Below are 288,358 nucleotides of genomic sequence, written 5' to 3' on the forward strand. Positions count from 1 at the left end.
TTGACCCAGGGCCCTTCAGATGGGGAATGAGAGTCTGATTTAGTTCTGCTGTGAATATCCATCTACCTAATCAACAGATTTTTTTTTGTTTCCTGCTGCAATGCTGCATGTGGGAAAAGGGTGAGAAAAGAGGATCAAGCTCCCAACCAAGGAATTGGTCATGGCAAACCAGACAAAATCACAGGAAGTACTTTTCCTCCCAAACCGGTGATCATTATGCAGGGATGCAAAAGAACAGCTAAAGATGGCAGGACCACTTTAAACTAAGAAACAAACACTTATGTTTCAAAGGTGCTGAAGCTTTACAGGTAAAAATCAAAAGACCTGAATACAACCATAAGGAAACAGAAGTGTGAAGACACAAAATTTAGGGCTACCTTATGCAGATTTTTACTCCCATTTGCAATATTTGGGGAGGCTTTGTAGCCTTTGCTTCAGAAGTCAAGAGATGACCTAAGAATTGCAGCTTCCATGACAGGAAAGCTGTTGCAGGAAAGAGCTTTAGCACACACGCTGAACCAACTTCAAAGGCTCAGTAAAAGGACTTTCGCCTGTTTTGAATGAACACAGCTCTTAGGAGATCTTCTTGACCTATGCAATAATTTGAGACAACACATATGATGACCATATTTAAAGCAGATTATGTACAGGCACAGGTCTAACAGGAGAGAAAACATTGATACAGCTCTGTGCAGCCACTGTAGCAGTATAAAAGGCAGAGGAAAGCTTTGTTGTGTTGTGGAGGATGAATTCACACAGATGCAAGCGTCATGCAGCACAGCCTTGCAGCTGGTGTAGGCCCTCTCCTCTGCTTGTGTGTAGCTGTTACTCACCAGATGTGGCCACCCCCAGGCAGCTGCTTGCTGGGCCAAAAGCTCTGAACTATGCCTGGGTTTGGCTGAGCTGAACTGGCTCTGTTTAAGAGGTGTGAAAGCCTCTTTCTGGCTCGCTTAGTTGATACCATGACAGGCTCATCATGTGCAGCCCAGGAGTCTGGCCTTGGTTTCACATGCTGTTCCAGCTGATGAAGACCACTATATATTTCCAGCACCTTTTTCCTTTGAAAAAATAGTTAACTCCACTCTCACTCACAGTCCTGAAGATATTTCACTCAGGTCTGATATTAAGAAATGTACAACAGGGACTGCAGAAATGAATCACACCATCTGACCGTGTGAGATTAAACCCAGCAGCTTTCAAGGGAAGTGCATTGTCTCACTTGATGGAAATACCGCAGCCCCCTTCAGTGGGACATGGGATCTGGAAGAAACAGAGAGGGTGACTAAGGCAAGCACACTTTTTTTGCAAATATATCAGTTTAGGGTTTTTTTGTGTGTGTGTGTTTTTTTTTTTTTTAATTCTTTTACTTTACTCACCTTCACAGCCCGCTTTTTATTTACTTTGCATAAACAACAAAGATTTCTGGTACTTACATTCTCATAAAGTAATTTTCTAGGCATGTTCCACTATCCCATAATTTTCTAATTAGGAAGAGGAGAAAAAAACTCCCTAGAATGTGACTAATACAAGTGACCCCAACCAGCAACACTGACTGAACATTGCCTGCTCCAAGGCAGTTTGGCATGTGTGTGTGTGCACCGCTTGTGCCAGCACGGCACTCCTGGTCTCTGACTACTGTGCCAAGCCTGGTAGACACAAGTTATCCCAAAGATGGTGCCTAGTCCTAATGTCTTACAGTTCACTTGGCTCCTACTGCGCTTAAAATATTTCTACTGATCCTGGACATCTTTCCTGCCCCTGCCAGAGTCACCTTTGCTGGCCTGCAAGTTTTGTTTCAGGAGATTGAGCCAGCTTGGCCCAGGCTGGTTTCATACACGGGTTATCAACTCTGGCTAATGAGAATTTCCCCTACAGGCACATCAGCACAACCTGTTTGTGGTGTTCTCCCTTAGTTACACAGGGTATGCAGTGCCAGCATGGATTGCATTGCAGTTTTTTGGAGAGCCCCATGCTCTGGTGGCGCGGTAGGTACAGGGCCTCTTGGCTGACCTACAGCCATCATTTAAAAAAAAAAATATGCCACACAAGGCAGCTGCTGAGCGTTAGAGCCCCTGTACAACCAGCACAGCAGCAGCGACATTTCACAAGCCCATGTGGGTGCCCAGTCACCACGGGCTCTGTGCATGTGATCTACCCTGTCTTGCTGGCAAGCCCAGCTCCACCCCTCCCCACCCCCCACGAGAACCTGTGCTGGATTTCAGCATGACAGGAAGAATTCAAAGTGCTATAAATCCTCCCCCCCTTTCCGCTCAACTGTCCCCATCTCAGTTGTTTAGCCATTTCTGCCAAATGCACTGCAAAATATGAATGCATTGGTGACAGTGCTCTCCCTGAGCTGAGGTTTGTAAAAGGCAAAGTAAAAGCAAAGGCTCTAATTCATCAAAATATTCTAATATCGCAGAGCTCCTCTGAGAGTATCAGGGCTCAGCAGACATGAAAGCTCATTGCAATTCAGAATGTAAAAGTCAAAGGGGCTGCTGAGAGAGAGCAGGGCCTGGAGACAGAAGCCAGGTAATCCTGAACTTCACTTATCATAAATAAATTTTGCTTTAATCTGTACTGTGAGCCTGGCAAGAGTGCAATCTGCCCAGAATGCAGACAGCAATGCCAGGGAAACTGATTTCCTGGTACTCACGAGGAAAGGAGCGTCTAATTTTCTCATCCAACGATGCTGAGGAGCCAGGAGGCAGACAATTCTTACAAAGAAAACAGGGGAAAATAACAGTGACCACAATGCTTCAGGGAGGACTCTCTGAAGATATTTTTAAAGGCACTGCTGTGGTTAAGTCCAGATTCAAGCCACTTCAATTACAAATGGTGAACAGAATGGTGTGGCCAGATGGGGCAATGTTTTATGAACATTCCAGGAAGACCAAGAAGCAATATTGCCAGGGATAGAATAGCTCAGTGTAGGAGGTAGCAACCTTTCAAAGGTGATACACCTCTGTATGTGGATATGTATTGCCCAAATCAGGAGCTAAATGTGTCAGTTATGAAAGCTGGTGTTGCAGGAAGTTGCCTCCCAGAGACAAGGCTTCCCTCTTACCAGCCTGTCTGGGGTAGGAGATCTCAGTCCTAGCTGGGTTCTGAGCTGAGTGAGAGCTGGGAACAATTGCTGCTCCCAGAGGCTCATCCTATGATGCTTAAGTTCCCAGCCCCTGGGTCTCCTCTGTACTACTGAAAATATTGTCCACAGGTTTTCTGTCTACCCATACTGCAGGTGGCTAAGGGGCAGAATTCAGCTAGAGAATGGGTAGCTGATGGGACAACTTGAGACTTTCCCCCCTCCTCTCTGTGATCCTACAAAGACCTGAGCAATTATTCTGAGGCTCCACCCCCTCAGCTCCCAGCAACTTCAGGCAGGGCCATCACCAGCTCTTCAGACCCACACAGGTCAGCTGTGTGCAAAAACTGCTCTTGTTGCACAGTTGTCTGTCTGCTCTTCATGTGGCAATGACACAGGTCAACTTCATTGTTAACCTTGGAGAAACAAACCTACTCATGCAGCAGGGATGGGGACAGGGGATTTTAGTTACTAAATTGCTTTCTCACCCATTGAGGTTAATTCCTCCAAGCCAGCATTGCAGCAACTGTGTATGAATCTGGGACTGTCCATCTCACTGATGAGCTAAGATTAAACAGCAGGCCTTCAGCTGAAGACACCTTTCTCTCTTTCTTCTCCTCTGCTAAATGGGCTTGAGAGCTCACTTGAACAACAGACATTCTGGGCTTTTAAGGTGTAGTTTTAAAACCTAAAGGAAAAGTTTATCCCCTATGGTTGAACTCCTGGCAATGTCCTTTACCATCATAGCTGCTGGGCTCCCTCATGCTCAGCATCACTCTTCAGTCATATGCCTGGGTCAAAAGAAGACTTACACATGGAAATATTCATTAACATGTTTATTTGTTTATCCTCAAAGACAGCACATACATTCTATCTACTTGTAAGCATAAGTGTGGCAAATAAAGAGATACTATGAAGTTATGCTGTCAAAAAAGACACGGTTCTGAAAAAAATAAGATTGTCTTCCTTCTCTTCTTCGTAGGAGCTCTCTTCAGAAATGCCTGACAGAATCTCAGGACAAAGTCCTTGATGTACACCGCTTCTGAAGGCTAAGTTCTCACCTTGTGTAATAGCTGAATCTCACATAACTACTTCAGACTGAACTGGTTTCTTCCCTTTTGATATGTATATTATTGTTTCTTCCAGTTACATTCTACTTTTTCCTAGAAGGAAACTAAAGTGTGGCTTTAGTAATACCTATCATCAATCTTATTTATTCCATCTATTTCTAGGTAATTATATAGAGTGTATTTCTTAGTCTATATTCGGATGGCCTATTTAGAGATGAATGGATTCCTTCTAGAATGGCAATGACCTTTCTGTGACTCAAACATTAATTTTCTAAATGGCTTCACAGGTGAAATACCTTATATATCATAATAATTAACAAGATATACCCTATTAATGATCAGAAAACATGCTTTTCATAATTATAAACAGAATGCTTTCTGAGGTACAGCCTTCCTCTCTGCTCTGAATTGTTAGTCAACACCACCTGATATATCCATAATGAAACCTACTAAAACCTTATTTGAAGAGCAGTCTTAATTGTCAGTTTCGCATACCTTAGGTACCGACAAGACAGATTTTAGAGATGTCAGTATACCTCAGAACTATTCAGAGACTCATCTGCTATAATACATTTGACAAGCCTTTGTTTTAACCAGACAACTGGCATTATAGGCTAAATTGATTTACCTGCTTTTCTAACTTCATTAAAGTCAAGTATGCCTATAATTTCTCAGAGCACAGAAAAACTTGCAACTGCAATTCATACTCTCTCATGAGTCTTCCTCTCTGATTGCAAAGTCTTAAGGGGATTAGAGGCTTTCTGGAAAAACTTGGAGGAAGAATTGCAATGATAATGAACCAGGCAGAGTGAAGAATAATTCTATTCCATACGAGGAGCTCCTTAAAGAAGTTGGAGCATCTCTCACGTAAAAAGACAAAGAACAAATGTACAATGCACTAATTTGAGCTCTGGTCTCAACAGATCTTATGAGCAGGACTATGCTTGGCAAAAGATCACCAAACAAAAGTGATGCTGGAAGAAGAAGTGGCAATTCAGAAAGTGGTGATAAAATAAGCACAAAAGAAATACTGAGTTGATACTGCAGCCAAGTACTGGTGAGCATCATGCCTTCAGCTGAGTCATGTCAGGCTTGCCCATGACCTGTGGAGCTCTGGCTGCTTCTGACACTTGAGAGGGTTATTCCAGGATCCTGTCTGGAGTAGAATGTATGAAACAACATTCTGCCTAATCTCCTTGCTCCACTAATTTGAAGGGGAAAGCAGAGCCTTGGTTTTCCCCCTGAAGAGGTCTACAAGGAGCAGAACAACACCTGCATTCTGCCAGACAGATAGTTCTTCCTGATACAAATAATTACTGGGGTGGGAGGCAGCTAGATGTGGCTCAATAAACATAATTTTCTCCTGAAGCTTCCCGACTCTGAAGAACACAACTTGCATTTATGTAATTATAAGATAACAGAGGTCCCCTTATTTTTATTAAAAGCTTTATGACAAAAAAGTATAATTAAAAAGTATGGGAGAACTAGTGCTCTAGGGGATTAATTTGTGACTGTTTTCTTCATCAGTGTACAAAAGTTATCACTTAGCAACAAGTGCAGATTGGCAAAAAATAGTGATGTTCATGGATGCTATTTAATTTGACTGCATAATAACTTTTGGGATGTACACATAAAGTTCAGTTACTCCAGATATGTCTGTGAATTTTGAATTTTGAAACTTGCACTTGAAACATTTATCATAATATTTTCTAGAATGTCTGCTTGGTTTATGTTATTTTATTTATTTATTTTTTACTATGAAGGATAAAGTCAAATGAGCTATTTCTTTTGAGAATATTCTGATAAAAGAAATTCCAGCTATCTAAAAATAGTTGTGGGTCTTACAAGCAGACCTGCTACCCTCATTGAGGTTAGAGGAGTTTGCAGATTAATGCTATTTTCAAATAATATTTGCAAAATTGTGCTGGTTTTAGAATATTTTTCATATTTCATATCAATAGCATTAAATATAAGGGGTAAACTGGATACTTTTAAAAATATTTAATTAATTGTCCTGTTTGTCTTCCTGGTTTTCATGAAACATTTATGTCTTTTTAACACTCAGTAAAGGGATTTGTATGCTTATGTATGTGCTTAATTGCATGTAGGGACATGCCTATACAACTTTTCAGCTTGGTAAAAAAGCTCTAAGCTAACGTTGTAATAACCTTGGTGTTCAGACAATAAAGGCCTCTAAATAAAAGAACAAAAGTATTGAGTTCTTTGTATTTACTTTGCACATACACAGCATCTTGATCGAAAATGGTCTAACAAGAGCTAGTTAATGATACATTTTTACCATACCTTAACAGGGAGAAATCCTATTGGCACATGTCAACCAGCTACTCAAATTGCAATCCTGAAGACGACCAGTGAATTATTACTATGGTGAAAGCTATTGCTTGCTCAAAGACTGCCATAAAACCTGATTACAGGTCTAATGGACCTTGCTTCAAACTCTGAATCTGGAAACTTCCACTTAAAAAAGGAATTGTCAACAATTGGGATTCACAAAGCTTTGTTTATGGAGTTTGAAAGAACAGGTTTTCTATACATGAAATTATGAAAGCTTGCATCAGTTTTCCTAAATAAAACTCAAAATCCCAAATCCTGCTTTTACATGTATTTTGCAAAGTGATAACTGCCATCTTCTGTCCTCTGTCTCTTCTTTAGGCCAGCAGCGATGGCAGCTGGAAAATGCCCTCTGAGGACTGTGAAGACCACAGGAGTCAGACTGCTGTGGGGCGTGTGGGGAACCCACTGTGAAGAATTTCATCAGCTCAAAATGGGAGACAATTCTCCTCATGCACTCCAAAATCAGTACCTTGGATTATTTATCAAAAAGAATCTCGGCAGAATTTCAGTTTACATGATTGTGTGAATGAACACAGGCTTTACTAAAATGGGAATTTTGGGTTCAAGTTTGAAAATGTGACGCACAGGTATTCTACCAGATGCACTTTCATTGTTAAATATAGTTGTTCCAGCTGTACCTATAGATGGATGTTGCACTTGAGACAGTCAATGGCATTTCAAGTGCTTTGATTGTGCAGGCAGCTTCATGAGTGTGCTCACCCAGACTTCAAACAAACTTAGTTGTGTTTTGGGTCCAACCTCTGCTATAGATTAAATGAAAATGGCACCACAGTGTGTCACGCAGGTAGAATCCATTCAATTCAAGTTACAGTTAAACTGCAACTATTAAGCACAGATGCTAAACTCAGTGATAGCCCTATGAATAAGGTATCAAGCTTGTAGTTTATTTTCTCTGAAAGGAACAAAAATCTAGGATTTAAAGAAAACTCCACACATACATTTAGAACCTGACTGTACGAAGATCAAGCATCTTGAATTCCCGTTCAGTAGGCATAAAGTATGTTTAATATCTTAACAGGAAGATCCTGATGCTTTGGAAGACAATAAGCATTAGGGGCACAAAGTGCAAACTTCCTATTCTATGTTACTATTTTTCTTTTGTATTTATTTCAATGTCACCAGCTATTTTTTATAAAAACATGTAATACATACTGAAGTCTTACTTCAGTCATAGAAGAACTTAGACCTCAGATATTTATACTGCAACACTGTGCTCCCATTTAAATGACAAAATTCCTACCAAAATTCCTATTTTGTTGCATGACTCTTCAACGATCTTCCTGTACTCATTCTAGATCCATCAGTATCTCTGTAAGTCAGCAGGCATTCTCTATAATGAAAAACAGCAAATAAAAAACATATGAAATATTGTAAGTTTATCTATACACTTTCATATCTACATGTTTTATATTTGGATTCAGCATCTAGTTAACATCTCTGTTTCTACCTCAAAAGCTTATTTCTGTAAATTAAAAGCAATTACATGATCAAAGGCAATTAAATTGAAAAACTGGTAAAGCAAGTAAAAAAATCTAAAGGAAGCATGAACATGTTCATTTATGAGCAGGAAAAATGTTATTTCGATGAAGTAAAACAGAAATGATGTGCAATTGCCTGTCAAAATTCAGTTAAATCTTGAAACCAATGACATTTTGCAGAAGTGAATGTATTGGTAGAATGACTATGGATTAACAGCAAATACTGTACTAGGAAGGATCTAGAACTGGTGTCTTTGGAAGAGGATCACAGGGGCTTTGAAGAACCTGGTTCTTTATTGAGTTCTGTTATTGAAAAGGAGAGGAGAGGAGAGGAGACGGGAAGGGAAGTGCATTAGTGCTTTAGATGTACAACATTCTTAACAGTAAAAAAGCCTAGAAGGTGTATTTGGAAAACAATATGGTAAAAAGTCACAAGAGAAGGAAATCTAAGACAAGACAGGTGAGCCACATCAGATATAATGCTAGAATACTGTACTGACAGGGATTTATGTTCTTTTTTTCTTGCACATCTGTGCTGCAGTTTTCAAACAGGCTATTATTTGCAGGATGGGTCCAGGTGAGACCAGCTGTGGAGCCAACAAGTAAGATGCATTCAGGCAAAGATGATGGCAAAGACAGTACTGAAAGATGGCAGGCAGGAAGAAGACTATCCAGGAGAAGAAATGAGCAGTGCAGAAAGCAAGAGCAAGGTGAGGAGATTGGCTAAGTGAGGTTGCCACTTCCCAGTTGAATCCTCCCAGTGGGATGTGATCCAATGAGCAGGTGGCTGGAGGGCAGGGGCTCAACTCTGCAGCTTTTGGCAGCCACACACTTCCTTTGCTCCCGTGATCAGCCTTGCTCCTGCCTCCCTCCATTCCCACACCAAAAGCTCACCTCTTAGCTGCTCTTTCTGTGCTGCTCCCAGTGACTTTCCAGCAAAACACCACTCTCTGCCTAGTTGCAACCACACCATCCCTGGGGGATTCTTTCCTATTTTGGGAACTACTGATCTGGTTCACCTCCTCAAATGAAGAAAGTGCACATATATCTAGCCCATCCTTGACATCTATTTGTCAAATCTATTCTCAGAGGCTTCTGATGAAGGACATTTCACAACATCCCTAATCTCTCTGTTTCAGTGCTTCACAATCTGTTTCATAGCTCAGTTTCCTCCCTAAATCTTAAGATAAATATTTATTGCAAATTAAGCTGATTTTTTTCCTGTTCTACCTTTGGCAGACATGAAGAAGAAAGGAACACCGTCCTCTTTTATAATAACTCCTTATGGCTTGAGAGACTATTTCCCTTCCTCTAATCTCTTTTTGGGGCTAAGCAAATGCAGTCTTTCCATATTTGAATATTGAATAGGATATTTGAAAGGAGCTCATATTTTCTGGCCTCTCTGTAATCCTTGGCTGGATCCTCCTCAGTTTGTCACTACCTCTTTGCAATGTGATGAGTAAAACTGAACTCTGTCTTTCAGTCACAGTAGTGACTGGTGCTCATATGACATCCTAATTTAATTCATGTCCAAAATGAATACATTAATCCACTTCAGGTGGAGATGAAAAGTAACGTTCAAAGCAATGTCACTGCTGGAGCAACGTTTGGAACAGATGCAAACTACTGGACCACTCAAGACTCAATAAATTTTCTGGTTTGTCATATCATAGGCTTTTATTAAATATAACTGCTAAGTAGGACTTCATGTTTGTATGCAAGTAAGACTAGGATAAGTACATCTATGAAGAATACCTGAGAATTAGCGTAAGTTATCACATGGTATTTCATTTTGTACAAGGGCATCATGTACCTTAGTGGTTTACTCTGTATTTAACAATGTAGTTATTCCAGGTAACATTTTTTGGAAACCAGGCCTAAAGTACATCAACAGAAATGCCTTTACTAGTGGACTATGTCTAAACAAAAAATCTAATTAAACCTAACCTAACACAAGGGGCTCTGCTCCCAGCTGCACTGTCTGTAACTTCTCAGTTCGGCTTAGGAGCTCAAACACAGTGAAGCAGCTGAGAGCCTGGTGAGATTCAGAAGTGCTAAGAAGGGCTCTGAACTACATTGCCCCACCCCAGCTTTACACCAGTGAAATGTTATTGCTTTTCCTAGTGGAAGCTCTTTGTTGAAAAAGTGGTGCAAGACGTGGTTGACTCAAGCCCAGAATAAGCCTAGGTATGTGCAGTAACGTGCACTTGCAAGTAAATACACATAGAAGTATGTCTCTGACAGCAGTGTGTCTTATGTGCACTGACACATGCAAAAAACGGTGGGGATGTGTACATGAGTGATGGGGAATTAGAGCATAAATTGCTTTTCTCATGCACCTTTTGGCCTTTTGTCTTCACACTTGGACACTGAGCTATTATCGTCTGATTAACAGTTCTACCCTCCCAGCAAATATGAAGCATATCAAGGATAACTGATGGAATACTGAACCATAACTGTTTTGTTCGCATTTGTTTGGCCTGTGCTATCTGGAAACAATAAAAGCATGGCATATTCATAATGATAATACATATATACCACCAAAGATCACACCATCAAGCATTCTCCTTCTATCTTATTTTGTTGTGCAGAATGCAGAGATAAACATTAATACGTATTAATAGTATGCAAATATAATTAATCATAATAGGATGTTCCTGACATATTATAACTGCTGTTGATAAAATATAATTAAAATTGTCTGGCTGAGTTTTCAGTACAGCTAGAATTGGCATCTCTATTCTTGCCGTTTACATGTGTCTATCTAGAGATTGTTGCTTTTCTAAAAATCTCATTATTTCCCTATGTTCCTATGAGAAAGCTATGCAGATCTGCTAGTCCTTTATACAATATAATTAGTGAAACATCATACAAAAGAACAAAAGCCACACCTACAAAGACTGAAGCTAAAATGATCACTAACTCCAGAGAGGACAGGCATCATTCTCTCACAAGAGTATAAAGAAAATGAAACAGGCATCACCAGTGCTCCTGAGCTTGCATGCCCATGTGATGGGAAAGCATTCAAATTTTGCATTGTTCAGAGACTCTTGGACTTTATTAAACAAGAATTCCACTGAAAAGCTCCATGAACTGATGAAGAATCGTAAGAGGACTATTATTTTGGGGAGCTAAAACTGCTTTGAAAAAAAAGGCAGGCAATATTTTGAGGAGATGAGAGAATTAAGAATGAGACTATCATGCAGAAGGTGAACCAGAAACCATTTTTCACTGTCTGTTTTGATAAAAGATTGATATACTCACTATTCAGTAGGATATACTGAAAGTAGCAGGTGGTGGGCTTGGAGACAAAGGAAGGGGTTCTTTATGCATTATCCACTCATCCTTGGAACTCCCTGCTGCAGGATGCTGAGGATGCCCTAATCTTCTGTGGGCTCAAGAAGTGAGGTGGCAAACGAACAGAAGAGTCCATCACCCCTCCCACTCTTCCACTAGAGCTAACTTGCTTAAGTGGCATAAAGTCCTGTCACACAGTACTTCAAACAAAAGACAGCAGCAGTGCTGTCACGGTTTTACATGTATTTAGGTACATGTATCACACAAGACCAAATTTGCAACTGCTGCTAATGTGAGCAAATTCTTACTATATTGTACATACAAAAGTAATAATATAAGGTCATGCAGTAGTTACATTACCTCTCTTTTCCTTTAATAAAACTAATTCCCCACATTCACATTCACTATTAGCCAATGATGTACTTTTGTCACAAAAAGGAGAGAGAGAAAGCAAGATTATCTCCTCATATGCTTTACACCCTCCCCATGATTTGGCAGGGTATGCTAGATTATCAGCTTGGCATAATGCTGCCTATGAGATATAACCCATTACTGTAATTTTAAAATTACTTGCATTTTTAAAGGCCATGCAGCTGTTTTCAGTTATATAATCTGTAGAACGATCTAATGGAGTAGGAATAAAGATACAGCAGCAAATAATATGACTGCAAACAACATGCATGTCTGTCGTGAGCCAATGCCAGGGGGGCATCCTTATAGAGGATCTTCCTACTTCTTTCCTGTCCTGATAAATGAAAACTGATGTAATGCTTTTTTAAAAGCAAATTGGGCCTACATGTGTAGCCATGTATCCTGACTAGGTTCACTTGGAATGGAGTCAGTTATACTTGGAGGTTTTATGAATATAAAGATTAATGAATTTGTACAATTTGGGCATGCAAAGCATTTTTATCAGGCATATTCCATTTAGAATAAGCAGTAAACCATATATAAGGGTTGTGTCAAAGTTTACTGAATAGGGCCCTTGGTAGCTAATGCAACATTTCTCCAACAAATCAAAGGTATTGTTCTATGCTCACATGAATATACAGTAGCCATTACCTTAAATTTAAAACTTACTGTGAGCAGCAAACACACTGTGGGGATATGAAGGCCATATTGTATCAGTGGAGTCTGCAGAGATTTTCTTCATATGGCTTTGCCTGGTTGAAATATATGTTGCAGTTGAAAGCTAAAGGGATTACTTTTGAATAGTCATCACAAAGGTTGATTATATTCGTATATCATTTAGCTGGACCCTGCAGGCTATTATTCCATTAGCTGTGCTGGCCCTGCACTGTCAAAAAGTTGATCATATAATGTAAAAAGGTTACATGCTCTGTTAAGGTATGTGAAGCGACTTGAAACTGTAATCTTTTAAGAGCACTACAGCTTTGTACTTGAAGGTAGACTGCATTTAAAATAAATACCTGCAAAATGGAACAAATACAATAAATCTACCTCTGTTTCCTATTTTTCCTACTTTGAGTAGGCTGCATTTATTTTGAGTAAGTTAATTTTAGCAGGTAAGATATTGGCTATAGAGTATTTTTCCAACCTCAAATCCAGAGAACCATACCTCAAAATAGCTGCGTTTCTGGTGCAAAGGATTTGCTGATTATGTTTCCCTTTCACATACAAACACACACACACATTTTCTTTCAGTGCTTAATAAAATGGATCTTCAGACAGTTCCATTATGTGGATGCCTTAATATTATTTTATGCTAAAACATGGACTGCACATTAGATTGAAAGCATCTTACTGTTCCACAAGGCAGAGTAATCATGGACTATCCCTAGATAGCAAATGTTCCCATTGGGGAAACAATATCAACAACACAGGCTAATGAATCACAGTAGTTATTAATCATGGGCATTTGTAAGAGCCACATATAATAAAGATGAACTCTCAAGATTAGAAAGGTTAGAAGGTGAGACTGAGAAAAGGACAAGAGATCATCCAATTTCATTTTAGAATAAGTTTATGGAGGAGTATTTACTTCAATACAATTGTGGCCATGTCTGCTTCAGTCTTTCTAAGCAGGCAGAAAAAGAGAAACCATTTAGTCAGTTTGGTGTACCCAGCTTTCAGATCCTTGTAGGACAATTTGGCAATAAGTAAACAAATGCACTCATACAAGACCTTTAGGGGTTACGGCCTTGTTAGAAATGAGACAGTGCTTCTTTTGTTAAACAAAGTTGTCTAATGTAGATTGCAAAAGTGAGAGTTGGTTTTGTTTTCAGTATACCATATATACTATTCAGGGCAATGAATTAATCTTTATGAGTACAAATGGGAGCCTTTTACAAACTACAGCAAGCATTTGAGCAGGTAGGTTTCTATGAATAAAGGCTTCACAGATGGTTAAGTTTATGAATGAGAAGCAGAATTTATTTTACATGTTTTTAAAGAGCCTACTCAAACTATAAGGAAAGTGTAAAGTTTGGCTGGTTTGGAGAAGAAAACCTAACAGGAACATGATTTTTTTCTCTGCCTAATAACTTCCGTTATTTACTCACTCTTCTGCAACAGTCCTCAGACAAGTTAACATTTCTCTCTCACATAGTTTGGGCATGTGCCAGACATTTATACAACAATGGAACTCTTATCTTATGCTTTTCAGTTCTGTTCATGGTGAAAATTACGCACTAGTCTGCGACAAGTTCACAAACCATTTGCTGAGTATCAACTTGAAGTAACAGCTCTATCAGGTCAGATCATTGACTGTGGGTAGAAAAAGGGATTTTCTCAAGGCCAAAATATGACACCATGTCTTTTTTGTATCTAGGGGTTAGAGACACATCACAAAAATTCTACACAACTTTTGGTGATACAGAAAAATCAGCTTTGAAAAACAGTCATCAAGAAGTTAATTTCAAACACGAAGAAACGTCAACAAAATTGCAGCCAGTTTTTAATGTCTGGTTTTACCTTTAATGTCAACTAATTTTATATGAAATCCAAACTATTAATTTAATGTTTCAATATAGTATCTCATCTCTGGCTCTACTCCAACCCAAGGCAGGGAGAAATTAGGGAAACAATATTTCAGAGTCAGTATCTTGAAACTTTTTCAGACAAAGGCAAAGTTTTCCAGCAACACGAAGCAGGCTGAGCATCTACCCAGTTGGTAATCAAGGTTTTTACAGTGTAAAGAATTCTCAAAAGGTCCAGGGAAGAGTTTATTTTCCTTCACCCCCCACTCAGATGCAGACAGAATAAAGTTCACAACTAGAACCTACCTGCTCTCTCCTAAAGACAGGACAAGCCTCTGAGGAACCTCCTGAGAAAGCAAAGTTCTGAGCAGAGGGGGAGCAGCTCACTCTCATGGTAGATGCCAAACTCACCCTTGGCTACCTTGAGAAGCTAGTGAGGAGAAAACATACAAGCAATATAAAAACACTCCCTGTGCCTCTGCTGAGAACCATGAGCCACCACTAAAGATTGAGCCCAAAAGTTACTTAGAAATCTCCGTGAAAGGAAATCCTTCTTGCTCACAGAACTGGTATTTTTTAGTCCTGGAGAACTTTTCCCAGCATTTTAAAAGACATTCCTATAGGTTTTTACAAAAATGTGTATGTCATAATGATATCTTCATGGAAATTTTTAACACAAAACTTTAGAGTTATGAATGGAATCTAATCCTGTTGCATCAGTAAGTGGGATGATGCTTCAGACAACAAAATGATCATAACAGAAGCAGCACGTGTATTCCCATTTTGTGTGTAGAGTTATCATTGCTGCATTCATTTTAAAGCAAAGCGAGGTGGATCAGCTGCTCAGAAAATAACTAGGATACAGTAGATGTGAATAAAAAGATTTCAGGCACAGTGATGATTGTAAGACAAATTCATGGCCAAACCAGCACACTGAAACATTCTTGCTTTCTTTCTCCAAACCACTACAGTCCTTGTCCTGTAAAATTTTTAAATACTCTGCTTGAAGGCCTAGTTTATGTAATCATTATGCAATCTTCTTGCATGGCTACACATAAAACATCATACCTTTACTCATATAGACATGCTGCATTAAGTCTGTTAAGTAGTTGTTACAAATGCCACATTAAAAACTGAAAGACAGGATGGCAGGATAGTTCTTAACAGCATTTTGTAAACACCATCTTCAACCCATGGAACAAAATATGCCACTGAACAGAGAAGCTCAGTATTTAAATCACTGCTAGTGTATGATATTTATTTCTGAATATGCAGCTTGATGTGTCTTCAAAGGATCTGGCTGTCAGAGAGTGCTTAGCACCCCTTTCTCTGAAATTCAGGTTCCTCAAAGGTGTCCCAAAGGGAGGGAAAGCTGGAAAGCTCAGACTACTTAAACACTTCCTCTTGCTTAATTATACGCCATTAGGATGCTGAGGTTCAAATACAGTATCAGAATGCTCTGATTAGAAGTATCTCCAATTTTAGTTCTTTTTGCCTTTATTTCTGTATGTTGACATGAGTGGTCTATGTAATTTTGTTGAGAGTTTCTTGTCCTGCAGATCTCATTATGTTCTGCTTTGTCTCTGCTGTGTTCTGATCTCTAAAGGCTTACCTTCACTTACAGAGTTCTATGCAAGAGTACTTCTTCATGGTAGAAACTTCTTTATTTCAGCATCTCCAGTGAAAATTCTGCCTAGTGGCTCACAAACTGTTTATCATCTGAGGCCTCTATAAAGTAGGTTTTATTTTGCCTGGGAAACTATCTTCCAAGAGCTTAGCCAAAGGTACCTTGTGGGTACAGAAGCTGAAGCCAGTGAAGCAGAGAAAATCCAGCAATGCACCTGCTACAAAAAATAGGATGCCAGGGAGATTTTTTTTTCTCCTTATTTGACTTTAGTTTTACATCTTCTAATGCATCTTAGGCATGAGTGCATCCTCTCTGTCTAAGGAGATATAGAGGAATGATCTGGAGGATTATCTTCTTTAAGAAGAAGATACAGAATCCCTCATGAAAGTATCAGTTTTCTTGTGACTAAGGTTTTCTGGGGACAACACCAGTCTCTGTAGCAACTAAAGTCCTCCTCTAAAGATTGATGCAAAGTGCTTTTACTTCTCTTAAAAAAACCCAAACCAACAACCAACCAAAAAACCAAAACCAACAAGTAAGACAGCTGCTGGCAATGAAAGTCCAGGTTTGTGCATGGTCCTTGTATTAACATGCGGTGACATGGATATAATGCTATGTGAGATATCTCTCCCACAACACTTTGGAGAAGCTTCTTTGTCTTAGCTTTCCTTGCTTATTTTACCAACAGGTCTTCACCAGGTATCAGGAAAAATACTTTTCTTGGTCAAAGCAATACTGAGTGTTGGGTTCCTCCCTCTTAGTTCTTTGATTTATGGCCAAGTTCTTTCAGACATGGGACAACTTGAAAGGCCACTACTTGTCTTCTCCCATCTTTGCAGCTAAGTAGAGAACTCCAGCTTTCAGGCCAGTCATCCACTTCTTTTGATGAGAAATAGATGCACATAAAAAAACAGATTACACTGAAAAATGTAAATGGATTTTCTGTTTTATTGGCAGACAGCATGAGACTTGTGAGCTACTTTAGAAAGTTATAAAACTGCAGAGATTTGTAAGAACATGCCACTAGAAGCTAAAATTTATAAATAAATGCTCTTGCTAATATGGGCCCAATCCTCAAGTGATGCAACAAATGCAGCTTTACTAAAGTCAGCGTGGTTATGTCAGCTTTGCCAAAATGCTTCAGAACACGTTTTTAGAAAACATTTGACTTTAGCTATTTTAAATAGACTTTGAATTGTGTGATACCACTAAGATTCCTTTGCTCTAGGAACAGCGGAGCTTAGAAACATCCAACAGGAAACAAATGTCTTAATAAAGTAAAAGATGTCACCCTGCCACTCCACTCCTCAACTGTAATGACAAACTTGAAATGAGAACCACCAGCAGATACTTTCAGAGTAGCAGAGACTTACTGAGGCGTGGACTTTTAGGCTTGAGGGAAGGAGAGCAGCAAGAGGTTATCCAGCTTCTTTTGGACCTTTCCCCCAACCACGATGCAAGGGGAGAAAAGGAAAGAGCTGTTTCGGTGTAGCTGCTGTAGGTTAGACTGCTAAGGGAAGGTTTGACTCAGTCCTGTCCCTTACAAAGGCATCACTGGGAGTGGAGACAGGCACCATTTCAGTTACAGTTGCTGCCAGTTTGAAGTGCCTTCCTAAATTGTGGTAAACCATGCAAAGTCACCAGATGAGAAACAAGGGAAGATACTCTTTCCCCACGGCACAAGTCCGAGAAGGATTCTGGCAGATTTTTTCTTTTTTTAAACTGGTCTCACAATCTAGAAAACATGCTTTGAAATTAACATAGGATTGAAAATATCACATTTTCCCCAAATTCACAAAGTCAGTTTGGAATTTCAGATTATTTCAGCTATCTGAAACTGCTACAGGGGACCCCCCAGCTATGCCATCATCACCTTCATGGGAGGAACTGAGAGTCTCTTTGGAAGCTAGATAATTTCCAACCACTAGGTAGAAGACTCTGGGCAACAGTAATTTAACACCAGATTGTACTGAGATGAGGGTTTGGTGCAGTCACAGGAAAGCAGGTCTTCCCAACAAAAACAATATATGTGCAGCTTTCCCCTTAAAATCCATGCTGCTATCAGTACGTTCCTATCAAATCTTGTTCTCGCCTCAACAAAAAGCTCACAAGATACAAAAGACAAATTTTCTTGCTATAAATTACAATAAGACACCCCTGATTGGAGCTCTAAGAGTCTTCAAGCAAAGTCTTGTTCCACCAGAAGAAATACTTTAAAGGAACAAATCTTGATGGCTGCCCTTCTTCCAATAGCAGAGCCCTTGTTGGATCCTGGTGTGCAAATTCATTTATTAGGCATAAAACTAGAAACTGTACTTTGGCTTCTTCTGGGTTCTGTTTAAATTATACCTATTATTTTATGAACCAGCTAAGAAGAGTATTTGTAATGTGAAACAATAAAAATGCCAGCCTTTTGCAGAGACTTTATCTGAGCTGAGCATTAGTTTGTGGGGAACTTGACAGACTGTGCTAGAGCAGCACCAGGCCACCTCACTCAGTAGCACCAACAACCTTAACCTTTACATGCAAGAAGCGTGGCCAGCAGGTTGAGGGCGGTGATTCTCCCCCTCTACTCCACTCTCATGAGACCCCACCTGGAGCACTGTGTCCAGTTCTGGAGTCTCCAACACAGGAAGGACACTGACCTGCTGGATTGAGTCCAGAGGAGGGCCACAAAGATAATCAGAGGGCTGGAGCACCCCTCCTATGAAGACAGGCTGAGAGAGTTGGGGCTGTTCAGCCTGGAGAAGAGAAGGCTCCAGGGAGACCTTTATAGCAGCCTTCCAGTACCTGAAGGGAGTCTACAGGAAAGCTGGAGAGGGACATTTTACAAGGGCATGTACTGAGAGACAAGGGCCAATGGCTTTAAACTGGGTAGATTTAGGTTAGACATTAGGAAGAAATCCTTCACTTTGAGGTTGGTGAGACACTTGCACAGGTTGCCCGGAGAAGTTGTGGATGCCCCCACCCTGGAAGTGAGCAGCCTAGTTTAGTGGGGGATGTTGCCCATGACAGGATGGTTGGAACTAGACAATCTTTAAGGACCCTTCAACCTAAACCATTCTGTGATTCTATCTTTGATCTTCTGTGATCACATAAACTTGTTGTGCACAAAGGAAGGATGGTGGGTCACATGTGAACCTGTCAGGAAAATGGCAGCAGGCTAACAGTCTTGGGCAGGTTGACTCACCTGACTGCAAATCTCTCTGTGGCTCTATTGAATTCCTAATCTTTACTTCTTTGTTAAATTCCTTGCTGCTTTAGAGACCTGTTGTAACACAGCAGTTAAAAAAAGCATTCCTATGTACGGTTGGGCCTCCCCAAACTGCACTAACCTGACACGTAGGCCGTGACAGCTGGGCTTGGACTACTATGAAATCTAATCCAGGGCTTCCATCATCTCAGTTGTTGCCCTTCTTTCATTACGGTTTGACTCAGCCCCTAATGGATTCAGCTTTATAAAATCAGAAAAAGGAAAATAAAGCAATTTATTCATGTTTTGCTAGAGCTCACAGAAGACATGAAATTTCTCTAAAAATGCAAATTATTTTGTACCACACAAGTGAGACTGGGTAGCTAAAGCTCTTAGAGGAAGGCTCTTTCCCAGGGCTAATGTTCTTATACCCAGAGATTGAATAAATCGATCCCTTTATTATCACTTCTCCTTTATTCTCCTTTTTCTTCAGAAGAACATAACCAAAGGTACCAAAGCGCCCTTTTTAACTCTAGGAACATTGATTATGCGTGTTAATTTTGTTTTTAATCCCAGACATATCAAAATAAACACCATAGACATCTGTAGCAGAAATCAATATCTCTTAAGCATCAAGTTGGTAGAAACAAGGATTTAGTAAGAATCCAAGATGTAAAAGACTCATGTACAAACTAAGCCCTTATTTATGTAATGTGCCTTTATACAAGCTCAATATAAATGTGAAAGAAACTATTTCAGAAAAGCAGAAATGGTTTACTTGCACTGCATCAAAAATGACCCCATAAGACCTCCTTCACTGAGATAGCCCAGATATTTAATGTGAACATATGTTTTTAAAGGATTTCTTGTCTTATGTCCAGTCATTCTTGTTAATTCATGGGATAGCATACTGCAGATGTGCTCTTTTTTATGTTACATAAAGCAAAAATTACATTTAACAAGTGTAAGGTTGGTCATAAAAAATAAATAAAAATAGACTCTTAAAAGCTGGGAAATCACGAAGTGAAGCTATCAGTCATTCTTATAGAGAAGGGTGAGGACAATGTGAAATAAAACCTGCACATCTGTGAAGAGACATTCCTAAAATGCCAGCACTTGGCTGTTATTTCACATTCTCCATAGGTTGCTTTCATTGGTCCCATATTTCTTCCTTTACCTTCAGATAAGCTGCAATGCACATTTTCACAGGATACACTTTCTAGTCTTCAAGTTTAATTGTAATTAAATTAAATATTTTGAAACTATCTGCAAGTTTGTTTACTTGAAAAACTAGGAAACAAAGTCAGTGTTAGTTTTTGTGTGTTATACTTCTGAGAAAGAGCTTTACATATTTGTTTTAACAGCAGTATTCTTCACTAAGGTAACTCTTTAATATGCAAATAAAACAACTTTCATAATGATCGGTTTTCTAATACTAATTCAAACCTAAGCACCTATATGTGCACACTAATCACACCATTATTATTGGTATTTAACTCTCTATGACTTTACTCCTTCCTGAGTGCAGATAAGTGATACCTCTTCAAAAAAAGGAATATTCTCCTCTGTATTTTTACTGACACTAAAGATCTTAATCGTGCATACATCATTTGTAGCCAAGTACTGTCCTCCCCAAAACCTCTCACGTTGGCATATGTTGGCATATTCAAAGACTTACTACAAGGAATTTCTAATTAGAAGCTACTCTGAGAGATTTGGTACAGTATAAATTCAAGCCAGGACATGGAACCAAACTGGCTTGTGAGGCAGTGAGGTCAGATCTCCTTTTATCAACACACAGAAGACAGAGAGAAAAATCATTCCTTTGGGCTACTCATCATCATTTGACACCACCAAAAACTGCTGTCTCACTGAACAGGATGGATGGAGTCCACAATAAGTGAAAAGGAGACACTAACACAGTCTGAATCTTTCTCAAAAGTGGGCACTTCTGGAGCTACATATCCCAGCACCAACCCTCTTACTTATAAAGTTCCACAAGGAAGAAGTCTTAAGTTCTTTGTAACACCTGGGTACAGTCGTGAGGGGCAAAGAGCAGAGTTGACAGAACCAAATGCCAGTAATGTGTGAATGACTTGCACAGACCAAGAGATTTTGATTTGAAAAATAATGGAACGTCTAATTTGATGTGTTATTTATGTTATTGATCATGTGACCTGGTTCAGATGAGAATAACTACATCCATGGAGGCACATCTGCACATTAGACAAATCACTTCTGTATTTTGGCCAGTCTTTCTTATTCTTCATTATTCAAGATATCTAAGCGAAACTCAGGAAGAGGAATAATTCTGTGCCTTCTAGGACATTGATAGTTTGGAGATTGCTAAGAAAAAATCATCTATATTAAAAGTGTAGACTTCTCAAATACATATATCTTTATATATTTATATTCACATAATTGTTTGTTAGAGAAAAAAACCTTCACAGTTAATAATTATATAAAAAGGCAATTTTAGTATGAAATTTGTTTTCCTATTTTATAAGAAAAACATGTCACAGAGAGCACTATTTACAACTCAGTTCCCTGGGAGCTCGTAAGTAATGCTGTAATAAACCAGAGTATTTTGTTGTAACTTATTCTGAAGTTTAATTACACATATACACCCACAAAGGATTTACAAATAAATAAAGACTACAGCTACTGGCATTTAAAAAGTAGTTTTGGCAGGGAGGCTTGAATAATGGAGTGTGAGAGATTTATACTGAAGAGTTCTGAATCTGTTTATGGACAACTCAATTTATTAATACAATGTTAATGAATTATTTTGTATCTAATATCTTTGCTAAGGAAATATCTATTCAGTGAAAATAAGAGTAAACAAACAACTTAATGTGGGCCGCATGACTGCCAAACTGGTGGTTCAGACCTGGACTGAATCCTGACTTTGTAAAACTTCACAAGTCTCTTCATCAGCCACTGTGGGGACTGGCACTAAATAGCTGTAACTTTGATAATCTGAACTGAATTCTTCCATTAATGGCAAGTGAAACCTGGTGATTCTAATGAAACATTTTTTGTACAGCTAGATATTTTCTGTAAAAGTTTTAGGTCAAGGCTTTTACCTTGCACTCAAGGCAACATGAGAATTAAAAATCTTAAAACTATATTTGTATTCCATCCCTCCCCAGCTATACTAATATTATGGTAGAAGTTAATTTCTGAAGATGCTATATAAAAGAAAAGAGGAGGGGGGAGAAATTAAAAACACACTGATTAGGTCATCAAGAATCTTAAAACAGATCGTAAAGTAGTATCTTGAATATAAGGGAGCTACAAAGGGAGTAAGATAATCTCCCAAAACTGACCCCAAAATCAGGGATCCAGGAGTGCCTGAGAATCTCAGTTTTTCCATTTACAAGCATGAACCAATGCCCTCTGAATTTTTAGGATAGTAGTCCAACTGTAGCATTCATATAATGTAATATTGTTCACTGAAGCATGAAGCGCTACCTTAACAGAAGTCTCTAGTGCTTTATTTTTGGGATTTATCTAAAACTTCACTACTTTTAGTTCCTGACCTAAACTTACCAATGAGCTAGTTCATTAAAAAGCTCTGTTCTTGTGTCAACATTATCCTTTATTCTAAAAGGTCTTCTAACTTGGTGTTTATTCATCTGTGTGTGTGCACTCTGGAGACTTTGGTGGGATTTGGAACATGTACTAAGTATTTAATTGTATGCAGAGCTTACACCAGCAAGTGAAAAAGGATATCTGTCTGGACTAATATTGTATTGTGTTGCTACTTAACTAACTTGAAATCAAAGAGGTCTTACATCTGCAGAAAAAGCCTTACTAGAAAAAGTTTAAATATCAATCTAAGGTTACATCTTTACCTACATACTTTTATGCCTTTTTTTTTTTTTTTTAATATATATATATAGGTCTTGACTGTGTAAAGAAAATAAATAGAAAAAGCACCAAGCTTACGACACTGTAAAGTGAAAGATCGAAAGTTAAGCTGTTGAAATAAGGATACTAATTTTTTGTTCTTTGATTTTTTTTAAAGATTTAAACAGAGAATGACATCCTAATACATCTTAATTCAAGCACATATTGATGACAAACTTGTGAGAAAATGTAATTTGGCCAAAATGCAGTAAGTCAGCTTTGAAGATAACTTTAAAAAGAGCTTTAAAGGTAATTTTTAAAAGCTCACACAACACACCACCCCACAGAGCAAACATCACATCTTCTGAAAGAGGATCACAAACAGATTTTTTCATTTCTTTCAAATCCCTGACCCTTCCTTTTTGGGTGACCGGGCAAAACTCTTAGAAGATACAAATCTTTCCTTCCAAGTGCTGATGTTACTATTGTTTCACTACATTTATATATTCTAAATTCTTTCCCTTTCCCCCTTCTCTCAAGTACCCAAGGACTTTTGGATAGTTTCACTGAACTATTCCTTCTGTTTGTTTCCCCAAAGAGGTTCAGATTTTTCCTCCATTGGCTGATCAATAACTAATGCAGTGATATTTGCCCAAGTTGGCAGACAACTTATAGCCATGTCCCTTGAGAAGTAAGCTGCTTCTTCCACTCCCAGTTTGATGAGGATGTTATCTCTACATTCAAATAATGACACTTCACTATCAAGCCAAACTTCATCTCTGATTATCTAACCAGTGCTGTGAGAAAAGAAGTAGGAGTGAAGAGTGAATTCCCTGTGAGGAAAGAAATGCAGAGAAAAGATGAAAGAAAACCCTGAAGTTAGCAGAAATGTGAAAAGAAGGATGAAGGAAGAAAAATTGGAAATGGTCATGAACAAGATAGCATTTTTTTTCCATATGACTAATGAATAAGACAATACAGTGAAGAAACAGTAAGTCACTAAAAATTTACTTACCACCTAAGGCTGTATCCTGCAACTGATGACTGTGAAATCTTTGCCTGAACTTTTCAGCATGGAACAAGGAAGGTACAGATGCCTCTAACATATACATCTTAATTAAAAGCAGAATCAGGCCCTCTGTAGTTTGACATGCCTGTCAGAAATTCCCTTGGATAGCACAGGAGAACATAGCTGTTACGCAGTCACTCTGTATTCTGCTCATTTTCCACTGACACAGAAACCTGCTCACTGTTACAACTCTAGAACATCAATTTGACACCCTCACTGCCCATTTTTAAACTGAACTCTAATGTTAACTTCCAGGATGCAAAGATATTTGAGACAATTTTCTAAAATAGAAAAGCAGAATGATTTCAGGGTATAGGCATAAAGATACAACTTAGTCAATTGCTTTATTTTATGACAACCACACAAAGATAACAAAGCACAAACTTCAGGTACCACATATCTACAGATGGCATAGTTTTCTTATTTCTGTTTATGTTCTTATAATAAAATAGTGGGGAAAAGCATAATTGCATGCTACTTTTTAATCCCCCCCCCCCCGAAAAAGAATTAAAAAGAGAACTCGAGGAAAAAAGATAACAGCAGAAAGTCAAGATGTATTTTCAGGGTGGTAGTCAGTAGAGAAGATCCCCAGCAGCATCTTTATTTTCTGGGTAAGAGTGAGAGGAACAGTCCCAAATTGAAACAGCATTGGAGGAGGATTAGAACAAACAGAAATGAATTGGGCAAAAAGCAGTATTTGCTCAAGAGGTTTAAGGGACATGTACATAGGTATTGCTTAAATCAACCTCAATACCAGAATAATATTAAGTGCTAAATGAGACATTAATTAAAATCAAGAATGTTCCATGGGAGGAGAGACCAATCAAAATCTGACCTCCATACCAGGAAAATTAGTTACAACTCTAAGAAAAGACATAATGAAAGATAAGTGAATTAAAATGTTAAAATGATGAAAAGAAATCAAGATAGCTTTTGTAGAGGTCTCATGAGATTATTGTTCTTTTGAGGAATGCATGAGGATCTGGATGAATATTACCTAGTTGATGAGATTCCCAGAATGCTTCAGATATCTTCTCTGGATTAATAACTAGTTAAAGGTAGGAAAGAAGAGTAAGAATAGATGGATTGATTTTCACTATGAAGACAGATCAGCAGTGAATTCAATAGGGATCTAAGACAGAATTTGTACAGTTAAACATTAAAAAAAAAAACAAACCACAAAATATTAGAGAACAACAAAGTGACAGACTCTACTGCTGATACAAAATTATACAGGGTAATCAAAATAAAAACTTTAAAGAACTTCAAAAAGATTTTGTGACTGGGCAATAAAGCATCAGATAAAATTCAGTGCTGATAAATGCAAATCAATGCACATGTGGAAAACAGGCTTTTATGCACAGGGAGATGGCAAGTTCAGCTTGATAGAAAGATGACTGATGGTGGGATATAAAGAGATGTATGTATTTTCATGAGTGCCATGAAGAAAAGGATGGAGAAAGGATAACTCAGTATTTCTCACGGAGCAAGACTTCAGGGGCAACAACTCAAATTACACAACTCAAAACAAAGGGCTAAGGACAGATTCATAGAAGCTATTTTTTACCTGTGAAATTCAATGAGGTGTCTTGGCTGCTAAAGTTATGCAGCAGTTAGAAATACCCTGGACAAGTTCATGGAGAAGTACAGGAAAGCCTATATTGGGATCTACATTCAAACTCTTCTTCAGAAAGTCCCTAACTTGTAGGCTGTTGAAGATATGGAGAGAATACCAGGCAGATGTACTGCTTCTAAATTTCCTATTGTATTTTTTCCTAATCTATCGTCACTGCAAGACAGATATGAATCTAGACAGGCCTTTGATCTGGCTTACTACAGCCATTTTTTCAGTATATGTTACTAACAAAAAAGCATGATCTCTACTCATAGAAACTGGAGTAGGGTTTACATAAAAAACCTATATAGGAATTCTTCCACCTGTTCATTGTAATAAATCAGACTTAACTTACCTTTGCCAAACACTATGCCACGGTTTTCATCACTCTCTAAATTTCATATTTTTGGCCACGACCACTCATTCTATCAAATCAGATATTTTCTGAGCATTAACCCCAACTTGGTTTCCATTAAAAAGCTACTAAAAATGATAGTTTGGGAACACTGATCTTTCCAGTATATTGAATGACCATTTTTACTTGCAAAAATAACACCAATTCTACCTATTGTGCTAATGTAAAGGCACTCAGACTGTTTTTCTACAGTTTTTATCAACAACAGAGCATAACAGCATTGTCATAGAAAAACTGGACATCAAACTATTATCTCAACACTTTCACCCAAGAGCTACATCCCTAGTTCTACATCCTGAAATCGGGAGCACACTAGTGGCTACTCAAAACCCCGACCCAAGCACTGATGCTTAAAATCAGAAGCACCATTTCCTAGGGTGAGTGGAGTTTACAGACTAGACTCTAGCCTGCAGATCATCTGCAGCTGCCCTGTGGGAGGAGAGTTTTTATAAATAAAATATTTGGGAACAGCGGTAGTCACAGCATTGTTACAAAGTCCAAAAAAAGATATCAAAGGGCACTGTTGCATGTGTTGAGCAACACGCCTGCATTTCCCCCGCTGAACAGTTGTATGCTTCTATACCATGCCCAGAAAAAAGAATTCTTAATGTAGTCTGAAATACAATTCAAGATGCATGTTAAAAAAAAAAAACAACAAACAAAAAGGGGGGGTGTTACTTTTGTATATAAAAGGATTTAATTTTATCTATTAAATTAGTTATTGTTGCTACTGAGTTGTTTAATGTGAAAATTGTGGATGATCCAAGAGCACACACTGGGGTTAAAAATTACTGCCAAACCCACACATCATGCAGTAAAACCCAGCAGGATTTTTAATCCTTTAAAGTACTGTTACCACATCACAGTCCAGACCTTCAGAGATGCTGTTACTGGGACTAATGCAAATATCTGTATTGATCTTGCTGTTTCCTCTCACACAATGTCACTAGCTTCAATCAAAGACTCTAAAATATAGTTGAGCCTTGATTTTGCATGACCACCAAGCATAAGTCTTATGGGTGGCAGTAAATTATTACGAAATTTTATGGCTGTATCACAGATTTTTAGGTTAACATACCATGCAAATAGAAATTATTGCAAGCAAATAGATTTTCAAGTAGATTTGGGTCAGAATTTTCAAAGCATCTATGGATGTCATGAAGTTATTTGTACCACTGTTTTCAGAATTCTAATTAATTTCTGCTGTACTAATGTAAAAATGTTCAGTTTGGTTCCTAACAGTTATTGACCACAACTGAGCATTACAGCATTGGTAACAGAAGATGGGACATTAATCTCTTAAAATGATGTCACTTTTATTTATTTATAGGCAGTGCCTTCCTTATGGCATGCTGACAAGGCTATCCTTGGGGTTTCAATGATGCATTTTTGTAAAGCATAGTCACTGCTATGTCCATTCTGTAATAATCAGAATATCTTCAGAACAAACCTATTCAAGCAAGTTCCAAAGCAGATTTTGTTTCTTGCACATATTTCAGTGTTGAAGCAGGAGCATTCCTGGATGGCATTATCTGAGCTGAGGGTCAAAGCCAGCTTGTATTCCTTTGGGTAGGATGTGGGAGTTGGAGAAGACTTCAGCTGAGCATCATCCCTAAATAGTTCTATTTGGTCATGGTTCGCTTTTTGTTGTTGTTTTGTGGGGGTTTTTTTGTGTTTTTTTTTTTGCTTGTTTGTTTGTTTGGTTTGGGTTTTGTTTGGTTTTTTGGGTTTTTTTTTTTGGTTTTTTTTTGTAACAGACTTGTGCCTGTTCCTTCTTTCACTTACTCTATCTTTGGTGTAGTATAGTATACATAATTTAAATAACCAGGGAATCTCTCTGGGCTCAAAACCACCTGCTGGCTTATATTAGCTAATTAATGGTGATTTATCCAAGTTACTAATTTGAGTGGAGCTGATTGCCTTTAGGAATTTTGAGAACGTTGTAAGAATTTTGATTATAATTACGCTTATTTGATGGGCAGTCTACTTAAAATACTTAGAAAAAAAAATTTGCCTGCCAGCTGATTTTTAACAGTGCCAAATAAATGATTTTATGTTGTTTTCTACTTGAGATCATGATTCAGGTGGTTTGTTTACTCTGCTACTCAATTTCATCTTTGTCTGGCTCCCTATCATTTTATCTTTTATATTAGGGTTTATTTGCCTAGCTTTGAAACAATGACTGCTTGAAAAATAGCACTGATCTTGAACCTGCAGAGTGTAATCATTTTCACAAAAACTAACACAACAGATTCATTTTAGCCAAACTTCTCTGTCATGCTGCCCTGATTCCCAGGGACTGAAAGTGTGAATTTAATGGTGGAACAAAGTCTGAGGTAAGAAAATAGCAGAAACCTCTCAGCAGTGTATCTATTGGATCAGTGTAATTTCTTTTTTCTCTGCTGGTCTCAATGTCTCTTAAGGCAATCCAGTCTGCAGACAGCAAAGGAGGCCAGCCTTCTCTTTTACTGTGATCCCAATGCTACTTATCCTAAACAATCAACTCCCTAGATAAGATACATAGTAGACATCTGTTATACAAATAATCCTAGAGGAAAGTTTACTCTATTTAAAATGATGTCCTTTTGCCATAAATTTAAGAGGATACTACTATGAGATCTATCCTGAAGACCAGAAAATAAAGTTATTACAATGTGACTATATTACTGCTTTTTAACTGCAGGAGTGAGGAAGTTTTTCTCTTTATAATTTTCAGACACTAAAAAGAAGAATTTTATGTAATTATATGCAATTATAATATAATTATATGAAACTTTATAAAATTGTAATTATATGTAACTATATACTACATTCTCTAGAAAGCAATGAGAACCTGGTGGCAGATACTTTGGCTTCCAGTACACATTTGTAGATGAACACTTAACAGAATTCACTAATCTGAACAATAGGACAAGGGGTAATGGTTTTAAGCTAGAAAAGGCTAGATTTAGGTTGGACATTAGGAAAAAGTTATTGAGTATGAGGGTAGTAAATCAATGGAACATGTTGCCTAGAGAGGCAGAGGAGGCCCCATCCCTGGAGACATTCAAGGTCAGGCTTGATGGGGCTCTGAGCAATCTGTTTTATTGTGACATGTCCCTGCTTATTGCAGGGGAGTTGGACTAGATGACCTTTAGAGGTCCCTTCCAACCCAAGACATTCTATGATTCTATGATAATTGTTTCCAACATAACTCAAACATGAGTTATTCTACTACTTTGTACTCTTGCTGGATTTATTATCATGCAAATACTCATGGTGTGCAAATTCCTTCTACAGAAACCTTTACGATAAGGAAACTTTGGATATGACCCAGCATAAGGGTCATGAAGATATTGCCCATTCAAGGTCAGGCTGGACTGGGCTCTGAGCAACCTGATCTAGTTGAAGATGTCCCTGCTCACTGCAGGAGGGTTGGACTAGATGACCTTTAAAGGTCCTTTCCAACCCAAACCATTCTGTGATTCTATTCTCTGATAAGTGTGCTCTCACAGATCCTTCTTTACACAAAGCTTTCTGACAAAGCCTTGCCTACTTCTGAGGAGATGGGGGAAATTATAGACAAGTTTCCTCAAGCCCTCAGCTAATTTTATGAGAGAAAGTATATAAAAACTATAATCTGTAGAATGTGTCTTTAAAATAGGAGTACTATATTTAGGCATTTAATGCCACATCTTTGACTGAAATCCAAAAAGTGTAAGATAATGAAAAATCACCTGGGAATAATACATTTTATCAGAATCAATGGTACCTGAATCATTGTGGACAGACACTTTTCTAATGTACTATTTCAAAACCTCCAATATTACACAGATTTCATTCTCTCCATAGGTTTCATATAAATGAAGTGTATCTTTCCATTGGGAGTTATAGGTAATCAACATCTCAAACTGCTTTAAGTATGTAGGTATGGCTTTCAATGCCTAATTATAACTAGCCAAAATTAATGAAATCTGACCTCATATTTCAGTTAACTCTTTTCTTGAATAATGAAAGATTAAGAGAAGAATTTAATGAATAACTGTGTTTTTCTGTGATTAGTTAAGAAACAGAAAAAAACATATCAGAGAGGAAAAGTGACTTTTCAACATTTACAAAGCAAACTGGTGGCAAAGAGAGAAATAAATTGCTATCACATAGTGCACAACCTGCAGTGCCTTATCCTTTCAGATATTACTCTTTATGTGCTTTTCTGATAGCCTAAGTCCCTGTGGTGTAAATGTTGCTTAGTATGAAAATCAGACTCCATAATTTTTGTCCAAGTTAAGCTACTTTTTATTGTTACAATTTCCTCTCTAAACAGTACTCAATGAAATAAAACAGAGAAATTCAGAGTAATTTTTTTCACTGTTCATACATTAAATTTACCTTAAAAAGGGAGACAAGGGACAGGAGGTGTTACAGTTAATTTCTGCAGTTGAACTTATTCAGCTACAGCACAGTAAAAGCTACAGAGATTCTGTTGTCTTCTACAGCAAAATAACTAATGCTACTGTTAGTTTTTTCCACTACAAAAAACACATCCTTTTTGGCAGACAAGAGAAAGCCAACTCTCCCTCCAGTTTCTCCACAATCTTTGATCTCTTAATTCCCCTTTCTCTTTTCCCTTGATGTTCTGGTGTCTCTGATCTCGGTTCATCACTACCATGTATGTCCAAATTATTTCCTACTCGTAATAACTTTAGGACAACCAGAACCTCATTCTTCATTTGTGGCAGACATGTTTTACTTGGCAATCTTGTAGTCTCATTTCAGACCAGTTCAACAATGATGTTCTACAGGACTATTTGATTATGATTGCCCCAATTCAGTGAGCAGGTCAGTGAATCATGCCTATGAACACCATGAAGATTCTATAATACTGAATAATATGTAAAAGAAAATAAAAGGGACTTTTTGTTGCATCATGTAACATTTAAACTGTTGCCTAGCCTGCTCAATTGCTGGTCATGAAACTGTGAGTTTTGCTTTATATATTGATAACATAATGCTCAGTTTTAATTTTTGATTAATATTTGGATATGTTTGCTTACTATGTATCCAATTAAAAACAGCCTATTCTTTCAGCTACTAATTGATGAGAAGCTTAACTAGCTAACCTTGAAAAAACATGAGATATAATAAGTGTTTGCCATCATGAAATACTAGAGCAGAAATGAGAGTACAAGTCATATCCAATAGCCTCAAAACCTACTGCATTCTACATTCCAGAAAGCAACTTGTTGCAATATAAATGGCCTTGTAATTTCTGGAAAATGTATACTTATTGGTAGACCGTATTATTTTTATCCTCCTCTCAGTTCTTCCCCCAACAAAAATGAATATGCTGACTAATAGAATTGAATATTATTTAGATGAAGAGCCATTGTTGAATGGCATGAAATTATCTTCACACCTCTGACTCCTTCATGACTGGTAAAAACGAATCGAGCTCAAATTCAAATCTCTGGGCAAGGGATGAGCCAAACTGCCCATCTGTAGAATGTATTTTATTCAGGTTCTAATAACATTTTAAACACCCAGGACTGTTTGGATTCTTCAGAAATCAACTATGCAGCTTCAGACTTATTGATCATTATTCTTAAGAAGACTTTCTTGTGAGAAAATTCACTTTAACTCCTAGGTACTGTCTTGTGCAATGTCCTTATTAAAACCAGCACATCCCTGTAGCCCAGAGGGCTGACAGCTTCCTCCGAAGCTGTACCACTGCTCTAAGCTAACCTCCAGGGGCTAGTTGGGAATGATGCAGCCTTCATCCCCTCCTGCAGGGTCTGAGCATATCATACCTACAACAGTCTCAGCCTCAGATATCCTGAGAAATGCTATTCCTAAGGTAGCAACTGAACCTCACTTCTGGTAGAAAGGCAGTTTGCCGAGAAGAAAAAAAAATAAATCATCACCCATCATTTTCAAAAAATTTCAAACAATTTTATGAAAGAGTAAGAGCATGGATTCAGTGGAACTGAGGGCTTTTTTCCTCCTGCTCAGACACAGGAACGTTTCCATTATATCACTCATCCTTGACTTTTTATCTCACATGATGAAAATATAACAAAGAAATACAACTGCCAAACTCTGAGCCTTATGACAGACAGAGAACGCTTGCAGACAGCACTGAAGAACAAAAAAAGCACAGAACAAACTCAGTTCAAAAAGACTGATCATATTCTGAGGTACCGCTAGGGCTTTTTTGTGGTTGTCTGTTAAAAGTGGCATAATTTTTAGAGATTTTTTTCTCCAAAGATGGTATTTCTCTAGTTTACTACATAGACTGTTTTACTTTGCGTTAACACCCTCTTTGACATTAAGTTCAGCCTTCGGGCTAGCATCGCTTATCTCTGTTTCCAAAAATCCTCATGTTTGATTGTCACATTTATTAAGTCAGACTCTGAGCCAACTTCCATCATTCTATAGCTCTTTTCCATTTCTTTTCTTCCACCAAAATGTAAGCAAATAGTTTAAACATTTGCAGGAAACTGGTGCAATTATAGACACAGTTTAACCAGAAAGTATTTTACTCAAATGCATTTTTCAAATACTTGTCTGAATTTCAAATCTATAAATATCTGTAATTTCTAGAAGCCAAAAGGCAAGAAAAAATGCTCAAATAATTAATAATTTACAACTTACACCTCTCCCTCTGCCCCAATTTTCTATTTGCTTAATTTACCTGCAAAAGTCTTAATTTCTTGGGTTATAGATCCCTTAATACTGAGTAGAGGTAGAAAACACTACAGATGCAATAGAATTTCTGTCAAATTCATCTCACTTCTTAGTTACCTATGCCTAAAGTTGAATTAACATGGAAATATTTTAAATTGAAAAATAAATTTTAATGAAAATCATACTATATCAGAAGACTTGGCAGCAAGAGAAACAATCTCATGAGTGCCTATAAAATGTTGAATGAGAAAATACGTCTCTTGGTGAAATCAGCCAGTGGAAACATGCATTTCACTTACAGCATGTGGTCATCCTTGGATTCTAATTACCAGAGGTTCTAGTACTCAAAAATGCATATACCAGAACATTTTACCTTGAAGTAGATTTAAAACAGTAATTACACAGTGCATTATTTGCAAAACATATCAAGGCAAGATTGACTTGCCCTTGGAGAAGCAGGGAAGTTTCATAAAATTAAGTAAGAACAAAAAAATAGGAAATAACCTCCACACCAAGTTCTTACTTGCAAGATACTCTTGATACTCATGCTACTACCTGTAAGCTGTTCTTGATGCCTTTTAAACAGGATGTATGTGCCACTCTCCAGAATGATTTGCACTGGAGCCCCTCCCTGATGTATGCCCCAGCTATACAGGGATGCCACAGTCAAGTTTTCACAAATACCTCCTACACAAGTGTTAGGAGCTCCAGTGCTCCTCACAATGCCAGGACTGAGCACAAAGATGTCTCAGTAAGCATTTGGTCATTGCACTGCTTTTTCTCATATGGTGGAAGTTTTTCAGCGTTTGTAGAAAAAGAAAAAAAATGTTCACCAACGTATGCACACATACGTGCAAGTACCTCCAACTCCCATTTTGTTTGCAATCAAACCATTCACACTAAAACAATCCCTGAGGAATATACACTCTAGCATCTCAGCCTTCCTAGCAGAAGCTGCCAATGTCAGCCCTTGGGTTCTATGCAGAAAGGGTGTTGAAGGCACTGTGAGCTGCTGCCTGTTCCCTTTAACACAGGCTTGTTGTTTTTGGGCATGCAGCCCAGGGAGTAGCAAAAGGGGAGGCTGTGAATTTAGAATGTGTATGTTCTCTTCACTTGGCTATTTACATTTGAAAATGTCTGTACCTGAGGATTAAATAATGAAAAAAAAAAAACCAAAAACCACAACAAAAAACTTGTACTATGTAGTTAGCATGTTCATGGAAGTGGCATTAAGAGCAGCTTAATATCAGGTCATGTACATGGCTTAAGCCCCAAGAGAGGATGCTCTGAAGGAAAAACTGGGACAAGAGCTGACAAAACAAAAGATTGCATTTACTATTTGTGGTCCTGCAGCCCAGAGCCTGAAAACAGGAGGAGATGAAACAGTCCTAGGCTGGAAAGTGGACAAGGGATACATGGTAATGCCTGTTCAAGCTGAATGAAAATGCTGCTTTGTTATTCTAGCCAGAGAGAGAAATGGGAAGTGGAAAGAGGGAAGAGTATAGACTGCAGCTGTTAACTTTTCTCCCAACAGGAAAAACTGGATTTAACTCTGTCTTCATAGCCTGCCCCCACATTAAACCTGTATATGAAGCTGATTCCAGGCTTTACAACAACAGGAAAAACTGAATACTGTTGTCCTAAGATCCATGGGATTTCAAAATTAAGTATTTTTGTAGCCTTGGAAATGGAGAGAAGAAAAAAGAAGAGAAGAAAGAACTGGAGAGCTTCCAGGACGGAAAGAATGAGTGGATGAATTGGGACAGGCAAGGAACATCCCTCTCTTGCTATCCTTTAAAGTATTTTGGAAAGCTGTTTTATAAAAATATCAATATCTTAAAGCTGACTTCACAGATGAGCAAACTGAGGCACAAAGAAATGAAATTATTTACCCTACCTCTCTTAGGAGATGAGCATTGATTTAAAAATAAAATCCAAGTTTCTTTATTCCCAAAAAATGAATTTTTTTTTTCTCTCTGCTAGGCCAAAAGATCTTTTCACTGGTATATCACAGCTTTATCTCAGAATTACTGCATGTTGAGAGTGCTTCTGTATATATTTCTGACATAAACAAATAAATATATATGAAAACTCATAAGCCATTGGAACATGTGGTCACATTGGGCATCATAAAGCCCATTCCTCAAACTGTTATAAAAGTTTTCCCACTGGCTAATCAGAAGCATCCTTCCAATAATTGCATTTTCCTGCCCAGTACTTTTACTTCAACTTATTATTGTCAAAGAGAAAAGGTCACTATTTATTTCTTCTCTCTCTTCAAATTCTACACATGTCAAATCTGCTATTTTGTCTTCCCTGGGTCTCTTCTTTTGGTCATAATTTTTAGCTCCAGCTCAAGCTGGAGAAAGTTCAGACTGGCTGTGATACTAAGTTGAGACCTTATCAGTGTTGGGTAGAGCAGAAGGATTACCTCACGACTCATCATTTTTTAATATCCTAGTAAGATGTTTGCAGTTTTTACAACAGCTTAACACTGTTGATTCAGGTTCGGCTTGTGATTTCTGCAAGTCCAGATTTTTTTTTTTTCCTATCTACAGAACTGGTACTTGCTCCCTTTTTGTAACTATGCACTCACTTGATTATACTTGATTCTACATACTTGCACATACACAGACATAAATGCCAAGAACATTACAACACAGGTTTCTCGATTTGTCAAGATCCTTTGAATTGCAATACCTCAAACCCAAATGCTTATGTTCCTTCCCTTGTTTATGTTATCTGCAAATGTAGTAAGCATATTCTCTGTTCCAGTCACCAGATAAGGAATGAAAATACAAGATAATACAGTCAGATCCCTGTAGATCATGCTACACAGTTTTCCATTTCTAACAACAGCCACTGAGAGCTTTTATAATCAGGCTTTTTAGTAATAATTATTCACCCACTTGATAACACGTTGATGTAGTCCATGCTTCCTTACTTGCTTCTAAGTGTTGCGTATGTCAAAAGCTTCAGGCAGACTGTATCATGTATTTTCCTTATTTTAACTACTTTACCTGTAAGTCCTGTTGCGCTGTTAATTATTTTGGCTCAACACAATTAGTTTTGGCAAGTTATTTTTGGCTGTTGCACATTTCCCTGTTTTCTCCTAGGTATCTATTAAACAACTGACTGTATGTTCTGGCAGTTTTCCAAGACAGGATTGTAAGTTGATCTGTCTGAAATTCCTTGGCAGCTCCTTCTCTTTCCCTTGCTAAAAACAGGCATCAGGTTTGTCCTTTTCTGCTACTCTGGAACCTGACTTGACCTCCATGAGTTTTCAAAAATGGCTAATGACCTCAAGATTGTTCCAGCCAGTTTTTAAGTGTTGTAGGATGAAGTTTCTCAGGCCCATCTGACTTGGAGATCTAACTCAGCTAAGTACTCTCTAGCCTACTTTCTCCTGTTCTAGCCTTGGATCTTGCTTTTTTGTGGCAGATATAAACTCTGCCACAGGATCCCACCTGACCTTTTCAGTGAAGATTAAAGCCAAAAAAGCATTAAAGCATGTTGGCCTCCCCTAGGTCATCTATTAAGACTTTTTCCCCCCTGCTGTATAGCTGACTAATGCCCCCCTTGATCTTCCTCTAGCTAGTAAGGTACTAATAGTTTGTTATCCTTGATGTCCTTTGTTAACTGTATCTCCATCACAGTTACTCTTATTTTATACTTGGTCAGAACTGGAATCTTTTCCCCTCTGCTATATGTTCTGCTTCTTCCATCACACTTCATTCTATGTGATTAATAAAACCAAACACTGGTATATTGGTACATAAAAGATGTGCTTTTTGTCTGCGCCAGCATATGCAGTTCTGCCTGAAAAATGTTATATTATGAATTTTTCAGTATTAGCAGGAATAGAGGTGCTATATAAACAATGCTTTAGCCATTTATCCATTGGTGCTTTAACAACATCTGACTCTGCTAAAAACACAACTAGATGACTGGAAACCCATTATTTCCTTTAAACTCACTGTTGCACCATTGCCAATATCGGAGACTGTAGTTTAAGGATAAAAATTGGTGCTGAAAAACCAATTAACTGGAAAGAAAATAATATCAAAATTAAGCATATCTCAGGACCAGACCTTTGGCATGTTTCTTAGTGCAGCCATTGTGAGGTGGGTATAACAGAAACAGTTCCCCCAGTGCCTGGCAACAGTGAAGGCACCACCTGGGTTCTCTGGTCTCGGAAAGTACAAGGGGAAGAGGAGGGAAAACTCAGGAAGTGGGCTGAGAGGGAATTGTTAGCAAGGAGATGACCGCCATGACAAGTGAGAAAAAGAAAGAGGGGGGGACAAATATTTTGCCACCTTCTGGGCCTGAAAGAGTTCTTGTTATCTCTGTCCCTCAAACATGAAACTTAATACGTAAATCCCAGATTATTTTTTTTCTTCTCCAAAATAAATATGAAAGAAAAAAATAAGAGGAATGAGTGCAGTGAAATTATTAATATGGGTAGGGATTACTCATGTAAGTATCACAAATGTATTTCCTAATACACTTACAAAAAAAACATTTTGATCCATTCTTCTGCATGTTTCATGGATGCAACATGAAACAATGAAGAAAGGCTTCCAAACTGATCTTATTTCTGTTTATCCCAAGTTGGAAAGAAAACATATTAATAATTTGCAAACCAATAAGAATTCAACCTCGAAATGCCTCTGGTCATCAGTCGTTGCAAGAAAGAAAAGAAAAAATGTAAAAGAAAACCAAGGATTACATTTTAAAATCAAGAAGAGAACAGCTTCCATACAGAAGAAATGTTTGCTTTATAGTCTGCACAGATGCTGTACAAGCAAAATTCTCAGTATATTAATATAAACTGTCTGAAAAAATCCGACCCGATTTCATAAGACCAGCAAAAACAAAACAAAGGGAAGCTTGACGTTTATGGCTTTTTCCTCTAGCACAACCATGCAAGCGGAGCTGTGAAACTGATGGAAATATTAGAGCTGTTGTGCCTGAAAAAAACGTAGTGATCATTTCATTCTTCCTGTCTTTTAATGCTCCAGGGTTTTGGAGACGAATAGGAGCAATAAGTTCACTTTGCAGAATTAATGCTGTAATTCTTTATCATAAGAGCAGAGCATTACCTCAATCTGATTTTTCTACAAAATGGTTCAAAGTCTATTTTTAATGATGGCCCTAATTTGTTAACACCTTTTAAATTATTAATCCCCTTTATATTCAAGTAGTTATTGCATGTCATAACAATGTATCTATGCAGGCAAATTTAATAGTATTTTCTGTATGTCAAGAAAAGGCTTGTTCTGCAAAATGCTATTAAAACTGATAATGAGCTAAATATTTGCCATAGCAAACACTGAAATTACTATATCAATCAACTTCGGGTTCTCTTATTCAATAAACAAAATTTAACCTATTAACTTTGCCTAATTTTAGGCAGGAAAATGCTTGTTTTCAGGCATATCTTGCCCTTGACTCCGTATCTTTATCATCTGATAACTACATTTTCCTGGCCAATTAAGCCATTGTTTTGAATCAGACGTAGTTATATAAGCCTCTTATTCTGTCTTGACTGCAACTGTATTACTAGATCCTGAATGCGATTTTCTCTGAGCAAATTTAGACTACATTTTAAAGCACACATATATCACAGGAAAATTATAAGCTATGTTCCTGAAGACACCCTTCAAATTAAAGAAAACAACAACAACAACAAAAAATATAAGGAAGTCAAAGGGTAAAATAAAACCTTATATTGCACATCTCTTAACTCTTCAGATTTCGGTATCTCCACAGATTACGTGGCAGGATGTTTGTGTTACTATGTTCGGAAGATAACTCCAAAAAGATAAAAACTGCACGCAAGCATCACCCCTGACAGGCGGGCGCAGGAAAGCATCCTCTTTCATCAGCATCTAAAGCATAAATCTGAATGCTGATTGAATACCTAACATCCAGAGCAGGGAAAAAAGAGGCAGGCTCCACCGCTGCCGAGCAGACAGACACAGGCGGGAATGGTTTATTGCGTCCGAGGAGAGCCTGGCCTCGAGCGCCTGCTGCCGCGCGGCGCTGCGGGCGTGCCCCGCTGGCCACACGCACCGCGCACCGCGGCGTGACCGAGCGGGAGCATCGCGCCCCTCCAGGGCCAGGGGCAGCCCCGGCAAGGCTGCCGGCCCCCGCCCCGGGCTGCCCCACCGCCGCCTTTGGCCCCGGGTCATCGCTGGCGGACGCAGCCATCGCAGACGGTCATGGGGTCGGTACTGACAGGGCCAGTTTTGCATCCGCGTCCTGATGTAAAATGCCAGGGAGGCGTGTTCGTGGCAGCGCGCCCCGCGCAGCTCAGCTCTCCGGGGGGGTGGGAGCGCACAAACCAAATGCAGAAAGAGACCTTCTTACCCCTGCCCGCAGTCAAGGCCGCGTCTTGCTCATGCTGGGCTCCATCACAGAGCTCATAATACCTCAAAGAAAAACATATCCTACACTTGTGCATTGTAGGGGAAGCCAAGTGGAATCCAAAGGGATGCTCCCCCAGTTTTGAGGAAAAGAGGTGCACATACTAATTAAGTAACCTGTGGCTCCTACTCAAAGGGAATTTCTTAATATGAAATATTTCCAATGAACTGATGCAGAGTCACTCAGGAATGGAAGTTAGCAGTGCTGTAAGTGTAATTTAGGTAAGACAAAGCTACTTGTAAAGGCTCAAGCTCTCTGACCTTGTTCCTCAGCTTACAGTGAACTCATTACTTCTTTTCTCCTATTTCACATCCTACTATACCTCACTGTTGCTAAATAAAGCACCTGTATGAAAGAATACCAATTTAAATTAATTAGGGTCAAAACTAGTATTAAGCTTTTTTCCTTCATATAAATGACATGAGGAGTTTACCTGAAAGCACTGAATTTCCCCTCAAAGTCTCTTACACTTTGCTCTCCAAGACAGTATGCTATCCCTTAAGAAACAATTTTCCATTAAATATCTTGTTTTTCATAATGATTAAGAAAAATTATTACTTTCAAAAGGATACCATGGGTTGGTCATAAATACTTGTCTTAAACCGTTTCATAGTTTTCTCTGATAATCAAGATACACTAAATTCTCAGGTACAGGTTTGCAATCATTCATATATAAAACTGCACTTGATGTAATAAAGGCTGAGTTTGTATCAGGAATTCGTGTGTAAAAACAGTTCAATGATAACAGCAATTATCCCCCCAGCAAGCATAATAAAGCACCATCAGCCAGGTAAACTCAGCACTTCCAGGCAGTTACCAAGACTGAGCCATTGTGCCTCAATCTGACATTATTCTAAGGGCCTTTTTTTTTTTTTTTTTTTTTGTGATTCTGCTTGCTTACAACAATTTCTTCATCTTACATAAAATACATAAAGAATTGGCTAAAATCTCAAACTAATAAAATTGTGTATAGCAAAGTAAACATGAAAGAACCTGATGAGTTTCAGGTAGGCATGAAAACCTGGAAGAATAACACACAGGTAATTGTCAAATATATATATTTTGTGCAGTATGGAGGTACAGCCTGGAGAACTGCACCAAAATCAGCCAATGGATACAATTTTGGAATAAGGAAAGAACTATGAAGAGTTAGGAATAACAGAATAAATAATAATTGAATTTATAGGAGATGAAATGAATAATACATGATCAATTTTATAACCATACAATAATATATACTAGTTTTTTTCATCAAAACTGTCATTTAAAATATTAAATAAAAGATAAAGTTTCAGCTAACTCCTGCAGCAACCAAACACATATCACCTGCTAACACCTCAGAATCACAATTAAAACAACACTGATGGAGGGAAACTTTAAAAATCTGTTTCCAGGAAGCTGCAGAGCACAATCCTTCAGTCTTCTAAGTAATGATTACTTCAGAAGCTCTTAAGCCCTTGTTATCTCCATGGGGACTGAGATTCTCCAGCACATAGGAAACCTCAGTCTACTCTAAATAAAATGCAGCAGCATCCTTAACATCTAGACCACAAAGTTCTGTGTACACAGAAATTACAAGGGCAGGAAAAATAAAAGGTTTCCCCCTTAACTAAATCTGATTGTTTATGTTGGCCATAAGCAAGTCCCACATATGCATCCTTCGAGACAAATAATGAAATATGTTTACAGCTAGAGAGGCACTGGAGGCTCAGTGACTGTGACAACCTGAACAAAATGCTCAAGTTTATGGAAATCAGCAACAGACAATATACCTCATTTTAAGTCTGACAACAGGCATTGTTCATAGACAATTTTCTTCTTTCTTTCCATTAGGAACACCCCTCTCTCAAACACCCCCAAATGCAGTGGCACCTCACAATATAAAGAGCAAACCAACGGTGTCTCTGCAGTGTATGGGGTATATGTAAGCACAGCAACAAAACATCCTTTTTTTTTCCAGAGAGGCTCCACCTCTCCATCTGGAGCATTCACAGCAGAGTAAGGTGACTGAAACTGGCAGAAGAAAATCGAACACACCTCTGTTGCACATGGAGTGAAGGCAAACAGCAGTACTGTAGTTTTATGTCTTTGAGGATATGGATTCAATTACTGAACTCTGAACCTGTAGAAAAATAATTGTCTAGTGTCTGTAGTATCAAAACATACAGTCTAGAATGGATAAATAGACTGTTCAGATCTCACATCTGGCTTTCTAGAAGAAACATCCTCAATCATAAATAAGTCTATAAAGCATTTAACTTGAGTTCAGTTGCATCTCCAGTAAGAGCTGAAGGATGAGTGCATTAAGTCAATATGATGAATTCAGAAACCTAGCTGTGTTTTTGCTTTAGAAACTTATGTAAGGAGAAGAGTCCTAAATTATGTAAAAGACTGAGTAACAAAGCTTCCCAGAACTTAGAGAGACTATTTAAGAATAATCAGCAACCCTTCCCTCTGCATTGGTCTGTTTCTTCCTGGTGAAGCCCTTGTTCTTCCTGTCCTTTTGGAACAGATACCAATCTACTGTGCTCAGCTGGGTGATATGGGCTAGTTCTATGGGACAATATCACTGGAAAACAAAGAGAAAGGAAACAGGATCCTTGCATTTTCTTTTACCTCCTTTCATCAGTTGTGCTTATAAAAAGGAATTACATGCTGCCATATCTGATTAACTTAGACTAAATAGTCCTTATAACCTTTCTTTTCAGAAATCACTGTAAGATTTTCTTCTAAGCCCCAGCATGTGTCAGATAGTTCCTTTCTCCAAGGTTACTTCAAAAATGACTGAATGAATTTGAAGTATTCATTGGATAGAATAGATGAAGAGTTTAACTTTACACATAAAGGAAAAACTTTCAAGGTTTTTCCTTTTCCTGCATAATTTTATCCATTAGAACAGATTGTCCACGGATGCTGTTGGACGCCTATTGCCAGATATCTTTTTAAGAACAGACGAGAAAAACGTCTCTTAGAAATGACATGAAAACATTTATTCCTACATGGGGAGGGTAACTCCTTCAAGTCCCTTCCATTACTATTTTTCTATGATCCTACATTTACTGTCTTGGCTCATTAAATGCCACAGTTCTGGAAAAGACTAGAGATGATACTGCCAAGGTGATTTGGGTATCTTCAGATTAACCCCACAGGCTTTGGCACTGAGAAACAGGAAGACTGCCAACTGCTCTTCACATTTTCCCTAGCCTGCCTCTGATCCTTTTAACTGGCATCTCGTCAGAGTAAGACTGAACCTGTACACCTCTGTGTTTAAATGAATTGAAGTCCCATAGTCTACAGAAACAAATGTTAGAACCAGATTATTTTAAAGAGCAGATTGTACCTACGTGGAATCTGAATGTAGCTTTGATTGTTCTATCCAAGTATCTCTAAGTATATAAAACCTCTATCTCCATGCCTTAGCATAGTCAAATCCTATGTCCTGGGTATTGGCATTTTCACAAGTGGTAAAAATTCCAGCTTTCACCATCAGAAGATGATTCTTTCCTCTTTGCAGGCTGTATTGAGGGCAAATCACTAAGATTGTCATTAACATGTATCAAAATAAATCCAGGGAGCATATACAAAGTTGGTGGCTGAAAGGTGCTTTACAATATTGGAAAACAAATTATTTGAGTCAAAATTAATGCTAATTATACTAATAAGCTGAATATATTATAATACTACTGGAAAGAGGCAAAAAAGTAGCAGTTTTTTATTTGGCTCACAATTTCAAAAGATGCAAAACGTTTGCTACTGTGTCAGCCTCATTAACTACACTCACCTTTAATTGCTCTTCCTCAGATATAGGTAAGCTGTTAAAGGGTGAGAGCCCCAAGAAGCAGGCTAAGTTATTACAGATACATAATGTCTATCTCAAGGGTTTGGGGCTCAGTTAGGCAAGTTAACAGCACTTTATACAATTATGTACGTAAGAACTACTTTAGCAAACAGCATCTGAAGAAATGCCACACTGCAAATGCCACAATATTATGACAATGAAAAGCACACCTGATGGTCTCATTCTGCAAATATCAGATGTCACAGTACACAATTTATCTGCATTGAAAAGACGGTTTGAACTTGCATCATAAGTATTCTGAACTGATACTCAATTCACTTTGGAGTTGAAAGAGACTGAGAGATGTCATGTTGCATTGGAACCTCCTTCCAGCACTTCTACAAGACTTACACTGATGTCTTCTTCAGTCTAACCAAGGAGATAGAGTAACAGTGTTCTCCTGGTTTGATTCTGTGGTGATGAAACTGGCATGAAGATGGAATTATATTGCATTCTGGATAGGATTAGTTTATGTTGCAGGTTGTGCACAGTATTGCCAACTCCAGATGCTCAGGGAACGTGGGATTTAATTTGATAAAAAATGTTGCAAGAATTCTAGATGTAGAGCTGAAAAGCAAAATCCTAATGGTCAAAATGTGCTGCACAACATACTATTGTGGGCCAAATTACATTTTAAGGTAACCCCTAAAAATCATAGTAGCACTTTAAATGAAAAAAATAAAACACTTTTAAAGGGTTAGGGCTACCTCAAAACCTTCAAGAAAATTGGGAAGTCTATGAAACATATTGATACCAAGAAAAATGCTGCATGTACGTAATTATGTGCATATATATAGATTTTGTAATTATAACTGAGGATTAGAGTTCAGGATGCTCCGGGAAACCTAAAAGTCTGGGTTCAAAAAACCTGGATCTCGCACTCAAATGGGAAAAAATAGTCTGAAAATAAACACTGTCTCTTCAATCAAAAGTTAAAATGGATTAATTGCTGACTTCATTCATTTGCCAGTTGTTGACAGCTGTCATTATAGGGATTTGATTTCTTTATCCAGGTATCACAAACACCACATTAGTATCTTCAGAGAAAGATCTTGACTGGGAGCTGCAGTTTCACTGCCCCAACTCAATTGCTGCATTCTTGAACTGCAATGTATTCATTTGTGGGCAGTGGGGCAGCCAGTGGGAGGGTATTGATTGGAGTATAATGTCATGTGTAGCTTCGAGACTAAGATGAAAAGTGTCGTCTGCTTAATGGGTTGGTATTAAGTAGGTGGGAATGGCTTCTAATTAGACAACAATTGCTGTGTTTCTTAGTTTCCCCTCCTTTCCCTCCTCCTGTCGGTCACCAGCTGCCAATCTCTCTCTCCTTTTCCCTTTTTGTGTAGAGTTCATTGCTCACTGCAGTGAAAGCCTTTGTTTAAAAAAGAGGGCTCCCAGGGTCTCATCTGCCAGGGTACAGCTTGCTGCCTGCGATGAGTAGCAACTGTCAGTTTATTTTATCTCAACCTTTTCATCATTCTGCTGAAACTGGTCGAGTGAAACCACCTGAGAGACCTGAGGATTCAGTACCTACAAGTCATTAGCCAGAACTGCTCAGTATCTCCCCACACAGCAAGTCAACTGAACACTGCTTAAAATATAGTCCACTTTAACCCCGTAGTTTCCTATGGATGTATTAGAACTCTTCCTGCATCTTCCAGATTTTAGTTTCATGTTCATTGCTTAAATACACTACAGCTATGATTAGTAATATATTTTCCAGTGCTTCTCAACCCAAATGCTCTTTAGAAATACAAAATATACAAAGCCCTATTTATTAGAATACCTTCAATTGGAACCTCCCTCTTAGCTAGGTTATGTTCCCCAGCATGATTATCATACCTAGCAATTTCCCTAATTATTTGAACCACTGATTACCTAGAAGTTTCTGATAAGGCATTTCAGATGAAAGAGACAAATTCTATTCACAGTTACTCTTGTGCAACCCCCCTCAAATGGACAAGATTTTATATGCATAACAAAAAGCAGCATTTGGTCCACAGTTTTTAGCATATTTGCAACATTTTCCCTTCTTTGTCATATGGTTTCTCTCTTTCTATGTATCTAGGTACATATATTCCAAATGCACATTCACCTTCCAAAAAACGAATATCACAGTAAAATAATTAAGAACTTATCAAGTACACAAAAGACATATTACTTTGAACCAAAACCAAATTAAATTTATCTAAATAAAATTTTAAAATAATTATCCTGAACAATCCCAGCTAACTTTCTGCAGTCATTAATATGAGTTTTAATACAGCAACTGAAGTATTTCTGTCCCCTACGTAAACCGTGAGGCATTTCAAGACATATATGAGATGATGAGAACAAAAACCCAGTTATACTCCAATATCTCAGTTGATTTCCTATTCTCACTGTTTCGTCTCAATTCTCACTACAGCATAAGTGTGCATACTTGTATGAATATCAACAAAATAAAATATAATTTGCTTGAATATTATTATCCAAACTGAGATAAAGATACTAGTGAGGATAAGTTCACTCTTCAGGAATTACACACCTCAAGATGCTGTTCAGCAGATTTAAAGGTCCTGGACTCTAATGGGCTCCATAACACCCTGAAGTGACATTTTACCTCAGAAGAACAAACGGGTAAGGGCTGCAAATGCTGCACCCAGGACAGCCCGAAACTACACTGTGCAGCATGCAGTCCAGTTCTCTCCCCTCCTGGTTCCTACCAACTGCAACATTCTGACTTTCCTTGACACCAGCTACTGGGGCATGACCTGAAGTTCCTTTCCCTCAAATTCCTTGGGTGCACAAGATGAGCTGAGCAAGACTACTATACGGCACACCCATCCTCCCTTTTTAGAGTTCAATTTTATATCAGCGAAGAGTTGAATGCACTTGATTATTATTTAGATGCTCAGTTGAGATGCGTAGATGCAATCAGACAGCTTGATGTCTGTGTTCCCATGATCTGTAAACATCAGACAGTATGAAATATACCTGCACAAAGATGACCGAGTTTGAGTATTGGCTTTCACAGACATCACCATTAGGATAAGAAGAAGCATTCGGTTTAGATACCAGGGGTACTGGGCACTTGAAGTTCCCATTTCAAAAACTGTTGCAGAAGATCAGTTCCCCACAGGAGCTGACAGAAACTACATTGTATTTTACTAACATCTGTAGCAGCTACATCTCAAAAATTAAAAAAATATGCCAGAATTCTTAGGAAAAAGAACTGTATTAAACAGTATTAAACCCCTGATCAATTACACTATCTGATACTTAATGTCAGGATTATAAGATAGGAGCTGCATGCTCAAAAAGATGTACTTGCATGATACACTGCAGAAAATATCATATAATTACTTGGCTCTGTGAAAAGACTTCTGTGAGCCCTTAAATGGGAATATTCTGTATTGCAGATAATATTGAATGCTTAACTGAGTGAGCAGAAACAATTGGATGAGCCCGGAGGCATGGTCATCTACTTAAGCATGCATTTGAATCTTCAAGCTAATTAATCATCTAGTTGTATACTTAAACTTAGTCAATCCATTCACACAGGTGATTAAGATTTCTTTGCAGGCTATTTTGATACTTCACAATTTTACATTAACCACCTTACCAAGATACTCAATATGAAGTGTGATTCTTTCCAGTGTATTATCTGATCACAACATAATAAAAACAGAGTACGAAGAGCAGTGCCAAAGCAGTAAGAATGAAAAAAACAAAACAGCATTCTTGAAAAACCTCCATTGATTCTATTACAAGCACAAAAGATATATCTAATAAGGTAGAGTTTGAGATGCTAGCTGCTGGGTAAAGGGGTAACTGACTTATGCTCCTTAAATATTGATTAGAAACATACATAAAGTTGGTGTTTGGAATGAAGATATGGGGTCAAAAAGGAAGAGAGAATAATTGGCAGGATAAAAGTGAAGAACAGAAGAGAAAACAAGAACGAAGTGGGGCACAGAACAGACAGAGAAGGAGGAGAAACAAAAAGGAAATAACTGTTTCAGAAACCCTCAAAAAATTACAAAACACTGCTGATAATTACAGAAAACAATAGGGAGGTGGATTTTTGGGCAAAAGAAATACAATTTCATAAATATATTAATTGTGGAAGTATGACACTTCTAAAAATAGATTTGAAATGTAAATCATGTAAATCTTTACAATCTTCAGACCACAGAGTCTTAATAAAAAAACAATCTGTTACTTAAACATAAGAGGAACATAAAAGGGTATGTCTAGGCAGGGTAAGGCATACCAGAAAAAGCCCTGAGAGATGCAGAAAAAGAAAGCTGGCTTGGGAGACGGAGGAGAAGGAAGGTGTTTGGTACACTGACTGTGACTCTTGAGATGACCTAAGGGTTCTGTTACAGAAAATAGCACTGAATCCAGTTGCTTTTTCTTGGCTTTGATTTTCAGAGTCCAAAGACTGTTGGGGAGCTTTTGGTAAGGAAGGATTTGCAGCAGAGAGCTGTTTTCATGTTGGCGTGAGATCAATCTCCCTCAGCTGGCATATTTGCAGATAGCACCAATAAAAGGTTGTTTACGAAGTCTAAATGAAAACAACCTTCTTAATATTAGACAAAAAAATACAAGTATGGTCTTTGTTTCCTTCTGAGGATCAATTTTTTCGTTTGAGAACAAGAGCATAAAGCCACCAGAGACATCTCTGCATGTGTAGGCAGCAAAAGAGCTATGATGGGCACATGTGGAAAAGCCGTAGGGTCACTTCAAAGTATGCCAACTGGTTATTCCTCCTTTGGCCCTGCAACTATCGGGGACTGCCAGAACACAGCAGCTGCCAACTGTTCTGCTTCATGACTCTTCTCTTTGTCAATACATTTCTTATGCTCTGGAGTGCAGGCAAACCTCAAACTTCTAGGTGTCTTCATACCAAAGATTTCTCCAGAAGTGACCTAATGTGGTTGGACAAGAGCTTCAGTTTATTTTGCACCATTCAAGCATCCCACAGAATCCAAGCAGGACTGAGCTTCTGCTCTGAATTTTCACTTTTTAAACTCACAAAGAACTCCACTTTTGGTAGAAGAACTGACAGTGCAGTGCAAGAAGCTACACTAAAGGGTCTGACAATACACTACAGCTTGAACACCACTTCCAACACTTTTTTTCCACAAGAAAGAACAATTCAACTTATTTAGGGAACCATCTTCTGCTGATCTAGAAAGCTTGCCTGAGAAAACACAGCTGGATGCCAGCAATGTTTAAGAACAGGATGGATCTAAAGCAAATGCATGGACAGATTTAGGCATTTCCATAGGAAGTATCAGATGGAAGAAGAATCTGGAGAAGATCCAAATTCTCTTTCTGGTTAAGATGTTTTTCTATAACTGTAGATGACAAGAACACAGCAGACAGGATGATAGTGATCTTTTTGAAGTTATAACATCACTTAGGCAAACAAGAACTGCCAACTCTTGGCAAAGACTATGAAGAAACTTCTCCAAACACATTGTTCTATGGTTAAACATTAAAATATTTTATTAACCTTCCTCTCACTAAGTAGACCTAATCAAATACCTAAAAAACAAACCCAAACTATTAATAAATAACATGAGATGTATGAACCACTTAAGCTGATTTTCTGGAACACACCTGTTCCATGTCATCAGTGTATCTATGTGAGTATGCTGTCTTTCAACTTTTATTTAAGGCATTTTGCATCAATACTAAAAAATACAGCAGTATAAAAATTACTGTTTTTTTAATAAATTAGAAGTGTCATAACCTACAATTCTTCAACTGATGATTGCTAGGTGATGTAAATAAGAAGAGGTGGTATAAGTTTAGAAAATTTTAAGCAAAAAAACCCCAAACAACGACCACCTCTGAACTTTTTGGTTTTTTGCTAATAATTTTCCTAAATGTAGATATTTTGGCATTTCTAACTACAATATTTTTCCAGAAGTGAGCAAATGATTCTATCTGATAAACCCCAGAAAAATGAGCAGAGGCTATCCTGTGAAGCATTTGAGCTACTTTTGAAACATGCTTACTGTGAGCCTTTTTGCCTCTGGCACAGGGACAGCCTTGGAGCCCGTACTGGGTGCCACACTTCCTTTCCATATTTTAAAATCATAGTTCTTATTTTACAGTATGAACAAGTGTACATTTCTCTTATTTCATGTTCAGTTATATTTTCTGAGAAAACACCAAAATCTATCTCTAGAATATTTTCTATTTCTCATTATTTTTGGTCCCATTAACAATATATTCTCCACAAGCTAAATAAACACTCAGTTTGTATAACTTGCTATTGACATATATCATAAGCATATGGAGCTTGCAGCAGAGGCCACTACAGATCCAGACCCTTGTAGAGTGAGCAGACTGCTGAGGGGGAGGAGGGGCACAGAAAGTCATTGGGAAGCATGGGCATGCTCTCCACCTCCCAAAGAGAGGGTCTGAATCATTCCCATCTTCTTTACAGCAGTGATGCTCAGATTCAGTCTAGTTACTTTGTCAGTGACAGCATTTACATTTAATTATCTTAACAAGTGAGTTACAAAACTCACTAATATACTACCAAGAAGAAACATGTTAAAACAAAATATTAAGAGTCAGTTTGACTTGCAGTCTCCATACAAGCTGATATATTTGCCTTCTGTACATGCTAACTGCAGAACAGAACTTATTAAATAATAAAAGAGCCAAACAACACAACAGACGCACACACAGAGGCTTTGAGGGAGCACATGCACAAGCAGAACTCTGGTATCCCCAAATCAGTATCATGATATGCCAAAACCTGTAACAGAGCTTTAGATATGAAATATGCAGTGAAAGGAACCCGCTAACAGAAGCCTCTACTTTTCCACTGACATCATATAAGAACTATTTTAAGACCTATTGAAGGATGTATTTCTGTGTAAGGAACGAAGACTTGCTGTTTTTTCTAGTTTTGATAGGTGCACAGTATATTTTCTTTCTCTTAAATGTTCTGAGATCAAAAAATCTGCTACCACTGGTGAACACTTTCTGGGCAAATCCAAAGTATAATTTATAGTGCACATTCCTGATGAAGACTGGTTTCAATTTGCTAAAGTACAGACAAGCATTTTGGGTACGTTGCTGCAGATAACAGTTTTATTAGCCTGCATTTGAGGTAACTAATGTAATTTATTAATGGAGGAAAGAGAAGATTTAGAATGTTAGAAATTTTGCTGAAATTAGTGTACTTCAGAAAGAAGAGACAGTAAAAAAGCAGTTTGTCATATTATGAAGCAGACTGTTCTACTGTTGAACGCTATTACCAAAATGGCATATAAATTACATGGCTGTGTTAAGTTACAGTAGAAAAATGTTAACAGAATTTGTTTAGTGTAATCTTTGATCTCATATCTCACTTCTGATTTTACCATTCTTCAGGGAGAATCCTTTTATTGACGAATTACAGTCACACACAAGGTTGACCATAAATGTATCTGGTGAAATCTCTTTTCTTCAGCACATTAGCAATTTTGTGCTAGCCACATCTTTTACAGGAAAATGAATATAAAACATCTTGAAGAGCTTTTAGAAATGTGAATTGGTAGGTTGAAAATTTAACTTTTTCTCAACAAAAAGGACAAATTCACATTGTGGAAGGTACCATTCCATATATCTACAAGAGGGAGCTGGATAAAGAATATTGAGGGACTTCATATCTGGGAGTAAGGACAAAAGCTTATTGGATTATAGTTTCCAAGGTATTGTTTTAGCTGGTGTATGCATTTTAAATCACATTGGAGGCTGCTCAGGAATGCTAGAAATAGTCCTGATTGTACTGAAGTCGATTGTACAAGATACTTCCATTCATCATAAGAGGTCATAATTGCTGTTATGGGTAAGATAACAATTTATGCTGCAATTGTAGCTACCATAAAGAATCAAACAAGCAAAACTAACACAGAAACCTACAGTAAAGCATGTCAGTTTTGCAAAGTTCTCAAAAGTAATGTTCATCTAAATTATGATCAAAAGCAAGGAACATTTCTGAAGAAAACAAATGAAGACTTCCTAGTATGAAAACAATTCATTGTAGGGCTACTCTAAGTGTTCAGAAGATTTCAAGCATCCAAGGTCTCTTGCTGAGGCACAGCCTTGCCAGATGCAATGTCCTGGACTGAGATTTTCCAGACTCACAGAAAACACCATTCCTGGTCAACATTTCATGTGATGAATATCCAAAATCTGATAAAAAATTTTCCTGCCATCAGCACCCTTAATTACTCTTCTCCCCTCTAGAAGGTGCCAAATCAGGAGATGATTTATTGAAAGACCTGTGATATATTTTCTCATCAGATGATCTTAGTCATGCTGCGGGTTCCTTTTTTGATATTAACACGGAGTTACTGATTCTGCTGATATTTTTTTATATATATATTTAACTAAACAATAGAAGATTAATAAACACGTACTTGTTCTTGCAGTGGCATCTCACATTGGCATAGATAATGCTCTTGTAAGTGAAGTGAGGTGACTGAGTCAAATGCAGCAGATAGAAACACATTCTCCTTTGCATTTATAAGCACTGTTTTCTGACAATTCCATCCCTTTTGACCATGACAACTTTGGTTAAAACATCCATTCTATTAATAAATGTTGAGGTAAATTGAGTAATTAATGGTTCTTCCTGCCTGGTTATTGAAATGATTGATTTAGAAAATAAGCCTTGGTTGAAAGACATAAGGTATTTGGCAGTAGTTGAATTCAAATGTCATTGTTCCTCCACTAGCCCAAGTATTTCTTTTGTTTAAGAATACAGAAACTACTCTTTTTTTCCTTTTTTTTTTTTGTCACAGAAAAATTATTCAGTCACAGCAGTTAGAAAGAAAACTTTATTACCTTCCTTTTTCCTTTCATTACATCCCCCTGCAGATTAAGAACTACCATTGTATCTTGTATTTAGCTGTTTTATCCTCAAAAAGGCTAAGAAAAATCTAGCAGATTACCAGAGTTGAGATGTTTGAAAGAGCTAGAAATATTGTTCTATTATCACAGCAGGAATTTCCAAAGTGATGAGTTCATTGTAGGATGCACAGCCATTCTGCTGGAAGGTAGGATAAAGGCTGTACCTGAAACTCAAAGCCAGTGAATCCTAATTATTGAACTGATGCCAGGTCATGTTTTGCCAGACAAAGATATTAAAAATGTAATGCCAGTACTAACGAGAGATTTGGCACAGAAAACACGAAGAATGTTACAGATCGTGCTGACAGCATGACACTGTGTTTTCCTGGATGTAATCTCGGTATCATGAGAGAAAGCTTGGAGCACTAATGAGAAGAATGATATTGAACTGGAAGAGCTGCTAAATATGCAGTAGCCACAGGGTTCCTGGAGTCAACTGGAACTAAAACAAAAACTGTAATACTGAAAGTAACAGAGGGTAAACCAGGCAGAAATACTGAAGGAAGAGAACCTCAGAAGGCAAAACTTCTTTCTGGTAGCGTGCTTGCCAGGACATAAAGGGCTTTTCTAATCATACTCTTTTTTAAATCCTGAAGTCCTGCATGAAACTTGAGCTTAAAGGGGCACATATAATTTCAGGATATAAATGAGTTTCCCAACTGGCTGGAGAAAGCACCCTATAAAAGTTAAACAGAAAACCTCTTTAGTAAAAGTAAAATATATGTTGAAGGTAGGTAGAAACTTATAATCCCTTGCAGGAGACATGCACTAAATTAACTCTTCCAGCCAAAATCAATCTGTTTGTGAGTTTGCTGAATTTCACTTATTGGGACAAAAATAATAAATATACATAGTCACTGAAAAAGAAATGCATTATCATTGAGAAAGAGCTGCTCTGTTACCATCACTGGAACTGTAAATATAGCACTATCTAATTTATCTCTTCAATGAATGTTCTTGTCCCACAGTTCTCAGTTGCCTCTGGTGCCCTGGCTCCTGTTAAACTGCTAACATATTCAATTACCAGGCTATTAACCACTTATATATAAAATTCACCATTGAAGTTATACTTAATTGCTCCAATTGTATGAAAAGAATAGATACGCAAGAAAGCAGCAGACAAGCAGTTCTTTGGACACAGTAACTCTGAAGCTTCACATGATGACTTGGTCCCAGCTGTCATTTATCTCCACTCCACAGGAATGCAGAGAGGAAAGTTTTAAGGTGGAGCAGATTAATCTCCCTTCCCCAGCAGAACACAGTTTAATACTATCAATACTTGGAGACAATACATAATTCAGTTTGTCCTGTATTAATATACAGTACAGGGGAAAAAAGTACAGAAAATTTAACTCATGAAGAAAGGGGTCTACTCCACACAAAGTCCTCCTCTACTTTCTATCTGACACAAGGAAACATGGCAAAGAAATCAGAATGGCTTTGTTTTTTTTTCTTTCTTCCCTTCCAAAGTCAAGCATAAGGATACAAAAAATAAAACAGCATGTTTTTCTGAATTCAGAACTATATCCACTATGTCAGGCAGAAATTATTTCTTACTTTTAGTGACAGGGAATTTTTTTTTGGATGCACTTGAAAAACTGACTGAAAATGAAGATTTTTTTTTTTTCTTTCCAGATTAAAATAACAATATTTGACTAAACTAATATGTCACTGTTTACACATAACTGAAGTGTTTTAGAAAATAGCACCAAAAAAAAGTTGCCATTCATAGCAGCTACTGCTATCTCTTTCTCTATGCTATATTGTATTTAAACCTATTTAATTCAGCCTTTAAAATAAGCACACAAAGGAGTAAATCTAACCTCTATTCCATACAAGGATTAAACTCAGGAAATAATTTAATAAAACTCTACAAGAAAAACGACTTAACTATTGAGGACAATACAGCACTAATGTGTTTCATAACCAATGTCTTACCAACTGTAAGAGGGTCAGTGAACATGTCACTTCTGTTCTCCTTCCATGCCAGCAGGTACTTGAGGCTAACGGGATCTTCTGCTTCTATATGGCTGTTAAATGCCACCATCATCTTATGAGCCTTTGCAATGCCACAGTAGATCTTTGTTCTATTCATTAAGGGCAAATTATTTGAAGTTTCTGCTGTCTCAAAAGCCTGTTTGAATTTTTCAAAAGCTTCACTGTAGGTCCCCTAGTATAGAAGAGAAAAAAAGAAAATAATTGTAAAAACTACTTGTAGTCACTTGTATTTTATCTTGAGATTAGAATGTGCTCCTCAGGCACCTCAGAGATGTTGCAGCTGAGAGGCCAGCCCGCAGAATGACTCATAGCACAGTATAAAGCAAATCACTCTCCCTTGCTTCTCCTAACTTCTAAAATCCAGATAACACTGCTCTTATCTTTTGCAGGAACTGAATTGCTTTTTGTTGTCTATGTAGTATTTTGAACATACAAATCTAAGTATATCCGTATTACTCTAATTTTATCTACCTAATATATCTATATATATATATAAATATTAATAATTTTATCAATATTATGGTAAGTATTAGCACTCATTCCAGCCAGGCCACTTAGAAATTATTGCTATCGTTTCATTAAGTTTAACATCTCTTCTTATGGCAGTTTCTACATGTCTAGCATAAACACTCCTTATAGCCTGCCTGTTCCCTGGAAGATGCCTTCCCATTCTCCCATTGGTGTGGAATTCTGCTCTGACGGCACAGAAAACATTTTCAGAGCTGTCTTATCCTTTTATGCTCAGCTTAATTTCATAAGATTGAAATTCCCTTCTGCACAGTGGATAGAGACCAGCAAGAGAGACTCAAATTGATACTTGTTGCACTTCATACCACATTTTGGGATCAAAATTTGTATGACTGCTAAAATGCACCTGTAATTAAATAAGGAGAGAGAGTAATAGAAATTCAGGCAGTCTTTAGTCTGTTTAATACAGCAGGACAGCAGAATTAGACCTATGAGGACACAGCGATGAATAAAGAACCATAAGCAGTAGGACAAAAGATAAGAAGCAGAAACATCTACCTACCATACTTATGAGAACTATAATTAGTTAAGCAATGAAATTAGTAAGAGGAGTGTAGCAAATCATAACAAGAATCTTGAGAAAAATGAGATGAGAAATGCGAGATTGTGTCATGCTAACTCCATCAGAGTTTGCATACTAAGCAAGCTGCCTGCTTAACAAAATGGGAGAAATTAGACTTAATACTAGTGCATAACTGAAACCCAGGCACAAAAGGAAAAAAGAAACATACGGGTAAAACAATAATGACAAGAAAGCAGGAACTGAGTGTTAAAGACAGACAGTGATGGGGATGGGATAGCGAGGTGACAGAACTGTAAAGATACAGAAACAGTGTGGAAAGAGCAAAGTTAATTTGGTCAGTTACTTTGGGAAACATAGTAAAAGGTATATCCCTGGTTTACTCAAGGTCCCCAGATCTGGATCCAGATCCGGACATAAATAAGGATATCTTCAATTTGGTGAGAAGGACAGTATTACTGCAAATTGTATCAGTAAGGCAAGTACCTAGTTGAATAAAAATACCCTAATAACGACTGAGAGAATACGGGCGATGACAGCTGACACCAAGCAGTCAGTGATCTAAGAGAGGGAATGTTAATTCAGACTCAGTTTTGGTAAGTATTGCTAACCTTGCAAAAAATGGTAAAGAAAATACAGAACTGTAAAACTTGAGGAGAGGTTTTTTTTAATCTTTATATTACATATTGTATGTAAGCTATTAAGTCACCACGTATTTCCTTCCTCACCACCACCCCCGCTCAAGGCAGCAAATTCTGAACTGAGAAAGAGAACTTAGAGAATAACCAAAAAGAGGTTAATTCTTGAAATACTATTTCTCATAGAATTATTAGCAGTGGTGGCAGAAACAGTGACATAGCAAAGTAGTTAAAGAGAATTTAGTTAACTATTTTCAAAGCAGGAGTAGAATAATTCAGCACAGCATCACATCACCCTATTTTCTCCTACATTTCAGATCCATATTAAAATGTCTGCACCAAGTTCTTAGAGACTTGAAAACTTAGTTTTTAATGGGAAAATCAGCATTTATGCTAAGACCATGTGTAAGTAGAAGGCTCTCAAGCTAATTTAGAGATTACAGAATAAGAAATTTTTCTGCTGCCTGTGAAACAAAAATGGGCCACCAACTTTGGTAATGGAAGTTCTCTGCAAGAGGAATCCAGAAAAAAAAATAAAAACAAATTCTTTGTATTATATATTGTAGCTAAATTAACATAGCATTTCAGCTCTAAAATAGGTGTTAACGGGCTCAACATGAATCTTTCACTTCCGTGGTAATGTTTTTAACCTTTCTGATTTCAAAAAGCAAGTGCTGCTGCAGTGCAAGTGCTGCATCTCTCGATGCAGTAAGGGATGAGTGTGGAAACCACTACCCAGACAGGCAGCCAACAGAACTGCTGCCTTTGCAGGGCCCACCCCAGAGGAACAACTCAGAGACTGGCACGTGGGTCAGAAAGAAGCACCTCAGAATACATTAGAAACTATAATAAAGGGAATTTCTTAGTTATCTCTAGTTTAATATTGCACTTCACTGCCTATGTATTGATTTAAACAGGCCAAATCAAAGCCATCAGGCTGGATGGAGGCACATAGAAGAGAAAGCCCTTCCACTACCATCACAGACCTTTGCCAAACTATTTGCTGCCAGCACCAATTTCTTGTTTCAGAGAATGTAGAGAAGAAATCAAGTTAAGATTAAAACCTGCTTATTCATATGCAATATAATATACATTAATTTTAAAACAACACAAATTTAAATGCATAGTACAATAAAATTTCATCCGTTAACTGATGACTCTTTTTGGGCATATGTGGCCCAAATGGTGATTTGGATGCAGATTTTTATGCATCCAAAAAAAGCTTATAATTATCTGAATTTGGAGGGTTTTCCCACTCATTCTAGAAAAAAATCCCAACCCTATGTGTTAACCATGGTGTGAAATTTTTGCCTTTTCCAAAAACTTAAGGCACATTTAATTTAGTCACACAAAATCTTCTCCTTTGGTAACTCTTACAAAGTACAACACCTGGATCCAGTTATTCTGGTTCATCTTATATGCAAAACCAGATATTTACCATGAATTAAACTCCATTGTTTGACATCATTGCTACAACCAATACTTACTTTTCCATTGTAAATATTCCCAAGTAATATGCATGCATCCACCAGGCACTGGCTTAGATGGGTATTCTCAGCAGCCTTCATAAACTCTCCCAAGTACTCAATAGCTTCAGCTGCTTTTCCCTGACTGAAGCAAAGAACAGGGACAAAATTGATTATTTACTCAGATGGTTTCTCCAAATGCTGAAGCTCTGTCCCCATGTTCTGGACTAACTTTACCTTGTGCTGCCTTATCTGTGACTGGACTTTATTTCCAAGGTGGCTGCCTAGGCACTGTGTATAGTGAGACCAATGAGACTGACCCACACAGAACCTCTGAGGACAGAACTGGATCCTTCGAGTGAAATAACCCAAAATTCTTCTGCAGAATATTGTGCCAAATTTAAGGCTAAGAATGAAAACACAGATAACGATTTTATAGGGGTTTTGAAGTTTCCATTATTTTAATATTTTTTCTGCTGAGCAGCTGATAAAATTTTCAATACAGCCAGACCTCACATCTTGACAACATAGGGGAATGAGGTAAGAAGGCTAATTTTTCAGTGAGACTTCTTTTTCTCCTGTCATTCAGAGCTGCCGTTTCTTGCTCTAGAGCCCTGGTGGGGCAGCAGCAGCTCCATAGTATAGTGGTGCTGCCTCTCAGCTCTGCGGAGGACAGTCTTTCTGTGAGTGTAATGCTGCACTTTGGCAGGGTGGATCAAAGGCTGCTAGAGTCACACAGGCAAACCTATAAACTGTGGATTGCAGGTGTCACTCCCAAACCCCAGTGAGATCAGAGCAACCGGAGGTCACAGCTGAATCTAAGTTGAAAATTGGCTAATGTACTTCAACATAAAAATTTTCATTTTTCCTTTTTTTTTTTTTTTTTTTTTTTTTTTTTAATAAAGCTGGTCATACTACCAATATAAGATCTCTGCAGAATGATTACAAGATATAAGACAGACATCTGGGTTTGCTTGCAAGTAAGGCACTGCTCTTTTTCCCTGTAAGGCTGAACTGTTACTGCAGCTGACCTCAATATTAGCCATGAACCTGAGTCTCTAATGTAGGAGTGTAGCATGTTAAATGTCAAGCTACCAAGCAAGACAGCAAATCCAGTCTTAATTAAGAAACTCACAGAACTAGAAGCTCCTGTAAGTGATAAAGAATTGTGATTTACTTTCTTACCATTTTAAAACACCTTCAAGCTATATTCCTGCAGCAAATGATGGACTGGGGTTTATTTAAGCTACGGTTTATATAATAAACTATACTGGGGATCTGTGCTTTCAAAAACAGAAGTCTGCAGTTCCCTGTCTTATGATATCAGAGTAGCACCTGGCACTGATCAGGAAACACAGCAAAGCAGGGCTGCAAATTTACAATATTGCAGTGATTATCTGTATGTGACTGAGACGAGCTAGACTGCTACAAAAGGCTGCTGAAACACTTCAAATTAACATGCTTGAAATGTTAAACTATCTAGTGCTGTAAAGCTGAGTTGTCAGTAAGGAGAGCTGGATTTACTAAAGCTTCCAATGTAAGTATTTTAATAACACAAGAATATTAAATATACTATACTATAAACATTTGCCAAATGTCAAAAGGCTTCCAAATTTTAGATTTAGAAAAACAATTTTTTTAAACCTTTTTTTTCCTTTTTCCTGAGAAAATCAAAGGTTTCCCTACAGAAATCCAGCATATGATTTATATAAGTTAAAGGACAAGGTTAAAGTGTTAGACAAATATTAATTCCAGTTTTTCTAGTTTTCTATATGCAGTGCACAGGTGCAACTTGAAGAGCATATTATATGGTATAATCATTAAATCCATTCAACCAGACCTTTGAGAGTTAAAAACATATATTCTGAGGAAAAGGACTCCTCGGTCCAAGGAATGAGAATGAAACAGTGCAGAATATTTGTGTATCAAGGTGATTCCAGTTTCCAATTGGGAAAACAGGACTGTTAACACCCACATCCCCTGACAACTGTCCAATTATGTATATCACACTTGGCCTACTGTTTGCAGTAGAAGTAATCAATAAAGGATGTGGTTGAGTGAACATAGATTTTGGTTGAACCAATGCATGAAAACTTAATCATTTACTCAGAGTGGAGAAATCAAATAGAGCAGAGATGAAACAGCCACTAAGGGGTTTGTTGATTGTGCCACCAAGTTTGTGGGCTAGAGGCTGAAAGTAATAAAGCAAATGGAATCAGTGACAGGAGAAAATGTAAAAAGGTTTTCCTAATTTCATGAATTAATAGAAATGTTTTGATGTATTTTTGGCCATTTTTTATATTTCACATAAAAGACCTGTGCTCCACGTATAGAAGATATGAAAATTGCTAGGGCAGATAACCTCTTTCAAGCAAACAAAAATCAATTTGACACATACCAGAAAGATATTTCTCACTGTTAGAACTTCACTTGTGCCAGCTAGCAATTGGTTGGTACAGTTAAAAAATTTTTCAAAGGAACTACTTTTAAAAGTACAACAGCTTGAGATATTTCACGTATGCTAGAAAAATTACTGAAATACTTTACCCTGCACAAGACCTGATAATATGATAAACAGGTCTTTCCTACTCAGAGGGCTAATATTTTATAGTTCCTTCAAAAATCTACATGTTATTTTATACAGCCATATACTTTCTATCTCCTTAGACATCACCTTCCTAAATGCATAAAATGTAATTTCCTAAAGATATAGTCATTCATGATCCCACAGAACAGTTATGATGACTTCAGCAGAAGAGATTACATATCTACAGCAACTCATTTTCCAGTTTCATGCTAAAATGCCCTACGAGATTTTTACTGCTATTAGACTTTTATGAAAATATGCACCTTTTATAGGATTGCTCATGTGATTGAATTGGATGTATAAATCATGTGTCCGCAAGAAGTCATTACCATAGTGGACACTGGCAGAATAAGTCAAGAACATGATGCTATTATGTCAGATTTTTCCCTGGAAAATGACATGCCTCAATGTGCATGATAGAGAACTTCAGTTTCACATGGTTTGTGGAAACATCTGCAGCAGATTTTACAAAAAATTCCAAAGCCATAGACAAGTTCTGAGCAATTCAGGAGGGCTCAGCTACCTTCTCCAGCCTGTCACAAGGCAACCAGTACCAATGCTGACAATACATTATCTCAGGGAAACAGTAATCCTTCCTTTATAAAGAGATCATCCATCAAATTTAAAATGGTTTGTACAACTCCAGCCAAGATCAGGTAAAAATACAAGTAAAGAAAAAGTGATCAAGCTGAATATGGAGATTCTGTTATAAAATAATTATTCATGCATTGATCCAGTATTTTCTGAACAGGTGTGCCAGAAATATGCTTGTTTGCTATACATCAGACAGGTAAATAATCAAAAGTTTGGTGGGAGAGTAAAGAGCAACTTACGAGGTTTTTTAAATGTCTCCCTTTAAGTGGACTTTTCAAACCATTTTTTTAAATGCTCTTTCCTTCTCCAAGAAAGAATCAGTAGAGCTGGACCTGCATGATTATGCTAATGAAAAATTCTGTTGTTGAATTTTCAAAAGTAGGCTTGTCTGAAATATCCATCCTAATGGGTTAGAGAAAGCATTATGTTAAAGGGCATTACACAGCAAAAGGGAATTTATCTAGAAGGACTGATTAAGACAAAGATCACAGAATCACAATATAGTTCAGGCTGGAAGGGATCTCTGGAGATAATCTCCATTGTCTTTGCTCTGGGCAACTAGAAGAGGCCGGTATCCAGGGGAGTTTTGAGTGACTTTTGGAGGCTAGAAACTTCACAATCTGTTCCAGCATTCACTGTCTTTTTTCTCTTCTTCTTTTTTAAAAATGGAATCTCATGTATTTTATTTTGTGCCCCTTGCCTCTTGTTCTGCTACTGAGCACCACTGAGAAAAGCCTGGCATCCCCTCTTTACATCCTTCCATCAGGAACTTGTACACATTGATGAAATTCTCCCCGAGCCTTCTGTTCTGTGGTCTGAACAGTCACAGCTCCCTTTGCCTCTCCTCCAAGGACAGATGATCCCAGTTTCTTAGTCATCTTTGCAGCCCTTTGCAAGACTCAACCACTACATCCCTCTCTCTTGAACTGGGAAGCCCAAAATGGGACACAGTGCACCTGGGGTGGCCTCAGCAGTGCCGAGCAGGGGCAAAGGATCACCTCCCTTCACCTGCTTGCAACGCTCTGCCTAATGCAGCCCAGGGAGCCCCTTGGTCGCCTTTGCCATGAGTGGCCATTGGTGTCTCATGGGCAACTTGTTGTCCACCAGGAAACCCAGGTCCTTCTCTGTCAATCTTCTTTCCCCCAAGTCAGCCCACAGCCTGGGCTGGTGCCTGGGGTTCTCTGTCCCCAGGTGCAGGACTTTGCATTTCCCTTTCCTGACCTTTATGAGACTGCCAGCAGCCCATCGCGCCAGTCTGCTGAGGTTCCTCTGAATGGCAGCACAACCACCAACCTGGTGAATCAACCATTCCTCCCCAATTTTGTTTTGCCTGCAAACACTCTCAGGGTGCACTTGGTGGAACCATCTAGGTTATTGATGAAGGTATTAATCGGTGTTGGTGCCAGTATTGAACCCCGAGTACAGCACTAGTGACTGGTCCCCCACTGGACTTCATGCTGCTGCTTACAGCACCTTGATGCCAGCAACTCAGGTGGTTTTCAGGCTACCTTACTGTCTATTTACCTAAGCCATAAGTGATCAGCTTGTGTATGGAGACGTTTTGGGAGATGGTGTCAGAAGATTTACTAAAACTGAGAGGAGCAGCATCCACTGCTTTCCCTTCATCCACCAAACCAGGCATCTTATTCTAGAAGACTTAAGCCTAACTGAGAAAAATTTAGTTGCTGGGACACCACCTGTCACAATGAGTGACTTTACAATGAGTGCAAAGGTGTAATAGCTGGTAAAGCAACTAAATCTTTCTCAGTTAGGTTTAAGAGAGTTTTGAAAATAGGACTCAATATCCTAAGTCTGTTCTGCGGTTTTTTGAACAGTTTATCCCATGTGCTTCTTTAGGATGCTCAGAATATGAACAGCCATGAATTATGTATCTGAGAGCTGAAGAGAACTGTGATTGTGGCTGGTCTCTATATGCTCTGAAAGACCAAGAGGCAAGGCATCTAACTCAAACAGGAGAATTTGCTCTACCCACTGAAATAAATCTGGTGGTAAGTCCTCCTCCATGAAGAATTTGCCAACCTCTATCATGCATCATGTGCACTGAAGAGGTCAAACATTGGATGAATTATGCATAAGCTGCAACTTTCACTTTAATCTCTTCGTTTCCATCATATTTGAAAATTTTTGGCAGTCTGGCAAAATTCCAACTGACTGGAAAAGGGGAAACATAGCTCCCATTTTGAAGAAGGGAGAAAAGAAAGACCCAGGGAACTACAGACAGTTCAGTCTCACCTCTGTGCCTGGCAAGATCATGGAGCAGATCCTCCTGAAGTCTCTGCCTAAGGCACATGGAAAAGAAAGGGCTGATTGGTGACAGCCAGCAAGGCTCCACTAAGGGCAAATCCTGCCTGACTAGTTTGATTGTCTTCTACAATGGGGTCACAGCTTTGGTAGAGAAAGGAAGAGCAACCAACATCATTTACCTGGATCTGTGCAAAGCTTTCAACACCGTCCCACATGACATCCTGGTATGGAAACTGGAATGATACCTATTCGATGGATGGACCACTTGTTGGGTAAGGAACTGGCTGGATGGTCACAAAGAGTGATGATCAACAGCTTGATGTCACCTTTGTTGAGTGGTGTTCCCCAAGGGTCAGTACTCAGACCAGTGATATTTAACATCTTTTTCAGTGACGTGGACAGTGGCATTGAAAGCACTCTCAGCAAATTTGCTGATGACACCAAACTGTGTGGTGAGACTAGCATGCTGGAGGGAAGGGATGCCAGAGGGACCTTGACAGGCTTGAGAAGTGGGCTTGTGCAAACTGCATGAAGTTCAACAAGGCTAAGTGCAAGGTTCTGCGCCTGGGTCAGGGCAATCCCAAGCACAAATACAGGCTGGGTGGAGAATGGATAAAAAACAGAACAGAGGAGAAGGACCTGCAGGTGTTGGTGGATGAGAAGCTCAAGATGAGCTGGCAGTGTGTGCCTGCAGCCAAGAAAGAAAACTGTGTCCTGGGTTACATCAAAAGAAGTGCAGGTAGCAGGTCAAGGGAGGTGATTTTCTCCCTTTACTCAGCTCTCATGAGACCCCACCTGGAGTACTGTGACCCCAGTACAGTTCTGGAGCCCCCTACATAAGAAGGATGTGGAATTCCTGGGGAACGTCCAGAGGACTTCAGGCCACAAAGATGATCTGAGGGCCAGAGCACCTCTCCTACGAGGACAGGTTGAGAGAGTTGGGGTTGTTCAGCCTGGAGAAGAGAGTCTTTGAGGAGACCTCATAGTGGCCTTCCAGTATCTGAACGGGGCCTACAGGAAAGCTGGGAGGGACTTTTTACAAGTAGATGTAAGAGGGCAAGGGCTAATGGATCAAAACTGGAAGAGGGAAGATTTAGGTTAGACATTACGAAGAAATTCTTGACTATGAGGTTGGTGAGACACTGGAACAGGTTGCCTAGGGAAGTTGTGGAAGCTCCATACCTGGAAGGCCAGGTTGGATGGGGCTCTTAGCCGCCTGGCCTAGTGGGAGGTGTCCCTGTCCATGGCAAGGGTGTGGAACTAGATGTTCTTTAAGGTCCTTTCCAACCCAAACCATTCTATGATACGATTCTGTGAGTCTTTGCCTCAGTCTCTAGTAGTAAGATCAGTTGTTCTCCAGGTACCCAGCCTCCTTAGCTGGAAGACAGGGATGGGAGCAGAAGAGAGCCCCCATATTCCAAGAGGAAATGGTTTGTGACCAGCGACACCACTTAAACAAACACAGGTCTAGAGAGCCACATAGGATTCACCTAATGGTACTGGGGGAGCTGGCAGAAGTGCTCACCAAGGTTGTCTGGAGGCTAGTCAGTTTGATGCCCATCTCCAAGAAGGGCTGGAAGGAGGATCCAGGGAACTACAGGCCTGTCAGCCTGACTTCAGTGCCAGGGAAAGCTGGACCAGCTGATCCTTGAAGTCCCTTCCAACCTGGTATTTTATGATTCTGTGATTTGTGAGCACCATCACATGGTATGTACAGGACAACCAGGCACTCAGTCCCAGTCAGCATGCGTTCATTAAAGGCTTGACAAACCCGATCTCCTTCTGTGACAAGGTGACTCACTTAGCGGATAAGAGAAAGGCTGTGGGTGTTGTCTACTTATACTTTAGTAAAGCCTATGACACTGTTTCCCACAGCATTTTCCTAGAGAAACTGGCTGCTCATGGCTTGGACTGGTGTATGCTTCACTGAGCAAAAAACTAGCTGGCTGGCCTGGGCCAAAGAGTTGTGGTGAATGGAGTTAAAGCCAGCTGGTGGCTGGTCACAGGTGGTGCTCCCCAGGGCCCAGTGTTTGAGCCAGTTCTGTTTAATATCTTTACCAACAATCTGGACAAAGGGGTCAAGTGCACCCTCAGTAAGTTTGCAGATGACATCAAGTTGAGTGGGAGTGTTGATCTTGAGAGTAGAAATGCTCTGCAGAGGCACCAATTGTATGAGGTTCAACAAGGCCAAGTGCTGGGTCCTACACTTGCGCCACAACCACCTCAGGCAATGCTACAGGCTTGGGGAAGAGTGGCTGGAAAGCTTTCCAGCAGAAAAGGACCTGGAGGTGTTGGTCCACAGCCAGTTAATATGAGCCAGCAGTGTGCCCAGGTGGCCAAGAAGGCTAACAACATCCTGGCCTGCATCAGAAATAGTGTGGCCAGCAGGACCAGGAAAGTGACTGTCCCCCTGTACTTGGTACTGGTGAGGCCACACCTTGAATCCCAGGTTCAGTTTTGGGCCCCTCACTACAAGCAGGATTCTGAGGTGCTGGAGGGTGTCCAGAAAAGGGCACTGAAGCTGGTGAAGGGTGTGGAGAACAAGTCTTGTGAGGAGCAGCTGAGGGAACTGGGGTTGTTTAGCCTGGAGAAAAGTGGGCTGAGGGGAGACCTTATCGCTCTTTAGAACTACCTGAAAGGAAGGTGTAGCTGAGTGGGAGCTGGTCTCTTTTCACTAGTAAAAAATGATAGGATAAGAGGAAACAGCCTCAAGTTGCAGCAGGGGAGGTTCAGATTTGGTTACAGGAAGAATTACTTCACCTAACGTGTTGTCAGGCACTGGAACAGGCTGCTCAGAGAAATGGTAAATTCACCATTCCTGGAGGTATTTAAAAGATGTGTAGAAGTGGTGCTTAGGGACATGGTTTAGTGATGGACATGGCAGTGCTGGGTTAACAATTGGAGTTTATGATGGTCTTTATGAAAGGTCTTTTCCAACCAAAACAATTCTATGATTCTATAATTTTACTTCATAAGATAATTGCATTAGACTACTTTAAGTCAAAATTATTTTTGCATGAAATTGAAATAGCTTCAAACTAATTCACCTGGTAGAAGATTTTAATGCCAGATGCTGAAACAAAAACATTGAAAGCAAGGATCTAATCTGCAACAAATGTATAGGTAGTTACACACGTGCAAACCAGAAACGGCTCTATAGGAGTACAATAAATGGAAACCTACAGTTCAGAAAATATGACACTGATACAACTATATTCTTTAGCCTGGAAAATATGCTATTTTCCAGTAAGGTACCTCCCAGACTTGTAAAAAAAAATACTAAAAAAAATTTTAAAAAACCTCCAAAAAGTGGGGAAAAGAAGGACATATTATAGTTTACAGCTAAAGAAAAGCTTGGATCATATACTTTAAAAAATGTGTACCAGTTTAAAATAACTTTTGATGAAAGGGTCACTTACTGCAAGAAGGGCACTGCTTAAAATTTAAGCAGTCAGTAATGGGAAGTGACAGACCTCTAACAATTTCAGTCTTTCACAGTTGAATGAATCTGCACTGACAGCCAGACAAGGATGTGCTAACCTACCTTACCAGGATCTCAGTTATAGCTGCATATGCTCTGCTTAGGCCAGCAGAATCACAAATTGCTGTGAAGATTTTTACAGAGGTGTTCAAAATCTGTGAAACAGGAAAATAAAACCCAATAAATATCATGCAAAGACCCTTTTTTTTTTTTTTTTTCTTCACTCTCTGTGTCCTTTTGAAACACAAAATTCAAGTTTTCCCATCTGTACCTTTCAAATTAAAAAAATACACTTGCATTTAAATCCCTGTATTTTGGCACTTCGCAAAAAACAGAGATATTACCTGATTTGCACTATAAATTTCCTTATCCATAATTTAAAAGATTTTAAGAGGCTGTGCTTTTATGAATTTCTGTTAATCAATACCTTAAGATGGTATCCTTTGCATTCATAGTGTTTTAGAATGATATGCTGATATACAACTTAATATTATTTTTCTTTCTTTAAACTGTCACTATGACAACTTTTCTTAGTACAATTCAGATGCTCAAGATTGAATAAACTCTAGGTAATACATTTAAAATATCTTGGTTTAAAATACTGTAGATACATTTTTTATTTTATGACTAATTATTCACACGCACAGGCAATTTGTTAAGATCCAGTTGGAATGTACTCTATTATTATGGTCCCTCCTATAACTGAAGGCTTACAGCTTCTGCATTAAAACATATGATCTTAATTTAATTTATCACTGACATCACCTGTATTGCATCACTCCTTTTTTTTTTTTTTCTTTTTTTCTATTGGTGATGATGGGAGAGTGCACAGAAAATTAAATCCTGTTATTTCCTCCCTCCTCTTTGTTGCTTGACCCAACCTATTACACACATGAGAAAACAGGAAATCTCCAAAGACTATCTATGGAAATCCTTTTTGCACATTTCCAAGAAAGGAGTAGTGAATGTCATTTACCAGCTCTGAAGGGGGGTGGGACAAGCCCATGGACATAAACAGTACCCTGCATGCCACAAGATGCCTATTTATGCTGAGGTAAAAGATTTTCCATAAAGACTGCATCCCCTGTCATTGGCAGAGTATATGGTTCAAAAGAAGACAATTTGTGTGTGCTAATGATATGGATGCCACCGTTTCTATCACCAGTTCCACTACTCAGATTTCCCTTGTTCTTGGAGGAGTTTTACTATATGCAGGAGTATCCCAGGACAAGGCCTCAAATTTTTTGTTATACAAGCTCTGCGTGCACAAAAAGTAGCATTTAGTAGTGTGCACTGCACTATTGATTACCCCTCAAGTACTCTCTTATCAGTTATGCTTTCATGTACATCAGCTTTGCATCCTCTGCTTGAAGGTCATTGTCAACTGAGTTATCAATGCGTAAGATGTGACAAAAAGAGAGTTGCAGGCACCTCTGTTAGGAACTTGCCACATCAGTTGTGAACTTACCTTAAACTGAATGCCCACACTAAGCTGTCTAGGCCTGCAGTGCATCCTTCTAATAGTCCAGGCTGGTAACAGAAACCCACAGAAGCGGGCAAGAAACAGTTATTGGTTTTGCATTTAACTGCAGCATTTTTTGTAATTATCATGCCCATGTCAGAAAACCTGCCATAACAGTGTCAGCAGGTTTCCAGAATTTCATGTACTGGACTGAAAGTCACTCCTACTTTAAACTGGCCTCTGCAATATTAAACTAGGACACAGGGCTTCTAGTGGTTACCATCTAGCACAGAAAGGCTACTTAGGCACCTAAGGCTTAGGCTGCTGTACTGTTTTTTTCTATCAAAGATATCACAAATCCTAAAAAGCAGAGATAAAACTGAGGAAAAAACATAGCCAGAGTAGCTAGAGTAAAAAGTTGGTCCCCTGCATCTCTGTAATAGCTGGTAGAAAGACATAAATAAATAAATAAAGCCAGTCATTCATACTGATGAAATGTGCTCCTTTTGGTCCCAGGTTTCTACTACTCTACACAAATAAAAGTTTCATTCTAAATAATGATGAATCATAGAATATGCTGAGTTGGAAGGGACCCATCAGGATCATCAAGTCCAACTCCTGTCCCTGTGTTGGGCACCCCAAGAATCACACCATGTTCCTGGAGCATCATCCAAATGCTTCTTGATCTCCTGCAGGCTTGGTGCTGTGACCACTTTCCTGTGGAGCTTGTTCCAGTGCTCAGCCACCCTCTGGGTGAAAAACCTTTCCCTGATATCCAACCTAAGCCTCCCCTGATTCAGCTTCCTGCTATTTCCCCAAGTCCTGTCATTGGTCACAGGAGCAAAGAGATCAGTACCTGCCCCATCTCTTCCCCACGTGAGGAAGCCATGGACTGCAATGAAGTAATGAAAATTAAATCATCCACATGAAAGGGAGGAAATCTTGATTAATTACAATATAAAATATACTCTTCATGTCTGTATTTCAAATAATTCCTCCAGCTTCAGATACTAAGCAGAGATACAGAAAGGGACACATTCTTGATGGAAAGGAGCTGTGTAGTGTCCCTGTGTGCAGCAATTGCCCCGTATCCATTTATGTGAAGGGAGTGAAGAGGGATCTCCTCACCTATGGTACATGACTTACCTTTAGCATTCAGGATAGAAAAAGAAGAGGTAGGGCAGGACAGAATGCTGGATTGAGATGCAAGCATTAGAGGATTTCACCCAAAGTCTCTTGGAATTACAGAATCTCAGAATCACAAAATCACCAAGGCTGGAAAAGATCTTTAAGATCATCATAGTCCAGCCTACGACCACCACCACCACATTGGCTAAACCACGGCACTAAGTGCCATATCCAGCCTTTTCTTGAACACATCCAGGGACTGTGTCTCCACCACTTCCCTGGGAAGTCCATTCCAATCTCTAATCACCCTCTCCATGAGGAATTACTTCCTAATATCCAAACTAAACCTTCCCTGGTGCAGCTTCAGGCCATGCACTCTTGTCTTGTTGCTAGCTGCCTGGAAAAACAGACCTGCCCCCACCTGACTACAACCTCCCTTCAGGTAGTTGAAGAGAATGACAAGGTCCCCCCTGAGCATCCTCTTCTCCAGGCTAAACAACCCCAGCTCCCTCAGCCTATCCCTCTAGCCCTTTCACCAGCCTCATTCTCTCCTCTGGACCTGCTTCAGCACCTCAATATCCTTCTTGAAGTGAGGGGCCCAGAACTGCACACAGGACTCAAGGTGAAGCCTCACCAGTGCTGTGTACAGGGGGAGAACTACATCCCTACTCCTGCTGGCCACACTATTCCTGATACAAGCCAGGATGCCATTGGCCTTCCAGGCCACCTGGGCACACTGCTGGCTCGTGTTCAACTGGTTGTCAACCAGAATTACAGCACAATTTTAATTTTCATTTAAAATGAGAAACTGTAATTCTTGCATGCTGTCAAATCAAGCAGAATCAACACAGTGATGTCTGCCAGAATCTGTAAGCATCCTGAAAACTACTGGACACAAAAACTTTCCAGTTTATTTTCATGGGATATGAACAACCAGTTCAATCATATGATTCTATGATTCAACTAACTGTGTTCCTACTAATACTACATAAGAGAAGACATGCACGTGGCAAGAGAGTATTGGCTCAGTTAGTCATCTATTAGTTCTCTGACAAGTGGGTAAATATTTGGAACATGCATCATTTGGATCTAATGGAATTTATAGCCTTCTGTGAAAACTTTTCAACCTTTAGACAGAAGTATAGCCAGAAATGGGTATTTTTTATATATTTTGGGCAATTTATGCAGAGGACAGTGCCATGCAAGGAAGAGGTGGAGTGGAGCATGTATATAAATAATTAATGTGGAAAACTCCCCCACAAATGTGCTATTTTGCTGCATTTGTGGTCTTAGAGAGTACAGCTGTCATTACACAAACAAAAAGGATGGATACAACAGAACAAAATTCTTCTTATAAGGTAACATGCATCTGCTTCAGTATTCTATGGTAAATATTGTGCACTAAAATATAATCTTGGTAATTTTTTTCATGTTAAGGAAATGTAAATAAAAATACATAACATTCTGCAAAGAGATAGGACTACATAAGAATCTATACTGGTAATGTACAATAAAAAAGAGTGGGTTTAGGTATTATATGAATCTGGCTGAATTTCCTTCTGAAAATTCAGACATAATTGTCAGAGATTTTGAGTTACTGAAGGAGCAAAACGTAGGGTTTTGTTGTGGTTGTTTTTAAGGATTGTTTTTGCTTGTTTTTGTTTTGTTTTGTTGGGGGTTTGGGTGTTTATTTGTTTGTCTAAATTTGCTATGCACAGAGGTCTGAGGAAGGAAGCTGCTGCAATAGATTTATCCTGATCATCCTAGACTCCATGATAAATTTCCTTACTGTTTCAGTGAGAGTTTGATACTCATAGCAACTAGTGGAGAAAGATAACAGTACATGCAGTTGAACGGATTAAAATAGTGTACATTTCTTTCTACCTCTGAAAGGAAAATGTAAGTTCAACAAAGTAAAAATTATTAAAACTGCACCGATTCTGGTCACAAATTAGTTTTGGCTCCATGTGACTAAGCACACTGTCTGTCTCATACTTGCTATTTCTTTGGGTAATACTGGTTAAAAAAACCCCAAACAAACAAATTTAATGAGAATCAAAGTATAATGCAGAAATGAACAGTGGGTTTCAATATAATTTCCTCATTCATGCAGGATGTGGGAAGACTTCAGCTTTGTCTTCAACGTTACAGGCAACTGCCATCCATATTAGTTTGGTGTAGGCAGATAAAAAAAACAACAACAAGAAGTGGTGTTTGTGGCTCCAAAATAGAATAAAAATAATCAAGAAGCATAGTGCAATTTCCCTTGTTTTCTTGCTTAGCACTAAAAGATGGATTCAGGCACACCTGGAAGGAAGATCACTGTTGTGGGAGCATTTATTTACAGCATCAACTCTCTAGATAGGTCTTTGTAAGTCTATTGTGGTTACAATTAGTTACAGTGTAAAAATAAAGTAACAAACTCTCATTAAATCCACAAACAAAAGCTCATTTGCGGTATAACTCCTGCACTAATTCTCTAGGTAGAGGTGAATTTCATGTTTTCCACCTTTGCCAAGAAAAATATTAGTCAGATCTCAGGCCCAGATTTGCTTCTCAGTTATCTCAGCATTATGCCAGTGTGACCCTCCTGGGGGTTATTTCATTAATAGAACAGATACACCAGCTCCTCCTCCAACACTTCCCCTCCCCAAAATCTCATCCTTTATTTTTTTATTGTTGCCACACCTGTATTTCTGTTATATATACATAAAAACAAGCATACACCTCATTAGTATACACTGAGCACTCAGACAAAAGGACATTGGCTGTGCTAAGCATTGATACATCTGGGAATAATAGACAGAAGGGTGAAAATCAAAGGTATGAATTTATGTTGAATAGAGAATGTCTATCCAACCCAACATAAGATTAATGCTGCTACCAGTATTCCATTGTTTTGGTAACATACATTCCTCTGACAAAAACATGATGAGATAATATTGATTTATAATACTGTAACTTTAAAAAACACAAAACCACAGTTCTGCTCTCAGCTTTGCACTTGACATTGTTGTCAAACTTTATTGGAAATACATTTCTTTTGATTTCTGGAAATCTAGCTATGTTTAGCCATTTCACAGCTGGTGAGCAGTAAAGATGCTTCTGCCTCATTTACAGATCTTGAACATGAATCAGACAATCAACTGGAACATTAGTCAAAGAGATCACTAGCTAATGACTTCTGACAGGCGCTGCAGTAACAGGCTAAGGCCCAGCCTGGCTAGCAGCATCTGACAATATTTTTCTGGAGCCAGCAATAGGTGTTGGTAGACAGAAAGCAATTGAGTGAGACTACTGGCCTCATACCACTTAGTACCTCTTAAATACTTTCAGAAAAAACACATAGCTCTGACAGTCATTAAACAATCACTTCCATACCATCCAGTGAAAATAAAAGACAATAGAACTGTATGCATGGGCATTTTGCAGTCCAGTGAACACTCTCCCATAGCTCCACAAGAAATGCATATTTTAAATGCCCCCAAATGCAGTCTTTATTACCATAATTTGAGTGGTTACATGCCTGTGGCCATCTAAGTAAGGTCAAAGAAGAGCTTCCCAGTACAAACCCAGATGTATTCATATTTATTTTTTTGGCTAAAATGCAGCATGAGAGAGGCTGGACTGCAATAAGTAAATTTTATTGTTCATGTAATGTATTGATTACCATGACCAGAGCTCATTGATCCCAGGAAAATAATACACCAATATCAACTGAATGGCAGGCTGCATCTTGTTAAAGACTGAACGTGTTCAGGCACAATGAGCACCCAGGGTAGAAGCAGTACAGCATTCTGTCTGCATGCTCACCATGAAGGGATGCTGAAACTGGGTGCCGTGCTGAGAGGAATGAGGGAGTAGTCCCTGATTTGCCAAAATGGTTAGTTTTTCTAGCCTCTTTTCTCAGAACTGAAATTGACCAACTCTAACTCTGCAAATGTGAATGTTAACTCCTTGCCCATAGCCACACCCCATTACACTGGACTGCACTGGTTCAATAAATAAATGGAAACAAAACAAACAAAAAAGGCAGGCAGAAATGTACAAACTTTGTCACTGTTCCTACAAAGACACAAAGAATTGTCTGGAATAGGACAATCTGGTCTGTTCCAGAACTACTACTATTCCACTTTAATGGGGGTATTTGGATAATGTCTAGCATAAGCATGGATCTTGGAGCAAGGGAATCAGGGGCAGGAGGATGGGGAGGGATGTAAAAGAATCCACCCAGAAGTCTGTCTGGCCAAGTCAAACATAAAAGTGGATCCTTGGTTCAAGACCTTTCACAGGCTCTTGATAGGACATGGCTGTCACAAATGTGTTGCTTGACTGACACTCTCCCTGAGGGGGTAACTACTCCACCCAGTCCACACTCTTCCCTCCCCTCTTATTCTTGACTATCAGGTGCAATGTTAACCTTGGTGCTCTAGAAACCTGCATGGTGATACATGCTTAGGGTCACTCGTCTCTGCATCTGTTTGAAGGACTGGAGAAGGAAGGCAAACATTTCCCTCATTCCTTAATGGTCTATCAAAATAAGACCTAGGTTTCTTTGCCTGCATCAAGTCTTACTTGTATGCTTTGCATAATATTCAGAATATGTGCATTGTGCTTTGATTCTGAATGGATTATATGTCAGTACAAGTAACTAACTGAAAAAGTTCCTTTCCCCAGAGTAATTTCAAACTTCTGTTGGCTTACGTGAGGTCAGGAGTTCACCCTGTACACTACATTTTGCTCCACAGGAAACGTGAAAGAGAGGAAATGTGCAGATGACTGAAGAACTGTTAACTTTTGTTCCTATCCTTCTTATTGCTTCTGTATTAGCTTCTGTATTATAGTTATTAATTCTAGCCTTCTGTGCCACTAATAATTATATTAATTCTGATTTGCTATGCCTACAACTTTGTAGGAATTCAATAATCTTTTTATTTACGATACGTCATAAAGTGATTTATTAAAATAAATGAAAAAAATTTTTAAAAATCAGCCAGATCCTTCAAAGCAAAAAATTATCCAAACACCAAAACCAGGTATTTTAGTTAGTTATTGTATAATTTGAAATCTTTACTGCAAGATACATTACTCCAGCATAGATTGTTGCAATCTTTATTTAGTATGGGAAGGTAATGTTTTCCAAACCAGCCATTGACATATTTCTTCAAAATAAAGCATGGCTTAACAGTCTGGAGTGAAGAAGCTTCATCTGTTACCCTTTAACAGCAATATAAGAGGAAAAAACAGTTTATGTATCCTTTCCATCCTGACAGATGTGACAATAGCTGGAAACACTGTGCCTGCCAAGAGCTTTTATCAAGTATGTTATAACAACTAGTAATAAGTGTAAATAATAAATGGCTACGATCTTATGGGAAACGATGGCAATACTAAACAATTTTTGGTGCTTGCTGATGGGAGTCTGCTAGTCTTGGAATTCCCTGGCTTCCCAGTAGAGTTTTGGCCTGACAATAAACAACAGCTTAATACTTTATCTAATCCCAGCCAGGAGGTAAGTTCAACAGCAAGCTTTTGCAGATGTTCACATCCAATAATCTATCCATAATTGATGAAACAGGGAGGTCAGATGTAATGGTTGCTACTATTCCAGCAACAAATAAATGGTTATTGACAAAACAAGGCAGTGTGGTGCTGAGTGCTGAGCAGCAACAAGCATGAAACAGTGCTGAGACAGAAGTAGTCATGTGAATACAGCCCATCATCTTGAGAATTCCTCCCTGTGATATGTGGCACCGGGGCCACTCTGACACAAAAGCAGATGGAAGTGACTTGTAAAGGAAAAATGAGATTCTGCAAATACATAAAAGACAAAGGCAGAGGCAGAGAAAGAAACAAGGAGAAGGGAAAAGACTGGAAATTTGGGTAAGTGCACTAATGTGAATTGTTCAGAAATGTTTTTGTATAGCAGCACTGTGATCCAGATGTCTGGACTGCTTTTATCACACTGTGGTGTTTACGTGAATGTACCTGGCTGTCAGATTCTGTAGCTTCTTAAGACATTTATATCATACCATATGCATGTGCATGCCTAAATGCCCATAATTTCTCAGACAAAACACATATAAATATTCTGCTTCATGCTTATTAATATCTTTAGTCCACCCATGAACAGATATTTTTAATTACAATAAGTTTTCCTAGATGAAAGCAAAAAAACCAAGCCCCTAAATTTGCATAACACAATGGAAAAAATTGCAGAGGCAAACTAGGAAGGTATAAAAACCTCATAAGCCAGTTAATAAACATTATTTTTCTGCATACATATATGGAAGTTAAGGAAAAGTTTTCATTCAGCTGAAAACCTCTTATTCTTTAAGTTTTAGCCCATGTGAGAAATGCAGTAAAAGGATTAATAGACTGTTTTTGTTGACTGAATAAAACTTCAGTCATTTATACATAAATAGACCCTTGAATTTTTTTGCATCCTGTTCAGTGCTAAAAGACAGTATTTTTACAATGTTTACTGTGTAATACTCTAATATGGAAAACAGCAAAATGAAATGGTGGCCATTATTTCTATATATACTCATAAAAAGATTTCAGACATAAATATTTTAAATATTAATATTACTAAAATCACAAAGTACCAAGGAATGTTAGATCGATTTATTTAGAAGTACAATTTATTTCACACTTTACTACCAATTATTTTGATCAGCTCTGAAATAATATATAAGCTGAAAGCAAAACAGCAAAACAAATTGCTTCTAGCAATGAAGCAGCAAGCTCTAGGTTTTATACTGGCACGCTTCAGTGTTTTAAGTTCTCAGGTTATTTATCTATCAAAGGATAAATTTTAAATTTCTTAAGATGCCCAAATCAAGACCTATTATCTAATCCAGCCATTGGTGGCTCTGATCAAGCAAAACTGTTCAGTATTTGTGTACACCTGAATACAGGAGTTGTCCCCTTGAAGTCAATGGGAATAACAGAACTGAAATGTAAACACATTTTTAATAAGTAAATTGCTGTAGCTTGAACTATATAAATTTGAGAAATCAATCTAATTTCAAAAGCCTTACTTTGTAGACATTTTCTTAAAATCCTGTTCATTTGAATAAAACTTTACAAAGGAAAACAAAACATCCCAGGTTATGAATATATTTGCATGTAAGCACTGAAATTCCTGAGTTTGTACAGTGTGGGTACAAATGTTTCATTTCTCAAAACACATAAAAAGTCTGACTTCTGTAAGTATATTATCTAACTGAATTAGGAAATTTGTTATACATTTTTTTCAGCCATTTGCTACAGCCTTGGGTATGATAGGTGCAGTTTCACTAATGGTCATACTACTGACAGTTCTTAAGATCTCATGCTATTGTTTCACAGATCATACAAGCTATGAACCAAGACGTACTGTACCTATCTCTTTCCCTCAATTACATACAGCATTTAGGTTCCAAGGTTTAGCACACCTAAGCTACAAGTCTAATACAGTCTTAACTCTAAAGTAAATAACCTCTCTAAGATACAGTGGTACTGCTTTGTCTTTTTCGTTCCTAGCCTGTGGCAGTGAAGTGAGTGGAAACTTGTATATCAGCAGTTATTTAAAAAAAAGAAAAAGAAAAAGAAAGTATATTTTATTAGCACCTCTAAAAAAAGTTTCAATACAATAAGCAGAAGATGTCTGCCTAAATCACAACTTTTAAATGATAGAAGACAGCTTTAGAATCCTCAGTCAGGGCAAGTGAACAAATTGTAACCTTATATCCCATAAAACAGACACTGTCTATCTGTGATCACAATCTGGCTCCTACCTTGCCTGGGAAAGCATAAGGAAGAGCCATCTCCACTAGCCATCCCCAGCAGAGAATAGCAGAGATTCTTCCATCCCACCAGCAGTACCAAAAAGGCAGGACCAGAGTGAAGGCTCCATGATTGCTTTGCCTTTTGTTCCTTGGTGAAAAATTGATGCAAAAATACTTTTCTCCCCTTGCAGAGCAGTTTAAGGAGTTTTTATGGCTTTGTCCTCAATGTTTCAACATGTAAGAGCTAAACAAAACTCCAGTAATGGACATATTGCTTCTTTTGAGTTCTAACATAACAGCCAGCACCAGTTTCACGGAAATGGTTCATTCATACAATTCATGTCACACTGTAGCCCCCTCCAGTTCTTTTGCAAACTCACTGTGTGTGCGTGCAAGGGCTTGTCTGTATAACGTAATAATAAAACTTGTGATTTTGTAATAGATATTTTGAATCAAAATCTTTAAAAAAAAGTTTGAAGTTTGGGAAGCCACATTTGATATGTTAAATAGTATGACATCTAAATTCAGGATGTTTAACATAAATACTTTAAGTAACCCTCCATGAACCTTATGAACATATATAAACCCAGCAACTTTCCTACTGTTTGGAAATTAAAAACAAATCACAAAAAACCCCAATGTCCTCCATGCGTAGCCCCCAGAATTGGGGTTTTAAACTTTTTGTCACTAACTTGTATTCAGATTCTTGAAAATACCAGTGGTCAGATAGTCCTAAAATTCTGAAAAGGTGCTATAGATTTGTCTGAGGGAATGTGCAGTCAAATCCGCAGCTCACTACAGTTGTCTTGTTCTTTTGATGTGTATGAATAATTTAAATTTAAAATTGTAATGAATGAGATGAAAGTTCACCCATTTATAGCATTTTGGTAGGCAGTTTTATGAAACATGAGACTCCTGAAAAGTAAGGTTGTTATCAACAAGTCACTAGAGCATTTATTTTCATCGTTGTCATGGGAAAACATGGAATTTGATAATCTGATTTACTTGTAATCAAGAAACAGGTTTTTAAATATATTTTATATTTTGTCTTATGCTTTATAATTATTGTATAACTTGTCTACTGCAATTGTGCAGCAGCCACTGCATTTAAGAGTGTTCTTGTGTATTAAGAGTGTTCTTAAGGGTATTCTTGTGGTACATTTATCTTGACAAAAATCCAGCTTACTGAAGGGAGTTATTCTGATGCCATTGACCAAATGAAATGCAATTTGAACTAAAGACTAGAAAGGAAAATAATACCATGTTCCAAGGGAATTGTAGGGGATATCATATGACCAAGATGCAAATCGGTGTGGTATACAAAAAAATACTGAAGGAAAACAGTAATTCCATCTCAGGGCTACTCAGAACACTTTCCCTGTTTTGGGTTTCTTCCCCACTGCCCCTCTAGGCCTCCTCCCCTCCCCCCCCCTCTGGTTTACAAGAAACTGGCTAAGATAGGAAAATTATTATCTAAATTAAACCAACAGAAGAAATCTTTCCTTCAGTAAGAGACTGTTAACTTTTATACCCAAATAAAAAGCTAGATCTTCCTTTTACTTTAAGAATTAAGTGCTAAATTAGCAACAAAAAATTAATTGAATGATCAGACACTAACAGTTTCAGAATTGGTTCTCTAATTGTATGCCTTCAAGAAGAAAACTTTTCTCTGTATATAATCCATCATAATATTCAAATCAATCAGAAGTCAGTACGTTCAAAGATCACTCAGAGTTTTCTCTTTTTTTTTATCCCTCAAATATGAAAAATATAAACTTTCAATATGAGTAGAGTTTTAAGAACAATGTAAAAATTGCTTCAATAGAAGTCAAGCCTCTAGGAATTATGAGACCTTTTCTTAAACTGGTATGCTAAGATGTTTTTTCAAGCACATGACAGTCATTTGTTAAGCTGAAAATGTTATACTTCATTACTAATGGCTAAATATCACTTCCAGAAGAAAAAAGGGCAATATAGCTGATTTAAAAGAAATAAATTTAAAATTATTTCCATTGAATAGTATCTTTTGATGTGTTTTGTGAGTCTCCATTTAAGTGTTTCTTTTTGCAGTAGCAGTAATGAAATCTTAAACCTAAGCTCAGTGGTCTATCCAGACACCATTGGCAGAAAGGTGTCTTGAAGTTCAGCCTTCTAGAATAGTAAGCAAATCTCAAGGGAATGATGCTCATTCCTCTCAAAGACCTTTCACAATGTTTGGGAGAAAAGAGGATAACATTCAGTCTACCTTTTGGAGTTCTTTACTTGCTAAGATCCTCCTCGATTCACCAAATTCATACATACATATGGGTATAATCTATTTAAGTAGATATAATCAATATAATTTGTTAAAATATGCTGTCCGTGCTAACTTCAGATACCTGCATCCCAGATAAATTTACTTCTATTCTCTCTAGCTGCATGAGTTGAGACAACATTTTCAGTTATTTCGACATAGACTTTTTCTGACATTAACTTTATGGTCACAAATCACCTCTGATTACTTTAATAAGGTCATTTTGAATGTGAAGATGTCTTTGCAAGTTCATAAATTTTCTTGATAATTTTGTGCCTGTGGCTTGTATATCGTAAGTCTTGCAATTCATGCACACAGCATTATGTCATAAATTACCACATTTATTTTGGCATGAGTCTAAGTACTCATGAACACTGCCTCTATTATTTAAACATCTAACTTATCTGAAACACAAGAGTCAATATCCAAAATAAAGGAAGACAGAAAAAATACTACTCAGACTAGGGATGAGGGCTGGAATTTTCCTAATGATTTGGGATACAACTCTAGTTGAAAGAGAAAAACCCCTTGAAGTCCAACTCTTTGAAGCATTCTTGAAAGCCCAGTTTAAAAAAATATATTCCCACATCAAGCATTAGATTACAATACCTCATGCAAGATATCTAGTGAAACAGAAGTGTTTCACTTAATACTTAGCTTATTATACCAGTCTGAAGAAAACAGGTAACAATAACTTTTACTTTAAAATTAGCCTAGATGAAGAACTATCCTTGGTAAAGATATGATGTTTAGGGTAAAATCTATAAAATGTGAACTATTATTTTTTTTGTGTCATATTTTATGGAAAAGCCATTAGACTTGATTATAAACCAGATCATATGAAAAATATTATTAACATACCACACTGCTATTGAATGTAATTAGTTCTTGGGCTTTTAAACTTGCACACACGTTTTTATATCTGAATAGGTTCACTGAAGTCAATCATACATATCAAATATGACTAAATCAATTTATACAGATTCTACACCAAATCAAATTAATTTAGATTATATACCAAGTGCCTAGCAAATAAAAAACCCTCTCCAACAAAACTAGCTCATTTGATACAAAGCGACTGCATATTTTTGGTATAATAGGCTGCAGCTTAATCATTTCAACCTTTAATTACTGCATCAGATAATGAATATTTTGAACATATGCTTCTCCACTCTGCTAGAAGACATGAATGAAAGAGAAACAAGTTTATATGCATGCTACCGTGTGTGCATGTTGGGGGAGGGAGTAGCACTCTGAACAGCAAAAGGAACCAAGTGGCAACAATTGGAGGAAATGGTATCTGTAACAGCTGCTCCTTTCAGATTCCCCTAGAAGGAGACTGCCTGAGGTGGACCACAGCACAAAAGGATAAAGAAGATGAAAACTGATGCAAAGCAGGAAAATAACTGCTGAGACCCCTGAGTCTAAACCCGAATAGTCCCAAGCTGTGTGGCAAGACCTCTTTAGCATGCTACAGAAGCTGGTGATGAACTACATATTACCATGAGGCAAACTGGCTCCTAGCAGTATTGTCTGCGTGTTATGTGTAATGATAACCAGTAACCCTCTGGGAATGGGAGGCAATGATTTCATCTCTGTAAGCATCTGAGCTCCCCTTGGATACAGAGACCATTAAAATGAGAACAGAAGGGTAAATTTTAGGCAATGATTTCTAATTGGAGAGTGAAGACAACTTGTGCTCAACAGTACTGTCAACCACTGGTATTTTATGGCTATCTGTATTGATCACTGTTAAGGACAAAAGGAACTAAATTTTACCCATCACACACATTATATGTTCTGAATGAAAGTCCTTCATAGCTTTCTTATGTAATGTAACTGGAAATGCCATTACATTAGGAAATGCCACTATATTATAATATAACATTACATTATTTACACTGAAAAGTATTGGTACTATCATTACTTTAAAAATAGCATTCAGTACTCTTAACATAACATATCATTTATGTATTGTACTACAGAGATTTTCTTCCCCTTTTAACAAAAAACCCCATTGCTCTCCTTACATGTCTGGTGTTTTTGTAGGACTAAAACCAACAGGCACTACCTATTACATATATATTTGAATTACTAGTAGTACATAATGAAATTAAAAGCTTCCTTAAAAAAAAATAATTCTGCATGTGACAAGAAGAAATGGAGCTTCCAAATGATTGCTGTAACTTTTTGGCAGGAGGTGGGGGGAGCAACAAAGGGAAAGGAGTATCTATAAAATGTAAGCAAAATGGATCCTAAGGAAAAATGCCAGGACACCTAGTACTTTTGACTCTTTCAAGGCCAGTTTGAGCCTTTGTATATCATGGAGACTGTGTAGTCTTGTTCCTTAATTAATTTCTCCTGTGATGGAGAGATCAAATGTGCATGCAGGCTTCTTTATTTAGCACGTTTGTTTATCTTGCTGCTCTTCATCACTCACACAGCTTACTGTGACTCTCAGAAACTTAAAAGAAATGTTGATCAGGTAAGATTGGTGGCACAGTGGTCAGTCAAAAAAAAAGCAGACTAGTTTCAGTAAAAAAAAAAATAAATCTAGTCTAATCTGTTACACTGTATACTTGAAAGAGACCAAACATCCTATTCTCATTGCTGTTGCAACTATTAGATACAATTCTGCAGAACTATATGTAGCTTTTTAATTTTTAAATATTTTCACATTCAGCTACAGACGTTGACAGGCTTGCACTTTCCAGCATTCAGTTGATTTATATGGAAGACAGGCCTACCTGCTTTGAAGACATTGTTTTAAGATGGTCAATAACTTTTGGAAAAACTGTGTCACAAATCATTAAAAGCATCTAAAAGGATATTTCAAGACAGAAATCTAGAACCCTTCCTGCACTGCAGAAGCCAAGCAAACAATATTGAAATTGGTGTTTAATTTACACTGTGACTTCATCTGGTCTATTTCTGAAAAAAATACACCACCATGACAAATAAGACAGAGAATGACCTCTATAAAACATTCACTAATAAAATACTGAGTAACTCTGCAGTTAAAGAAGCAAAGAGAACTAGAAATAGCAATTATCCAGCTGGTTAATTGCAATAATCAATATTCAAAATATTGTAAATATTCAAATACATGAATTTTCCACACAACATTTTAAAAAGGATCGTGGAAGACTGAGACTTATCTGGTGACTGGCATAGACAAACCAAATTGATGCTTGCCTTTCCTCTTACACTGACCTATAATGAATTTGAGGAACCTTCATACCAGAGTAGAGTTCTGTGTGTACAATTCTTGTTGTCTTAGAATTATGTATCAGTCTCCAAGGGAACATGAGAAGAGAAGCTTGAACTCAAGCTTGAACAGAAGGGATTGCATCAGCACTACAGCTTTTCATACAAAAAGCAATTAGTATTTATTCTAAATTCCTGATGTTCTGAAAAGCTCAAAATATAAATCAATATATTTTTAATTCTTGCTTATGAATGCTGTATGAAACTAGTTAGCAAAACTGCTATTTCATACAAAACCTTAACTACATAAAACCTGTTTGAATACAGGAACAAGAAAGCTAGTCACATGTAATCTGAATTGTCACTTTATATTACTTCTACAGATCTAAGCATAGAAACCTGGACTCCATCAGTTCTGGAATTCATTTGAACCATAACTGCTTAAGCCACATGGATCCCTGTCTATAGAACTAGATATGGTTATAAAGGGACAGTGAGCCAATCTCTCCAAGTCTTTTTCACTCTAAGAAATGCCTAAGAAGATGCCAAGGAGGCAGAAAAGGGCATTTGAAAAGCTAAAACCACTTTAAAATAAACTTACTGATAATGCTTCCTCTTGTTGTCCAGCAAAATTATATGCTAAACTTAAGCAATATGCAGCTTCTCCTTCCAACTTCATATCACCTCCTAAAGAAAGGATTAAAGCTACAGTTACCCATGTAATCTGAACAAAATTACATTAGTACAGACAGTTCTTGCAGGTTCTTAAATAACTCATAGATATGTAAATACTGTAGTAACTTCTTCCTTCTCCTTAGCCTTGCCATTCGTCTCTTTCCAAAAACACACAGTAGTAACTAAAAATAGAGGCTGTGGATTTTAAAAAACTTAAACAAGAAAGTTCAACGAAGTTAGAGAAAATATCTTCCAGTAAGTAATGCAGTGCAATCACTTTAACATGCTGTAAAGTTCTCTGTCATGAAATGCTCACAGGAAATCATAGTATCCTCATTATATATATTTGAATATAAAATAGAATAGCATATATAAAGAAAAGCAGATGTATATCATAAATCCTAAAATAGAAACACAAATTATATGGACCGATACACTGCTAATGTGAATCTTGGTGAAACACCAAGAAAGAACTATCAGTAAACCAGGTTCTTATTTCTTATTCTCACTGTTATTTTTGCAAGCTACTGTAGGATAGAGTAGCTTAAAAAAGGGGTAATTTATACTTGCAAGCATTAGTCACAGAAAACTCTTCACAGGCAGTTGATAACTGAAGTGCATCACACTTTTCCCTGTCAGGTTTTATTTCACTAATACTAATCTAACAAACAATGAGGCAAAAAGACATAGAAACAAATTTTCACAGAGGAATAATAAGTTAAAAGTTGCTAAGGATATAGAATGCTTCCTTTCTTACTTAAGAGCAGTCTAGGAGTCCAAAGTGGGTAACAGCTAATCCTAATTCATAAAACAAAATAAACATAGATGATGGTCCAGAAGGATAGAATGGATATGACAGCTGGCAACCAGAGCCAGTACAGGTTTAACTAAGTTGTTTAATAGGGGCTTCATAGACAGAGGCTGTGGTTCTGGAAAGGGGACTGGAGAACTCATCTGAAAACATCTAAAGCTTAAATGTAAAGAGAATGATGGCAAGTATACTACACATAGTGACATACACTACATGTCTCAGGAATCTATGGAAAGTGATTGATTTGAGGTAAGGGCATTGGAACACCTGCCTGCTCAGTGCATTTTGGAAAGGCATCAGATGCATTTTGACAGCCTCTTCTTTCCCAGCAGTTTCCACCAGCAATAGGAAGAAGTAGCAGCAGTTTTGCTGTAGCTATGGGTTAAGCATGCATTATAGACAACAGCTGCAAAAAAACCTAAAAGGTTGTATTTGATCAAGAAAAGCAGCTGGAAAAGGTGAAGAAGTTTTTGGGTAAACATGTCTGTCTTCAGCTAATTAACTGTATCGGCATTATCAGTATTCGGATCCATACTCCCAAGAGAAAAGATCTAAACAGGCAGCTCACCAAACAGATCAGCTAAAGTGGACTGCACATAAAACCAAAGTCAGTTATTTAGTTGTAAAATTAAAAGAAAAACTTACTCAAATACAACCATACACCCTCACAAGAAAAAAAAAAAAGCATTTGCAATGTTTTTGCATTGAATTCCTGCCCCAAAAGTCCAGCTTGGCTTATTCCCCAAGAATTACCACATAAAAGCATTCAGATTTCAAATGGTGTTTTAAAATTATATTTTTTTTTCATGAGATGAGGCAAGATGAGAAATTTGTCTTCTTTAGTATTGACATAATTGAAGAAAATACAATAATAATAAAAAAATTATTTTCCAGCACTTAAAAAAAAAAAAAAAGGCAAAAAATCACCTTAGATGCCTGAAATCTAGTTAGTTTTTTCCAAGAGCTGGTCTAATAAAGATATTTCTTTTTAGGAACATGCCTTGGCTTCACTGAATTATACCTTTATATAGATGGCTGTAATATACTGTTTACCTGTACCATCATACATTTATGTGTAGAAAAAAAATAATTTTTAAAAAAATATTTTTAACTTTTTAATTTTTTTCTTCCCATTTTTGGAAGTTTTATTCTATCTATATTAATTGTGTGTGCAATTCCTGTGCAAAATATGCCCCTTATGGAACACCATGAAAGGCTCTTGAATTACTGTGCACAGAAAAAGATGATTATTCGAGACTTCCTATCCTAGTTCTGAGAAGCACTCCAACAATCATCTATGATAATCATCTAGGAAAATTAGGTCTGAAAAAATGGACATTTAACAGCATCCTTTGAGAAACAAATATTAGTAAGATTTCTGAAAACTCTGGAAAATTATGTGTATTTTCATAAAGTCAACTTGTAAGATTTGACTTCTTTTCTGTTCCCTCCCATGTGTAAGAGAAGATTCAGAGCATGGTATTTCTAGCTGATCAACATCCACATTATATATAACATTAAAATGCTATTCTAACTTCCCCTAATTTTAAACTTAACCAGACATGGTCAAAGCTTCTTAAACAAGAAGGTAACCAGGAGTATTCAGCATGAATTTATGAGAGAAAAATTGTGCTTCACCAACCTGGCAGTCTTCTAGAATAAGATGCCTGGCTTGGTGGATGAAGGGAAAGCAGTGGATGCTGCTCCTCTCAGTTTTAGTAAATCTTCTGACACCATCTCCCAAAACGTCTCCATACACAAGCTGATCACTTATGGCTTAGGTAAATAGACAGTAAGGTAGCCTGAAAACCACCTGAGTTGCTGGCATCAAGGTGCTGTAAGCAGCAGCATGAAGTCCAGTGGGGGACCAGTCACTAATGCTGTACTCGGGGTTCAATACTGGCACCAACACTGATTAATACCTTCATCAATAACCTAGATGGTTCAACCAAGTGCATCCTGAGAGTGTTTGCAGGAAAAACAAAATTGGGGAGGAATGGCTGATTCACCAGGTTGGTGGTTGTGCTGTCATTCAGAGGAACCTCAGCAGACTGGCGCGATGGGCTGCTGGCACTCTCATAAAGCTCAGAAAAGGGAAATGCAAAGTCCTGCACCTGGGGACAGAGAATCCCAGGCACCAGCCCAGGCTGTGGGCTGACTTGGGGGAAAGAAGATTGACAGAGAAGGACCTGGGTTTCCTGGTGGACAACAAGTTGCCCATGAGACACCAATGGCCACTCATGGCAAAGGCGACCAAGGGGCTCCCTGGGCTGCATTAGGCAGAATGTATTGGAGTGAGTCCTGAAAAGGGCTGCAAAGGTGACTAAGGAACTCAGCTCATTTGTCCTAGGAGGAGAGGCTAAGGGAGCTGGGACTGTTCAGACCACAGAAGGCTCAGAGGGGAATTTCATCAAAGTGTACAAATTTCTAATGGCAGAGTGTGAAGAAGAGGTGCCAGGCTCTTCTCAGTGGTGCTCAGAGACAGAACAAGAGGCAAGGGGCACAAAATGAAATTCCATCTGAGCTCAACAAAATACTTCAGGGTATTTGAATAGTGGAAAATATTTTCCAGGATCGTTATGGAGTCTCCACATGTGGAGATACTATTAACTTGGTTGGATATAGTCCTGCACAGCTTGCTCTAGTTGACCCTGATGATATCCAGATCTCCTTTCCTACCTCAGCTATTCTGTGATTCTGTAACTTTTTACTTTAGGTTTTAAAGTATTTATGTGTATTAAGATATACAGCAGAAATCTTGTTTGCTTGTGATAGAAAACTGTTTTTTGCAAGTCCTAAATAACCATGTAGTGTGAAAAGGTAGTGATCCAGCAGATAATATAACTCAAAAATTGCCAGATCAACAACAACTAGCCAATCAAATTCATTGAGCTGAGCTTCCACCACTGAGCTCACTTTCTCATTATAGATTCAACCATTTTATACTATTATTCCCACAAGGTTGTGTGGTTTGTGTTTTTTTGGAAATAAAGCTTTCAGGAATCTAAAAGATTCTTTGTTGTCAGCAAGAATGCATTTCTGCTTTAGTGAGATCTGGATGTGTATTGATAGCATTTGTCTTTGAATTTAACAGGAAATAATCACCCAGTCAAACACTTGACAATTCCCACTCCACTCCTGGGAAAATCATGGCATGCACATCAAATAAAAGAATGTGAAAGTATTATTTTCCACCTGCCTTCTTTTGCTAGTCTTAAAGCTTTCTTTAGCATTTTGATGGCCTGTTGGTGTTCTTTGGTTTCTAGCATTTTGTCTGCTAGTAAGGTATAAATTCTCCAGAGATGTTCACACGCCAGCGAATTGTAAGTGTGGCCTGTTGCAACTTTCCATGTCAAACCCTCTGTTAGCTGATAAAACGCTTCATAATGCTCAGCAGCTTTCATAACACGACCTGAAAAATAGAATTTGTAATTACAATCAGTGTAATCAACAACATTTCAAAAAGTTATTAGTCTATAATAATTTTCTCATTAGGAACTAAGTTGCAGCCAATAATTTCATCGATTTTTCAAGCATCTTCAATATATAACCTACAGATCACTGAAAATATTGCCAAATCTCACAGTTTACAGTAATGCTGTAATTTAAACTTACTATTTTTTAAATTAGCTTTTCTTTGTAGATTCACAATGTTGGGGATGTGTGATCCCAAGGATGTAAAGTCAGAAATTTCTAGAAAATACATCTATTATAGATTCATTAATATAGTCTTTGTAGATCTCATATTTCAAAATCACATCTATGAATAAATAATCACAATTCAAACTGCTCCTCAAGCTTTTTTTTTGCTGTAATGAAAACCTATGCTGAAAGATTTGAAATGGGGATAATAGAGGTATAAAAAATGCGGGGAGGAGGAACCACATTTATTCAAATAAATTAATTGACAAAAAAAGGATTATTATTGAAAGTAATTAATTTAATAATTATTACTAGGCCAACTCTGGTGAGTTTATGTAGCAAATGTACTGGAAAAGCATTAATCACTAACAGAGAAATTGTTTAACCTGAAGTAATAAACTTGAAGGTCTTCAAATGTAGGAAAGTTTGAAGATAAAGTTAAAATCATTTTAATATGCAAGTATTTCCTCCCTTCCCTCTGCCTTCAACTACATTTATCTGTGTAGACATGCAATCTAGGATTTCTGGACACTGTAAATTCCAAACCCCTTGAAAGAAGAGAACAGTTTTTCTTTATATATAATGGGTACAGAAAAAGTGCTGGGAAGCAGGTAAGATGAGAACATTTACATATATAAGAGGAGAAAAAGAATTCTGGTCACAGTACCTTGTTTTGCAAAGACTGTTCTATTGCAGGGAGAACTGTGAATGTGACCCTTCTTTCTAAGTTTGTGTGCACGATGGAGTAATCTTGTCCCATAGATCAGCAATATATCAATTGCTACTTCTATTAAACAAAGTTTAGTTTAGATGTGTTTGCAATTTACACATCTTCTGAAACATAATTTATAAGGAATTATTACTGTTTTGAAGATAACTTTTACAGTCCTGCATGGAAATTGCAAAAAACAACAAGGACGGAGAAAAGTTGCTTCTCAATTGTAGGAAAGGAAGGGAGAAAAGCTTGGAGAAGGACCTTCTCTAAGCATTCCAAGAGAAAATGGGACTAGTTCCCCAGGCCTCCAGACAACTCAGAGGCAGTGGAACAGCTAAGACAGATTTGTCTTATTAACTTAATTTAGATTTTTCATTTGCATATATTACCCTTTTATAACCATACTTCGCAATATAAAATGTAACTCCTAACTTTATTAGAATTAAATCTATTTTCACATAAACTTCTCAGATTAAGAAAATGAGTACAACTAAAATTGACAAGCACAAGAAACTTCTCTTTCAGAGAAGCAATTAATTAAATTCATTTCACAGACAAATCATTTTAAGGCTCTATAACCTATGATTCAAGTAAGAGTCCCAGAAGGTACAACAAAAAGTGCTGAAAAGTGCCAGATGGAAGGGAAGACAGCAAGCTTTATTCAGTTCCACTCTAGCTAGGGACTGATACCAATGAGATGGCCCTAAACATTGGAAAAATCTTATTGTCAGAGTAGCTATCAGATCCTGCAAAAAAACCCAGGAAATCATAAATACATTGTTTCCAAAAGAAATGCAAAATGAAATTATCATGGCCAGTACGAGCTGTTTAAGTATTCACTGACAGTACTTAGTAAACAGAGATGCAGACTTGCTAAACCAAGATGAAAACTTTTGTTCATTCTACAGAGACTTCCAATCTGAATTTGAGTTTCTGCCTATCCAGTGCATCTAACTTTTTAGGGGAAGTCCAACTCAGAAGTCAACAGAACTCTAGCTATCCAAGTTGCTAAATCCAGATGTAAGATATGAATTGAAGAAGCTGGCGTTGGCTTTGGGATAAATGATGGAAAGTTGAGTTCAAACTCAATGCTGATAGCTCGATCTAGCATTTCATCCACTTGGATAAGCATATGCAGAGTCTGCCTTGGAATTGTCCTCAAAGTTTATTAAACAGCTGATTGTCCTTTTGAAAGGATACTGCTGTACACTTAAGAGATCTAGTTTCACTACATGTGTAATGGATTCTTTAGAATAACAGAGTTTGATTCACATGTAACTCAAAAACTTCTAGTAAGAATGGGATGCAGCAAACAAAGCAATGGTACCACCCAGCTGCATAATTTGAAGCTAAACACAGTACCTGAGTTTCTCCTAAGACTCAGTAATGTCATCTCTTAACAGGACACATCATTTAAGTAAATACTGCGTGCAACCTTCAGAACTACTGTTTAGATTGTTAGAACTATCAGGTATGGTAATTCTTACCCATGCTTCCTCATTTGCAATGTCCCCTGAGAAAGTTTCTGTCAGACTAGAAATTGAACTCATATATTCCATGTACCCCATAGTTCTTAAGAGTTGACCTAACCATAAGAGCTGTGACCTGACATCCTTTTTGCCAGATCTCAGTGAAACCTCTTCAAAAACAATCCATCAACATCAACTTTCAAAATACAAAAGCAATATAGTATTTTTGTTAGTATTCAAATGGAACTAAATTACATTTGGCTTCACTGAACTATCAAAAAAGATTATGAAGTAAAAAGTAATAGAATCTGCTCAAAGAAACACCAAAAATATGCTGCTGAGAAAATAAAAAAAATCCTAAATGAGGAAGTGATCAAATTCCTGACCAGAAAGCCCTTACATGGCTATACCTTTTATTATTGAAGACTCTTTAAAGTAATACTAGCTATTTGGAGATCTCTCACATTCATGGAAGGTTAAACACTTTAGACTTTGGAATTCATTTCTCCATGAAAATAATCTGAAATCCCTTGTTCTCATTGGCAAACAACATACCAGCCTGTTTCTTTAAATCATAATGTTTATGTGAACCTGGAATGTTGTGGAAAAATAATGCGAAAGGGGGGTGGGGGTTCTAGGGGAGGGGGGAGTGTTCTGGTGGCAAGTTTAGTCACTGTCTTGACTCAGTTCAGTTGGAATTGATCCGGCCAGTGCATTCCAATTTTTAAACACTGAACTACTGCAACTGTTAGATGTAGAAATTGGTAGACGCTGTCTGAAAATCTTGAAAAAATTAAAATAAAGTAATAAGCCAATTACAAAATATTTCTGAGACACCTGAGCAGTGACAAGTTTTAAATTACTTAGCAACTGAAATAAAATTTTTTAAAAAGAGCAGCAAAATGAGAGGAAAAATGGGTATGAAAATCACTTGGAATAGTTTGTCATAGTGTATCTTCTATGCTATTCTTAGGAATTCAAAGACAAAAATCCAGAAGATGTTTCTAGGAAATGTATACTTGAAAAACCTATTTGCAAAATGTTACACAAAGCAGCATAGCTATTTTCAGTCAATAATATTAATAGCAATTGCACATTTCTTTTCCCACTGCCATGCAGAAATTAGTTCAGTGTATACCAGATGGAGTCTGAGAATCTCTGGTATCTCTTCCCTGTTTATAAAACAATTAAAAAACCAGAAATATAACTCCTAAAACATACACACTACCACTTCTAAAATGTTATTGTTTAATGTAGCTCAAGATATAACAAAAGAAACCCTATCAGCAATGGTTTAACTTACATATGGGAGGTAAACACTGTCACAATATAATTTCTGGAGTAAAAAAAATCAGTTTTAAACAATTATATATGACACTGCCACTAACAGTATCACATTTTAGAAATTACTCTCATTTTCATAGCAACTACACATGTATGCATAAAGATTTGTGCTACTGTTTTCACTGAGTTGCTTAGAAGTTAAAAAAATAAATCTATTCATTCAAGCAAAAGAACTCAATGTAATTTTGTAAATACTGAAGAGAAACGTTTTTGCATTATCTAAAACTTCCTTTATAATTCCCCTCCCTAAAACCCACTCCAAAAGTATACATTTGTTATGTCAAAATAGATATCAAACCAAATGGGGTACATATGGAGACCACTATTTTGATTTTTTTTTTTTTTTTAAGTAGAAAGATTGACTAGATATTAACACAAATGGGTTTAAATGCGAAGCTGCCATAAAAGCAGGCACATAAATGTAATTCTCCCAGCCGCTATTTTGATGCACATTTTTGATTCCATGAATATTTTATGAAATGGCCCAAACTAAAGCCATATAACATTCCTGCATTACTGATGCTTGCGCCCGTAAGCTACAAACATTAGAGGCATGATTGAGTGCATTAAAATGAACTCATTCAGCAGTGCATTGATTACTTGAAGGAGAAAAAAAAAAAAGTTACTCCCACTTAAGAAAACAGCACACAAATCTGAAGTTTTCAATACTGAAATTAATGATAGCAAATTTGAATAACGTGGTATTTAATAAATAAAGGCAGTGCAAAACTATCTAGAATTCCCTATATCCAGTCCTGACACTAATTAGGTGAGATGTTAATTAGGTTCACAGATTGCTTCCAGTAGTGTACAGGTAATTTAAAATGTCACAGTCTGCAAAATGCAGTGACTGACCTGTTCTAGCTCCATGCCTCAGCATTACTGAGAGGGCCCCATGATTTCCTTTTTTACCAACTCATACATTTACCCCTGAAAATAATGCCACAGAAACAACTGCACAAAACCGTGATGGGTCTGTTAGGTGCATTTCTTCAGCAGCATTAGTCTAATTGGAAAGCCCAGTTAATTCTAAATTGTAAACAGTTGTTGAGGATTTCAGAAAATATTCCATTTCAGCTTAAAATAATGACCTAAAGGAACAATAAAACTTTGTGTGTGTCATAGTATATTTTAATCTAGAACTAGGACATCTTTTGTAATCAGTTTTTTCACTGTAGAATGTGAACATAAAATCTCCTTGAAGCAACAGTTAACGGTGGCAAAAAAATAAAAATGTTATTACTGTTCTAAAAGATACAGGCTTACATTTCAGTTTAACTGCCTAAACTTCTTGTATTACTTTTAGTTTCCTATATTCAATTACGATAATTATGGTAGCACTATTCATGAACTAGTTAAGAATCTGTCACAGTTTCCCATGTGAGCCACCATCTACAGAGGCTCTTCTGACTCTTTTAACAGAGATGTGTTGGGAGGTGGAAAAAAGCTCACAAGAATCAAACAAGGCTCTTATTCAGTAAATAGTTGAACAACTCTGCACTCCTGAGGTAAAATTTATTGTGCAGAAGTCACTGTGACTGATCTCACATGCAAGAACCTAGGTTTATGTGCCACGTGCAAAAGCAAGACAAAAATTGTGGAAGAGATCCAAGATAAAATTTTGCCGTTCCAGAAATGTACAAGTTTCCTGTAAAACGACCAATCATCAGGCTACAATAAAGATGAGTATTTGTAAGATAAAGGATAAAAAGTTATTTTCATTTACTATACAGGAGCCGGTAACACTTTTCAGAAAGATTCCACAGGAAATTTTAGCAAAAGAACATTCATAAGAACATTGTAATGAACATGCTGGTTCATCATGGGGTATTCTGACAGTTTCCCCAATTTGCCAATACACCAGTAGATCTCTCCCTAGAGTTTAACCTGCAAAAGGTCAATTGATAGCACGCCTCTTAAGTTGAAGGCTTGAGAACATAAAGGAGAAGGAAGGAGGTAAAAACAAAGTTGAGCATCACAAAATCTCTGATACAACATTTGTGGACTGAGACTGCAGAGCAAAAAGATGGTATTTTTTGTTCTTTGTCTGGGTCTATGCTAATCCTTGGTATTACAGTTTAGAGAATGACATGTTATTTGTGCTGACATTAGACAAGTAAGTACCTGTTGGTTGAAAAGAAAAACAGACCTCCAGGAATCCAGTGTCCATTAGATCATCTATAGTCTTGTGCCCTGAGGACCTAAATTACTTGTCTTAAAGCTCAAATACTCAAAATATACCTATACAAACTTCAAGGGCAGTGCATATTGTAGCACCCACAGTACCTGGTACTTTATATCGGCTACACATTGCAATATTAAATATGCCCCAAAAAGGTGCTGCTTAAAGGGTTCTTTAAGAGATACCTCACAATCTAGGAATAACATTAGTTTCTCTGGTTGCTGCCTGTCTACTCTTCAATTCCTACCCCTCCTGCTGCCAAAGCTACTCAGTTGCAAAGAGGGAAGGGTTTCCCACAGGCAGTTGAAACAACAGGTGCTTTGAGGACAGTTTACTGTGGACCAGCAAGACAAAAAAACTGTAATTATCAGGAAAGCACATTATCAGAAGAGCTGTTGTGAAAAGATTTCTTGTTCTTACAAGAAAGCACAAAGACTAAGTACAGGAGGAACAGCCTCTGATGCAGGGGAGTCTGGAACAAATATTCTCCTCTTGCCTTTCCTTCCATTTACTGCACCAGCCACTGTACCCTCAAAATTCTGGGTTAGCTCCAGGCCTCCTTAAGTTGCTTCTGGCTCTACATAAAAATCTCCCAGATTTTCTCTAAGAGAAATACAGCTACTCCCTAGGTGGATTGCTGCTACTCAGAGTAACTCTACAAAGAAAATGTGGTGTTAATTACATGATTTCCCCCAAAATGATATGCACCCAGACCTCACATATACATTACAATGAGTGGTACAAAATATAATGTATAGACATATATGAAAGACAATTATAAATCAAAGAGTGATTTAATCCTAATCATAATGTAAAATCTAAAATGGTAAAGGAAGGACAAAATAAGGCTTTTATTCAGTAAATAGTTGAACCACTCTGGACTCCTGAAGTAAAATTAGTTGTGCAGAAGTCACTGTGATTGATCTCAGATATAAAAACTTGAGTTCATGTGCCATCTGCAAAAGCAAGACAAAAATTGTGGAAGAGATTTAAGATAAAATTGTGCAGTTCCAAAGTACATTGTATCAGTAATTCTTCCCTTTGTTTTAGGCTTAACTATGGAAAAAAATGTTCAGATTTGATGGATTTTCACAGAAGTTTAGGTCTGAGGTACAACTTAGAATTTCTGAAGGCTTTGCTACACTGTAGTTGCACAAACTGATGAAGCAACACTTTCTCCACATGCAAACTTCAATGAAAAATGTCCTCTTATGAGGTCAGCATCCAACTTCAGGAAAAAACATGACAAATGAACACATCCCATGTGAAAACTCCACTAACTTTTCTGCCCTACATTCATATTCAAATGAACCAACCCAGAAAATTTTGGTTAACAATTAAAATGCCTTTATCATTTTAGGTTAACATGTTTTATGAAAGGAATATTTGTGAGATGCTTTCTTCTGATTTATTATTAAAAATAAACTTAATTATGTTATATTATATATGATATTGTTTACTAAAATAAACAATAAAGTTATAAACAATCACTTTTTTAATATATGTCAATTTTAATCTAGAGGAGAACATTGCCAACAATGTTGAATGCTAGCTGAATGACAACATGCCCACTTTAAAGAGAATGGAATTCTTTCTTCACAACAACCTTCAAACCTACTTCTTTCATGTTTGCAAAGCATCAAAGTTCTTTCTGTATGCAAAGGCTACCTAAGATGCAAAATGTATTCAGGAAGCTCTCAGTGTAAGGCTCCAGGCTCTGAATAAGAGCAGGCCCACACTCAGTGGGATGCTCACACTTCAGGTTTCACAAATATTTCATTGTTTATATGCAGATACCCAAACGCAGAGAGGGGAGGGAGGTGAAAACACAGTGATGAATATTGAAGAATGGCACAAGTTTTACAGTTCTGTTTATCAGTGTTTAAGGGTTTTGTATAGCTCAACAAAACCAAATGAAAACAAGTTCTATTACTATTTAATTTCAAAGAGCAATATGATAATTATCTTTTAAATACAGAAAGTGACACTGAAGCAGATTAGTCTGACTAAATTACTGTTTTTGCTAATTCATGTAAAATGCTTGCCTCAGTTGAAATTTTTCTTTTTTTGGGTAGTGATTACTTTTTATTGAAATTTTACCCTGTTCCTCTTACTTTTAACAGCTTCCAATAATAAATTTAATACCAGATGCAATGGTCCAGCACTGGAGCTGTGGTGTTTCGTAGATTAATCTACCTCAGAAGGATCCTTTGAGTAGAAGGTTGGACTAATGACCTGCTGAGCATCCTTACAACTTGAATTATTCTATGATCCTCTGAAGAGTGATATATATTTTTACTAATAGCTTCATAATATTTGTTTTACCTGTGACTTCTACAGACTGTTGAAACTGGCTGAGGACATGTAACCTCATCAGCTCTCAGTCCCACTATGAAGGTACCTCTGGAAACAGTCCCTGCTTTATCAATTACTGAAAGGAAACATGGCCTTCAGGAAAGCTTATGATGACACCTGCCAGTTCAGCTGCTATAGTCCAAGACCTTGCAAAGCTTTGAAGCAAAAAAGTTTGTGAGTGGGCAGCTTTGAATGAAGCTTCAGTTCATTACTACTCATTAAGCAGTAAATAATTAAAATACCCTGGAAAAGACAGGTAAGATACAAGCAGCAATGTCAGTAATAGACATGAAAGAGAAGAGAGTGGAAAAAGAATTAAAAAAGCAAAGAAATAATTCATTTGAAGCTTTAATAAAGTTTCATTTGCAGTCTTGTTTAAAGATATATCAGACTTTAGGGATGTAACCTAATTACATTTTTATTCTAAGTTCTATGCAAAGACCTTGGTCTTTGAATCTTTAACACAGATCAAACATAGTGTAATTTACTCATGGCTATCAATACTTTAAAAAGATCTCTTCATTAAATGTCATAGTCCTATGAACATGCCCATAAAGCAAACAGAACAATATTTGATAACAAAAACATTATAGAAAGACTTCAGATTTGTACAGGTGTATATAAACAATTCTCATGAGTGCTACAGCTTATATTCAAGTGTACATAAAACGTTTTTTCTAAATATTTCTGATACTATGTCTTACATAGTTCAGTTTAAAGAGAAATACTTCTTCAGTAATTCTGGGATGTATCTGAAAAGGAACTTGACAATCACCAAATATCGAGGAAGAGAAACTAATTTAAGACTTAATATTTTTTTGTATGTGTCAAAGCTTTTAAGGAAAACACAAATTACAAAGTTTAGAATTAGCAGTATTGCACTGCTGTGAATATTTTGAAGAGCTTCTCATTACAAAGCAAGAATACAGACCTGTCCTTGAGTGTTATAGCAGAATGGAAAGATTCTCCATTTGAAGAATTTGGCTAGGAGGCTTTTGGCAAACCTGCTTACTTCTTCATAGTGTAAAGAATATTATTTCACTGTGCTTAAAACCAAACCCTGATTTAAATCAACTGAATGAAAAGCATGAAGAAAGTTTTTAATTTTCACAGTACTTATATTCAGAAGCAGAATTAAGAACCCTGCAGAATTCTCCCTGAGTTATCTTATTTGAAACATCTTCATTGCCTATCAACACCTTTAAAAAACAAATAATTATATGAAGAATATTTTTAATGAACTCTACAGGCCCTTTTTGCTTTCATGCTGTATTAACAGAAGGTTCTTTCATACTTTCTTAAGAGTATACCACTTTGAAATGAAAACATACTTGATTTCTATAACATCAACTCAATATGGTACCTGTTAGATCAATACTAGTAACAAACCTGTTATAATAAGGTGTAATTTATTGGGAAACTACATTTTGCACTTGCATGAGGGTAAGATCAGTTATTTAGTAAACCTTTTAAATCTGCCATCTCCAAGAATCTATCTGGACTTAGGGCTATTTCTGTCTGCGACTGACTGACAGGGAACAACATCCTAACTAAAGACTAACTCCTAGAAATTTGCTACTTAAACTTTTAAAATTATGCCTACAATCAAGTTTTTCCCAGCTAACTTATGTATTCAATTCTTGAGCAAGCAGAAAAAGTTTTAAGTACCAAATAACAAAGAAGGGTTAGCTTCAGTTGATATGTGAAAATTAGTGACTGGAAGTGTTTTAAACCATCAAACTGGATTCACAGAATTCCATGTGCCATTGAAGGAAAGGCTTCTTTCTGTCTATGTTCCCTGATTTACAGACTCTTTTTAGCTATATGTCTGTACATGAACTTAAAGACAAAATTTAGCAACAGGTATATGTAACCAAAGATATGGGATTTGAAGGCACTCAAGTTTACAGGCTTGAACTACTCCTACACTCCTTTTTCTGAAAAAGTTATCTGGAACAAATAATCACAACTAGGAGTAAATCTTAAAAGACAGCAATCTGGGATATGCAGCCTGGGATGGTTGGGGGTGGGGGGTGTGGGGGGGGTGGGGGGTGAAGTAATGATAAATCAATGGGATTTCATTACTAGTGGATATAGTCTGTTATGTACAGCAAAATTAAAAGAATCAAATGAAACACACCACTCCAGACAACGAGTAGTACAAGAAGACATTTTTAGGTTAGTCTCCAAAGGAACCAAGTCTGTGTGATCATTTTGTCCTCCAACTACATTTGGAGTGAACTTCAACCAAATCTGGTAGGAAGCAGTAAGAAGTCCATAGGGTGGTAAGTTCCCACCACTTCTTAGAAAATTAGTAACTTGAGCATAGACATTGATCCAAATTTCAAAAGGACAGAAAGACAGGCAGAATGCTATACATATTCTACAGGGCAGCACTCTGCTTGTGACTAAGCAGAATGTTCTTGTACAGTTTTTAATTCGTCACAGCATACACTGAACCTTTCCAAGTACAAGCGGTGTAGCAGCTTACAGGAAATGGTATTGTACTAACACAGAACAAGATGGTGGTTCCTGCCTCCAAGGATACAGTCTCCAAATCTAGAACTGCAACACTCCTTTAGACCACTGCCACAGTCTGACTAGTACTCAGGCTAGGCAAAAAATTACAGACATCTGTATCTTCAAATATACACAAAATCCCATTATAACAGTAAAGAGAAAAGATGAGGCTAATCTCTCATCAAAGTACACAAACTTATCTGGGTATCATTTTAAACCAAAGTCAGTTGTTTACAAAAAGGAATCTCTAACAAAGATAGAAGGATAAATGAAACCAGAAAGGCCTTGGGTAGATATCAGCTGGTAATTTGAGTTGCCTTTGTTCCTGAAGAGAGAAATGGGATCTATTTTAGGTTGCTTTCTTCCAGTGTCAGACCTGTGCTGGCCGATTCAACAATACAGAGACCTCTAGATACTGGCTATACACCTTATGGTGGAAACACAATATTAAATAGACAGGTCATATAGTTTAAACACAGCAATACTGTTATCAGTAACAGTTCGGCACTCCACAGGTAGTAAGGAAGGAATTTATTACTCTTCACAGATGTTGTCCCATTGGTTTGTTTTATTTACCAGCTGTTTCTGATTTTGCAATCAGAATGTAAAGCAGCACTTTTAATTTCTGCATTATACAGCACAATAAGGATATACTGTTTGAATGGAATTGGCAGACAGGAAACACAGGTAACAATATAAAGTATGATTAATGTTGAAGGTGCAAGTGGGCCACCCACTCCACAGGTGAATTATATTCTGGCTGTACGTAGGAATCCCCTAGCACAAGACACTAAAATCACAAAATGAGCACACACAAAAACCTAAGAAATTTGCTTATAATCAAGGCAGAACTGGATTCAGACTGAACACTAAAACCTTCCATCAATTTGCAGAATATAGCAGACCTTTTGAAATGTTTAAGCTTATTTTTACAAAGGAATAAGGAGACCCCAGTCGTGACTTCTTCACAAACTGTAACCTAAAAACCACACAAAGACAGATGAAATTGGTTTTATGGATTAGCTGTATGTTATAGGAATCAGCACTGAGATATCTAACACAGCTACTTGCTTTGCATCCTGTCCCTTTCTCTTACTAGTTCTGCATGGTTTTAATCTTTCCAGTCAAAAAGCATTTCACAAAAAGTATTACCTCCACTTTCGTTGATCTCATATGCTAGCAGCATATAAATCTGACGACTAATTCAAAGTCACCACTGCATTGAGATTAATGGCATAATTTTCACAGATCTCATACCAGGGGACATGCATTTTCCAGCATGGCACTGATTTACATTTGGAATTCACTGTAAAAGTTTTATTCATTGGACTCTGCTGTGACACTTACATGCTTTCTCAAAACTACTTTTTTAAAGGTATCCAGAAATATTTCCAAGCACTGCAACCAAAACATATGGAAAGGTAAGTCTCCTAGTAACCTTTCTTATCACTCAAAACAGTTTGGCTGCTTGCAACCCGCCTGTTAGAAAAAGTGCCTGCAACACTCCTGATTTTCAAACTGTGCTCATTAATAATTGTAGGGCAGGAAAGGCCAAGTTAGCACAAGCTAAAAGCACGTGCAGGACTACTAACACCATTTTAATACTAGCCTGTGCTCCAGGGCTCATAGACATCCCTGTGCACCGCTTAATTTACTCATGCAGGAACGCAACCATGGCCTGTGAATGACTACGTTTACTGCTGAAGCCTGAAAGGTAAATGTTGAGATAATCTGAGGGTGTGACAATATTTATACATATATATATATAAGATTGTAGTGATGACTTTTTCAGTGCTTCTTCCAGAGTTCTCAAAGTCATTCTCCCTGCTCCACTGTCATCCACACGGTGTACCAGTACCCTGTCTTGTTGTAAGGAGGTACCTTAAGGAAAGAACAGTCATGCATCTGTATTAGAAAAACACCATCAGATATGTTAATTACTCATCCTCAAGCTTCTCTAACAAATGCAGGACTGCTTGACATTAAGATTGAAATGTTGTTATTTGAAGTACTGGCTTTAAAGCACTGGCTATATTTGAATGTGTGTGTAGATACATATACATATATATGTTTGTGTATAGATGTGCAGGTGTATATACATGTACGTACATATACACACATTTATTCAAATACCTGTATTACTTGTTATAAAAGCAGCCATCAAAATTATTGCAAGTACAATTTCAGATATGTTTGTATTATGCTTTTGAAAAATATATAAATATATCTAATTTAGTTACAACGTACTTAAATAGCTCCTACTCATACAAACTCCTTGTTTCCCCTGGACTAATTTTACAACTGATGTGAGTCACCTGAAAGTCTGGGATACATATATTTAAGGTCTACATCACTTAATGCATAATAGTTGTTAGCCATTGATATGTGTCCTGGTTTGAGCCAGGATGAAGCTATTTTTCCTTTTACTGATTTTTTTTTTTTTTTCCTTCAATAAGCTTTCTTTTAACTAGTAGCAAAGTGTCCCAGCTTGGGCTGGTAACAGCTGGAATGTTTTTCTAACTGCTGGGTCTTCAAGGTCGCACCTGCACTCTGCCGGCTCAGACACTATGGGGAGATCTGTGACCCCCCCCGTAGAAGGCTGAGTTAGGCAGACAGCAAAACTGGCCAGAGATATTCCATTCCATATATCTACGTAAGCTCAGAGGAAGGTCAGAGAACACAGAAGACAAATTCCTTCCTGCTTCTTCTTCCTTTCTCTTCCATCCATGGCTGGTTTCCAGGGAGGACTCTGTCCATCCATCACCATCGACCCCCAGGCTTGAGCTCTCCTGACCCTCATCACTGCCTGCCTTCTCCAGCAGCTCTGGGACTTTTCAGGACTGTTCACAGCTCAGGAGATGCTGTGGGAGTTGCTGGGGGTGGGAGGAGGCAATAAAGGTTTCGTACACTCCTAAACACATTTGTATATAATTATATATATTTTCTTTTATCATTAGTACTTAACTAAAGCTGCGTAGTTTAGTTTTCAATCTTGTAAAGTCCCTCCCTCATTCTCTCTCTCCTTTCCTACCTGGATGGGAGGGGAAGGGGATCAAGAGCATTGTTGTTGGACCTGAGTCAAACTGTCACGATATGAAACACAAACCACTCAAATACCGTGATGCTGGGCACTAGCAGTGTTAGAACCAATGCAAACTAGCACTAGCCATGGTGTTCATTAGTACATTCAGGCTGTGTTTCTTCTGCAAGCTACAATAGTGTAAACCTGAAGTTCACAATTAACTGTAGAAGAATTTACACTAACATAATAAAACTATCACAGACTCCAATAATCTTCTCACTCTCTGATATGCAGAAAAATGCACGCATTTACAATGACAGATTATTCCTTTGCTTTGAATGTGCTTTGCGAAGTAAAATTATCTCTTAAAATTAATTTTTCTTGACAGAGATACCATCCCAAATACTGGTGTTTATATGGATGACAAGTAATGCTAGATTTAATGTGAGAAAAACAGAAAAATATGATTTTTCAATGTTTATAAATAGCTATATGAGATTACTAGTAGCCAAACTAATAAAACAATTTATTCTCAGCCCTGTAAGGAGAGACAAACTATGGAGTGAGTACCTCTAATTGAACAGGATCATAACCTGAAGACTCCTACAATAACCAATGAGTAGCATCTCATTTGGGTAACTTGTAAACAGAGCCCTTATTTTACAAACAGAATTTTAAAAATAAGACTTAAAATTGCATTCTGCAAGGAGCTGTGACTAAAATCACATTTGCTCCAAGCAGCATGTTCCATTTGTGTCTGTAGCAGGATACTCACTTATTACTGTTTTCTTTCTCTTATGTACTGACAACCACTCATTGCCTGCATCCAAATATCATGACTGAAGTCTACACTGCCAACACCTCAAATATTTAGCTTTGAAGATTAATGAACATCAGATTATATCCAGCCTTTAGGAGAGGGACCAGGCTGAAAGCCAAAGAACTTTAAATTTGATTACACAAAAATTACCCAGCAAATTTATTGATTTGCTTCCAAAGCAAACAACAATCTTTACAAGTACATGTTTAACTTTATACTCCCTAGCAATCAGCCCTAAGCATATATGGACAGCATCCGTGCACAAGCAGCAAAAAAATACACTATTGGCTGAGAGAGCTGAAAAGAACTGGTACAAGATATTTACATCTGAAAGGATACACATGTGAACATCTGTAAGACCCACTCCTCATTCTTGTAAATTCTTCCTGGCTGCACTATTAATCAATGCAGTTAAAATGCATACCATTATTTAAATTAGATTAAAGTATCATGTAAATGTTAGGTATTATTCAAACACCTACATACATCCCTGTATTTATTTAGGAACAGATACATTCTTTTATGTGTATATATAGATAGACATTCTTATATCTATATATTAATACACACATACATGTCTATACACGTGTATCTGTTCTTGTATATAGGTATGTATCCTCATAGGTAGTGAGCATCTGACTAGTTCAGTTCACAAACAAATTAGATAAAAGCATTATAAAAAACTGAACCAAAAAAGACCATTTAATTTACAAGCAGTATCTATCTGTTCTAATATCAAAACCAGCATGTTTAGAATTTACTTATGACACCATTAATACTCATGTGATTTTATGCCATACCAGCTCAGCACCTGCTCTTACACTTTTCTCTGCAATCAGAACTTGTGATTTAATTTTTCACCAACTGAAAATAAAAACCGCATGGAATACATCTGCTGTCTTTTTCTCAGTGGTTTTCAAAGCAAATCCTACACTTACTCTCTCAGCTTCTTCATTTTTCACATCTCTCTATGGAGATAAAATATTTGCAAGAGCCAGGCCCTACAGATTCAGTGGAGCTTTACTCTGCGCAGTGAAAACGCACCTTGTTCTCTCTCTCCTTACTGTTGTTAATAAGAATCCCATCTTCTGAAGTTTCTAATATTTTACAGCAGAAAAACGAAATTTCCCCTTCTCTGAGCACCTCAAAGTGTATTTCTTGACTTTACTGAAGTGCTTCTGTGACGAGGTGAAGATATTTAAGCATTCAACATGTTTTGCTTAACACATCATAAAGGTAGAAAATGTTAATTTTTTTTAGGTGACGGTTCAATAACAGCAGTGAGTCACACTCAGTATGAGCCTTTGAAGCTACAAATACAGAGGGATGTTTGCTTTTATATACCTTCTTATAATTTTTTTTTTTAGTAACTGAAGGACCAAGTGAAAAGGTTGCAAAAAATCCACCAACTTAAATGATTTTATTCTATTGTGTATCAGACAGATAATCTAATTAACAATTTTTCACTCAAAATGAAAATGGCTTGGTTGTGACTGGCTGGGATTTAAGCAAGTGGTATCTTACCTCCTGGGAAACTGAATTTTACTTAACTTTAATTCTTGGAATAATACTGGAACAAATAAATAGTCAAACAGATTATTCCTAGCCATTTAGAATGAACATGAACATACGATAGCCAATGCCAATATTTCAAGAGCAACTTTTATCAAACCTTTCTTCTATTTAGGTTAGTAAAGTCTCTCTCACTGCCGTATAACTTTTTTGTAAAGCATTAGGGAAGCATAGTTCACCTCCAACTATTGTTAGGAGAGTGCAAATTGGTTACAGAATCCTATATAAATGTTGATTATAAGCAGTTCACTATCAGTATGGAAAAAGGTATTTGGTGAGGTTCCACAGATGCCTGTCTTACGTCCAGTTTACTACTTACTATTTTCATTAAGAATCTCAATTACAGGATAGAAAAATGCTTTTCTAGCCTGGGCTGTTCTATGATTCTTGTTATTTCTATTAATATCTTTTCTAATTTCAGAGACTCACAAGTTTGAGGATACAGATACAACAAACGGAGCCTGTGGTGAAGTATAAATCTGAAGTAAATACCAATGTGGAAGTAACATGCAAACAATCAGGGTGCCATTTTCTTTTAATAAGAACAGAAAAACATAGGCTGTTTTATCCAAGTGTAAATTGGATATAATTAAACTGAGTTATGTGTTCATACCTCTTCTAAATCAACTCAGTTTGTGCAACTACAGAAGTTATCCTACTCAAACACCTGTAGCCTGAGGCAGCACTACAAGTCTCTTGTCAAAAGTAAGCAAAAGGAAATAAGGTCAAACCCAAAGAAGCTTTGTACTAAACAAATGTCTCCTTTAAACTTATGCTTTGTTTTTCATGAGAGTACTTTCAACTGTTTATGGAATGTCAACAGAGGAAACAGGTCTGTGAATAATTACAGACTTCTTTGTGCTCCTATTTGCCACTACAAAAATTAAAATAACAAGAGTTTTAAAACTTCTTTTAAATTATGGTTGCTAAACAATTTTACTTCAAAATGCTGTGCCCTGTGATAAAACATTAATTGCTTAACGTGACTGACTCAGTGCTGATACACTGTAGCTTTATGATACCACTGACTTACCTTTTTCCTCATTGATGACGCCCATATTAGCATGTGCTTGTGCCATTCTTTTCCCACCATCAATTTTAACTAGTTGAGCAGTGTTGAAGCATTGCTTATAAAAGTAATTACGTAACCATTTGTCCTCAGGTTCATTGAAACAGTAGGCCAAGTTAAGCTGGTTATCGTACATCTCTTCATAGTGTCCTTTAAAAACAAAAATTACAATAAAAATGTTAAATTATCATCAACTTTCAGAAACCTTGCATATTACAATATAATGAGGAGCTATTTATATTTTCACCACTCAAATACCACCAAGTTCTCCTACACACACACTCAAAGAAAGTTAAGGGAAATTATAACCTTACAAATCAGGCAGAATTAAAAACTCATTTTAGCAAAATCACAACAAATTGCTCTCACTTCTGTATGCAAAATCAAATTTCACTTCAATAAGACCCATAAAACCTGGATAAGACATTTGCTATTCAAAAGAGAGCATCTAGAGTGAGCTGAAAAAGCACACAGTCGCTGCTGGAGAACCATTTTTCTGAGTCACTGAGACCTGAAAAAGAATCATAGAATGCCAGGTTGGAAGGGACCTCAAGAATCATCTGCTCCAGCCTTTCTAGGTAATACTATAGTTTTCTCAGCCTCTCCTCATGTGGTAGGTTCTCTCCTCCAGTCTTCTGATCATCCTTGTGGCCCTTCTCTGGACCCTCTCCAGCCTGGACCCTCTCCAGCCTGTCTGGATTTTGTACAACAGGAACCAAAACTGAACACAACACTTCAGGTGTGGTCTGACAAGTGCCAAGTAGAGTGGGATGATGACTTCTTTATCTCTGCTGATGACACCCTTGCTGATGCAGCCCAGCATCCTATTGTCCTTCTTTGCCACTGCAGCATACTGCTCACTCATATCGAGCCTGTTATCCACCAAGACCCCCAGGTCCCTTTCCACAGGGCTACTCTCCAGCCAGGTGGATCCCAGTCTGAACTGTGCTCCTGGGTTACATGTTCCCAGGTACAAAACCTTACACTTCTCCTCACCAGTCTTCATAAGGCTCCTGCTAGCCCACTCCTCCAGTCTATCCAGGTCATCCTGGAGGGTGGCTCTCCCTTCTGGAGTGTCAACCTATCCACTCATCTTGGTATCATCAGCAAACTTCATCAGGGTGCTCTTGATCCCAACATCCAGGTCACTTATGAAGATATTAAACAGCTTCAGGCCCAATATCGATCCCTGGGGGCCTGCACTTGTGACCAGTTGACAGTTTGAGGAACAACTATTTACTATCACCCTCTGGGTACTGTCTGTCAGCCAGTTCCCCACCCACTGTAGAGAGCACTTCTCAAGGCTGTAATAAGTCAGTTTTTCCAGGACGAGGCTGTGGGGAATTGTATCAAAAGCCTTGGAGAAATCCAGATGGATGATGTTCATCACTCGCTCTGCATCAACTGAGCAGGTTGCTTTGTCATAGAAGGTAATCAGGTTTGTCAAGCATGACTTGCCCCTGGTAAAACCATGTTGGCTTTTCCCAATCACGTGCTTCAACTGACTTGTGACAGTCCCCAAGAAAGGAGCACTTTCAAAACATGTCTAAGGTAGCAACAGTGGTAATGGAGATACAGAAACAAATAAAATGCTCTGCAACCACAATCCATTAATTCATACAATTTTAAATGTTCAAAGCAAGACAAACAAGAAAGGCTTTGAGTTTTCATGTGTATTTATTTTTTTAGTACTTTATCAATCTTAGAAATTAACGACAAATTGAAATTGTACAGAGTAAGTGTTGAAAGCAGGGGAGATTCAAAGTTACAGTTGCTCTTTATGATCTGAAGATAAAAAACACATCTCAGACAGCTAAATGAACCCACACTATCTCTAAAATTTATAAAAACACTGATGATCCCAAGTCTAAGCATCATTATAAAATGACATATATATTAGTCACAATTTAAAGTTACAGAATTAGAGTTTCTGTGGAATTAAAATTATTTCTACCAGGAAAGCATCTTAAAAAAAAAAAGATAAAATTTCTACAAAGTGCCTCTTCAGATCATAACAAAACTGTATTCATTTGGAATAGAGATTTAAAACTTACCTCACAACCCTTATCACACTGCTTCTCCCTAAGGGGTGTGTGAAGTATGTATTTCCTACACACTGCTGAAGAATCTATGAGGTAATAAAGCCCAGCATGAACCTAACTGTTTCACATCTAAGTTTCTTGCTGGATAAACTAAATATTTTTTCTTTCCAACCTCTGCTCCTGCCAGATGTGAATGGGAATAATTAGCCAAAATTCCATTGCAGTTTTGGTTGGCAACTTATTGTGTTTGTGCCTGTTAAATTAATGTAAGCTAAATAACCAGTTATTAAAGGAATGTTCAAGTAGTTGGGTAAAGGAGTTAAGAACAGCAGGTAAGAGACTGTTTGGTTAAGCTAGATGTGTGAACAGAACAGCTTTGCTATTGGGACTTCTGCAATTTGTAAGCTTTGCTCAAAAGAGAAAAGAGGGAACACAAAGAAAAAAAACCAAAAACACACCCTGGGTATGGAGCATCACATAGAAATCAACTGGGAAAAAAACAACCCCGATTTCAATACAGGTAAGATCTCACTCAAAGTCCAGATGTTTTCCAAGTGTTTTAAAACTAGAATCCTATATAAAAACACTTTGATCAAAAAAAAAGCAGTGAAGTTCTCTTCTTTCGTTATCTGAAGAAAAAGTTGGGGAAAATCCAACTTTCAAAAAGGACTCATTTCTCAATTGTAAATTCTATCGTCTATTCATGTCACTCACATTGCTTGGAACAGCAACAATTACTCAGAAAAGTACTTTGAATGCCTCACTAAGCCACACAGGAGAGTGTTTGCTCAGCCTCCTCTCTATCATGTTCTGTCTCAAAATTCAAAATGACGAATTATGTATGGTGTATAGAGGAAATAATCTAAATCTCTCATTCTGACTGTTATAACTAGTAAGTTCTTTGACTTCAGAGCATCTTGATAAAGCTCATCAGTGCACTGCACAACAGAGCAAGAACTTTGTTCTGTCTTTTGAAAGAATCCTGTTACTACCTAAGCATGGCTGCAGTCTTCAAGAGGTTTATCTGGTATTTGTTTCTCCTCCATTTTTACCTATCCTGACAATTTTGGAGAAGATTGGCTGATTCTTCCCTGCTTAAAATTTTCTGAAATAAAGCATTCTTGAATATTCTGTGGATTTGTCTTTTGATTCACAAATCCTCTTCTTTAATATTAAAGAATACTTTTTTGTTGCTGTTAATTTGTTTATTATTTTGCTTTCCTATTTTCTGAGTTTTTCCTATGTAAAGGGGTACTTGATACTCCTACCTTCTTAATAATTCCCATTCCAATATATAAAATTATTTTTAACCTGTTTGTGTTACATACATTTCAATTTCTAGTATTTTGAATAAAATAACATACTTTCCAAGAAATTATGTTTCACAACCTATGTATAATGATAAAAGCAGAAATACTCCAGAAATTACATCTAGATTATAGTCTCATTATTTGTACTATTTGTTTGGTACTGCAACATAGCTTCAGTTTAGAAATTTGGTTTTAAGAGGAATAATTTTCAATAGATATACTTAATTTATTCCTAATCAGAACATTCTTCATGGCTGTGAATTATCATTCCTTTTGTTCCCCTCCCCCTCCCCCCCAAGGCCAAAAAATAACTCTTAGGTACCAGAATATCCAGGAGTGTACATCATAAAACTTAGTCTTAATTTCTAATGTATGAGTATTTTGGTACAAGAGCCTCATAAAAGTCTCTGCAAATGATACTGGAATGGAAGTAACAGAATTAGTTTGGCCTTAATATACAGTTATCTGTCCCTTTTTGTGCACACATGTATGCACACATATATATATGTAAGCATAACGATACATACTTATAGACAAAAAAGCCAAGACAGAGTTGGGATTAATCCAAACTAACCAATTTACATATAGATATGGGTTACCTAGGGTTCCTTTACTCTCAATGAAGAAAAGCAGATACTTCTTGGCTGTGATTTCTCAACCCAACTTCAACATCTATTGCAGCACAAGGGAGTATTTTTAAAGATTATCTCAAAAGTAGAAGGCAGAGTTTCCCATTATGATTACAAGGACATAAACAAACACACACATAAACAGAGAATCACAAAACCTAATTATAACAACTAACATAAAAATAACAATACACATTATATACTGCTTACAGCTAAGTGAAAATTAACATAGAAGATTCCAGAGGATACATGCAAATGGCTACAATAACATAGTAAGGGGAAAGCTATTGGATTATCGTTGGAGTAGAACACTAGATACAGATTTGTTGCCTTTGAAATCTTTGTTACACAGTATCAAGGCACCAATGCTACATAAAATTACGCAAATAACTTCAGGTAGTGCCCTGCAAATCTCAAGAGACAGAACTGACCTGAGGCGGACTATTGCTACTGCCACAGCTTTGATTGAATGAACTTTAATGTGACCCTCTGATGACTATCCTGCCGGTGAATAACAATGAGAAGTGCACAAAGACAACCATTTCTCTGTAATTGTCTTGGACAGTGGCTGACCAGATGTGCTGGTCATAAAATAAACCCCAAAAGAGAGACTTTTAAAAGCCATATTGTCTTCTGGATTCAAAGTCTGATGTACAAATCAAGAAATTAATTGAGATTATTCTGACAGTGGTAAAGCTAGCATCAGACTTAGTAAAAGTAAACTTTTACTTCTCCAGAAGAAAAATATTTGAATAAGTGAATACTGCCTTCTATAAAATCTCTCATATGTAGTTCAGTTGTTGAAGCTTTGATACCTCTGATTTTGTTGAGTAAGCTCTCTACAGCTGATAATAGAATACATGTAGGCAAGTTATCTTTATGTATCTGTTGATACAAAAAAGAAAAAAAAATCATCTGCACAACTTATCAGAGAAAGAATGATGTTGCTGGAATGAGACACTGAATGAACTGAAAGAGTAGTCTGAATCACATAAGCAATTATAAAATGTTTCCTGCAAGACAAATTCCTGGTTTTAAATAAGAAACAACTAGTAAATCACACAGGTAAAGGTTCTAAGGCTGATCCTGCTTATCCTTCAAAAATTACATTAATTCCAGAAAACACTGGAAGCTAAATTCAGGTCTTCCAGAACATTTAAGTCACAGGATTGTGAAAACACTGTAGAGCTGAACATCTATCCAAAATGGTAGCTACACAGAACAAACAGAACTTGACTGAGCAGATGATGAGGCCCAACAGCTCACTGTTTTGAACTTAACTGAAGATATGAAGCAGGACTAAGAACACATCCTAAGGGGAATTATCAAACAGAACATTTTTTCAATGTTAAATTACCAAATTAAGCAGAAAACAAAGTCATGCTATGCTGCAGAATTTGCTTTATAATATTTCTATATTTTTGTCACAGAATATGAATTACCAAAAATTTAATTCTTTAATTTTGTTTGTTCTGAACTTTTGAAAAATATTTTAATTGTTCGTAACAATGGAAAACAACTTTGAATTTGGATGTTTATGCACAAAAAGGAAGCATCCATATAAAAATGTGCGAATATATTTTTGTTAAACAGATATCTAAACAAAACAATCTCTTTGATTTGAAATTAAACATGAAATGCCATATATTAAACACATACAGTATTTCCTGCTCTGCATCAGGATCTCTTCAGGTGCAGCTCAACTGACAAGCAGGATCTCTGCTTGTGCTGAAGCCATAGACCTGACTGACCCACTGAATGATATCATTGTTCCTGGGCTCTTCTCAGGAACTGTTCCCTTGGCAAGCAAAGATGTGCATGGAACAGAGGATCATTCAAATCCATGGTCTGCGTGTTTGTTGTGTTCAGCTAGACAACTGCTAAGCAGTGCAGTGCACTGGGATAGTGAGGTGGAGTTTGAGTGTGACAAACCAAACAAAGCTGAGAGTAAAGAAACACAGAAGATCTGTGATCATATTAGTGTGACTTAAGCACAACTGCTGCCATGTCTGTATGATATCCTTCATGGATGTAGCGGAAGAAAGAAAAAGTAGTACAGAAATGGTCTTTGGAGAATAGATGAAAATATCATAACAACATCATGGCTAGGTGTCTTCCTTGAAGAATAAAAGAAAGAGGCTGCTGTTCCTGTTAATGGAAAAGAGAAGTTTCACTGATTTTTAAAATACAAGTACCAGAAAGAAATTTGTCAACATCCATTTATTGCTCAATATTTTCCACTAAAAGAACTCCCACCAGTCAGCCCTTTGATCCTGCCAGATGAGAGCCATATGGAAACATTTCAACAGCTGGTAACACTCATCTTCCAGTTCAGCTGGTTGATCTTAGAGAATACGACATGATTATGACTGACCATTCACTCTTGAAGATAAAGAAAGGAGTGGCCTAAGATCAGTTAAGTCACTCAGAGTGATTTTTTATGGCAGAGTGAGAAACCATGAATGCTGGAAGATTAATTTCTCTTTTGCCAGAGAGATCAATATCAGTGACTTAGTAGCGAGACAACTAATGCTGTGAAGAATTCACACACAGAAAGATCAAGGATGGAGGCTGTTGGACCAAAAAGAAGCATGAATGGTAACAGACTGTGGGGCTGCAGTCTTTCCCCCCCCCCCCCCAGATCCATACATGAGAAAGAACCAGTCCCATTTGGTTGCACAGGACAATCATTGCTCTACACCTACAGGCAGAAGACCACTCAATCATTCACTTTTCCAGAAAGTTCATCCATAAGCTAAACTCACACACAAGTGAAGAAAAGTTGTTGTGGGGTAGCTCACTGGCACCATCAAGTTTCAGGCAGAGCCTGTTTCTCAGACATCATGAGGCAGAGTGTACACAGAGCACACCTCTCCCAACACTGCTAGGTACAGAAGGGGAAAGTACAATCTGTAAAGAGATGCTAAAGTAACAGGGTATAATTTTACCAAGTAAGGACAAGGCTATCTAATGATAATGTCATAAGTCAATTAACTGGTAACCCAGGATGCTAAGGGGGACTCCAAACCATTGCAATGAAAACACACTACCAACATTTTCTAAGAAATGCTGCTTCTAGTGAAGCCAATGGTAATTCTACAATTGGCTATACTTCGAGAAGGACTGACTTCTTTCCTGGGAAGAATCATTTCATTTTTTGTGAGACAATTACAAAAATAATAAACTCCTCCACTGGTCTCTAGCAACTACTGCATTTTTTCTCCTGTGATACAATATTAAGTAGAGAACAACAAACCTGCTTACAAAAGTGTTCCTTTGCCCATCCCCCAAAAAGCAAACAAAAACCACACCTCCTCCAAGTAAATATTAAAACAGGCTTGGGTATGCCTATCCTTTTTATTTTTTAATGCTTTACCTCTTTCCATTTTGCTTTCCAAAATACCATGGGTAATACAGTTATTGTGATGTTTCTAGCCCAGCCTAAGGCATAAGTGTGAAATCTTACAGAAAAGCTTTCCACTGTAAAATGCTAAACTCTGTTTTCAACCTTAAGTACCTCAGAGAAAGGAAGATTTTTCCAGTGCAAACACATGAAATACTCATGCTTGCTTTATATACTTTATGGAAACTCATCTTTTACTACAAGAGATGGTAACTTGCACTGCCAAAAGCATTCTTTACACTGAAGTTTGAAAAAAGAGCCAAGTCAGCACTTCCTTCTAATTCTCTACAACAAGGTCAGCAGCCTGTAGCATGTGTACAGACTCAGCCTTTAGCATACAGCATGCCACAAAGGTTGCATGGGCTCAGGAGCCAGAACCAGATGGAATCTGAGAAGGGCAACAGCTTCCAGGTCTTAACTCCTACTTTCTACCAGCTTCCCCAATAACCTGTTAACAAGCAGTGTCTTGCCCCTTAGAAGGCATGTTCATACCTGAGTATAGGTTCCATGCCTTGGCTTTGGCACAGTGAACACAGTGATCCACCACTGCAGAGCTGGCTGTTCAATATACGTTGCAGCCACTGAACTGTGACATTTTCCCTGGTTTTCTTCCCCTGCTCTGGCAAGGTAGAGCCGATGGTGGAGACATGTCTTCCTTTAATTGTTCTTGAGCTGTAACTTGCCTTGCATCCCCTTCAACTTGTACAATACAAGTAAACCAGCTCACTCTATCAAGTACTCATTATATAAACGCTTCAAGACTCCTGCTATTCCTAGGTAAGGACTCAGTTCAGGTTCAAGCCTACATTTAATAGGTAGTTCAGATGTAGTCTAAAGAGAAATGCTTTTCAAGTCCTGTGGAAATAATATTGGGACAGGTGACCTCTAGGTTGACAAAAAAAAATCTGGCATAATATCACTGAGAGGCTGGCCTTAGTCTAAAAGATATGAGTGATGCTTTACAGTATAGTCTCCATGCTGTCAATTACTCTTCTGGTAAACTCAGTGCTAACTGAATGAAAATATCTACGCAGCTCTTTGATGAGATGATTCAAAGAAGTGGCTCAGCCTAAGGAGCATACAGATCCAACAAGTAAATTAGCAATGCATTTTGAAACAGTAAGACAGATTGTAACAGCCAACTAGTGATTTAAGTAATTAGTTAGACTCACATGGTAAAACCTGTGCAAATAGCAGCTTAAGAATTTTAATTTCACTTTTAAATATTTTTATCTGAGGAATAGCCACATTGTAATTGTAATGAACTGTTCTCCCAGGCACGGGTTACACTGAGTGCTGTCCAAAATTTAAATAATAAAAGTTAAAGACTTCTTAGTTGGGTTTCCTTTGTTCCTAATTCTTCCTCACAACCCACCCAAACTCAGACACATACAGTCAATTTTTTTCTGGGTCTTAGACCAAAAGATCTCTATTTAGTTGGCACACCTCTCCAGGGTGTGCTCATAATTTGTTCCCAGAGCATCACCAGCCAAAGGATATTTAGTTTGCAACCCTCAATGTCAGACAAGGATGTACTAGGACTTCAAACTCTCCCTCCTGCTAACTCGCAGAACAGTACTGAGTAGGGGCTGGGGAGTCATGGCTCTTCAAAGGTGTAGCCACAACAACCTGCCAGCATTGCATTTCACCTTTCAAGGACAATTATAACTTCAAGTGAAATTACTCTGAGCCATACAATCAGGCAGGCCAGCCCACAGCCTCAAAAATATAAGTTTCTTCTTGGAAAAAAAAGCCATCAAGATTTTCACACACATGCCAAGAAATAACTGTATGTATCAAAACCTGAGCCACTCAGATACATTGCTTTGGCATTTATCCTACATTCTTCTGAAAAAAACCCTCTACAGCTATACATAAACAGTTAAACTTTCTCTCTCTCTTTTTTTTTTTTTTTTAAAAAAAAAGCTACTGACACCAAAACTAGTAAGAATAGAGGTTATTTTACAACAATGAAGGAAGATCAAGGAATAATTAGAAACAACTGAATTTTGAAGTCAGAAACTTTTATGACATTTGCATCAAAAGAGGCCAAACAGGAATGCAGTTAAATATTGCCAATATTTCTGCCACTGTTTTCGGGATAATGCTGTACTGAGGGCAAAATAACTCTGTCAGTTATTATTCTGAGAAGCTGAAAGGACTAATGATATCTCTCTGTTTTTAAACACTTGAGAGGTTTTCAAATACAACATTAAAGAGCTTAAAGTTGTACAGAAAAAAAAAAAAAAGTATTTTCTTTGCACACAGTATGGTATCAGTAATAGCTATTTTAAAAAAAAAACAACAAAAAACTCCTGTATGATTTGAAATTCAATCAAACTGTACTGAACCTTAAAACAGAAAGAACAGTCACTGATGTATGTAAAGGTAAATGGTTTGTACAATGTAACACTGGTAAAATTTTTTTCACTATTTTCAAACCCAGCTGTAAAGAAAATAATTGCTCTTTGATATCAGCCTCCATAGCATGATGGATGGCACCAATTCTGTTCATGCAAACTATTTACGTCCACCACTACTGTGTCCTATAACTAAAAGTTATCCAAAAAATGGAAATATTAACATATTCCACCAATAAATACAGAAAGTGAATGAAAACCTAGCTTTCTCTGTGCACTATGGTAACAGCAGTTCTAACCGATATTTACAATTAAGACAGAAACATAAAATAATACCAAGTGACAAAAATTAAATAACAAATAAGAAAATTATTCACTGACATAGTAAGTGAATTTTTGTTTTCCACTTACCACTTCAGGTTAAAACCAATCCCTTCATGAAGCTGAAACTCATAAAAAAACTTACAAGTAATGAAGGGGTTTTTTTCCCCCATAATTTATACCTGCTATCTTTTCTTCAACACAACTGTTAACTCAGGACCACATACCTGAGACAGGTAAACTTCCAGTAAGTCTAACATAAGTGACATCAGCCACACTGTGATACTTTCATAGTTTGCAGCCCCAAATATTGCTTTCAGCCTTTTAAGCTTGAACTGTGGTGGCTGAAGAGCAAATGTAGGTCAGCTGCTGTTGTGACTGCTACATCATGGTAAGTTCCAGCTGAGGTGAAATGCTGAACACTTCTTAAATGGTGTCAACTAGAGCTGTCAGGAGATCACAAGCCAGAGCCCCAAGCAATTTGATTAGAATCAGAGAGTAACTGGATTAGTGGAACTACTGAATTAGTATTTGATGAGCTGTATAATTTGTAGGTTATGTTCACAGCACTACTAGCTCTAACACCTGCAACATGAATTCATGTGCCTCGCTTCAAACAAACAAGAGATTTGTGCAAAGGCTTGCATTGATAATTGGGGAAAAAAACCCACCAAAAACTACCTTGCCAGCTCCACAGGCATGCCCTCATTTTTTTTTTCTTTCATTTTAACCAATTTTAACAGTCAAAGTTGGGAGCTATTATCTCCTAGAGGCAAGACACAACCAGTCAGACAAATGGTGGTATAATGTCTCTGTAAGAGGTGAAAGAGTTGGAGAGCCCAGCACACAACAAACGCTGGGTTCAGTGAGAGAAAGAGCCCCCACCTCTCACAGGGGCAGAAATTTCACAGTCGGCATCGCCTTGACTCTCTGGGGAGTGTGTTGTCACATATCAGTTTATAACACTGGCAAATATCATGCATTGAAGGAAGGCAAAATGCTCTCCTCAAATAGCTGCAGGAAGTAAGCACATCAAGATAAGCAATAGCTACTACTTTTTGAATATCAAAGTGTTGGCAGCATGCTTCTGTCAGGGTGGTCATGAGTGCAAAACTTCTCTCTTATACTCTTGGAAGCTACAGGACTGCCTCCTCAGGTTTTAGCCATACTCCAGACAAATCTGAAAATTCCTTCCAGTCATGGGCTGGCTAGACTTCTTGCCTAGAATTACAGTGAATTAAATAAAGAAACACAACTTCTGGCTTTCATAATAAACATGAAGTGCCAAAAGTGTTTTTCAACTGTTCCTTTTTTAAATGAAATTTTCTTTTTCTAAATTTAAGTAAAAAAATCTTAGGTTCCAAACTCACAAGCCCATTGGAGAGATTTTCATATTTGTAATAATAACAAGCCAACCATAGTGAAATAAGCTCAGCCATGAAACAAGATTGCAGTTAGAGCTTAATCTGCCTCCATCCCTACAATTATTCCAAAGGAGAAAGACAGAGTAAGATATTTTACTAATTATAGTAAAAGAAAATGATAAATATGAGTGTTTAGTAAATAGTAAGCAATAGAGAAAATACAGTAACTTGGAGTTATGTCTTTACTAATATCTAGTAATTCACAGGTGGCATGTTACATCTGTGTGCTTCATTTTATTTGACATGTTCACAATCTTTTTCTAAGTCAGTCACAAATCCAAACACAGTTAGCAGACAGCATATTTAAAATCAGATTAATAAAACTATTACTCCGTGAAACAGCATTTCACCTGTTAAATTTTCCTAATACAAAATCAGCTTCTCAAATCAACAGAGAAAGAAAAACAATAAATAATGAAACTATAAAAAAATAATTGAGATGTTATCAAAGCTATAGATACAACAAACATTTCTGATTATATCATCATGCACTCTACATGTTTTTCCATTTATTTTTTTTACCTTCAGAAAACCTCTCCTGATATCTGCAGTTCCTAATCATTTATTCTATAAATACAGCTTAGTTGACTAAGGCTGAAATATGCTAAGATGCAGTAACGTTTCAAATTCATACATGAAACAATTTGGAAGCTTCCCCCAGGCATTTGCGGCTGCGGCTCCCGCTGCTCTGCTATTCACCATCCCCCCGTTTACCTGCTCGCTGGGCTGCCTCAGCCCTGGTCAGGAAGTGGTAAAGCTGATCCAGCTTATCAGGCTGCTCCTCCAGGGACGTCTGCTGCCATATGGCTGTCCCAGGCCCTGCAGCCTCCCTGAAGGCATTCCACTTCTGTATCAGAGCGAAGAGCTCGGAGAAGGACTTGTGATAACCCTGTCGCAGCATGTCTATGCAGATGTTCTTCTTGTATGAATTCCTGGTCCTGGGAATAAGAAAGACGGATTTTAAGCCTTTAAACTTCTATTCTGTTCTCCACCTCACCAAATAAGCACCAATAACTAAAACAGCTTTCAAGAAGAGACCTCTGCAGTTCAGCAGTGGGGAAGGGGTATTTTTCCCCAGCTCAAAAAGCATTCTGCTAAAATACAGTTACAAATGTCATCCCCTAGGGAAGTGAATACAGCAATAATGAATAAATACAATAAATATATACATATATATATAACGTGTTAAAAACATACTGGCATTCTTTAGCTGGTACTGGGGAAAAAGGATAACTGATGGGAAAATATCCCTATGTTTACCTTAGTTCATGAAAACACAATGAACCCTTAGTTTGCTTTAAAACAGTGCACAGGGAAAAATGAGGCACATTCCACATGTCAAAACAATGTATATGTTAAATAGTTTTGCTGTAGGACATGATGGCTTGGTTTAAAATGTCAAACAAATGTTATGCCAGAAACATAATAATTAGATATTATTTTGCTTCTGTTTAGCTTACAACTTCAGCTGGAGCTAGTTTACTAAAGAAAAAGTTTGATAATTTCTCCCTAGTCTTAAAATAAAATGATGTAATGATGAATTTATATAAGAAATATCTCATTCATAAATTCTGATAAGATATACATATAAAAAAGTTGTGTAACCAAATATTCTTAGGAGATAATATATCTTTAAAAAAAAAATAATTCTTTTCTGTGGCATGAAACAATCATCGCTTCCTACCTTGGAGAAAACTACAGGTCTAATGGGACTGCCTGCAACACTGAAGTATAGATGTAAAGGTTTGCAGGCATAGGTACCTAGTGTGAGAAAACAAACCTTTGTCCCAGTAAAATGGCAAGGACCCAGATGTGTTAAAATTATTTTGTATATTCCATTAAGCTTCCAAACAGTTTTCAAGACAAAATCCATTTAACTTCACATTCCCAGCAGTTTTAAAATAAATATAGAATTCTGAAATCTGAGATTTATAGTGTATGTAATAAATTCAGATGACTTCATGCTAAACAGTAGCCTAATGAGACTAATACATCCAGCCTAAAAGGAGCTCCTGTAGTTTTGTGACAACACTAATAGGACGGAAGTGACGTGAAGAAATTTGTAGCTACACATCAGTGAAATAAACAAGAATTTGAGATGTAAGAAGTCAATAATCTGCAGCATTTCATGTTTAATATTATTAAAATAAAACCTATTAATTACTACATAGATGCATATGTATCCTTCATATGTATTTTTTTACATTTCAGTTGCAGAACTGAACACAAAAATATTACAAAATCCTGATACAATTTAGACTAGACAGTACCGAACTTATGTTTAATATATAAATAGATAATTTTGGAGATGGAAAAGCACACTTAATTCACACAGACAAGTAAAAACATATAAGTATTCTACACTAGAAAACATTTGCAGCATTTATCTTAGAAAAGTAAATGACAAATATCTTTGAACAGTTAAATTTTAATTTGCCAGAATACGCTATACTTGTCATGCATCAGATGCACAGTACATCCCTAAAAAATATTGTGAAGATATTATGTTAATGATGTACAATATATTCTCTACTCTATATAAGGAATGATTTCTTCTCTCTGATTTAAAATTCTACCTAACTAAAAAAAAATTGAATAATATAGATAAAAAATTCCTACCAACTTCCAAAGGCCTAGGACTGAATCGTAAAGTAATATAACTTAGAGCAGTGGAATAACACTCTGCATAGCTGACACACATACATTTGTATTTATTTATGTAACGTGACCAACACACGTGTGTGTGTGCATCAGATCATTAGATATATATAATAGCAAACAAGAAAGTACTGCTAAAAGATCTCAGTGACTAAACAAAATGCCATTCATTTAGTTTTTAACACTCACTGCATACTCACTGAGCACAGTAGCAATACTTGTATAAATAGAAAAACTGTGTCCATGTTATATCCTGTACAGTGATGCATTTTACTTGAAGTCAAAGCACATTTTCCCCACCAGACAGCACTATTAGCAAACCAATACAGGGAAATAAAACATACAGTCAAATAGGTCAGTTTTAAAAATGAGTATAAATATTCTTTTAATAAATCCCATCCCAAATAACAAAGAAATTGGAATAAAGCTGAAGTAATCACACAGTACAGAGCACATTTTCTTCTTAGGCAAAGACAAGTGATATTCACTCAGAAGCAATTAAGCTATCTGCTGTAAAACCACTCAGATTCTAGAGGCATGAAGATACCTCTCAGTTATACTTAAAACCATAAAATACACAAAGTGCAAAAATAATAATGCTCTTGTTTCTTTAAGTTTTCACAAAATATAAGCTACCATTGACCACAGACAAACAATAAAATAGGGCTAGAACTGAATGTTATGGGGATGAATGGTATTTGTGACACCTAAAAGAGCTTGACACAGCAACGAGTTCTGAAATAGTTTCTTTTATCAAGATGATTCCAGATGAAGATGCCAGTGCCCCTTTTTCCAACAAACCATGCTCGCAAACAGACGAGTAGTGTAGGTAATAGCAGTAAACTTTTAATGATATCTTGAGATACAATAGAAATCCTCAGTCCTCAAAATCCTTTTCATATTGCTTTTTATGATGCCAGGCAGTATGTAAAATGTGAGGTTAGACAGAACATTTTATGTTTTATATAACCAATTCTTACTTTATTTGTAATATCAATTAAAAAAATATACCTCATTAAATGTACATGATTTATTTTATAAAATCCAACTGTTAACAGTATGTTTTTACTACATTAATAAACTAGTTTACACTAAACCTTTTTGAACCTTTCTGCCTAATGAATTATATTATTAAACAAGTAAGTTTGTTTTTCTGCATTGCATCCACACGGATTTTATGTTTTCTTCGAACAATTACATTACTCCAAGAAGCAAAATGAAAAAAGACTGGCCTTTCATTTAGTCGGAGCCGTTCAGGAGGTTTAATGGTCTCTGGGGGCATCTACTGGAAAGCTGGAAAACTGCAGCCAGGACAAGCTAATCGTGCAGTTGTCAACGCAGCCGGGCAGGGCTGCAGAACAAAGGCAGGCCCAGGCGGGGACGAAACGCCGGGAGCGCAGAGCAGCCAGCAACGCGCAGGAGAGCGGGGACTGCGCTGCCGCGCTGCTGCCTCTGCCTGGCGCGACTGGCTGCCCAGAAGCGCCGCGTCCCAACCGCGCCAGCGCTGCCGGCACCGCTGCCTGCCAGCAATTAAACGAGCCGAATCAGAGTGCGCAGACGGCTTTGTAATGTTAGCTGTGTTTAATTTTAAAATTGGACCGTGCGGAGAATACAAACCCGAAGTCCTCTTTCTCCCTTGAATGATCATATGCGCGTGCTAGGAGAAAAAGGTTTCAGATGGATTTTTAAAAACAATTTTTAAAATTAAATCTGTAGTATACCTCTGTATGTATAATTAAAACAAAGATACCGGATGATCTGTTTTTAATTTAAAGAACGTTTGGGGTTTTTTTTGTTTGTTTTTAATCCATGAAATTCAACAGATGAAAACCATAATACTTAACACAAACAGATGCTGCTGCGAATCCACCTTCCTCTGACTTTGCTCTGCTCTGTCATTACTGAAACCCTGTTGATGTTGTTACATGTTTACTTACACAGGTTGGGTAAAACATTGAAATTAGGTCCACTTAGTCAATCTGCTAGTGTATGGTGCATTTGCCCTACCCCAGCAGTGTGCGATGTGTGATGCAGCAATTTGTGCGCAAGGTGCTGAAAAATGCTGTGCACTTCTGTGTGTTTGTCATGGGGGGCGGTTCAGAAGAATGTTTAGCACCAAATAAATAACCACCAGAAGTTAAAGTTGCCATTTTAGTGGTATCATATTAATGATGATGATTTAATGTAGTATAATATGACATGGGTGGAAGCAGCTAGTTATTAAATGTGAATCTGCAAGCTCGACAAGGCACTGCTATTGTTAACACTGTGTTTAAGTGTACCTGGGTATTGCTGCAAGCATTTCGCTTTTCTTAAGCTATACAGCTACTTATGTAATTTTCTTATATGCATTTCTTGTATTATTAACATTGCTATTTTAATACAATCTAGTGCCATGCTGAGGAATCACAAAAACTTGATTCTAATCTTTCTTCACCAGTGCAAGAATCATAAATACTAACCTTCAGTGAGGCTAAAGAAATGACACTACTGTTGCAATCTCAAGGACCTTCCAATGTACTGTACTTTTACAAGACTCTTAAGCAATGCTAGGAGATCAGGACAGTACAATACTACATTCCCTTTAACGTAAAATCCTGCACAATAAGGCTATGTGCATTCTACCCTTTACACTGGAAGACAGAAAAAAGAAATTTAGAGCCCAAGAGGCAGGTACTGGTGTTAAAAATTATCCAAATAGTCAGTACAGCATAACAGAAGCTTCCTGTTTAGTGTGATAAATTACAGACATGCAAAATAAGTGCAAAAATCTAGCATTTTAAGATGACAGATTTTGTTTTGGTTTGTTTTTATTATCAGGGTTCATATCTTTAGATTTTGTAGGATTTAATTAGAACTTCAGGTTAATGCCAGCTTCTGATTACAACAGAAGTGTACTGTAGCAATACCATTTTGTAAAGCACAAAATGGCATGGATTGAACAACGATAGTATATAAAATATTAAAGTGTACTTCCAGTGTAAAATAATTACTCTAGCAATTATTATAATGTTTAAAAACTGTATTCAAATAGGTTTTGTTCACTTGGGATTTCCTTCTGCAGTTGGCAAGTCAATGACTGATACAAATGCCTTGGAAAAGGATCACAAAATTATTAAAAAATAATGAAGATATTTTTCCTTAAGTTTATTTAAATAAATACATTTTATTCTCCCCCATTTCCTGTCTATAAATCAACAAGAAAAGTAAAATTACATCAAGCATGTAAACACTCAGCTACTTTGTGTTTTACCTATATGCAAACAAACAGTATAATCAAGGAAACACCAGAATTTCCTCAGCAAAATTTGAAAAATATATGTATTAAATAAAACAAAAAAGCAAAACATGCTATAAGAGCTTATAACTTTAGGCTGCTCTGTCTAAGAATGAAAAGAGCAATTATGCATTACAGCTAGACAGGCAAGAAATGTAACAATTTTACAACACCATTTGTGACCCACATTTAAATTATACTTCAAACTTCTGCAGGGCATTGTTCAACACAAAAGCCACCTATGCCAATCCTTAGTCCATAAGGAAGCTAAAGATTTGACTACTGCATGCAGCAATGCTATGATCCAGGTTCCAATGGTATAAAACCATGTTCTCACACTGTTGAAATCAACACTGTCATGTGCCAGGGCTGCAAGCCACGGAAGTCAGGCACACAGCTAACTTGAAAATACACCCCAGTTGTGTGAGTATCAAGCCCTCAGTTGGTCAAGGCACTCAGCACATTTTCACCACATACTGCTACTGATACAAAACGATTTAACTCAATCGTATTTAACAGTCCTCTCTAATCCTAGTTTAAAGACTGTCCATGTAAATACTTTTCTTTTAATGAAATATTTACTGGATGGTAATACATTAAATTGTAGACTACAGTAATCTCATTAAAGGAAGTTACAAAAGTACTGTAAATGCCATTAAGTAGTAATAGATTATTAGCTTACACATCAGAATTATTTATTATTAAGACTGAGAATTAAATTATATTGGTTTGGGGTACATTTTTTAAAAAATTCAAAGTTATAAAGCTGAAATAGCTAATTTCCTAATACAAAAAGCAGAAAATCCACTAAACACCCTAATGTTATTAAAAAAACTCTCTCTTTTAAATAGTGAATTAAAAATAATAACAAACAGGACAGGGAAGAATACCTACTTGAAATTGACTTCTGTAACAACTCAGATTTTTTAAAATAAGAAAGGTTTATGGAGCTATGTATTCAGGACTATTAGCAGAAAGATGAAAATAAAGTATATCAGAACATAAGTATATAGGCACTTCATGCCATATAAAGGTATGATAACTTTCAGCATAAGTAATGCACTGGTTTTCATTTACTGCCTCTCAATTTCTGACTGTTGTCAAACCACACCTTACCTAAATCATGCAATCAAAGGTGGATGCAAAACCTGCCAGTAAGATCCCACAAAGAACACATATATTGAACTCGCTTCCTTTTGTTCAAAGCTACATTGCCACTTTAATACTACAGAAAATGAAAAATTAATCAATTACAAACATCAAAGGATGACACAGAAAAAGTATTTTAAAATTAATGTAAGTATTGTAATAATTAAGAATCCTCATTTACTCAGAAAATGGGAATATAAATGCAGCAATGAACTTTTGGTACATTCTGTTCCTAAACATAAATGCAAAGAAAGCACTATAAATAGAGATAAAAGTGTTACTCTTATAAAAAAGATCTTTATTCAAATAAAGAGCACACACTTGTGATTATTTCAAGCATAATCAGAAAATCACATTAACTTAATTAATCTTTTTGTTTTAATTTCTAAATTAATTATGTTCATTAACAAAAAGTAATTCCAACCATATTTTATGGACTATTATTTATATAAATGAAGTATCGCTCAACTTTCTGAGCTGACCTAATGTACTGGGAGCTAGAAACATCTCAGTTTGGAGCCCTTTCCCTTTGACTTGCATGATATCTGAGAAGTCATTACATTTCTCTGCAAGTTTCTTTTCACAGTGTGCAAAATTATCTTTAGGAAAAAGATACTCATAATTATTTATTTTCTGTATCTTCTCAGGTTGATGCTATGACTTATCATAAAACCTTTACAGGGTTATACATTTTTTATACTAGTGCTATGAACAGTTCCCATAGTATTTTTGCTTTTGTTTATGATATCTCATTTAGTAGTCTAAGGAAAAATAGACCACACATAGATTTAAGAGGAGAAGAAAAGAGGATTTTACGCAATTCAGAAGGATTCACTCTAAGAATTATTAGGAAGTCATGATTGTATTAAGGCAAATTAGACTCCCTTTCTTTATATCAGACTCTTTTTTTAAGTTAGAGTTGCTTCACCTTTATGGAGTGTTTTAAAAATAGAAGTCAGTTGTGTATTACTTGCACATTATCTTCAGGACTAAATATTGTTGGACTATTGAGAAATGAAAGCACTAGAAAACTGTAAGACCAAACTTAGTAAAAACAACAAGTTACATGAAGAAAGAAAAACTTCAGCTCACTGTGTTCTTCTTTATTAAAATATGTCATGTATTTTATCTTTGCAAGAGTTTGATGAGTTTTTGCAAGTAAAATTCTGTTTCCTCTATACTTGCTAATAGTCATGAGAATCTGTAGTTTGCACCTTCCCATTAAAAATGTATTGTATTTTTTGAAATTATTCACCCCGCCTTTTATCCAGATCATGTCTTTGAAAGGAGGAAGTAGATAATAAATGGAATAATTCATGATTTCCTATTAAATATGAAACTTTCTTTTGCAGAGTTTAGAAAATGAAGTTCTACATAATGTACAGAAGTTGATTAGAACTTTTTTTAACCTTTTCAAGAAAAACCTTTCACATTACACAAATGCACAGCGAAGTTTCTTTCGGAAAGGCAAACCATTCATTTCCCACACAGTTCTGTTCTTTAGATCACTGTCTAGTTACACTAAATAGTATGTTTATCGGGCTGGAAATTTGCAGACATCATTCATGCCTCTAAGTACTAAAATCTCTTTTTGAAAGTTGTTTAATAAATATTGAATTCTGGTCATGGCAAGTAAGATTGTTAGGAATTATTCGGACAGAAGAAAATAATAATTAAATAATATCATTAAATAAATTTAAAATTTATCATCTATCCCAATAAATAACTTGTGCCATCCCTCTTTCCAGAAGCACCCACATTCCACAGCAGGAAGCTGGGAATAGAGTGCCTTAATTTAAAATTTCTTTTACTATGAAAGGATTAATTAATTTGGTTCTGATTTACCCTTTTCCATAATTTTTAGTATTTAAAATTGAAGAAATATCCTCAAAATGTGAATGAGTCGACACGATATTCCACCAGATCTCAACAGGAGTAATGTGAACAAAGAAGGTCATAAGGTGCTCACAGATCATATCCAAAGAGTAACACCAACAGTAACAGCAGAATCTTGCTAGAACCAGAATATGAAAGGGAAAGAACAGTTTCCTCCTTTCTCCTCTTGCTGCTATATCCTTCTTCAGTTGCTTTGAGCTCTCCTCTCCCCCTCTGTTACTCATACTGTTACACACAGAAGAAATGGAAGCAGCTCAAACCAGTGCATCGCTAGAACCAAGCACCGTACAGTTAAAGACTGAAGTAAAAAAGAAAAGCAGAATCTGCACCTACACAGACCTACACTGTGTCTGAATTGTCTTTTGCAAGCTTTCTAGGAAAAGCATTTGCCCCTGCTCTTTCCTTGCCTAAACTCCACTTCAAAAACTTATTTTTCCGAATTCTTGTCTGTGCCCCTTCACTGTCCCTTAAGAGCCTCACTCTGTAACACAGAAATTGTCAAATCCACTTTACAAATCAAAATTCCCAAGACTAAATTGTGCATTTTCATTTGTAGGGTAAAAGACTTCATAAGTCATCTGTGAAGTCTTCTTACTGGTCTACTTAGTAGAGGTGACAGCTGCTAGAAAGTCTGGATTAATCAAAAGCCCAATCAGCTACTTATAGTCAGCCTCCTCAAAGAACTGGTCCACTAGCACAAAAGGCTAGAGAATTGACAAATAGAAAACCAAATAAATTTAAAACTGAGTACCAAAACTCTCACCATTTTAATAACTTATGAACAGTGGACAAGATAGTGGATAAGAAGTCCAGTCTAAAAATAGGGCTTCCTAGTCCATCATGGCTATGATGAAAATACAGAGTAAAACACCTTTCAAGCTAGGCCTTCTCCTCTCCATCAGACCACTAACTTCATTCTTCTCCCTCTGTAGAGTCTCCAGATCTTTGCGGCCTCTAACCTGATAAGCAAGCTTCATTCTTTTTAGTCTTGGAGAACAGATGGGATCGAATATTCAGAGATCAAATGGTAGAAGAGGTAAAAATGCAGGAAAGAAACGTTTTATTTCCACAAAATTATTTTGAGAATTAACACTTAATTCCTCTTTAATATTCCAACATTTTTTTTTCCTTCACTTTTTCTAGTTGATATTGACATGAAAACAGGAGAAACTTGTGTATGTGTGTAGTTAATAATTTGTCTATTTTAATTCTCTCACTGACGAATGCAAAAATAATCTTCTATGAGATGGCACTAACAGAAGATTTAAAATTAATATTAGGTCACTTTTGTTCTGGATTTGCCAGCTTCTTGTAGAAATGCTACCTTAAGAATTAGTGAGTGCAACTCTCCAAGACTTCTACCTGGTATTTGTTAGAGCTTTCAAAATTCCATAGTTTTCCAGTGTGGGATTCATCTGTAAATGCACATGTCTGCATCTGATCTGGTCATCCTAAGCTTTCTATATAAGCAAAGGAGATAAATAGGTACTTCAAAAGTATAATTCACCTTATTCTAAAGCAGTTGTCTGAATCCTAAAAAATGGGACTCAACTAATCAAATTACTTATTCTCAATTATTTCCATCATCCTAGTCCCCTGGATCAGGGTTAAAAACTAGGTGAAAATTCCTTTGCTCTTTTTGCAAAGAAGGACAAAGGTTTACAGAAGCAAGAATTGCTACTATGTTCACCATTCATCACTCCTAGATCAAAAATACTATATTCCAGTTTTCAGTACACAATCTGCAAATTAGTTAAGTGATTGATCTGCCCACTATTAGCTGAGATGGCTGGCAATTACACTGTGGGTCACAGCCCACCTGAGAATAAAAGTCTTCACCTTTTTGTGTTCCAGATACCCTTGAAGTGGACCAGCCTTCTGGTGAATTCTATGCAGAACAACTCACTGTATCTCAACGATATCTGACTCAGTGCATGTAAGATAATCTTGTCTCCTGCCTGAAGAATTAATACCAGAGCATGTCTTTACTGTCACAAATTTATCAAGGCAAGCTTTCCATAACACACTGATCCATCAGTCACAATACAGAAAACACAAATACAAATTTTCTGCATATCTAGGTCAGCCTGTACTGTCTCTGTATAATAATTTAGGTGTCATCTGACCACCAGTGAGTCCTGAGTGAGGACACTAGAACTCCATCACCTGATTCACAGAAGTACATCTAGTAAAATCACAAATGTAATAATTTTTATTATGACTAAACAAAGATGTTCCTCACATAAAAAATATTTCAAATTCTTTCTTTCTAGTCTTCAACTATTTTTTTTTAATATGATTTTTGTCTGCATTTGTATGAGAAGGAAGAGATGTTACTTGATCTTTCTGTCACTGACAAAATGTTTAGGAAACAGGGATGACAGTATCAAATTCTGGTCCATTCTAGACTTCAATATCATATGAAAATTCAACCCTGGAATTAATCTCTTGATGGAAAATGTGTTACTTCATAGTTCATAATGAACATTTAAAGTCTTAGATCAGTCATAAAGACAATTTTTAATTTTTACTACAATCTGATTTTGAGCCATTAATCATTAGGTGAGCCAAGACCAAGAACAGAAAGTATCAAAGAAAGCACACTGAAGGTCAGTGGAGTCAGCCAGCCCCCTCATGAGCTTACAAAGGCCTAATTCTGTGGCAAGAAATCAGTCACAATTTGCATTAATGGGAACCTTCATTTTTTTTCCATTTCCAGCTTCTTATATTGCATTTGCTTCTTATTTGAAGTTGAAGTCTTAGAGAAGGAAACAACAAAAAAAATCAAAAAAGCAAAGCAATATCCCGTTTTAATACAATCAAAGTACTATCTTTCTTAAGCACTGTTTTTTTTCCCTCTTCTGTCATATCATATCATGGGATAAAAAATTATTAAAAGAAAAAAAAAAGTGAAACTTTTCCACATTTTTCCACAGAAAAATGACATTATAACGTAGGCACATTTAAAGGAATTCTTATTTGCTGAAGTTTGGAACACAATACAATACAGTATAATAGAAAGATAACTGCCACCTTTTTTCCCTTCAATTATAAAGAAATTAGCTTATCTTAATTTTAAATAATATTGTGCAGGATACAATTTTAGTGAACAGCTTTAAAGAACGTTTCTTGTTCCCATTAATGTGTTACTATCCATACATTTTGTTATTTAGGAGGTAATATATTTGTTATCTGACAAATATGCAGTGAAAAAAATAAAAGATGTTTAATATTTAGCAGCAGTGTGGCTACAAGAATTTGTCTTGACAAAGTAATGACTTATTAATTTAAACTCCTTATTAAACGAAAGTACAGATATTTAGGTCACAAAAGAAAACTATTGTGTCCTTTTATAAAGAATTCCTTTTGGAATGGAATCAATATTTTAAAAACTACACTGTGTATTATAAGCCATTTCTTACTTTTTTTTTAATATAAAAACATCTGCTGAGACATACAAAGCATAACACTGATTTCAGTAAGATATTTACAGGTATGGCAATGCCTTACTTTACAAATTGGTTTAAAATTAATGCACTGTTGATGCATTTAGTTTTTAGTAATTAGATTAGTACTAATAGTACTAATATAACTGTGTAGCTGTTAGTTTGTTACCGTTCGTTTGCTCTCAAATGTTTGTATCAGGTTTATGGAACAACATTAGTAAATGACATACTGTAGAAATGTTGTAACTGCTGAGCTACTGTTAAAAAAAAACCCTGAGAATTATATACACAGAACATTAACATAATTTTTTAAAAGATGTACTTAAAAAATCTCCATAGAAATAAACCAGAATACATATAATATTTCTGCTTAATCTTCCAAAACGCTTTGATAACTTTAAAAAACCAGCATGCTACAAAGCACTAAACAGCCTGCTTTGTGTAGGCATTGCAGAGCAGATGACAAAAAAAGATCTCACTTCACTGTAGATTTCCTTGCTGATTTTTCAGACTCAGGGTTTGGATATAAAAAGAAAAATTTTATAGGAGAGGGTTTTTTTAGGGTTGGTTTGTTTGGGTTTGTTTTGTTTTTTTTTTCTTAATAGCAGTAAAAGGCTGACCTGACCAAAATAGAGCTGTAAAATGCAATTTGAAGCCCCAAGGCCTCCCTAGAATAGCAGTGACTCCCTGTGTAATCACAGAGAACCTTTCTGTCCCTGGCATGGTGTGTTTGCTGCAGAAATCCACTGGGGCTAAAGACTGAAGCGGCTCCCTGGGAAGGCAAGTCAGCCTGCAGCTCTTGTAGTAGTGACTAGAGCAGCACTGCATAGCTGGTACGGAACTAACTTGACAGTAAGTGACTGTACTTATCTCTGTGCTTGCTCTCTAAGGTCTGATACATCTTCACCGCTTGCAGAGCAAATGCACTACCCCAAATTTTCCCCCTACCCCAAATTCAGGTGTCAGGACTTCTGTAAATACAGAATGTGGTCAGGAAGGTTCTGTTCCTTATGTTGGTCCAGCTTATGCAGAATGTGACAATGCCACAGCCCAGTCTCAGTTTCCTTCTCTTTAAGGAGAGAATATTTAAACCAGCTATGACATCTAGCATGATGAGTATGACAGCATGATCAAGAGGTAACTGTCCCACGTTAACATTGTGTATGTACTCGCAGAGCAGTAACATGGCACTTCCCACTGACTCAACTAACTCCCTTCTCTTCAGTCTCAGGCTGCTCTCTCCCAAGGACTGTGACCACAATAAGAGAGTCTCTCATACAGAAACAAAGGAACAAATTGAACTTTGCTAACCCTAAGATGACATATTGAGAAGGTCCTGCCCAGCCCCACCATCAAACTAATATTTAGTCCATCACCTTTGAACCTAGTCTTTATTCAAAATTAAAGGAGTGGGAATAACTTCGCTTTAAACAGAATGCTCTCTTAGACCAGATACAGTCCAATCTTTGTACTGACAGTCAGAACAATTATTAGCTTTATCATTTTACTAAGATGTAAAACTAAAGGCAAATCAGACATGTACTGCAGGAAAGGAAAGTGTGGCTGATGGTTGAGTATTACACGGTCTGGTTTTAGGACACTGCTAAAAAGTTATTACCCCTCAGCTCAAATTTGGTAATTTTTAGATTTTCATTTGAAAAATCTGAGCAAAGGTTTGCAGGTACATTCTTGGGCTAGGAAGGAGAAAAGAAGCGTGTTTTGCAATAAACTACTTGAAACTGTCTGACTGATAGAACGTTCTTATGCTGTAAGGGTAATCTTGCAATATTAATTGTTGAGGTGCCTAGAGACCTCGTATGTGCATCTTTTTATTATTTAAATATTGAAATAAAGAAATAATCTGACTTAAGCAAGCAGCAAATCAGATTTTTTAGAATTCTTTCATTAATTTTGATTGTGCTGAACCCCAGACCTGTTAAAAGAGTAGAGAAGAATAAGTCATTCATAGTCTCTTGTAACTTTTGAATGTAAATACCTCAGCTGTAAGAAAATAAGTTATCTAGGTTTCTTTCATTCATTGGGTTTTTAAATAACTAATGGTGTGTTAAATGCTTCACCACGGAGTCAGCACTTGGGCTTGGCTAAATAATAATTCAAAATTACAAGAACATGTATGTCAGTATACTAAGCTTCCACCCCAGAGGAGATACTTCACAGAGACTCAGAAAAAGAAAAAGAAAAAAAAAACACAATAAAAAACCCCACATACCAGCATAATTTCAAATATAATTACTGACACAATCTTAAAAATAATTTTACAAATGTGATATAATACTTTGGTAAATATACAAATTAGTATAAAACCAAGGAGTTAAATGCTTTGATATATTTAAGATCAGGAGGAATGAAACATCATTATTTAATATCAACTTCAATTTTTAAATGCCAAGTTCCACAAAAAAGGGTAGGGCCTAGGGAACTTTAAATTTAAATTATTATGGTGACTAGAAACAAAGGGAACAATAAACTTATGGATGTTAAAATGCCTCAAAAAACTTACGCAGCAGCTTCTTGTCTTGACAACCCTTTGATATTCTTCGCCAAATAATCATCTATGCCATCTTTGTCTTTGATCAAATGAATCCTAAATTTAAATGAAAAAAATTAAAGGAAACACTGTGAGGTGCTAACATAGACTTCTGCAGCATGTATAATATATTAGCATTACCAAGTAGAGCTAAATACTGAAATATTGACAAAGTAATACATCAGACATATAAAAACATACAAATACCTTTGCAATTTATTGGTCTGTAGCTATTTCAAATCTTTATTTCTGAAAGAAAACAGAGTTGGTAGTAGCTTTCAAGGACCTGGTTATCTGATATTTCTGTCTAAACTAAATGTTGTTTTAACAAAATCAATAATAATATATTAATCTCACTATATTTAAACTGTTTTCTACACCAGAGCCATTACATTTTTGCATTATAAGTATGGATCAGAGTTATCCAATCTATTTCATATTTAACTTTGTCAAAATTAAAAAAATAGTAATAAAAGAACCAATCCCAAACTCAACTAAAAATGTTTTCCTTAGTGCAGTGCACACTTTTAATACCACTATCAGCTTTCCACTGTTTGAACAGCATACTGCAAAAGGTGATCCACTTAAGGGGTAATCCAAAGGGTAGTAAAATAAACAGCAAATTTCAGGATGTAAGGATTCAATTTCAGAATTTGAACTGTACAACACTTCACCTTTCACATGAGCTATCCCCTCTTTGCATCTCCACTCTGATACACAAGAGATGCCCTGAATTTTAAAGGCTAATATGCACTTACTGACCATAAACTGTATTTAAATAGATTCTGATACCCTGACTGTAGAGGGTATTACCTCTATAAAAGTAACAAGAATTTATTTTATTCTTCTTTAAAAGAGTATAAAGATTTCCTGGTTAATCCCTCAAAGATAAAAGAAATTCAACATTAGTGTTCCACATAAATCTATTACTTTCCTCTTTCTCTGTCTGTATTACACTGCTGTCTTTCATTACAGGGATGAGAGTAAATTCTTTTTATAATGTTAACTAATACAAGCATGATACTCCTTATTCCTCTGAGAATACCAAAGACACTTCATGAAGTTCATTTAAATGAAAACAAAATAGCTAAGCAATGTAGAGATATTTTGACATGTCTGTATTTAAAACAATGTAATAGCGAAAACAACTGGCACAAATAAGGCATTTAAATTTGTTAGAGAATTTACTACTACTGAGTTGCACCAAGAGAGGCTTATGATTTCAAGCTGCACATAATACAATCCATATGATTGTTTCTGACCATGCAAAATGTACACCTTATGGATATATGGATATTATGAAAATTCAGTTGTAAGCAATACCAAAATTTAATCACTATCAAAATTTTCATACCAAAATTGTCACAACTTAGGATGATACATAATGTCATAAACATAATGAAGATAAGTTAATTACTTTATATATTTAACTGATGCAAAAAGTATTTCAAGACACAATAGGTTTATATGAGGTAACAGAAAAACTGAAAAAGAGTATCTCTGGATAATTAAATATGAAGTATTCAGTAGAGAATGCAAAAAACCCTTGCAGACCTTTGCCTTTTAGTACTGCAAAAATGAGCTTTTTGCACATCATTAGCTTATAGAAAATGCATCAGATTTTGGGGGCCAGGGGTGTGGGGAGTCCAAAGTCTCAAACAGAAACAGCTACTACAAGCACATTCCTAGGCATCAGTCTCAGCTTGTTGCAATGTAATCTACACTGCAGTTAAAAAAAATCTCAGACTGGAACAAAGGAAAGCCTAATGCCATTTTAATAAAATAAATAAAAAAACACAAAACAAAAAACAATTGAGGGGAAAAGGCCCTAGAATCATATACAATTTTAAATGTCATCTGTCTTAGAGTCAAGGTGTAAATTTCTGATTTCTGACTGGTAACACCCTCTAACTTAAAGACAACTACAGCCGGGGGGGGGAAAAAAAAGCAAGACAAGAACTTGCAAGACAATTACTGTTTACATAAGTTCTGCAATTCCTTGTATTGGGCAGTTGCAACTACAAACATGGTCATCCATCGAAGAGAATTTAGGTTACCAAAATTAATAAGTACTTATCCTGGCTGTTATTAACAATTATGTTAATGCAGCAGTAACACAGAAAAGACAGGCAGATGATACATATGAAAAAATACACAGTAGAAAATTCCATCAACTCAAATATTTATTATTTAAAATGGCTTATTATATGCAATGATAATTAAAGCTAATAGAAGTAATTAATGTGAAGAACCGAGACTGTGACTTGAACATTTTTTCTTAACAGAGAAATGAGGGGAGGATGGCACTGGCTAAGAGGCATTGTTTCTTTTCTTCCAGAAGTTGACACTTGCTTTTTCCAAACTGTTTTAGCCTTATTTCTCCAGTGTTTCCATGATGACTCACTATATTTCATAGATAGTTTATAAAAAAACTACTTCACCTGTAAATTGGCTCCTATTGAATTTTAAATCACTCACTTATTAAAGACAAATATACTTTAATCCAGTGGACACCTAACCCATAGTTTACATTTTATATGATGTGTTCTTATAATTACTTCTCTTGCCAGTCTACACTGCAAAAAAAATACCGATTTTTTTCCTAGAAATAAACTTAATGATAAATACACCTGACTTTCTAATCAAAGAACAGAACAAAGTCAGGTAAAGGACCAAACTGATTCTCACATAACTTTCTATCTCCACTGCCCTTTCTGTTAACTCAGATTCCAGTTTTCTCAAAATTTCTTCTCAAAGAAAATGGCAGAGTTTGTCTTGCTCTAATCACTGGGCACTTACAGCATGGTCTACACCATTACACAGCAACAATTTTCTGCAAATACGCACACCTTCTGTAGGACTGCTGCAGAATGATTCTCTTGAACATGAAACTCCCCACATAAAGGGAAGAAACAAGCCACCTACCACTGGGGTGAGTTCTCCAGCAATGTAGTTACCACAGAACATGTCTCTAGTCATAACATTTAAAAAAAAATAATAAAATAGTTGTAAGACATTACTGCATGTCTTTATTCTATCATTATGTGAGAGAATACCTATCAGCATGAGCCACTCAGGAAGACTAGGCACAAGAGTACTATGTTTCTAGATCCTTAGTGCTTTTACACATGGACATGAAGCTGCTGAACTCTTGAGATGCCCCAGACCTTTCAGCCAAAGGCTAAGGGGAATGCTAGGATTGAAGGGAAAAAGAAACCAGCCAGCACCAAAAGAAAGGAAACAAAAGAAATAAGCAAAAAAACCCGCAGAAAAAAAACAAGAGGAAGAAGAAAAAACCCACAATTCTTTCTGAAGTGGGGGAAATTCCACGAAAAAAAGGCCTAGTGGGGCACAGTAGTAACTGAGACATTGGTACCCTTTGAGAGACACAACGATAGATGGATATGTAAGAGAAGAAATGAGTGCAAAGGAATAGAAAGTCACGTGGGCATGTGCAAGAAGAAGATGGCTTGGAAGTATTATGGCACTATTTTTTTCTCTCTCCTTTATTAAGTACAGGATACCAGTTTTCAAGCCAGTTTTATTAATTATATTTTGAGAGATGAGAAACTGTTTTCACCTGAATGAAAAAAAACCTAAAACCTGTTTTTTTTCATCCAAATAACTCTGGTTTTCAGTGCTACGTGGAAATAACTTCCTAGGGCTCTTGAAGAGGTTTTGGAAAAGTAGGATGAAATATCTGCCTTAAATAGAACACATCTCCCTTTTTTCCCCTGTTAATTATGAAACCTTCCTAAGAGAGAATTTCCTTGCCTCTGATTTTTGCAGTTTTAAGTGTTGCCAAGAACCCCAAACATAATTTGTCACCTCAGCAGGGCAGATGGAAGCTATTCACAGTAAAAAGGATAATCTGAAAGAAAAGAGGTACATACCTTGCAAAGTGTAATGAGGGATAAACACTCTGCTCTATGAACTTGGGATTTTTTCCTGGGCTTTGCAGGACCGCTTGAGGCAACACAGTCATTTTAACTAAAACAAACAAACAAGACCAGCCTTACTTGAAACAATGTATTCACGGTGATGCAGTTTTGTATTCTTCTTGTGCTGCTTCCTAGTCCACTCTATTTCCAGTGCATTAAGTGTAAAACTGGACTCCAGTTCCCCACAAACCTTTTCAGGACTCAGCATTACTTCAGTAGGACATAACGCATAGAAATGGTTATAATCTTACTTTAAATGTTTATTCTCTTTCATTGGAGTACTTTGATTTGCACAGGGAAAATTGACTCAGGAACCTTACTTGCATGTGATTCCCTGTGCTTCCTCAAGCTATATAGATCCAAGTATTAATAATATAGTAAGTTAATGCATGTGGTGGAGAAACGATTGAACATGCAGTGTGCAATGAACAACAGACACTGTATTAAAGTTCAAAATAATACATAATTGTAATAGTAACAATATTTTGAATAAAAAAACATAAGTAATGCTATACTTGCAACACAGGGTTTTACTTAAAACAAAAGCTGAAAGCCCCACAGTTACGTAGAATCGTCTAGCTTGTCATTCTGAAGTACATAAATGCTAATAGGACTTTTTTGTCATATAGAGCTACTGTGTTTTTTCCCCAACTATTCAGTCTACACTTCCTACCATTAAAGTTTCATCTGCCAGTTCCTTCATTTTGCATGTCTGTGATCTGAGGACGCTAGCAGCAGGAGCACCCTTACTTTTAAATTTCGTTTAATGTAGGTATTGCATGCCCTGCTGGTAGGCCTCAAGGCACAAACTTTTAATAGGGATGCGAAAACAGAATATAATAGGAAGGCGGGGAAGAATTTAACTATTTGCTACATTTAGTGAAATGGGAAATAAATGTTAGATATGAATAAACTTGATACTGAATGATCAGCATCAGACTAGCAGATATTTTAGAGATTAGCCTTTCTGGAATTAAAAAGTGTTTTCATTGAGGTGACATATCCCTACAGTTACAGTGGAGTAATACTTCAATTATGTTGTTTAGAATGAAATAAGAAAGGCAATTACAGGTTGAAAATATGACAGGATATGTTACTTCTCTTAAGTAATTCTTTTAGGGCTTAGTATCAATGATAACATTTGTTACAGATATAAAAAAGATATTATTTATAAATAAAACAATTGGAGGCAGCAACTTTATACACAAGTGTGCCATGGGAAAAAAAAGAGGCAATAAAATAAAAACATATGGGTAACTCATCACTGTAAAAGATTTTACTTCTTACAGAGAATGGCAGGTTTGTATCCACAAGCAATATAGAACAGAGATACGCTTTTTAGGAAGATGCTATTCAGTGAGAAATAGCAATAAAACTTCGTAACAGCAATACTGAAGCTCAGAGAAGATGCAAAGCTTTCTGCAAGATATTGGGTGGGAAAAAACAAACAGACCGTGTCTTGATGGCAGCTATTTAATTTGGAAAGGCAGGAGACCTGACCATCTGCAGCTATTGGGCAGAAAAGGTTGAAAAGCAGCTGAAAGGAGGCCCTGAAAGCCCTGGTAGAACCACTGAAACCATGAAAAGCTACAGACAGGTGAGTGTACTTTGTGGAGTGCCAGAGGTCCCAGGCTCCAAGTTGCACCCACTTGGGACCTGGCTGGAGAATACAATACTTTTTAGCTGGTCCACAAGATCCAGGTTCCAACCCCTAGTCAAGCATATGAGAAGACAGACTGGCATGCATGTAAATCTCACACTATTGTGAGGCACATATGCAGACATGTTTCTGACTCCATTAATGCTTCACAAGGATTAAAGCTATTAAAACTTGACTCCTGTTTCAAACTCAAAGCTTGAAAAAACTAGTATCTGCTTCATAATACTGTCAATTTAATTTTTATTTTAGAGGTGGGGAGTTGCTTACACAGTGAAATGGATGGTGTCTTCCCTCTCATTTCCAAGGTAACTGTAACCTTTATAGGTAAATTACAACCACAGAGACACATTAGGGAAGGTATCAGCAACACATCCTTCTGAAACACATGCTATTACATTCACATAAATTTTGTTGCTGATCCTTTAAGACCGCTGACCCCTGTACATCCTACCTGTTTATTATAAGGCCCAAGCCACACCTCATTTACTTAAACACCCACAGAACTCAGCAAAAGACAAGGCAGTGCAGTCTGCTCCTACAGAAGGGCTACACTTGGTTACCTGCTCAAGGGAATCTCCCCACAGGCTGGGATTGCTCCAACCTGCGCAGAACCTAAAGGTAAAACTCCAGCTGATTGTAGCGGCCTTTCTGAAACCTGTCCACCCCCACCTAGCTCTTCCCACGCAGCTCCCGAGGCACGCACAAACCTGACTGGAGCCTGAGGGTTTCCCAGGAAGGGAAGCAGCCTGGGAAGCAGGCATGGCCACACCCAGCTGCCTTTGCGGATGCGTCTCCTGCTACCTGTCACCTCAGGAGATAAAAGGCTGTCAGGGCGCAACAGGACAGACTTGCAGCCATGCTGCTTTGTTACGCTGAAAGTAACACGAAAGTAAACAGCATGACAGATTCCATTTGTCCCAGGTAACCTGGATGCGGTCACAGCCCGAGGCAGTGCTCGGTCTCACAGCGCTTGGCCCACATTCCAACCCCGCCAGGCCTCCTGGCCCCCCCGCCCAGGCTGCAGGGCAGCGGCAGCCGGGTGCCAGCCCCCGGTGCTGCCTGCCCTCGAGCCCTCGCTCCGGTCCCGTCCCAGCCGCTTCAAGGAAGCGACCACGTAGATAAAGAAATAAATAAAATCGTCAGCTGAACTTCCCAGGGGAACCGACCTCCACTCATCGCCTGGCTGCAGGACGGGCTCCTCACAGACCTGACAGCCGGAGCGCTGCTCAGCGTTGCCGCCACTCCCGCCCGCCGCCGCCGCCGCCGCCCAAGGCGAGAGGGCGGCCGGGCAAGGAGCCGGAGGGGCGGGCAACGGCCCGGGGCGGCTGGGGCCCGGGGCGGCTGCGCGGGACGCCTGCGGCCTCGCCATGGCGACCGGGGCGGGACGGGGCGGGACGGGCTCCCTCCCGCCCAGCCCGGCGTCCTCAAGGCCCGGCGGGCGGTGCCTCCAGCCTTGGCCGGTCGCCGGGCCTGAGGAAGCCGGCGGGCGGTTCCCTTTTGGCCGGGGCCTGCAGCCCGGCTGGGCCGCCAAGCTCGGGTTAGACCGTGAAAAACGTGGAGTTTGTGAAACATCGACACAGCTCGAGGTCCTCAGCGTTAACGAGTCCTCCAGCTACTGAAAGTTCCTTGTGTGCTTTCTTGGAGCCCTGGTGAGACCGTCTCAAATGGGAACGTCTGTCAAAGATACGTACATTTCTGAAGTTGGTGAGCAAAGAATCGGTGATGATACCGTATCAGTACGTACAGGAAGGTTGTGGACAGCCTTCTAGATCATAGATGAACACTTGCAGTGAGCGGGTTATTTTTCTTTCAGGACCTCGGATTTTCTCTGGCATCCTTCAGGACTTTAGAGCAAGGGAAAAGAGCATATAGAAAAGAACTAATCCCTAAGTAAGTGACATAACATGAAGGCCTTTGGTTTGTGGTCAATGTTGTCACTTTCTTTTGACCAGAGTCTGCTGCTTAATTTACTGTAACAAAGGAACTGTTCTAAGGGATGGCGAGGGAGTGTGGGAGCTTATGAGAAATGAAAATCATGAGAAGGAGCCAACGAGCTTTTGGTAAGTGCAAATGAAAATAGTAGGAGAAACCATAATCAAGATGCTAAAGGACAGAAGAGATTTTTTAGTAGCCTCTATTCTGCTGTTGGAAACTTGACACTAGCAGAAAAGGTAATTTTTTAGCACAGATTTGACCTAGTTTTTATTGCTAAAACCGGTAGGAAAACTGGAATGTCAAAAGCAATTGTGGTAATCTATTTTGGAAGGATCAAGTGGACAGAAAGCACTTCAAAAATGGCATTACCTGTTTCTGAGTTGATGGCAATCAGAAACAAATGATCTTGAATGTTTATGGGTCAGTGTTCTAATGGATAAGTCAGAAGTTGACAGGGTACTTAGCTGATATCAAATCACACCAGAGAACAGAATGACCTGTGCTTTACCCATCCGTAGTGTATAGAGGAAGCACTGCTGTATTGTGGTGAATTTCAATCTGAGTGACATATGCTGGAGGTCTCATGCTGCCAGTGTTAAAATGTACTTGGAATTTCAAAATATTTTAAATGTCAATTTCCTAACTCAAAAAGTATTGCATCCAACACAGGGAAATTCTGTATTAGACCTCATCATGACTGATGAAAAGGAATTGATCATGGAACTAAAAATTAGCCATAGTTTTGGTATAACTGATAACGATTTGGTCACATTTGTTACATGCAAACAGAAATAAGTCCAAACCAATAATATATATACCTACTGCTTCTAAAGGACCAATCTTATAAGGGTGAATACTGTTACAAGATAAATATGTTGGGAGAAAGAATTTAATCTGAACTCGGAAAATGATAATTGGAAACCACTTAAGGATGTTAGCTCAGATAACCTTGAAGTCATAATCCCACAACTAAGGAATACATTTGTTGAAAAGGCATGGTGGTTTACAAGGAAAAATCTATAAAAAGAAGTAGGAATGTGGTATTACACATGTACATTGGAAGCTAGGAATTGTAGAGAATTGCTGTGGGAAGTTAATGTTTATAAAGGAAATATGCATATGGTCAATAGAGTTAAAATAAGGAAAATCAAAGTTTTTTCAAGTATTGAATATTGAAGTTTATCTGAATAGACCCTATTAAGGGATGAAGATGGCAGGTTTACCATAGTTGGCAACAAACTTTGAATGTGAAAACATATACTTAATCATTCTGTGCATTTGGGAAGATGGCAGCTGATGTTGTTATGTTGAGTGGTATTGAAAACTTGATTTCTATTCAAATTATAATGTAGGAGGATGGTTCAACGTCTGTTACTAGAAGAAAACTAGCATTAGATGGTTTTGAATGAACATGTCAAGAAGTTGTATACACTATCAATGTTAATTTTTAGATCTTGGAAAACTAAGACATTTACATCAAAAAGGTAAAGCTAGTATTGCTCTAATACCTTAAAAGAATAAATGGGATAATAGTAGCTAATCAATGTGGCATTGGTCACAGACAATACATGGACTAGCCAACAGAAAACTCAGTTAACATAGAATTTAAAAAAGGACAGATAATTCCAATTAACAGGGGCCTCTGCTAAAACCCAATACATATATTTGCTGGCAGCAAAATAGAGCCTGGCAAGCAGATGTTTCCTTCATGAGGCTGCAAGCTTCATGTATTGATGTAATTTAATTAGACTTCATGTAAGCATTTGGTTTATTATTATATGGCATTTTGGATGAAGCACTTCAATGACACAATTATTTGTATCCTATACGTAAACATATAAAGAAAACTTGTGAAACTGAAAAGATAAAACAGATTTAAAATTCCTGGTAATATTCTGGGACAGTATGTAAAGTACTTCACAAGCAGCCATTTTACACTACGTCTGCTTCAGCATTAAGAGTATATAATTCCTTTGACTTGGAAGAAAATGAAGAATTTTTCAATGGAGATGTGTTCTTAGAAGCCTGCATGCCAAACAATATGTAACTTAGAGAGGGCAGCTTCTAACAAACAACCAAAGGCAGTCTACATCTATCTAGTTAATATGAAGAGGCAGTAGCCTTTCTGCACTTAAGAATGAAACCAACTCCTGTTACAATATTGTTACAATATAATTGGTCTAGAAATGTTTCACCTCAAAGTTCTGAAGGGAGAAAATGTCTGTTCATGAAATAAAAATAAAATTTCAATTGCTAACACATTTTTTCCCTGTCTTTGGTGTAGGTCTTCTTCCAATTCTGTAAGCAATAATGTCCAAGGAACAATAATATTTTATAGCAGATCAGCTTTGCAAAAACTGTTTATATGAAAAAGTAATTTGAGCTAAACTTTGTGTTCAGATATTGGCAAAAAATGTGATATATTGATCATTTTGAGTAGCTGTTACCCTTAGGAAACGTTTATACAGCTTTAATGGTTGTGTGAAAAATGAATTGCAAATATACTGTCTGTGCTTAAATGTGGCAATGCCAAAAACTTACTAGAACATATTTGGATACTCTGGAATTCTGCTCATAAAGCTAGTTAAGAACCTATGCACTATTAATTTAACTATATTAAAGAAGTAAATGGAACTAAAGTTTGTAAAATACGGTGTAATGATACTTGTAGGTATTGAAATTTTATAAAGGATCTCTTATCTCCAAGTTGTCCCTCTGCTTTAACTGAATGTACTGGAGGGGGCACAGTACTATACAAGTCTATTTTTCTACTCCTTCTTAGCTGTATCTTTGGTTCCTGGTAGTCTTTATTTTCCTACCACCTGCTAACTTGTCCACTGCTGAAAAAAATTTTGTGTCCCCACTCCTCTAACCCAAAAGAGGGGAACGAGGGAGACACCTGGTGATAACTAAAGTGATCATGGAGAAAAATACGGAGAAAAAAAATACTAAAAAAGTAAAAAAAAAAAACCACAACAAATAAATAGGAGAGAAGGGTGAAGTGTCAGAAATACAAAATCAGGGAACTGAAGGAGGGCAACACTGAGCATGCTACCAGGCAGCAGTCAGCGTACAGAGATGTACAAAGTACACAAAAAGGACAAAAGCTTGTGCTGGATCCTGTGGGCTGCAGGTGTGGAGACATAACAGACTGATGGAACAGAAATGATCTCTAAAGTTGCCAGGGTTTATGGGTTTTAATACCAAGTGAAATTCACAAAAACTAAGAAAACCAGAGGATTTCTGGAGATAAATCCTGTAAGGTTTTGCATTTAGTACTTCTAACCTAAATTTTCAAAGTTTTGTGTGAACTTTCTTTAAAGCCAAATAACAGGAAACCTGTGAGCTCTCAAAGTAGGTTATCTTTCCATAAAATGATTCGTTTTTCTTATGCATCTTTGTATAATACATGTGCGATGTAAACAACATTTCTACCTTTCTGATGTTCCTATGTTAGTGAAATGTGTAACTTGCTATGCTAAGTAGTTACCATAGGCCAAGTACCACCAGAAATGGTTTTCTCTTATACACATGAGAGACTTCCCCGGGTACATGAAAATTTTTTCTTTATAGCAAATACATATTTAGATCTGAAAAAGTAGTATCCCACTGACTAAAGACTTAAGTGTTTTTTCTAATGTGACACTTGCACACTGTTTAACCAACCTCAGCAATGTCTCTACACAATGTATCTCCTTCTTTAGCTTTCTGTCTGAGATGAGATTGATACAGCAGTGCTGATGAAGATCAAACAAACTTACAGTGCAAAAACTACTATAAGGATCTCAAGTCTTGCTATTCATTATATACATGTTATGCATCGATATATTAGATCATTGTCAAGCTCCACTGATGGTATAACAGGCTTAGGAAAGAGCCAAATATTTGACAGAGAACAGAAGTCTCCAAAATCTTTACTTCACAATTGTTGTCATGTTTCATCTTGCTGTACCTTGAAGCTAGTATTTAGATGGAAGTATTCCATAGTAGCATTAGAGCAAAAGGATTAAACACCATAAGCTTTTATCAGAATTTCCATCTCTCGTTGCTTCTGTCAGTTCAAACACTGTAATGGGAAATTAAGCAAAACAGGACTGCATTAACACTACTCTCACGTGCTGGTGAACATTTGTGTATGTTAGTTATTCCATTCACTTCAAATGTAACCACTCATATGACTAAACACTTGCTAACATAAGTAGCAATGCTTCCCAGTTTAGCTCTGAACAAATAAATCTAACGGCTGATACAGTTAAAGGAGGACAAATAAAATTATGGTTTACTAAAATGAGCTATGGCTATTTCAGTAACAGTCTAGTCTGAGTGATTCTGAAAGTACTTGGTAGAAATAGATACTAGGAAAGAGGTTATGCCACAAAACCACCAGAAAATGCATAGATTTTTAATTTTTTTTACAAAACTAGCATTTCCTCAGCCATTGAAATAAGGGCTACTATGGGAAAAAGTTCTCTTCAGGCCTTGTTCTGCGTGTCTTAGCGATTTGAGCTCTGAGTTGTTTAAAAGAGGGTAAGAACATTATTTTGTACTCCTGGAAGGTCCAGAGATAATGCACTTGCATTTTATGGCTATTATGAATTATAACTGGATTCATGGCAACGTAACACATCTCAGAAGTGTCTAAATCAGGCTTTCTTTAACCTGAGAGACATGTATATGATAAACAGTGAGGTGGCTTTGCACAGAATTTTTATTAGACATAGCAAACTTATTCATGAATGATTGCACCACAAGTAGTACTGATTTCCAAAATTAATGCATTTAAATCTTCCATACCATGCCATCGTAAACTCGCAGGTATTACTGAGAAAACTGCCTCAGCATACACTTTGTATGCTTACTCCTGCTTCCTTTCCCCCTCCCCCCTTTAACACTAAACTGAAATTTATCATCCTAGTTCTGTGGTAATATTAACTTATTTCAGGTATTAGCACTCATAGATTTATAGGTATGCATCAGATCTTCACTTACAGAAACATTTGTAGCATTATTTGCCTTCTTTCAAAAGCTGTCTAGAAATATTTCTATAAAAATTAATCAAACTACATCACTGACTTTGCTCAGCAGTACAACTTTTTCATCACCTTAACAATGTCTGGGTGACATCTAGCTTATCATAATGAATTATGGGGGAAAGGATAAACAACCCATTAAGAAATTAAAGGCCCACAAAGGTGCAGTTTGATAAAGGATAGAAAAAACCCCACAGGGTACATATAATAAGATCTCTCTCCCCTGAACAGTGATTGTTATCTTTCTTTCATGAGCCTCAAAGACCTGGAGCTTCTCAGTGCCTCAGGCAAGTGAGTTTGAAGGTCTTACTTCATGATTGAATGGAAAATAGTAATCAGAATCAGGTTAAGACTGTTTATCCTACAGAACATTTAAAAAATGTTTTACATGTAGAACTGATAGAAATATCCACTGTAATCACATTTAGAAAGATTTACTTTGTTTTGTATATTCAGTGTGTCATTGTCTGTTTATTCTGGTATATTGTTTGGACAAACTTTGTTTCATGGAGGACTGAGTTAAATAGCTCTAATACACTAATTTGTATAGTCTTCATTCTGTAAGAAATGGAAGCCTGTGTAAGTGGTGACTTACAGATAAAGATGTCTTTACAACCCCAAGAGAAATAAATTATTCTGAAATAAGTTTTTATTTCCTGAGACAAAATATACAGCCAATATCCTTAGTGTACTGTAACTAATTATGCCTTTCTTTATACTAATAGAAGACAGTATTTACAGTCTTTAAGATTCCTGTAAGTGCATTTCATTATTCTGTATGTGGTATGACTTGTGGCTGAACAAGAATCTAACTAAATCAGAGGAGGTGCAATAAAAATTAATTCCTTAAGTGATGACAATAGAATTATTCTCTACAGTTCTCTTCCTTGTCTAATGGATAATGCTTAAATTGGTGAAAAAGTCATTTGAGATAATCAGAAAGACTGCCAGCGGAAGGTGCTCATTTCAGAAGGTGTGCAAAAGATGTGCTGAAAGATATTTTTCCCCAGTTTTGCATTCAGTCCCTCAAGATGATTTATTCTTAACTGCTATAAAACTCCTCTTCTATTACTGTTCTCTAGTTCTGGTCACACTTGTTGATCGCCCTCATCTTAAACACTGACATGAAGAAGTAACTCTGTATTATTTACAGATAACATTTAATGATGGAGCCTAGCCCCAAGACCTTTGTGCTCTACTGCAGTATAAATGATAAATAACATGTTAAATGTGAAGAACAGATGTCTTTTGAGGTAAGGAGATCTGAAATTCTTTCTAGCTGACTTCTGGAACACTCTCAATGGCAGCCAGCATTGCCTTTGGCCCGTTGTCAGTTGGCCTGTGATTTATATAATGCGTTCAGGGGGAGAATACCCAGGGAGGCTCACCTACATTTTAAATGCTTAACTATTGAGGTTTATAACTTAGAGTAGCAGGGGTAAAAAATGCATGGAAAGGTCACATCTAGGAAAATAATGGTTTCTTGTTACATAGTCCTGAGACATTTAGTCTGTCATGCCAGAGATAGTTAAAATCCTTTGGACTCAGTAGGACTGAGGATTAATGGATGTTCTTGCTCCACTGTGTAAACTCTTTCTGTATCCATAGGGCTAAGAAGTGTTGCTCTTTTTAGGTATAGCAGTTGTTTAAATTGAACTTTGGAAACTTTGGGGATGAAAAGCACTTTGTATGCATATACTTCCACATCAAGTACTTCTAGGTACTTATCTCCAAACTGAACTTCAAATAATTGCATTGTCATAAAAACATTGCATTATGTTAATGTAATTTTGTCTTAGTATCCTTTACAAATTATTTTGTGAAAGGTTCTGATACATGAGTTTGTTATCAACCAGCCACAAAAGTGATACTGAAATTCTAAGGGAGGCCATTTTAACAATTCCTATCAGTGACATGAATATAGGCTTCATTTATTAATTGTAGCTGATTAGCCACAAGGCAAACATTTAATTAAACCTTGAGAGACAATAACATTGCACATAAATTATCTATTTAAGAGCACATAGGTCTTTATATTTCATTAAAAATTGTTTAACCAATAACCAAACATCTTAAGCTCAATCTGTATTTGCACAGATTTGAAGTCAGAAAATCCCCCAGTGCATTCCTGTTTTTTTTCAGACATTTATTTCTTGATGCATTTTGATTTGTATTTACTTGCCACTTGTTCGTGCTGCTTTCCTGATTAGGGAGACTGCCACTCAAATAAAAGATTAACAATTTATTTTTAAATTCCTACCAAATTATTACCTTTTAAAATAGTCTAAAAAGGTATGTTAGAAGCTCATGGGATTCTGAAAAAAAAATAAGAAATTCAATATTATATTGCTATATATTGAAGGCTTTTGCTTTGAATTATTTTTGTCCCTATGTAGCTATTTTCTGCTTTTCCAATACTATTTTTTTTCCTATAAGAATACATGCTTATTGTTTTATATATTTTTCTGAAAAGTGGCATCATATTAAATGCATGTTTGAGTCTTAAATTCAGATGCAAGCAGCAAGATGACTGCTTAACAAAATACTATATGAGTCTTAATACCAATTTTCCCTAACCCTCTCAACACTTACCATGAGTTTGAACAGATCATTATCTGGACACCCACAAAATAAGCTTTGTGGGCAGGTAATTTTTCTTCAGTGTGTACTTTCTACCCATTACATTTTCTGACTAATGTAGACTGAGGCAAAGATATCTGACAAGTAAGTGAGGAAAAAAATTACCTGATTTAAAAGAAAGATATTTTTGATAATGTAGTGCACTTATTCTTGACATACAGTCAACATCAAAGTTATAAGAATTTGATACTTGATTCTATTTCACTATCCTGTGATACTGTATAAGGAACATAGGGAAGCATGATGTGAGGTTTACTTGAATTTCCTTCAGTGTATTTTACATTTCTGTAAAAAAATTACACAAGTGTCAAACACATTTATGTGTACTGGACATTGCAAATATTTTCTGAAAATTACAGAATCATCATGGCTGAAAATGACCTCTGAGATCACTGAGTCCAACCATCAACACACAAAAAACCCCCAACAAACAAACACAACCAACCACACACACTCAACCAAAAAACACCCACAAACCAACTGCCCCCAACCTCAGCCACTAGAACATGCCCTGAAGTGCCTTATCTCCATGTTTCTTGAATACCTCCAGGGGTGGTGACTCCACCACCTCTCTGGGCAGTTCCAATGCCTGACCACTCTTTCAGTATAGAAATTCTTCCTAATACCCAATCTGAACCTCCCCTGCCACAACTTCAGGCCATTTCCTCTGGTCCTGTTGTTACTAACTTGGGAGAAGAGGCCAACACCCACCTCCCTACAACCTCCTTTCAGGTAGTTGTAGAGAGCTAGAAGATCTCCCTTCAGCCTTCTGTTCTCCAAAATAAACATCCCTAGTTCCCTCAGCTGCTTCTCATCTGACTTGTTCTCTAGGCCCTTCAGCAGCTTAGCAGCTCTCCTCTGGACATGCTCCAGTACCTCCATGTCCCTCTTGTAGTGAGGGGCCCAGAACTGAACCCAGGATTCGAGGTGCAGTCTCACCCATGCCAAGTACAGGGGCACGATCACAAAAATAAGTCAAAGGATTTTAATGTAAATGTCAATGCCAGCCCCTGTGCTTGCCTTCTTCTTTACCTGGATTTGTCTGTGTAGGCAGTACTCTTAGAGCAGGGATGTTGCCTCTTTGTTTTCAATGTGTCTTATTTTTAGGAGTACTGGGAAAACAGCATCTACATAATTGTTGGATGAAAGCACATCTGAAATTCAGTCTTGTGGGGTACCACAAGCTTTGTGAATAATTACTGCTACTACTAAGACATTTAAACTAGAAAAGCTACTCTTTCTTGTAATAGATGTTTTTTTAAAAAACATGCTGAGATTAAGTACATGAATGAAGGGACATACCTTCTAGGTCAGATGGGCCCTCTAATACTTTTTATTTTTGTTTGTTTGATTTCTTTATTATTTTTATTTTTATTTTTTTAGGAGAGTTTTATGTTCAATTTGGAAAGCAGAGGGAAAAACAGCAAGAAATCAATTATCAAATAAAAGCAAGCAGACAAAAAAAAAACACAAAACCAAAATCAAACCAACCCAAAAGCTGACATAGTGTAGACTCGCACAACTGTCTCTGAAGTTAAATGTAGGTTACTCCATTAATGTACAAAGATATTTAGATAGCAAATGGAAACTAGCTGCTGTGAAGCAAATCACATTCATATATAATTGAAGCACCCAGGAGTAAAATACTGAGGCACAATAGGTGACAACTGATAAAAACAAGTGAATCATAGAATCATAGAATCCTAGGGGTTGGAAGGGACCTCGAAAGATCATCTAGTCCAACCCCCCTGCCAGAGCAGGGTCACCTAGAGTACATCACACAGGAAGGCATCCAGGCGGGTTTTGAATGTCTCCAGCGAAGGAGACTCCACAACCTCTCTGGGCAGCCTGTTCCAGTGCTCTGTCACTCTTACAGTAAAAAAATTTTTCCTGATATTCATCTTAAACCTCCTATGCTCCAACTTGTATCCATTACTCCTTGTCCTATCACTGGTCTTCACTGAAAAAAGCTTAACTCCATCGTCTTGACACTCACCCTTTACGTATTTGTAAACATTGATGAGGTCCCCCCTCAGTCTCCTTTTCTCCAAACTAAAGTGAAGAAGTATAAAACAGGATACAAAACTCTGGGGAATATAAAGAGTATCTAACACAAGCTGAAGAACCTATGATAACAGTATCTAAATTACCAGATTATACAAAAAGTAATAACTGAACAGCTGAAGGCAGATAATTCAGTGAAGTAGTGCTGAGGCACAGAGCTTCTGCTGGAATGGTTGTGTCACTGGAATCAGTAACATCTGCCTGATTTCCTTCACTACCATGCAAAGAGAAGGAAGATTTTTAACATGCTTCAAGATGTCCTGAACAGGGAAGCAGTTCCAAGCATAAGCCAGTGTCCCTGTGTCCCTGGAAGAACAGTTTCACTTATTTGTGGATCTGCCTAAAAAGAAAACGTCCAGAGATGGAGGTGACAACTATTGTCCCTCTATCTGCAGGGATAAGTGTAAGTGTAACTGGAGTTTAGGTCCAGTCTAGCCTTACCCTTTATACTGCTTACTTATCTAGTCAAAATAACATTTTTGGAGATTGAAACTGAAGACAACAGCTGGCAATGACAGTTCAAGACCATAAATCCTGAAAAAGACTTATTGCTGTGGTAATAGCTGAAATTGTGTGCAATCGCAGTAGGCTTTGACGTAAATGCTTTTGTCTTGTGGTGGCCACATGGCTAAAACGGTTGAGTCAAATTCTTTTCTAAATGTGAACCAGAAGTTTGCATCAGACAGTTCCTTATGAATTAGGCTTTGGGAGAGCACACTGCTTAATCAAAATGAATGTGCCTGGCATTGATTTTTCATTGGACAATCTTCACACTACTGTCACTTTCATACACATATATGTAGCATTTTTACACCAGTTTCCTCAGATGCAGAGAATTGAGGTATGTTGTTGACTGTGCTCTATCCTGACCACTATTTTTCCACAAGTATACAGGCTTTCTGAATTTTAAATCTCTCAATCCCAGAAAGAAGAGAGGATGATGCTAATGGCTCATTTTCTTGGGTCTTGATTGTGAATTCAAAACCGCTATTAGAATTTGTTACATATATGTCATTAAAATGGCAGTCTTTAGCTTTGTCTTAAATGTCAAATATGTCTTCTTACAGGGTGATTAATGATAATTTGTTTGACCACTGTTAAACAGTTTCAGCTAAGTGCATAATACCTCTGTCTTGAAACAAACTGAACTGAAATTGTAGTTTAGTAACATGGCTCAGCTGGGAGATGGATTATGACACTATTCAATATAATAATTTGAGTTTACTGAACAAAAGATTAGAAGGTAACATCCATAATGAAATGCAACATTATTTCCTGCTGCACAATACACTGTAATGTCAGCACTCAGCTACCTTTGATCTTGGATTTGTCGAGAGAAATTTCTGGTCTCCAGAACATAGTATAGAGGATTCAGCCAGGATGTGACAGTGCCTCTGATCACTGAAGGTCAGTGGTAGCTGGTAAAGCTACCACTATCAGACATCACCCCCAAAAATGGACTGTTTCATTGCTGGGGACAGAGTGGAAAAAACTAGCTAGAGCAGCTCAGCCTGATGGATGAGAGTCTTCAGATGTGTATTTGGAGCTGGCAGTGGCATGACTGCATTGCTAAGCCAAAGCTAGCCAAAGAGAAAAATGGCAGAATGGCTTGGGACAGTGGTATTAGGTAACAAGTTTGGAAATCAAGAAAATCTCTCCTATCTGCATTGAAGAACCAGGGTTTTTTTCCATAATATGTCAAAAGGGTCGGGGTTAAGAATCTTGCATAAAATGTAGGTTTATAATCACCTACCTTGTAATTTTATAATCACCTAATTTTGTAATTTTAACAGCCACCTTCTTTTGTACCCTGCAAACTCTGCATCTGAACTCTCACTAAGGCCTCCTAGTGAATCCTTTTCCTTTTCAACATAAGCAGAGTTTAGGCACTGCCGTTTGGTCTCTGTATACAGTCCTGTATACAGGAGTTTCCCTGCAGTTTCCCTGTCTCACACACTCCCCTGGGAGCTGGGTCACTGCTATCCAGCCAGGGAGGACTCATTACAAAGACAAGCTCCCCAAGAGCCTTCAGGAATTTAGTATTTCTTTCCTTAGATGAAAATTTACCGGCATAGGTTCTTAAAGCACCATAACAATGAAATGCAATGACTGAAGTGTACAAAATACAGGCATTGCAGAGATCCTACACTTGACTGCTTTTCATTTTAACGACATACGGAGCTGGACAAAAATGTGTCACACAGTTATCTGGCTTGTTTTCAAGCACGTTTCTAGAGTGCTAGAGTCTCCTTCCTTGCACCTAGTGTTTTCTTTCAAGTGTTGGTGTTTCTTTCTCTCATTTGCAGCCAATTCTTGATTCTTCCTTGAACTCCTATCAAAATGAGCCTTCTTCCTATAAGAGCAGTCCCTTGTTTTTGCTGTCTGTCTAAGTAATTTTTATCAGTATGTTTACATCATCTCTTGAAGAGGGACAAAATTCTGTATTCCTGCAGATAGGGACAAGGCAAACAGAACTCCAGGGATACCCAGAAACACTGGAATCTTAATGCACAGCCAGACATGCCCAAAAAAGCTATGGCAAAGTAATTTTCATACTGAAGTTAAATAAGAGTTGTGTATTTTGTCCTTCTCAGGAGACATTTAGTCGAGGTCCATTCATCTTAGATAACTTATTTATGTATATGAAAACACATCAAGACACCATTTACAATATCTAGTACAAGTAATGCGAAGGTAGGATATTCACATAAAATTGTGGATGGTTTATACAAGAAAATTAAGCAAAAAACATTATATAATTAATGAACTAAAATTAAAATTATACATCAAAATCATGTTCTTATGCAGCCACTGATTGCTTAATGGAAGAACTGTGGTTTGAACTTTTTTAAGTCTTGGTAGAGTGTCTTCTTTTATTAAGTGAAGAGGTTCTAATCAAACCTGCCATTCAGTCTTAAAAGATTCTGTTCAGTTAAATAGTTTCTTATCCAAAAACCTTGCATTTATTTTAAAGATAGAATAATTTCTTATTATAAGGCCAGAAGTGGCAGGTTAGAAAAGCAGCAAACCAAGTCAAATTCACTTCCTGTTTATATTTTTGATGCTGTCAGCTCTTTTATCTAATTGTAGTAATGTATCATAGGATAAAGAGAAGTGTTACACTTCTGTATGTTTGCGTCGTTGAAGCAGAGGATAAATATAATATACACATCCATCATATATATATATATATATGATAAATATTATTTGACAGTTAAACTGATTAGCTACTGCTAATTTTCCTGTGCATTAAAACATTTACTCTACAAATCAACCATTTCTCCTCTTTAAAATATTTCTACAGGACTTCTGTAGCAATGATTTAAATAGCAGTACTGCAGTTTCCAGTAACAACTGTAGAATACTGTACTTTATAAAGGTGATGCTTCACATTGTATTTCACCCAGTAAAACTCAGTTTTTCATGTTTCAAAATTAATGTGCTAAACAGTGGAAATGTACAAATTCAAGTGCACAGTCAATTACACATAAAGAGAGACAAGATAAGCTGGTGTTTGTTCAAATTCAAATCCAAAATGAGAAATACATGGCTGTGAGTTGGACTTGGCCATAATCTTTAGAGGTGATAAAACACTTGACTGCTTTAATATTTCTCAATTGTTGAACCTGATTGTTTGCATCTTCAGAGTAAATCAGGTAGTAAATACTGCAGCTGTGTTTCACTTTCGAATGAGCATGACAAGATTTGTTATCCTACCATCATAGTTAAGGTTATGGACTGTAAGTTTGTCTAAGGTAGTGTCCTAGATGTCTTTATATCTAAGAGCTTTGTATGCTGAGGAGAGAATTCTTGAACACACACTGCTTGCTTTCCATACTATTTTTGGTACTTTAAAGCATTACGCATCTTTCCGGCACACATATTGGTGGTATTTCAGTCCTTATTTTCTTATCAAGCATTAGCATCATACATGGAATAAAAAGCCAATGTCAGTTTGCATATCCTTTTTTGATTCTTGTATTGTGCTCTGATTCAGGCATTCCCACTGCTTATTCCAGTTACATCTTTTGAAATTCCTGTTGCTACATCGATAATTGGGTATCTTGCACAGTCTTCTTCTATACAGAGTAAATGTGCCATTTTTCTGGGCTATAAGTACAATTTATGGTCAGTTCTTATGCAGTATTTATGCATGTATTTCCAGAAAGATAACTTTTATACTAATTTAAGCCACTGAGGAGCAGTGAGCCATCACTAATAAATTAAAACCTGTAGACAAATCAGATCTGTTATTTCATATTTTTAAAAATCATGACAACTAGCAACTAAATGATGTATGACTAATATATCTATCTCCCTCTCTTCCAGGCCCTTCTCAAATCCTGTCAGTGACACAGAACTGTACAACTTCTATGGTTTCATTTCTGAGAATTTTCCCAGGGTTGTACTATTTATGAAGTGGCAGGTACTTCTGGAAAGTAGGGGTTGATGTAATATGTAAGAGTAAGAGAAAAGAGCTTGAGACACAACTTTTTCCACTTTGTTTGCCAGAAATTTGCAAACACAGCTGGTAGAAAATCTGAAGCCTTATTGATAAAAGATACAATTTGGCAAAGGCCATTTTGTGTAATATTTCAAAATTGCTTCGGTATTGTAGGCGAAAATATAATTTTAAATCATCCCAGTAGAATAATCAGAAATTGTATGCTATATGTTACTGCAGCACAAGTGAGAGAAAGCAAACTGCTGCCATGCAATAGAGTTTTCAATATCTGGGTTGGTTTGTTTTCTAAGGACATCATTGATACAACAATGCAAATAACTCTGGTAACGTGGCCATGCAGTCCTCTCTATTTGTTTTGCTTTTTTTATAGTTATGTATTATTCATGTTGCATTAGTATTTGCACTGTTTATTTCCCTAATTGTAACAAGCACTTAATTAATTACACTATAACCTCTTGAATCAATAGGCCAACTGTTGAGTCTTCAGTTAATATTTTAAAGTCTTCTCTTTTTCCATTTTTCCTTGTGTCTTTGATATTTTGTTTCTTACCCTTCTTGTTTGGGTTCTCTATGGAATAGTCTCAGAATAATTCTGCAGTTCCCTTTTATGACTGAAACTTTGCATTTTAACAGTTGTCTGCAGATAGTTTCTTCCTTGTGAAATATCAGTTTTAATAACAAGAAAAGAAAAATGCCATAAATCTGCACTAACCACATAAAGCTGAAGTCTCTGAGAGACTGATTAATATTGAGACTCTACGCAGGTTTTTCAGTAATTAGAGGACGTGCTTGCATGAAACCATGACTGCTCTGGCCTTGATGCCATTTCCCAGGGCAGACAGCAATTATTACAGCCCACGGTAAATTTCCTACATTCTCTGCCTCTAGCCACTGAAGATCTTTATGGAGTAAAGGTCTCTTAATTATCCACAGTCTTGTCATCAGCATGGATTAGCAACATGTTCTACTTGTTTTTTTGAGTTGGTTTTGAAACAATTGACAGCTGCTTTTCTTCTTTAGTATTTTCTTTGCACCTGAGGTTGAAGAGATTATGAATAGAGCTTTGATTATATTAACACAGTAGATAACAGTCTTGGCATTTTCAGCAGGGCAGCTAGAACCAAACTGTTTACCCTGTCTTTGAGCTCAAGTGAGTAGCCTCTGCTCAGCACTCCTAAGCTTTGTGGCACAGGTTACATTTATTTAGTGTTCTCAGATTTTTATCACCTCTATGGTTCACAAGTGAATTATTCATTGAGGTAGAGGGCTCTTTCTTCTACAATACGTCTTCACCTATGTGTTATTTTGAACTAACATTTTATTGCATTATGTCAACACAAACTATAAAACTGATTCACCTAATTTAACACTAAAAAACAAAAAATATCCTCATGGCTGATAAGTTAAATGCTAAGTGGTTAAATGGTTATACATCTATATGCTACAGATCTTGCTAGAGTTATTAGTAGGGAGAAAATGTGAGATTGCTTTTTGTAACACAATATTGGACTGGGCTGTGTAAGACATGGGAACTATCACAGAGCTCAGATCTGAGCAGAAGAGCAGGCAGATTCACGTGACGCTTTATAATTTGCCTCTACAATGTTGTCAGTTCATACTGAGCTTCTCCGCTTCTCTGCAGTGTTACTGTTAAATATAGTAAAGGAACTTTCTAAACAAGAAGGGACTTCAAACATTCACAAGAGCATTGTAACAGATTGCACTTCTAGTGCAGACTCTGAAATGGAGGAGAGTGCTTTTCATAAAGAAGAGAACCTGTTTAGAAAGAAGAGAAACTAGCAGTGTTGCATTCAACAGAGATGAGAAGAGCTATCTTATGCTAGGTAAAGACAAGGCCACAAAGTAGTGTTGTTTGGCACAGACTTTTTCTATACAGTATTGCAAGAGCTGAGATAATGGAGTGACTGATGCTTGAAGAAATTCTATGTAAAGAAAATTCCAGCAGAGCAGGGAGACTTAAAGGAGAAGAGATGATTTCTGTTTAAGTATCCCCATGCAAGATTCTGGTGTCATAAGTATTTATTTAAAAATCTTCATACCACTGTATATTTCTAGTAGGTTATTCACTATAGGATATGATTGGTTATGGCTGGTAGAGGAATTAAGCAGAAAATTGAAAATTATTATATCACTAAAGAACATTCCAGCAAACATTCAAACCCAGTAGCCAGACTTTCAGCCCAGTTCTTCAAACCTTTGTTTCCAGGGATATGGATGTGTCAAAGCAAGCCCTACAAATCTCAAGTCGGAGCATGGTATTAGCTGCCAGAGCAGCAGAGGAAATCTGACAAGGCAGCAAATGCAGAGGTAGCCTATTTCTTCCTGCCAGAGGTGGGATTAGCTGAGCTGAATGTGATTTAGAAAAGTGAAAATAATATGGCACTGATAAACCCCTTTTAGTCCAAGATCTCGAATGAGATTGCAGTCAGAACCCTGTTTCAGGTGGGAGGTACTTGTGCTCCTGCACTGCAGCACATGTCCTGGACTTCATACTTCCAAAGTGGTCATTAAATGGTGTCATTCCCATTAACTACAACTTCTGACTTCAGACTTTAAATATTTACATAACAATACTTCTGAAAATTGAACCCGCTCAGGAGTTTAACTCAATTTTGCTCAACATTTAGTCACTAAAAATGTTATTTTGTATTCTGTACTTTTAAATTTTATGCCATAGAAATCAGTCCAGCTTTCAAAGTGATTTTCTTCTCTGCATATTTGGATCCTTCTCTGTGTTTAAAACTTCATCTCAGATTTACCTTATTTGCTCCTAATTGCCAAGACCATTCTTGATTGTATTACATGAGGTTTATCACCTCACCACTGCTTTATAAATCTTGTATATGGCCTTTTTCTAGCTTACGTATGTGGCCTGGTTTGAGCCAGGATTAAGCCAGTTTTTCTTTTGCTGATTTTTTTTTTTTTCCTTCAGTGAGCTTTCTTTTAACTAGAAACTGTGTGTTCTGCTAGGTTGATAAGACACTGGAATGTTTTTGTAATTGCTGGGCCTTCAAGATCGCACTTTCGCTCTGCCAGCTCAGACACTGCGGGGAGATCTGTGGCCCCCCCGTGGGAGGCTGGGTTAGACAGACAGCAAAATAGGCCAGAGGTATTCCATTCCATATATCTACGTAGGCTCGGGGGAAGGTCAGAGATCACAGAAGACAACTTCCTTCCTTCTTCCCTTCCCTTCTCTTCTCTTCCGTCCATGGCCAGCATCCGGGGAGGACTCCGTCCATCCATCATCATTGACCCCTGACTTCAAGCTCTCCTGACCCTCCTCACTCTCTGCCTTTCTCCAGCAGCAGCTCCGGGATTCCTCGGGACTGTCCCATCTGAGGGGAGTGCTGTGGGAGTTGCTGGGGGTGGGGGGAGGCGAGGGGCTTTTGCCCACACCTGTATATAATTGTATATATTCTCTTATATCATTCATTAGTGTCTTAATTAAAGCTGTGTAGTTTAGTTTTCAATCCAGCCAAGTCTCTCTCTTTTTCTCTCTCTCCTTCCCTACCTGGGTGGGAGGGGGAGGAGATCAAGAGCATTGTTGTTAGACCTGAGTCAAATGGTGACAATATGTCTCCTTCTACAGCATTTGTCACTATCTGCTTTTCAGTGAATTCCCTACATACTTGTATAAATTCCACTGTAAAAAGTTACTGTGCAGATAGGAAGCCTTTTGCATTTCTTTTGTCTAGAGGGAACATCGATTATCTTAGCAAAGAGTAATTTTAGCTATTACTCCAACATTCATACATTTCTGTAATTACAGGCTGTATGCCTCACAGCATTATATGTATATATTCCAAAATCCATTGGTCATACTCTTTAAATTAAAAATTTGTTCTAAAATAGCAAATCATTAATGTTTAGAAATGTGGGGGTACATCCTCAGCTAGCATAAAGAATTTCTCTGTTGGCTTGCCATTTTTTTGCCAGCTGACAACAAGGCCTGTGACCTTTCACTTATTTTATCACATAATGGAAATAGAAACAAATGAAATTAGTGAGATTTTCAGATTTAGTCTCTAAATAAAGTCAGGAAAACATGTTTCAGAGTTTATGCCTGTTGAAGAATATTTTTATGAAATACAATATTTTTACTTTCAGGATGGTTCATAGTGCATTTTCAGTTGTTTTCTAGTTATTGAGATGGTAATTAATAATACATTTTCTGAATAAGGATTAGCATATATAAATAAATACGTGTTTTTAAATGTACATAGGAAGTCTAGCAGCTCATCACTGTACTGTGTTCCAGATTTTAATAGAATTTTAAAAGGGAATAAATGGTTTTATTTAGGAAGCAACAAATAGTAGAGAATTTTTTTAAAAATAGCTTAGTATTCAACCACAGAACTCTATCTGCCTTTGAAAACAGGTAGATACTTCATATAACTGTTTTGGAGTGTAAACCAGGGCAGAACTGTATGATAATCCTGCTCTGAGATGTCTTATGCTTTTTTTATAGGTCAGAGACATATTATCACAAACAGGAGACATCTGTTTCTGCCTGATTTGGCAGGTTCTATCTTATGAGGATAAATGCATTATACTTCATAAAAAGCACAGAAAATGTTTCAGTAAAACATTATGATACTGCAATGTGGTATTTTGGGATGGCAATAATTACTAGCAAAGTTTTCAACCATACAAGTTCTGCTTTTGTTTCAGGATAGTGGGTGGGATCAGCAGTGGCAGACTGTGCATGTATTAAATACAACTAGGAAAAAGAAGTTTTCAGACTAAAATACTGAGTACAGCCCTCCTGAAAGAGTAGTTCCTCAATGTTATGTGTTAGATCAAGGGCTGTGCTGGCTTTCCACAGCCAATGGGGAAAGGATTTCCTCCTGGGAAAAGGAGCCTGTGGACTCCTGCCTTGTCAGGCTCACGTTTCACCCTTCCTTATGGGCTACTGTTTCCAGTGCTAGCTGAGTTTAGCTAACCAGGGATGCTGGCATATGGTAATGAATTTAGCTCTTTATCTTACTAGGTAGACAGCTGCTCTGAAGTTAGGATATTATGGGATTCCGGGAAGTTTGTTTTGTTTAAAGCAATACACGTAATCATAGAGTTTGATGTTAAAATTGATGAAAAGGACTACCTAAATAGGCTTGTTTAGAAATACGGGCACAAAGGAAAACAATACACTGGGGTAAAGCAGCACTCAAGACAGACTGAACACAGGGAACAGAAAAAGGTATAGTTAGAGCTGAATTCTCAAGCTGTTTAGAATTACTCTTGAAAAACGTGGCTGGCTGTGACAAGAGTGTTCTGAAGAAGGGGTGATCAAGGTCACATTTGAGACACTAGAAAAACAATAAACTGAAAGTAGTTGAGATTTTGTCAACAGGAGAAGCAGATAAAAAGAAAAAAAAAGGAGGGGTGGGGGGAAGAAGATGTCACAGAAACAAGCTGGTTGTATTTTTCATATTTGAGTTAAATTTTTAATTGACCCCAAAATCTACACAAACAATTTTAAAATTATAAATCAAACTTAATGGAAAAGCATGTTACATTTCTTCTACACTAAGATGTGTGCTTTCTCAAAAATGTAACATCTAAAAGTATAGTTTTTATATGTGTTATTTCTTTAACTTCCATATTGTGTTGGCACAGTTTACCAGCCAAAAGAAGTTTTTGATCTTTTCAACATTGTAGAGCCTAACAGATGCAAAGCTATATTATTTTGGTTTCAGAAAGAATTTTCAACAATAGAAAACAAAATTCAAATCCAAGAATGCTGCTTAAAAAAAATAATAATAATTTTAAAAAGTCATTCTGCCAAAAAGCAGAAAGAATGAAAGGAAAGTTAACTCCCAGGGCACTGCTAGTCAACAGTCTACAACCTCTAAAATGCTCTCTCCGAAGTCCTTAATGTTAGGCTAGAATAAAAATATTCTTAGGATACTGAAGAGCAACAGGATGAGAAGAAATGGGTTGAAAATATAATCCCACTTATTAAAATGAAATACTTCCTGACTTAGATCCAACAAGCAAATCTGAGGGCAATACACAAGATAAAGAGGGATCTGTTGGAAGGCAGAGAAAATTGTGTCTTGTTACTTGATTGTTTCCTACCGTAGAACCTAAACCCCTTCAAATTATTTAAAATTAAGGCTATTGCTTATAATCTTTAACATGTTAGAAAAATAGCTTATGTTTTACTCCTTAGATATGCTTTGTGTTGCTAAATCTGTTGCTAATTCCCATAATTGTATTAAGTGTCATTTATGTTTCCTTGTTAAATATACTAAGGATTAAATATAAAGAGATCTGAATTTAAATATTATTAATTTTATCAACTTAAAAATAATTTTGTTTTAAAATTCTTAGCTATATAAAGGGTTTTTCTCCAGTACTCCTTTCATGGACATTTATGACTCTGTGAACTTTACAGCTTTACTTAATGAAAAGTCTCCAATTTCATTTTTTCAAAAAAATTCACCTTAAAATGTTCTTGATAGCTCACTAAAGAAACAAAAAGGCAAATAGCAAGAGCCTGTAATGTTATGTGTGTGTAAATATGTATGTATATATAATTATACTTTTAGTAAAGTATTTCTCTGCTGCTTAGATTTATGATCTTGTGTTTATGATTGAGAATTATTGTAAAGCAAAGTTCAAACAGAAAAAAGAGAAAATAATTTTACTGAATCCAGTGAGAATCAACATTTATTTCTGTTGCTTATGACATTAATTTCATAACATATCAGTGTATATGTGGTGGGAACTCAAGCTTTTTTTTAAATTAAGAGCCCCACAATGTAAAGAGTAACAGCTATGGGTAAGATTATTATTAGCACAGAAGAAAAGGAGATTTTCCTTACTAGCTATAGCCATTCACATGAAACTGAGCTCCACTTCAGGATATATGCCATTTGGCCACATGCAGGCATGTTCTAATCTCGATTAAATTATTTGCACAAAGTTTCTTATTAATGTTGTGTCAATAGCTGATAGGCAATTCTTTTCTTTCTAGTTTCCAGGCTGTAATGACTCTAACTGTTGAGTCAGGTCACTAGCACAGTTCCCTGAGTGGATGAGTGTAGTCTTCTGAACCAGCTAACTTTTATTTTATTCTCTGCTTTAAGCTAAAATTAGATTATTTTTAAAATAGTTAAAAGAATGTTTCTTTTGCCCTCAATACTTTTTTGATTTTGGTATCAGGAATGTTGTGAACCTTCCTTGTTAAAATAATATCTAAAGAAAAATCCTTTTAATAGATGACAGTAATTTGTCTTGTTGGAGAAAATTGCACAGCCACTGTAATGTGTCATAGTGTGCTTTAGTTTCTGGATCAGCACATTTATGAAACTTCACAGTTTTACATTCTTAAGAGCAGGATGGACTGGACAGACATGGGACATTCATCATTTTCAGGGGACTAGTTCTGTGTATATACTCCTCTTCTCTGGAAGTCTGTTCTTGGATCTCTGCATAATCATCTAGACAACTGAGGGTAGGGAATAGTTTCTGTAAGAGCAAGGCTTACATCAATTAGAAAGAGTTGGCTAAAAGAAGAATAGCTGGAGGCCTGTATAATCACTATTAGCATGAAGAAAGGGGACAAGGAATGACTGTTCATTGTCTCTTTCAGAACAGAACTTTGGGAAAGAATTTCTTGCAAATATTAGATATTTTCTAATCTGCTAAAAAGATTAAGAAATAACTCTTACTGAGTTCTAAAAATCTCATAAGCTTGATTTTTAAAAAACTTTAATTTTTGTCCCTACTGCAATTACCAAACAGAAAATTATTTTGAAACGATCCATAAAGATGACCTCTGACAGATTCCATTATACTCATCACTGTATGTCATTCCATAGCACAGTATCACCTTAGAATATCTTTTTTCCACATTATTTGAGTGATAAGAATATAAAGTGTGCATAAAATCAGTACCCCATCTTAATATAATCATACATACATAAATATGGTGTGCAATTTTTCTCTGCTATTTCTGGAGCACCCCAAATTTATATGAGCTTAATTGCATTATTTTATTATTTGCATTCTGTTTTGTTATTTAGTAAGCTCCTAGCTGGCATGAGAAATAATGAGATGGCTTTCAGAATGCACATTAATGCAGGATGTTTTTTTCTCTAGCTGACATTTCCTATAGACCTACTGTACAAGTGTCATCTGGGAAAATAATATTTGTCATAAATGTATTAGCATGAGGAGTAAAGTAGAAAAAGATTTTAAGCAAAACCAAGTTGTTGTTTGTTTCTCTCTTTTGTATTGTTTTTTTGGTGGGTTTTGTTTGGTTGTGGTTTTTTTTTTTTAATAGAAGAGCTGTATTTCTTACATCATTGCTAATATTGCAGAAATCATGATAGAGATCACTTCATTACTGACCATTTTCATAGTATGTGGCCAAAGCTTTGACAGAGCAGTCAGTGCAAAGGGTCACATAATGCTATGCAATTCTGTTTGAGCCTGGAGATTTGAAAGGAGGGTCAGCCATGAAATAGGAGGTCTTTTTCCATGCTCCATCATCTCACTGAAATTTAAATAAATCATTGGGAAGTGAAACAAGCTGAGAGTTCTTTGGAGAATGTAAGGAGCAAACCGAGTAAGCAAAGAATCACTGCTTTGGCACTAGCAAGGCTCTTGTCTGCCAGTCTTCCTGAGCAAACAACTTCCTCCAAAACAACTGGTACAATACAGTCATCCTTATGGCAAAATCCTCTTAAGAAGGAACTTTAAAATGTTTATTTTTGTACCTGTCAGTTTGTATATCTCTGTAAATTGCCACCACAATGTTAAATACGATATCCACCAGCTACAATAGCTTTGAATTCCCACCTCAGTCATCAGCTGTTGATCTGTTATCAGCGGAAGAAAATTGTCTAGATATCAAGTTGCTATCACCAGTACAGCTCTTTCTATGGAGGCTATCAGAGGCAGGAACTTTTCCTACTTCAGATGTCTTTTGTGGTGATTATGACAGATATTGTCAGTTGAGTGTGAAATGAATACTGCTGCATCCGAAGTCTTGGACAGCACAATCAGGATTTTAGAATGATTAAGATTTGTACAGCCAAAAGACAAACACTCCAGCTTCTAAGTGTCTTTCTATTCAAAATTAACACAAAGTGTTTTATTTTTAACAGAGATGACCCAAATTGCACACAAGTAAGTCTGTTTTCAGAATATCTAAATCAGATGCCATTGAGCCAACTCTGTTGCTAGGAAAATACCGTATCTCTTTCTCTTGCTTTTATTCCACTTTCTTTTCCTTCTCTGCTCAGCTTTCCATCCAAAAGTCCCTCAGCTCAAAAGAACTAGCACTCAGTTGAATGTCTGGATACCTTGCCTGGCCTCAGACAAATGGGTGTCTTGCCACTTGTCAGCTGAGCCCCTTGTAGGGGTTAGAGATGAAATGATGTCCAGTGGGGCCCAGATTTCCACCAAACCCCTTCTCTCCAAACAGAGCCCTTAACCTATACAGTCACCTAAATGACCTGGCCCTTTATATTTAGTACCCTCTATGGATAGTTTAATTTGAAGTAATTCCATTAATGTTTGATACTCTTGTTTCATTAATTTTTTGAAGGAAGAATGTATTATTAAATGTTCAGTCCCTTCTCTCTTATCAGTTCAATTAAGGTACAGGAAGTACATCCACAAAGATATCCTCCAGCAAAACTGGAATTAACATCTGATATTTTGAGGATTCAGAAGGCTGGGAAAACCACAAACCCCAAAAAGTTTTCAAGTTCCTCATATATAACACACAAAGGAAAAAAAAATAGTGCAGTTACTCTTATCTTGTTAAAGAAAAATGCTTCAGATTGTTTAATTAAAAATTGTAAATGTGACATAAGATCTACTCTTAAACACAAGTATCTTTTCTTGATTAGGGCCTTTCCCAGGGGTATTTAGTCTTTGCTTCCCGTGAAAACCTTTGTCTCTGCTCTCAAAGTATAAGCATTTCACTTCTTGCTAGATTTCTTTGTATCCTTCATATTGCCACTTAACTGTATAAAAATTCCAATGTTGCTACCTAACTGTTCCATTTAAGTTATTTTTTTATACTGCTTATTACCACTATTTACTTAAGACGTCCTGTGAGTGACTTAAGTGCCTGAATGGTGTGCTTCTAACAAGCACCATGCCTATGTATTTCTAAATTTGTCTGTGTGATACAGTTCACTCTACTCACCCTAATTCAGTTGATGATACAGTTCAAATGGACAGCCCATCTCAGCACAAGAATGCAGTTTTAAAACACTTGATAGTTCTGTAAAACTATAATCTACTGCATATGTTAGTTATGGTAGATCCAAAATTGCTGGGAATAGGGTTCTCTCTATGGTGTGTGGTAGCAAGACTTGAACTGGGGACCTGACAGGGAAAAGTGCTCCAGTAACACTTTTATTAAAGCAAGATTAATGGAAAAGCCAGTTTCACTAAGTCTCACTGCATATAATGCAGCTGGGTTGTGGTACCAACTGCTTGAGTGTCTCACACAGGCTGGGCACAAATGGAATAATTCTATGCCAACAAACCCTCACATCACCCTCCTACACAAAAGTAACTTCACTTGGGATTGTGCCATCTACAACCTTTCACCAAAGCTATAAGGCTTATTTTCAGAGTTCCCCAGAATGGAGTCTTCTGTTCATGCTGGGAACTCCAGAAATCTCAAATTCTCTCCAGTCATCCCACTTCCCCACATTACGCGTCGTTCTTTTCTCTGTCATTTCTTCATCCTATATAGTGCAAGCAAAGTTGCAGAATGTTTTGTTTTATTTAATTTGCTGTGCCTGGTGAGAGCCTATATTCCTGTGTGTACGTTACAGACTGTTTTGTGTAATGCCAGTCATTCCTTTGACTTTATTGCCATACTTGGGAAAAAGTTTTTGATTAATGAGTCATTTTACCTATGTGAGCAAAACCCAAACTCATTTAAACTCAGTGAGTTGTGGAGGCAGACAGAGGAACCAGCAGTGCTGTTTATGTGTTTGATTGACTTACAGCTTGTTACACAACTAGAACAGTGAAGGAATATTCTTGCTTTACCTTTTAATAGAGCACTGTGCTGTATAGTATTTTCAACTACTTTTTTTATGAAGTATGGATAAAGCATGCATATTTAAAAAAAATATCCCACTTGCTGAAGCCTGTGCATCAGTGACATAGTTGGAAGCACTTTATGAAACAGTGTATTAACTCTGTAAAATACAAACGAAAACTGTATATTGTCTTATAAGCCCTCCTATACTTATGTTTTATTAACTTTTTTTATTACCATGTATCACACTAGCATGAGATACTCTTCCAAATAAGGTACTGTTTTTACTTGGTTTATGAAAATGAACGGGCATCTCAGATTAGCATTTTGATTTTGCATGAAAGCACATAATATGTTTTCTTGTATTCCCTGATTGTGTCAAGGGTATTGCATCATACCATCAAGCTTAAGATGCTTTCTTTAGATAAAGTTGCTAATAGCTTTTCATTTTACATGATATTTAAAGATTTTAAAATTTATTTTACTATCAGTGCCAAATCCTAATATCATTCAGAGTAGTAAAACACTCAATAACTTTTTTTTTAATGTTTCTGTTACAAAGTACAGCGATGACATACTCCACTGCCTCCTCATTCCCATCCCTGACTAGAATTTTATCAGAGTACAAATGTTAGGAAGCTCAATGAAAATACAGTTTAATGCAGCCAGTTAAATTGCCTGAGAGGAAACAGTGAATACAGCTTTTTAAAATCCTTTCCCCTCAGGCCATTAAGAAACCGGTCACTAACTCCTGGTAACAAACCGTTTTGGAGGGATTATTGCTATTACCAGTATTCAGTGGTTTAGACATTAGGAATTGTACAATGGATGGGCCCAAGTACTGGAAAAAATAATTCTTTTCCCTTGTGATTAACAACGGTTTTGCTTCCAGTCTATATGTCTCAAATAGTGGATTCATTATTTGTCACATCTCTCAATGCTGTAATGAAAGCTTTTCGTTATGGCCAGGATTCAAATGGAAAGAATGAAACTATAATACCGACTTCTGGGAAAGTATGAGTTGTGTGGAAACGACCATACATAGACTAGATTTCAAATATTTCCAAGAATTTTAATGCCCCTGAGAATTGGCCGACAGAACATTACGCAGTAGCTTTCCCGTCCTGTCATCACCTGCTTCTTGGTGGAGGCACAAGCACTGCTGAAGAAATAAACGAGGTTATATATCCATTTTATATAGTGATAGAGTGTAACTTTAGGTGTGAGGAAGAGATTTTGAACAGGATGTTGCTGGTAATCTGCTGTTGGTTCCATTTCCTAATTATTACAATTTACATAGTCTATAGTATCAGCAAAGATGGGTCAGCCTCAGTTATAAAAGAAAGTGCAGAATTGTAGCAAGCTCAGCTCTTAATTAGGAAAAGTTCTGTGGAACTTTAAAAATCTTTTATTCTTTTTTTTAACTCTATCTAAGAAGATACTTTGACAGCTTAGTTGTATAAATGATATTGTTGAGTTGGAATACAGATGACAAACACATTATTTGCATGGGAAATGTGTTTTTCACTAGATTTCATCCCTCTCCATCTTTTAATATTTTTTTTTTTTTTAAAAAAAAACATAGATCAGAACATATCATTAGCTATGCTTCTTAGTGAACCTGACTTTTCTTGAGAAATTTACATCTTTCTCTCATTTTCTGTTAAGGTTTCTTACCCTGTTTTCTCACCTAAGGAATTATAATGAGGTAGAGTGAATGAGATCTATGGGGAAAGCAGTGGACCTAGAGACTAAAGGTAAAAGGATGATTGATGGTATGAAATTACCATAAAAGTACAATCAGGATCAGATTTTAAAATGAATTTTTAAGCAGCCTAAGAGATACTCTTTGATTTGTAGTCTGGTGGAATGGATAATGCCTCATTCAGTGGATAAAGTTTCTCACTGTGTGACTTGAGCTTTTTCTGATCTTTCTGACTGGGATTAAAATGGAACCAAAGCATAAAGTGGTTTTTAATGCTGAAAATATCAAACACAATACTCTTAATGTCAAAACCTAGGCATAGCAGGTGAGAAAAGGAAAATAAATATAAGAAAATTGTAGTGTTGGTATTATTGTTTTAAAGACACTATCTTCTTAAGCCCTCTCCTGATCTATAAAAATATTTTAAACATAAGTAAGGAAAGGGTCAGATCTGTATATTGAAGCGAGGGAATACTGAAACTTCTAAGACCTTAGGATTTAAATAACTACAAATTTGTTTAAAAAAAGTCAGTAAAACCTCACAAAATATTGAATAACAAGACAAACACTATAATTTATGCTCTGAGCAGTGCATGACCTAAGTCTTGTGTTATCTATATAACTGACAACAATTTACGTTGCATTCAGTGGGTCAATTAAAATAGAGCTTAGGGGGTATTTGAGAGCTATTCTGTGAAATTGTTCCTGTGTAATTGCATCAAATATTAAAATACATATAGGAAAGTTCTGAGTTGATATTAGGACATTTTTGCCTTTCTAATTCAGTACATTCATGTGAAGCAACTGGCTGCCTCTTTAGGACTGATGTTTAAAATGATTATGTCAATGGGTTTTTCTTTTAACAAAATACTTGCCACTATTAATTCTTGTTTTTTCTCTCCCCTCTCTGTGGTTTTATTTATTTAATTTAGAGGATTTAAACATTTTAAAATATGGATTATTTTGGTAAGCTAATTCACTCTTCTTTCAAGTAAAAGGAAATTTATGATTAATTTCCTTTCTATTCTATATGTAATAAAGAAGGATATGTATACCAGTTATGGTGCAGCCTCAAAGGATTCCATTTATTATATGGATCCTTATTATGTGCCTGGATATTGCGATATTAAAATTACAGACAATATTTTAAAATAGTTTAGCATTATAAAAAACCCCTAAGATTTCCAACAGTTGCTTCTTATGACAGTTTTCATTTTTTTCCCTCCTACTGACAGTTCCCATAATGACTTTAATCATATAGTCTGGAAATGGAGCAGGTTACCGAACAGCAACAAACTCACTGGTCAATGTCGGTGTCACTTTTCTGGGAGCAGGACTTTTTGAGCATCAAGGAACTAATTTTAACAGCCTGCTGGAAAAGTGTTAAGTGCATTAATTCCCTGTCAATCACATTTTTAGGATGCTGGCCAAATAATTATTATTTGGCTCGAGACAATCTATTGAAACTTATTTGTATGGTATTCTTATCTGTGTACCTTATGTGACTAATGATGATTGTTTATGGAGAGGTGCCTGTCCAATTATTTTTGAAGGAACACAAGAATGCAGAATGACTGGAAGCATCAGGTTTTTGCCAGAGAATGCCTCAGGTAAGAGGAGAATGGCTAGAGGCTATAAGGAATCACAAGAGACAAGTCAGAGTCGTAAATTGGGAAACTGACATATCTCATCTAATATACTTGCTAACTAGGCCTTTAAAAACCTTGACATTTAACTAAGTTTGTGGAAAAGTTACAGATTTTGTCCTTTTCTATTGGCTATAACTCATTAATATGATGAACTGAGATGTTTATAATCATTACCAGCATTAGCAGACTAGCACATGGGATCATTTATAGATCCATTTAAGCACCTAACAACTGCTCAGTTGTTTATGTAGGTTGTGCCTTTTTCAAAGTCAAGTCAGTAAAAAATGATATTGCAAGTTATTTACCCTTTTGGTACTTCAGTGTGTGAAATAGGATGAAAGAATGCTGGTATTCAGCTGAGGCATTTAAATAATGCTTTGGAAGTCCTGGCCTGCTTCGAACACACTGCCATCTGTACAGTAAAACAGAAATTTGTGATGGTTTCAAGAAGGAAAAGGTAGTATAAAACGAAACTTTGCAGTGAATGCTACAAACTCAAATCAATTTAAATACATTAGGGACTTAATTTTGTGCAAATAAACTTTGTCTTTTCCTATTAACATTTCAAGGATAAGATACATTGTGTAATTCAATACGTACCCTGCCATGGTTCTGATCCTGTGTATATAGATCTTTATATTGGTGAAAGGATCTAATTTCTGTGTAAAAAGAAACCAACAACACATCAAGCCATAGAATTCTATGCAATGAACAACAAAAGGAACTCATTGCAGTATTAGAAGTGGTGAGGATCACAAACAAGGCAGGAGGAGGCACTATAGCACAATAGCTGGAAAACAGTACATTTTAATTTCTGAATAGCTTTCCTGTCCAAACAATTAATTTAAAACAATATTCTTTACAATAAAGCATAGTTATGCTTAGGAATTGCTATAATTATTCCAGAAAGCGGGGAAAATGTGAAGGGAGCTAGTCAATGAAGGTGGAGGGAAGCTATTAGGGATTGTTTTCCCAGGGCAGGAAACTGAAATTCAGTAGGAAATGGCATTTTGACAAGCACTTTGTATTTCCAACCGAAATGGAATCTTGCTCATTTAGTGCAACTGAAAAACAGTTAATTGAGGCAAAAGCCCCACCTTAATCTTCAACATGAGAAACTGCATTGACTTTCAAAGGATTTAACTTTTCCAGCACTACAAATTCATTATTTTACCTAATGTACTTTGGAACATGAATAAATTATACTGTAACATATTACAGTAGCAGAGAAAAAGACTACTACTGTTGAGGTTGTGTGACGTTTTCTATGCTACCCCCATTTTCCACAGCTCATAACTTTCTGAAAACTTTTAGCTGCCAGGTGAAATTTTCTCAGTTTAGGTCTCTGTTGGATGACAATTATTTTTTGAAAGTTTAAGGGACTTGTTCCATTATTTCTGGATATGCATGAAGAAAAACATAGAGCTCATCACGCAAACACGATTGTTTCTTCTACACTGTCCCAACATCCATAAGGAGAGTGAAAGGGATAATTTTATGCGACTTTGGTCTGCAAGTGAATAATTGCATCTCTGCATTTGAGTAGCTGTTACTTTTGAAAATAATGAAAATCTTAGAGGAATTTCCCTTTTTGTCCAGTGTGCTATGGAATTCCCAAGCTCTTTGTCTTCAGGGTATTTTTCATGTGACAATCATACAAACTTGTTAAATATACTGATCTTTAACTGATCACTTACAATAAACAATTATTTGGTAGTATTTTGACTGGGCTGAGATTGCTGAAGACTGTCTGTTATATTCAAGACTTCAGATGTAGTGAAATGAAGTGGCAGTGTTCCAGTAGGTGTAGGCTCCTTGAAATGCTACAGTTCTACCCGATAATTCCAATATGGATCTAATCTTTCAGAGAAATGGGCATGTTAGTTTTCTTTCAATTACAATGGAAGGCATTATCCAATTTCTTAAAGAAATTAGTGTAAGCAAATTCAAAATACATTTATGCTTGCAAAAAATAAAATCTGTCTTTTCCAACTGTTTGTCCCACCCTCTTCAGCTGAGGAGTTCAGTTCTACAAGTGTTCCAGTAGGAACATTCACAAACTTATCAACCTCCTAAATATTAGTGTTTGCATCAGAAACTTGGCTACAAATTATTCCCAGCTGATGAAGAACTAGTAAACATATAACATCACTCAGTGTCCACAGAAAAACAGTAAAATATTTTAACAAACTGCCTGCAGATAACCTGCAGGACAAGAATAATTGTAAAAACTGTTTCTTATCTAAATGCTTTAGATAGGAAAAGACATAATTCCTATCTCAAGAGCTTGAAAATTAGGCAAGCAGTCAAGGCAAAAGACAGGCAAAACATGCACAAACATGTATCTAAGTGTGTGTGCTACTGTTGCCTTGAAAGTTCCCTTACCTCACCCATTTCCCAGGCTACAGATACTGTCTTTAAAGAACAAGAATTTTACTATGAAGAACAATGTGTAGCAGTAAATACACAATATATAGGCCTCCTATTTCTCCTGGACTGGTCTTTGTCACTGACTACTTTGAAAAGACCCTGGCCGATCTCTCAACTTTTCCCCACTTTATTCTGTCAGAATATTTCTTCTATTACTAGTAATTCAACATGAGGAACTCTTAGTTCTTGTTTGGTATAATTTCTCCTTCTTCTCATATGTCATGCAGGCAGGAGAAGACAGGAAATGCAAGCTATCCTAGACGTACTTTGCTGTACTCTTTCCAGCATTATAATATTGTATCATAACTCTTCACACTCCTCCCCTGATTCTGGAGAAGACATAAGTATCTTCTCCAGACATAATTCTCATTCACTGACCTGAAATTGCTTATATTTTGGTGTCATTCAGTTAGGAAGTTCTTTTGTGTCACTTCCATATAAATCAGTAGGCATTATAAAATGTTGTTAGCATTTTCTTTTGATAGATGTTTGGAATCAAAAAAACTCTCTGAAAACAAAAGTTCTAAGCATTCTTACTCTGCCTGCTATGATCTTTCATTTCTCATCAGTAAAATAATTTTCTTTGCCAGTACCCTGAGAACCTTTAGGTCATGCAGATACCACAGATATTCTTGGAGGGGCTCTAACAGATAAACTATAGCAGATTAGACTGATGCACTGACCCTTCTTGTTCTTTCAACTTTCTGCTCCTGGTTTAATACTTCAGCAAATGGGCAACAGAACAGAACTTTTTGGTGGACACCAGTTCACAGGTCAACATCTTAGCATAAAGGTTTTCATATCAGCCTTTTAAGATAATACGCTCATCTGGGAAACAAGGCAGCTGAGAAACCTTCACAGAACCTGAACTGCTGCTGCAGTGAGGCTTGCAACTGAAGAGGGGTGAAATGCTGCAGATTGCACACCTTGCAGGACAAGTGACATATGCCTGGATTTTCTTAGTTCCAACTGCAGTGAAGCTGCTTTACCCTACAAACAATGACACTTCTGTGATATTCAGCTCTGAAGGTAGGGTCACTAATTTAAATAAAATTACTATATAAAGGGTTGTAAGGGAAATAAGGGATACAATGATGAGAAATTAGCCCTTCTAAAGAGAGGAAGGAAGGAAGGAAGGAAGGAAGGAAGGAAGGAAGGAAGGAAGGAAGGAAGGAAGGAAGGAAGGAAGGAAGGAAGGAAGGAAGGAAGGAAGGAAGGAAGGAAGGAAGGAAGGAAGGAAGGAAGGAAGGAAGGAAGGAAGGAAGGAAGGAAGGAAGGAAGGAAGGAAGGAAGGAAGGAAGGAAGGAAGGAAGGAAGGAAGGAAGGAAGGAAGGAAGGAAGGAAGGAAGGAAGGAAGGAAGGAAGGAAGGAAGGAAGGAAGGAAGGAAGGAAGGAAGGAAGGAAGGAAGGACATCTTCTCTCCAGAATGAAAAAAATGGATGAGTTGCCTTCTTTCCTCGTTAACAGAATTAAGCATCTTAACAAATGACACTTAATTGATACATTTTGACAAGAGATAGGGAAATTTTTTAGTTTAAAATTCTGAATGTAATCTCCCTTTCTGCATTTTCAAAGCAAATGTATAAACAGAAATGAGGAAAAACAATATTCCAGTTCATGTCAGTTCTTTGCATTAGGAATAATTCTGTAAAGCACATCTGCATAAATGACAAGGGGAAGCCATGTGAACCACACTATCCCATGTTTTTATGCTGGGTCTAAACTTGCAGTGAGCCTTTTCTGTAATGTTTTAGACTAAAACCTCACTCCCCACTTGACCAAAATTCTAGATTCAGCCCCAAGCTTCATTACTTAGATATTATATCTTGTTTCAGTATTATTTTATAGGTCTTATATCTTGCTACTTGCTAATTGATAGGAATAAGTGAGTAGAAGTTAATTATTTGGACTAATAGCAGTGGTAAATTAAAAAAGACATGAAATGTTTTTGCTTGAGTATGAGGTACCATCTGTTATTGTGAAGTTCAGTGAGATTAGTAAAGAAAGTTAATACAAGATTCACACTGTAGAGGAGCTAAATTTGTAAGAGTATTTTCTGGAAAGGTGTATACACAAGTCTTGTTGTATGAATTATTGTTAATAAACTAGCAGCTCAGTTTATTGAAACCCTATGAGTGTCTAACTGCTCTAAATGCATTGGGCTGCCCGTGTTGTCTTCAGATTGTCTTCTCTGTTCAGCATGGAGGCTTAGCTCTTTGTGTGTAACAGCTGCTGACTTCAGCAGGGCCTTTAATCCTCCATATCAGTGTATATCTTCCTGCTTTGCCATTCCAAAATGCATTAGTCTTATTTATTAGTCTTCCTTAGTTCTGTCATATATGAGTGCATAAGACTGAGGACTGGAGAATCAGGAGCCATGGCACCCCTTGTGGAGTTGTGACTGCCTCTCCAACCTCCCTGCATACAGTAGAGTTGTGGGTTGATGTTGTGGCATGGGAGAATGGAGACAGTGCTGGAAGCAGAGTTAAGCTCTATGCCTCCCACCTCCTTTCCCAACAATGCCTATTATACCACTGTTGTATGTCTTGCAGAACTTTGGGTAGGGAAGAGAGAGGGTCCTGTAGAGCTTCAGAACTGTATATCTGGTGCAGGGAGAAGTGTATGACAGGACAGGTGATAGATAGATCCTTTGGGCCTGCTAACAAACAAACAAACAAGCACCTCTTTTTTTGGCAGAGGGTGATTGCAGGAGGCAATGGATAACTATTATATATCTGTCCTCATAGCAAATTTCTGTGCTCTGACATTCTAGATAGATACATGATACATGTTAATTATTATACAGCTGAATCTTGACCCAGTTGAGTCAGTGAGCACTTTTTGCTCTTTTTTGTTCTATATATCAAAAAAATCCAAGTATTTCTGTTAAGTAGCTAATCCTATCTATTTAAAAAACCTGTGGTATTTGTCTTATCTCATGCATGTAGTCCTTCTCTAAGGGGAATCAACGTGACCCAGGGGCAGTAGCATCATGTTTGATTCCATTCCTGACCCTAGAATAAATCAGTGACAGAGTCCACTAATCACGTAACATTGTGTCATTACTTTCCTCATCTGTAGGACTCGGATAACAACTTTCATTTTATTTGTAAATATACAGGAACATTTTAAAGAAATATATATATATTTTAATTGAATTAATTGTGTCTGAATCCCAATGTATGAACTAAGTCTAGACAACACCTTTCACTGGATGAATGAGGCCACCAGGCTCAGATGGAACAGATAAGTCCATGTGAGTGGAACAGTAAATTTAATCTACTTATTTTTATCTTTTTTCTTCCTTCTCCTATGACAGTGCATCTGGAATTGTTATGCTTGAGAAATCTACACTTGGCCATTTAAAGTAACTATGTTGAACATAATTGTTTGTAAATAACACAAACATCTTCGCAATATCCAAGACAAGAAACATCCAACACCCCTTATTCTATTCCAGTCAGTTCCTTATCTCAGTGCATTCTTGGTACACATGCAAGTAATCAGTCTGGTTTGTAAGAGGGCACATTGTCTGATTTTATTGGTGAAAACAGTTTTAACAGCCTTCCTTACTAAAAATAATTCTGGAACTCTGACATTTCTGTTAGATTCATGTCCATTTTACTGAATTGATCTTCTTCCAACAGCCTGTTATGTTTTCTCTCCTTTCATTCATTTATTGCTAATAAAGCAGCCCCAAAAGTCACTTTAGCTGCATTCCAAGTTATCTTCAGTTGCACCAACAGTATTATTTAGATCAGAGTAATACTTAATTACTTCTGCAATTTCATTTTCACAAACACAAGTGATTCTTTAAAATGTAGTTGTTTTATCTTCAAAACTCTTTGTCACTATTTCTGTCTCCTGTCTTTGAGATACAATTGCCTGATATTCAGGATACCTGGTTATATTTATTTTCACTATTGAATAAGGGTAAATAATTTCTCAGAAAAGAACGGCAAGGAGCATAAATCACTTTTTCCCCTAGCGGGGCTTGCTTTCAGCTGTATCAGGGAAAGGGTACCATTTACTTTATCTTTAGAAATTGCTTATCTATTGCAGGTTTAATTGCAACAATCTTCTGGTAATTGAGACCTTCCCCTACAGCTAACCTAATCTGAATAACTATTATTTTCATAAGTCTTATTTGCAGTTTAGAATCTCCCCTGCCCTTCCCCGCCCCCCCCCCCCCCCCCGAATTTACATTCTTCTAAAATTCTCTCTCTCAAAAAAAAAAAAATAAAAAAAATTCCACCTCCATATTGTCAAGAAGCTATCTGTTACTCTACACATTTCTCTGGATTATGTATGCTAGCAAAGAAAGGAGGCATTTTTTAAAGGACCTGCTTTTAGCCTGTGAGTATCAAGCTTATCAATAAGTAAATTTTCACCAATATCCATCTGTCCTGAAATGCACTGTTTTCCCCATTTATCAATGGAGAACTGAAGCAGAATAAAACAATTTACTCCATCTCAAACTTTATGATAGAACTAGGATGGAGCTTGAATTGGCATGTTTGTCCTCCCAGACAACAAATTATAATCCAGGTTTTAATATTGACCATTAACCTGCTGATGCATTGCTTATAGTAAATATGATCAAACCTACCAGAAAATGAACACCAGTTTGTTGTGTTTTTTTTTAATTAAAGATATCTGGCAAGTTAATGAAATATTATTATTACCTTAGTGGAGGGCAGAGCTTTTAAGTCAATATTTTTGTCAAGACTTTTGGGATTAATTATCTTCTGTCACTGCTGACATGTAGATGAGCACTCTTAACATACCTATGATGAGAACCAGCCTATCATCTTTTGGTGCTGTAGATTTTATGCTGTGTAATTTTTATAGCATATGAGATGTTCTGATTGTTAGAGTTGCGTGGAGTAGATCTTTTGTCTGCTTCTTGGAAAGATGCAAACAGTTCTCACTGAAAGCACATTTGGTGTCTCTTCATTTTAGTTCTCCTGTGTTTTTCTGATTCTTACTGTGAGGCCAGTTTTTTAGGGTAGTTGAGAAAAGCCACTGATAACAGATCTCTGACATTCTGGGAAACATCTTTTCAATGGTTATTTGCACTGAGAAGGACCTCTAACTGCCTTTTGCCTTTCCTCCACCCCCAATTAAATGTATCCTAGAAATTTGCATTGGGACATATTTAGGAAATGGAACGAAACTTTTAAATATAAACACAGAAAATGGACTTATATTATTTTAAGATAATTTTTCCTAGGTTGTATGTCTCCCTCATATCAATTTTCATCTGATGAATCCTTGGGGAAGGCAAAGAGTTACAAGCCCAGCACAGTAAGAGCTCTGATACTCCTCTAGTCATTTAGCCTCATGAAGCTGTTGTGACCTGAGACCAGAAGTGTAATTGAAAATCTGCAGGCACAGGTATATGAGCATCTCTAGGCCAGATCCATTTCAGGATTCATTTTGCTGCAGTCAGTGAGCAGGCAAGGATGGTGAACATTGACAATTAATTTTAGTTTACACTCCAATGCAATTAACACTTTTTCATGTGAATGAGTAACATTTTTAATGTAATGAGGTTATTTTGTAATCCCATTTTTATTTCCTACTTATTGCCATACACTGTATATTTTGTTATTTTAAATAGTGTTAATATTCTCTTTGACTGCATTACATACAATAGTGCATCTCCCTTTTGATTTATTAAATATGCTTATGGGACTACAAGCACAAATGGTATTAAAATACATTAGACTAACAGAGCCACTGTCAATTAAAAGACTCCTCCAAAAATACAGTTTATGGGCTCAACAAAGTCTTTTCAAAGAGATCAGCCCTGAAGCTTCTGGGGGAACAATCTGGGGCTTTTTCAGTCAGCAGGGAGCTGAACTCTGAGCTCTCACTGCTCAGCACATTTCATATCTGCCTAAATAGCTTTATAATTCAAGATTTTCATCTCATCTGAAGAGTCAAAGTAGAATACCAATAAAGAAGTGACCTTTAATCAGTAACTCAAGCCATAAAACTCACAGATTTGGAAACAATCTGGAAGGAACTACAAGCTTCCCTGTGAGCAATCCCACCACAGCAAGCAAACAAGCACGTCCTGTACTACATCAGATGAAGCTTGGCTTGAATGCATTACAGGCTGGAGATTAATCTTTGAAAGGAAAATTTGTGTTTTTCTTTGCCAAATAAATGTATGAAGAAAACACTCGTAGCTCCTGATATTATTATTTGTCCATCAAAACCAGCAAAAATCCAAGTTTGCACACATTTCCAGCAAAAACATCTTTTACATCAGGTATGTATTCTATTTACCAGAAGCCATTTCCTCATAATAAAAAGCAAAACCTCTAGCAACCATTAGAGTATTTCTTGTCTCTCTAGAATGCACTTAGCAGCAATAGCTTTGACATGGATTTTATTGATTTTCATTTAAATAAAATTTTATTTTTAAAATAATTTTTTTCATGAAGAAAGCAAAGTATTTTAATGAAAAGACTGAACTAATTCAAGTTATGCAACACAAACTACTTCAAAATTATAATAATAAGAGAAGATAAAATTTTCTATTAATTTTTCAGATAGTTCTCACAAACCAGACATACACAAAGTAATTCTTTGTATCTGTTGCTTAAAGATACCCATGGCTCCAAAAAATCTCTGTATACTGGACCAAAGTATGCTTGCAATGTCTCGTAGCTTTATTACACTTAAAAAGAAAGAAAACTACAGAAAGATGTGCAGTGTAGCATGACTAGGAGAAAAGAGATTTTTAGATTTTTCTGTGTTTTCTCTGTGAGGCTGTGTTGGCAGTGTTCATATTAATTTAATTTTGTGGCTGCGTTTCTTCAGTAAATATTCAGTTCTGCTATAAGAGATGATTTGGGATTGTGCTGCCAGAACTCCAGCTTTCATTTTTACATTCTGCTGTTGGTCATTTCAGGCAGCATTCAAGGAATGTGTGTATTAAAAGGCACTTCAAGCACATAGCTGCTCTTGCTTCTCTCTACTGTACGAGGGGTGCCTTCATTTACATCACTGGAATGGAGAACTAGTTTCAGAAGAGTAGGATGAGGCCCATGAGGCCCAAGTTGTGGCAGGCTCACAGTCACATCTAGGTGTTCATCAATGCCATCGGGTTCTGTGTGCACAGAGAGGCTCAAAGGGACACACTCCTGCTGCTTAGAGCCAGCTCAAACAGTAAGACTCATGTCATGCCAGTCAAGGTACAAACTTGTCTGTAATCCACTTCTCCATTGGGACATTTCTAAATGGGTACTGCCTTTATTGAGCATCTTTTGAGTAGTGGATACCTTGGATTAAATAAAGGAGAGCAAATGCTGGGTGCCATACTGCTAGAGATAAACAAGTCCTGCCTACTGGCTAGTAGTATCAGAAATGGTTACTGAACACAGCTGCTGCCCACAAGATCCAGAGTCACACAGCTGTACTTGAGAAAGAATACACAGCCTGAGCACAGGTTAATGACACAATCACGGAATTGTTATGGTTGGAAAACAAGTCTCAGATCACTGAGTCCAACTGTCCAACAGCAAGACAACACCACCCCCTGTGCCCACTACAGCATCTCCTGAAGGACCACATCTACATGTTTTTTTAATACCTTCAGGGATAGTGAATCCACCACCTCCCTGGGCAGCCTGTTCCAGTGCCTGACTACTTCACATTAAGTCAATATTTGGGTGAATTAGAACATAGGATGTTTGCTCAAGAGAAAATTCTGGCATTTCTAAATTTTTGTCTTGAACCAGAACAAGAAGGCAGTATGTCTAAATTTGCTACTAAATTTTTCCAAACCTCAGAGAAAAGGTTTTGAACAATTCAACATAACAATATAGAAGCAATAAATTAAAATTAAATATGATAATGCAAATAATAAACTTTAAATTTTTAATAAGTTATCAACAATTTGAAGGTAATTACTGGAACTGAGATTACTGACATCAAGAAGGGCTGTGCAAGGTAGATCTGAGAAAAGTAAAATAGAGATATATCTGAGTAATAATCAGAATAAAGCCTTGTTACCTACAGCTGTTCTTGCACTGGAAGCAGTAACAAAATAGAACTCTTCCTTGTGACACTTATTTTAATGTCAGTTAAACGGAGGAGACTCCAAAGTTTCTTAATGGATTTTCTTCTACCAAAATATAATTCTCAAAAATCAGTATTAAAATGTGAGGAACCCATCATAGAAGACCCCTACAAAGAACATGGATATTCAGTTCCAGATTTTATTGCATGGTAAACTGCTGCTAGAGTTTCCCAAGAGGAATCATCAATAAAGCCCCAAGAGACCAAATGACATCTCTGTGACTTGCTATTTATATCTATCTTACTTATGTCAGGAAAATTTGTACTAAAGTCATAACAAATGAATCTTGAATGTATAATATCTAATGCATGTGATATAACTAACCACTTAGTGATATATTAACGTCCGTCTCAGTTAAACTGGTTCAATTTTGTTTCAGTTCCTACCAGAAATGAATGTCACCCTTACAAATTCTACTCATTTTGAATGCATTGAATGTAATGCAGTACAATGTTACCTTCCAAAACCAATTTACCATGGTTTTAGGATGTATGTTAGTATGTTAACCTATACCAGCTCTTCAGTCACTGAGCAGTTAAATCACTAAGATTAATAAAAGCACATTTTAAAAGATTTTATCTTCAGCTATATCAGTGTAAGAGCAGAGGATAAAGCTATGAACCTTATTTTAAGTGGGTGCAGTTGCTATTACAATGCAGTAAAATAGAGAACACTGCAGTTTGAGAAAGAAAAGAGAGGATAAGTGGTCAAAGCAAATTTCATTAAAGCATAAGCAAGAAAAGGCCTGAAATGGCAATATTCTTGCTGTCCCTTTTATGTCATCAAAGTTCATATGTATTTACAGGGTTGTGTAATAAAATGAATAAAGAATACTTTCTGAGGGGAGGGAGAGGGAAATATATCCTGTGCAGGGGGTACAGGGGAAATGTATATAGGCAAAGAATGAGAAACACCTGCGGAGAAGAAAGTAGGAGCCATGAAGAACTCCTCAAAAGCTTGAAAAGAGACTGTAAGGCAGGTAGCATGAAAGAGGGGAAAAGGAAATCTTAGGGGTACAGGACAGGGCAAAGACTGATAACGAAGGACACGATTTAGGAGAGAAATGAAGCATAGCCAAAGACTATTTTGTTCATGTGAAAAAGAGAGTGAAAATAGGTGGTAAATAGAATGCATGAAATTTTTAAAAACAGTAACATTAAAATGATCCCATTATAGTTTTTTAATCCAGATTCTCATATGGAGCATGGCTCTGACTGCAAACATAAACTCCAGGCTGTCTAGGATGACCTGTTGCATTGTCCCACCACAGAGAGGATCTGCTAAGCAACCTTTGTATGTTCTGGCCTAGAATGACAATTTCTAAATAAAAGAATTTCCCGGTCTTGAGGCTGCTAAATTACAGATGTAAATTAAGCAAAATTATATCTCTTTTATGACACTTAAAAGCTGCAGGCCAATTTCTGTAGGACTGTGGATTTGCTCTGGCTTGCAAACAGAGAATAACAAGCAACGATGTTTATTTTGAAAACAAGACTTAGACCTTTTTAAACTTTTTAGCAAACTGAAATAATAGGACTGAAGGATATGAATTTTTCTTGCATGTTGTCGCAGGCCGGTATTGGGGGGCTACTTGCTTTGCTGGCTTGAAAGTCATTTTGTTTAGTCTTATGTGGGGGGAGAGAAGATGGACCATTCCCCACACGTCTTAAGCAGATACTACTTCTGAGCTTTATTTAATCCTTCAAATACATGCATGGTATCTCAGAACTGAACATCTAGCTGAAAGATCAGGTTAAGCACATGTATCCAAGACAGTGCAGCATAGTTAATGGTTTAGGGCTGGGTAAACCAAGGATTATTAAGTGCTGTCTGTACTTTCTGGAGAGTATAAGGAAAATTTCATCTCTTCTTTAAGCTTAAAATCATCTCCATCCCTTCCACAAAACAAGAGAGGTTTCCCAAGTAATTGTGTTGCAGTTTTCTAGGGCTCAAGGGGATTGCTGATATATAGTTTGCTCACGATAGCTTGTAGGATAAAAGAAACTGGCCACCCCTGAAAAAGGTTGGTCCCTGTTATATATTTATATATACACATATGAAAGAAGATAAATTGGCTGCAGGTAGAACACTGAGATATGAAAATCAAGTTTTAGAACCTTTGTCTTAACATGAATATATTCAAAAGCAACACCTAAACTCTTGGCATGGTGATTTCAGGAATGATGATACCACTTTATAAATGCTCTCTGCATTTGGCAGCCTTAATTTCCCTGCTGTTACCTCCTCTTATGTCTTATGGAACAATCTCCAAGACTTTTTTGCATAACTCATTTGCAGGGTTGCTGGTCCAACATGTTACCTGCTACATGTACACATTTCCTCAGTATCTTAGTTTTTAAATAATTACTTGCTGAAAAGAGCTCCACAAATTGTTGAACACAGTGTGCAAACATTTACAATCAGTGAGGATATACAAATACAAATAATTGCCATAATTTAATAAGTGAAATGTAAGTGACTTCTAGAATCAGATCAAGCACATTTTCCTCTACGAACATGATGCAGCAATAAGCATTTCCCCTGCTCCTCCAGCTGCAGAGAGGGTAATTTTGTTTTCCATACTGTATTATGTTTCAGGGAGCATATAGCGGCTATATGTCTTTCATAGTTTGCTACATGTTTATCTTGTGAAGGTTTACAGAGAGTAAGAGTCAAGCGGCTATTGCCCCAGCAAAAGTGTCAGGGTAAGCAATGGAAACCTTCACTGTCCCCCAGTCAAACTTATTTTTGCAGATATGGCTGCTTGGAGCATAGATTTGCCACTAAACTTTGCACAGGAGTCTTGGATGTTTCCGTTCCCAGTTCACATTCATGCAGCAGAATTATTTAGGCAAGCTCCAGTTTCTCCACTTTGGAAATTGAGGGGAAAGTCCATGGCGCTGCCAGGCAGAAGATTGTATCTTTGTTTTGGTGGAGATTTCAGGCTCTTTAGAGAGCCTGTGGTTGTGGCTGTCACTGTCTGCCACACTCAGAGGCTTTTTTTATTGTCCCTGTCAGTTAGCAGCCCAAGGTTACTGCCAGCTCTCCGTCAGTGCTTTGATTTTTGTCAGCTATGGCCAGGTCCTTTTAGTTATCTGCTATCTTTTCAGCTTTGTTCAGGCTGAGCTCTACTTGTCTACTAATTAGCTCTTTGGAGATTTCCCTTTTAAAACTCACTATCACAGAGGACAGGAACCGTTCAAAAGTTTTGTGCTTCATAGAAATTCCATATTCATCCACATCCCATACAGCCATCTTTTTAAAATTAAAAGTGGCAGGTCAGGCCAATTTAAGGTATATAAGCAGCACAGCCTGTAAAAAGATACCTTTAGGTTCTTGATCAGGTATGTAGATGAATGACAGAAAAAGAAAAAAAGGTTTCCACTGAAAGGACCAAGGTGTACAAATAAAAAAGAAACTATCGTTCTGTGTAACATATTCTCATTTTCTTTATCTTCTGGTGTGCAAATATTGTGCTAGCTGAATATAAAAGTAGCACAACTTTAGGGTACAAAAAAAAAAACCCCACACTGTAACAACATCAAGAGTGGTCTTACATCAAGGAGGGCCCTGAGGATGTCTTTGTTGTCAACTTCAGAAGAAAAGAGAGGAACAGAAGAGGAAACTGGCAGAAGGAATAGATGCCAAAGAGAACTCAAAGGATTAGGTCCGGGTGAGGTGATCGGTATTCGAAAACAGTCTGCCTTCTGGCTCTGATCTAAGGGAATAGGCTGGCAGCAAAGCCAGAGGGCATAACAGCACAAACACACCTTCAGCACACTGCTGGAGGCTTGCCTCAGTGCCTTAAAAATTGTGGTAGCAATTAGAAATAAAGGTACATAGGAGCAATAGGCAAAAGGGCTCTATTTATGAATAAAAGTCCTCTTTTTACATAATACTCAGTCGACTTGTATCTTTTTTCCCTTTTTTGCCACTTAGTACGTTTTTCTTGTGGTAGCTCGTTGATGCTGTAAGTTGCACCTACATTGCACTTTCACAGCGTTAATGCCTGGAAGATGAAAGTAAAAACCTTTGAATATATTAATGCTATAACACAGATGTCTTACTTTTTATACTCTTTTTTTAGAAATATGGTGTGGTTAATAATGATGCAGATTGTGCTGGATGGATGAGCAGATGAAACAGGGGAATACAGATTAAATAAAAATTTCTTCAAAGCTTACGTTTGCTTCATAATTTAACTTCTGTACTTGTCATGATAGTAGTAGCTAGGTGCAACCATGCATAATCACATTGTTCTAAAATATCCTGGTGAAACAGAACAAACCTAATCTAAACAGCACTGCCACACTTGTTCAGATAACTGGAAAAGAAGTAATTAGGAAATGTCAGTTTAGCTCCGAAGTTGATAATAATTACAAATCTATAGTTACAATAAAAAGTACACAAACAGTTTTACAGCTGAGAATAAAATGTTTCTTACTGAAGGCAAACCTGGGAAGAGACCATGGGATAATCTGCACTTCCTTTTTTGATACAGCATCTCATGCAATTTGTGTCTGGTTTCTTGTTTTCTTCTCTCATATTGTCATATGCATTGAGCACTAGAAAGAAATACCAATTTTGCATTTTTTGCTTTGCTAATAGGAAGCTCCCTTCTCAGTCACTGCTAAGTTGGGTGATGTTTGTCCAGCATGTAATAGCTCTGCCTCCTCAGAGCACTTGTATTTCTATCTGAGAGCTGTTCTACAGAGCTCAGGTTTTAAATGACTGAGGTGTTACAAGGAGTTACAGGTGTAGAGGATCTTATTTTTGGGGGTCCTTTGAGCCTAATGTCTAGCCATACTGAAAGAATGCCAAACATTTAGTTGTTTCTTCTTGTTTTCATCTGTGGATGTTTTCAGCCTTTCTCAAAAATGCTGCATAACTACTCTGGTTGATAGATTTGGAGGCTTTATGTGTTTTTTCTGTTTCTTGCAGGTTGAAAATTTCAGGCATATTCTATTAAGATATTATAATTCTGCTGTTCTCGAGGTTGGAGATACACCATAATATTTTCCTTGTTGCATTAATCTAAATTAGAAAATATTAGTGGCACACAAATAACACAGATATTTCAGCTGCATGCATTGAAAACATTTTGCAGCTTCTTGTACCAGTTTTAAGAAAAGTTCTGGCTAGTCATGCTCATTTTCAAATTGATTCTTGATCTTCAAATTTCAAAACTGAACTGGCTAAATTTTGCATTTGAAAAGCCAATTCATAATTTTCATAATTTGCATTCAGTTGATAACAATAGGTTTGATATGAAAGCCTGGTGTCCTTTTTTGGAGAAACAACAGCCCAGACACTTTCACATTGGCATAACATTATTTGGCTCTACTTTCTGAGTCTAGTGTTTGGACATTAAACAGCTGGTCACTTGCTGCTAGAGTTAGATACTGGATACACCGAGCTGAAGCAGTTATGTCTGCATGGCATCTTTGTTCAACTGACACCTTAAATGCTTGGAAGCAATTTAGTTCAAAAAACTTACAGATATTAATAGTATCTTAGTTTCTCCTTCCTTACTAGGTAGGTGACATATTTCACGTATCAGCAGCTGTCACATTGCTTCAGCCTTTCCAAGTTTGAGGTATGCACATAACAGACAGCATAAAACAGTCACTGCTTCTCTTGTTTTTCCCTTATTTTAGTTATGCCTTCCTAGCTTGCTCTTAGAAGCAAGAGGATGTTGCAGACATGATCTGCCTTGAGTTTCTGCTAACTTCAAATTACTATACCTGAGCAGGCTGATCACTCATATTTATCTCAAGGACTTCTCTTAGCATATTTGTCTGGCAGCACTAGTATTCTTTTACAGCAAATTTTATCTATATTGTCTCTCTCAGCCATCCATTTCTACTCTGTAACGTGAAGATTAGGGTAAGTAATTGCTTGCTTAATACAAAATTGCCTGGTTGCAAGACAGTCTCTGCCTTTGCCAGCCAACTCAGATATTATTTCCTCAATTGCAGGCATCTGTTACTGAGCTCATCTCAGTACCATCCTGAATAAATGAATTGCTCTATGCAAATGTATTTTGTCAGTTTTTTCACCAGCTGTCATGCTGCTTACCCAGCTCAAGGGCTGTGCCTCTTAACTGAGTTTTTCCACTTGCTTATACTGAAAGCATTTAATGCATCAGTTGAATCATTTCATCTAGTTCTAGTACTACATGTCTGACAGACATTACACTCCTTGAAGTACCACTCAGTAATCTTTTAATAGCTTTGTTCCAAGGTGCATATTTTGCTTTGACTGATTTTATTTCTTCTGTGTTTATTTTATGGATTGTTTGTCCTATTAGAATAACTGAGGCAATGTATACCCTGCAGTTGAGCAGTGATTCAGCTGCTCAAAACCAGGGTGAGGATTCATACAACATTACAATTACTGGAGCATTTGCAGCATGCTTGGGAATTTTATGAGAAATGCCTCATTGGCTGGGCACCGGTGGATCGGCTGTATTGGATACTAACAGAAAGAAGAGGGGCCTCCCAGAGAAATAGTCACTAGAAACGTGTTACTGTCACCATCTAAACAATCAGTTAATGCTGAAACCTGCTCCTAGGAAAGCAGAATGCCAACAGTGGAGGAAGTTCTACAGAGAACCTTTTATCACTGGCCTTAATGACTTAAAAAGGTATCTCCTCTCCTCCAAAAAATAAAAGTCTCATGAGACTGTCCAATGATCAAGACTAGTAAAATAAAGAATACAAAGGAATTTAATTGACTGAACCTGGTGTCAGAAATTAGGTTTAAGTAGTAAACAGAAAGTGATGGCTGCACTATGCTGCTCCTTTCCCATATCCATCCTGCCCTCCCCGAGCAGAGGTGTGTTTCTGCACAGAGAACAATAGCTCTCACACTGTTTCTTGTGGCTACAAGAAGAACTACAGGTCCATACCTCCTAGTTAAGGTTCCTAATTTATGAGTTCAGCAGAAACAAACACTGTTGTTGAAATAAAAGGCTTCTGACACTCTTGGTCATAAAGAAAAATTCCAGAATGTGATCTAAGTTAAATAAAATCACTGATACCTGCCACAGTTTGCAGAGAACTGTGTTAATATTCATGTGTGAGAAAAACTGATTTACTAATCTCATTACTGTTTTAAATGGCAAGCAAACCCCATCCCAGCAGACACAGAACAGAACTAGCCCTAAAGAGGAGAGAGGAACTAAACTACTCCTCCTGTTACTCCTGAAGAATAAGGCCACTTATTTCTGGGGGGAAGAGATCTCTGGTTACTGCTCCAAAAGCTCACCTTCACCCTGAGTGTGTGTACTGAGGGCCACAGGGTGAGGGCAGGGAAGAGACTGACATTGCAGAGCTGGAACTGGGGCCCTTCCCATGTCACAGGGCAGGTACAGCTCCTTCCTACCTTATGCTCTGTGAAGACAAAGCCACCAGTGCCCAGGTACCAACCCAATGGCATTACCTAGCAGAAAGGCAGGGGGAAGCTGTGCCATGAACATGATGCTTTCTGTTGCAATCACTTACTTGAGTGAAATTGCAAAAAAATTTTATAGGCATGAAACCCACAGTTGAAAGCAAAGTTTAATTTAAAATATGAAAGAAAATCCCTATTAATGTGTTTCTTTTCCTCTGCAGGCAAACATCTATTTTGCTGTAAGACAACAGTAAGAAAAACAGCAAAGCTCCCATAGGCAAAATTTTCATGTTGTTGTTCTACCTACCATATTTGCAGTGCAATATGGGCCATTTAATGGGGACAGGAATGGCTCTCTAGGGGAAGAGGCAGGCAGACAGGACCATGTTAACACCAAATTCACTTTCTTCCCAGGAACTTCATTAAAGCGAATAAGCAGTATTTCTTCAGGGCTTTAACAAATACTGAAATCCCCAAAATCCATCCTGAAGGATGTAACTATTAACGTATTTACTTTACAGAGGCAAAACCAAGACAGAAATTTAGAATAAATATTTGTTAGTTGTCTTCATCTTAGGTCCCTTGCATTTTGGATGTCCAGGTCTATATTTTCTCCTGCTGTCCTCATTGTGCTCCTCCTTCTTCATCTGAAAGGTGCTGGGATCTCACAGCTGCGGCTGAGAGGAGTTGTGTACACTCAGCTTCACAAAAAATTAAACTCAGATTATTCCAGGTAGAACAGTTAAAAGTTTCAGTGCAAGAAACTGAACTCTGAGTTCTGATTTCCTCTAGCTCAGCGTTCCTGCACCAGAAATTCACGGTGCTGCCACTATTTATCTATGTGAACGCAAAAAATCTTTTATAGAAGAGGCCGAAAGGCAAATATCTGCATAAATACTTGGAAAGTCAGTCTCTGAAGTGATAAATGGTTATGGGGACATCTACAGTCTTTCAAATAGACAAGAGCTTACTTCGTTCATTCTGGGAGCTTACCAGGCATGATCACTCCAAACTGAAATCCTGCACCCATGGCTAGTGCTTTGAGGAACCCGAGTCAATGGGCCCTGCAGTCAGGATCAGCTTTACAATAATGTAATTATCTGGCTTCAGCTGCCCAGACTGCAGGCAGAGCCTCTTCTCATCCTGTTGCAAAGGCTTCATAGACATAGCCTAAAAACCTGTTGTTGCATTGCTCTTTTGGAAATAAATTAAACATTACGGAAATCTCATCTTTGTCCTCTCATGGTTGGTTTTGCACATTTTTGCTCTACAAATAATTTTTATATTCTTTTTTTTCCCTCTAAAATTAATATTTTGTTTTTGCAAAGAGCGAAGCTACTCTGCAAGGTGAAGAGTGTTGTGGAAAGAAGGCACAGCAGGAGTTAGGGAAGCTTGGGAGTTTTCCACACTCACCGTTTCTTTCCTGTCTGTGAGCACAAGAAAAATAATTAAGTTCCTTGTAATTAATAAAACAGGAAATCTGCCTAACTTCTGACTCTCTGTATGCCATGATATGTTAAGAATAGTGATTCACCTGGTTTGTACTGCTATAGTAAGTTGACACACCTTACTTTTTTAAAGCAGTTAAAAGAAGCCCTTCAGTAAATACAGTATATAAAATTGTTATTACCTAAGTCATCCAAACCTGACTCACGTGGCAGGTAATATTTTTACAATTTTGCCTTTGCTGATTTGGTAAATCAGGAAGGGAGCCTCTGTATTTTTTAAATAGCTGCAAGAATTCGGAAGCTTCACAGTGGCCTTGAGCAGCCCCATCTCAGACTAAATGATACAACATAACTTGAAGCTGAGGTCCCCACTTTTTTTTTTTTTTTCCTTCTAGGCCTACTTTAAAAGTAATTTGTGTCTTAATATTTACAGAAAGCTTTACAAAGACAACTGTGAGGTTAGTGGAGACTTGGAGTTACCTTTAGCAGTTGTCTACATAGGCAAGAGGGTGGCCTGTAGCTCTTGTCCCACCCTTGCCATCTTGGTCTTTACTGCTTCCTGTGTTTTATGACTTATCTCACAGATCTCAGTAAAGCTGGGAAGCCCAGCTTTTCCAGCAAGGCCCAATGATAGCAGGAGGATTTAACTTGAGAAGACCACCTCTGTGAAAGTGTAAGATATAACATAAACTCACTGAATGCTGGTGTTTTTCACTTCAGCAACACAGAAACCGTTAAAATAAATGCAATTGCTTGCAATGAAACTGCTGTGCCTGTGGTTCCATCTGCAGTGGAACTGAGATTAGAACTTTTACTTCCAGTTGCAGTTTTCTGTTTTAAATATTTTAGCAATTCTTGTGCCCTATAGAATATCTGGCAGATCCCTAACAAATACTACCCTGTTTTATAACAGTTGAACTGTAGTTTAAAGTTTGTCCTGACAAGGCAAAAATCCTAATGATACAGGCAAAGCCAGAGAGGATAATATAGATGGCTATAGATAGTTATACAGAAGGGTTTCAATCCCAGAGGAAATGAGCAAAACAAGCAAACAGGAGATAATTACAAGCTAAATACAAATAATTAATGGAAATTGCTAAAAGAGAAAAGAAAGGAAAAAGTGAAGAAGAAGTGAAACATAAGAACATTAATCTGATTTAATTTAGGCACATTATACGTCTGTTATGCTATTGCTCTAAAAAAGGAGTGAGCTTGTTGCCAACCCTGCAGGACTGCTGCATTTGCCTGTCAGCTTGCTGTGGAGGAGCAGAGGGTCTGTGGGCAGTCAGGGCTGCTGGCAGGGCATCATGCCCTTCCCTCTCCCACCTCTGCCTCTGCAGTGGGAAGAAACATCCCAAGCCTGATGTGTACCACCTGGGTGATGTTTTACACCCTGGCACACAGGTGGTCACTAAAAACATGTACAACATTCTGAAAGTCATTCTTATGCCAGGAAAGACCAGCTAAGCAATCGTCAGTGGTGCTCTAAGTAGCAGAAGACAGCAGAAAGCAATATGTTCTTTTAATATTTCTAGGTAAAATGTGGCAAGGCCTCATGATACAGAGCACAATGAAGTGTTACCACAGTCTGCAGATTAGAACACAATAGGAGGGGATCTCCAAAAAGGAGGATTGAAATGTACTGCTTCACCACCAGAGGTATAATTTGAGATGAGCAAAATAAAATGCCAGTCACTTGAGTCAGCTCTCTGCAATCTCTCCTTAGAGTAGACAGTCAGTCAGCTGTCTTCTGAAATCAGCAGCTATTGTAAACCCAGTAAGATTTGGAGTGACCACAATTCTTATTCTCTTCAGCTCACATGCAGAAATCAATGTGATACAACAACTTGTTATTAGAAATACATTGACTATGGCTCATCCCTAGAAGAGAGCCATAGTGAGACATTTTTCATTCTTGGGCAGGTGGGGGCTTCCATACATCTTCCCTCTTGCCTCATCCCTGAGCTGGTCTGCATTACAGCCTTCTGATAGCACAGCTCCAGGGAGCAGTGTGCTGAGTTGCCAGCTTTGACTAAAGCAGGTGATGCCCTGGCAGCAGAGGTCATTTGTGTAGAAACAATCTATGCTAACAAAAATCTGCTTTTCTCAGCCTGGAACACAGTGTTAAAACAAAGTGGTGATTTTTGGTTGGGGTTGTTTTTTGTTGTTGTTTTCTAGAAATGGCATCCTTATGGAGAATACTTTCAATATAGGCTTGAATTTGTCCTTGCATAGAAGCAGCCTGGAAAAGAGTATGAGGAAGCAACTCCTTTTTTTACGGTGTGCATTCCTTCTGTACAAAGAACCTCTTGTGCTATTTTGAACTGCCTTGAAGGAGGCAATTCCCACTGCCCAAACCTAATCACCAACCTGAGGTGCTTTCAGCCTGGAGAGCAGACAAGCACCCAAGTTAGGCATCCTTCTGATGAATGTACCTTTTTACCTGTAGTCATTTAAAATACTTCTGTACTTCAGAATCTGTTTCACCCAGCTGTTTGCATATGCTAGTGGGTGTTATATATGCACTAGTGTATTCTTGGAGAAGAGAAGGAATTGACATCTGCGTTAACAAACACTGGATACCACAGTCCAACAGAACATGGTATTTCTCTTTCCAAATCCCAGAACATGCAGACAGGTGCAGTGTCCAAACCACATTTTCAGCATCTCATTATAATTTAATCCCAGCTTTGCAAATGACTGTGGTTTTTAAAATGGCACTAGAAATAAACCATTCCCTACTGTGTTTTTTAACCCACCTATCTCCCGCTTCTAGATAAATGTGATGTACCACACTTAGCCTAAGGCTAGTTCAGAATTAAACACTATCCATCCTATGGCTCTAATAGAGAACTTTTACATGCATTTAATAAAAGGAACGGGAAATACATTTTCTGGTGATTAGAAAAGCATCCACGGATCCACCTGTATGGGTGCATCACATATTGAACCCCTTCAGCTATAAGAAAACAAGTGTGGCATAATCAAACTATGTGTAGTTTTATCAATGTTCAAGGAACATACAAACTAATAATCAACATGACATTTGATCTTGTCTCAGTTCTCAGAGGTTCATTAATCCTCACCCTACTAAGGAAGAAAGGGATCTTTGAAAGAGGAAAGGGTACAATTTTTTTTTCAAGTTAGAAAAAGAACATACACACTTTCAAATTAATCTAGAAAATGTATCACCTTGTATGGATTCCCTCTGCATGTCCTTCTCGTGACAAAGATGCATCTTCCTGGGCATAACAGCAACATGCTCAGGAAGGCAGAGGAGCTCTCATGACTTGAATTCATAGAATGCAGAGATGTCTTATCTTCCATATTCAGTTCTGGAGGATTACAACTTTAAAAGTATTTTTGTTTGCCAAACAATGTGGCAGAATAATAGACGGGTGAAAAGTATAATTAATACCAAGTAGGATATGAAAAAACGCAAGTTCCCTGTGCCAGAGAAGCGATGAGTTTCTACCTGGTCCCTTTTCGGCTAAGCTGTTTGATCAGCTTCCCTCAGTCTCTGTGGATGTCCTTATACTAGTCTAATTGAAGGACCCCTGTTCTCTTTTTATTTTTGCTCTATAAAAAATGCATTGGAGATGTCTTATAATGAACTTTGATATGGTGAAATGATAATAATGTCCTAATTATATATAAAATTGTAATTACACTTGCTACTATTACAGAAAAACTCCCTTTATAATGAAGTGTTATGTTAGAAAAAAAGATTTCATTATAGGCGGATTCCTTTACTTGTTAATTTGGCCTGTGATTCATCACTTTAATATTAAAAAAATTTCTATCTAAGTTACTTTTGATGTCTCTCATTTATGCTTCATTTCTCTGCTCTGGCACCTTAGGATGCCAAAAATTACAAACTTATTTAAGATATACTTTAAAATGTACTAGTTCTTTAAAAGGAAGATGGGAAAAAAAAAAAGTCCTTTTTCTGGTAAAAATATTTTATAATGGAAAGTGGAACCAGGTTAAATAGTATGGCTGTGTTCTTGCTGACCAATTGCCTTTGCTATTACATTTTTCCTCAACATATTATTAAATAAAGGTAGTATCAAATACCTAAAATTACTAATGAAAGAAGGGATGTATTAAAAAGAGATCATTTAGGAAGAACAGTTCTAGGAAAGAAGTATCCAGTCACTTCTTGTAGTTACAATAAAGTGACAGTCCTAAGCAAAGTTTTGAAAAACAAAACAAAACAAACAAAAAAGAGAGAAAGAGAATGACCAGCATGTGATCTCAGGTCTAATATTTCAAATATTTCTCTCTTGTGCCATGAAGAAAGTACTTCAGATGTTTTTCTGAGCCAGCAAGTTTTCCTCCAAATTCTAAGTTAGTCTGCATCTGAAACCCTGTTTAAAAGCCAGAGGAGGAAGGGGATGGTAAGGTGGTGATTTACTAATAATTCAAATGGATACCAGTAATTTCCTGGGACAGGAAATAGCATGTCCCAACCCAACACATAACATAGTTATGAGGTGATAAAATGTCTAACCAACTCCACTAATCTACACAGTCACTGTAAAGAGACATCTCCTAAGATTTTTTTACATGGAAACCCAGGATTTTTAATAAAGCATACATCGCACAGCTCATACTGTCTTTCTAAGTACAGAGCTTCAGTTTCTTTTTGCAGTACTTCCATCCCTGTCCATTCTGTTTTCTCTTCTTTATTACATTCAAGGTGGCCTCACTAAAAGCAGATTCTCCCCACTTGTCAGCACTAGCTCTGCTCAGGGCTCCAGCCTTTGCCGGAATGGGCCATGAATCTACTTTGTTTCAGTGCATTATACAGGTAAACAAAATGTGAGCCCATGCATCTGAAAGCTTCTCTGTTCTGGAGACCACTTTTCTTACCAGCTTTTCCTCATTTCTGTCTTTAGACCATCACAGCAGTAACACCCCCGATGACAGTGTTTATTTCTCTATAAAAAAAGTTACTGCACTCTGTATGATGCTTACACTGCATCATGCTCTCCACTCTTGCTTCCTTGACAGATACTTGTGTGGAAATAGCTTTTTGCTCTATAGTTCATATCTATGTGCCTGCTAGCCTGCATATAAAGATAGAAAGTCTTGGAAGGTCCATCCTTTTGTGGGTTCAGGAGCATCTTGCATGTTATCCTCATTTTACACTCTTGAAATCTGCACTATGTGAGATCCTCAGTCTTGTGGAAGATCTCACAGAGAACATCTAGGTACCAAGAGTTTTGGTCCACATAACTTTCCTTGCTTCATTTTAAATAAAGAGAGCTGCAGAAGCACTTACTGTTTAATAAATATTAAAAAATATATTAAAAAATATGAATTGGAACATAAGCATTATAGCTTGAGACTGCACCTGTTCATCTAGATGGTTTTATCTACTTTGGTCAGGAATTCTGGGTGTCACTTTCCTGGCCCATGATACAGGTAATGTCTATTAAAATCATATGCAATTACTCCTATCTTGGGGTGATGCAACTGGGTCTGACATTTTATTCTATAGCTTAGATCTGGCTAGTCCAAATACTTTGGACAAAATTTTAGTATTTGCCTCTCTAATATTAAAAAAAGAAAAAAAAACGAAAGGGGGGGGGGGGAAACAGATCAGAGGTTTGGAGCACTCATCAAGCTAAAATCCAGGCATTACACTTTAGTAGTTTAGCTGTCTCACCCTGCCAAGTTTGAGGAGCTCCCACCACAAAAACCAAAACAACCCAAAAAGGAGACATTCTTGCCTTAAATGAAGTTAGTGTGGAAGAGGCATTTGTTGAAACTGTTCCTGAGTATGTAGCCACTCTTATGTTGTGTGACACCACTAGCTCACATCCCAAAAGATGCTGTACTGTTCTGTTCCCTGTTGTGTTAGTAGACAAGATTATTTCTTTCCTGATTAGTAAACTGACATTTTAAAAATTATTCCCACATGCAAAATAGAAAAACATCTTCTATAGAAAAATGAAAGTGTTCTAATAGATGCTAAGCTCAAGTGGTTGGTGTAGTTTTAGGTGCACATATTGTACTGTTGTCTATAAGGTATAAAAAGTCCTGATCATGATGCAAGAGTATTTACCTCCTCTAGAGCATCCTTTTGAATAAGTTCTTACAGCAGTTCTGTGTAACACATTTACGGATTAATTTCTTCACAGTCAGCAGATCAAGATTCTCATTTTAGTGTGCCTTTAAGCTGATATAATTAATCCCATTAAAATAACTGAAATGAGGCCCTACACCCAGAAGTCTGAGAGAGGAAGTGACATGTCCAAGGCAGTAGAACAAGTCAGCTGTAGGACTAGGAAATGGGCAACATCAATAGGGGCGACTGTTCTTCCAGCTGTCCTAATAACACAGCTGTCTCCTTTTCCATTTAAATCCCCCCGAACTATCAGTCCACCTTCTTGCAAAATCAGAACAAGTGTTTGCATGCCTAAGTTTTGAGGGTATTTTGGTTCTGCAGTTGGAGAGTCTAGATACACAATTAAAGAGAAATTAGATCAGTTTGAGAGGTGATATCAAATATATGCATTTCTAACTGACTGCACTAACTGTGGGATTGTTCTCTCTTCAGAGGAGAGAAAAATAAAAATCAGTGTATCAGCAGGGACGCAAGAAAGGGCAGAACAGACACTTTTAAAATGGAGCAACGATGCAGTCTGCAAGTGTTGCTGGAGGAGATGCTGTCTCCTGCACTAGGACAATCCAGAATCCCCCCCATTTTTTTTCTTTGTCAAAGAACCACTCACATGAGTAACTGCAGATGAAGCAAAATTGGTTTTATAGGGAAAACTAGTTACAATTTTAATCACAGGAAAGATCTGAATTAATAAAAAGGCATACTTTTTTCTTTTCCCTTTCAGCACCATGTAGAGTGTGTTGGGATTCCTCTGATGTGTTGATGGAGATTTTTTGAGTGTTATTTCTAATCATATTAAAGTTATTGGAAAATGAGGGCCTTAATTCTCTGCTTGGTTAAAACCACAGTGAAATACTTTTAAGAAATGCCCATTTCAGCCTTAATTATGTCCCTGCTACTCCTGGCTATGCAATTTCTGAATCCAAACAGCTACCCAGTAGTGGAGGGATCTCTCTCTGCCAGCTGTGCTTACTCTCACATGCTTGCAGCATCTGCCCGAACACACTTGCCTGGTAGCTGCACTAATGGGGCCCTAACAGGTCTACTAGCCCAATGGCTACAGAACTGAATGGGGGTTTGAAACTAATTTACTGACTGTACTTGTGGCATTCAGAGATGCTAATGTTGACATACAAGGCAAGTTTTTCTTCTGTTAGCAAAGCCTCACAGAGCAGAGCAATCACAGTGATTTTTGACAGAAAGCACACCTTTGAAGGCTTTAATATCCTTGCTGTCTTTAAAAATTTCATTCCAAGCTAGCCAGTTGCAAGATATTTCAAAAGCTTAAGCTTCCTATGATCAAAGGCACTCTTGAATAACACTATTATGTTCTCCTCCTTAAATCCTGTCTACCTGGCAGTGTTAGTGAGGAATTCGGCAATTTATTGCTTCTCCTAGTGAAGGATATGGAAACATGCAAACAGCATGCATGTAGCTCCTCAACAGTGCCACATATTCTGTTGTCATCTCAGAATCTGACAACACAGCATTATCTTGAGAAAACCAGATTGCTGTTTATTCCAGCATTTAATTTAGAAAGCAGAAAAGTGATCAATGTTTAGCAATACTATCACAGGCAAGATAAATGTAGTTGCCACTTTGTAGTCTTATACTTTGAAAGTAATATCTATCTGAAAATGAAATTGAGGACCAAATTTTCAGCCTCTGACTTCAAAACTCCTTACCTGGGTTTGCTTGCTGTTTTGTCTGCAAAGGCAGGGTGTGTCCAGACAGCTATTTGCAGGTGCCAGGTGGTTTAGCTTATCTTCCCATTAGTGTATACAAACACGAGTGTTACATTACAGAATCCAGATGGGCATACATTGCCCACACACCCAGTTTTACCAATAATGGATGCTGTTGGTGATGAGCTTGTGGCGGACTGTACAGCTCCTCACCTATTTTTTTTATCCATACTGCATTTATTAGCATACAGTAAAAACAGCCAGGGGGACAACTCAACCATACAGCCTTATGCTAACGCATGGTCTCCCATCTCAGCAAGGCTGGTGCAAGGCCTTGCATAATCACTAGATGTTTTCAGTTCAGAGAGTCTCCTTTAGGCAGCGCTTCTCTGTCACTATCAGAACATCTCGGACAGACAATCTTTGTTTCAGGTCTCCAACACTTTTATTTGTTATAAACTACTTTATCTGGCTTTTTGTATAACACAGCTGAATATGCCTAAATGTGTGATTTGTCCATGAAACCTATGTGATTATTCATCCTTGCCACCACAACAAACACAACTTCTCTTATTGCCAGCAGGGGAAAAAGAGGATGGGATAAAAAAAAACCCAACTACAAAAAACCAAAAGACCCCACAACCAAACAAACAGCAAAAGATATATTGCAGCCTACCACTGGGCTATAATTCCTATCTGTTGGCTCCAGTTTGAGTAACAGTGAGAACAGGAAGGCAAGAGCTATTCCCACCAGGAAAATGAGCACTAGGAAAGCTACCAACTAGACTCAGCTCGCTTTCTTATGCAGGTCTGTGACCTACTGCTACCTATCTATATTCTGTTCTAGTCTAAGTCACCATCTCAGAAGAGGGGTGGGGACAACAGATCCTTGCCACAACCTCTAGCTGTTTTGGCAAATTTACTTTTTCAGAGTCGAATTATTTAATCTCCCTATGTAATTTATGATCTAAAAGAATGATACAAATGATGCAAACAGAAATAAACTTCTACAGCCACAATATAGAAGTGTAGGCAAAGGAAAGATAAATGCATTAAAGACTCTTCTCCTACATAGTTGCTAATTTTACTTGAAATAAAGCCCATGTATTCCCATCCTACAAAGAAACTGGAAGATATTTTCTATCCTACTGACCTTCTCAGGAAAAACAAACAAACAAAGAATATCTGGGAAAAGACTATAGTTTGCAGTTTGAAATTATGGGCGTTACTTTACAGATGGTGTGCACAGAAGTGCACACCACTTCCAGCTGGTCCAGTAAGGACCAGCGACCACTGAATGAACAGTACAGGTTGTCAAGGTGTTCTAACACCACGAATAACAGAAACAAGGGAAAGACGCATGAAGTTTGTGGATGTGTGGGGGCAACTTCAACTAGCTCAGTAAGGGAGCCCGGATAATTTTGTAAGTACTGACAGATTCAAACACTATCAGTGCATACAGACAACAAAAACCTTGAAAGACCATAAGGTGAAGCTCAACAGTGCAGCAAAGTCACACACACTCATAGCTTTTGAAATAAGGCTTTGTGCTCAGTGCTGGAAAGTCACAAGACACATTCATTCATTGTGGCATGAAGGAAACACTCCCTTCGTAGCAACACTAATGAATTTGCTGTACTTTTAAGTTTCTCAGTATAGATAATCACTTGCTTTAACAACACTCTAGTAAGCTCTATTTGGAATTACTAAGATGCTTCACAGAGCAAAGGCTAGTCAGCTTGGTTTAGTGCAGCAAAATACCCTGTGAAATTTCCAAACAAGTCAGGTAACAGTGATAACTTAGCTGTTAGACAGCTGGGAAAATCATGCAAGGAATAACTCATAAAAGAATACTACCTTATCATTCCAAAATACATGAACAAAACATTTTTTGGGAAGCAATGTATATTAAATCTAAATGTGGGGGATGAACGGGAAGATCCTGTCAAGGTTGCATCTTGAAAGAGAAGCACCAGCAACAATCACCAGGATATGCACCAGTACAGGAGCTCCTGCGTTTCATCATAAAGGAGCAGTGTTCAAGCCAGGCAACTGCTGTCGTTCACAGTAAACCAGAGAACAAATAAAGTCTGCATAGAAGCTTTGCTAATTTTTGAAGGGTTACTCATTGTTGATCTGTTGTTTAAATTCAATTATTTCAACTGAAGAGTATTAATTTCCAAATGCTGATTTAATATCTATGCCTAAGGCAGGGATTATGGAGGGTCCCAAACACATACTAATCACAAAACTAAGTTCCTTTTTAGAATTGAGAATTCCAGTTACAAGTAATCTCTCATAAAATTTCACAGAGATCTTTCTCTTGTTGCAAATAAAAATATGAATATGCCTGTAATAAAGTGGAATGTCAATTATTTTCAGTCAGATGTCATAAAAGACAGGCATTCAGCCCAGGAGCTGTACAAACTGCAGACTGAGTCACTATACAGAAATGTGTAGCAAGCAGCAATATTTAGCTAAAGCCCTGACTGTGCCATTTAAAAAAATCTCCTGATTTTGTGTACTGCTAACAGCTTATTCAGAATTACAGCAGCTTTAATCCTAGTCTTCGGAGCCTATCTGCAAGACGTTTCAGTGCCTGATTCTTCAAGCAGCTCATTAGGGTGATGAAAAGCCACATGATGAAGGGGCAGTGCCATGCTCGAAGAGCTAGGGGTTCCTGTTGTCTTGAATTATTAACAAGTCAATATTTAGTGGACTGTTCCTGCCTGCCTGCAGCAGGCAGTAGCCCATTGCCTTGCACTTAGAAAGCATCTGCTTGCTCTGAGCCTCCCCAGAGCTTGCTACAGTCATTTGTTCAATTTAAGACAGACACTGTCATTATTCTGTGCAGCACTTCACAGAAATATTTCCTACTAAATGCTTGAACCACCTCAGCAGCACTAGGCAGGCTGTGGGCTTCATTAATAATGCATCCCTGCTTATCAATAGATTTAGACAACCAGTATTTAGAAGCTTCCTCAGAAGGAGTGAGGTTTTTTCACATCAGTTAGCTTCACTCTGTCAGTTCCTTGATGTAGACATTACATCCAACTGAGTTCTGAAAGGCAGAGGTGCTAAAACTGTATTTGAGCTGCTCCCTTGCTTTGGAGCACCACTTGACTAATGTAACTCTCAAGATCAACCCCTTCTGTTGAGTTATTCTTTGCTGGTTTCCGTGTTTGGGGGGAAGGGTGTAAGCAAGGTTACATTTACATTAAAACAGAAATTAGACTTTATTTTACTTAAAATACCTGAAAGCATTGACTTTGCATTCTCAACAAATTCAGCTTTCGCTAAAATTTCTCTGGACTCAGCTCACAAATGAGGGAAGAAGATTCAATATTAGTTACCTTGTGATTTGCAGAGGAGTGGCAATCAGTTTTGTCTAAGCATTCAGGATGCTAAAAAGAGAAAAAATATCAGAATGCTGCCCATCAAAAGGGAACGTGGGCAAAGTAGCTATTACCCAATTTAATATAGGCAAACAAAAACATAATTCCATTTGGAATTAAAAACAAGGAAAACAAGCAGCAGCCTTGAATAGCTGTGCCATTACTATAGGGAAAGAAATGCTCACATCTGGCTTGGTTCTGCTAGTAAGCCTTCCTTCTGGGTCAGGTTTCTCCTCCATCACACTTCCTTGGTGAATCCCACAGCCTTCAGATGGATTCCTGCAGTGCAGCTTGCTAGCTTGCTGAGCTGGTTCTATTCAGTATCCACAAACTGCTTGCTTGTTTGTGTGGTTTTTGTGTTTTGGTTTTGTTTTTATTTGTTTTTTCTTGGGGGGGAGGTATATTTATTTTTTATTTTATTAAGCACTCAAGCAAACGTTAGAAAAATAGGTACTGATCTTACCAGCATTGTCCTCTTTATTAAAAGTTTACAGAAGTCTCTTTCAGCACTGTTACCTCCACCTCCACATGAAGAGAAGCTGCTTTTGCTGGAGTTTCTACCCACTCATCTCTAGAGATACTCACTCCTATTTAGCTGATGTGAACAATCAACTCAGCAACTCCACATTTTTGGAACACCTGGGGAGTCCTTCAGTGTTTTCATATCCCCTTTGTCTCTGGCTTGCATGAGGAAGCCAGTCTACATAGTTATCTTTCTTTTTTCCTTTTGCTATTTGCTTGACATAATTCCTTGATTCTTCACAATAGGAAATTTTCTAGGTTTTGCTGTTTCTTTTTTTCTTGGTTTTTATTTGTTTGGGGTTTTTTTTGGGGGGGCGGCTTGTTTTTTATTGTTTGTTTGGGTTTTGTCTGTTTGTTTGGGTTGTTGTTGTTGTTTGTTTTTCTTTTCTCCTCAACTACAGGAATGAATTAAATGAGAGAGACTTCAGCAGGAAGTGTGGCAATATTAGCGTACAACAGCAATGGGCAAAGTTTGCTGTCAGGCTAATTGCAGATTGCTTTTACTATAGGTAGGTTTCAATGTGGAATTGCTGCTTGCTACTGAAAAATTACATACTGCTTTTTGATGTGTTTTTTCTCCTGGGCCAGTAAGTTTCACTGTGCATGTACAGGTCAATCACACAGGCACATTATACTTAATGCCTCTTGAATCTATCAAAGATACTCTGTACCTGAAGCAAGACTTCATGTGAGCAGTTACCAAATCTCCTGCCCAAGGCACAGTTCATTCAAATACTCTGGTTGCTGGCAAATTAAGGGCTGAGTCCTGTGGCCATCAATTTGAGACTCAACCATCACCAGAAGAATTGGATGCTGCTTGTATACTGTACTTTGTGAATAAAGAAACAGTAGTTTTAAATGTTGACACTGGCACATCACTAAACACTGGTCCACAGATTCTCAGCATTTCCTTAAGTTCATGGGAAGCTAAAGTTTGCCCAAGAAGGGAAGAATTTGGCTGTAATTAAGATTTAGAGTAGCTATTAGGAAGAAATTCTTTGCTGTGAGGGTGGTAAGACACTGGAGCATGTTGCCCAGAGAAGCAGATGCCCCCTTCCTGAAAGTGTCCGAGGCCAGGTTGGATGGGTCTTTTGGCAACCTGGTCTAGTGGGAGGTGCTCCTGTCCATGGCTGGGAACTAGATGTTCTTTAAGGTCCCTTCCAACCCAAACTGTTATGATTCACATTGTAAACAAGAGAAGCTGACCTGCAGCTGCAGCTTCTGCTGTGCTTGCAACAGAAGTGCTCCTTTCAAATAACTGTCAGGAATTGAACGTAAAACCCATTTCTGTGATGCTCCAAGGACAGAATTCTGATATGGGGAGTTCAAGCCACAATTTAAAACAAATATATTGCTTTCTAATAGCTTTATGTAAACATATGAGAAATGAAATTATTTCAGTTACCATTCTAACTCCTTTAAATTACACGATGAATTAAGTTTTTATAATGACACTTATCATAGGAGATTGAACATCCGTGCTGGAAGGACCTCTTTGGAAGGAGTTTGCATCCTATCCTTGTCCACAACAACTAGGTTATACATGATTTCTCCAAAGATGTAAGGGCACATTTGAGAAGAATGACTTCTGAATCAAAAGGCAATTCAATCTCTTTGCCTCTTAATTCCTCAGCCTAGTTAAGAGGTGCCAGTGGTAACTAATTCTCAGCTCTGTCTACCAGTAACCACACTGTTGAAAAAATGGTTTCATAACTTAAGAACAATTGTGTAAGCAATGGTACTATAAGGTATAGGGAGGCAATGTTATTTTATTTTTTTCAACGGAATAAATTCCCCTCTATGCCATTATTAGAGTGATATAATAGTGTAAAATTCACTTGTAATGTAGGAAGTTGAGATCTTCTGCCCTATATAAACACTATATTGATACATATTTTCACATCCTCAGTGGACAGAGAACATGCAGTAGACAATAGGCACGTGCAAAAGCAATGAAGAATAAAATAAGCATGAAAATGTTAATGGACTTCTGTTTCGACAGATTCAGTGCCTCTAAACTGTTAGAAAGAGAAGCAATAGCTCTTCCTGAGGCTAAAGCAACACCTACCTGGAACAGGAGCACTGAGCTTCATACTTTGGCTTGGAGATGGAAAACACCACCTAAATCAGCCTGTTCTTCATCAGGACAGTACGATTCCTTTGTCCCACCATGGAAAAACTATTTCACCCTCAGGCTAGTCTCATTTTTCTACTGCCATCAAATCAGAATAAAAATTCTAATTTTTTACAGACTCTCATTTTCTTGCTTCATGCACAGTTAAAAAAAATCACAAAACAAACCAAAAACACAATGAAAAAGAAATAAATAAAGTAAAACTAGTTTAATAATTTTAAAAGAGATTTTAAATGATACTCATTTTATCAAGGCTGATGAAAATGACAGTAGTGTCAGAGGGTAACAGGTTGCTAATAAATACAATAGTTTAGGAAAGTGCTATTCTTGTCATGGAAAAATATATTCTGAGAAAAATAATACCAGTGTAATTCATTTTTGAAAGCTATAGAGACTTCCTGGATGAGGAATGCAGTTATTAAAGGCAAAAGTACACAATAAGTTGTAATGAAATGGTTGTGCTACACACACTTCATTAAACGTTTTGTGGGCCACCTGGGAAATTCCAGTTCTCAGTTCTCCCCCCTCAGAAAGAAGTATTTTACGTGGTTGGATCACTAGAGGGAGCACACAGAGCAAGACTGAAACAAAAACACATTGCCTTGGTGACTCCAGCCTGCAAGCAAAACTGAACGTGAGGAGAGATTAACCAAGGGGCTACCATAATTTGTATTTACTCTTCCTGCACAAGAAGTATGGTTACAGGATTCATTGATAAAGACATGAACACTTCCAGCTATCAAAAATAAGATGACATAGCAATGCTGAAGTTGGTTCTGAGTGACACAGTTGGGAAAAAGCTGGCAGACTCTGCAGTGCACGTGTCCATTGGAAGAAAACATAGTTGTCATATGAAATGCTGAAAAGCTTAAAAATTCAGAGAGCACAGTAGGGAGTCTTCCAGAAGGATTCAAAGAACTGCTATGTTTTGAATGTGTTGACTGTTTGATTTCCAATAGTTAAAGGCAGAAAATAAAGGGGGAAAAAAACCATCAAATTTTATATGAACCTCAGAGGAACAGGAGCTAAGGAAGGATTGAACTGCAGATACACTGGAATATCTGTGATACCTGCATGATCACTTCAAAAGCTCATCATTTGTGAAGAAAAAAAAAAAAAAGAAAAAAAAAACAACCCTAACTCTGTGCTTTAACATTGTGAGTAGTACTGCTGAAATAATACTGTTTACAAAGCATGTTTTATAGTTTTAGTTCACTTCAATCCACTATTCCTTTTAGATGAGCAACAAAAGCTACATTTCAGACTAAAGAACCAGTGCAGAAGAAAAGGCACTTATATCACAGAAGCCAGTGAGCTGCCCGAGTGCTGTGCCTTACTTAAAAGAATTTACAGTCATGCTGTAAACTTGAGATATACACCCAGCAGAGTGTATGAGGCAAATATGAAGCTATTGTTGTACAATGTTATAGAAACAATACATAAATAGTGGAAACTCCTCTTTTTGCTCATTGTTTATCAAAGCCTGCAGCCTATTAAATTGACTGTTTTCCCCCAACTAGAATTTAGAATATACTTACTTTAATACTGTAGCATAAGATACAGATTGAAATTTTAAATTAACACCTTCAGTGGTGAGGTTTTTAATAGTGTCTTAGAATAATTGCAATAACAATTATCTCTGCCCATACCCATAACCTCACACCCAGAAGACCCCTGTGGATATGAATGCTACCCAGGACCAAAAGTGTACAATTTGATACCCCCAGGCTTCACTTAGACAATTTTAGACTAAGTCCAGTGAAACTCAAAGACTTTCTTTTGAGTGACTGTGTCTCCAGTCCCTGGTGGAAGGACAGGCACTGCTTCACACTGACATGGCACACATACATGCATGTAAAACAGAGTATTTCAGTCTGATACCTCTCTCCCTGAAGCAGCAATTAGGAATTTTGCAGTGAAATGCTATTAATGGTCAACAACCAGGTCTCCCTGTCATCCTCCCTCTTGCACCCCCTCACAAACCTTCTCGTGTACAAACACACACGTGGAGGGGTGGGTCCACGTTTCCACATGCAGCAGTCTTGCCTCTGAGTGGAATTTTTGCTGGGTGGTCCTGCAGGATTTTGTGGCAGGAGACAATCCCAAGCCCTAGACTGTCAGTAACCTGCCAACCCTAGTGGCATTAATTTCTAGGATATCCACGTCTTTTGATTTTCCATGCTTTTTTTTTTCCTTTAGGCATAATGTTACTTGCAGCCTATTAATGTTTTCTTTGGTTGGTTAGTAGGATTATTTCACTGCTAGAGAGAGTAGAGAGAGCTTCTTGGTCAAGCCATACCTGTTTGGGTAAAAAAGCTATTCCTATCTTAACAGTAATATTTTTTTTCTAGTATATACACACATAATACAATTCTATCTCTCTCCATATGTGCAGATATATATATAATACACTAACATAAGTCTGAAGTCAAGATTGCCAAGTCAACACTCACAAACTGAAAAAATATTTAAAAAACAAAGGAAGCACTGGTCTTATTATTCTGACAACCTTCAGTTTCTCCGTGAAACAGCAGTATAGTGCAATCTCAAACGTTGCTATCACTTACCTTTTTTTCTCCCTACCCTTGCCTTGTTCAACAAACATTCACATATGTGAAGCTGTTCAGTGAATGATCATTCCAAACCTTATTCCCACAGAGTTCACATTCCTGCACAGAGAATAAAGTTACTTGGTTTTGTCTCACCAGTTTCCTCATGCTTTGCAGCAAGAATGGATATAATTTCAGATACACAGCCTGCACCAGCAGAAAAAAAATATTATTCTCATGTTATAGAGGTAGGAGTCCTATAGACATGAGTCTCCTCTTGTCTTGCATTTTTCTGAGAGATTTTTCCTCTCTGCCATGGCACTAAGTGTAATGCCACATACCAGTCCCATTTAACCTAGGTCTCTGAATGGCAAGCCAGAGGGCTTATGTTAAGCTTTGTTTATTGTTATTTTACTAGCAAATAAAACAAGTCCACAGAAGAGATTCTTACAAAATATAGTACGGTGCAAGTTTTGGCAGAGGGAGAGAGCATGAGGAAGCAGTGAGACTGCAGCCCCCTTCAGCACTTCTCAGCAGCAAGGAACGTGTTCTCGGGTGTTTGAGGTGGGTTTTGCCCATCTCTTGTTTAAAGCCATCACACATCCCTCTACTTGGTGTGTGCATTCTCCTTGGAAAAGACAGAATGAGAATCTTCCTCCTTGATCAATCTTGTTTGCAAAGCTGAAGAGCTCTGCAGGGAACTGAAATGAATAGCAAAATCTAGTTTAGCACAGCTTTTGACCATTCTTGCTTTAGTTCTGTGTCTTTTAACCTCCAAGGCATAGTTCTTCCACCTAATCAATCCACTTCTGCCTTCCTTATGTATTCTCTTATTACTTCTAATACACAGTTTAAGATGACTGTCATTCCAGGGAGATCTATACTCCTTCCTACTAGAATCATCTTGCTTGCTGCTAAAACTTTTTTTGATTCAAAGTTATTATATGCCTCCTCCACGTTCATATATGTAAGCTCCCCAGTACTCACTAAATATCCTCAGTTTTTTAGCTTGCATTTCTAAGGTCTAAGAAGTACAGATTTATCTTTTACTTTTCTCAGAAACTGAACAAAATTGAATCTGCTCTAAATTTAGTTTTTATGTCCAGCCCCTTTAGATATTGCTGTTCAGTGAAACTAAGCACAATGCATCACTATTTTTTTGCTGGTTCACTGCAATCAATTTATAACTTCCAATTCTTTAATCCAGAGTACGTCATGTCTACCATATTTCTAACACTGATTCAAGAGTTGGTTTTGTATCTGATACTAGGACTTAAAATTCATTCACCCTGTTGTCCAGGCATCCAGCAGCAGGAGGAACAGCCAGTTCCTCCAGTGCACTGGATGTATCTTTCAATTTGCCATTGCTAAACATCACTTTGTTCTTAATTTGATCATCATGCAAATATACCTCTTTTCCTTTTGCTGTTTGCAGCAGGCTTAAGTAGCTAAGTCATTTTAGCAGCATTCTTCACAGTTGCCTAGTTTAGAGCTTCTTTTACTAGTCATGTCTACCATCAACCTGGGAAGTTCTTTCCTGTAAATTGAGACCCTTCTTTGAGGAAAGAAACATATCACAGAGGCCAAACACTGTCATACTTTCATAAGAGCATCACCCCCCTTATTTGTTAGGATTCAGATCTGAATCTACCTTCTCCAAACACTGAGTCAGGTTCTCCTGGGCTTCAAATGAACTAAGGGAAATGAGGGTTGATTTACAGGAACACCATATAAAAGCGAGCGATGTTCCCAAACACCGAATCATACGTGCAGCAGAGGGATTACACGTATCATTAGGGGAAACCTGAAAAATAATCCCCAATCCTTGTATTAGGCCTTCATACTCCATGACTGTGCTTCTCTATGTACCAGTTTTGCCACTACAGCCCCTTTGGCCTTCGTCTACTACCATATCATTTATTAAACTGTAAGATCAGAGAGGTGCAACAGAGAGCAGCACAAACCCAGGAAGAATCTGCTATTCTTCTCAGTCTGTTCAGAAGTTTTAAGTGCCCTAGCAGCAATTACATGTAGTTAATAAAAATACACTGCCTGGTGGCACAACACATTCAGACAGTAAAATCTCAGCCAACATAGCATCAATCTTCTTGCTATCTATCTATCCCTAACCTTCTGCTCTTCCCAGGAGACAGATACTTCCCAGACATATATTTTAATAGGATACAATAACAATATGAATTAATTTCATGCTTAAATAATTGAGGTTTAAATCCAGGTGTAAAAGTAAATAAATGTTGCTTCAAACTAAGGAACAATAACACACTTTTTTTTTTTTAAAAAAAAAAAAACAAAACCAAAAACATTAACAAGGCAGCAAGATCCTACAGCACAAAGCCTCTTGCCATATTTTGACCTACTCAAATAAGAAAATGTCCACAGTTCCATGAAACCTTGAAGCTCTCTGTGGTATTTCCATCATCATTGCTCTTGTCCTAAAAGCATTTGCCTTGACATTCCTTACTGCTGGTGCCACCACACACTCACAGGCAATAGGGCACAGACTGGGCCTTCTTATGCTGAGATGTGAAAAATCAATTTAATCCCCAGCAGACAGAATCACTGGTGCAGAAAGTGACTAAACACTAACAGTTACTCTGTGACACCAGAGTCTTGAAAGAGGATACTGCAAACACACATAGTACAAGAAAAAGAAAGGACGATTTAATTTACAATATCTCTCTGCATGGTATTTTTATTCTGGGGCTGTGTTCTGCTACAGAGGTGCTACTCTTCACTGGTAAATTAAGAATTTATCTTCAAATATTTTCTGTTCACTGATACCATGCAGGTATAAGATACGGTATGGTATGATAAACACTGATATGTGATATTAGCAAATGACAATAGTGAAACATACAGAAAATTTCTATTCCCTTACCATTATGCATTAAAAATAGACAAGACTGACAGTAGTCTTTACACATTGTGACAGGAAATACTATTTTTATGTCCCAAACTTGTGTGATTCTAGGTTCTCTATGCTTATTTTACTCCAGAATGTCTACATTACATCCTGTACGCAGTATTGATACTAGATATAATTTATTCTTGCATATTAATAAATCCTTCCTGACTTCTCTTTCTTTCCTTTTTTTCTTTCATCTTTTTTTCTGTAATTCTTTATATTTTATGCTGATTTCATCAGTATTGTCTCACCTTTCCCTCCAATTCTTTGTTTCTCTCTTTCCCTTCACATATTGCCTTATACATCTGTGCTAACATCCAGCTGAGCTGCAGGGAGGATTTTTTAGTGTACTCCCTGTTTCTGTCAGTCCTATTATAACATACTCAGGATGATATATTACACATGAAAGCTTCTAGTATAAAGAAGTCATTATCTGCTCCCAAAACACTGTTACTCATAACCCTTTAATCATAATTGTATACATATTTGGAAAAAACCCACATTGTACCATCAAGCATAGGAATAGATGGCAGAAGATACGTATTTCTGTCTTGACTTTTGCACAAATAGTCTTGTGGTCACAAGGAAACTACCTGATTTTGTTTTCTAGTTTAGCTTACCTGTCAAAATACATGAATAATGCTGGCCTACTTGATTGGGTGATGTGTGATTCAGCTAATGTTCATAAAGGTTTTGAAAACATCAAGTATGCCAGGTGAAAAAGGTGCAAAGTATTATTAGCTGTCAATTATGTTTGATAGAAAACACCACGGCTGAACATCCATCAAGCTAGTAAAGTGGCAGAAAGAAGAAATGCAGAGAAAAGAGAAGAAAGAGGGAAAAGAGTAAAGACTGGTTTGAAACAGAATATATTGGAGCCCGAGTATGATCTCAGGCAACAAACTTGAATGCAATTGTCATAACCTGTACAGCTACTGCTCACCCAAAGTGTGAAACTGCAGCGTATGCACACGGATTGGTCAAAAATTAAACTCTCCAGTTTCCAACTCTCTGGCTTTCCGTATAAACTCTGTGCTGTAACTATACTGATGCTAGTAGCATGAGGTCAATTAACTTTGATCTATAATGACAAGAGCACTAGCTCCCTAATTTAGTGGAAAAAATAAACTTTCAGCAACCCTGAGCTCTCCCTGTGCACCTCTGCATGTGCTTCCTGTCAGGCTTAGAATCGAGCACACTCTAGCGGTCTCCGGCATGCCAAGGAAACTGAACACACAGAAGTACAGGCAAGCAGAGCAGACAGGTTGTACATTTAACTCTGCTATATGACACAATGGTTCAGCTGCAGGCAACTCACTCCTGGTTTTCCAGCGGTTTGAGAACTTTTGGCCTCAAGATTGATGAGGTTCAATATTTGCAGTTTCTACTTTCTGTACCTTCCTTCTCAATGAGATGATATAATACTCTATAAATCAGCTAGGGCAGTTTACGGAAAAAAAATAAAAGATGCACGTCACTAGATTAACTGGTTTGAGATCATAATTTATCTCTAAATAGCCTCTCTTTGACAACAAGAAAACAAAAGAAAATTAAAGCTGATATCGCTGTTCTAGTAATGTCAAAAGTTGGCATTCTTTATCAGTCTTTAACTTAAAAGCAGTCCTTGTCAGAATAATGATAAAGGCATCATAGAAATTTTGCTTTTCATCTGTCTAACATACAAATCAATGATCCAACCCCAAATGATTATATATGTTTTTTGTTATTGTTTGTTTGTTTTTAAAGCAAATATAAGATAAGCCAGCTTGTCTACATTTTATATTAATCTTTGACAGAGTCAGTTACACCATTTTTCTGAGCATCACTCATGGCTGCAACTGCTCCCCCTCCCAGCTATAACACTGACCCCACTTAGAAAGCACATCACAATCAGATGCACTGAAACCAGCAGCCTTTTCCAGGGTGTGAGCTGACATAATGGGCAGCTTTGCTTTCTCTTGGGAGCAAGCACTCTCTTTATCACTAGGACAAATGACCTGTAGGAGAGGGATCCACAGCTAGACACTCTATTTCCTTATAAATGCCAGATCAGATCATAACACATTACTGTAACTCACTGTGTTAATGACCAAGCACTTCGATTTGCAGGGAAAGCATGAAGATGTAGCAGACTGAAGCCAAGCTCTGTGTATTTCAGAGTACACTTCCTAAGCAGGCACACTTCTCTTAAAACTTCACTTTCCTTTTTAGCACACATCTTTGAAATTCAGTTACAAACAGACCAAACCATTTACATTATCAATAAGTGAGACTTACCTTACAGCAAATGTGTTCTGTTAGAAATGAGTGTAGATGAAGTGTTTTTCACATCAGGGAAAACTGGTTTGTGGCTTCCAGGTTGTTTGTTTTTTTGTGGGTTTTTTGAGTTTGGGTCTTTGGTTCCTCAGAGTGGGCAAGTCCCAACAACTATATATCCTTTTCTCCGAAGTACAAAGCTCCACCTCATGCCTCTATAACCTCAAGAGTAGAGAAAAATTCTTGAGCCTAAAAATAAAAAATAAAACCAATTATTTTTTAGGCTTGAATGAATCAGAAGAGGATAAGTAGAACTGTTCCATATTTTGGAGGAAGAAAAAAACAACAACCAACAACAAATGCTACTGTGGGACCAACTAAAGGTAAATTAAGTATTAAGATTATTATGAAATAAAAATTAGATGATAAAATATGGGACAGAGAGAAAAGAAGATGGAATCAAAAGCAAAGGATTAGAAACCAGAAAAAGAGGATGAGTTTAGTAATAAGAAGTACTAGAAATAAAAAGATTTACTTTCCCCTTCACACATCTGTGAGGATTAACAGCCTGAGAAGAAAAATGTTAAATAGCCACAGGGAATAAATAAGCTTCCTGAAGAAAAAAAAAACAGAAGAAATATAGGAGGCAAAAGAAAAATATAAAGGTTTAACATAAGGTCATAGGCCTTCACATAGGTCAACAGTTCATCTGCCCTGTAACCATAACTGGTCATATTTTGGAAGCTAGATCTAAACTGCCTACCAGATATTCAGATCATTTCAGGCCATGAAACACTTAACTGAGCACTGAAGTAAAACCAACGCTCACTGCACCAAAATAACCTGTCAGAGGCAGACACTAAAGTAGAACATGATTTCTTAGGTCCCTACAAGAAAAGATATTTTAGGTTAAAATTCTCAGAAATAATCAGAATCTGTACCCCCATGCTCTACACGATAGCTCTCCATTATTTATCAGCAGTTGTGGTTAACAGGGGAGGTGTCAGATGAGTGGAGGCTTGCCAAGAGGACACCCATCTACAGAAACAGCAGAAAGGAGGATCTGGGGAACTACAGGCCTGTCAGCCTGACCTCGGTATCAGGGAAGATTATGGAGCAGCTCATCTTGGGTGTGTTCACACGGCAAGTGCATTAATGGTGAGATCAGACCCAGTCAGCATGGATTCATGAAAGGCAGATCCTGCTTGACCAACTTGATCTAATTCTATGAGGTGACCAGGTGACTCGTCTATTGCATGAGGGGAAGGCTGTGGACGTTGTCTACCTGGACTTTAGTAAAGCCTTTGACACCGTCTCCCATAGCAATCTCCTTGAGAAACTAGTGGCCCATGGCACAGACAGGTGGACTCTTTGGTGGATTAGAAACTGGCTGGATGACTGGACCCAAGGTGTTTTTATAAACAGAGTTAAATCCAGCTGCTGGTCAGTCACAAGCAGTGTCCCCAAGGCCTGGTATCGGGGCCACTTCTGTTTAATATTTTTATCAATTATTTGGATGAGGGGATTGAGTGCATCCTCAGCAGGTTTGCAGACAACACTAAATTGAATGGCAGTGTTGATCTGCTCAAGTGTAGGAACACACTGAAGAGAGATCTGAACAGGTTGTATTAATGGGCTGAAGTCAATGGGATGTGGTTTAACAAGACCAAGTACGGGGTCCTGCACTTTGGTCACAATAACCCAAAGCAACACTATGGGCTTGGGGAAAAATTGCAGGAAAACAGCCCAGTGGAAAACTATCTGGGAGTACTGGTGGACAGCCAGCTGAACATGAGCAAGCAGTGTGCCCAGGTGGCCAAAAAAGCCAACAGCATCCTGGCCTGTATCAAAAACAGTGTGTCCAGCAGGAGTAGGGAAGTGACCATACCATTGTACTTGGCACTGGTGAGGCTACAGCTTGAGTACTGTGTTCAATTCTGGGGAACACATTATAAGGAAGACATTTTGGTCCTGGAGCGTGTCCAGAGAAGAGCAACAAGGCTGGTGAGGGGTTTGGAAGGCATCATCATACAAGGAGAGGCTAAGGGAACTGGGGTTGCTTAGTCTGAAGGAGAGAAACAGAAGCATGAAAAGTATGAGTTTTATATACAGACATACAAAGACACACACACACATATATGTATATATATAGGCTACTTGGTCTCACAAACAAAACTTGGGTATAGGCAAAAATATTTCCCTTTCTACACAATACCAACTACATGTCTGGTTTTGAGCAACACGATTACTCTTCCCTGGAGTCAGCAGGAAATAGATTCAGTGACAACATCTGAAGAGTACAGAATACAGATCAGTCCTTGTTAAGTTTATATTTGATATGAGTGTCATGTCAGAGAAAACACACGAGCATGAACCCTCCAGACAGTAGATTGTCATTATTAGCCTTTTCCCAAGCATCTCCGTGACACCTGTTTTCAGGCGTCCTGATGTGTCAGAAGTACCTTCAAATACATTAAAGAGTGAGACAGAAGCAGGCAGGACATAGGAAGTGAAAGACCTACAAGTTGGATCCTTCATCCCTGAGAACAGAAGGCAATTCCTATACTAACTCTTACCCTTGATAAACTACCAGGTTTTGGTCATTTTTGTAGGGCTTTGTTGCATCGCAAATTGTTGCCTCATTGTGCTTTCCTTAATACCTCTGTACAAAGACTATTGACATTTACCATCTTACAGTGATATGCTCACTTGACTGAGCAAAACTTCTGTCATTTATATTGATAATAATATTTTTCAATAATTTTTAGCTTAAATTGTTTATTATATTTTTTGAAAAGAAAAGATTAATGCAAGTGCTTTACTAATAATTAAACATACAGAAAGCAGCAGCGATAGTGGCTAAGCTGGCTGATGCTAAGTATCCAATGAACCTGTGGCACTGCAGGTTTCATTGCTGTGGAAAAAGATAATGGCATGCAAAAAAAAAAAAAAAAAAAAAGGAAATAAAAAAAAGGAAGTCAGTACTTGGGAACTACTGTAGCAAGCAGATCTCCAGGAAACAAGGTTCCCCACAGACTCTTCCTTGATCTTAAAGCTTAACGTGAAACATTTATATGCACGTAGCACCTGGCCAGAAGACGTCGGAAGGCACTTTTATCATACTGGCTGTATTTCTTTCTTAAATAATAGATTTCATTTTTTCCCCCCTCTCCTGGAAACAGAATACATGCTCAATAATGTTTCTGTAATTTTTTTTTGGTCTTTTTTTTTTTTTTTAACTGTTTAAAAATAACCAATCTTGAAAACCATTAACAGCCTTGAAACTGGCTGGTACTGAACTGCAGCTTGGTTTTTGAAAGCAAAAATATGTAGTCAAAATAAATTTAGCATTATTTAGATGAAGAAGTGTTTTTTTGGTTTTTTTTTGTTTGTTTTGTTGTTGGGTTGTTGTTTTGGGGTTTTTTTTTCCAAAATGCATTAAAGTTAATTTAATGCTAATCTGCCACCCACATTTCTTTGACATCCAGTTAAGTGGGTAAATGATGCACAAACTAAGTACATCCAACTGAAACTACACAACAAATTAGTGGAATTATGTACTATATTTTCCCAAAGGCATTTCACAAAAGTGAAAAACAACTGCATATGAAGCTTAAATTGTTGCTCCAAACTATTGCCAGCTTGACAATGGTTGACTCACTTGCATCTGAAGCAGGAGTTAATGTATCAAATATATAACATGTATGTAAAATGTGTACATACTACAGCTATATCTGTGTGTTCTTCAAATAATTCTTGATTTTATCTACATCCTCAATATAGCATGCAGTTATGTACACAAACCCCCAAGATAACAGCATAAAGCATGTGCTTCCACTGAAGCAAATAGGAAAACACACTTTGAATCAAATGACAAGTTCCTTAGCCCTGTGCTTATTTGCCTTTGACTGTATGAAAAATGAAAGAGGATTTTCACACAGACTTTCCTTTTTTTTAGTATTAATATTTTCTTTACAAATAACAAAGTCCAAAATGTGTTATCATTTAAGACCAGCATCTCTTGAGTGCATGGGCTGAGAAATGAAAGCTGGTTTTGTGTAAAACAACTCTTCACATCTTTCTCAAACAACAAGCTTTGATTTTTCTCTAACTTTACAAATAAGTCCTGCATTTCAGCTGAGAGCAAGCCAGAAAAACAAATATCCGAAACTAGATTACTCAAAACTGCAGATTGGGTGTATTTGTTCATTTGAGCTTCTGACTGTGGCTTCACTGCTACTGTAATACAAAGAGATTTTCCTGTGGTTTAACTGTAAGAGAATGTACATTTTAAGAGAAACAAAGAAGTTTTCACCGTGGTGACTTCTACAGCCTGTAACACACAGATTTTAGACACCTAATTTTAGCTAAATGCATTTCAACTTTTGTCCCTTTTTCAGGATTCTCAGGGATTTGAGAAATAAACATTAAAAAGATCCCAAGTGCAGAGGAGGAAAAACATGCTGTAGCAACTACATACAACTCGGGCAAAGCAAATACAATATTGCAAATTTTCACCATCATTTTTGCTTCTCCCTACATCCAAAATCTTGCTGTAAGTGTGAATTAGACTTTCATCAGGTAAGATTACAGTCTGAAATAAGAAAAGCAGCACCTCTCTTCCTCTGCAGCAGGAACAGAATGTGAAATATCATTTGGGGTTAGCACAGCTATTATAACAGCAGCCATCTCTCTAGCCAATTTTTCTAGATTTGCTTATGTTTAGAAGAATAACAAATATTCCTCTTTTCTGCCTTCCCTCATGTGAGGGTGTATTGTTTCCAGGTAACATTTTGGAACCTGAGGCACGGGAAACGTTCTGCACGAGGCAGCAGGAAAGCAGCACTCCCCCTTGTGCTCTCTCTGATGCTTTGAAAGTCTTTAAGTACACTCACCAGTTTCTCTCCACTGCTTAGGAAAGAAACTTCAGAAAAATCAGCAAAAGTGAGGCCACCAGTTTTCAGTTAGGCAGGTATGAATTTGGGCAGGTTAAGCTACAGATATGAGTCTAGCACTAGTGAGCAAGCCATTGCAACTGCAGGTATTTAGGCATCCCTGTGAAATGCTGCTGGGTTCCATATGCTGATATGTGGAGAAATGTGGATGCGTTGGAATAAGATTTGAAAAAAAAACAACAACAAACCACACAACAAACCCAGCATAATAAGCAGGAAACACACTATTTGTGGCAAACACAGGGAAGTAAGCATGACCCCAACACTGAGAGCTATAGCTTAATGTCTAGAGCATTCTTCTGGGATGCAGGTCTAAACCCATTTAGTTACACCAGACTCCAGCCTTCCTGCACAAATACAACACCCACTGAGCAGCTGAACAGAAAGCAGCATTTGCTTCAGTCTCTCATGTATTTTGCAGAGCCTAGTCTAAGAACAACAGAAGATGGAGCACAGGTGCTGGGACAGGCTTCAAAACTCCAACTTTATGAACAGTGAAAATCCCTATAGATGGGTCCTGTCCCATTTGAGGCACCTCAGGTCCTAGTCTGAAACTGAGCTGTAGCTGTCTCAGGACTTGTAATGTAAATTAATGTAGGCACATGTAGAACCTGGGCAAGTCCAGTGTCCAGCTGGGTAGGGACTTGCAAAGATTTAAAGTTTGGACACAGGCAGTTTGAAGGGCAGGCACCTAGGTGAACTGTAAGTCCCTGAAATGAATTTACATCTAAAGATCACTGCTACAGTTAGGTTATTTGGTTTGCTAGATGCAGTTACGAATACATCCTCTTTACAGTGAAAATAGTTGCTTAGCATAAGGTTATTCCTGCCCTCATTAAGCATGTAGAGAAGAAACTGTGAGGTCCTGCTCCAGCACTTGGTCAGTCCAAAAGCTGGGTCTTGGTACATCCTTCTCAGAAGGAGCCAGCAAAGACTACTTCATAGCAGTATTACTTCCTCAAAAGCAACTAAAGAGGAGCTGGCAATGGTATCTGGTATCCAGCCTCTGCACCTGTCAGTCTGTTAACTACTAGAGACTGCAAAAGGAGGCTTTGGTACTAACTCAACATTCCCTGTGACCCTGGGCAAGCTGCCTATCAGTTTCTCAGCTATCCAGCTATAAAACGGGAATTCAGAGCACCTCTATGTTTCCTCACCATCTGCCAGGTCTATTTTCACTGTAAACATTGGGCAGCAAATATCTTCTATTATTCATAGACTAAGGCCAGACAGGACTGGAACACCTTCTTGTCTGACCTCCTGCATACCAGAGGCTATTATGTGTATAAACAATACACAATGGGGAACTGATCACAAATGGGGTCTCCAGGTGCTCTCTCCAAAGAAGAGAAGTAATATTAACTCAAACACAGCCATCACATTCCCCTACATATCCAAAGTGCTGGGCCTATTTAGAATTTAGAAATAATATTTTTTATTTTTATAAAGCTAGCAAACTTCTGTGTGTTTCTTTCTTATTTTTAAAGTTGTTTCAGAAAAGGATTTTTTAAAATGCAAGTCACTGAAAGTGTTCACAAACATTAGGATATTTCAAAGACAAAATACCTGAGCACCCCAGCTGCTCCTCAGCTGATACTGGTGCATGCTAATGCACTTAGCACTAGCAAAATTATTTCTAAATGAAACATTGAACAGCTTTAAGAGACTGGGCATGATCCATAAAACCATATAAATCAGACCTCCTTAGATTAAGTTACCCCACTCATCAATGCCTAATATTATATGACTTTTCCAAGTAAAATAACCATATTCTTGTCATTGATATAGATCATCAATGATTAACTCAAGTTTAACCTAATCACAATCCTTAACTTTCATGCATTTTGAGGAAACCTCCCCAATGGCATTATTTGCTTTCTATAGGTTTATAATGCAGCATTTAAATGTCACTCAACTCTGCTTAGGAGAGGATCAAATAAAATTCAATTTAATGAGAATTAAGGTTACTCCTCATTTCTGCTTGAATAGAGAAAACTGTAAGATACTTTTGGTATCTTATATTGTGATGGACTGGAAGAAAATGGTGTAAAGGAACATATCATGGCAAGAAATGTGTCAGAAGGTGTCATATACATACTATAACATGACCTGTTTATTCAGTTTATAATTGTATTACATACTGCCATCATGTCAGCTCTCAGAAAAACACTATCATATTGACTAAGGCAGTAATTCATATTGTTTTTCATCCACGTGTGTGTGCTTTTCCTCAGGCATTCCAAACCTTGTTTAAGGAACTACGATCATCTCAGTGTCAGTATTCAATTTATTAGATCCAATATATATTAAGGGAGTGGAATATAGAGGCTTGCAGCATTTGAATTCAAACAAGATTATTTGATCATCCCTCTGAACTTAAACCCGGTGATTCTCGGACACATAGCACTGAAGTGAATGAGCTGGAAGAGATGCTGTCAGCTTTCCGCTTCCTTATAATACAACCAAGCTGATTTAACTATAACATTTAAACACAATATAAGACAGTTCTTGTCTGCACTCCCTTCTCATTCAACAGCCACACAGGTACCTTCTCTGAGAACTTATTTCAGGAAAGAGTACACTGAAGAAAGGAGGTAAAGTTTATCAGATCTGAAGATAAAACCTGGCTAACTTAAATGCAGACAGGAAAATAACTAGGCTTGCAGAGAGGTTACACTCAGAAAAATACCCTATGGTCAAGTGCTCCAAGATTTAGAATGTGACCCGTTATACAGGATGGGATGAAGGAATCTCATACGGGAAGTGGAGGGACTGAAAACTGTGAGCAGAGGGGCTGTGCAATAGTACTTGTAAGCAGGTAGTAATGGGGTAAGAGCCTGACACCAGGAGTAATCAGGAGGTAACAGGAAACTCAGAGGTTTTGAAGTGGTATCAGCTCATCTAACCTAACTCTGGAGAGTACTGAGCTCAGAAGACAGCAAACCAGGGAGAATTGAACCAAGAGTGAGCCAGGAGACTGGAGAGAGCCCTGAGGTAGCTACAAGCAATATAGAGAAATGAGATGAAGAATCAAGGAAGAAGAATATTGGGACAAAATACAGTGGCATGTAGGAGGATGAGATGGAAGACTGAAGCAGGGAAAGGAGGAATAGTCAGACAAGACCAGAAAGGTTCAGTCTTTGAGGACCTGGTCAGGAAGCCAAGGCTTCCTTCCCAGGGACTTGGATGGTATGAGAAGTTTCTCAACTCCCATCAGGACATTAGGAAATCCACAGGATGCACACCCTTTCTTCCCATCTAATGACAGCCAGTAAAAAAGATAACTCTCAGCTACTGCTGTCCATGACACAGTGAACTCAAGTAGGAGATGGTTGTCAGATGTATCCCAATGTCAGATGGCCATCTTGCTGATGACCCCTGTGGGTGTTGTTACGATTCCACAATATGTAGATTGGTGTGTTCAGTTTGTTCTTCTAAAACCCTAGGGAATTACAGAAAAAATTAAAAACAGTATTATGATTTCAAGTAAAGAAATTAATAAGATAAGCAGCATTGAAACTACAAATGCCTGTTCCCTCTTCATGTGCGCTCTTCTGCATACTCCTTGCGATGTACAGTGCTCTACAGTGATCACAGCTGCATAGCCAAGACTCCTGTTGTCCTTATAACTTTATCACATTTCTTTTTCTGTTGCTTTTCTTGTTGTTTGTTTTTTTAAACAATGCAGACAATGTGTGGCAAATTAAGAAGATCACTGTAGGGAGAAAACAAGTATATTCTTGGTGTCAAGACAGTCATACACTGCCTGAAGAATGAGATCTTCTGCCTCTGTATGTAACAAAGGAGGACTCCGAATGGAAACCTTAACTAACCTGATGATCACCAATTCTCTCACTTCTTACATGTCCCGAGTGAAACATCTGGCCAAGTTTGCTTTGTGCTCACAGTTTCAGCCAAAGTTTAATGTATTATAATGGTTTTCTGAATATCTAATATGGTCTAAAAATACAGAGTGCTTTGAAAAGCATTTTCAAGATATCTCACTGTGGCCACCGAAATTAACAGCAGTTTGGCAAGACTGAACTTTGTCTTGGAACACTGTCCACACAGTAACACAGCTGATTTTATATGGATATTGTAAAGTACTACAAAAGTATCCACAGAAAAATTACTAATTTTGTCATCATCACTGAATACAAATTTTGTATAACATCTTTTCAATGAAGATAAAACAAAGTATTGAATGCTGATGAAGTAAAGACCATCCCGGCTGAAGATGAAAGAACATGCTGACGTGGCAAAAACAAGCTGCGTGGGTTTCTATACAAAACCACTGCATTTCTACTTCTGTAGAAGGAAATATAGGATGGGAAATATAGAGGGAAATATAGGATGCACAGGTGGTGTTAAATTTAACATGCATGCATGATTTTACAGCTTTAATAATGCATTGTTAATCCAGATTTTTGAATGCAATATGCTACTCATAAACTCATCTATGCAGTTTTCAAGAATTTATCGTGAAGAGGCAAACCCTCTGAAAGTTGAATCAAAGCATAACTCACTTTGTACCACTTTGGAAACTAACCTGGCATGAAGCAGCACAAAGTTCTGCCAAAAATCTGGGCTTGACTAAGAACTGCAAGATTAACTTAATTAAACAATACTAATTTTCTGCATATCATACTGCATTCCAGTAAGAACAGAATTGAGCAAGTTCACAATTTCCATTTGTGGTCTTCTGACATAGTGAACTCAGTGGAGGACATGGATGTTAGAGGTTTTATCCACTTGCAAGAGCACTCCCTCCAAACAATTAGAATTCCAGATAAAACCAAACGCAATAGCGCTTCTGGGAAACCTGCCACTCCTTGACACTCTGCAAGCACACAGGGGTATCTCTGTCAGACATGCCAGCAAGCTGTGTGTGAACTTAGTTTTTTGGGTGCTCTTTGAAATACCTCCTTGTCCTGGTTTGAACTAGGATAGAACCTATTTTCTTTTTAGTAATTTTAATTTTTGGTTAAGTCTCTTCTATCAAACTGCACTTGCTGAAATTAACATGTTTTTCAGCAAGTGTCTGCTTCTAGGACTGGTGATGCTTGATGTTTATAGTTATTGCTAGAGAGTGGAATGCAGAACCAAGGTCACTGCTTGGCTCTGCTAAACCTCTTATGTGTCAGAAACAGAGGAGGACAAGGGGTCCCACCTGCAGTCCTCCTGTGGGGAGGAGCAGACCAGACAGGTGACCCAAACCGACCACATGAAGTATTCCATCCCATGTGTGTCATACTTGGTATAACTCTGAGGGTCAGCCTCTCTTTGTCCACCGCTGACATCCTAGGAGAACTTCATCCATTCATCCTGCCTTTGCCCCTGATCTGTGTGTTCCTGAATCCAGTTCCCGTTTGTCACTGACTCCAGGAGCCCTGTCTGGAACTCTTCCAGGGCCTGCCCTGCAGCCTTGGTGGTGACATGGGTGTTACTCGGGGGGTGGGAATGCAACCGTGGTCCTGTATATATTTCATTATTTTCTTTTTCACCATTACTGTTTCATTAACTCTGTCTCGTTTAATTCCCAACCCGGAGGCCTCTCTCCCTTACTCTTCTCTTTCCCTTTCTGGCGAGACGTTAATAAGGACCATCCATGATTCATTTAATTACCAGCCCTTCCTTGAAAATTCAGTACGCGAACGCTTAAGTGTGCCCCAGCCAGGATGGGGGTCCCCCCGTGTCCCCCCCGTGTCCCGCCCCGGCGGGCGGCGCAGGGCAACGGCGACATCTAGTGGCGGCTGGCGGGGCCGTCCCAGCGCTGCCTCCCTCCCTGCCCGCCCCACAACGAGAGCTCCTTGGTACAGAATTTTTCTTAATTGTTCCGAGGATACCACTGAAAGGTATGTTAGATAAAAGACTGATGCCAAGCAGGGACAGGGGCAGACATCAGATTTCAAAACAAACATTCGCTGTTTCGGCCAGAGATGCCAGTTTAAGATGACTTACTAACTCTCCAGTCAGGATACAATTTATTTCCCCCCCCTCAACCCAATGAGAATAAAGAAATCCTTGACAGCACAACAACTCCCAAGCCAGATTAAAGATAAACAAATAATTTAAATAATAAAAATCAAGGACTACTTGCTGAAGAGGCAAGGAGGCATTTTCTGGACACAGGGGCAAAATACATCTTTTTTCCCCTTCCTATCTTAGAAAACTGGATAATGTTTGCTGTCTCTGGAAAGCTTCATTCAGCCTGACACTTGCTGGGGAAACATGCCATGGAAATGCCAAGGCCACATGGCTAAAAGCTGGCAGGTGGCAATTGGCTGAAATCAGACCCTCACAAGCGGGAGCGCTGAGCAAACGCGCAGGCACAGGGCTGCTGCTTCCTGCCCTAGCCCTCCAAACCTTACACAGCCTGCACCGGGAGCTCAAATCAAACGTGCTCTATTTTGCAGCCCAGGTGTTTTATTGGACCCATACAAGTCAACCCAAAATTTCTAAAAAGAAAAAATGTGTTGCTAAAACATAGCCCTACTTGAACTGTCTTTGAAAAACTGAAAATAGTATGTACATGCCAAGAACGCTTTGAGGATTCATTCAACGTAATGCATCCATTAGTACATGATATCAAGTCCTTGGGAAGTGTGACACAGGAATTTTCTTTAGCCAAAACCAAACTCTTATTTTGTGATCATGTGGGCCCTATGTTTATTGGTCACCCACACAGCCAGTGAAGCTTCTGCTTCCTTTTGGTTTTGTGCCAGAAAAAAAGTTTAGGAGGCTTATACTGTCAAAGGCTTTACCTAAAAGGCAAATATGGTTGTGGTGGTTTAAGCACTCTCCAGAAATACCTACTAGCCCAGGTTTGCATCTTTCCAAACCTGTTACTCCCAAATCTGATTTTATGAGAAGGGGATATACACTTTTTCATGGGTGTTTAAAGCTAAAATGCTGAGCTTCACCTTTCACAGGCGGAGACTCAGGCACTTCCTTGATGCAGCTTCAGAGGTAGAAACCTTCAGCACAGATGCAGCACAAGGTTGAGGAGACATTATAAAGTACTACATCAATATTCACCAAAAGTTGTCTGTTAAGTACCCAAGTCAAAAAAACTCAGTGATCTTTTTTACAGACACCCTTCTAGCTTGCTTTGCCCTAGAAGATGACAGGGAAGGAGAAGGAACAGTTTCAGAGGACAGCATATAATGTATTTGGGGGAAAAAAAACCACAACACTGCAAAACATATTGCAAGGCCTATCCACAACTAACTGTGGTCAGGCTTAGCATCTGCATCACAGCAAGTGGTACTGTTTTCTGACATACAACCACTTTTCTTAAAAGCAGTACACACGTTCATAACATACTGCCAAAACCTCTTTCACTCGAAAAGGCCTAGACAAAATATTTTCAAATACTTGCCAGTCCCTCTGACTGAAGAGATCCTTACTTAGTTAACAGATTTCTTACACACAAAATACAGGGAAGTTTCTTACACACACACTGCAGAGCTGTGCATATGCGAGGCAGAATGCAGCAATATGAAAACCAGAAATAACCATAACAGTGCAACCTTTTCCTTGTAGAAAACTAGTAATAATGCTAAAGCACATGCTGGGTAGCAGCAGTTTGTCCACCTGCCAGAGGAAAACAAAACCCAAAAACTCTGAAGAGTTACACAAGCCAAGGCCTTTGAGAGAAAAAACAGCCCTCTGAATAACCAAACACTGGGTCCTGGTATTTTGTAGAGTTGTTATTCTTCTCCCATGTGACTGCAGTAATCTCAGAATGTCTCCTTACCCTTCTGAGGTCCATGCAAGAATCTATTTATAATTGTGGGATACCAGTGCTAGCACACAATGACACATGGCCTGTGTTACTGGAAGTGATCCTGGCTGATTTACTAGCAAGTGAATGAGTAGCTGACATATCCTACGAGAACATGAAGTACAATTCTGAAAAAAATTACAATTACGCAAAATAAAACAGAAATGAAACAGTCTCTTTTTTAATGCAATTTTCCTCATTTGCAAATAAATAATGGAGTAAAGAGCAAGCCAAAGACCAAAGTACCTACGAATTCCGTTACATCTTGGACATTTTAATCAGGATAACAAGGGTATACTTTTTCAAAGGTGGAAAGCATCCCTAACCAAAAAAATAAAAGCCAAGGGAACCAGGACTAGCGTGCACTTTAATAAAACCTTGCTCACAAGACTGTCCATCACCACACAGCAACTCCACAAAACTAGTGGAATAAAACTGCTAAAACTGATTTTGCCAGAAGTTTGATATTCTTCCCTGCAACCCATCAGGAAGATATCTTCACAGAACTAGAGGAAAAAAAAAAACCTCCTACTGGGATATCAGCTGACACATTTTTGTATCTTCCACAGCTTTCTCTTTTCCATTCCCTTGAGTGCTGTATCAGTCAACACTTCACAACATCCACATTCCCTTATCAACAACCAGACACCAGTGTTCATGGCACCCCCTTGCCAATGGATAGGCAAGTTTGACACATGCCTTATTTATTTTGGAGATTTGATAAGCTGTGATTCTTGGCTCTTGGTATTTCTAAGTTTGGGAACAGCTTTATTTATCACCAACTCTGAATTGAGGCTATGAAACTTCTACAGATGTGTAGATGTTCTCTTAAAGGAGAGCTGTGCAGCACCGCAAATTAAATGGCTAAGCACAGTGTCTGTTTAATGATAAACACAACTGAGGTAACATGCTAAGGAGTAAACCACACCAGTATGACTGGAGTGTTTGCCATGCTTTGTGATCGCAGGGGTCTATCTATACACTTTGCTGTGCAGATCAGACACTCTATGCTGTGAATAGATGAGACCGAGTAAGAGTACAACAGCTATGAACAACCTTACCCTTTCTAAATTATATTCTCAGGTTACACAAATTAATCATATTCAAGGTGTTTTTCTGGGAGTTTAAGTGAGTCAAGGGAAATCCACAGCATTCCCACAGTTGTGAATGCTTCTGGGCATTAAAATGCCATCCAGTGGGAAAGCTACTTTGTGCTGTTAGTGTTAGCAGGAAATTCTTACTCTGGTTTCCACAGGGCACCCTCATGTCACAATGAGTACATTGACAAAGAAGGGTGTTCACATATGGCATTCCCTCCTGACTCAGTCCTGTTCATCTATAGCATTTGAAGCTGTGTACTCAGAGGAAGCTGCTGTTTCAGATCGTATCAATGAGTGAACAGCTTTTGCAGAGGTCACTGCTCCATGATAAAGGAGGCTGCTGATTGGACAGAGCAGAGTATCAGAATAAATACCAGCTTCTTACAGTCATTTCTCTTCTCGGCAGTGGCTGATATCTGGAGTGCCAAATTAAAGAACAAATGTGGTGACTGCACCCTATATTGTAAAATCAGTAAGTTAACAAGTCTCCTTCCTTGGGTCTTTCAGCCTAATGCAAAGTCTGAATTTCCTTGTCTACAGTAGAAGACATTTAACCAGGCAGTTCATATTGCAAAAGTCAACTACAGTTTGGAAAGTACTTTGCCTCAATTTGAAGATGACAAGTTAATCAAAGAGCTGTTTTTCTAAGGAAAACCAGAACAAGTTCTGCTTAAGTCAACATAAGCAGCTCTAAAGGCAGTACTGATGTTTTTTTGTCACCAAGATATTTAGCTTATATAACACCATCCTATAGGAGATTCAGGATTCTTCAGGCTAAGAAGGAAAACTTGCAGATTAAGTAGATCATAAACAATAGAGCTTCTCATCAGATATTAGCTGCATCTTCTACTTCACCAGTGTTATTTGGTGTTTGCTTGAGTTCTGCTATCTTCTTGCACTGTTGTGCAAGCTGTCAAATTTGTGTCAATAATAAGAAGCCTCTTGCCTACCATGTTTCCTTCCCTCAGCTGAATTTGATATCCATTACTCTGGAATAGGAGCTACATCTCCATTTCCAAAATGGGTTTTGATCACATATGGATTTGGTCTAGAAGGTGCAATTGCAGTACATGCACATCCACATTGCCAGAAGTTGAGTCAGAAAACACTTAGCTCTTTATTGCATTAACTATGCCTGCTCATTCCAAGAACTGTTAGTAAAAATGTAGTTTCAAACAGGCACAGAAATACATCAGGAAAAGTTTTAGAAAGACAGAATCTTTTAGAGGCAGAATTCAGAACAGCTGATGCTATCCTGGAAGATCAATATTCTACAGCTTCCTCTAAGTTAGAGGCTGGTGGACTTCAGGCCTGCTAGGAGTGGTGACCCAGAAGCTAGCGATGATCCTGGGGATGCCTCCTTCTCTCCCCAGGTCAGCATGCTAGAGTCTTGGCACTCCTAACCATAGTTACATGCACATATCTCTATACACATTTTCTTGACAACTAATTTGTGGCCTGTCTTTTAACCTGTGTTTTCTGGTGTTGACAATAATTGCCAGATGGCTCTCCAGGTATCAGAGCCAGCACTTACCTGGCAACAAGGCATTATTACATTTTTTTAAATACTGATGTGAAGAATCATTACATTTTGGACAAGGTACTGCTTTCTAGGCACCTTCTTTCCCTGTCAGCTTTGTCTGTCCAGGTAAAAAACTTTTAAAAAAATTTAAAATTTTAAGATTTTAAATATTACTATTACTGTTAACCAGTAGGATGATTTTCTCTTAAACCAGAAACAAACCCGAATTTCTGAGTGGGTCACAGTGACATATTTTTCCCCAAACTGACCCAGAGAACACACTAAGCATCTGTCCTCAACAGTTTTAAACTGTCCTCTGGCATTAGCTTGGCTTTCACTCCATGTTAATCTTTTTTTAACTGAGAACAACTTTTTCCAGTCATCCAGAGGAATCTCCAGTAAAAACAGAGAAGTCATGAGTTGATGTTCTTGATATTTTTGAGGTTAAACAAGCATTTTTATTTTTATTTAGAGTAAATCAACATAGTTCCTACAGATTGCAGTGGAGACTTCTGATTGAACTGAAACTTAGCCTTGCATGCTTTATGGGGCTGTATATACACACCTCAGTAAAGAGGAAAAGGAGGGTGTAAGACTTTTTTTTACATTACAGAAATTTTACATTACATTTTTCTTTACATTACAGAAATAGTGTCAATTTAGCCACATGTTTTCATAATACTCCTTCCACATCACAGTTTATCCTAGGATTTACACCCTCATGTAAAAAGACCCCAACACTTTCACAGAGATATGTGTATTTTTAAGCTTTAAAGCATACACATGGGAATGGACACTGTCGGTGAACATGGGCATTACTAAGAAAGGGCTCATGTGTGAAGAGGCAATGGTCAGCAGTGGCTCAATGGATGTCCACATGGCCAATGAGATTGACTTCATAGTAAGAATTCCTTCTCCAGTTGGACTGACTTACTGTTGCAGTAAGGCAGGTTTAATGTTGTCCACTGAAATAATTTGGTTTTTACCTCAGTTTCTTCCAACACTCTGTTGTGGAAACAGTTTCTTTTCCAGCTGCCTAATCAATTAAGGTCCCAGATAATATGCTTTCAAAAAATAATTTTGCCTAAGTATTGAAAGACTTCAGTTGGGCTGCTGCTTCTGACTTCTGTTGTGTATTTGATCTTAGACCACTAGAAGTCTGGGGGAAAAAAAAAAAAAAAAAAATCCTGGAAATGAAAGGATTCACCTGTTTCCTTACTTATTAGCTCCTATTCTTTTACTTTTTTTTCTTTTTTTCTTTTTTTCTTTTTTTTTTACTATTTGTTTCTGTTGCTTTCAAATATTAAATAGCTGAGGAACAAGAATTAGTTCCTACAAGTCCCACTAGAAAGACTCTTGACTGGTGAGTGCATCTCATTTACACTGAAGTACAGTCTATATTACACATTGCTTACCCTCAACTATACTTTCTCATCAAGTATTTCATAACTCAAAGGCAAAAAGTTGATGAAGGTGTAGATACCACTAATTATGTGTGGTCCTTAGCCTTCATTAGTATGGCACTGGGATACCTACGTAAGACACAAGGTTAAATAAATGATTGCTTGGGGAAGAAGATAAGAGACACAGAGCTGTCGACCTTCACTGTATTTTTAGCATGATAGTTTATTTATTCATTTCCTATCTTGCTCCACTGGTTCTAAAACACTGGGATGGACATTGGTACAACACAATCTCAACATCTAAATACACACAATGCTTAAAGATAATGGAAACAACAGAAGGTAATGCTCACAGACCAGGCTGGCAAGGTTTAGGTAAGAGTTGATTGACGCGATCTGTATTGTTTTGCCCTGAAATGGAAGACTAGAGGTGGAGCTTACTGAACGCATGTGTGGCAGAGCCAGAAATAGACCAGAATATTCCAGAAATAGGAATAAAGATCATGAGGAAACAGAGTTTGGGAAGTCTGCCCATACAGCACTGGTAACAGACTTCCAGAAGAAAGATTGTTTTTTGCATTGAAGGCTGTTTAGAATGAGACTTGAAAGAGCAGTTTCCCCAAAAAATTTATCTTTAAAAATAAAATAAAATAATTTTTTTTAAAAGTTGGTCTTGTCATCAATTTTTCTTCCTAAGAAGAAACCTGCTAGATTGTTGTGGGGTTGTTTTTTTTTTTTTTACAGGATGCAGACCATAAATAATTCTACTTGCTTCAGCTGGACCAGCCACAAGTTTCGAATTATCTATGTGCCTCAGTGCTTCAGTATCTTGACAGATCAGTAAAAGGCAGCTTAGTATCCTGAAGAATTTAAGACTATGTATTAAAAACTGATACAAAGTCAACTAGAGGTAGCCATTTTAGCTACAGCATGCTTGCATGCATATACCTTTACCTGCTGATGGAGCTTTGCCAAATATTTCAAGGCCCAGCATTAGTCTGCATGTTTTAGATGAATGAAGAGTCTTAAGAAAATAAAATTGGCTGCCTGCCTGGCCAAACACAGGACGTTTGTATAGAAAAATCATACAACCTGCAATTCAACAAGCTTTCAGCAAAATATTTACGCATATTCCTAGTGTTTTACACACATGTTTGCATGAGACTTTGATAACTAAGGAAGAATTGATTTAGGCATGTGTTTCCTACATAGACAATATTTCACAATTTGTTTTCTGAGAAAAAAAAAAACACCAACAAAACAACAAAAACCACAACACAAACCCTAAAACTTTAACATAAGATCCCAACAAAAGATGCAGAGTATTTTTTTTTAATTTCTTACACTCTCTGTCTCTACATTGGGAAAGGAAATGAAAGCTGTAGCAAGTCCAGGAAATTATAGCTTTTTCTTCATTCTTCCTACACACGCATTAAAAAGAGGGGATGTGTGGGAGGAACATAAACATGTTAACCCATTTACATTCCCTTTGCTCCATTTTCTCCATCCAAAAAATCAGAGTTCAAATGAAACATGAGAAGCTTTAGCCCAAAAGCAGAAAATCTTTTAAAATATCAGAGTTTCTCATGGAAATGAAGACAGAGGGAATTTAAAAGGCCTTACATCAACATCCACTAATTAATTACCTTACCTACGCTGGACTTTGACTACATACATACGTTAAATCACTAGTGATCCAACCTCACTGATCTATCATTGTAAATTGTGCATTTTCTGAATACATACATCAGAAGTTGTAATCCGTACTACTTTAGAAGAGGTTGCACAGTCTAAATTTCAGTTTTGTCACTAATTATATATGAACTTGAGACACTTCAATATTTGTTTACAGACAATATTTTGCCTGTGAACACTACATAAGTGCCTGATCCAGCACATCTTTGACAACACATTTATTGTATGACCAGTTTTAATACACTTACTTTCCTATAATGCCACTAGCATAGGTATAATTCCCCACAATCACAACAGATATGGACCTTAACCAGGAAAACAAGCTTGAACAGCACTCCACAGAAACATCAAATCTAGTAAGGATGTTAACATGGCCACCATAACAACTTACTATAAAAGCAATGCACTTCTTCAGCTGTTTGCTGTGAAACTGAAGACTACATTATACTTACTACACAGTATAAACAAACTGTTTGTTACTATTACTATTTAAAACACTAAAATAAATTTTCATATTTGCATTATTTTTTTCCAGGTTCTTTTAAAAATAAGTTTTCATTTTGGACTATGACAGCTAAAACAGGAATCTTTGATGCACACTTAGCTTTCTAGCCTACAGGCAAAATAGGAATTTTTTGTTAAATTGGAATAGACAAAAAAAACGGATGATAAAACTTTCCTGTGAAACTTTTGTTAATAACAAATGTTTGCCCCATGACACAGATTGTAAGTAACAGCACGTGGCAAGGTATGCATTACAGTGTAACAGCCACAGGATTCTGGAGTATTTTGCTGATTGAGCCTGAAGCCCAAACACTTCTGGTACCAAGACACCCAGCTGTTCCACCATCAAATACATCACATCATTATATATATTATCAGCATACTTTCTAAGTGACGAATAAACTCAAAAAGTTTCTTAATGTTCATTTAATTGATCTTTTCCATTCAAATGTAACTGAACATCCCCTTTAATTTCATACCATTTGCCTCAAATATACTTGCTGTTTGAACATAAAGTGGTCAAGTTTTTTTTTGTTTTGGTTTGGTTTGGTTTTTTTTGTTTTTTTTTTTTTTGTTTTTTTTTTTTTTTAAAGTGAAGGGCAATATAACAAAATACCTTACACTGGTGCTGTAGGAACAAATCTGACAATTGTGTTCCCAGCTACCATACATCTGTAAGGAAATCTAAGCTTAGAATAAAATTGAAAAGAAGTCAGCATAGCAGCCAAAACATTAGGTGCTTTCATTTCCAAGCAGAACATACTCAGCCCTTCTCTCCTTGTTCATTTTTATTTGCCCCAGCGTCACAACTTTGTGTTCCTTGTGCAAGATATAATGGAATGGGTCTATTATGTTCTGGCTGCATAAAAAATTGGGTTGAACATAAGCCATCTCAAATATCCTGTAATATGAACTAAACAAATTTTTAAGTTCAAAAAGTTAAGAAAACCCTATGCTGCTTTATTTTAATGACAAAGTCCTTATGTGGAGATGGTGATGTATTTCTAATTAGAGATTGTTTGAGATTTCCAGAGCACAGAAGATCAATCTATTTTTAAAAGAATCGTATCAAAAGAAAACCCAGGATGAGGATGCTTAAATATAGGCTATAATCCAAAACTAGATTAAGTATGCTGCATTAATTTCAGGCTTCATTAAAAAGTAAGGAGCTGACAACTCCTGTTCTTGTAAGGAGTCAAATTTCTTCCTATGTTGAAAAAATAGCAGCCAGTTATAAGATTGCAGTTCCTCGTGCTATTGCCTACATGAGTCTGATGTGTCACTCTGCTTGTGAAACTTGTCCACCCATTTCTTGGTATCTTGAAATAAACTATCTTAATTCATTGCACAATGTCAAAACACTCCTCTGATGATGAGATACTGAGCAGTCTTAGTTGCCCTCAGTTGCCCTTTAGCACTAAATACTGCATTAACTTTTTTTAATTTACAAATGAATCAGCTAAAATGCAAGTACCATTACAGCTGTGATGGTCTGAAGACATTAGAGCAAGCAGAAGAATAGTAACTTTGCATTAGTGAAACTAATACAGTCAGGGGAAAAAAATATATTCACAAAGCTTTAGGCAGTGAAGCCCTTTGTCCAATAACTACTTTTTTTTCCCTAAGTGATACCAGTTGTTATAATTGAAGTCTTAAAGAATACTACTGTGCAGTTAGTGAATTCATCATTTGACTCCTTTCTCCAGCACACAGTTTTAAAACAAACAACAGACACCTTACTCCACCTACCACTAACAACCACCGTGATTTCTGGAAGTTTGTGAAGTTAAAAAATGTATTTATAATTACTTCTCATCTTTGTCTGAGATGTAGGCAGCCAGCTCACACAGAATACTTAAGACCACCATGACCAATAGCTGTTTCTTGAACTGTTTACTCAACACAGTTGAAAAGTTCTCTTCAGCTTTGGCTAAATGCTATTACAGTCTTGGGCCAGAAACACTGTGATCTTTGGGGGTTTACAAAGCATGAGTAGCCTTTCAAAATCTAGGCAGTTTGCCAAGGGCCTTTTTTTTTTAATTAAAAAAAACCTCAGAACTTTGTTGAACTGTGGTAGAAGGTTAAACAATTCACACAGTTGTGATTCTCCCTACCCCCAACTTGCCTTGTCCTTCATATCTTCTCATCCAGAAATAAAGTAACTCCATAATGGGATGGATGGAACCATTTCAGCTATTACACAGCAATGATGGTATTGCTGGCAATCTGAAACAACTGTTAACCTCAATCCTTTTCAGGATTTTTTAAAAGAAATAAGTATATTTAACATGCTTAAAAGTCTAGCATCACTTAGTACCAATTTTCTTACAGCTCACTTACAAAAAAAACCAAACACAGCTTTGTTCCCTCTGAGAATTGGAGTACAGGAAGTGAACTGTTCATGCCAAGGGGCAAGACTCACAAATTTGACTTGAGTGAGAGAATGTTTTGTTTCAAAAACCACTAATGCACACATCATACAGTACAAGCATGTTGCAACACGTTTTTTAATTTATGAATGCTTTGTGGCAGAAAATATCAGTCACTTAAGAACAGATAGGAAAAAAAATCTCAACCTCTTGAAAATTAATGTTTGGGCCATATTGTGCCATTGATTTTTAAGATTAAAACCAGATGTCTTCTTTCTAAAGTGCTCTGAATGATTCATTGCTTCAGAGAACCCTCTAACTGGACACGGTGATTTTAAATTCTTCTGTGAGCCACAGAAATTTTGTAAATAAACCCAAAAGTGAGCAGATACATATTAGTCTTGTGTTGGTTTGGGTTTTTTTCTTTAGTGTAACAAAATGCATTTTTGTTCATTTTGACAAATGTTATTTGATTCCTGATTGCACTTTGAAATGCTCTCATGAATGCACTCTGGTGTGTTCAGGTGTCAGGGAAGACAGTCTTGATGAGAGGTCTTTTGCTGGGCGCCTCTGCTAAGGAACCTTTGTCAGGAGATTGAAGAATTGACCCTGTTTGCTCTAAATTTAGAAGTCCTGAATTAGCTAAACATTAATTCATGAGGTCTCTGAAAGACTATAAAATTCAGCTGGTGAATTGCTAGATAGATATAGACTAACATTTTCAATATGCAAATTATATCCTCATACATACCTCCTCCAACATACCTATTCTTCCTTAGAAATTTATACACAGAAAGAGAGCCTGACATCTCCCTTCAGAGGAAACAACAAACCAAAAGGTAAGATCAGTAACACTTTTTCCATTTTATACCTTCTCTTCACATTTAGAAGAGGTCACTCACATTTGCTCTTCAGGCCTAACCATAGCCTGTAGCCCAGCTGTAAGCAGTTGCATTAGTGGGCATTCACCTTCCTGGTTTTAATGTAAGAATAAGTAATAGCAGTAACATTATGCAGATCTCAACAAACAATTTCCAGCATTAACCAAAATGGAAAAGTATCCTACTAACTTCTGCTGCTAGAAAAACACACTCTGAAATGGAAGCTCACATCCTTGCCAGAGTTTCAGTAGAACAGCACTGGGTGGGTGCTCACATGAACAAGCCCACTGGCAATTTTAGGGAATGCCTGTGAAGGCTATCACCCAGCTGCAGAAAGAGTGCAGCTCAGCCTAGCCTGAACTGCCACCCCCAAATCTCTGCCATCCATGTTTTGTGTGCTAGTGATGCTCCCTCTTCCTCAGTCTTACACTTTTTCACTTTCCCTGCTAGCAATGCACAGCGAAATGTAACATTTGCTTCTTTTCTTGGCTGAGAGCCCAGTCATTACATTCATATTTTTACCTCTAAGCAATCTCTCTAAGGTCCTGTATTCTAAGTTTTCCAAACTGTTTCCAAATTTCAAGCCACATTGCTCAGTGTTCCTCCAGAAATGTTTTTATTTCTTTCTATATTTCTTTATTTCATTTTTCAATAGCAACTTTGTATGGATATTCAATGAGGGCATACTTCGGCATTTTTCCTCGAAGGCAGCATTTTCATTTGTGTCAGCAGAAGGTTATAGGACTGCATGTGGAATATTTACTGTGAACTTTCAGCTCCAAGTGGTGGACCTTAGAGGCAAACACATTTCCCCCGAGTAAGTTACTTAGGGGTCTGACTGGCTCTGGCTTTGACGGAGCTACGTGACATTCCCTAGTTTACATTACCCCATTCTACAGTATTATTTCTTTCCATCCATTCACACTCTATCCCAGTTTGCAAGGTTTCTGAAAGTGCTAGTCTTTCATTGACTGGGTATGATATAGTAGAATAATTGTTCTGCATTACAGTTTCAATACTAATCTTCAATAAAAAGACACAGATCAGCACCATACCCTCATACAAAGCCTCTACAAAATTTATTATTTAAGCATGTATCACAAAAAGCTTATGTTGTTTCTCTCAATCTAGTCAGCAGGCAGGATGAAAAACTCCATGAAACATACTTGAGTATTTTGGGGATGGGCTAGACCTTGGACAGAATAAAATTGTTCAAGAGTATTTTATATTACTACAGTACTTTCCTTTAGATATTAACTACAGAGACCTTTCAGTTTAGTTTACTTGCTTGACATTGACAAATACAACTGAAGTATATGGCAAAGTCATAATTTATACTGTAATTCTCACTTTCCTACCTATTGCATAAACTGGTCACATTTTGTTATCTTGCTCCTGATGCAGCATCCCATATGATTGCATATATGTATTATCAGGAATAATATTTGTATATAACTTACAGCTCAGACTCTGAAAACAATGCTTTGAAGCAAATATTTTGTTTAGACCAAGAGAAAGCCTTGTGGTAGTTATATGAAATTAAATACAACACGTACACTAAAAGTTGTGCGCCCTTCCTTCACTCAAACCCTAAAATTATTTATTTAAATAGGTACATTTCATTTTAAGAAAGCAGCAGGTCATCTTTCAACTATACAGGAAAACAAAACTGATTTTCTCAGTTCCTTGAGGCTCACTTCTTCAGCTTTATCACAGAGAAAATGGTTATTATTGTGGCATTTCAAAAATTAAAGCTATTGATGGAAAGAATCAGGGCAAGCAAGCACAGAGCAATTGCATTAAATTATTCTCGTGTAACTGTATATTAGAGAGGTGGGAAAAGGGAATAAGCCATTTGCATGAGAGACTATGCTACCATATAAGCTGTCTCAAAGTGGTTTGAGGTTCTCTGATGCTCAGCAGAAAGTTGAGCATTTATGCTAATGAAAGCCACTTAATCACTTGACAGTTATTAGACATGAAAGTCTAAGTGCATTATAGTCAGTTAATACCACTGGGTAAGCTAATAAATTCAAAACACACAGAATCAATTTACCTGAATAGTTTGTGCTGTATACTTAGGAACAAACTCAACATTTTTTACTCCAGACATCCCCACTGGGGTGTCAATCATTGCACAGTAGTAAACAAGGAGAACATTGGTTATTTTCACAATGAGAGTTTTCCTAGAGCAGATAAATTCTGTTCCCAGCTAAGTATGTATGATCCAAATAATATCCAACAAAAAAGTTCAACTCAGGCAGCAGACTAGTTATGCACAGTGGACAAAGTCTTTCTAAGTCTAGTTGCTAACAAGGATCGTGGTTACAATAGATGGGATGCACAACTTAGGTGAATGCTGGACACCAGAACCCATTTGCCTGCTCAGGACTTTTATGCCCTGACTAGGCACTGTGCTCTTTGACCTGAGAGCTCCTTGAGTACCACACAGGCACTTCACATATGTGTACAGAAATGGTCAGATGCAAAGCTCAGGCAATTAAATCCCCAGAGGGCCTGTACCACTCATTGTGTAAAGAACATATTTAAAATATACATCATGATCATATTAATTTTGTTGAGGGCCAGATCATCATATAAAGAACAGATGAGCAGTAAGAAAACTCCTCCCCTGCCTCCCCCCTCCAAAGTCAGAGATGCAAAACCAGTGCTGCCCTTAGTCAAGGGGGTTTCCAACCCGCTTCCTAGAACCTGCGTTTGAAGATGATTCACAGAATATAGGAGACATGGGACACCCATAGTCTTGCACTTCTTCTGGCTTGGATGTCAGGCAGGCATCGCCGTGCAGGGTCTGTAATGATGCCCTTAACTTGATGACCAAGGAGAATTCTCAATTCTATTCTCTCTCTGGCCATCCTAAATCCAACCCAGTCTGTAGCTTTTCATTTTTGGCACTCCTTTTTAGTGATACAGAGAAGGAATATTTTCCTCTGTTCAATAACATCAGTGGATATTAAAAGGACAGAAGAGAATTGTGCGAGTAGCCTATTTAAACAGAACAAAACCTAAATTTAAAAGAAAAAACAGCTTTTGAAAGGTGACAAGTACAAGTACAAGAGGAAAAGATCTGTTAACTGCAGCAAGAATTAAAGAACTGCCCCCAAACAAACAAAATCTCCAACTGCCAAGAGATAATTTTTCCTTCGCCTTGCTGTGTAGGTATTCATGATGCTTTTGTAATTCTCTTTCACAGGAAAAATAACTAATTATAAGCCTATTGCCGTGTTTTCTCTCTTTCTGGATATCTGTAAGCTGTGAAGATAAACTGTATGCAGTGGATATCTTTTTTAAAAGGGGGTATAACATTTTCTTAGTAAAACATATTTCAAAATCCAGTATGGCTTATCCTGTGTGAATATCCATTCCTACAGGCTGTCTAGACCAAGACAACACAAGGTAAATATCCTTTAAGACCCAGGTGACAAGTTGTTCTGTGACCCATCTCACGGCACTTTTACTGGAGCCAACAATCCAAAGTTGCTTATGTTTTCTTTCAAATGCCATGTCATAGCTTCCATTAGGGACACAATTAACTGGAACCATAACATGGCAAGGGGCGAGCTGTGGTGTTTCAGCCTGACACAGTTAGATGCCGTATATCACAGTATTTTTCTAATTCTGACAATATACTGTATTCTGACACACATATTTGTCTTGGACATCTGCTATGTCTCATTCCTTCCTAATCCTAAGAGTAGGGACATACTTCCATGTGTCTAATACATACTGTCTCTAGCCCTTATCACAATATAAACAACCAATGAGTACAGCAAACCCTGCTGAAAGTAAAAAGTGTTCATATGCCTCATAGCTCTCAAAGTGTTAATGTATGACTTCCATTTAATTGAGTCTCTGGCAATACTTTTTCTAAGGAAAGGAAATGAGCCTTCATAGTGTGGGGATCTAGTCTTTTAAGCCTCTGTGTTATACTTTTGCAGTAAACAACATATTGTCCTTTTACCAGAAATACTAATATTTTCTTGAGGGATATAATTAATGTTGCTGATCCACTCATTATTTCAAAGACAACTGTTGCTTTAATAACAATCATTTTTTTTTCCTGAGAATGGTCACCCCCACCCTACTACACAAATGTAGCCATTTAAAAGATGGCTATTAAAAGCCTCCAAGTTCAAAATGTGTACTGAAAAACCCCACTGAAACTGCAATTTGGGGACTTCAAGTTGTACTTTTGGTTTTCTCGGTTATCTGTGGTGCAGTTAGACTTCCAAGTGGCCACTAGTAACCTCATAACCTACTTGTACATTAGGTGCACATGAAAATTCAGGACAGTATTATGTAAGCAGTTGTACAAACTCAAACTTTTGGAATACTGTCCCTTTAACTTGCTTTATTGTAGCAAGTAGAGCAATAAAATGGTAACTGCAGTTGTGCAATAGAGCACTGCTAGTAATTCTCCATTGGTTACCCTGTGAGTTAAGGCCACAATCATACTTCAAACTCTGCCTGGGAAAATTGAAATTCCACGATACCCCTTTTTGCCACTGTTGACAATTTCTTCTCTCAGAGCTGAGGAGTGAATCCCCACTAGTATTGTTAAGACTTTAAAAACTGTTTTCCTTTCAAACAGCTGGCTATAACCTTTGCAGGGAAATCAATAGACCTCCCATAGTTGGCAGTCAAAATTAATTAAGAGCCAATTAAAACAAATACTTCAAGATTATACTTCAGCTAGGAGTCAGTTGTATTCTGTTTAATGTCTTTAAACTACAAGGAGGGATAACCACACTCCTTGTACTTCGCCCCTCCAGTGAAGGGGTGCTTTTCCGTTCCCCCCATAGGGGCAGCAGCACTTAAATCTGAGTCACCAACTGACTTTCCCATTTTGGTTCCTGTTTAAAAGAACTTTGAAAATTCTAAATAAAAATATAAGGCTCTTACAGGAATCAAGTTTTAAACAAGTTTCAGATCTACTTGCACAGGCTAGGAGCTCTGTTTTGTGCTGTGTATAGCCTACTAATCAAGCCAAACACAAAGGGAAGCCTAGGTATGCAACTTCTGGAATTTATCTTTTAAGTACTGAGCCAAATCCCATGGCCCTAATTTCCTTGATGCCAAAGAACCTCACAGAAGTCCATCACTAGCATAAGGCAAAGAGTATGCCAAGATTTTTCCAGGTGTTGGTACATAGGTAGAATGGCAAAAAGAACCCTCTTGTTCCCGAAACACATAATTCTATACAGCCAGAAACAATACAAGCTGTTTTCTCAGGCCCAGAAATAGTTGGGGAGAAACAAAACTTAACCACCCTCTCTCTGTGATACATATGTACAACTTTGGCTGACATCAGACAACATCATATATCTAAAAGTCAGTCTGTCAAAATAGAAGCTGCCTCTATAACCCTTGTACACGTTTCCCATTTGAGCAGCTACACTGGCTTTAGAGCACTAAGCAACGAGGAATAGCTTATGTTTAAAGTCAAGCCCACAGTCCCCACACCAACCATATAACAACTCATTATCTTTTGAATGTGAGCTGTTTTCCTTCTTCACGCTGGAGCAGGCCAGTTTTCAGGGTGATGAAAACAACTTCAAAATTAATCAGTCATGCACAGGACACTCAGGATTTTAAGGTATGGTTTTCTTTAGATACGCTTCCCACCCTCACCAGTGTTATTCACACAGCTTACAATAAAAAGCAGCCTTAGATTTTTCTTCCTGCTATATAACAGTTAAACTGGGATGTTCAAAATGGATGTATAATTTCTAGGCTACAAACTGTATAGTTACAGGGCACAAAGACAAACCCTCCTGGAAGCAAAGTGGAATTGGGACTCATTTGACAGGAAGGACTTCTATACTGGTCATGAAAGAGAACACAATCAGGATTTTTCTTGTTGACACATGTTAATTCCTCTTGGCCTTTCACTGTGAACATCAGTAAGAGTCTGGCTCTGCCACCTCTGACTTCCAAGTAGGTAGTGGATGAAAGTAGTAAGAGCCTCCCTTGGCCCTATCTTCTAGAACACACAAAAATGTTTCTTCTAGAAGTATAAAGAAAAAAAAACTGAATTCCAAGATAAAATCATCAATGCAAAGCTAATACAACAAACCTGACTTGCTTTTTTTCCAGATAATGAAAAAATATGGCAATTTTTACTGGTTATCATATAGCAGTAATAGCAGCATATGCTGTAGGATATTAGAACCAGTAGGATGTTATGCCCTGTGGCAGGTTTGTTAACAGATAGATTGTATCAATATGATGGAGTGACTGAGCTGAACAATTTAGTTTATTGCAAGCATTCTCTTAGTATCTGAGTATCTCATAATCCGAGTATCACATTCCTTATTTTGATGGAGCTTTGATGTTCACGTCTAGCCAGGTCAGATAAAAGATGATGCTACCTTAGCTTCAAGGTAGAATGTTATTTTTGTTTTTAATTTTTTTTTTTTGAGGTTTCTTTAATGGGCAGGATTTAAAACCGGTACATTTGGCTCTCATAAGTATTCTGCTAAAGGAAAAAGAATGTTACTGGGTTACACGCACCCATAAGAGACAGCAACTGGAGCATGGCTCACCAGAGACACAACCCAGCAAGAATACTTAAAGCCCAGTTCCTAGCTTTAAGCAAGGGAGTGTCCTTGTGAAGCAGAAAGACTTAGCTCACAACTTTGAGTTAGGCAAATACTTCAAATATTTCATTAAGACTTCAGGATTTGCATTTTCTTTTTTTCTAAGTTCAAAGTGAGCTTCAGTGAATTCACAGCAATGTTTTGGATTTTGGGGTTTTTTTGTTGGTTTGTTGGGGTTTTTCTGGTGCTTTGTTTGTTTTGGGTTTTTTTGTTGTTGTTTTAAAAAGAGATTCTTCCATGGAAATTATTCTTTGCCAGTATGAAGTGGATAAAGATAAGGCAGCTCTGTCTGTGCTGTGATGAAATGTACTGGGAATGTACTCCATCACACCTGAACTCACCTTAACATTGGTAAATGTGCACAGGCAATACATCTTTGGGGAAGTGGTGAGCAGGTACACAGTGAGGAGACACTGCACCTGTGCCACCACACACAGCTTAAAGAAACTAGGGCTCAAACTAAAAGATAAGAATTTAGAATTATGAGTGGTTTATGTATTTACTGAGAGACATTTCAGAGTTGTGGAATTCTACTTTGCCTGCAACAGTCATTTTCATGATGTTAGCAGTAGAAGGAACTTACAGGAAACATCCTCTAACACTAGCAGAGATATTCTGAGAATTTTGACACCTTTGCCAGAAAAATATTTACTTTTTTGAGAGTTATAGAATGTCTTTAATATTTAATAGACTCATCCGAAAAAAGCTGCATCTTTCTAAGCAAAGTAGAAGAGAAGAATGCAATCTCATTTTGCATCTACTCATGGCCTTTTTGAAATAAAAATACTGGAAGTGCACTGGGGCTCAATCTTTCCCATCCGGAAGCAGCAATGAATATGTCCTTCAGAAAGAAGGACATTGTTTCTCATCTTTAAATACTTAGTGTAAATCCATGCACTGGAATGCTTAACAACTAAGAGCAAACTCCATTTTCAATTAAATTTTATATTTTATACTATAATTAAGAATGCCAAAAAGCAGAAAACTCGTGCCAAAGGCAACTATATAGAGAACTTTGCCCTAAAACTGTGAAGGTTATTATGAGATTTCTACCATGAACAAGGCCATTGTACTTGAACAGCTCTCCTGTCTAGCAACTTTCTGACTTCTAAGATGTTATGTTTTCAGAACAGATAATTGTTTCTTCATTGCTTTCCTCTCTGGAGATGTTTATAAGATCTAACAGGACTATTCATAGCAGGGTGTACTCCATTCCAACTACTATACAAGAGAAAACCTAACAAACCTTCACATAAGTATTGATCATGACTATGCAATTCTGTCAAAATCATCCTCTGGTTTTGTACTAGGCTGCCCTGCTTTGAGCCAGGAAGAAACCAATTTTCTTTCTACCCATTTTTTTTTTCTTCAGTGAAAAGAGTATACAATCCCATAATATCTACGTAGCTCTCAGTATAAAGTCAGAGATTACGGAAGTCAAGCCCCTTCCTGCTGCTTCTTCCATTCTCTTCCACTCATGAGGCATCTGGGGAGGACTCCATCTCTCCATCACCACTGACCCCCAGGCTCATGCATTCCTGACCCTCACAACTGTCCCCTCAGCTCCTGTCTGCTCTGCCACTCCCTCTGGCAGCTCAGGGACATTTCAGAACTGCTCCCTGCTCAAGAGATGCTATGGGAGTTGCTGGTGGTGAGGGGAGGTGATAGGGCTTTGCACATTCCTGAACACAATTGTATAAAATTGTACATATTTTCTTTTATCATTAGTGTTTAATCAAAGCTGTCTAGTTTAGTTTTCAATCCAGAAAGTCTCTCTAATTATCTCTCTCCTTCCCTTCCTGGGTGGGAGGGGATCAAAAGCAATGTCACTGGTTTAATTGCTGATCCTGAGTCAAATTGTGACACAGGTCTCTAGACCAAGTTCCACCATTCCATTCATACTGTCAGAATATAAGTGTTGGCATGTAATTCAGTCATCCTCCCAGTTCCCTTCCAAAACAAACCCTTCATGAGAATACAGAGAAGCAAAGAAGGTTGTTTTTGTTTGCTGTGTTATGTTTTTTTTTTTTCTAAAAATAACCACCTCAAGCATGAGTTAATCAACACAATGCCAATTATAGAGTAGTAGAAACTGCACAAGAATATGAAAAACCAGAAAACTTTTAAGAACATCTTTACAGGATTTTATTCTCCAAAAATTTTACATGTTTTGCCAGGTATCTTCTGACTTACGGTAATAGGCAAAGACATCTCAAAAAAAATGAATAGTTGATAAGCTCTGGAGAGATACTATTGATTTCTTCTAAGGAGATACAGAGCAAAGTGAAGATTATCCCATCTCACACATTTGTCAACCATCCATCTAGCACAGGGCAGGAGGGGGGGGGAAGTAAATCACAACAAAACCAAAACAAACCACCAAACCAAAACACACACACAAAGCCCACGGAAGATATAATCCAACATTTTAAAATCTATCCTCAATCTAATGCTGAATTGATACCTGAGGGAAAGATACTGATAGAGAATCCTCACAGAATTTTTGTGGACATTTGTACTCAGTTTATAGTTTTGAGTATTTAAACTATGTTGCATGAAGATACTTTGGCATGGTTAGTTTTGTTAATCAGGAAATTCGAACAGGGATCAGAATCTAGGTTCAGCTGCTAGCAAATAAAATTTGTTCAAGTCATGAAAAAAGGCAGTAGGGGTGTATTAAAAAGTTACCAGTGTGTTACTTCTAAAGTTCTCAAACATTTCAGAAGAAAAACCTTGTGTATTTTGTTCCTGCTCCTATCTCTACAAACAGTGTTTTGCACATAGACATGAGCTTGCTTACAAGTTCATGTAATCTCATCATGCACTAGGAACTATTTCTTAGGGCTCAATACTGGGATAACCAAATCCTTTTGGTTACCTCCAAGTACAGACAGAGCTTCTTCCTCTGCACTAGGAAGCAGTCTTGTTACCTCCCACTTCAGTACTTTAGGAGTTTTAAGTTCAGTATAACTCTATTTATAAAGAACAGCAACTGGAACTCACATTCTTATGTTATCTTGATCAAAAAATATAAGGATCGAATTCAGTCTGGACCTGTGCAGGTATAGCCAGTTGAGAATGTCCAAGAAAAACAACTCTAAGAAGGCTGGAGAGCAAAATATGTTTCATGTTCTGCATTTCAGCTATGTATTCACAATGACAGCTCAGAGCCTTGTGGGTTTGGAGCCCCTGTAGAAATGTCCAGCATGCTTACTCATTTTCAGAGTCTATTACAGCTTGAGAAACAGGAATAAAGTTTTCAAAATCAACTTGTTTTTTTGTAATTAGGTGGAATCAATCGACTTCTTCACAAGACAGAAACAAACTGAAGCAGGTAAAAAATTGCTGATTTCTTGAGATCACATAATGAGTCTTAGTCTAAACAGCAAATGGCATTTTTTATTGTCAAGATACTAAAGCTATGCAAAGCACTTACTTCCTACTTAGAGAGAGTGCCTTCCTTTCCTACACCCTGCAGAGAGCGAGGCGTTATGATTACCAAGCAGCTCACCATACAAGATACATTCCTACCCATACACATGGCTGATACTTGTCCATTTACAGGGGTGACAATGGTCCCAGTTTATGGAGGTAATTTTCTTTTTTCATAATGCAAGGAGTTGGTTAGCAATAAAATGCACTAAGTAAACAACACATCACAGCTGATGTTCAGATAAATCTGCAGCTGTAGACTTGGAGAACTATGTAAGTTTAATCCTTTGCAGATTTTTTGCCTTTTTTTTTTTTCTTAATCCAAAGGGCACTCCATGCATAAATTTTATTATATTTCAAACGCTTTGTAATCATTAACGTAAGCCAAAGCACAGGAGCAGAACCACTACCCACTAGCTTTCACCTACACCAGAGGGAAAATAAACTATGTTCCTGTTCATCTCCTGTCTCAGATACACTGTACTTTACCTCTTACCTTCAGGGCTCTGTCAAAGATCATCTTTAGGATACTTGCATAGCAAGGATTGAATAAGCTATTTGCAAACATTTATATAGGATAGGAAACTTCATTTTCTACTACTTGTTCTGTAGTTCTTCCCTCTCTGTCCCTCTGGGTACATTCATAGTCCATGCATGACCCTCCAGGCTGAGCAACAGATGTGGTAGGTAGAGTTCAGCTTATTAATTTTTAGCTGTCTCTAGTACAGATGTGTCTGTGTGAGGTCTGGCACAAGTAAGTTCCTATTTCTCTCCATTGCCTTGAACTCAGTTAATTTCATTTTTACAGAAAGATCATTTTTAAATCAGTTTGCATCTGCTTAACATGTGGCTATGCAAACATGCAGTATGGGGGCAAGGAGAATACCTGGAAACCAGATGGGGTTCTTTTAAGTACTTTTTAAGACACTCATGCCCCTGAAGAAATGCATTTGAGTTGAGGTTGAGTTTTACAAGGCATTCTCTGGCCAGCAATATCAGCTGAGGAGGCTTTTGTCCTGTCCATCCCACTTTCTCCTCTCCCAGCTATCTCCCAAAACCACCAACTACCATCGCACAGCTATTTGGGTGGCCATCTTGTGAGCCAGTTTGAAGAGCTAGAATGTCTGAATAGTAATATATTAACATTTCCCTAGTTCCACTCCCCCATAAATCTTCCTTTAAAACTAGTTCTGTTCCTTGGCCTGATTCACAGCATAGGCACACTGGCAGAAGTGACAGAATTATAAAAAGACAGGAAAAACAATCACCAGTCAGTATTTCTACTACTGAAATTATTCTGACAAAAGCTCTTTCCCCTCAGTTTCTTTGCTTTCATGACACCATGGCATACCCCAAACCCAGCATTTTTCCTCAGTTGCTCAGTCCTGCCACATAACTTTTTTAAAAAAACTGTTACCTGCTTACAAGTCTTTCCCCACTCAGGAAAAGGTGGAAGCGAAGACAAACAAAAAACACAGAATAAACCCCTCAAAAGCACTCCGCGTAAACCTGAAATCTATAGGTTTAATTTCAGAGAAATGTAGTTCCTGAATGCTAGCTAGAAGTTGTTCATTTTCAATTTTTATGCCACAGGAAAATACTTTAAGAACAGCCAGCAAAGACTGACTAAACAGCATGGATGTTCCCCCCATAGCCATCCTTTTTTTCCCTAGACCTTCCCGATTATACACATGCACTTATAACAGGTACCTGTGGATACTGCTAATCATATGTAGTGGTTTGGCTGCATACTGGCACATGTCAGCACAGTCAAATATGTTATAGATGGGACTTGGGATAAATGAGCATATCTTGAGGTATCTACTGCGTAAGAAGCTCATATCTGAGTGCGTCACCTTGATTCCTTTTGGAGTCAATAGAAGGAACAGGCATTGCTTCACATGGTACAACTCATCCCAAAGTAGATATCCAGCCCATACTAATAATCTTAGTTTGTTCACAGACCTGATGCTTACAGAACTTGCCTGCCCAAAGGGCTTCAGGGGCTGGAGATGGACAGACAGTAACAGTAAGCTAGGTTTTTTTCTTCCTTTTCAGAGTAAGGACGACAAAGACTGATCCAGTATGACAGAACTGAATAATGGTATTGGGTCAAGTCCTCCAAGCACCCAAATATTCATCTGCCCATCTCTGTCTGCTTGCTATTATGACTCCTTTCCTATTTCTTTCTAATCCACTTCTTTGCTCCCTCAGAGCAACCCATTTTTCCTCCAGTCTCAAAGCTAGGCACCAGAACCTATATTAAAAGGCTTTCCAAGAGCACAAAGAATTCCACAGTCTTATTGTCTCAACAACAATTTCTTAAGATTCATTAAATACTAAATGTGCATTTAGACTCCTCTTTTTTTCCCCCAATAAGCAACAAACTCTTTTGCAACTTGATTTCAATGTAGCTTCTCTTGCCAAGGCTAGAACAGCCTAAGGATGCCACAGCTTACTGAGAGACCCATAATCAATATTACAGCCCCTCTCTCACAATGCTGTTTACAGCTGTCAATAATCAAAGAACAAGATTTCCATTACTCGTGTTCTCTCCCTTTCCCTGCTCTCTGCCCCTTCGGATCTCTTCCTGTACAATGTTGACTTGTCAACCATTTATCCTGCCTGAGGACATTCAGTCCATTTCCTCATCTGTCAGATTGCTTTCCCTTTCAAGCCATTTCCTCTCCAGTATACCCTTAGCAAACCACATTTTTGCCTTTGGCCTCACATTGCCTCCACTCCTTTGCATATTTTTTTTTTCTTCCTCTCTGGCTTAGGTTTTTTTTTTCCATTTCAAGCCAGAGGGCAAATGAGCAGTGACCTCTGCAGCTGGCACCAGGATCTCTCCTGTGGCTAAAGAGGAGCCAGTCCCTGCATGAGAGGCAGCCAAGTCCCTTTCCCAGGAGAGGGCATTCACCTCCTCACAGTAGTTCCTCTCTGCTGAGAAGCTAAACAGACTAATGTCAAATTTAGATATTGACTAATCCTCTGAATTTCTCTTTTCTTCCATGTAGATCTATAGTCTCCTCCTGGGAAGCATGGATTCTCTTAGAAGGATATGGCTGTAATAAAGAGAGTTTTTTCCATGTTTTTTTTTCCCTAAAGTACAAACTCCATAAATAAATTCAGTTTATCACATAAAAAAAACAGTAATAAAAAAATAAAAGTTTAAGTGTCTGGATTCTAGCAGAGATGTATCAAAGTGCCACAATAGTACACCTAGTCAATTTCTTGCAAATAGTAATTGCTGTGAGATACGTTGCTTTCTGTGAATGAGTGTTCAAACATGCCTGTTTCTGTTTTTCAGCTAGGTTGCCCTTGTTCTACTTATGAACCTAGGAAAAGCTGGAATTAGCCTTATCAAGGGATAGTTTTCCCTTGTCATTGAGAATCAAGATTAAAATTGAAGGAGGTCACGTCTGACTTGCACAGGTTTTGTTCAAACCTATTGGTGAAGCCACGGTCACAAGCCTGCACTTACTGGACTGCCCTACAAAACTGTGGAATGCTTCCCTACACTAATTTACAGAGCGCTCTTGGTAGGTGGCATTCACATCTGAACCACTCAGGCTGGGTGTTCACTGACCCTTGCAGGGACTCAGCACGTGCCCCAGGAAACAGCAGCCATCGCCATTTACACTGGCTGTGGCTTTAGAAAGTGCAAATTCAGCACTGGATAAACTAGAACAAAGATGTAAAACTGACTTCTTGTGTGTCCATGACTCCTAATGCTATTTAAACAAAAAAAAAAAAATTCTGTGTGAATGTCAGTTATGCTTTTGGTTTGATGTTCAGAGTCTGTATCACCCACAGGGCACTGACTCTGTTACAATCTTAATTGCCTTCAAACCCCTTTTTGATTTAAATAGGAAATGGAGACAATTATCATCTTTCAAGGCTTCTGGTTCTCCCCAAGTTTGATTTTGTTTTTGTTTTTAACATGCAACAGGACCTTCTGTTTCAAGGTTAATTTTGACTTCACCAAGTGAAAACAGGTCACAGTGACACACTGCGCTAGAGCTGTCCAGCTTCATGCAAACTAATTCCATAAATTGCCCATGTTATCCCAGTCCTGTTTTGCCTCATTCCCTGCAGAGTGTCAGACTCAAACTGATTAGTGCATGACAAATTCAGCAGCTATCAAACAGCTGCACAGCAGACGCTTTTTCCAACTTGATTTTAGCTGATGATCCCAGGAATGCCTGTTCAATCCCTGTAAAGAAAGTGACGACCGGCACATCTGAAGTGTCATAGGAATGCCACGCTCCCCTCCACTAGGACTGTGATAAGTCCAACTATGTTTAGCAGCTTTCACCAGCAGCCTGTATATCAGAGGTAGCCAAAGCTGCCATTTGACATGTTGGGTGTCCTGTCAGCACAAAAATGCTTTAACTTTGAGTTGGTTTTGCTCGTACTGTTAACGTTAGAGCCACGCATAAATCTAGGTAGCCTCAGGAAAATGGTGAAGTGAGAGGGAGTTTAAAAATTACTGTTGATTCAATAACAAATTGGTTTGAGGGAGCCGAGATGCATAGATCACACTGTAGTACTCTGGTAATGAGAAACTGGGTTCATGCTATTACTGATGTTGCTATAAAGTCCTGTGGGACTTACGGTTTCCAAGTTGTGGGAAACAAAACCTTATCAGAGCAGAGAACCCTGGAAACCAAACTCAAAAGACAAAACAAGACAGAGACACTACTTTTCTCTACATAAAAGCTATCCTAGAAAAGTAAATTCTGCACTAATAGTGACAGAAATACAAAGTAATTTAAAAGAAAAGCACCCAGAGATATCCAATTAAACACATTTTCTTTAAAGCTGCAAACACTGACACAAAAACATAGCTGGAATATTATCTGAAGGGCCAGGGTGATTTGGTCTCAGATGTGTTCATAACTCTTGACTGATCATCTGTTAACATCTTACTACCAAGGTAAATACCTTGAATGAAAAAATTTTCAACAATATAAATTAAGATACAAGCTAAAAAAAAAAAATATGGCTGCATCTCTTTCTTCTGTTGGTTAAAAGCAAGAGCTACCAGAAAATTTCAAATCGTATTTGGTCAGTAAGTTCTATTTGGCTTAAAGTTTTTAATATTAATAAGTTTTTTAACCAAACTATTTCTGATGACGTAATTTTCAGAGTGCCTTGTTCAGATATTCATAGACCTTGGAATTTCTTCATTTTTAAACAAACCTTATTTCATGGTTGGTGAAGTAAAATAAATTTTGGTAAAAAATGAACTATGAAGTAACGTGAAAAATTCTTCCTCCAGATTCTGTTTCTAAAAGTTTGGAAACTTCTGCTACAATTCAGGATTTAACATGACAATGCATACAGTAGAATTAAAAACATAAAAAAATTACAATTCTGTAAAACTATATTTGCAATAAGAAGCTTTTAAATATTGGGAAATAAAAGAGAAGCCAAAAAACTTGGGGATTTCTCCTAAGTGAGACAAGAAACAAGTAACAATAAGCAAAGGGACAATAAAAACCTAGTTGTCCAATATGATAAGTCTTTCTGTGGTTAAAAAACAGAACACACTGCCAGATTATGCCAAGTGCCACTTGTATAGGAATAAAAACCTAATATTAAAGGCAAAATGCAGAATAAATTAAACAGTAGTATGTAGTGCTGCTCAGAGTCAATAAAAGACTTAAAACTGAATCATGACTAGTAAAAAAATATGCAGGTATAAGATAGAGAGAGTGGGAAATACTCTTTGTCCTTCACTGACTTCTAAGGGAAGGACACTCAAAGCCAGCAGAAAGGCTCACAGCCAGGTGCCAGCTAGAGAGGCAGCAGAAAATTCATAAGTAGTACTGGGAAAACATATACCTCCCTCCACTGAAATACCACTGCTGAGGAGCAATCAAAGTATGAGACACACATCCAAGTGCTGGAGAAGAAAAAAAACCAAACCAAACAAAAATTAACTCAGGCTGAAAATGTAACAATACAGGGGGTTACACACTGTAGTCAAATAACAGGAATTATTATGCTGGAGTGTAAAGGTAAGAGGAAAAAAAAGAAGAAAAACCCTGCATTTAGGAATCAACTAGTGACCCAGAAGACAGAACTTTGATGATGATAGTGCTGCTGTTTCACTTTCATGCAGCATTAAGCATATAATTCATGAAGGTCAGGTTAGTTTCAGGTTAGAATAATGCAAAGGCAGGAGTAGAGCACGCTTTGAGCAACTGGCACAATGCAGAGACTATGCAAATAGGTCTGTGCCAAGTATTTCTTCAGAAACAGCGGGAAAAGGTCACCAAAAAAAGCAAATTTTAAATTTTACTATAGCAAAGTTACTCTACCCAAATTGGTAATCACAGGATTTTCACCAAGATGACAGCAGAGCTATGTCAGGTCAAAATCCAATGTCCCAGATCTAGGCATCACATGCTCGGCTATCTACCAAGGGTACCTGAGACACAATGAACAGTTGTAGTTGAAGGGCATGGGAGCAAGCAGGGGAGGTGCAAAATTAAAATCAGCAGCATTTATAACAGATGACAGAGCAAAGATCACCTCACTTCAAAGGAGGTGTGACAGGTACTCCTAAATCTACAGTTTGCACAGGGAGAGCTCGCATCTTGGAAAAGTAATGCCATAGCTCCAGCATTACTGTAACTCGCAACAGATAAAATGATATCCCGGAAAGCCAGAGCCTATGGCAGTCAATCAAGTGAAGGACTTCTTCATACCACTGCTACTTGAATAAAATTATGCACTGCAGAACAGTCCATGTGAAATAGCAATTTACAGCTTTGTCATTCACTTCACGTGACTGTTCTGTGACATCTGTGGGGACACAATAATATACAAAGATCTTTGAGATGCAATCCACATTTATTCAAGATCATCTGTGGCTGACAAATCTCACTTGCAGGGAGGAGAAGCAGTGGTGAGATGCACCATTGCAAACACAGAATAACCATAAGCATTCCCTAAGATGTAGCTGCTCACGGGTGGGGGGAAGGTTTACATTGTGCCCCCATGGAGCTACAAGGAGGACACTTCTGGAGCAAAGCCTAGAAACCATACAGATAAGAAGAGGCAAATTTGAATCACACTGTGTTTAAAAAGTCCATTTCTTACCAACTTTAATGCTATTTGACAAGTGCCCCCCACTTCCATCACTGTGTTTACCTCCACAAATATTTCTGCAAAGGTTTTAAAATAAATTCACAAATCTTCATTCTGACCCCTTGGAATTTGCTAAGAGGGCTTTAGCAGAGAAACAAACAATGCTGCTGCATAACAATTCAATTTTTTAAAAGGGGTAAGAAGCTCTGCAGAGCTGAGCATTGATTTGTTTCTTCTTTGACTGCAGGTTTTGGAATTTTGCCACTGCAACTGAAGAGGACCGGGACTCAGCCATTTGACTTCTGAATGGTCTACCTTAAGATTGCCATGATTCCCATCTCAATTTTGGTGCAGATGATAAACATCTCTTAAATCTGCACCAGATACTTCTCTTAAATTGAAAATAAATTCTTGCAAGTATTATCCTTTCTCCTAAACCCAAAGAATTTACAATTTACTTCATTTTTCTTCCCTCTTGTAGTTAATCTTTTTCTTTCACACTCCAAAACCAACAGGCTGAGTTTTCCCAGTGGGCTATTGATGGTACTAAAGTGGACTGTTCAGCAGCTGTGCCCTACTGCCTGCCCTATTGATTGGTTTCCCACATGGCTCTTAATAGGTTTATTGATATTTTGGATTCATTTTGTCCTGATTTTTGTCAGTCTTCACATTTTCACAGTCAGGTTCCATTCTGCTCGATGAATGGATGCAATTAGTCCAGCTCTTAAAAGACAAGTTATTTTACTAACAATTTAGTCACTGGCTTAATCTAGCCAGCTACTTTTACTTTTATAGTGTGTTTGTTTGTTTGTTGGTTTGGTTAAGGTTGGACCTGTGTATTATCTGCTGATTTCTGAATGCAAGCACTTTGGTAGCAAACTGTCTCCAAACTAGTTTTTGTTCTTTTAGTGGACCTCAGTCTGCCATTTTTGTTTGACAACCTTTTAAAGCTATTCTTATATATCTCAGATATGTTAACATCCATTAATTTTTAAATCATTTGCTGGCATTAACTGATGGCATTAATGTTATTACAAAGAAATTATGCTTTACTTCAGCCAAAGATTAGTTTCTTTGCCTTTAAGAAGTAAGGTTAGCAAATAAATGTACTTAAGTCTGAACTGTTACCCATTTAAAAGTCTTACTGAAAAGCAGAAAACAAATCCAATGAAAATATTTGTCCCTAACATTTTGGGGACTACTGAAATTGTGCAGCTTCTGGAAGTTCATCAAAAGACAAAGTACTGAATGGATTTACTGATCACTGACAAATACTATGTTTCCAAGTTTTTCACATGTTGATTATGTCCATTGATTTTTGATAAATTTGAAATATTATATGCTTATTTTCACTATTCATGTGGGGCCGTAGCTGGCTCAGTTTGAAATATTAAAGATACTGTTTATCTTAAAATTGTATTTGCCTCAATTTCCTCGACCTCATTTATTCTCAATTACTTTTATGACCTTTTCCAGAATGCTACTTCAAGTACTATACCACTTTACATTTTTCATACAACCTTGTGGTTCAGTTTTATGAGACACTGCCTACTTTTTACTTAAAAATCTATGGTAACAAGGTGCTTTGCAATATCTAAGTTTTTAAGTATGAATGTCACTTGTAGATTAAAGCAAAACAAAACCAACATTGCCCTTCTAACATATTAAATAGCCATATAAGGATATGTTACTTTAAATTCACTGAAGGAACAGAGGAAACCAAAACAGTACACTATCAATGCCTAACCAAGACATAAAAATAATTTCTTCATGTTCTTCATACAATTTGTAATAAAAATCTTATTTAGAACAGGCAAATAATAACCTGCATTGCTGCAGGTTTTCTTAAAATGTCTGAAATGTATAAAAACCTCTAATTCCCTGCTTTGTTAGAAATTCTCTTGGAACTTCACAGGTAGGTCCACTGCAAAAAGGAAGGCCTTATTTTCTAAAATAAGATCAGAAATCTTAGTGTAACTTTGATTTTTAACACTGATGGAAAAAATCCCCCAAGAAGTTAAAGGAAATTTTACTTCTTACTTGGTCAGACTTTAATCCAAGGATCTGCAACACTACAGGGTCTGAGAAAGGATCAAGAATTTTTTATGTATGAAAGATAATCTTAAAGAAACTAAATACTTTGCGATTTGCACCATAGAGTCATTAAACATTTTTAGAAGCCCAACATTTAAGCAGGCTGATAAATTAGGGAAAGCATCAGCCTTTAGAATAGCACACAGAGGTTTTCACTTGAAAAACAAGAGATTTACAACAGCCTATGTGCTCACTCACTTGGTAGGAACTCATGCTGGGATGCTTCTTATAACTAGGGTAGGCCACAACAAACAAGTCAGAGTTTTATCAACATCGAGATCTTTTAATGTATTTTTATTTTTTTAATCTTGAAGTTTGTACAAATATTAATTCACTCCTTTTCAAATAAGTAATTATGTATATAACCATATTCATTTAACTATCATCCTTTATGTTTCCTAGACTACTCTTCACCCGTGTTTAAAGTAAACAAATTCTTTAGCATAGGCACTGCTCAGCATCTGGCATAAAGAAATCCTAATCATAAGTGAGGCCTCTGGGCTTTCCTTTAGAACAAATCAAAAATCTATTTGAGAAAGTAGCATTTATTCAGGTGTTCCTCAAAAAGTAGAGGACACAAATTTCTGCAAAGTAAGTTCGTCTATAAGTTGCATTTATACAATGAGTTGTTTTGATTTTTAGCTGTGTTGGAACCAAGACTGTGTCTGCCTTTTGTTTACACAGCAGGATTAAAACAGGAGGATAAATGAGGGGATCTTGGCTGGCTGAGGATTATAGAAATAACAGAAAGACCTCATAAAAACAGATAGCATCCTGCTTCATGTTTGCAGCTCCAAAAAGCTGAAGTTTGGCAGGCACACACTGTGGTGAAAGCTTCCTTATTTGGGAAGAAAAAAAGCACTAATACTAAAAAGGTTGAGAGAGGAGCAGTGTTCTCTGAAAAGACTTAAAATCAGATAAGCTAAAGTAGGCATATATTAACTGGGCAAGCATCAAACTGATGGTTTGATAACCACTACTTGCAATGGAAGAGTTTAGACTCTGTGAAGTGTGGTTCCAGTGTTTATTAGACATCAGTATTTAATATCTGAACACAAAGTTCAAGCTTCCCTTCCTTTTGAAGCTTGTAGTGTCGTGGCAGCACACAAGCAGGGAATTGGAGGATCTCCTGTTCCTCTGGTCAGCAGCATCTCACTGGCAAGCCAGAAATGAGGGAACGCCAGCTTCTGGTCAATATGCAGCTGCATTTACTGGAAAACTCTGTGATCTAAAATGACACCAAATAGGCAAACAATAAGGGCCAGTGTTCAGTCACTGTCACACTGGAAAACTACCTACCACTTAATAAAACTTGGTCCTCAGAGAAATCGTAGGATTGAAAAGGGCCTCTAAAAAGTCATCTAGACTGTTTGCCATGAGGCAACATCCATTATACCTACATCATTCCTGACAAGCAGTTGCTTAACCTGTTCTCAAATGTCTCCCATGACAGACAGTCTGCAGTACTGTCTACTCCAGTGATTCACCATCCTGTTAGGTTTCCTAAAGTCTAATCCAAGTCTTCTTTTCTGCACTTTCAGCCCACAGGACTGTCTTCTTACCCCAAATGAACGTGGAAAAGTCACTGTGTCACTGCAGCAGCCTTTTAACAGACAATTACTACATTGGCTATCATAGTGTTCTCTAGACTAAGCAGTTACAACTCCTTCAACCTTTTTTTTTGGTAGTTCAGCTGCCAGATTTATCATAATTTTTGTTGCCTTCTTCTGGAACCGCTCCAATGGAACAACTTCTATCTGAGGTGCAAAACCCCAAACTTGGCACGCTATTCAAGATGTGACCAAGCTTAGCAGAACAGGGATATCTGTCCAGTCATGCGTGGTCTACTCTTGCTGTTATTGCCCAGCATGAAAAGTCCCTTTTTGCAACGACAACTGCAACAAAATAGTATTAATAGAAACCAGGCTATTGCTTTTGTCTGAAAAGGACTATGAACTCAGGCACAGACATTTGTAAAGACACATACAGGTGCTACATTCTCACACTACCAGGAGACATCTATAGCGAAAATACTCCATATTCACTTTCCAATAAAGTCTTCCCAGGGGTCACAAGCCACAGTTATTAGCCAGAAGCAAGGATCCCACCCTTGATCTGGTCCAGTCTAGTCCAGCAGTAGCACAAATACTGTAAAAACTACATGACATTGCAATGAAAACAAGGCTTCCTTGCATGTGGTAACCAACATTTTAATCTTTTGCATGATTATATATTTATGAATACAGACTTTTTGTGGGTCAGCCTAACTTTCTACATTTGAGACCTCTAATAAGGTTTCAGGTGGATTTTGAAAAATTCTCGCCAGATTATTAAAAAAAACAAACACCAACCAAACAAAAAAACAACACAAAAAAAACCAAACAAAAAAACCCACCCCAAAACCAAACCAAACCAAGTACATCTTTTCTGGTAAGAGCATCTTGGATATTAAAACTGAAACTCAAACAGAAACTGAAGATAAAGACATTCCTGAAAATCCTCCCCACTGCAAATATTTCTGTAGTTGTCATGGGTGTCTTGGGTTTAGGAAGCTTAGAGAAGGAAATACCATATCATGTTTAGGTATTCTGTATTCTGTCGTGCTCAAGAGGATCTACATTGATGCCAATAGCTTGCAGATCTCTGATACACTGCAAAATACTGTATCTTCACAACAAGGCTCTTGGTTTCCTATCTCCACATTTGCTTGCTGCAGCCCCACTGTGTCTTCAGGAGATATAGGAAGCTGAAAAGGATCAGCAAGTCAGCAAAGCTCTGGAAAATCCCTGAAGCTGGAAGACTGGATAAGACAGACAGGGCTCTTGCAGCAGTTTATTTATGTAAGTTTGGCAACTGGGACCAGCTTGTACACAAACAAAATATGACCAGGAGTGACTTAAGGCTTGACTACTCTTTGTATGCACACAGCATTCAATAACAGCTAGAACTTGAAGACTCATTCTGCACGCCACCCCCCAGCAAAAGTTCTCCTGAGAGGTCAAATAGGCTACGGAGATCCCTTCTGGAGACCACAGTCCATTTGATTAAGCTCGACATGCTGAAGTAGCTGGTAGAGAGAAGAAGCAGTTAAATCTGTCCTTAGATTCCAGTTAGCTCAACCTGTGGTTTGGTTCAGCAAAAAACCTCTATGTGTTATCGTAGAAAACTGCAGCAACAGAAGGGAAATTTGTAACAGATTTTCTGAAGTGTTTCTAACGCTTCTAACCTTTTCCCCCATAAAACTAGTCAGCACGTTTCTTAAACACAGAAACAAGCATAGGCATACAAATGTCTGTGTGTAACTTGAAGGAAAAAAAGAAATATATAGTTTCCTAATTGTTTTCAAAAGCCACAAATGATCCTAAATATCTTCGTAAACAAATCTGACTGAATTCCTTCATAAGGTCAAAGTTCAGTTGTGTACTCTAAAAATTTACTGTGTCATAAAACTTGAGAGCAAAAAGAATTTAGAATGATAAAAGCAGAAGACCAGAAAGACTTGGGGGGATTACAGCTCACAATTAAGGATATAATAATGGGTCAAATGGAAGAGTCCAGCATTTATTTATTTCTAAAGAGTCTGGAAACTATTATTAAAGCTGAAAGCTGTGGTTTTAATGAATGTGGAAAACTATTATATGTCAAAAAGATCCAAATTCGTTATTTAATGATATTAAGTAACCAAATAATTTTTTTAGAATGGCTTTAAGCAAAAGCCTTAGTATAAAATATTTGAGAAAAAAACAAATGTAGAATCTATCTTTCAAAAAAATAAGAATTAATTTAAAAGTTGCACTGTGAAACATGCCTTACTCATAAACATAAAAACCAGTAAGAGTCTGGAGAAGCTCCCAGCAATGAGTTACATCATTTACTGCAATGCTTGACTAAATTTCAAATTAACTTCTGAGTGCAGAATGTTCTTTCTGTAACACTAGCAAGCCAATGGTGGGCTCTAAATAAAAGGAAAGGATTCATCATTTACCCATCCCTTCTGCAGCTTTCTTTTCGTTATAACAAAAGGCTGTTTCAATTACAACTGTGCAGATTCAGATTCAAAGTGTTTTTATGCAATGCCAGCATCTCCAGGGATTAGCTTCCCTGCAGGGCAAAGCTCTCACAGTGCTGGGACTGCTATTTGTTTGGGTCAAGCTATGCTTGCCATCTCTCCCCTCAGCTCTCTTTTGAGAGTGCTTATTCTCAGTGACGAGCCACTCCTGACCTCTACAGCAACGTAACCCCTGCAGCCTGCCACCCTTCTGACTGGATCTCGAGGCTATGGTAGAACACCAGAAATGCACCCCCTGCAGCAGCTCCTGTCACCCTCTCCAGATGGGGCCCTGCAGTTCCAATACAACTGTTTACTTCTGTGGTTAACCACATCCTTCCGTCTTCCACCTCTCTTTTCCAGCCTCATTAACATAAGAAACTTAAAGGCAATTGTGACCCTTCAGGTGCTTCTTAACTGAGGAGTTAAAGGGATCCTAACAGGCTCCCTTACATAGGCAGACACATGACTCAGATGGACGCAGCCTGTTTAGAAAAGCACATACAACACACCGAAGCTTCATACCTCTAAAGGTATCTCCTCCAGCACAAACTCGCTGACTGAGGCATGAGACAGACTGGAAGCAAATATGTAGAGGTTTTGAACTGTAACACTGTGCATTGTCAGTGGTCATCTGCATTCTTGGAATTAATTCAATATACTTGCTTCAGACTAGGATACGTGACATGACACCAGTTATATACCAGGTTTCCAAACCACTAGAAAGTATAAAATACTTTCAACAAACTGATTTGTTGTCTGAGTCTCATTTGAAATTTAGTACAGAATTCTGTAGTGGAAGGGCAAAAACTAAGTAGGATCCAACCTAGATGCCAATGCCTGTAAATGGCCAAATGCTGAGAGAGCAACAAAGTAGTTATTCTGCTCATTGCTGTTCAAATACAGTAAACATAGACTAAGGAAATGTGCAAGACAGCAAACTTCATCAGGGAGCTCACAACTATTAAGTAGGCACTGGCAATTCCTGTTCAATACTATGAATAATGCAGACATCACTAGACAGTATTTTGAAAGTCAAAATAGTTTGCTCTAAGTATGCTAGTCTGCAAATATCAAGTATTATGATTTGCCTATTAGATTATGTCAGGCTCTGACAACTGAACCTAATAGGCTGCAAGAGCTAACATTGTTTATATTCTTGTAGATGATATCTTTCCTACCAAAACTAAGCCTCCTCCACTTTCCATTGTTAGTAAGTTGAAGTATTTAGCAAACTTTATGTCCAACACAAAGCTCAAACCAATGCATTCAAAGGTACATTCTATTGTGTAAGACTACTAAGATTATTTTCTTTTGTCTTATTTTGGGATCTCATAGCAAGCCTTGTATGTAGGCTAAACATTTCAGTCTTAAAAGCTTCCTCTGACCTTTGCCTGAGAAGGTCCAACATAATTTTCATCAAGCATTTCAAATTGTTTGCAAAGGATGAGTAGAAGGCACCATTTTTGGACACAAGTGATGTGCCTAAAACAATGATCTCCCCTGCCACATGCATTCCTGAGAAAGATGCTGTCGACATCTCAAAAGAAAAAGATGGCCTTAACCCCTAACTACGGGAAGGAGTTGGACTCACACCACTGCTTGGGCAGCTGCAGCATGCCAAGGACATTTTTTTCCTCTTGTAAAAAGTACCTAGCAACTCAAAGACAATTTCTCAAACTAATCTTCACTGTCTCTGAGGTTAATCCAAAAGCTGGGCAATAGTGGATTTACAATTACCTATATGTTCTTAAACAAATGTCATGATCCTGTCCAATTAGAGGACTACACACGGATTTTCTCTGCAAGATGGATGTCTCATAGGAAGAGTATGATTGATGCATAAACTGGCAAAGTTAGATAGCAAAAGCAGCTTTGAATCATTAATTTCTGGCCTTTTGAGGGCAGTGTCATGAACACAGATATTGCAAACTAAGTAGTATTTTAAAAATCTCACACTGCCACTAACCTACAGTCTATAATATTTTAGTAACATCAGTACTATTCCATTAGTGCAAAACTCAGTACTAAGGAAGGCATGACTAACCATTTAATATATTTTGAACACAGCTAAAGACCAGGTTGATATAAATGTGACCCCATAACTGAGTAATGCAACATTATGCTGTTTAAATGTTACTTTTCTGTAAACATAGGTCTTACGACTTAAAACAAGGGATGACAATGCTCACTGCTTGGCTGCATTGGGCATCTTTGTTAACAGTGTTTGCAAAATTGCTTGTGGAAGACACAGAAAATATTCAGCAATTCAGGTTCCTACAGGTCTTTTGCGGTTCTTCTTTAAATACAGAGACACACACAGAATGAGAAACCAGTGTATCAGCTGGAAGAGGGCTATAGCTTGGACCAAAGGGGAAATTGCCATGGAGCTCTTGGAGGTTTCCTCGGCAAACCCTCGTGTTTGCTTCAGAACTTTATTCCACCCAGAACAAGGATGTTAGAAACGAAAGAGGCCCATTGCGATGCACACACACAAAGAGAACACGTTATTGTTAAAAAAAAAAAAGTCGTTACAATGAGAAGGGAGCGCAATGTGTTGGCAAACTCTCAGACCTTGAGACAAGAGTATTTTCAGACATACACTGAAAGACAGCACAGGATTCCTACTCCAGCAAAATGCTGCAGACAAACTATTAAATAGATATACAGAATCTTAAAAAAAACAAAACAAACAAAAAAACCCCAAAAAAGTAGTAATTAAAACATCAAGGGAAAATTCGCCAGAGTTTTACAATGGAAAAATATTGTGAAGAAAACAAAAGAAAGCTGAATTGAAAGAAAAGTGAAGAGTTTTAAAATGGCACTTAAATTTGCTTGAGCCTGACCCTTCTCATTTATATCTAGAATTGAGAGAAAAATCAAAATTCAAACTCCCCCATACTATAGATAACTGAAAAAAATCCCTCTTCACTATCTCTGGAAAATTACCAAGTCTTTCCCTTGAAAAGAGTAAAAACAATTAAGAAGACACAAGTCTTTCTTACACTAAAGTCCCAGTTGAAGAACATGGCATGACCTGAAGTAAAATGTTAATTAAAACCACTCTGCATCTCTCTTCCAAGCAAAGACCTTTTGTCTGACTTTTGTGGATTAATTTGACACACTCCCTTCCTTTGCCTGGAAAGTTCTGGGTTTTTTGTTTATACTGCACAAAGCATGAAATTATTGCCCTTAATGCTTTGTTCTTTTCAATTGCATGAAATTTAGCAACATTTTGAAACATATTTATAAGATGATGAAGGCCAGAGTTGACATATGAAAAGCATATGAGTATGTCCACTTGTGTGCAAAAAACCATACACAGTACACATGAAAACTAGTGCCTAACTGATATTTTGTCCTCAATGCACCTGTGCCATCAGTTAATACAAAACACCTGCATGCATTACATCCAGGGGCACTACTTGTAGAAACCCTCTCAATCATCACCTAACACAAATACATTCCTCTACTTGAAACACACAAGAAAGTCAGCTTTATTTTGCAAGGATTTTAAGAAAAGTCTCTTAAAATACAGTGTTCTAATGCTATTCCCTTTCTCTCATAGGCCATGTAGTTTCTTTTATTTTCAACTGAAAACTGGGAGTCTGAAAGAATAGCACAACCCAACAGGCAACAGCACTCAAAATGAGATATGTTCTAATGCTGTATTCTTCTAACCTCTCAAGTTTGACCACAAGCTTCACATTGTTTGAAACATAGAAAATTATCCCTTTCTGCAAACCTGAAAGCTTCTCTGTGTCTAATTTCAAGGCTCTTAAGCAAGTCAGCAGTAAAGTCATCCAAAATGCATAAATCACAGAGATTTTTTTTTTTTTTTTTCAACCAGGAAGACAACAAGGCAGTGAGACTTGAACAGATTATTTTATGCTTAGAAAAAACCTGCTATACATTTTACACATTATACCTTTTAACACATTGTCCATTGACAGAATTGCAGGCTGAAAAGACCAGGTGCTTGAGGAATTAAACCCTATTTTCCAGGAATATAATGGAAACTCAACAATAACTCAACAAACAAAAATACTTGGGGAGGAGGGAATATGTTCTTGGGCAAGCTTATTAAGTTTACTAGGTTATCAAAGATACATTTCTAAAGAAAAATTACATACCAGAGAGAAAAATCCAATAGTTGAAGAAAGAATATGCTTCCTCTGTCTTTCCAGGAGGAATAAGAAAGAAGTGCATGCTGAGCCCAGATAAGCACCTTCAGCTGAGGCATGGGCAATGCAGTGGCTTAAATAAGAATCTGGTGGTGGTAAATTATTCTCTGTGGAGGGAAAAGGGGGTTGGGGGAAGATCAAGAAGTTACCATCTAGAAAAGCCTTTGCTTGGAGAGTTTTGAGTTTAGCTAATGCATTATATTTACTTTTATTTTTTTTATATAAAAATGAATTTTAAATAAATGAAAACCACAAAATATTTATTGTGCTTATGCTGCTTGGGTAAAATCACACTAGTTTGCATATTTTTAATAAAAATTACATGAACTGTTACTTCTGAGGAATTAATTTCTTAAGCTTAATCTAAATTAGTTAAAGTGGAGAAAATAAATAAACTATTTGTGAATGTTTCACCACACCATGCACGTGAATTCTGCTTTAGTCTACAGCCATAACATAATAAAAAGAATCCAGAGTAAAATATTTTCTTGGGTTATCTCTTGTTTTGAATCTTGGCTCAGAAAAATGAATAGAAGTTTAATGAGCATGTCCCTTATAATTTCTCCCTTCATTACAATTCCAAAATCAATCATAACAATTCCAAATAAAATAGTATTCTAAAGTGCAGATACCTAATAAAATATCTGAGATGTAAGTTAAAACTGGAAAAAAAAAAACAGAAAAGAATTTTACAAATGACATAAGGGAATTAATAATTAAGAAAGATACAAGGAAATTTGTAATTTTTCTTTTCTGACTGAATAATTATTAAGACCTAACTAGAATTTTTTACCATATTCACTTTCAGAAATTCCTTTCTTAAATGTTCTACATACATTTTAATTAAGAGTTCCTACTAGTCAGGTTAAATTATGCTTTATCCTTCAGCAAAATTTTTGGAGGCCTGATTTTTAGAGATAACTAGTAAACAGATCACCTGTTGGAGTCATGAGAGAAAAGTTTCACCAGAAACTCTGATAGGTTGATTTTTGACCAGATGGTAGCAATTAGGAAAGCATTTTTTTGTCAGTGCCTTTACTCAGGGTGATCAAAAATACTCAGATTCCCTGCTTAGGACACCTGTACTTCTTTTACATGCTTGAAAGCAAAAGCTTTATTCAATGGGACCATTAGCATTCTGCTTGTGGCTGAATTTCTTTTTCTTCATAACAACAGCTTCTTTCCTGCACCATCATTCACAAAACGTACCACCAGGTCAGTTTGCCTGCCTGTCTCTTTCTTTACAAGGCAAGATGAAGCTGGAGGGACAAACTTTGATTGTTGCCCTGCAGTCAATCTCTATCTCCTTTATTCCACAAAAAGTGAATCATAGTGAGAAAGTATAAGGATAAAGATTATTTAAAAGTTAGATACTATTACAAAAAATATGAAGTAGATATGAACTATTTCCTAAACTATTAGCATTCCCATCTAACATCAAATTACAACTTTTTACAAAACAATCTGCAAATTGTGCCATTTTTCAAAAATTTATTTGCAGCCAATCATTTCCAAACAACACAGAGATTTTCTGTTCTGTGCCTGTGAAAGGCTGGAAAAACACTTCAATTTTCATACAGAAATCTCACCTTACAAAATTAAAAGTTAATACATCTTTAGAGAGTATGAATTGTGAAAATGTAACATGGGGCAATTTACATGCCATATGGAAGGTGATCTAGCAGAATAAACAAGTGATCAAACCTGTTACACTCAGCAAACATAAGTGTGCAACAGAGAGTTGCCAGACTGTACAGGAAGGTAACCTAAGAGCCAGCAAACAGGTCCTTGAAAGAACTTCAACTCCCTGTTAAATATCTCAGCTGAGCTCTGTCTGCAGCTCAGGAAACCTCAAAATTGTCTCCTCCTCTTCCCTTCTCCCCTGAACCTTAACTCTGTCCAAGACAAAAAGGATCCCGGCCTCCAAAAATTGCCATCTGTGGCCTCTTAGAATATATGAACGGCCATACTTTTTCAGATAAATAGTCCACCTCACCCAGTACAATCTCTCAGCCTTCAACTAGAAGTGGTTTAGGACATTTTCTGAGCTTCTTGTTGTTTGTTGTTTCTTCTTGTTTTAGTTGTAGGGGAGATTTGGACTTGATGATCTTGAAGGTCTTTTCCAACCTTGATTCTTTTAGGTTTCCCTGGAGCCTTCTCTTCTCCAGGCTGAACAACCCTAAATCTCTCAGCCTGTCTTCACAAGAGAAGTGTTCAGCTCCTCTGATCATTTTTGTGGCCCTCCTCTGGACTTGCTCCTACAGGTCCTTGTCTTTCCTGTGCTGAGGACTCCAGAACTGGACACAGTAATCTGGGTGGAGTGCCCGGAGTGCAGAGTAGAGAGGCAAAATCACCTCCCTCAACCTGCTGGCCATGCTTCTTTTGATGCAGCCCAGGATACAGTTGGTTTTCTGGGACACAAGCACACATTGCCTGCTCATGTCCTGCTTCTCATCCACCAGTACCCCCAAATCCTTCTCCATAGGGCTGCTACAAATCCATTCATCCCCCAACCTGTATTGGTACTAGAGGTTGCCTTGACCCAGGTGCAGGACTTTGCACTTGGCTTGTTAAACCTCAGGAGGTTCACATGAGCCCACTTTTTGAGCTTGTTCAGGTCCCTCTGGATGGCTTCCCTTCCCTCCAGCATGTTGAGCCCACCACACAGCTTGGTGTCATCTTGCTGAGGGTGCATGTGGTCTATTGGACATTGAGCAATTGCCATTACCCTCTGGATGTGACCACCTGAACAACTCCTCATCCAGTGAACAGTCTATCCACCAGTCCTTAGAATGGTATAGTGCAGTAGCATCTGTTTCCCTCTAATTTCCATAAATAATCATGAATTCAAGAAATTTTAAACATAAAAAGAAGTATCGGAGGAACTTTGTTTATTGTTTTCCACCCTTTGCAACAGATTTGAGGAGTGTGAAGCATTTCTTTTGGATACTGAGTATAATTCTAACTAATCATTTCCTTCTTCATTCTCCTTGGAGCAAAATTCATTGACTTCTCTTCATTTTAAGGTACTTGGCAGACAGAATTCAAATTTAATTACTTTTTCTGCATGATAAACTCCAGTCCTGTGAGCAAATATGTCTTGTTTTCAAGTTTGGCTAGACAGCAGCAGTGTAATAAAGACCTTTCCAGCCCTGGTGCAGCCTGTAGCTTTTGCAGTCTTTCCTAGATGACAGAACAGCCTCCTCTATATAGGACTTTCTCATAACAATCTTATTAAATAAACACCTCATCCCTAAAAACCTGTAAAATAATAAACTGGCTGCCAATTATAATGACTTCTGTTGGAATTGCTTGACATGCAACCACAGCAGGTAAATGGAAATGTTGATGGTGACTTTCAAATTAAGGTTTACTAGGTAGGGATGAGAATTGTCACAGTCATTCTAAATATATTGTTTTTCTCCTGTTGAGTAAAAATTTCCAGTCTCTGAATGGCTGTAGTTATCTAATTTGTGTAATCCCTGGATACAAATATTCAGACAGTAAATCCTGACAGGGTTGCTTGTGCTGTATAAATTCACACCTTGGTTTGCTATGCATAACTTCCCTGCCTAGGTTCAAACGAACACAGCTGTATTAAAGAAAAGCAGAGTTCTTCTTTTAATTTTTACTTCTTAATAGCATCTTTCGATATTATTCTTTGGATAGGTCTTAGCAACTGACCAAAATACAGGGCTATGCAGTATAAGAGGGGTCACTTTCAGTACACCTCAAAAAACACTCAGACTGTCTTCCAGAAGGAGGGCAAGAAGAGACAGTCACATTTTCAAGCTGTTAGGCGGCAATTAAAAGATTATGTTCATAGCCTGCCAAGGCACAAGCATTAACAGTTGCAACTCCCTTAGGAAAATACATCAGATGCAGAAGATTTCTCAAGACAGCAGGCCAAGAGCAGCATTTCACAGACATGCTCAGTCTGCAAGAGTCAGAAGAAGGGTAGTATAAGAAATAGTTCATGCCTGTAAAACTGGCAGCTTAGCCATGTTTTTCCTTCCAAGAGTTTTAACCCATGAGCTCCAGTAAGTATTCACCTCTTTCTTGCTCAAACTGAGATAGGTATCAAGAAGGCATCAAGCACATGCCAGCTGCAGTTTCTTTCAATGAGGGCTACAAGTGACCTGCATATCTCTATTAACATAGATTTTGAGTTAAAACCCCAAAGCAAAGAAACAATTGGTAGTAACATAAAAAATAAACATACAATTTTAATGACAAATAAATTGCCCTCCCAAGACACTAAAATAGCAAAATAGGCAAAAATATTTCAAATACAATTAGCACCGTAAAATGAAGCAAACACTGCATTTTAACTCACTGCTTAGGAAGAGCCCAGTGTTGAGCTGGACCTATTTTACACCTCGCATTTCTTTCTTAAGTGAGTGAATTTCATATCCATTTTTTCTAAAAAATTAAAAGCAGGAGTGCAATAGGGTTGGAAAAAGGATCAATTTTTTTCAAGTTCTGTTACACCCATGAAGAATGTGGCTATTAGCATTGTTAGTACAGCTTTCACCTATCATGACCCCTTTAGCAGCATCATATTTAACATAAAAGCACCAGGATCCTTACTGTGATGCTGCCAAAGAAACATTAGTAGTGCAGTTGTGCTAGTGTGCTTACAAGGGCAGGTAATCCATTGATACTTAATGATAATGTTTTGAATCAAGGCTGGCTGGCTGACTGTGAGAATATAAAACAAATCGTAAAACATCACAAAAACTGTTGGCTGAAATAATTCAGAGTTCTTATTTTGTTGAGGGTTTTGGGTTTTTTTAACTAAGCTGAACAAGTCATAGAGTTCTCCAGTCACTTAAACAGGCAACATTCAGAGGAAGCATCACACAGAGAATTCTTCTTCTTTCTTATTTAAGTCAGGAGCTCAGAAGACACTGCACCTTGCTTTTAATCAGTCAAGATATAGCTCTGAGAGAGCACCATGGAAATAGAAAAAGGCAAAATAGAGTGTATTTGCATATATCACATGAAATTATGCTGTGTTGCAGCATGTAGTGTATGCATACACATTGAATGTCAGCTGAGTTACGTTTTTCTCAAGGTGACATTGGTGCTTGTCTTGCCAAATTTGATACAACTGACAAGTGTTTTCATGTAAGAGGGATCTATCTCTTCCATCACTTTTTTCAAGCTGAGTGAAGGCAAACTCCAGTATATTCCTTCCTCAGGTGATGAGGGGGTTTCAGAGTCATTAAAAGTCACTAAGTTACACTGCAGCAGTGTGCCCTGCATACTAGATGAGCTCAGCCAAGGCATCTTCCTTGCATCTGATGAAGGCTCCTGCTCCCAGCCCTCTCAGCTTCCCAAGCAATTTTGTACTTGTTTTTTTTTAACGTACCTCTCAAATTTTCTTGAGAACTGTAAATATCACTTTGGTGAGACTCACTGCTGCTTGCTTTCACATTAGAAAAGTATCTAACAGCACGTTTGTATCCAGAATATTCCCAAACATAAGAGTGATCAACACTCTCCTGGTGTCCCTGCAGCTTACTCTGTAATGGTATTGTCTTTCCTAGAGATAGTGGTAAATAATTTAAAAGGAAAGACACAATTCTTATACAACATCTCATCTAGCTTAGATTTTATTTTTTCACAGCAGGAGACTGAGATGTATCATGGGCATGCTTACAGAGTGCCAAAAGAAAGCAAAATTATTGTAAAACCTTTTTATAAAAGGAAAATAATCCAAAATTCAGTCCATTTTAAAAGAGGTCTGGAGAGATGCTCTTAATGGTCTTTGCTTCAGTTCTCTTACAGGGCTGAAACTTTTGATCTGAACTTAGTGTTATTATGTTATGATGGTAAGTATGATTGAGAATTCCAGCCAGATAGCATCATGCCCTTTCCTGTGCCCAGTAAGGCACTCCTTAATTGGATTATGTCATAAAGCACAGATTCTAAACTAAGGGAGAAAAATTATTTCATTTTAAATAGCTGTTTGATTAACAACTTTCCTTGTTTTTAGGTTTAAGGCATCATAAATCTACACGGTAATAGTAATATTAAATAAGGTATGCTTAATAAAACATTAAAGCCAAGCAAAGTGTCAAAACACAGACTCAAAGGGGATTCCAAACACTATAATGTCTCCATTCTACATGGAAATGAGGAAGAGTAATACTACCAGATTTCCTGCTACTTCTATTACTAAGTATCTAAAGGAAGCTAAGGCTCAGATTTTTTAGTGAAAGTGGATACATAAAATATTTATATATCCATATAGTAGTGGATAATAGAAACCTTTACTGATAGACTGTCCTGACTCCATGGTTTTAATCTGTTGGTTCTATCTTGTAAAAGCAGTAGTTTTACAAACTGTTCCCTAACGTCTAAGAAAAGTAGTAAAAACACACAAATTATCTTAGTGCTTGTAAACTATTTTAGCAATAAAAGCTAAGGACGCATAAGAAGTGTAAATTCTACCTAAAATGTAATACAAAGCACTTTTTTTTAAAGTATGTATTTGGACTCTTTTCTAATTTTTGTAGTTTCAGAAACATTTCCCACTGCTGCTACTGGTAAGATACACACACTACCAAGGAAAACAATAGGGCTACACTCAAAAGCAGAGATACCAATTAAACTTCATGTTACTGCATAGACTAAACAATGAAAGTGCAAAAAAGCTAAATTGCTCCGTATAGTTATCTAATTGCTTTCAAATGTAAATATTTTTGTAAATATATAGACTCTGGAAACTAATCTCAATATATTTCTAAAATGGATTAGTAGAATCACATTAAACTGCCCTGCACATTTGTGTTTATCCTCATTAATTCTGGAAGTTAATTATGATAAACTGAGTAAAGCTATTTTATTTCTGAATAAGAACATGTACACTATTCCAATGTCACTGAGTTAATCCCCCTTATTGCAATTGGTTTTCTTGAGTTCTCACATTTAGGAAAGATATTTGGGCTTTACAAAATTTACAAAATGAAGTGTGTGATTTTTAAAATAAACTATACTTTGTACAACACATTTTCAATTAACACACCCTAAGTTAAAGCACACAGTTTAAGAATGCTGAATTTGTCTTGATAAATCTCTACTTCAATTCATCTATGTACCTCAAGTGGTTTGAATTAGTATGTTATTTGTTGATGTGTAAGATGTTAAATTATTCTGCTAATGAGAAAAAAGGACATTCTATTGTGCGTTTGCAAATGTCAAGTTTTAAAATAATGAACCCATATTTCTGAATTTCAGCTTGTTTTTGACTCCGGTTTGAGAACGTTGAAAGAGTCCTGCTTCAAGATTTATAACAACAGCTGTGTGAGTTACGAAAGCACAGAAGTGTCATTTGGAGTACATGAAGATTATAACTTCGCCTCACTAACTTCAAAACAGCTGAGCTTAATTTGCTCTTATTTTTCTGGAAGCTGGACATTGTAGCTGAGGCCAAGCACAGAAAGTGTCATGCAAAAGTCTATCTCAGAAACTTCTGAGCAGATATATCCATCAGAATGCATAACGTTAGGAAAGACTTCAGTGTTCATGACAAACTGATAATGTAGCTGGATTTTAATGGGTTTCATAAGTAAAAATCACATAATATTATATGGACATATAATTTGCTGCATTGTAACTGCACCATCTGGAAGTAGTCATGTTACACCACTTCTCCTGTTTCTTTTCTTTTTCATCCTACCAATATCAAACCATATCGACATCATTCTTACATTAAAATAAATAAATAAATAAATAAATCAGAAAAAAAGCATTTATTGTGTTCTCCCTTTTGACAATATTTAGTGTAATTTAATGTGGTTCATGAGACTGCATATCCATGAAGAATCACAGCCTTCAGCATCTGTACTCCATCCTAGGAATACCTTCTGATTTATTCCACCAAACTCCCTAGTTCCTGCAATGAATTCTACTTTCTCCCACCTCAAAGTGCACATCATTCTGTAAGAGCAAGGTTATTTGAAATCAATAATGAATCAATTTCTAGTCAATATCTAGAAGCATAAAATGAAAGAAAGAACAAGGTGAATGTGTGGTGGAAAAGCAGACAAACAGCTTAGTTCTGGGGCCTGGACCAATAGGTAGGATGGAAGTAAGAGAAGAAACTAAATGGTGCAGAGCGTTCCCGTTCATGGCTGATGTGAAAGGAAAGAGGCCTAAACCAAAATGAAGATAAAATCCAGTCATCCTGCATGGTAGCAGGGAGAATTCTGGTTTCTATTTTCCATTTGATATTGGGGATCAACACAAAATAGCCCCATGAATATAGAAATCAGCTCTAGCTTATGCATCTTTCCAGCTTTGTTAATGAAGTAAACATGGCAATTGGACATAAATGTTTTTGGTTTTAAAATACTTTTACACTAGAGAATAGCAAATGTCATATGGTAATTGATTCAGCAAGTGCAGCTTTTTTCCTGTTTGTAGGATAAACCATTACTGATTTTCTGAATTTCACAATTATGCCTACCAACTCTTGATTTATAATTTATCAACAACTGAATAAGAGGCTTTCAAATTTGTGCTACTTTGGTTAGATTGGATGCCAACCACATGGTAGTGTTATAATTTACTTATTAAATTACTAACTCTTAGAGTCAGGTTTCTCATAGAAATACTAGTTACTGATTAATTCCAAATTCATTTTCCACAATAATTCATTAAACTTACAGTTTATTTGTCCCATGAATGTTCCCGCCAGTAAGTGTCTAGACAATTTCAGAAAAGCAAAATAAAAGTAGAGGGAGTAGAGACAGAGCTAACCAGCATTTATTTCTTTACTTCAGGGAGTCTTTCAGAAATGCTTTTTGCCTGTAGTCAGAGCTGCCAAGTCTCATATTTCCGTCAAGGTTTATAAAATTTCTCCCAAAAACACCACAGCTCTTGAAATCAAATGCATACCCAGGAACATCTTCTTTCATTTAAAATGAAAATCCTCTTCAGCAAACTGAAGTTCAAAACCAGAAGACAAACAAAAGTAAAAGATGTCTTATCTTTAAGCATCTTAAGAAGTTAAGCCAAAGTGAAGATTCTAATAAAGGGTAAAGATGTTGCTCCTCTGCAAGATCATGGTTGTCACAGCTGTGATTGGCATGGCCATAGATTAATACCCAGGTAAACCAGGAGTATGTAAGGGCAGCTTAAAACCAGCTGCAGGACAAGCAGGAATCAATTATAAACTCCGGAAAAATAAGGGAGTAAGATGTACAAAATGAAAAATTTCATGGACTTAGGAGAACAAAGAGAATATTTACCGAAAGTTAGATGTTTAACTTAAAGCAGAGTATCACCCTCAGCAATTTGCACTTAAATAGCAAAACCTTCCAGGTCTTCTATATACTGGCCAGAAGAAAGTCACTCTTTGCCTAAGAAACAATTAATTCAATATAAAAAAACACAACTGTGTTTGTCCTCTGTATAAACCATGCCTGCTTTTGTTAGTAATTATTTTCTGAACAATGCCTTCCCTGTTCCATTTTCTGGATTCTGAAATTAAGTCCATATTTATGTCTGCATTGTCCCAGTTCTACTTTTATTGAATAGAGTGTGAACTAACAGCAGGATCAGAGTTTTATATGCTATTTGTTTGGGTTCCTGTGTTAGACTGAAAACTCAGAATCATCAATATTGTGTGAAGATACTACACAACATCTGCTCTTCTGGAGTTAAAATACAGTTGCTCCTGCCAAGTAATACTCCAGATTGCAGTATCTGATCTCCTACGTGTCCACATCAGTGTGCTAGCTTGTAGGACCTAAATGAACATTACCTATTGACACATACTAATTTAGAGACCTTCATAGTATGAAAATTTCTGCACACTTAGATGCAGAATCCAGCTCTCAGAAAGGTGCAGCTTTTTATATATATTTTAAATTCTTCAGTGGGGCAAAGTTACCATTCCAAGCTGAAGCAGCCCCTGCCAATTTCAGTTCAGCTGCAGCCTGTAGACAGAAGGCTGTTCTAGGATGAAGTATTGTCAAGTGATATGAATCCACTAGCTAAGAAAACTAGGGCTAAGTTGTTTTATTTGTATCATATACAAGTATTACACATGTAACGAAATTTAAACTTCTCAACAGCCCCTTAAAATAGCAAGGATATAAATCTAATCTATGTGAGGATGCTCCTTTTTTCCACTAATAAATGGGGTTAGCCAAGTGTTTTTAACATACACAAAAAGTTTAAAAGACTAGGACAGTCATTCTAGGAGAGAAAAACATAGTGTGACTTCAGGCTTCGAGAAAGTATTAATATCCATCAGCTGAACTTTTAGCTTCTCAAAATCAAGGAAAACATCATATCATTTAAATATGTGTTTCATATATCAAAAAAAGAGAGAAACACTAAAGATTGTTACCTCAGTCATATGTGAAGTTCAAAAATACTATCTGATCAACAGTTTTCAAAATAAGGTCAAGACTATGGTTAGATACAAGTTAATCTACCACTTGCTAAGCTAAATACAAAGCTAAGTACAAAAAAGGAACAGAACTGTGTGGCATACAATGTTATGCCATTGCACTGTTGCAAAAAATAACCTGATGTAATACTACAAAGTCTTTAAACAAAGAGGAATAGTCTAAATCTAAGTAGCAGTATTATCTCCTCTCAAACTGATAGACTAATTGAATACACGGGACTGTATTCTTCTTTCTTCATTTCAGATTCTTATCATTCAGAAACACATGGGCTTATATTAGAACATGTACTGGCCTTAATTATTTTCCCATCTGTGTCTGGTGGAGGTCGATGAAATTACTGACCCCTTGTAGCCACTTTTTTTTCCTACTTATTCTACCTCACCCATTTAAACTGTGAGCTGCTCGTTGCCGTGACGCTCACTCCTCCAATGGCTTTGTAGAGCAGCAGCACAACAGGCTCTGAACCTAATTTCAGTATCCTCTGTTAGCACACCAAAAATATTTTTAAAGCACTTCAAACAATGCATCTTAGAAAAAATCCAAAAGGCAGAAGAGATACAGATGAATATTTATGATAAATACAGAAAACTCCTTAGGAGACTTCTGGTAGAAGTATGGGCATGAACAAAGAAGAAGATCCCTGGACCATTTTAGGAAAGTGGATGATTACTACAGTACAGAAAACCTTCTAGAAAAACAAAACAAAACAAGAAAACGTAGGATTTAGCTACAAAGCAGAGATCACAGCAGATTTGTTCAAAACATGACGAAAATTTGCTTTGTTTTTTAAATATTTCAGGCACTATAAAAACTCATATCCAATATTTTGCTGCTGTGATCTTCTTAGCCACGTACCACCTACATCCTCAAAAAGACAGAAAATAGCACATTGATGACATCAGTTATAATTTCAGGCTTTCAGCCAAGAGTGAAACTCCTCATGGCTCCATTGTTCCATGGCCACAAATAATGTAAAATCATATAATAAGAAAAGTTATTACAAGTGTAATACTTGTAATAATTGTAATTATAAGTCTTGCTCAACACATGCTAACATTAAGTACTGGACTACACTGCAGTACTTGGTGACACTGTTTACAGGTGTTGTTTAATACAATGAACAACTGAGATGTGATTATTTTTTTTGTTAGTCTGGGAAACTGAAAAGGTATAACTTGGTTAAATCTGTGGTGACAAAGCCACTGAGAGAAAAAACCAAACAAACAAACAACAAACTTACAAAAAGCCTTAAATATCTTTAAAACAACTCTTTAACCTCTATGTAAATCTTTAACCTCAGTAACTACTTCATTTACAATTGTACAGATTACTAAAAAATAGGCTTTACAAGAAATCCTAAATTAAATGAAAACCCACATTTCCACTGTCTGAGTGTCTTCTGCAGTGTCACTGCTAAGAATATGCAACAACAACTCATTAGTTCATTTTTCTTACACTGTGAGTTTTTCACCAGAGATTTGCAAAATCACTTTTTTTTCTCTTTTATGGCTCTGCTATGGCTGCAGAAAAGTCCAAAGAAAAATTCTGACATAATGGATAAATTGGTTGGTTGTCTTCAAATGTCAATTTCAGAGATTAACTCAGCCCACATTCTTGGAGAATTAATGGAAACTATGGAAAATATTTAAAGATCTAGCCTTTATTCTATTCAGAATCTCAGTCTCATTGAAAGTCTTAACTACTTCTGACATTTTTTCTCCAGGAAAACCTGAGTATGTTTGGCTGAGATGCTCAGTAAATGCTAGTAAAGAAATAATGGATTTTTTAAGGATTTTACCTAAACTACTTTGGTCTTTAAAACTGTTATGTGTATATTAGCAATATTTTTATATTATTTTTAGCGAAACCTACCATTATCAGTTAAAATTTAAACAGAATTAGCAAAGGCAGCGATGAATACTTACAGGTATATAGACATAATTTAGAAGCAGCTTATATTTATTAGCAATCAGTTGTAAAATATGATTAATGGATGCAAGCTACACCTCAAGATGAGGAAGGACTTCTTTACTGCAAGGGTTACAGAGCACTGGAACAGGCTCCCCAGAGAGGTTGTGCAGTCTCCTTCTCTGGAGCCTTTCAAGACCCATCTGGATCCATTTCTGAGAGACCTGTCCCAGATTCTGTGGTGATCCTGAGGGGAGTTGGACTCCATGATCTCTGAAGGTCTCTTCCAACCCCCAACATTCTGTGATTCTGTGATTCTATGAGAAGATGAAGTCCTTCCTTACTCTTGCTCTTGGTCAATTCTCAATCACAAAATGCCTCAATATTTCAGATACAATTTCTTCACACTAACCTTCTTTTTGGCAAAGATTACTTGAACTAGAATATAGAATTGTACAAATACTTGCATGTTTTTAATATGCAGAGTTATACCAAACCTCATTTAATTTGTATAACTCCAAGTATTTTTTTCCAAATTCTTGCTTTCAGAGGAGGAGATAAAAGGTAGGGAAAGACACAGCTGGATACAAAGGTATCCGAAATAGGAATGACACTCAATTTTGTCAACAGTATGTTCAGAATTTCAAAAGAGTAATAAAGAGCTTGAAAAGAGTATGAACGTGACCTTCCAACATGATTACAAGATGGTCAGGTCCTGTGAGAAGGGCACACTTCTCTGTGTAACAAGACTGTTTTTCATTTCTCATCACAGCTCTTCAGTCACAAGCCTCCTTAGGCCTGCAGCAAAATGCTTCTTGGAGCTTGTTTCTCACTGAATTGGATACAAGTATTTTCATAAGCTAAATTTGCTTTGTTCTCTGTGCAGTTCTAAAGTTGCTGGTCCTGCTGCCAGTAAAACAAAATATAATGAATGCTCTCTAGAGAATTTAGGGAGCTGGAGGCTCCAAAGAGAAAGAAGGAAACGCTGTTGCTGCTTTACAGAAAGAAAAATAGTGGTTTGGAGAATGAAGTGACTTCTCAAAAAGCACTTAGCTAGTGGTAAAACCAGAAATACAATGAAGTTAATACCTGTGCAGAAAAAAATGTAGAAAAAAAGAGAGTAAAATAGAGGCAAGGATAATCTCTTCCTCTCTTACCCCCCTTTGTAAAATAATATCGACTTCTAAAACTTTTAAGTACTATAGGGATGTTTAGCAATCTGAAGCATAAATTCAATCCCTTCAATCACTTCAGTAATGTATTGCTCTTGTGGCAGCAATGTCAGCTGAGCTTGCTTCTAAGCTACCGCATTCCTACCATGATGTTGAACTGGTTATTGTACTAGTCTAAACAAAACATTCTTCCAGTTGCCTTCCTTGGCTTATGGCCCCATCTTTTATTATTCTGTAGCAAGCACTATTAGGAAGGTAAACAGAGCAACTTAATTCTGCCTTGTTTAAATTGGCTATTGAAATGGACAACACTTAAAAATTCAGCATTTGGTACTTAATGAAATATTTTATTCTGTGGTGTGATCCTTATCTCTATAAAGTTCTTGACTTATACAGAGAGCTACAAACTAACAAGAGACATGTTTTCGAGGGCTAACATAGGGTTTTCACAGAGAGATGGCAGTTTGGCCCACAAATCAACATCTAGTAGGCCTGACATGCCAGACTGACTACTGGGGCCCACAAAATTACCTGTCAACTGATTCCCAAAGGGCCTTCCCAAAAAGACTCAGCCGTTCAAAACACAGCATTCCCAGTTCCCAGGCGCTTTCTCCCATATGTGCTGGAAATGTCACATGTTTAGAATCAACAGCTAAATTTTTGGTGCCATGAAGATTCATCTGTTTGCAAGCTGGAGCCAGAAAATTAACTTTGGCTTCTCCATGCCCGAAGGGGTTTAATGGTTTGCCACAGCAAAGACTTGTCTAGCCTGCAGTTGTCTGGGCCAAGAAGGAAATTCAGTTAAGCAGAGGGAAATGTCAAGGCAGAAGAGTGGGAGGACTGGTTTGTGAATGTCAGTGTCTCGCAGAGCTTGTAGTTCCACTTGAGCTCTTGGGAGAAGAGGGTTTGGGAACATTGGGGGTAAAGGCTGGGTTACAGGAGGAAGATTACAATTCACCTCCTAGCTAGACTGGATAGTAGCCAATTCAGTGCTGCATCAGACTCTTTCCGGTTGAGTAGGCCATGGGAGAATAATTCTAGATTTTCTGTTTTTTAAACTTGAACTGCAGCCACAGAGATTTTTTGTGTTTCATTCCACATTGTTTCCCAGACTCAATACATAATCATAGAATAATATAGGTGGAAATGGAACTCTAGATGTTAACTGGTAACACTCACATGGAGTCCCATATGAAGATACATCCTTCAGCTTGCTTCTTCCTTGGAGAGCCCCTTTTGCCCCAGTCCAACTGTAGCTCTAGGCTGTCTCTCTACCAACTCCAAACCTAACCTATAGTTAATCATCTGTTACAGAGGCACTTCAAAATTGATTTATCAGGGGGTTGCAGAGCCCTTTTGCATCTATGGATGAAAAAAGTCATCCAGCAGGGTCATTAAACTTAATTCTGTATTTGGACTCAGTTTTGCCAAGCATTACCATTTTTGCAGTTTAAACTAATTGCTCTATACCAAAGTTTATGTTTGATAGTAAGCAGCCTAGACTGTCAAATCTATCTTAAATTTCCAAAAAGGACAGGATGCCCAGAATCACTGAATTCTTACAATGCAATTCCACAGACACTTAGAACTATTTAGTTCCAGGGTCCCTGTCTTCCCTGACCCCCAGCCACAGGATGCTCTGAAAGCATCCAAGCCTTTTCTAGTTGAAATGAAAAAGTAAAATGAATAAAATAAAACAGCCTCAGGTAGTTATTCAACATGTAAAAATTTAGCCCAAAGAATTTTCCTGTTCAGCAAATTTACATACAATTTGAAGCATTTTATTTTAATAAGAAATTTTAGACAACCTGGACAACCAGCAGCACAAGTAGTACCAGCACTGTCCTTCAGGATTTCATTGTTGCACTGAAAATGAATGGAATTTGTGAGAAGCATAATTTGAATTTCTTGATTTTTGGTTAAGAACCCTATTAGAACTACGTCTAAACTGAATTATTTTTATCTTATTTACAGGTGTGTAAAGACAATTCACTACTGCCAATACTTTGTAAAATCAATACGTAAAATCAATAATTGAAGGGAAAGCCCATTTATTAGTGGAAATTGTTTTGATCTTTCTCCAGTATATTGCAGTCTGACATATTTTTATTCAATAATATTGAGATCAGGACTTCAAGGAAGCCAAGCCATCTGCAAGGAGGAGAGTAAAGATTACGCTAAAGGAATTTAAGAAGCCACACAAACCAAACTTCTTCAAAAGTCTCCTTGGTAGGTGTTGATATTTCTCCTTCGAAGGGAGAAACAATGGTGCTTATGTTCTCTAATGGTATTTATCTAAAAATGTCAAAGGCATCTGTGTGCATTGTAATGGGCACATTGTCACTTATCTCAGTGGACCCATAATCCAGAAATTTACCCTTAATAAGCTGAAGGCAGACATTTTGGTGGGTTTGGAGGTCACATCTGAGCAGGTGCCTGAGCTGTACACAGCCCAACATGAATTTGTAGGCTGTCAAGCCAGGACTATGTCACACTCCAGGACTTCACATCCTTTCCTGGAACAGGTTACAACACCAACCCTAGCTCATGACCTGTGGTGCACCATCTCCAAGAAAGCTGGCATGTGCCTCGTACAAATAGGCCTGATATGTTGTGTCCAGTATACAGGCTCCCAGAGAAGCAAAAAGGCATGGCCTCATGACAGAAATGGGGGATTCATTTAATTGTGGTGCCAGTAAGGTGGAGAGCTATAATCCACAGAGTCTCACTCTTGTCTCCATTTGAAATTTTGTTTCTTTTTTTCTCTGCAAATTTAATATTTTCTCTTGAAGGTTTTTCCCTTACAGTGCTTTGATTCTTACGTAGTTTCAGGACCACAGGTTTCAGAATCACAGGTTTCATTTTTCATACTTGATGAGTCTAGAGTGTGACGAAAGAACCTTATTACAAAAAAAAAAAAAGTTATTCAGAAGGAGCATAATCATCAACCTCTGTCTTCATCTCAGGTCTTTAAAGGACAGATGGTTTTGGTCTTGAATACCACTGGAATCAGACCCCTGAATGCCTTGAAAAGAGAGACTGAGACTTCCAACTTTGGTCACCAAAATCACAAGTGAAGCTAGAGTAGAGGTATGTGTGCCTATGCAGTGTCAGTAACTTATGTGCCACAGGACTCTGTTACTCACAGTTTATTAACTCCTATAAAGTATGCCATATCCAGATGCATTTCATTGTTATATTTTGTTTAAATGGTAAAGAATACACATAAAGTTGATTCTAGGCCAAGACTGGCTGCAGTGGGATCCAACACTTGAAGCAGCTGGAGGGATTAGAAACGGTTGGTCATGTATACTGCTCTGCCTTAATCAGTCTTAACCTACTACATTCTGTATCAACCAGCTCCAAGAGAAAGGCAATGCTAAGTGAAAGAGACATGGAGAGAAAATTCAGTCCAGGAAGAAGCCAGTGACATATTTTGGAGTGGAAGCAAGCTCTCCTCACTCCCACCTTTAAGCCTTATTCACTGGACCAACCGGGTTGTGAACACAGCTGTTGGTGAGGTATTTAAGCCAAAAACAGCATTTAGGGGACAATGTTATTCTGCAGGGTATGGTATCTTCATAACGATAGTAGCCACTCTGCAAATGCAGCTCAGTAGCCTTTTTACTAGAGACATGGAAAGTTTGTGGAGGCAAAAAGCATTCATTAACACAGATAAACACATGATCTGTTTACTTTTTTCCAGTAATTTGACAAATACATCTAATGCTTTCCAGATGGGAAAACACCTCTACTCAGCAGCTAAAAAAGAGATGCTTTGAGGTCTAGCTTTTTCAGCATTTTTTGTAAACAGTTTTACAGTCTTTGGATGAAAAAAACTTTGTAAATGCCAAGGATTTTGGTTATTTTTTTATTCTTGACTTGTAACTTTTTCAGAAAATGTTACTAGGTCACAGGTGACAGGTGGTGGTAGAATTAGGTAGGTGCCTTGCATATTTGCATGAAAGACATATTGTAGGCTTTTATTAATCCAAAAATGTCCCCTAAAGCTTAAGAATGGATTACTGGCCCATATACGTTAAATCATGTTACTACAAAATTACCAAATAGCAAACAAATTATTTATCATTATCACAGGAGAGTTGATAAATCTCCTGTGTAAATAAATAACATTTGTATAAAGAAATATTTACTTGGACTTGTTTTCAGGATTAAGTCTAAACTTAAAACTCACAACGTACAAACAATGAAGGTAATAAAAATCTAAATGCAACTCTACATACAAACTGTGTAAAAAGCTTTTCCTCTCTACAGCAGAAAAAAAATGAAGCTCTTTAATCTAAATATCCTGTCTCGCAGTTCAGTCTAAATATTGTTTTAGATCTCATAGTTTGAGCATTTATAACATGTAACAAAGTCGAAGCATTTGAGTACACCATAGCTTTCCGGATTTTACATGGAAAGCAAACAGCTGCTCCTTGGGGAATTCTGTGCCTTCCCTGCAAACCAAACCAAACCGAAGCCACAGTACCTATAAATAAAATTGCTTTCAGTAAGACCTATCAAACATTACACAACCATCACCACTGCTATTGCTTGGATGAAGGTGTATGACTACTCCTATAGAATAAGACTGTTTGAGTAAAGTGAATTATATTAGCAGGTCAGAGGATGGTTTTATTAATTTTTACATAAGTGCATCATTATTACAATTTTTAAAACATATTGACGCACAGTTTAATTGGCTTAATTTTATTAAAATTTTCTAATGCTGTTCTAGAAGTACCAGATCTATTTGACACAGCAGAACACAAACAAGTCAGCCAATGTAACTAAGTGAACCCCCCCGAATCAGACCCTCCCAAACCTATTTCCTGATAACAGAGGCTGTCAACAGGACTGGTGGGGCAGAAGACTCCATTCACCCAGAGCACTCACTTCCAGGACCTAGATTAGGAATCTCCACTAGGTGCTCTGACTCCATCTTGAAACTTGTGTACTGTTTCCTGCTTAAAGCTCTCTTGCCATGTTTGATATTGACATAAGCTAACTACTTATGTCTATACAATCACTATAACTGAATTTCCATGTATATAACTTATATTCATTAAAGAAATTATTTTACAAGCTGCCTAGGCATTTTTAACACATCTCTCCTGAAGTTCTTCAGGTATTTTCAGCCTGGTTTAACTCTCGACATGTGCAATTTTTATCAAGCCCTCTTTTACTAATCTCTTAAAATTGCACTGCAGGAATCATGTCTCACCATTTTCTAATTCTTTATTTTATAAGACACTATTTCCTGGCTCTTATCTATCTATTAACTACTTGTCTCCCCTTTTATTACAATCTAATATCATTTTATCTAATCTAATAGTTACATTATAGTTAATTAAACCCAGAAATATATTATTTTTTCCTCCTCATTCTTTATCATCTCTAAGACTGTGTAAAGCATATCAGGACTAATCTTATTACCTGAGCTTGAGCTTTTGTTTGTTATCTTACCATTTTGTAGCAACTTGCTTCCTAAGAATATTCAGAATCTGATTTTCATTTAATTTAATGCTCAGCTGTTTTCAGATCCTCATATACCTTTTTCACAAAAACAGAAGCATGAACCTTATTTATATGCCTGCTAGCACACATTGCCATAATGTGCTATCAAAACTGATAGATTTACTATGCAGTATACAAATGCAGGATTAGTCATGGAAAAAGATAGGAGCAACTCAAGCAATGAATTTTGGTGTTCATTAAAATAAAAACACATTTTACATTTTCTGACCAAGAGTACTACGTGGTTCCTACAAAAAAAACCAAAATACCCTCCTCCTACAGCAAGAATCCCTCATCCTCTTCTGCTCTGACTGCAAATGGAAGAGCAAAGAGGAGGCAGACAATTTGGTATATCCATGGATACCTTCACCCCATAACCAAGCAGTCAACTAGTTGTCTTTCAGAAACAGTATTTTAAGAACTTGGAAGGATGAAAATATTGCAAAATATATCCTAGCTGTTGAAACTGCAACAAAGATGTGCCCCTCAGACACATTGTAGGTCTATTTTGAGTAGTGGCGAAAAGAGAAAAAAGCATCAGCCTTTCTTCTGACTAAAGTTACGTCCTGACTTCATGCATACACCTGTCTGTTCGCTCCTGGATTCTTCAATAATACTTCAATAATACAGTATTTGACATTTCGCTTTGCAACAACATATATACAACCATTTCACTGAATAAAGTGTTTCTTTGGTAGTCACATGAAGATTTTTAGTTTTTTGTTAAAACCCTTGTCTCCTGATACAATCCAGCTTAACGAAAGAACTGGGCACTACATTTGCTCTTTTCATATTAGTGGGTGACATTTTCCATAGCTTTGCTTACTTAAGCAGATATGAGTTGGGCACAGGCCAGCAGAAATACCTGCATGTTTTCTTCTTGAAGGTGAATTTCTAAAATCTGGGTAACACTTTTGCAGGAAACAAAAAACTAGCCAAATTTTCGAATTATAGAGTCTCAAAAATATTTGCTCAAAACTTTTGAAGAACAAACACATTTGCAAAATTAATTATTCACTTTAAGATTTTCCACCTAGAAAAACATTGCTAAATTCAAGAAAATGTTCTCTGCAATTAACTTGACTAATTGTAGTAAAGAGTTATGTCTGTTTCTTCTGTCTTGCATAGGTCAGAATTTGCTGGGAAAATTTACACTTAATTCAGAGCCTTTTGTTTCTGTAGCAGATTATATTTTATACTGTGTTCCTCTCAGTCAAAACTGGTCTGCTTGTCACTGAAACCTCCTAATGTGCATCAAAATCTGTTACTACACATGGGTTTTCATATTGCTGAGTTCCAAAACTCATCTAGATCTCAATCGTGCCACTTATGATTTTTAACAATATTTTGCTAATTACTTTTAGGCTAATAAATGCTGTGCCCTGGTCTCTCTGTGTGCCCTGGAGCCATTTGTTATGCTATTTTAGTATACACATTTTTTTGCTGCTCGTTTGGTTCCCTACCTGGCACCATGACAGCTCCTGGGGAAAAGGCTTGAGCCTCTGGTGTTTCCCTACAGGGTTTGAATCCCTGCTGCAAACTTCAGGCTGCAGCCCAGTTTGAATTTAGAAAACCATGCTGAATCATTGGCAGGTTTGGTGCAGCTTCTTTCTTCACACAGTAAGGGACTGTTTTTCTTCAATCTTGTAAGAAAAACTTTACTGTTCTCAGTGGCTTGCTACAGGATACTGAGCTCTCATGTCAGGACACTCAATTTTTCATCAATTTAAAACTGTAAATTATATTTGAAAATATAGAATGCAATTAACGTGATTATTGCTGAGTGTCTTGCTGCTGCTAGTCACTGTTTCTGGCAATTGTCATCACTCGTGACATAAGAAACAGCATGGGAGCCCAGTGTCAGAGGTTGCATATCAGATTCCATCCTGTCAGAATAAATTTAATATTTAAAGATGCAGTCAGAATACTGATCCTGGAATAACACTAGCGCAATGCAATGAAAAATCAGGACCTTAATATTTAATCTAAAATTCAACACTTAAGTACAAAATCTCCATCTCACAGGATCAGAATAGATAGTCTCTGGCTCTGGAATCCTATATAGTTGAAATATTTTTTATATTTTTATATTTTTATATTATATTATATTATATTTTTGTTTTTATTTATATATTATATTTTTATATTTTCTTTTTTTATTATTTTTTTCCGCCACTAATCTGACTGTCAGAATCAGCAGACATCAGTAATCACCTCAAACTAGGTTCCTGGGCTAAAAAGATGACAGAGTAAGTAATGTAATCCTCCTGTCACTCTCATAAAAGCAGGGACACAGCTGCCCAGCATAGTGTGCCACACTTACCAGGATGGTCTTGGCTAAGGAAGGAAGAAGGCCAGTAGGAGATGGACAACAGCTAATGGATATGCCTGGAGTCACTTGTAGACTGCCCATGTGGGATCTTTGGGTCAGCCTGGTGCTGACAGTACTGACTTTCACCTCAAGTGTTACACTCACTTCTGTACACACACTGCTTCTCCACACGTCAACTGTACTTAAAAAGAACTTTTATTTTTAAATACAACTAATAAGTGGCAAAACCGACTCACAGTGTACGCAGGCATCAAGAAGGATCATGCAAACCCACCAATATTTCCTCTAAATTTCAGCAAACTTTGTTCTGTAATGTGAGAAACATACAGCAACAACCAACACAACAACTTCAAATTACAATCTTCATGCATGTGAAACTGAAACATACCACAGCATTAAGTTCTGCAGGGGCTGTTACTGGTTTAAATAGTACACATCAGCAGATACAGGTCTTACTGCCAGTGGATGGCTAAGACTGGTTTAAATCTAACATATAGCATTAATTTTCCTGGAATCCAGTGATGATAATGTGACCCTGTGTTACCTTCCATAATTTAAATAAAATAACATCTTATTAAATTAGGATTAAAGAAATGGTAAATGGCCAAACAAATTTCTAAATGCATTGTTCCCTCTGACATTTAGGAATCCATCTTTGAATACTATTTTCCATCCTATTATCTAAGGCTAGCAGAATAATGGCAAGCACACTAAGCTTCCTTGCACAGCTCTGCAGCTACAAACTGAAGCATTAAACAGTTACCCACAGCCAGTCTTAATTCCATAGAGAGTGGCATGGCCTGAACAGGGAGGAAAAAAGAAGGAAAATACATGGAGGCACTGAAGAACAGATTTCTCAGTGAATGGATATGTATAAATTGTTGAGTGATTTAAGATTTGTACTTGATGACAGAAAGTTTAAGTTTCATGTTGTAGGCACAGTGTCTCTCCTTTAGTGAAAAGACAATGGAGCGAATACTAGCAACCATTTAACATGGACTTAAAGGGTAAGAACTAGCTTTTAGGAAGGAAAATAAGAAAGTACATTATAAAAGCAGAAGAAGAGGAGAGAGCAGATGAGACATAGAAGAAAGGCAGAGGCTATGCAAATCACCCTGAGTTTGGTGTTTGGCTCAGAAGCACAGTAGCTCTAAAGCTGAAGGTGCTCTTCAGGCATGGGAAAGCAGAAATCAATTTAGCCATCTTCTGTAGGAAAGAGCAATACTGTAGCAGTGAAGTGACTGTTTTATTGTTAAGGCTGTTGATAGAGCTTTTCTGTATGTGAAATCATATATTTCTTTTAATTTTCTCTGGATAAGCATTTAGAATCATAGAAATTGTCTTTTACTGGAGACCCTCACCTTTTGCAAGGCTTTCTGCATCATTTGTGTATGCATTTCTGGCTTGTTCTAGTACAATTGCAGATTTGGAGCCTCATTTCTTACACTTGGAAGTTTTGTGCTTAGCCCATAGTTCATAATACAGGATTTTTTTCCCCCTAATTACATTACCTAAAGTTTTCTTTTCCTTTAGGTCATCTATTTATCATTTCCTGTCCAAAAAGGAATTATAATTCATCACAGCTTCCAGCATTTTTGTTCAGCAGTTGGCTTGGACTTTTTTTTCCTGTTGGACAAGCTGCAGGAACAGTTGCCTGTGAATCACATTTATTAAAATTGTATAATGGAAGTCATTTGCATTCCTGTTATGTCTACATTGGCCTAATCCAGCAATGGACCCTCTAGGAACTAGTGAATTCTTTAAACCCTCTCTGAGGTAATGTGGATTTGCAGAGACCCTGTGCCTCACTCAAAAGAAGCCAAGGATCTGGCAAAACCAATCATTTTCTCTCACCCGAAAAGCCATAAGAAAACTTGGTTGTACAATCTGCTTAATTCATTCAAACTAATGCAAAGGGGAATGCTGTAGGCTGTCTTGTATAATTTGGTTTATTTTCCTGAATATGGAAAAATGTCAACTGAACAGAAGTAAATATGCCATAGATATGGTGGCAGTATTTGTTGTTTATTAAGGTATAGGTTAACAGAGCTAAAATGCTTAACAAAAATCTCCAATACTGCATTTCTAACACAATAATCCACTTAGTTTGCTTAGACCTAATCAGGGGAGGATCCAAACATTACTAACAGAGGATAAAGGTTCAAAATATACTTGCTTTGTTTAGTACAATCTACCCTGTTTAAGACATGGTTTACCTTCTGTGCTCCCTTACCACCTATACTTGCAAATTTCTTGAAGTACCTGGAGCACAGCATTGGCCCAAAGTAGTTGCTCTCCTCACAGCTCAATTATATTTAGAGGAGAGTGTGCTGATTTAAATTTAAATACTTGGGTCAAATGTTCACACTAATCGAGTTTTAAACTGCCAGAATAGGCATCGTAAGATGTTTAAGAGTTTCCAGAAGTGCTGTACACCTGCTCTGTTCCAGCAGAGGTGTTTTGCATAAGGCTACATGAAAAGAGCATCTGGCCAGCAGAGTCTCACCTTGAAGAGCTGGGGGTTAGCAGCATCATGTACAGAGTGTACCCTGCTGGTGCCCAACAGCCTTTGGCTTCAGTCTCACTGCCATGGGCTAAACCATCTACTTCATCTTTCCAGTTTATATCATCCACTTCTTTCTTTCAAAAATCCATGATCTTTCCCTTGGATCTTCAAACACTATGCATTAAAATGTGTTCTAGCAATTTACTGGTTACTCTTGTCAAAAAGAAAAAAATGAAAGAAAGCCTAACAACTGCCATCTATTGACCTGGCCAAGGTGCAAAGGATTCAAACCCCAAGAAAACAGACAATACAATCAACTATTCTGTCCTTCTTTGAAACCATAAAATGGAATTTGGTCATCCTTAGCATGAAACTAGAAAGATCACATTTCTATAAAGACGTTTTTGTAAAGGACAATATAATTGGATCTCTCTGAGTCTTCTTTCCGTCATCAGCTGCTGGAATCATTAGTTTAAAATAACTCTGTTCCTTAATAAAACCAGAAAAGCAAAAATGTTTAGGAGATACATATATAAAAAAAATTAATTTCTGAATGTCCTTTCCCAAGACATAACTCTTTTGAGCAAGATGTTATAGGGGTAAAATTTTCCTATTTCCCAATTTAATTCTGTTTCAGAGGAAAAGTACTATGGCAGCATTTATCGTAGCAAGAACTAAAGCTTTGAAACTGTAGTATAGAAAAAGTTTAGAATTTGTATAGTAGGAAAACTTCGTTATGAATAAACAATGAAAATCCCTGAGAGGGATAAAATAGCATTATTAAAGGAAATACCAGATCTGTTACCAATAAAGTATAGTGTACTGATATTGCACAGCTGCTGTTGGAAAGTCAGAGTATGTTGAAAGTTAATGATAAAAAGCTGAATAATTTATATGGAAGAAATAATTAATAATAAATTGAAATTAATTGAAATATTTAAAATAAATTCAAAATACAAATTATTTAAGTAAAATAATGACACAATTAAATAATAGATTATATATAATTATAAATTAATCAATTCATTAATAAGTGGTTTAAAACAGCAAGGACCTAAGTAATGAAATTCAGTAACTTTTATCTTTAGCATTAAAAACTTCATTTGACTTTCATTTCCCTTTCTTTAGAGATACAGCAAAATTCTGTGGTGCAACTGGTAGATTCTTTAAACTTGAATTAGGAGTGGCCCTTTAAGCAAACTGCAGGGTGATGTTAAGATTCATTTTGTGGACTGACACATGACAGTATGGCTTTTTGTGGTTTACAGTAAGCCAACAATACCAGTTAGTAAGATCAATGCAGGGACCTAACAGCTATTTATCCAAGCCCACCTATGACATTTAAAACAACTTAATAAACTGGATTTTTAAAAAGGAAATTAGGGCTGTTGCAACACAGAAAAATAATTCAATAACATCTTGGTTCAATTTCTGCATCAAATTTGACATTTAATTGCCTGCTAACTCCAAAGGGAAATCTTAATTCTAAAGAATAATGGGCATTACATCATTTACATTTACACATGTGTTTATTCTAAGAATACTCATCCAAGATGAGCTATTTATTTCTTCCTTCTGTTCTTCAAGGACATGTGTTCCCCAAATAATTCTAAGTTTACCTATTGGTGGAAAACTGGTAAAAGCCTCTTATGTTGCTCCTATGAAAGTCCTGCTATCCTCAAACTAAAGTCAAAAAGGGAAGCAAGCTGCATCATATTTGCCACAGAGTAAGTGAGAACAGGGCAGCAAATCTGACAAGCTACCTCAGTTTAAAAGGTCTGTGATAAGTACTTGTTGCAAATCTGAGATGATTTGAGGATGCTTACCTGGAACTAATTAAATATCATATAACTATTTTAAATAATCTTTCATCCTACACACTAATGCTGCTTCTCCTCTCAAAAAATGACAAAATGTCATTAAAATAAGACATCTGCTGTGGTTACAGTACAGTGCATAGAAGGAATAGTTTTGATTTATTTTAGTGAGGTGGCTGGGGAAACAAATCTGGCAACTATAAAAAACAAAACAGAAAACTTTTGTGTTATTTAAAGAGCAAAAAGTTGAAGTACAAGTCTCAAATAAAATCAGAATGTCATAAGCTTCCTGTCACTTGTTTGGCTGGTGTTTTCAAATATGCACTTTAGGTTCAGAGAGGTCATCTGAAGAATTAAAGGATACACTGGCATTATATTAGACTAAAAGGACCTGAGGAAAAGACATTCCTGTGCTCCAAAACTCCAATCTAATACAACACAGCATTGTATTTCATCCAGAATCCTCTTTGTTTGGGGTAAATTCCATACATGTACATACACATTAATACAAGAATTATGTCCTTCAGAACCAAAAGTTACTTATTATATGCAGTTTGGTTTATCCTCCATTCCTGCTACAGTGCTGAATTACTTCAAGAATACAAATCACCAAGATTTAGTACTGAAAGTATCACTGGACAAATCAATGGTCTGTAACAAGCAGCTTTTTGCTATAAATAAATAAACAAACCCCAAAAAACCCTAAACAAAAATAAACTTTCACATTTACACTTCTAACTGCTGAAAAGAAACCTGCCCACTTCAGGAAATGTACTGACTTTAAATAACAGTGACACTGAAGTCGAAGAGAATACAATTATATTGCACTAATTTTCTCAAATCGCAGTGGCTACGATAAAAAAAAAAAAAAAAATCTGTTCTATGAGAAACACCAAGAACTAGAAAAAAACAGTCTTGGGCCTCAAGACTGAAGAGATGGCAGAACATGCCTTCTTTATTAGGTTGTGTATGAAAACATCAGTTTGAGATTAAAGCTACACTTTAGAAGGTTCAATTTTCTCCCTTTCTAGCCAAGAAAGGGTAAATATGACCATCAGATAACATATAACATACCCTGGAAAACAGAAGTATGAGGAGGTATTTGGTGAAAACACAATTTGCATAATACATTTTTACTTTCTAAAATAATAATTCTAAAATTTCATCAATTAAAAAATAAAGGTTGTTTTTGGTTTTGTTTAGAAAACAACCAAGAGGATATAATGAAAGTAAATTCTTTAAATTTAGTATTCATATTTTACATTATTACTAACAGTTTGGAAAAAACTATAGCTATTAAAGAAATGGGATGTTGTCATAGTAACATAAACCCTTTTTGATGGACTTTTAGCATTCATAAACAGCTCTTTGACTTTAAGACCTCTGTTCACCATTATTCAGTTACAGAAAATACTCACAGCCTGCTTAATTCACAGGATATTGACCAACCATTAATATCTCCACATTCTTTTTACAGCTAATCACAACAAGATGTCCATACGACATTTAAATCAAGGCAGCAAGTAAGTTCAGCCAGTCCTAGCCAAGAGAATAGTTTTTTTAAAATATTTGGTGATCTGAAAAGTGAGAGTTATGTTGGATGTTTGAGGCAATTTGTTCTCCTCAAAGTCACCAGAAAAATATTTTCATGCTGATAGCCAAAATTACCAAATATTTTATAATGAACATGCAGAAGACAGAGGAGTCTAACTGAGGTTGTAGAGGTGAGCCCAATTCTGCTATTTCATAATTTATTGGTGGTTTGAAAGCAAAGAATTAAAAATCTGATTTTTACTGTAATTTTTGTATGGTTAGATTTTGTATATATTTGTATATATGTTTGTGTATATATTGTATATATAACATTGCTAAAGCTTCCCACACCACCAAAATATAGTTCTTCCTTAGTAGTGATGTCAATATAGTCTAAGCTTGTAAACTGAGCAAATAAACTCCAAGGGAATGCAGTTTTGCCATTACAGATCACAAGAGTCCCAAAGTATTTCAAAATGACAAAGTATCAAATGGATGTAATTTAAAAATAGATTAATTCTAACCACTTATTTCTAGGCCTTAGCTTAGTAAGTTTAAGGATAGATAAAGGTAGCATTGTCATACTATCATATGCAACAAAAGAAAAAAAAGTATTCTAGACAGTCCATATGTGATTTCCTGCATTGTACTTCTTTGATTTGTCAGTGCAGAATTCCATGTAGCAGTACAAAGGAAATAGTCTCATGTCCTACAACATTTAATCAGAATCTCGTTTTACACTCCTCCCTCCCCCTCCATTTCTATCCAGCCTTCTCACTCTACATAGCAACTGAACTCAAATTTTCCACAGAAGAAAGTATCTGGTTCTGTACTAAGTTATGCCATTCACTCAGTTGTTTTCTGTCTGGATTAAATTAGGGAGTGCATATTATTAGTGCTTGCAAAACCTCTCTTATTTCTCCTTTAACTCCTATTCTCTTACACTATAACTATGATTGCACCACTTTGTCCTCCTGTAGGGTAAACAGTACTGCGATAAAACCAATCTCATCTTCTTTCTCTGATGAAGCAAAATCATTACATACATCATTCATGGATGAGAAACTCCCTCAGAGGACTAGCCTGCCTCCATCTGCTTGAAATTAGAGAACAGTCAATATCATATCCGATATGTTCAAAATTATTCCACTTCCACCTCAGTGTCTGAGATGTCAAAATAAGTAGTCCGAATACTTGGCCTTCAGTTCCCTTCAGAGACATTTCTCCCATTTGAGAGACAGGACATATGCAAATGTCTGCTTGTGCACATATTTATGTGTGCAACCACAAGAGCAAGCACTTACGCACACATACTTAGTACAGGGCTATGCTGTTCCACAGCCAAACACTGTGTTTTCCAGTCAATGGCTATTCCCAGAAATTCTTTTGAAAAGGTTGCCAAACAAAAGTCCCAGAAAATGTCCTTCTCAATGGAGGTAGGGATTTTCAGTGAATTCAGAAGACAGGAGAACTCTTATTACATACAGGTGAAACTGCTGTACACAAAGGGCCAGGTATATAAAGGTGCACTGCTAAATATTCTCCTATAAATACTACTTTCTAAACAAAAATTAATTTCATTTCAAACCATGCCATTGTAAACAAAAGTCATCTTGTCCTTAGAAAGAGCTATTAAGTAATCTTTTTTCACTGCGTTTTTTTCCCCAGCAGTTTGTGAAAATCAAATGAGTGATTCAAGCCCTAACACTTACAGGCACCAATAGCTTAATTATTCAACAGTTCCTGGACTGCTGATATTTCCAGCCTGTGGACTTAGTTACAAGCTCAGACCTAGGGAATTCTGTTACTGAAAACAGATTATTAAATAATGAAATTCAGGCTTTGAAAAGCCTCTGAGATATTTACCTTTAGGAATAAGTCCAGCATTAAGAGATTTCTAATAAAATATTTAATGAATTAAGGGACTTCCTTTTTCTGTATGCAGAGGTTACATTTAAATCCCCTCACTGCATAGCAGCCTTAGGCAACACAACCTGACTTGACATTCTGTTGCCTTGAAAAGGATAAATAAGTCAGGTTTTTGTACATGAAAGGCAGGCAGAACTCTTCCTTCTACTCTGTACTTGTTCTCTAGACTCCCTAGTTGAGAATAGGGCTGTAGTCATTGAACTGCAAACCCTAGAAATACTTCGTCTTACTTTCAGTGGGTTTTAAGTGTATGTGTGTTTATTTTCTGGCATTGAAGCTATAGCAAACCTAACTTCTGTTTGTGAAGCTTGTAACTGAAGCAGCCTTAAGCCATGTCAAGCTGCACAAGTCTGTAAAAGCAGGAGGTCCTGGCCATCAGTGAGCACAAAAAGAGACTAAAGGCCTGCAGGGTCATTTGCTAAGTCAAACAACATTGATGAAAGTTAAAAAAAAACAGGTTGCTACTCCAAGTCTCTGAAAGGTCTCTTTGAGAAATAAAGATAAAAAATAGCAACAGAAACTCTGCAAATATGTTCCTGTAATTTTCTCCCTTCCAAACATGAATCTTAAAAAATCTTTTTGATGGTAAGAAACACTGCAACCTAGGCTTTGTAGAATTTTGCCTGAGACCTGAGTCTGTGATCCATTAGCAGCAGTGCAAAGGTCACTGATTCTTTCATCATAGCCACATCAAAAATCAGAGTTGTAGGTATACGTCTTTTAGCATCTTAGCTTCAATTAACCATCCAGTTCTCTCCCTGACCCACTCACTCTGTTGTCAAATAGTTGCAGCCAGCTCATGTCACTGTGCCTTTTCCTGACACACAAAGAAAGTATTTGGCTGGTATAACCATGTGATAAGGCATAAAAGAGTACACGTACACTCCCAGGTGCAGGCTGTCAGACACCAGCTCTGCTTCCCTCACCTCCCCCTAAACTACCAAACAGCGAGCTAAGTTTTGCTGGGAGCTTGGGTAACTGCCTGAGTGACTGATAGCAATAGGTGACACCACTGGAACCTTCTCTGTTGCTGACACAAAATATGACTGTCTCATGATAACGTCAACTATTACGGTATTCACAAAAACACTAAGCGCAAAAGGATTTAGATATCTGCAGATAGATAACTTTCTTTTAAATCATCTCACAGAAACCAGAAAGCATAGCAAAGGCATTACCATCCATGAAAGCCAAAAGATGGACCAAAAGGCTGCTTAACACAGTTGCATTCACAGTCTCATGTCACCTAGCTTGCAGAGAAATAAAATCCATGCTCTCAAGCCTGATAATAACATAGTACTAAAATGAAGGAAAAAGAGGAAGAGGGAGAAGTAGTCTTCACTTTCACCAAAAATGAAATAAGTACAACCTTCCTCAAAACAGAGTATAAAAGACTCAAATCTAGAATGAAGTGACGTAAGATGATCCCAAAAAGGGATCGACTCTGCCAATTTTAGTCAGATCTAGCAGCTTATCCCATCAAGATTTCAAAAAATAAAGTGTACTAGTTGAGAACAGTAAAGTTAACAAAACTGAGCTGTTACTGAATACCACACAATTAGATTAAGTTGTGAAAATACATTTTCTCTAAATTATTTTATAGATTATTTTCAATATTAAGTGTAATCACAAGTAGTTGCAAACAGCTTTCCAAAAAGAAAACCATATAATTGCAAAATATAATTCTACCACCTCTTTCTTCTCTGTGTGAGGTACTTACCTCCAAGCATTGGTTGTGTCTTATTAAAAAAAACAAACACAAAAACCAGACAAAAACCCACAACAACAACCAACCAACCAACAAGATACAACTTTCTGTTCCACAGGGCTGAGATGGCTGATTTACAGATAAAAGAAAGATTAACATATGCTCCTACAGACTAATGTATTACAGGGCGTAAGATGGAATAGCATACCCAAAAGAAAAGAGAGAAAAAAAAAAATTCTGATGGAAAAAGAATTCACCTA

At 37.4% G+C, this 288,358-nt stretch overlaps 1 protein-coding gene across 1 annotated transcript; it reads right to left on the reverse strand.

Annotated features, from left to right (window-relative positions):
- Window positions 1–6,851: 6,851 nt before the first annotated feature.
- TTC29 (tetratricopeptide repeat domain 29) lies at window positions 6,852–134,436 on the reverse strand. The gene is made up of 10 exons (XM_051617862.1): window positions 134,345–134,436; window positions 130,425–130,508; window positions 116,192–116,415; window positions 103,953–104,138; window positions 86,478–86,690; window positions 82,394–82,479; window positions 65,994–66,085; window positions 57,025–57,148; window positions 53,792–54,023; window positions 6,852–7,861 (listed from the first exon to the last, which is right to left on the reverse strand). Exons 1-10 carry the CDS (start codon window positions 134,434–134,436, stop codon window positions 7,848–7,850), a joined length of 1,347 nt encoding a protein of 448 aa, XP_051473822.1. The 3' UTR covers window positions 6,852–7,847.
- Between the last annotated feature and the right edge of the window lie 153,922 nt (window positions 134,437–288,358).

This window comes from Apus apus, chromosome 4 (assembly GCF_020740795.1).
Source record: "Apus apus isolate bApuApu2 chromosome 4, bApuApu2.pri.cur, whole genome shotgun sequence".
Lineage (NCBI taxonomy): Eukaryota > Metazoa > Chordata > Aves > Apodiformes > Apodidae > Apus > Apus apus.

What these genes read in the sequence shown, in the direction of transcription:
- TTC29 (XM_051617862.1), bottom strand. Translation starts at nt 134,436, where the DNA reads ATGACTGTGTTGCCTCAAGCGGTCCTGCAAAGCCCAGGAAAAAATCCC. An exon ending in CGTCATCAATGAGGAAAAAG is followed by an intron (nt 86,691 to 103,952) that starts GTAAGTCAGTGG and finishes TCTATTTTTCAG; the next exon opens with GTCGTGTTATGAAAGCTGCT. An exon ending in AACAAGAGGAAGCATTATCA is followed by an intron (nt 66,086 to 82,393) that starts GTAAGTTTATTT and finishes CCTGTTTCACAG; the next exon opens with ATTTTGAACACCTCTGTAAA.